At 42.6% G+C, this 261,067-nt stretch overlaps 3 protein-coding genes across 6 annotated transcripts; 1 reads left to right on the top strand and 2 right to left on the bottom strand.

The window, feature by feature from the left end:
* Nucleotides 1-69,979: 69,979 nt before the first annotated feature.
* slc30a1a (solute carrier family 30 member 1a) lies at nt 69,980-89,824 on the bottom strand. Its single transcript, XM_055639787.1, has 2 exons — nt 88,741-89,824; nt 69,980-73,033 (listed from the first exon to the last, which is right to left on the bottom strand). The coding sequence occupies exons 1-2, from the start codon at nt 89,420-89,422 to the stop codon at nt 72,129-72,131; spliced, it is 1,587 nt and encodes a 528-aa protein (XP_055495762.1). The 5' UTR covers nt 89,423-89,824; the 3' UTR covers nt 69,980-72,128.
* Nucleotides 89,825-110,021: 20,197 nt separating this feature from the next.
* nek2 (NIMA-related kinase 2) lies at nt 110,022-134,468 on the bottom strand. Its single transcript, XM_055639786.1, has 9 exons — nt 133,896-134,468; nt 130,006-130,223; nt 126,941-127,181; nt 126,473-126,555; nt 123,358-123,484; nt 120,307-120,529; nt 113,790-113,844; nt 112,488-112,561; nt 110,022-111,126 (listed from the first exon to the last, which is right to left on the bottom strand). Exons 1-9 carry the CDS (start codon nt 133,989-133,991, stop codon nt 110,894-110,896), a joined length of 1,350 nt encoding a protein of 449 aa, XP_055495761.1. The 5' UTR covers nt 133,992-134,468; the 3' UTR covers nt 110,022-110,893.
* Nucleotides 134,469-152,256: 17,788 nt separating this feature from the next.
* Nucleotides 152,257-231,693, top strand: lpgat1 (lysophosphatidylglycerol acyltransferase 1). 4 transcript variants are annotated; one of them, XM_055639783.1, is made up of 9 exons: nt 152,257-152,375; nt 152,908-153,091; nt 155,156-155,416; nt 177,175-177,293; nt 184,162-184,257; nt 191,554-191,821; nt 210,206-210,332; nt 226,374-226,480; nt 229,189-231,693. In XM_055639783.1, exons 3-9 carry the CDS (start codon nt 155,179-155,181, stop codon nt 229,341-229,343), a joined length of 1,110 nt encoding a protein of 369 aa, XP_055495758.1. In that variant the 5' UTR covers nt 152,257-152,375; nt 152,908-153,091; nt 155,156-155,178; the 3' UTR covers nt 229,344-231,693. The 4 variants fall into 4 exon arrangements, with proteins under 4 accessions (XP_055495758.1, XP_055495760.1, XP_055495759.1 ...); XM_055639784.1 differs by having other exon boundaries at nt 152,273-152,383; XM_055639785.1 differs by lacking the exon at nt 152,908-153,091 and having other exon boundaries at nt 152,263-152,375.
* The last annotated feature ends 29,374 nt before the right edge of the window (nt 231,694-261,067 follow it).

Raw genomic sequence — 261,067 nt, 5'->3', positions numbered from 1 at the left:
CAGTAGCGGGGGCTGTAAACTTGGGTCAAACTGTCAGGTCTATGGGCGCTGAAATGCCACCAGGTTCAAATACAAGTTACAAACACACATTTTGATTATCACTCACTACTCAGGAAACTGGATGACACAGTAGAGGGTGCAAACTCAACGAGAGGTGAGGAGCCACTGAGTTCCTCCAGTGTTTTGCCCAAGAGCTGAGCAAGGTCACTTATCGACAGTGGACCCAACCTTTCTCAGGTACATCCAAAGATTCTGACAGAGATCAGATGATTGTGAGTCAAGTGGGGTCAGCGTGTCACGTGTCCGAATCACAAGGAACAAAGCTAGCGTTTGGGAGTCGGAGTCTTGAGACGTGTGTTTTTTAATCCATTGTATCATCTGTGGCCACCCAAGGCCAGGTGGTTAGAGGATTTTTATGGGAACATTTATGGGGAATGGGATAGCTGTGTGGTTTCAATGGTCTATTTCTACTCTGTGGGAAGTATGAAAGTGAGTTTGAGTTTAGTTCATTGTCACGTGTACCGAGGTACAGTGAAAAGCTTTTGTTGCATGCTAACCAGTCATCGGAAAGACTATACATGATTACAATCGAGCCGTTCACATTGCACAGATACATGATAAAGGGAATAACGCCAATAATGTTTAATGCAAGATAAAACCACTAAAAGTTCGATCAAAGATAGTCTGAGGTAGATAATAGTTTAGGACTGCTCTCTAGTTGTAGTAGGATGGTTCAGTTGTTCAGGGATGGTAAGAACTTAACCCCAAAATACCAGACTAACAATGAATTTATTTACATGAATGAGTGAGTCAGTGTTGGTGGCGAAGGAGTTTTCAAAGGTTACAGCTCTTCATAAATGACTGGGAATAACAGAAGAGCCTGGCAGATTCCAATTATATCTCAGGTACATCAATTATAATTAGCTTTTCTGACACACAAGTAGCCATCATTCTGGATACGCTGGAGGCAGCTTTTCAAATTGATTCTATTGCTGCTGCTTCATCATGTCTCCCCTCTGTAAACATGTGTGTTTGTACCTGAAGGGGTTGATGCAGGAGCGGCGCAGTCAGCCTCGCTGTTGGCAGCGGTTCATCCTGTGGGGACCCAGCATCATCCATGGCGGGGGAGGCGGACACTGTCCTTGTGGGGCCTGAGGATCCACTTGATCAGCTGTGAGCATTTGCAACTGAAAATGTTCAGAATATTAAAGGACATTTGAAGAGTCAAGAGTGTTTTACTGTCACATGTCCCAAACAGATCAATGAAGTTCTTACTTGCAGCAGTACAACAGAATATGTAAACATATATATCTATATATATAAAATTAAAAGTCTCATCTTAACCACTTCCTGTTTGCACTGTGCTTAGATTTTAGAAAAAACGCTACCACATATGGCTGTGATTTTTTGTCCATCTTACTCAGAGTCCTCCTCCGCTGCGCAGGCCCTGAGGATTCTTCCAATCGATGAAAAATAAAAGACTTATTAGTGTTTAAAAAATCTTGAGATTCTCTCTCCTGCCAATCACCGCCATGAAAGCCACGCCCCTTCCGGTGGGAGGGGGAGGGACTATAAACCCGGAAGTATGGGTGTGGCTCAGTCTGTCTGTAAGATGGCGAGGGAGAGGTCACGACTCTCTGGCTGAGCTGGGAAAATACAGAACACTGTGAGTATGCAATGTACTTGAATAAATGATTTGTTAGCCCTTAATGAAAATGAAATGAGTTGTTTGGCCTCCCCTGTGCTTGAAACTGCAATGGCAATGGAAATGAAGTGAAAATGCAATGAGCTCTTTGGCTTGAGCCTGCCCTGTGCTTGAAACTGCAATGGCAATGGAAGTGAAGTGAAAATGCAATGAGCTGGCTTGAGCCTGCCCTGTGCTTGAAACTGCAATGGCAATGGAAATTGTGAAAATGCAATCAGCTGTTTAGCTTGGCCTGCCCTGTGCTTGAAACTACAATCATAATGGAAGTGAAATGAAAATGCAATGAGCTATTCAGCCTGCCCTGTGCTTGAAACTGCAATGTAATTGGAAATTAAATGAAATGAGTTATTTGGCCTGCCTGAAACCACTAATTTGGGCCCACAACGTCCCTATTAGCCGAGAAACCAGTCCCTTTTGCCAAAAATGACCGTATTAGCCCAGGAGGAGCATTTTGTCCCAAAAGGCCCAAGCCAGGCCAGGAAAAGTCCAGAAAAAGTGCCTTTCACTGAGATTTTTTTTTTTAAAGAGCCCTTTCGGCCCATCAGGCCTGTACTAGCCCAGGAGTCCCTTCGGCCCATCAGTAAGTATTCCCCCTGCAAGTATTAATCCTCGCCCCAGTATTTTTCTCCCTCCCTTCATTTGCTCCCTGTGAGATTCAGGCCAGGATACACTTTCCTCCTTCATTGCTGTTCCATTGCAGAAAAAGATGAAAAATGTCTAAAATTGATTCTCCACCCTCTCCCCCTTCTCTCTCACAGTCTCTCGACTGGTTTGGGCAGAATTTCTGGCAGTTTCTGAGCTGCCAGCCAGGCCTGAGCGACTGAGCTGCCAGCCCACCAGGCCTGAGTGACTGAGCTGCCAGCCCAAGAATCCATTCGGCCCACAATGTCCTTACTAGCCCTCTGGAAACCAGTCCCTTCGGCCAACAACACCCATACTAGCGCTCCAGTAAGCCCCCCACTGGCCAGCAATATTGGAATTGGTGGAGAGGTAGAATATTGTGTTGGGGGACCAGCCCTCCCGTGTGAATATGGGACCCAACGGGTCCCACTTAGTCTAGTATATATATGTCATAGGAAGTCATGCAGGGCATTTTGAGCAATTTTCTAGTTTCAAAAAAACAAAACTCATGACTCGTGTTTGTTGCATCATCATTGGTAGACAAAAAATGCTGGAGAAACTCAGCGGGTGAGGCAGCATCTATGGAGTGAAGGAATAGGTGACGTTTCGGGTTGAGACCCAAAACGTCACCTATTCCTTCGCTCCATAGATGCTGCCTCACCCGCTGAATTTCTCCAGTATTTTTGTCTACCTTCGATTTTTCCAGCATCTGCAGTTCTTTCTTAAACGTTGCATAATCATTTGTTTGATTTGCTTAAAATTACACTGGCATGAAGCACCTCAGTCTGCAGAATAGCACTGCAAGCAATTCAACAGAGTGGCCAGCATAGGCAGCATGATAGTAAACTAATCTCTTCCTTTCACCATCCTCTTAAAGCAATAGCCACACAGGAGATGTTTCTCACCAGCTACCTACTTCTGTATATTTGATCCATCTTGACCATCCCAGCCTCTTCATCTAACCGGATCAACATTGACTCATTCTTATGCACCAATAGAGTCATAGAATGACTGAACTAGACTCAGTCAGGAAAAAGGGAAGTGAGAGATATTCTGAAGGGTCTCGACCCGAAACGTCACCTATTCCTTTTTTCCAGAGATGTTGCCTGACCCGCTGAGTTACTCCAGCTTTTTGTGTCTATCTTCGGTTTAAACCAGCATCTGCAGTTCCTCCTACTCGTTATACAGCTTTTTGTCATTTACATATTTCTGATATACATAAATTTATGCTGGCCACCTCAACGATTTCTTGATGTAGTGAGAGCCACATTTTATACGCTCCCTGGGCAATGAGTATTTATTCCTGAAGTAGTCATCGTGTTTATTGCTGACTATCTGATTTACAGTTCTCAGCCCGGAATAACCTGCAAGTGGACATATATTCTCTCTGTATACCCAGTCAAACCACCTTATCGTGTTGAAGAATTCCATCAGGTCACAAACAAGTTTTAGTCTGTTCAATCTTCCTTGATATCAATTCTGTTATCATATCTAGTGAATTGCTTAACACCTTCTCCAGACTCTTGATGCCTTTTTCAGAATAATAACATAATCAGAATTGTTAACAGAACCCTGAATGTAGTCAAAGCAAAATGTTTACTTTAACTTTGTGGCTTTTTAATTGCAACATCCAGAAATAAATGCCAAAGGTTTATTTTTATGGCCCTTTTAACTTGTGCAGCAATTTCTAATGATGTGTAAATCAGCAACTTCATCCACATCAATGCCTTATTTATGAACAATTTAGACTATTACTATTTTCCTACATGGTAGCCTGCTTTTTATGTAGGAAATCTACAGTAATTGTAGAGGCTGAGCGAACCTTTAATCAATGTGGCCTGCACTGGGTTTTAAGTTAATGTCTTTTTGAGATTTTCGGGTATGTATTGGCTTGGCCTAAAGGTGGAGGGAACGGGGTGGAAGGGGAAAAGCAAGAAACAGTGGTGGATGCAGTTGGTGGTGGCATACGCCACCAGTCAATCGACGAGAAGTATGTATCTGTATTTGCTGCCACGTGCTAATGAATAGGCAGTTTTTCGCAAGAATCTGCAAGACATTATGTAAAATGAAATAAAAAAAGATGTGATTTTTAAGTTTAAACATTTAGTAAGTAATTATTGGTAGAATTAACTATTTAACCAACATTCAATCATCGCCCACCTCTTGTTGTAGTGAGCATGATATATCTAAAGGAAAATTAGAATGAGCTTCCATTAAAGTAACCCCCTTGTATTTAGCATTATCATCCAGAAATATAGACTTATTCAGATAAATTATTTGAATATTTCCCTCTCTTTTTTAAATAAAAAATTGATGCATTCTGCACCTTTATAACTGAGTTTTCAGCAATTGTGCTAAAAAAAATATTTTTTCAACATGTAGGACATTCATAATGAAAAAAAATTATAAATTATGAAAACATATGACTATTTACAATTTAGTATCTGCAAAGCAATACTATAGGATGCCCCACTACATGGGGGAAGAACAATATTACCAATCATAATCAAACATTAATCTCAGTGAGTGCACCATGTACAGTTCAATGACAAATAGCTTGACAAAGTTTGTTGAATGTTGATAAATTAAGTTTGATGTATATCGATATGAAAGCCCTGCCAATACTGGTTGTCAAATCAGTCAATTCAGGAGGAACATCAGTGACCTCTGCAGTTCAACATTGTTGTTTAGTTTACTTTAGTTTAGTTTAGATTAGAGATACAACGTAGAAAGAGGACTTTCAGCCCACTGAGTCCGTGCTGACCAGTGATCACTTGTACACTAATTGTATCCTACACACTTGGGACATTTTGTCAAAACTGAACCACACCATGCTCTTTGATTTTTTTTTTCTCACTCTTCTCTCACGCCATCCTTTGGACGGTTCCACTGTGGCACAGTGGTAGAACTGCTATCTTACAGCGCCAGAGACCCAGGTTCGATCCTGACTATGGGTGCTGTCTGTACGGAGTTTGTACTTTTTCCTTGTGACGGCGTAGGTTTTCTCCGGGTGCTCCGGTTTCCTCCCACACTCCAAAGTCATACAGGTTTGTTGGTTAATTGGCTTTGATAAAATTGTAAATTGTCCCTAGTGTGTAGGATAGTGTAAGGGTTGATTGCTGGTTGGCGCAGACTCAGAGGGCCGAAGGGCCTGTTTCCGCGCTGTAGTTCTAAAGGCTAAAGTCAGTCCTAAACCAGATGGGCAGGAGATGCTTAAAGCAGAGGAGGAGAGTAGATGGTAAGTGAGGGAGTGCATTCCTTCTGCCATTTACGTTGACTTCTGTGGCACTCCTAATGCATGGACTCAAGGTTCTCAACACCATCACAAATACTCCTCCGCATTGAGCAGCTGTGGTCTTGGGATCACCAGAGTTAGTGGAGGCGTTAATTTTCTTCAAGGAGGATCTGAGCAATTCCATCTGTTCATCTGACAACCTCCTACTCTGATGAAGCTCAAAATGGAGTATTTGTTTCGAGAGTTTGTTCATGTGGTTTTCCCATGAGACCAATAGATAAAAGTCAATAGACAATAGGTGCAGGAGTAGGCCATTCGGTCCTTCGAGCCAGCACCACCATTCAGATTCAGATTCAGATTCAGATTCAGATTCAATTTTAATTGTCATTGTCAGTGTACAGTGCAGAGACAACGAAATGCATTTAGCATCTCCCTGGAAGAGCGACATAGCAAATGAAAGAATAAATAATAATAAGTGTCCGGGGGGGGGGTGATTGGCAGTCACCGAGGTACGTTGTTGAGTAGAGTGACAGCCGCCGGGAAGAAGCTGTTCCTCGACCTGCTGGTTCGGCAACGGAGAGACCTGTAGCGCCTCCCGGATGGTAGGAGGGTAAACAGTCCATGGTTGGGGTGAGAGCAGTCCTTGGCGATGCTGAGCGCCCTCCGCAGACAGCGCTTGCTTTGGACAGACTCAATGGAGGGGAGCGAGGAACCGGTGATGCGTTGGGCAATTTTCACCACCCTCTGCAATGCCTTCCGGTCGGAGACAGAGCAGTTGCCATACCATACTGTGATGCAGTTGGTAAGGATGCTCTCGATGGTGCAGCGGTAGAAGTTCACCAGGATCTGAGGAGACAGATGGACCTTCTTCAGTCTCCTCAGGAAGAAGAGACGCTGATGAGCCTTCTTGATCAGAGTAGAGGTATTGTGGGTCCAAGAGAGGTCTTTATTTTGCACATTCGACGTGATCATGGCTGATCATCCCCAATCAGTACCCCGTTCCTGCCTTCTCCCCATATCTCCTGACTCCGCTATCTTTAAGAGCCCCATCTAGCCCACTGATCGTAACCAGAGTCTCAATTGAAGCAATGGCCAAGAAAGCACACCGACACCTCTACTTCCTTAGCATGTTTAGGAAGTTTAGAATGTCCCCAACAACTCTCACCAACTTCTACAGATATGACGTACAAAGCATTTTATCAGGGTGCATCATAGATTGGTTTGCGAACAGCTCCATCCAATAAATTGCAGAGATTTCTGGACGCAGCTTCGAAAATCACACAAACCAAACTCTCTTCCATTGACTCCATCTACACTTCACGTTGCCTCAGCAAGGCCACCCACATAATCAAAGATGAGTCTCACCTCGGTCATTCCCCCTTCTCCCCTCTCCCATCGGGCATGAGGCACAAGTATGTGAAATCGCACACTTCCAGATTCACGGACAGTTTCTTTCCAGCTGTTATCAGGCAACTGATCCACTCTATCAACATCTAGAGAGCAGTCCTGAACTACCATCTACCTCATTGGAGACCCTCGGACTATCTCTAATTGGACCTTATTGGACTTTATTTTGCACTAAACGTTATTCCCTTTATCATCTATGTGTACGCTGTGGATGGCTCAATTGTAATCATGTATTGACTTTCTGCTGACTGATTAGCACGCAACAAAAGCTTTGTACTACACCTCGTGACAATAAACAAAACTCCCTAATACATTCAGTTGCGTCCTGTAAATAGTCCATGGCTTAGAAGCACACAGGAGGATGGGGATCATTGCTGCCTTTAAGTATGGCTGGGTGTGAGGTCTAGATTCCAATGAATCTTTCATATGTTCACGGACATCAGAGAGTGGCCTGTGCTGGGCTATAAACAGAAACTGGTTCATTAAACGATAACACTGGCACATGCCTGCACCAACAATAACTTCAGGACCTTTTGGTGTAAATACATAATTTGCAGTAGTGGCTCCACGTAGAGTGACTGAACTACAAATGAACACTAGTATAGTCAGCCGTACACAACACTCATCTTTTCATAGCAAGGAAAAGCACCATGGCAACAGATTCAGAAACACTTGTGTTATTTCCTTCATAATTAATTTGGGATGCCAGTTGTCGAGTTTCACAGCAGAAGCTGAGATAAATTGGGATAGATTTTAATCATTACCACATGGGAGGCAATCAGCTGAGGAGGGGACTCTGCCCGTTATACAACTTCCCATCATCATCCTTTGATCTTTGCTTTGCCAGATTTGTGCCAAAGTGGTGAAAAGACACGCTGATAGGAAGGATAGATACCATGTAGATGAGTTAGGAACAGGAGGAGATCGCTCAGCCACTTTAGCCTGTTCTACCAATCAATAATATTAGGACTGATCTGATTGTAACCTTGCCCTGCACACAGTCTACTCACAGTGACCTTTTGGTTTTCGACTTATCATGAATCTATATAACACTGCCTTTAAAAATACTCAAGGACTCCATATTCAAGCCCCCCCCCCTCACCTCTCATCCACCTTTAAGGAGGAGATTATCAGATTCAGGCACTCCCATCTCTATCTTGATGGGAATGGCTGAATTTTAAACCATGACCCCTAGTTCCAGCCTCTCTTCAGTCTCTCCATATCCACCCTACCAATGCCATTCAGGGCCGTATAAGTTTCAGTCAAGTCCTCTTGCACTTATTCCAGTAGATATAAACCCAGCCAGTCCAACGTCTCTGTATAGTACATCCCCCCCAATCCAAGTATTGGTTTAGTAATATGTCGGAAGGAGCTGCAGATGCTGGTTTACACCAAAGATAGACATTAAATGCTGAAGGAGATCAGAGGTTTACTAGGCCAATATAGACACAAAATGCCAGAGTAACTCAATAGGACAGGCAGAATCTCTGGAGAGAAGGAATGGGTGATGTTTCGGGTCAGTCTGAAGCATGATCTTGACCCGAAACGTCACCCATTCTTTCTCTCCAGAGATGCTGCATGTCCCGCTGAGTTACTCTGAGTTACTTTAGCATTTTGTGTCTATATTGGTCCAGTAAACCTCTGATCTACTTCCAATGCATTGCTATCATTCCTTAAATCATATCAAATTAATGATGTCACATTAAATGCATTTCGTTGTCTCTGTACTGTACACTGACAATGACAATTAAAATTGGATCTGAATCTAAAGCAAACAATATTTTCCCCAAACACAGAGACACAAAGTGGTGTAGCGGGTCAGGGGCCAGGTTCATGCTGCCTGAAGATGGGTCCTGACTTAAAACATCACCTATACCTGTCCTCTAGAGATGCTGCGTGATCCGCTGAGTTATCCAGCATTTTGTCTTTTTTTATAAACCAGCATCTGCAGTTCCTTGTGTCAGCAATGGTTTCCCTACCTTTGCAGTGGCCCTGGGCTGTTCACAAGCTTCATCCTCTGACCTGTTCAGCCATCTACATCGGCTTTTCCACTGTGACTCTCTTTCTGCTTAAGCAGCCAGGAGCTTCCTCATCCAGCTGTGTTCATGCTCAAGATTATACTGCTGGGGGCTGTACCAGTCCTCAACCAAAGTACAGGCACACAAACCCTTCCCCCTTAACTCAAGTGTAAGGAGCTTAGATTGTCATCTCATCTATTTACAAGTTGTCAATATATTCTCAAATCTGGATAACCAAGGTTTCTTCAATCATTTCCCAAGATGTTGAGGCCAGGAAAATGTCCTGGTTGTCCAGGGAACTTTCCCACTTTTCTAGACATTTATCCTCTTACATGATTTTTTTAATGCCCTGCCACCCAAACTTCAAATGTTTCTCATCGACTCAATGGGCAGCAGTTGTAGGTTTACCTAAAATGACAGTGCTGGGGTAGCTGAGCGGATCAGGCAGCATCTCTGAAGAACATGGATTAGTGATGCTTCAGACTCAATCCCAACGTGAAACGTCACCTATCCGTGTTCTCCAGAGTTGCTGCCTGACCCGTTGAGTTACTCCGGCACTTTGTGTTGTTTTTTTCAAATGTTTCTTATTAGCCTTGGTGGCCAGAACACAGTGCAAAGCAAAGATCATAGAGCAGAGCTCTTTGGTACCAAGCCAGAACACAATGATCCCCCCCCCCCCCCCCCCCCCCCCCCCCCCCCCCCCCCCCCCCCCCCCCCCTTCTCCCCTTTCATTTTATTTATTACTACTTTGTACTCATTGAACAGTAGGTCCCCACCCTAACCCCTGGGGACGTTCAACTTTGTCTTCAGCTCCTGCAACACTAATCATGTTGTAGACATGTGCCTGTGCATCAACTCCCATCAGCAGCGTTCCAATTGTGTTTCATTTTATCTCTTCTCAAACCACTGAGTCTCACTGAAGAACAGGTTGTTTTTTTTCTAATTTGAATTTTACATATTGAGATAGATGAAAGGGGCCATTATTAATTGGATTCTTAAAAATTAAAATGATTTCATTAATTTAAACTCTCCTTTTAATTCTGTTAATTAATTAACAGTATTAAAATGGCAGGACACTGTGAGAGGCAATTCTATCCACTGGCATCAATGACGTCAAATTCATGGACATGGAGATGTGAGAGACAGCAGATGCCAGAATTTAGAGCAAAAAAAAACAAGCTGCTGGAAAAAGCCAGCAGGTCAAGCAGCATCTGTGGATGCAGGGGGATGATCGAGGGTGTCCAGGGTGTGTGCTGTCTCTAATGATGCCCTTGACCCTCCGGATGCAGCGGGTCCGGTAGATGTCCTCCAGTCTGGGGAGCTGGGTGCCAGTGATCCTCTCAGCAGTCTTAATGACACGTTGGAGAGCTTTCCTGTTCTCTGCGGTGCAGCCAGAGTACCATACTGTGATGCAGTATGTGAGAACTGACTTGATGGCTGACCTGTAGAAGCTCACCAGCAGCTGTTGTGGGAGACGTGCCCTCTTCAAGCACCTCAGGAAGTGAAGCCTTTGAAGTCCTTTCTTGGCCGTCGCCGTGATGTTGGCGGTCCAGGTCAGGTCAGGTCGTGGCTGATGTTGACCCCGAGGAACCTGATGTTCTGCACAGCCTCCACTGTCTCGCCGTTAATGGTGATGGGCTGATGGACGAAGGTCTTCGGTCTCCTCCTGAAGTCCAGGATCATCTCCTTTGTTTTATCGGTATATCAGAACTTTGGATAGCATGAAAAACAATGTTCTTTACTGTACCTCAGTTTGTGACTATAAAAACCTAAACCTAAAATGTATCCTGCATAATAGATTAAAACAAGCAATATCAATTAACTGTTTGTATGGAAAAGATTTTCACTGTGTTAACAATGAACATATGGGACAATAAAAAGCACCATTGACTATTGATTAACCAATGTGTTTGACAATCTGTCTTACTTTCTTTTCCATACAGAAAGGGCTGCCTTACAATCGTGCAGCATTAAATTGTCATTACTTGGAACAGGCGCCTTTCTCAGAAAGAAACACTCACCTTTACATACATATAAACAGAAACCAAATGTTCAACGTGGAATGATGACTCTGGAGGTTGAGCAGAACTTGTCTGGGCAAGGAGCGTAATTATTTTAATTGATTTATTTTACATTTCTCGAGCAGCAAAGCCTTGGTGTTATTTTCTTTCCTGACTCAACAAGCCCTCCAGAGATACTTTAACATTTCTGAATTGCAGCGAAAAGTTGGAGTATCTGTAATAAAATTGAGAAAAGTTCAATTTGTAATGCCCCTGTCCCACCTCTGGAGATCTTGCACCCCATCCAAGGTTTCCGTGCGGTTTCCGTGCGGTTTCCGTGCGGTTTCCGGGCGGTTCCCAGAGGTTTTTGTCACTCTCCCTAATGGTCGAAAGTGGTTTCCGCTTCTTCTATGTTCCGCCGTTGATTTCAAAAAATTCAAAACCGGCCGCGACTAAAAACAAGTTGCCGTTTTAAAAATCGGTCATTTTTTAGTCGAAGCCAGTTGCGATGATAGTTGAAGGTGGTTGCCGGAGGTTGCAGGTGGTGGCCGGAGGTTGCAGGTAGTGGCCGGAGGTTGCAGGTGGTGGCCGGAGGTTGCAGGTGGTGGCCGGAGGTTGCAGGTGGTGGCCGGAGGTTGCAGGTAGTGGAAGGTAAGACCTTCTCCTTCACCTCTTTTCTTTAAGATAGGAGGTCATCAATAAAGTTGGCATCCATTTAATCCCAGGTGTTAAAATGCAAGGCAGAGATAGTAATGAGTAGGAAGGAACTGCAGATGCTGGCTTAACCCAAAGATAGACACAAAGTGCTGGAGTAACTCAGTGGGACAAGCAGCATCTCTGGACAGAAGGAATGGGTGATGTTCCAGTCTAAAGAAGGGTCTCAACCCGAAACGTCACCCATTCCTTTAGTTTTTAGTTTTAGAGACACAGCGCGGAAACAGGCCCTTCGGCCCACCGGGTCCGCGCCGACACCGATCCCCACACATTAACACTATCCTACACCCACTAGGGACAATTTTTACATATACCAAGCCAATTAATCTGCAAACCTGTACATCTTTGGAATGTGGAAGTAAACCGAAGATCTCGGAGAAAACCCACGCAAGTCACGGGGAGAACGCACAAACTCCATACAGACAGCACCCGTAGTCTAACCCATAATCTCTTCACATATTTAAAAGTATGCAATCCAATGGGAATAAAGGGTTTAGAAGAGCAGTGCAAAATGAAACAGAAACTGCGATTGCCTGATTAGGTTAGTTCAGTTTAGTTTAGAGATACAGCATTGACACAGGCCCTTCGGCCCACCGAGTCCGCCCGGACCAGCGACCGTCGCACACTTAAACTATCCTACACACACACTAGTTTACCATTTTACCAAATCCAATGAACCTACCAGCTTGTATGTCTTTGGAGTGTGGGAGTGAACCGAAGCACTCACAGAAAACCCATGCGGACTACAGTGAGAATGTACAAACTCCGTACAGACAGCACCCGCAGTAAGGACCAAACCCAGGTCTCTGGCACTGTAAGACAGAAACTCTACCACCGCGCCACTGTGCAACCCTGACATACCATAATAGAACTATGGTCACTGGTCCCAAAGGACCTCCCCACTGACATCTCAGTCTCTTTCCCTGCTCCATTTACTAAGACTAGATCAAGCTTTGTCCTCTTCCCGGTAGGGCCCTCTATATATTGACTAAAGTAACTTTCCTGAACACAGGGTGGCACGCTTGCAGCGCCGGAGTCCCGGGTTCGATCCTGACTGCGGGTGCTGTCTGTACGGAGTTTGCACGTTCTCCCCGTGACCATGTGGGTTTTCTCAGAGATCTTCGGTTTCCTCCCACACTCCAAAGACGTACAGGTACGTAGGTAAATTGGTCTGATAAATGTATGAAAACATTGTCCCTAGTGTGTGTAGGATAGTGCAGCGACAAAGACCCAGGTTCGATCCCGACTACGGGTGCTGTCTGTACGGAGTTTGGACCTTCTCCCCGTGACATGCGTGGGTTTTCTTTGAGATCTTCGGTTTCCTCCCACACTCCAAAGATGTACAGGTTTGTAGGTTAATTGGCTTGGTAAATGTAAAAACTATCCCTAATGGGTGTAGGATAGTGTTAATGTGCGGGGATCGCTGGTCGGCATGGACCCTGTTTCCATGCCATATATCTCCAAAACTAAACTAAACTAAACAACAGAAATATAGGAGACGGGTTTCCTTGCGGTCCCTTATGCCGTTGCCAGAATCTCAGCAAGTCTTTGATGAAGGAGATATTTATTGGCATAAATCAGATTCTACAAAGCCTTAAAGGGCCTGTCCTACCAGCATGCGATTGCATGCATCTAGCACGACCAAACGTGGTCGCTTGAGCCGTATGGCCTCGCGGGGCCGGTCCCACTTCGATCACTGGAGGCGTATGGAGTTGTGCGGAGCTGGTCCCGACATCGTGCGGGGCACCGGAAAGCTGACACTGTCCAAAAATTCTGTGCGACAATGGCCTGTCGGCCCGCAGCCGCATTGAGGTCGTACGCAGTGCCTCGACAGGCGTACGCAGCGTCTTGACGGTGTACGCCTAGCGCGTGACATTGCGCGATGACGTCACCGCCCAGCGTGCCGTTGCGTGATGATGTAAACGCCCGCCTCCTGCCCAGCTGATTGGTGAGTATGATGTCGGGACCAGCCCCGCACAACTCCAGACGGCACCGCGGTTGGAAGTGGGACCGGCCCCGCGAGCCCGTACGCCTCAAGCTACCACGTTTGGTCGCGCTAGACGCATGCAATCGCATGCTGGTGGGACAGGCCCTTAAGGGTTTTAATGGAAATGTATCCGTGATGTCTGATTTTAGGACAAGTTCTTGGTTCGTAGTTACCTTTGATCAGAAGTTACCAGCTCTGTGTAATTAAGGTGTAACTATTCCGGAAACTCTTTATAAGGAGGGTATACAGTACACAGTACCTGTCAAGTCAAACTGTAATGAAAGGACTAATGCTAAATAAAAATCACAAGCGCACAATAATTAAAGTGGGCGGAACCGATGCGCCTGCCGAGTTCCGCCCGGGGCTTTAAAAAAGGGACACAGCACTGGAAGCGGGGGAAAAGACGGACGTTGACTTGCGGCTAAAACTTGAACAGTATAATATAAGAGACTGTCCTAAAAACTGCCGCGATCGCCAGCGAAGGCATGCAGGACTGATTATCTACAGCACCCGATTGGCAGCCGGTTTATCACCTGCTAAAAGACTAAACTGTTAAATACCTTAAGACCTACAACATCCAAATGCCTTCAAAGTAATGGCTGAAGCAATAAATCAAGTGGAACTGTCAATTAATTGCTGAATCTGCCAAAATAAAAAGGAAAAAAAAAATTTAAATGGAAAAGAAGTGTTTTGGTCATTGAGTGAAATCCAGTTCATCATTTTGGGGTGGATGAATCATATAACCATATAACCATATAACAATTACAGCACGGAAACAGGCCATCTCGGCCCTACAAGTCCGTGCCGAACAACTTTTTTCCCTTAGTCCCACCTGCCTGCACTCATACCATAACCCTCCATTCCCTTCTCATCCATATGCCTATCCAAAATCAGATCCCTTTCAAGCGGGGAATCTGCACAAAAACATTAGAAGACTTGACAGTACCACAAGGTTATACTTTGGTGCAAGCTAATGAACAGTGTGGGCTACTGTACAAAATGTTGGTGAGGCCACATTGGGAGTACAGTACTATGTTCAGTTTTGGTCAGGCTGCTCGCGGAAGGATGTCATTAAGCTGAAAAGTGCATTTACAAGGACATTGCCAGGAGGACCAGGGCTGAGCTACAGGGAGCGGTTGGGCTTGAACTTCATTCCTTTGAGCACAGGATGCTGAGGAGTCATCTTATTGAGGTGTATAAAATCATGAGGGGAATAGATAAGTAATAATTCGATGAGATAATAGATGCAGAGTCTTTCACCCAGGGTGTGGGAATCAAAAACCAGAGGGCATAGATGTAAGGTGAGAGCGGCAAGATTTAATAGGGACCTGAGGGACAACTCTGAGGGTGGTGTTATATGGAACAAGCTGCCAGAGGAAGTAGTTGAGGCAAAGACAACAACATTTAAAATACACTTCAACAAGTACATGGAGAGAAAGGTTTATAGGGAATGTCGCCCGTTCCTTCTCTCCAGAGATGCTGCTTCGCCCGCTGAGTTACCCCAGCATTTTGTGTCTACCTAAGGTTTATAGGGATTTGCATCAAACGTGGGCAAATAGGACCAGCTTAGATGGGGTATCTTGGTCTGCATGGATGAGTTGGTCTGAAGGGCTGTTTCCGTGCTGTGTGACTCTAATGTATGATACTGCATCTTTAGCCTATGAAGGCAACAGTTTATCTTGGACTTCCTGCGAGTTTTGAAAAATTGCAGTGCTTCTTCCACTGGTTAATAATCAGATAACACATGGGAAGATAGAGCTGTCACATAGTAGCATAAGTACTCCTTGCAGTAAAGAGACACAACTTCCCACAATGCCACGACCTTTCTATCACAAAGGGAAATATTGAAAACAAAGTTTCATTATACCGGTAATAAATCAAAAAATGTACATTGTAATTTTCCCTTACTTTCAATTTTTGTTTTTCTCTCTTTCTTTCATTATTTTTTTCTTCCGTACCTGATGTAACTCCAGTTTACACAATTTCATAAGTTCATAGGTCATAGGAGCAGAATTAGGCCATACCAATCAAGGACCTATCAATCTCCGCTTTAAAAATACCCAAAGACTTGGCCTCCACAGACGTCTGTGGCAATGAATTTCACAAATTCGCCACCCTCTGTCTAAAGAAATTCCTCCTCATCTCCTTTCTAAAGGTACATCCTTTTATTCTGAGGCTGTACCCTCTGATCCTAGACTCTTCCATTAGTGGAAACATCCTCTCCACATCAACTCTATCCACACCTTTCTTCCAAGACTTCCTTCTTTGCTCGCCATCACAAGTTACAGGAGCAGAATTAGGCCATGTGGCCCATCGCGTCCACTCCGCTATTCAATCATGGCTGATCTCTGCCTCCTAATCTAATTTTCCTGCCTTCTCCTAATCTAATTTTCCTGCCTGGGTTCAGCCGCGGGCCGGCGGCTGTGTGTGCTGGACTGGAGGTGCGGCGGCTTCGACCACCCCGGGCCGCAGTGTTTGAACCGGTCCGTTCGTGGGGTTCGGTGGGCTGCGGGACTGTTTGTACCATCGCCCGGTGGGGAATTGCCTCAGCGCAGAGGGAGAAGAGGGAAGAGACTGCAGCCCTAAGATTTTTGCCTCCACCACAGTGAGGAGGTGTTTGGAGGACTCACTGTGGTGGATGTTAATTTGTGTTTATTGTTGTTTATTATTGTATCATTGTATGTATGACTGCAGGCACGAAATTTCGTTCAGACTGTAAGGTCTGAATGACAATAAAGGAAATTCAATTCAATTCTCCCCATAACCCTTGACACCCGTATTAATCAAGAATTTGTCTAGCTCTGCCTTAAAAATATCCACAAACTCCCCTATTTCTTTCTCCGTCTTTAATTCTAGTTGATTCTAGTAACATTGGTCCTAATGTTACTATAATGTAGATGACCTTTACCTTTGCCATTCTTTCCAAAAACTTACAGAACAAAATATTTTTGTGCCATTAACCATTAACTTGGTTAAGGTCTATCAATTAATTCTAACGGGAAGCGACAGAGTATATATCTGGTTCAGTTTTTCCCCACTGTTCTAAGATGCTGTTAGAGGTTTTGTGATGATCTATTTGAATCTCAAATCCACGACATAGTTCATCTTCCTCCCAGTAAAACACTCCTTTATCCAAAGTAATGGATGGTCTTCTCTTTTTCACTTCTTATGATAAGCAGCATATCTATGAAAGTGGAATAAAATAAAAATAAGATAAATATGATGTAATTATATTATAATTGGCATAATTTAAAATGATCATTTTCAGAATTAAAAAAGAATGAAGTACTGATGGTCAAATGTCATTATCTTACATAGTACAATTTAACATCCATAATACAGGCTCCAATTTTTATCTTGTAATTCACATTATCTTTTTAGTTTTCTGCCATAAAATGTTTTCTAACCTTATGAGAGACAGCATCGGCAAGTTTCTCTTCATTTACAGTTAAATCATGCATTTCTCTTCCACATGGAAACATAAACTGCATGGGTTAGTGCGTAGGATTTGACAACCAATAAAAACATCTTAATATTGAACACTTCAGATGTATTAAAAGCTCTGGGTAGGTGGCCCATTTGAAGCAAATCAAAGAGCTCTAAATATAGCTTCACAGAGAAATCATTTAGATAAACATCTTTGGAAACAAAAGCATATACGGTTTTGACTAAGTGTTCTTTTGACCTATTAATTCAAATTAATGTTACAATATCATTTACATAGATTAGGTTCCTGTTTTATGTGAATATGACGTTACATACTGTACCTTTATAGAAAAAACATGGAGCAAATTTCAGCTTGGGAGCTAAAAATGAAGGGTTCTATTGACTGACATTCCTTTCAGATTCATTTTGCTGAAAACTATTTTTTTTTTTTAAAAGCAAGTAGGAACTTTCACCTGAAATGATACAAACTGATTTCTATACTGTACCAGTGTCTGGTGTGAATATTAATCAACAAACTCACCTGCCAGATGATAACATAAACCATACATTAGCCCATAGCCATACTTGCCACTTCATAAGTCACTTTCTGAATATACAGCGTGTCAAGATTTGGAATTAATTTCACAAAAATGGGCCTATCATTAAATTACAATTTAAGATTGCAAAAAGTGGTGAACACTGCCCATGCCCATCAGGGTACTGACGACTCCACCATCAAAAGGATCTACAGGAGTCACTGCCTCAAAAAGGCAGCAAGATCATCAGAGACCCACACCACCCTGGCCAAACCCTCATTTCACTCCTGCCATTGAGAAGAAGGTACAGAAGCCTGAAAACTGTAACGTCCAGGTTCAGGTACAGCTTCTTCCCTACAACCATCAGGCTATTGAACACTATATATATAAAACCCCCACCCCACACCAATAATTTCCATTCTCCATCCCCCTGCCACACTCCAAGCCTCCAGCACCTTGCAAATATAATTTGCTCGTCTCTCCTCACCTTGCTTCCATACTTCACACCTGCACCTTTACCAAATAAGTTCGTAATTTGCACAGACCATCCGCTATAGTAAATCTTTCACTACAGTAAATCTTTCCATCTTCTGGATAGACAATTGGTTTCATGGAAGGAAGCAGAAGGCGATGATGGAAGGATGTTTGCACTGGAGGCCTGTGACTAGTGGTGTGTCTCGGGGTTCGGTGCTGGGCCCATTGCCGTTTGTCATCTATACCGATGATTTGGATGAGAACATACATTGCATGATTAGCGAGTTTGCAGATGACACAAGTGGGTGGTATTGTAGATAGTGAAGATGGTTGACAGAAATTGCAGCAGAATCTTGATCGGTTGGGCAGGTGGGCTGAAGAATGGTTGATGGAATTTATTACTGAGAAATGTGAGGTGTTGCATTTTGGAAAGACTAACTTGGGCAGGACCTACACAGTGAATGGTAGGGCTCTGGGAGTGTTGTAGAGCAGAGGGATCTAGGATTGCAGGGTACATAGTTCATTGAAAGTGGCACCAAAGTAGAGAGGGTGGTCAAACAGGCTTTTGCCACAATGGCCTTCATCAACCAGAGTACTGAATATGGAGGTTGGGAGGTCATGTTGCAGTTAAAAAGTGAGGCCGCATTTAGCGTATTGTGTTCAGTTCTGGGCACCAAGTTATTGGAAAGATGTCAAGCTGGAAAGGGTGCAGAGAAGATTTACAAGGATGTTGCCAGGACTCAAGGGCCTGAGCTTTAGGACGTTGATCAGTCTAGCAATCTATTCCTTGGGGTGCAGGAGGGGTGATCTTTTTGAAGTGTACAAAATAATGAGAGGAATAGATCGGGTAGATGTGCAGAGTCTCTTGCCAGGAGTAGGGGAATCAAGAACCAGAGGACATAGGTTTAAGGTGAGGGGGGAAAGATTTAATAGGAACCTGAGAAGTAACCTTTTCACTCAAAGGGTGGTGGGTGTATGGAACAAGCTGCTAGAGGAGGTAGTTGAGGCAAGAACTATTCCAACATTTAAGAAACATTTAGACAAGTACATGTATTGGACAGGTTTAGAGGGATATGGGCCAAACGCAGGGAGATGCGACTAGTGTAGATGGGACATGTTAGCCAATGTGGGTAAGTTGGGCTGCAGGACCTGTTTCCACATTGTATGACTTTATTTTAGTAATTTTCCCATTGATAACCAGCAAATCTGTCAACCTGGACTTCTCAAGAAAGTCAAGAGTCAAGAGTGTTTTATTGTCATAATAGACTAAGTGGGACCCATTGGGTCTCATTCTCACATGGAAGGCCTGGTCCCCCAATGCAATATTCCACCTCTCCACCAATTCCAATATTCCACCACTCATGCATAGCCCCCAACTGTGCAGGCGGGGCTGACAGGTTCCCGTTGTGACGCCCCTGATCCCTCCTCCTCCCCTCACACCCCTCCGCCCCTTGCCATTCCTCCCCCCCACGCACTCACTCCATACCCCCTCAACCCCCCCTCCCCCCCCCCCCCCCATCCACTCTTAGCGGCTCTCAGGCGGTGCAGCCATTCCCTCCCATTGGGTTCTCATTGTGATGTAGAACACGCAGGTATTACTGTGCAGGTGCAGCTGACAGGCACAGCAAGTGGAAAAGGGATTTATTAAAGCTTAAAATGTGAATAACTCTTAAAATATAACAACAATTTAAACATTAAAGAGGAGATTTATTCAGTGCATTCTTTCTTGTTGCGTCTCTTGTTGCGTTCTGCAGCCGGTTGAGGGGGCCAGCTTCAGGCGGGGGCTGTTGGGGACTGGTGTGGGGAGTGTCCTGCAGCCTGGGGAGGGGCACGGCTTCAGGCGGGGGCTGTCAGGGGCCGGTGGGGGAGTGGGGAGCATCCTGTATCCGGGGGAGGGGGACTGCTTCAGGAGGTGGCCAGTGGGGGTGTGGGGGGTGGAGGGCTAGTATGGATGATGTGAGCAGAAAGGACTGGTTTCCAGAGGGCTAGTATGGACATTGTGGGCAGAATGGATTCTTGGGCTAGTCCTGCAGCAGGGGACAGGGAGGCTTCAGGTGGAGGCGCAGGGAGTGTTCTGTAGCCAGGGGAGGGGGGTGCCGCTGGTGGTGGGGAGGGGGGTGCGAGGGGAGGGGTATGGGGGTGTGTGGGCGGTGGTGGTGAGCTCCGCCAGCGCCCGGCCCAGCCAGCGCCCGGCTCCCTCAATCCCCCCCCACTCTCATTCCTCACTTCCTCAGGACCTCGAGTTTGCAGCAATCGGGCAGGCACCGTGCTTCAGGCCGCCTCCGCGCACCGGGTGGCTTCTGGCCCACAGTTCACTCACTCATGGCTTCTGATTCACGCCCGACTTCTGGACTCACGTCAGGCCTCCGGGGCTTTATTCTCCTCGCCCCGGTGATTGAGACAATGGGTGCTGGAAGGGGCAGCACCTTCATGGTGACTGACAAGCGAGAAGACCAATCTGCTGATCTCACGATTTTTAAACCTGCATAACTTTTGTAATATTCCACCGATCGGAACAAAACTTGGTGCGCTTGGAGCAGAGGAGAACAGTGAGTAAGATGGCGGAAAAACCCTAGCGATATAGGGTATTGTTTTTGTGCAAATTTAAAAACAATGTAAACCAGAAGAGGACAAGATGAGAATTTTAGTAATAGAATGGATAGAAGATACATGGAAGAGATAGATAGATAGATAGATAGATAGATAGATAGATAGATAGATAGATAGATAGATAGATAGATAGATAGATAGATAGATAGATAAGATAGATATGTCCCAGACAGAACAATGAAATTCTTACTTGCAGCAGCACAACAGAATATGTAAACATAGTACACTGTAAACAATATAATAAACATAGGAGGAAAAAAAGTTCAGTGTGTGTATATACACACATACTCACAAATATATTGATTATTTATTTCTATATACTGCATATATATATATATATTGCACACATATGTACACACATATACATACATGCATACAAAAACAATAATAGTGCAATAATAACAATAATAGTATATGTAGTTCAGAGCTTATTTGAGGATGTAGTGTTTAATAGCCGAATGGCTGCAGGGAAGAAGCTGTTCCTGAAGCTGGATGTTACAGTTTTCAGTCTTCGATGGTGGGGATGTCAGAACCCGTGATGGACTGGCTCACCAGAATAAGCCCACCACAATGGGCTCATTGTGTACAATGACTGGAGAACAAGGAATAACAGTGTTAATATTTTAGCATTGATCATACAATTAAATCTGGAAATAAGCAGAAACTTTAACTCTGAATGCCCAGTGTAAATTGGACTAAATAGCAGTTAAAAGTCAAATGGCTAACGTTATGGTTATCCACCCCTTGCTTACTTTGATGACTCTATTTTCCTGAGCAGCCGTGGCATCTGGTACTCATTCTGAGTCTCATGTGCAAATTGAAACACTGAATGCAGATCAAATCCTCATTCCGTTGGTGTGATCGGCTGACTGAAAGATCGCCGGGGCTGATATCTTCTTTAGACGTACAATTCCACCTTGCCCTTTTCTTTCAAAAAGGCCCCGAAAACCTGCCGTCAAATAGATAAATCATAACAGCTGCCCGAGGACTGATCACTGAGCTGCAGGACTCTTCATTGATGGGCAATGGTCAACAGTCCATTAATGAAGGCGAAGTCCAAGCAATTTTTGAAGTCCCACTAAGATGTGAGGGGATACTTTATGCTGGTATTCAATCTCGCTGTCTGGGGAAAGTGGTAATGTGTTTGAATCATGGACCTGTTGATCCACCCACGTAGCTCATATTGACACCATTCGCCTATAAGCCCTACGGCACTCAGACCGGGACTTTGAAATTCAGAGCTGTAGTCACCCTGACAACCAGTGTGTTGTGTGATTTTTCTGGTAGAGGCTGTCAACACTCAAGTCTTACAGCAGATGGTGTGGCTTTATCATTGGCTTGTAAAATTGCTCAAAAACTATGATGATGTGGTGAAAAACGGAAATTATTTTGTTAATTGGAGTTAAAAGGGTGTTCCGTGCTTCATTGTGAGTCAGCATTATTTAAGCCGGATGGTAACAAATGACCTTGAAAAAGTGGGGAATGTACAATAGAACATGTGAGATAAAATCACACTTACATTTACAGCATTTTATATTTCCTCTGTTTGGTAAATATTATCTTATCTGGTAAGTTTTTGGAAGACCAAAGAGACCAAAGCATTTTAGTTCAATAAAGAATGTCTATGTTCAAATTACATCTGTTAGAAATAATAAAAACATATTGTGTTAATTAAAATCAAACAGCAGTTGAAATAAAGATGTGTGTTGCATTTTAAGAATACTATTCACAGCCTTTGGATGCCACAAAATATCTTATACCGTCGTTTAGGTGTGGAAAATGCAGCTTCCAATTTGTACAGGCCCACATTCCACAATCTGCAGTGCAGAAATGACCAAGTAACCTGGTTTTAAACTGTTGAATGAGCAATGGTCAGGGCACCAGAGAGACGAGCCCTAGTCCAAAGATCTTTATTTGTCCGAAGATAGACACAAAAAATTGGAGGAACTCAGCAGGACAGGCAGCATCTCTGGAGAGAAGGAATAGGTGATGGTTATCTCTTCAGGGATGCTGCCTGTCCCGCTGAGTTACTCCAGCTTTTTGTGTCTATCTTAGGTTTAAACCAGCATCTGCAGTTCCTCTTACACATCTTTATTTGTCCACCAGGGAGAGCAGCTGGAGTTTCAGGTTGCTTCTCATTACAACGGTAGCAGCTCTAGTAATTCATCGTTCATGTGGTGCTTAACTAGATTGTGAGGTGGCTCGTGGTCAGGTCTCTGGAATAAGACTTGAGTCCACAATTCAGGTTCGATCCTGAACTCAGGTGCTGTCCTGGTGGAGTTTGCATGTTCTCCCTGTGACCACATAACTTCCCTCCCATACTGTGCTCTGGTTTCCTCCCATATCCCTAAGACATGCGGGTTTATAGGTTAAGTGGCCTCTCTAAATTGCCCCACAAAGGTAAAGAGCAGATGAAAAATTGGGATAACATAGAACTAGTGTACTTGGTGGGTCGAAGGATCTATTTCCATGCTGTATCTCTAAACTAAACTTACGAAGACCGATTGTGGTAAACTTGCTGTTGTATAGGTTGTGTGGATGAAAATGCTAAATGTTAAGCATGTCACATATTTGGACAAGGCACCAGAGAAGGAGACGACAGTAGACCTGATTTAGTGAGAAGAAAGAGTAGGAAAGAAACATGAAACATGACATGTTTAATTTATTTTATTTTATTTTAGTTTAGTCTATTTTATTGTCACGTGTACCAAGATAGAGTTTTGTTACATGCTAACCAGTCAGCGGAAAGACAATACATGATTACAATCGAGCCATTCACAATGTACAGATACATGATAAAGGGAATCTAATGAGGTAGATAGTAGCTCAGGAAATGTTCTCTAATTATGGTAGGATTCAGTCGCCTGATAACAACTGTCCCGTGTATCTGGAGGTGTGTATCTTCACACTTCTACACCTCTCGCCTGATGGGAGAGGGGAGAAGAGGAGGTGGCCAATATGTGACTAGTCCTTGATGATACTGCTGGCCTTGCCGGGGCAGCATGAGGTGTAAATGGAGTCAATGGAAGGGAGGCAGACAAAAATGCTGGAGAAACTCAGCGAGTGAGGCAGCATCTATGGAGCGAAGGAAATAGGCGACATTTCAGGTCGAGACCCTACTCCACAATGGAAGGGAGGTTGGTTTGTGTGATGGTCTGGGCAACGTCTAGAATTCTCTGCAATTTCTTGCAGTATTGGATGGAGCTGTTCCCAAACCATGCTGCAGCGTATCCCGATAACCAGTGGAATGATTTATCTGGTGGATTGTTTAAAAGGCATTCAGCACAATACCATCTATTTTACATTGCATCATAAGATCAATTTCAGTACCCAGGAAGTTTTACAAGCTTAGATTTCTCCACCCATAGCTCTGTGCCCACATGGCCTGGTCTATGATCAAATATATTTATTCTCAAAAGCATTTAAATCTTTTTCTTGCTGACATAATTATTTCAGGTGTCAGAAAGGAAGCGTTTGCTGGCATCTTAGAGTTATTGCGTTAATGCGCTATTGCCATCTTGTGGTATGAGGTGTAGCCCTTATCTATCAGCGTAAAAAAAACAAATAAGCAAAGTTTGCAGAATTCCCTTGAGTTGCATAATGCGGTCAACATTGTGACTGTGAATAAGCCACGTGGAGACTAGAGTTGCAGGTGTAATATGTGCAGGAAGGAACTGCAGATGCTGGTTTCAACAGAAGATAGACAAAATATGCTGCAGTAACTCGGTGGGACAGGCAGCATCTCTGGAGAGAAGGAATGGGCGACGTTTCGGGTCGAGAACCCGAAACGTCACCCATTCCTTCTCTCCAGAGATGCTGCCTGTCCTGCTAAGTTACTCCAGCATTTTGTTTCTATCTGTAGATGAAAAAGGTCCTTATTCAACACCATTAGCAGGCATTCTGGAAGGGATGGGGTGGAAGACATTTTCCTGGGAGAAACACAGTAACATCTCCCCAAACTCACACTACATCAGGTTTTGATACTCTTAAGAACAAGAAAAACAACAGACTATCCAATACAATTTCAATAGGTACATGATTTTCTTCAATAATTTGATTCCCACAAATGGTTCCATTGAATTACATATTCACAAAGGACTGAATATTAAAACACCCTTGCTGGGAGAAAGCAATTCACATGTGTGGTCTAAAAGCTTTGTGAGACAGACTCTCACAAATACCCTAATTCTTAATACAAATATGCCCATGACCCTGTCATGCCAAAATACGACAAGTCTGGAATTTCCTTAATCTCTGTCACAATGATGCAAAACAACGTAATTGATGGTCTAACCTGGTTCGATGTATCCAATTAACAGACTTCATTGTCTTACATTTGGCTTTTGCAGAAATTATTTTCCCCAATAATGAACTTTATTCAAAATAAAAAAGATGTCAGTTTACAAACTATATCTCTTAAGCAGCCTTCTGTTGTGGGCCTGTAACCTGTGCTCTGGAGACAGTAATGTTTGCTCACAAAGCTGTTCTATTAATTTCAAAACTGGTTACTACTTGTAATTTTTTTGAAGACTGGTTCTTGTTTGTACTAGTGCCTGTTATCCACATACATCTTGAATTCTATGGGTACAATGGCAACTTTTAAAAACCATGTAGACTGGTCCATGGATAGGAAAGGTTTAGAGGGATAGGGACCAAATGCAAGCAAATGAGGCCAGCTCAGTTATAAGACTTGGTCGGACAAGGGGCCTATTTCTCTGCCGTATTACTTCATGACTCTATGATGCCCTATGCCTAACAATCTGCAATAGTCAGCTATAACAATATTTTCGACATGGCTGATTCATCTGCTAAACAATGCAAAACATGCTAAACATCAGATCAAATCTATTAATAACGCGTAGCCTCATGTCAAACTACATTCCTATCCTCAAATCGTCTCCTGATGACCAACATCTCTATATTAACAAATAAAGATATCATATTAAGATGATTTCTAAGAAAGATGTTGGTCAAAAGATTATATCCTATGAAGGGAAAATACAGGTCAATACTAGCTAATAATTTGAGATAACTGCTATCGCTATCTTGCACAGTAATGGTTACAATACCATTGTAGAAGAGCATTTATGCATTGATTTAAATCCAAGTTACTTCTTCCCCATGGTAAATGCAGAATAAAAGGGCACACCTTTACAAAGGAGATGAGGAAGAATTCCTTTAATCAGAGGGTGGTGAATCTGTGGAACTCATTGCCATAGATGGCTGTGGAGGCCATCATTGGGTATTTTTAAGATGGGGATTGACAGATCTTTGATTAGTAAGGGTGTCAGGGGTTATGGGGAGAAGGCAGGAGAATGAGGTTAAGAGGGAAAGATAGATCAGCCATGATTGAATGGTGGAGTAGACTTGATGGGCCGAATGGCCTAATTCTGCTCCGATGACATGAAATTATGAACTTATAGAAGCGTTTCCTTGCATTTGTTTCCATTTGATAAAGTAGTGCACATTACAAATTGCTACTCTCCAAAATGTACTTTGAAATATTTCAAAATGGTAAACAGTTATGTTATTATTCGCAAATATACATTTGTCAGAATATTCATGGAAAATTCATTGGCTTGGTCATCACATTTAAATGAAGGATTTGGAAACCTTTGCCTCTCCTGCCCAGTTCGTGTCATCGTGTCAGGACACGTGTCATCAATGTGTTTGCCTACGGATTATGGGACCATCACCTGAATATTTTGTAAGGCCACCCGGCCTGAAGATTGCAGGTTTTGTTTGAAGCACATCCCAAATAGTTTTGTAGGTAAATCCTCAGTAGTCATGTGTAAAAGGGGACATAAAGTGCTGGAGTAAATCATCAGGTCAGGAAGCATCTCTGGAGAACAGACTGAAGGAGGGTCCTGACCCGAAACGTCACCTATCCATGTTCTCCAGAGATGTTGCCTGAGCCGATTAGTTACTCCAGCAGTTGTGTCTTTTTTTTTGTTGTAAATCATCATCTGCAGTTCCTTGTGTCTCCATGCGAAAAAGAGGACCTACTGAATGATAGAAATGTCCGATTGGCATGAAAACGCTTTCCTACACTTTAGTCAGGCGGAACTTTGACATCATAATCGACAGAATTCATCGGCACTTTCTGGGTGGTTCAGAATGTCGGATCTCAATTCCCATTTCCTCAACCTCCAGAATGTCAGAGATTGCATTGAGAAAAATCACCTAATTTCTGCAAATTAAGAAAATCTGAACATAAACCATAAGCAGGACAGACATTAGCATAATATTAAAGGCTAAAGAATGGTCCCGACCCAAAATGCCATTTGTCCATTCCCTCCACAGATGCTGCCCGACCTGCTGAGTGACCAGCACTTCTGTTTTGCTCATGATTCCAGCATCTGCTGACTCATGTGTCTCCACTATAATAACAATGATTAGTTTAGTTTAGAGATAGAGCACGTAAGCAGCCCCTTTGGCCCATCTAGTCCATGCCAACCAGCGATCTCTGTACACTAACACTATTCTAAACATTAGGGACAATGTACAATTTTACCAAAGCCATTTAACCTACACACTTGTACATCTTTAGAATGTGGGAGGAAAATTGGAGCTCCCTGAGAAAACCCACGCGGTCACGGGGAGAGCGTTCAAACTCCGTACAGACAACACCCGTTGTCAGGATTGAGGCTGAGTCTCTGGCGCTCGAAGGCAACAACTCTGCCGCTGCGCCACCGTGCTGCACCTCGACCGCTGTGCCAATGTGCCATCCCAAACTTAACTTTGGAAGTTCTATATATTATTGACCTCACTGATTACATGCCACTGTACATGGCAGGGGTTTCAGTTACAGCAGTTAAAGAAATAGCTAATTAAAAGAAAACAGATTCTCACTTGGACCACCATCGTGATTGTATTCTACAAGTGGAGATTATTTCAACAGAAACCACAGCAATTTCCACTTCTTCAGTTTCTAAGCCTGTAACAATTTAAATACCCAGCCACTCCATGGGAGCCATTATAGGGGAAGTTAAGGATTCATGTGACTGGTTAGTTTTTAATGTGTCATCAATGTGCTTTGATACTTGGCATTAATTCTGAGCTCTGCATCCTCTTTTAAGTGTGTGGCTGGAGGTGGTAGGGAGTTTCGATGGCAGCAAACTTGTGACAATTCGCTCAGATGAATCATCAAACCAGAAATAATCCCAATCCTCACAGGTCACTCGCCATCTCCATCAGTCCTGGCTAATTCCTATACTCTTTGCGAAATTACCACCATTTGCTCTCCAAAAGTAAATAACAAAGCAAAATGCTTTCAGCCTTTCTGACCATGTAATGAGGTCCTCTTTGTCCTTTAGGAGATTGAGGGGGGATCTTATAGAAACTTACAACATTCTTAAGGGGTTGGACAGGCTAGATGCAGGAAGATTGTTCCCGATGTTGGGGAAGTCCAGAACAAGGGGTCACAGTTTAAGGATAAGGGGAAAATATTTTAGGACTGAGATGAGAAAAACATTTTTTTACACAGAGAGTGATGGATCTCTGGAATTCTCAGCCACAGAATGTAGTTGAGGCCAGTTCATTGGCTATATTTAAGAGGGAGTTAGATGTGGCCCTTGTGGCTAAAGGGATCAGGGGGTATGGAGAGAAGGCAGGTACAGGATACTGAGTTGGGTGATCAGCCATGATCATATTGAATGGCGGTGCAGGCTTGAAGGGCCGAATGGCCTACTCCTGCACCAATTTTTTATGTTTCTATGTCCTCATGACTTATGGTGGGATCCATGGGAATATCTTTTCTTCATTCAACCCTAAGCAATCCCACAGAGTCAAGGATGTGATCACTGTAAGTTGCCCATTCCGATTAACATACACTATTAACATAGACCAAATTACAACACCTTAACGAACCACATAATGGCAATAAAATGTATCTGCATCTTGTTTCCCAGATTTGAGAAGATGTATTAACTTGGGGTTGGGGTCCAACATGGTTGATAACTAATGTTTCTTGATCCTCTCTGGATCATATGTGGTAGCACAGATGTCATGCTTGTCTGCCATGCTCATGTGCATGAATTGCACTTCACAGTCATCAGCAATGTTGTCAGCCTTTGCTCTTGTTGCCTGGTAGCCATTGCTCACCTCTAGCTGGCAGTCAAAGACATCGTGTCTGCTTTCAGGAAGTTGCGCATGACACCTGGAGTGTTGTTGCACATGAGCCAGACACTGAGGGAATGGAAACTCCTTCAATCTGCTACTGGGCAGTAATGTCCTGCTACATCTGCTAACCATGTGCAGCAACACCGTGGCACCGTGAATCCCTGCTGGCTCTTAATTGTCCATCACAATTGACAATAGCCAATAGCCAATAGGTGCAGGAGTAGGCTATACGGCCCTTCAAGCCATTCAATGTGATCATGGCTGATCATCCCCAATCAGTACCCCGTTCCTGCCTTCTCCCCATATCCCCTGACTCCGCTATCTTCAAGAACCCTATCTAGCTCTTTCTTGACAACCTGACAGCCTGGTGTGCCAACAATAACCTCGTCCTCAACTCCAAGAAGACGAAGGAAATTATTGTTGACTTCAGGAAGAACAGAGGGGGCAGACATACCCCCATCCATATAAACGGGACTGAGGTGGTGCGTCTCCAACTACAAATTCCTCGGGGTACACATCTCGGAGGATCTGTCCTGGTCCCTCAACACCTCCAAGCTGATCAAAAAGGTGCAGCAGCTCCTTTACTTCCTGAGGAGGCTCAAGAAAGCTCACCTGTCCTCCCAGATCCTGACCAACTTTTACCGCTGTACCATAGAGAGTATCCTGACCATCTGCTTCACGGTATGGTACAGCAGTTGCACCGTAGCAGACAGGAAGGCACTACAACCACGCAGCACATCATCGGTGCCCCGCTCCCTGCCATGGATGCCCTCCACCGAAAACGGTGTCTGAGACGGGCTGGGAAGATCATCAAAGACCCCTCACACCCCAACCATGGACTGTTTGCCCTCCTCCCATCAGGGAGGTGGTACAGGAGCCTCAGGTCTCGTACTAGTAGGATGAGGAACAGCTTCTACAACAACACTATCACACTGCTGAACTCAGAGTCCTGCCGATAGATTTCTCCAGTCTCTCCGTCCACATTGTTTGCTTACTCTGTATTTTTATGTCTATATTGCACTATTACTACGGACTGACGCTAAACTGCATTTCGTTGTACCAATACTTGTATTTGTGCAATGACATTAAAGTTGAATTGAATTGAAATGAATTGAATTGAAAGTATCCAGAGAAACGGTCTCCACCGCCCTCCGAGGCAGAGAATTCCACAGACTCACAACTCTCTGTGGGAAAAAGTGTTTCCTCGTTTCAGTTCTAAATGGCTTACCCCTTATTCTTAAACTGTGGCCCCTGGTTCTGGACTCCCCCAACATTGGGAACATGTTTCCTGCCTTTAGCGTGTCCAAACCCTTAATAACCCTGAATCACTGACCTTGACAAACACGGGCAAAGCTGTTCTTACCCTGCTCTGGTGTTATTGAATTGAATTGAATTGAATACATTTTATTAGCCAAGTATGTAAACGTACAAGGAATTTGCCTTGGTGCTTTGCTCGCAAATTTTTGCACCTATTTTCTATGTTTCTATGTTTCATTCCTTGCTGAAGAGATCTGCACCTTTACTGTAGCTGAGCATATGCTCGCCCACCGAAGATGATGAGAAGCTTTGGCAGGGTATTGATGACCTGCGTGTAACCTAATGTCCATACGAGCACCGTATTCCCTGCAAATCAATACACATTATTTTCTTTTATTTCTAGGGACTCTCATAATGGTCAAGGAAGCGGCCTAACAATCCCAAAATGTCAACAGTTATTGTTGGCACTTTTCATTTATACATTAAAATAGCGATATATTTAACTTGTTTTTATTATATTTGTTTTTGCCAATTTTCTCCAAACTTTATTGTTTCTTGTTTGTCCCTTTCCGCTTCAAAATATTTGTTTCGTCTCTCGTTCTATTTAGGTGAATGGGGTGGATTGGCAAACTAAAGTAGCATGTCTGAACTTTGGACGGGACCTGCAGGACGCACATGGGCCTCCATCACGGCTGGCAATAGCTCCCAGATCACATTCCACCTCCTTCACTGCCCAAAATCGTTACCCTTCCTTTAAATTCCTTGTGTTCGTCTTTCTGTCTCTTTAGCTTCTTCCATACCTCTTGCTCCATATCACTCATTTTGTAGAAACATTTCCACCCGCTCTCTCGCACACTGACCAAATAGTATTTTTAAGACAAAATAGGAAGGAACTGCAATGTTACAAAATTTTGAGATTTAAAAAATTGTCTGCAATTTATCCCATCAGATAAAGCATAAAAAGAAGTTTAATTTGACACCCAATTCACTTTCATATCTCAAGTATTTAAAAAGTTATGGTCATTTTCATACTCGGAAATTAGCATCTTGTTCCCTATTGATTTTCTATGGACATAACAAAAAAGCTGTGATCGTGGACAGTCAAAAGCCCATAACCTTCTTAAAAATTAAGAGAATTGAATGAAATTTTCAGTTATCATAGATTGAAGCATTCTGAAACAAATATAAAATAATCTTACTTGGATGACCTGAAATTAAAGCATATAATTAGTTAGTTACCCAATTGGAGCTAATTTCCAAACTTCAATTACTAGATCTAAACATCTATCCATTCTTAATAAATGATTAACATTTTTAAATAGCCTAAGTGTCCAAATAATATTCACAAATAATTCACAATTGGCAACATGATTTTTAAATCTCATTTACATAAATTAATAGGCCAAATGGAAGGAATTTAGTATTCAATTGCTGTAAATTAAAGTCAATTTTAAATCAGCTTTCTAGTGGGATCCTGTGAACGCGCTGGAAGCGGCCTAACGTTCACATTGTCGGTAGATTTGTGCCCTCAAATGTCCAGAAAAATACTGCGGGATATAATGGGGCCCAAATTAGCTACTCGCAACATTAAACTTTGTATAAAGGGATCTTAAGAAGCCCTTTTTAATGTAAAAATAAACAGCCTACCTTCTGTTGTCCGCTGTATGAGATCCGACCGGTTGCCGGTGGTCGCGGGTTTAGAGGTTAATTTTTAAACTACTATATCAACTAGATAAAGCCTTTAAAAGTAATAATAGCTAAAGCGACGGAATCTTCCAGCGATTTTTCGTTAATAATTAACTAGGTTGAACATCCTCGATTTGAACAGCCCTAGGGAAAATCGCGGTTTAAACCCGCCCCCCTCTAAACGGCGCCAAAATCGCGAACACCCGCAGCGACAGATTTTCAGCGATGCTTCAGGTACGCTTTGCAACATACCTAGCAGATGCTGGTTTAAACTGAAGATGGACACAAAAAGCTGGAGTAACTCAACGGGGCAGGCCGCATCCCTGGAGAGAAGGAATGGGTGACTTCAGGTCGAGATCCTTCGGAAGAAGGCTGAAGATCCAAATCACCATCCATTCCTTCTCTCCAGAGATGCTGCCTGTTCCGCTGAGTTACTCCAGCATTTAGTGTCTTCCTTTAGTATTTTTCAGAACCTTTTTTAAAGCGTTGCACCTTAATGTGCACAGTGAACGTTTCCAAATTTGACACAAAGTTGCCCAATTCTTGAGTACTCGGCAGAACCTGCTAAGTTATAAAACAAACAATGTCATGGTTACCTGCCAATGATGCATTCTGGGAAATTAAACATCGCACATGCTCAGATCGCACGATCATAGCTCAGATCAAAATTACGGTTCAGGTCTACATGTTAAGAACTAAATTTAATGAATAAAATGCATCAGGCTCCTGAGAAATGCACATTTACATTTATTTTATCGAAGGTTTTGTATTGGATCGTGGGAACGTTTTTGTTATTGGGAAGAAACGACAATGATTAAATACAAAGTTAGAAAATGTTTTAGCGCAACATGCAGTAACTGTGGGACTGAGTCATCTAAGGGCACAAAAGTATAACACTGTGTGGCATTTTTACTTTGTAGCACAATCAACCTATCAGCACCAGGAGAATGAAGCGCATGATATCTGGTGCTGACTTGCATTATCACATCCTCTTCGCTGTTCCTGTTGGGATAGCTTTTGTTCCAAAATTTGTTTTGTATCTGCTGACACAGATTCTTATGAAATAATATATTGGTATTTTCTGCAAAGAAATGCAGAAACCACAGTCTGCAGGGTTGTGGTGTTTAACAATCTGTCACTGAAATTCTATCCATGGAATTTGTACTAGGGTGTGTTAAACCTGCAACACTTATCAAGCAACAGTCAATCAGTAACCACTGTCAATTGAACTATATGGTCTCTTGTAAGGTCATTAGGTCATAAATGATAGGAGTAGAATTAGGCCATTCAGCCCATCAAGTCTACTCCACCATTCAATCATGGCTGATCTATCTCTCCCTCCTAACCCCATTCTCCTGCTTCCTCCCCATAACCTCTGACACCTGTACTAATCAAGAATCTATCTATCTCCACCTTAAAAATATCCAAATTCCAAAGAGGAAGAAAGATTCCAAGGGGAGTAAGGGGCGACCGTGGCTGACAAGGGAAGTCAGGGACTGTATAAAAATACAAGAGAAGAGGTACAACGTAGAAAAGATGAGCAGGAAGCCAGAGGATTGGGTAATGTTTAAAGGGCAACAGAAGATAACTAAAAAGGCAATACGGGGAGAAAAGATAAGGTACGAAGGTAAGCTAGCCAAGAATATAAAGGAGGAGAGCAAAATCTTCTTTAGGTATGTAAGGAGGAAAAAATTAGTTAAGACCAAAGTTGAACCCTTGTAGACTAAAAAAGGTGAATTTATTATGGGGATCAAGGAAATGGCAGTTCACTAAGGAGGACACAAACAATCTTCCTGATATAATAGTGGCCAGAGGATCTGGGGTGACGGAGGAACTGAAGGAAATCCACATTAGGCAGGAAATAGTGATGGGTAGACTGATGGGACGGAAGGCTGATAAATCCCAGGGCCTGATGGTCTGCATCCCAGGGTATTTAAGGAAGTGGCTCTAGAAATTGTGGATGCATCGGTGATCATTTTCCAATGTTCTATAGATTCAGGATCAGTTCCTGTGGATTGGAGGGTAGCTAATGTTATCCCACTTTTTAAGAAAGGCGGGATGGGGGAAACAGGGAATTATAGACCAGTTAGCCTGACATTGGTGGTGGGGAAGATGCTGGAGTCAATCATAAAAGATAAAAATAATAGCGGCACTTTTGGATAGCAGTAACAAGAGTGGTCCGAGTCAGCATGGATTTACGTAGGAGAAATCATGCTTGACTAATCTTCTGGAATTTTTTGAGGATGTAACTAGGAAAATGCACAGGGGAGAGCCAGTGGATGTAATGTACCTGAACTATCAGAAAGCATTTGATAAGGTCCCACATAGGAGATTATTTAGGGCAAAATTAATTAGGGCAAAATTAGGGTACATGGTATTGGGGGTAGAGTGCTGACATGGATATAAAATTGGTTGGCAGACAGGAAACAAAGAGTAGGGATTAACAGGTCCCTTTCAGAATGGCAGGCAGTGACTAGTGGGGTACCGCAAGGCTCGGTGCTGGGACCGCAGCTATTTACAATATACATCAATGATTTAGATGAATGGATTCAAAGTAACATTAGCAAATTTGCAGATGACACAAAGCTGGGTGGCTGTGTGAACTGTGAGGAGGATGTTATGAGAAAGCTGGGTGACTTGGACAGGTTAGGTGGGTGAGTGGGCAGATGCAGTTTAATGTGGATAAATCACTTTGGTAGCAAAAACAGGAAGGCAGATTATTATCTAAATGGTGTCAAAAGGAGAAGTACAACGGGATCTGGGGGTCCTTGTCCATCAGTCACTGCAAGTAAACATGCAGGTACAGGAGGCAGTGAAGAAAGTGAATGGCACGTTGGCCTTCATAACAAGAGTATTTAAGTATATGAGCAAAGAGGTCATTCTGCAGTTGTACAGGGTGAGACCACACTGGAGTATTGTGTGCAGTTTTGGTCTCCTAATTTGAGGAAGGACATTCTTGCTATTGAGGGAGAGCAGTGTAAGTTTACAAGGTTAATTCCCTAGATGGCGGGACTGTCATATGTTGAGAGAATGGAGCGGCTGGGCTTGTATACTCTGGAATTTAGAAGGATGCGAGGGTATCTTATTGAAACATATAAGATGATTAAGGGTTTGGACATGCTAGAGGCAGGAAACATGTTCCTGATGTTGGGGGAGTCCAGAACCAGGGGCTACAGTTTAAGAATAAGGGGTAAGCCATTTAAAACGGAGACGAGGAAACACTTTTTCACCCAAAGAGTTGTGAGTCTGTGGAATTCTCTGCCTCAGAGGGTGGTGGAGGCCAGTTTTCTGGATACTCTCAAGAGAGAGCTGGATAGGGCTCTTAAAGATAGCGGAGTCAGGTGATATGGGGAGAAGGCAGGAACGGGGTACTGATTGGGGATGATCAGCCATCATCACGTTGAATGTCAGTGCTGGCACGAGGGGCCGAATGGCCTACTCCTGCGCCTATTGTCTATTGACGGCCTCTACAGCCTTCTGTGGCAAAGAATTTCACAGATTCACCACCCTCTGACTAAAGAAATTTCTCCTCATCTCCTTCCTTTAATTCTGAGGCTACGACCTCTAGTCCTAGATTCTCCCAGCAATGGAAACATCCTCTCCACATCCACTTTATCCAAGCCTTTCCTAGGGGGGGGGGAACTTGTAACTGAAAGGGGACGTGACTTTTTCCTTGTCGAGTCTCCGTTGTCGTTGGGGCCTAACATCGTGGAGCCGGCGGCCTCCAACCGGAATCGACCTGGTGCTCCAGTCGCAGAGCCTGCGGACTCACCATCACGGAGCTGGCTGACTTCAGAGCGTGGAGCGCTGTGGTGGCACGCGGCTGCAACCCGACTTCGGAGCTTCGGAAGCTTCGGCTGCAGGCCCTGTGGACGGTAACATCGGGAGCTCGCGGGTTCCTGGTGGGAGACCGCTTTTCGGAGCTTCTGCAACGGCATCTTTGCCCACCCGAATCGAGTGGTTTAAATTGGGGCCTTACATCGCCGGCCGCGGCTTAAACAGCCGCGGGACTTACCAGCGCCCGCCGGGGGCTCCAACATCAAGAGCCTCGATCAGCCCGATGAAGCAGTTTGACTGCTTGACTGCAGGAGATGAATAAAGAACAGAGAACAGGGAAGAGACAAGACTTTTGCCTTCCATCACAGTGAGGTGTTTGGAGATTCACTGTGTGGAATTGTGTTAATTGTGTGTTTTGGTTTTTTGCTGTTATGACGGCAGGAACGAAATTTCGTTTGAACCTTGTATGTTTAAATGACAATAAATGGCATTCTATTCTATTCTTCTAAACTCCAGCGAGTACAGGCCCAGTGCCGACAAACGCTCATAATAGGTTAACCTACTCATTCTTGGGATCATTCTTGTAAACCTCCTCTGGGTTCTTTCCAGAGCCTGCACGTCCTTCCTCAGATATGGTGCCAAAAATTGCTCACAATATTCCAAATGCGGCCTTACCAACGCCCAACAGCCTCAGCATTACATTCCCTGTTTTTGTATACAATCCCTCTTGAAATAAATGCGAGCATTGAGTTTGCATTCTTTATTACCGATTCCACTACTCATCCCAATAATAATGTGAGCTATTATATTACCGATTCCACTACTCATCCCATTAATCTATTATAACGCCAATCCCAATCATTCAAAATTATCACCTTTATGACCAATGGCGAGAACTCAATTAACATAAAGCAGGTGAAATGTGAAAATAAAGTGGGTCTGAAAGTTTCCTTACTCCAATTCCAGCCAGAAGAATCGAGCAAGTGTAGCCATACATGTAGTTCCAGGACTCTCTCGCCTCCAGTTTCCTTCAGCTTCCCTTTCCTTGTGGCAGCACGATCAGATCTTACTCATGACTTGGTCAATTAATTAAAGCATGCAGTTAAAGAACAGTTCAGCAATCGATTTGGCATTGCGGTCACATACCCTCACGAGCTGGATGACAAGATACAACTACTTTGAGGATGCTTTGAGTTTTAGAAGAAGGCACAGCAAGTGCATGGAAAATGACAGAGGGAGAGGTCAGAAAAGGCTTGCTCTGCCTTTGTGATTTGGGTCACTTTGTGATTTGGATCAGCCAAGATCATTGAATATGAACTGATTGTCACATGCAACAACAAACAGAATACTGGGATAACTCAGTGGGTCAGGCAGCATCTGTGGGGAAAATAATGATATTTAGGGTCGAGATCCTGTATCAGAGCTGAGAGGAAGAGGATGGCCTGCTGGCAGTACAGTGAGGGGGAGGTGGGCAGAGGGGGCGGAGGCTGATAGATCACGGGCGGAACCGGTAGGAGAGGGCTTGATGGGAAGATGGAACCAGGTGGGGGGAAAGGGGGAGATGAACAAAGGAAGAAGAAAACCAAGTGGGCAGGTGATGATGTGAGAAGAGAGCAATGGATTACCTGAAATTGGTAAAGTCAATGTTCACACGCCTGGGTTGTCAGCTACCCAAGCGGAATTATGAGACGTTGTTTTTCCAATTATTATTTTTTTACCTCTCAGTAGAAACTGAGAAGGCTGCAATGTTTTGTCAAATGTGAGCATCATATTCTGAACTGGGTTACAACATCTACTATGGAAAAAAGGACTAGGTGACGTTTCTGGTCTCACCCCTTCTCCAGACCATCTTCTTCAGTCTGACCAAGGATTCCGACCCAAAACGTCACCTATTCCTTTTCCCCAGAGATGTTGCCTGGCCCGCTGAGTTACTCCAGCATTTTCTGTCTACCTTCGGTATAAACCAGCATCTGCAGTTCGTTTCAATACAAAATCTACTATTCTGTTAGTCAATTTCACAGAGCAAAGGTTGCCTGTCCTCCCAATTACCACAAAGAAATATATAATATACAGAGGGCTGCTAAAACACACCCAGTTCTAATCAGTTGAACTTACGTGCATTAATCTTCCTGCTCATCAAGTTATAAATCTCCGGCCTGAGCTGAAAGTGAATTTAATTTTACTATGACGTGACCAGACTGCACAAATGCTGTCTTGTTTGTAAAGTGCTTTAAGCTGTCCTAAAAGGAATGCGATCAGCTCCATGTAAATGCAAGCCTTCCTTGTCTGCCCATTATTCAAGCATGAACGATAATAAACTGACAAGTTCCCATCACAAACATTCAAATTAATCGGAATTTGGGGAGTATGTAACTCGCTGGAAATGTATCAATTGATGAAATTTGGTCAGTTTTTACTCTTATCCTTGCTTCAATATTAAGTCATTCTTCTAAAAGCATCCCTGTAATACTAATTCTTTTATTTAAATTAGTTTGCGGTGGACTTGTACCAAAAGCATACAATGTACAATAGATACAAACACATATCAGTCCTTTTGTTCCATTGCATAATTAACAATTGTATACATCATGCATCAGCCTTGGGAAAGAGATAAAAAATTATGGGGATCCTGCAGTAACAAGTTCCGTGGGTTCTTTCCTGAGACTGAACATATAATTATCTTCTGTAGGAAGGAACTGCAGATGTTGGTTTAAATTGAAGATAGAGTGGTAAAGAAAGCTTTTGGTGTGTTAGTTTTTATAAATCAGAGCATTGAGTATAGAAGTTGGGATGTAATGTTAAAATTGTACAAGACATTGGTGAGACCAATTCTGGAGTATGGTGTACAATTTTGGTCGCCCAATTATAGGAAGGATGTCAACAAAATATAGAGAGTACAGAGGAGATTTACTAGAATGTTGCCTGGGTTTCAGCAACTAAGTTACAGAGAAAGGTTGAACATGTTAGGTCTTTATTCTTTGGAGTGCAGAAGGTTAAGGGGGGACATTTTTTTCTTCTTTTTTTTTTCCATTTTATTTATTAGAAGTGAGTACAATGCATTGGTACAAAAATTATGTTAACATATTACATTCTCTGTACAACTTCCTTTTTTTAAAAAAAAGAGAGGTAAGAAAAGAGAGAAGAAAAAGAGGTTGTGAAAAGTGAAGAATAGACTAGTGAACGTGAGTGAAAAACAGATAATGAAAAAGTGAAAAAAAGGAATAAGTGAAGAAGGAAAGCAGGAGGGGGATTATTCAGTCGCTACAAGGAGATGCATTTTTTATATTCTAAATCATCTTTCACTCATACCTGAAATTTAGTTTTCTTGATACTATGTCACCACATGAATCCAAGAAATCAATAAATGGGGACCAACTCCTTAAGAATTGGTCTTGTTTGTCTATTAGGAGGAGTCTCATTTCTTCCAAATGTGCTGTGTCCAGCATATTACTAATCCACATTTTAAATGTTGGTATATTAGCATTTTTCCAAAATTTAAGTATGTGTTTTTGCTGTTATTAACCCATAATTGAAAAATGAGTTTTGGTGTGTATTTAATTTGTTCCCATCTCCACTTACTCCAAATATAATCATTTCAGTATTAGGTTCCATTTTTGTCTTAAATAGCTTTGAGAATATATCAAATATGTCACACCAAAATTTATAAAGTTTTGTACAAGAGACAAATGAGTGCGTAATATTGGCATTTTGAGAAAGACATTCATCACAAATGGGAGAAATATTTGGATACAATTTATTCAACCTAGTTTTGGAATAATATAATCTATGTAATATTTTAAATTGAATTAAATTATGTCTAGCGTTGATCGAACATTTATGTATATGTATCAAATATATTTTTCCCATGTTTCTTTTGAAGGGGGGACTTGGTAGAGGTCTTTAAAATGATGAGGGGGATAGACAGAGTTGACGTGGATAAGCTTTTCCCATTGAGAGTAGGGAAGATTCAAACAAGAGGACATGACTTCAGAATTAAGGGACAGAAGTTTACGGGTAACATGAGGGGGAACCTCTTTACTCAGAGAGTGGTAGCTGTGTGGAATGAGCTTCCAGTGGAATTGGTGGAGGCAGGTTCGATTTTATCATTTAAAAATAAATTGGATAGGTATATGGATGGGAAAGGAATGGAGGGTTATGGTCTGAGTACAGGTAGATGGGACTAGGGGAAAATAAGTGTTCGGCACGGACTTGTAGGGCCGAGAAGGCCTGTTTCCGTGCTGTAATTGTTATATGGTTATATTGTTATATAGCCACAAAAAGCTGGAATAACTCAGCGGGTCAGGTGGGTCAGCGGGTCAGGCGGCATCAGACTGAAGAAGGGTCCGAAGAAGGGTCTCGACCCAGAACGTCACCTAAACCTTTTCTCCAGAGATGCTTCCTGACCCATTGAGTTACTCCAGCTATTTGTATGCAATTATCTTGGCCGTGTTCAACAAATTGATCACATTTACTTGAAATGGTCACATTTACTCAAATTGATCGCATTTACTGCCACAAAACAAATATAAATTTAAACTCTGTACTAAAATCTCACTTCAACTTCTGTGCCTGCTCAACACATAATTTACATCCAATGATAGGAGCAAGGACCAGGTGAGCAGTCGATAAAACCCTTCAAGGAGATCCCATCCACACCCTGGGGAAGCCCAAGTCTAAGATGTTCAAGTAATGGTGATCCTAACCTGTACAGGGAATCTAGGTACGATCATTGCAAATCCATCAGGGACACCAAGAGACAACTCCAGACCTAGCCCGAGTTCCAGACGAATCACATAATCGCCTGTCGATTATGGCAAGGTTTGTATGCTACAGAGGGCTACACAGTGAAGTCAGGCAGCATCATTGTCAACAATACATCCCTCCCCGACGTGCACATTGCACTCTATGCTCATTTTCAAGAGAAGGTCTGTGGATTCACCTCAGCTGCATCAGGTGCATCGGGATCCACGGTCATCGGCACAGATGTCAGATCGCCTTCCTGGGAGTTGAGCTGTGGAAAGCAACAGGCCTGAAGGGAGACCACACCCATGTCCTCGGAGCCTTTCACCTCTCCCTATTCCACTCTGAGGTTGCAATTCGCCTACGTCGCAACAGGTTCACATCTCACTAGCCCTACACTCATGCCCAGAATATATGGATAACAAGAACTCCTCCCTCAGACTCCTATTTATTGACTCTAGCTCCTTCCTTCAACATGAACCCAAACTCATCACCAAAATCCTGAACCTTAGGCCTCAACACCGCCTTCTGCCACTGGACCCTTGCCTTCCCGATCCATAGACTGCAACCAGTAAGGACAGGTGGAAAATATCTACTACGATAATTCCCAATACCCGTGCAGTCTCGGCCCCTTTACTATGCTCCCTATGCACTTATGACAGTGTGGTCAAATTCAGCTTGGATGTTTGCAGATTATACCACCTTCATGGGCCAGATCTCAATCAATGATGGGGCAGAGCATAAGAAGGAGCTAGAGAGCTTAGAAATATGGTGGCAAGATATCTACCACTCCCTCAGCGTCAGCAAAATGAAAGAGCAGGTCATTGGCTTCAGGAATCGTGGTAGAGTTCACACCCCTGACATATCAATGGTGCTGAGATTGAAATGGTCGAGTGTTTCTACGTGTAAATAACACCAATAATTTGTCCTGGTCTAACCACATTGTCACTATGACCAAGAAAGCACAACAACGCCTTTATTTCCTCCGGAGGCAAATTAAGCTTGGCATGTCTCCAATGACTTTTGTGAGGTCATTCCATGCTATTTGGGAAAGGTGTATAAAGAGTGAGGGCTTGAATTTCAAGGTGTACAGTGTAGCGGCACTTAGTGGTGGGGCTGGGAATTCAGAAACCTCGTCATTGGTCGGGTCTGTCACGTGACCCAGGGTTCATTCGCGGGCTTTTGAGAGTGATTAGTAGTTAGCGCTCCTCGCATCGACAGGAGCTGTCATCGTTAGTTCTAGACTTGGTACGCGGTGTTTTGAGCATTTGCTTTTGTTAATAAAGAATATTTCACTCAACCAGCCTGGTCGCAATACAACAGAAGAGTTTACTTTAGTTTAGAGATACAGCGTGGAAACAAGCCCTTCGGGCTACAGTTCGTGCCGACCAGCGATCCCTGCACTTTAACACTATCCTACAATAGGGACAATTTACAATTTACATTTATTCCAAGTCAATTAACCTACAAACCTGTACTTCTTTGGAGTGTGGAAGGAAACCGAAGATCTCGGAAAAAACCCACACAGGTCACGGGGGGAGAACGTAAAAACTCTGTACAGACAGCACCAGTAGGTCAGGATCGAACCCGGGTCTCTAGCGCTGTAAGGCAGTAACTCTACCGCTGCACCACCGGCCATTGGCCATTGGGTTTCTCTGCATAACCAAAACTGACAACAGCCGAGGGTACCGACTGGTGTGCCACAAGTTCTTACAGTTGTCCGTACATAGCCCAGCAGGTGCTATCATTGCTGCCTGCTCTTAAAGGGGCAAATACCATACAAATGATACTGGGGACTATTGATGTGGAACCAATGGATGCTGCAAAGATGACTGGAGGTTCAGAAAGGGGTTCTAAGGCATCAAAGGAATCAGCATAATCTTGTGAAGGGCAAAGCATGTTCCTTGAATATGGGGCCAGAAAATGTAGTTTAGATACAGTGTGGAAACAGGCCCTTCGGCCCCCCGAATCCACACAAACCAATGATCACCAGTACAATAGTTCTATCCTATTCTACAATTTCTACAAATGCACCAAAGAAATCATTGTACCTGGATGCATTACTGCTTGGTACGACAATTGCCCTGCCCAAGACTGCAAGAAATCATAGAGTTGTGAATGTAGCCAAGTCCCTCACACAGTCCAGCCTCCCTACAATCAACTCAATCTAGACCATACTGCCTCAGGAAAGCAGCCAACATAATCAAGGACCACTCACCCGGCAGTCCAGAGAAAACAACCCACGTTTGTTCAAACTCTGCTTATAAGAAAACCTCCTCTGCGCCCTTTCCAAAGCCTCCACATCCTTCCTGCAATAGGACAACCAGGACTGTAAGCAACACTCCAAATGTGCCATAACCAAAGTCCTGCATCAGGAATTACTGACTCTTATAGACAATGCCCTGAGCAAGGAAGGCAAACACCATATACTCCTTCACTACTCTATCTACTTGTGTTGCCACTTTCAGATAGCTGTGGACTTGGACCCTGAAAAAACTCTGTGCATTGGTGCTGTTTAGGAGTTTGCATTAACTGTATACTTTCCCCTTTTCACTTGCTCAGATAAATCTCCATCGCCATTTCTCCATCATTTCAGTAGCTAAGCTATCCCGCCATGTACTTTGACAATCTGTATCTCCAACAATCTTGGGGCCGTCTGCAAACTCCACAACTAACCTATCTACATTTATGGCTGCCACTTATGTTTCACAAACCACAGAGGTCCCAGCATAATTCCTGGTCATGGACATAGAACGTTCTTAGAGTCCAAGTCCATGTTGCAGCCCTTTTGCCTTTACAATAAATTCAATAAATTCAGATAACCACTCATTTCTCTCTCTATGGATATGGTTGCAGCTTCATTTTCAATGTTTTAATTTTTTTTATTTCTCTAATTGCTGTTTTTTAAAATAATTGTTACTTTGGCATCTATGCTAGTGATCCTATCACAGATATTCCCTCGGTTTTCCTCCATGCTTTCTATCTCTTTGCAATGTAAAACACATTTGCTTTCTTACTTTGAAGAGATTTCGCAGTGGAGCGTTCTTATCGGCCTGTCCCACTTAGATGACTTTTTAGGCGACTACACGAGACTATGCAGTCGCCACATGTTCGCCTGTGGTTGCCGGGGAGTCGCCTTCATGGTCGCGAGTAGTTCCCGCATTCTGGGAACTAGTCGCGGCCTCATTATGGTCGCCGCAAATTTTTCAACATTGGGAGATTGCAACCTTCACATGGTCCGGCCTGTTTCGACAAATGCAATCAACTTGGTGTGCACAATCAAATCGAACAAGTTGTCCTACATCTTTAGGCTGTGCACTCCGTACGCAAGAAGAAACGGCGACTAGAATGAAGCCGCCATGGAGAGTAGCGAGAATTCTCGTGCCGTAGGTAGGTCCCCAGGAGGTCCTAATGGGTTTCCAGGAGGTGGAACGTTCTCAGAGGTTCTCGTAGGTTGTAGCCGGTGCTGACTGGTGAATTTCATTGGCTCATTGGGGGGGAAAAAGGTAAGCAGTAGTTTTCAGAACCAAGGATAACCGACCGGTAATGTTAATGTCCGCCAAGCTTCAGTCGTGTATCTCTGGCTTCTTAAAACTTGTCTCCACTCCTTCTCCCTCCCTCGTTTAATGGACTTACCGTACACTGTGCTTTAGCCATCTTAATTACAGCGCCAATCTTCCTATTCATCTTGGTGTGCGTCTGTATCACCTTGGCTTTGCACCGTGTGAATTTTTTAGACAGCCCCCCCCCCCCCCCGCTTGTCCTGTCCCCGCCTACATAACGGGCTGGTGAAGGAAGTGATGTGTTTGTGTGTTCCACTCTGACGGTCGCCGTTGCAGTTGCGGGTTTTTCAGGTGACCACCAGCAGTCCGTAGAAAAATCGCCTAAGTGGGACAGGCCCAGTTCTGATGAAGTGGTTTTGCCTTGACCCCTTTCCTCTTCATTCTTGCTGTTTGATCTGCTTAACGCTTCAAGTATTTTTTATTCTACATTAAATGAAGCCTGCCATTGAGCTTTTGTGAAATATGAAGCAGTCTAATATTTATCTTCATGCGGATCTCTTTAGGTTTAGGTTTATTATTTTCACATGTACCGAAGTGCAGTGAAAAGCTTTATTTGCATTGGAGTTGAGAGGGGCAAATTTTAACGGAGATGTGCAGAGAAAGTTTATTTACACAGAGAATGGTGGGTGCCTGGAATGCACTATTAGGGGTGGTGATGGAAACATACTATAGTGGCATTTAAGAGGTGTTTAGATGGGCACATGGATATGTAGAGAATGGAGGGATATGGATGCTGGCAGGCAGGAGGAATTAGTTTAACCTAGCACCACGTTTGGCATGAACATTATGCACTGAAGGGCCTGTTCCGGTTAACCATATAACCATATAACAATTACAGCACGGAAACAGGCCATCTCGGCCCTACAAGTCCATGCCGAACAAATTTTTTTTTTTCCCCTTAGTCCCACCTGCCTGCACTCGTACCATAACCCTCCATTCCCTTCTCATCCATATGCCTATCAATTTACAGTCAAATGATAAATGTCGTCCAACACTTCCATGGGAGCTCATTCCACAAACTCTCTGCGTAAAGAACATATACCCCTAAACTTCTGTCCCTTAATTCTGAAGTCATGTCCTCTTGTTTGAATCTTCCCTATTCTCAAAGGGAAAAGCTTGTCCACATCAACTCTGTCTATCCCTCTCATCAACAAGACCTCTAGTACCTTCTTCACCTAAAGACCTCACTATCTGTTGTACTGTGTTAATGTTATATTGTTTTTTGTCAAATTCATCGGAACAAAGTTAAAATGCATAATGGTGGGTGAATGGAAATCTATAGCAACAGGACTTAGTACTTTCACCTCTCACTATCTTTTTACAGCAAATTGTTTTTGTTCCTGGGAGAAATAATTAACTCCCAGCAAGTTTAAATTTGTTCCATCAGTTCAGACAATGGGTCCTAATCTTATCGTTTATCTACTGTAGCATTTCAGGGTTTATTTTCTTTTGTCGGGTCTGGCTGATAAGCTAGCATTAATTCTTCATTTTTAATTTCTAATTAAATTGATATAATTAAATTATCTCTCACAGATTTATACTCTCCACTAATTGTATAGCCAGGGCATTAAACCAAAAAAAAACCAATCTGTACTCTGAACTGTGAGCCAAATGTTAAAATGTAGCCCTCTGTCACAAGGTGACAGTTCAGTTTATCATTCTTGTAGATCTTAATTTCCCCCCTTGATGTTTTAATCGCTGTGTATTGTAAATGGACTAATAGAGCAAAATAAAAAGGAGCCCAAAGAATTCACAAATTCTGGAGATATTCAGGTAGATATCAGGCAGAATATTCAGGAGACATTCAGGCAGAAGTCAGGCAGCATTTGTGGAAAGGTCGGCACAATGGTGAAGAGGTACAGTTGCTGTCATACAGTGCCAGAGACCCAGGTTCCATCCCAACTACGGGTGCTGTCTGTACGGAGTTTGTACATTCTCCCTGTGACTGCGTGAGTTTTCTCCAAGATCTTTGGTTTCCTCCCACACTCCAAAGACATACAGGTTAACTGCCTTGGTATAATTGTAAATTGTCGTGTGTGTGTGCGTGCGTGTGTTGTGTGTGTGTGTGCGTGCGTAAGATAGTGTTAATGTGCGGGGATCGCTGGTTGGCGCGGACACGGTAGGCTGAAGGGCCTGTTTCCACACTGTATCTCTTAAACTAAAGAGACAGAGTTACCATTACAGTTTGATCAGAACTGATTGACAAATCCCAGAGGAGCTTTAAACACTGATTTGCAGCTTAACGCACTGAAGTTTTAAGCACGGTTTTCTCCAGTAGTTCTAACCATATAAATTAGCTGCTGCCATGTTTTATTTCCAGCTTCAGTGATTGTATGTTGAGGATATCCTGCGATACATCAAAACTTAGTACTCTACATTTCTGATAATGATGGCTCACTCTACAATTTCAATTTTGTGCGAATCAGTTTATTGTAGACTTCTGTTTGAATTTATAAGGTTTGTTGAGAAAAGCTCCGACATTTCTTATCTCTCATTTGAATCAAACTTTGGCAAAGCAAGGACAAAATTCAAATCTTCACATGAACACAATACGCCAGTTCCAGACGAGGGATTAAGAAGAACTCTCTCGAGCACAAAAGGTCTTTATGGTGCATTTACTCCAATAAAATGCCTTGAATAAATTTCGACCTGTCTGTGAAAATAGCAGTAACCACATAGATCAATCTTCAGAAAGAGCACCACACCAATTTACATCACAGTAATCATCCAGTTGTGCATAGAAATTATTTTTTACACTTTTTAAGCACGAGGCAGGCCATTAATGTCAAATGGCCAAGAAAGTGACTGTTGTACCTAGAAAACAATTCAAGCCCAAATTGATTGCATTCCCATTAGTAAACTCCCTCCACGCCTGCATTTTGGTGAAAAGGACATGCAGGCATAATTCCAGTCACTATAACTCCATTAAGAACCTGTGAACATACAACAGAAAAAAAAAAAAAAAAGTTGCATCTCAGTATTAAATGTCTTGCCTCGTAGCATAAGCAAGAATGGCCGCACCTCTGCACTGTTCATTATTTTATTTTCCCGTTTATTGGCAATCATGAGACACAATTAAAGTTTTTTTTATTGAGTGTCCATAAACATTTTGCCCATTTGAATTCACAGATGCAAAAGTATGAAAACAGAAAATGTATTATTGTCTTTGTGACAGGAATGACTTGTCTGAATTTTTCAGAAACATTTTGTACATTGCCTGCTCAGCACTAAGTCAAACTGCCCTGCCAGGTCACTTAATTGTGTAGATCTGAATTGAAATCACTTATTTTAGCTCATAAACATTTATAAATCATTTACCTTGCAGTACAATACATAGCTACCAGTAAAAATAGGAATAATTTCCCTCTGTATAAGGGTGCAGCAAACTGTAACCCTGCCTTTGGTTAAATAGCACAGTTACTGTTCGCAATGATAGGTGCTTTTAGTTTTGGAGAAAGAATTATTGACTGAAGTTAATTGAGTCAAAGGTTCCAGCAGATAACATTCAGTATACCCTATCTTAATAGGTGAAAGATAACATCAACACCTATATTCAGTACAATTCTGCAAGCTAACCATCATTATTTGTTAGTATAGGAAGGAACTGTAGATGCTGGTTTAAACCGAAGATAGACACAAAATGCTGGAGTAACTCAGAGGGACAGGCAGCATCTCTGGAGAGAAGGAATGGGTGACGTTTCAGGTCAAGACACTTCTTCAGACTTTATTTCTTTATTTGTTAGTTGTCATTTACAGCTTCACCATCATTCTGTTATTTCTCATTTACAGCTATTATTGTCAATCTTTTTCTCAGATTTAACAGTTCATTATTCATTACCCACAGAATATCACTGAAGTGCAAAAAGTTATTGAGGAAATCTGGTGAAGATTTCAGACAAGCCCAGTTGCTACATCTTTTTATCCACATTATAAAAACTAATAAGCATTACTTCAGGCAAATAGACCCAAGTTACATGATAATTGTCATGAAGACATGCTCCAGGCCCATCCAGAGAGAAAGGGGCAGCACAGTGGCACAGTAATAAAGTTGCTGCCTTACAGCATCGGAGACCCGGGTTCGATCCGGATTACGGGTGCTGTCGGTACGGAGTTTGTACGTTCTCCCTGTGTCCATGTGGGTTTTCTCTGGGTGCTCCAGTTTCCTCCCACATTCCAAAGATGTACAGGTTTGTAGGCTAATTGGCTTTGGTAAACATTGTAGCTTGTTCTTCCTGTGTAAGGATAGTGCTGGCCTATGGGGTGATTGCAGGTCGGCGTGAACTTTTGGACCAAAGGACCTGTTTCCGAGCCTAAATTCTAAAGAGTTCCTAACACCTTTTGTTGTAAAGTTAAGATTCTCTTTGCATTGAGAAGTTATTTCCTGTACGTCCCAACAGTCCCCTTTCTGAGGTTGGCCCATGTACTGCTTGCACAGTTTAATCTGAAATCCCAGCAGATTTTCCTAAAACGGCAACATTTTTGTTTACTTTAATCAGGTTGTCTCCGTTTCCAGACTGAAAAGATCATTTATCCCGTCTTTTCTTGTAATTCAAACCACGTACACTTCATCCTTGTCTCTTCTCTAGTCCTTCAAGGTCCTTCTTATACTTTGGCGGCTACAATTGGAACGTACTCAAGTACAACGAGCAGAGAGCAATGTAAAGTTTGATTACCACCCAACATAGAATGCCCAAATCACTCAGCAGACAAACACATCCTCAGAGATGCCAAGGAACCTATAACAGAACTAGGAAAAGTTAGTGAGAGCATGCAACTATGGAGATCAGAGTAGTGGAGGTGGAGGAAAGGGGAAAGAACGGAATGTGTTGATGTACTGTTACATATTTCTTGAAATGTACTTCCATCCATGGCTTCTTCGTCTGGTCTTGACTTAAATGTCACATATCTGGTTCTAGATTTTTATCTGAGCTTCTTAAAGTTCCATTCCTTACATTGTTCAGGTTAGCTCACCCTTTTCCAGCATAGACAATAATTGCTTCTGTGCAGCTCCTTGCAACCTTTTATAGTCATACAATGTGGATACAAGCTCCTCTGCCCAACTTGCCCACACTGCCCAACATGTCTCATCTATACTAGTCCCATTTGCCTGCATTTGGCCCATATCTCTCGAAACCTGTCCTATCCATTTACATGTCTAATTGTTTCTTAAACATTGCATTATTGCATTAACATGCTACGCAAATGATAATTGTTGATATTATTAGTTTGGCAAACACATTTTGTTAACTGAATCAAGGTTTAGAAACATAGAAGCATAGAAAATAGGTGCAGGAGTAGGCCATTTGGCCCATCGAGCCTGCACCGCCATTCAAAATGATCATGGCTGATCATCCAACTCAGTATCCTGTACCTGCCATCTCTCCATACCCCCTGATCCCTTTTGCCACAAGGGCCACATCTAACTCCCTCTTAAATATAGCCGATGAACTGGCCTCAACTACCCTCTGTTGCAGAGAGTTCCAGAGATTCACCGCTCTCTGTGTGAAAAAAGTTTTTCTCATCTCGGTTTTAAAGGATTTCCCCTTTATCCTTGAGCTGTGACCCCTTGTCCTGGACTTCCCCAACATCGGGAACAATCTTCCTGCATTTAGCCTGTCCAACCTCCTAAGAATTTTGTAAGTTTCTATAAGATCCCCCTTCAATCTTCTAAATTCTAGTGAGTACAAGCCGAGTCTATCCAGTCTTTCTTCATATGAAAGTCCTGACATCCCAGGAATCAGTCTGGTGAACCTTCTCTGTACTCCCTCTAAGGCAAGAATGTCTTTCCTCAGATTAGGGGACCAAAACTGTACACAATACTCCAAGTGGGTCTCACCAATACCCTGTACAACTGCTAATCACTTGCTGCTAATCACTTTAAATTTATTTTAAGTTGCATTTAATTACAGATTGTCCCTCCTGCTTCTACTTCTCCTTTTTATCTTCCTTTTTTCTACTGTTTTGCTTATGTGTAAGCTTCCATTCTGCTCCATGCCAGGAAAACATGCTTACATGACCAGCTAGGTCTGTTAATGCTTTTGTTTCCCCGCTCACCACACCTTCCCTGTAATCACTCAAATCATGAAACTTGTCCTGATGCTCCATTCTCTATCTGTCATCCATGTCCCTTTCCCAGGTTTCACTTTAAAATGGCAGTTGTGTTAAACATTAATCTGCCCACATCAGGGACAAATGATCATGGCATTGAATATTGGTCATTGAGTGTCTTCACCTTCAGCTATAAAGCAAGAGAGCATTAAATATGAGGAGCTTCAAATATGCAAATGTAGACTGGGAAAGCAAGACTTTAAGGCAAAATAGAAGAAGTGGGCACAGCAAAGCTTTCCTGACTGGTATATTTCTGGTCCGGTGAGGAAAGTGGAATATGACCCCCTGAGTTCTTCTGGGTAGAAAATTAACTAAGTAACAGGGATCAGAGAACTGTGGTGAAAAGTCATTGTTCAGACCAGGGGCAAGTGTACAGTGGAGTGCCCCCGGTATCAGTACTTAATAATAATAATAACAATCTTATTTATATAGCACATTTTTAGTCAACTTGCATTGACCCCAAAGTGCTTCACATAATTACATTACATTTACACACAGGCAAAGGTGGGTGAAGTGTCTTGCCCCAAGGACACAACGACAGTATGCACTCCAAGCGGGATTCGAACCGGCTACCTTCCGGTCGCCAGCCGAACACTTAGCCCATTGTGCCATCTGTCGTCCCACTATTTGGCCAACTAGCACCAACTCAACGGGAACCACTGTATACTTGACTGTTAATAGCATAATTTCTAAATGTACATATCTGTGAATAGTGAAAAAACCAATAGACTTCAATGAGAAGGAATGTTTAGGAAGGAACTGCAGATGCTGGTTTACAATGAAGATAGACACAGAATGCTGCAAAAACTCAACGGGACAGGCAGCATCTCTGGAGAAAAGGGATAGGTGACGTTTTGAGTTGAGACCCTTCTTCAGTCTTCAATGAGATGTGGGCATGCTAATGGAAAGGCTGGTGATGTGACAGCTAAAATGTAACACTGTATGTTTAATACAAACAAAATTTGGCATTATAGAAACATTGGATGAAAGAACAAAGTAGCCATTAACCCTGGTAAAACATTGCCTCAACACAACTGGAATACTGTATCCAGCAATGGGTATGACAAAGATATAAGGATCTTAGTGTGGGTGCAGAAGAGATTTACAGTCTGAAGAAGGGTCTGGACCTGAAACGTAACCCATCCCTTCTCTCCAGAGATGCTGCCTGTCCCGCTGAGTTACACCAACATTTTGTGTCTATCTTTACTAAAATGATTTCAAATTTGCGGGGCTTCAGTGACATGGAAAGACCAGTCTCCTCGGAACCCAGGAGACAACAAGAGGATCTGATAGCAGCCAGCAGCCGTCATAAGGGGATCAGAGGGTATGGAGACAAGGCAGGTACGGGATACTGAGTTGGATGATCAGTCATGATCATATTGAATGGCGGTGCAGGCTCGAAGGGCCGAATGGCCTACTCCTGCACCTAATTTCTATGTTTCTATAATCAAAGGCCGTTCCCACCCCAGTCATTTCTTCATCTCCCCACTCTCATCAGTCAGGAGATATTGATGCTTAAAAGCACGCTCCACCTGACTCAGGAACAGCTTCTTCCCCTCTGCTATCAGGCTTCCGAACGTTCCTTCCATTAGCTAGGGTGCTGTCTGATTCTCCAACTTACCTCATTGTAGACATTGGACTTTGTCTCTGGAACTGTTACACTACAATGCTGAGAACTACATTTTGCATTCTGTATATTTCATCTCACTTTTATCTATTGTGCATGAGTTCAGCTTGATTGTATTGAGGGTTATGGTATGAGTGCAGGCAGGTGGGACTAAGGGGAAAAAAATTTGTTCCGCACGGACTTGTAGGGCCGAGATGGCCTGTTTCCGTGCTGTAAATTGTTATATGGTTATATGGTATTTATGTATACTATTACCTGATTTGATTGGATAGCATACAAAACAAAGCTTTTCCGTGTACCTCTGTACACATAACAATAATAGATTTAAACCTGGGGATATTTAAAACCATGAAGAGTTTGGACATAGGAGATGGAGTAAAGCTGTTTCCATTGGTAAAGGACACAGAATAAAGAGGAGTGCAAAAGTGACTCGAGGAATTATATTATTTTCCTGAATGACTGGTTAGGATCAAAGAAGGCACTTCCAGAGTTAGCAGTGGAGACAGATTCAGGTCCACTATTCAAAATGGAGCTGGTTAAGAATCTGAAAGGAAAGAATTGCAACACTCAGGGAAGAAGGCACGGGGTGCAAGTGGCTGGGGCTGGTGAGCCAAGTAGACTAGTTTCACACCACAACCACTCTGTGTTTCCCTGATTCCGTAACTTTGGACTTTTGTAAACCACAAAACAAAATGTGCAGAAGTGCATAACTGGTGGACAATATAAATGGAGATCTTTAGCACAGATACGTCAAGGGGCAATTATTCCCCCATCTTATCAATCTTTGAATTACTTTTACCGGTTCCATCCCACTATTTAGTTTAATAATGTTCAGTATCAATTCCACTGTCCTACATCATCTGATAGCTTAACATAAAGACCAGTGTAAAATAGTTGCCTAATTTTTCCATTTTTTTGATGATCATCTTACATCTCCTGTTCACTGCCAATTGGCCTCACCCCAATAGAGATAATCACATTATTCTATTCATACCTCCCACACATTAATCTTCAACTGAAAGCTCACTTGTTATCTCACTTTTCCAATGCTGCTGTAGACAAAAATGCTGGAGGAACTCAGCGGGTGAGGCAGCATCTATGAAGAGAAGGAATAGGTGGCGTTTTGGGTCGAGACCCTTCTTCAGACTGCTGTCGGGAAGGGGGGGTGCTTGATCTGCGGAATGTTTCCTACATTTTCTATTTTATTACTTTGTTGTGGAACATTGCAAGGGAAATTAGTTTAGTTTAGAGATACAGCGTGGAAATCGGTCCTTTGGCCCACCGAGTCCATGCCTACCAACGATCACCCGTACAGTAGTTCCATCCTACATCCTAGGGACAATTTACAGAAGCCAATTAGCCTACAAACCTGCACGCCTTTGATTCCAAGTGGGAGGAAACCGGAGCTCCCGGAGAAAACCCATGCAGTCACAGGGGCAACGTATAAACTCTCTACTGACAGCACTCCTAGTCAGATTGAACCTGGGTCTCTGGCACTGAAAGGCAGCACCCCTACCACTGTGTTGCCCTTGTTTTACACACATGCATTGCTGCACGCTCCTGAGATATGTGGGTCTTTATGCTACAGTACCAGACTGGGACCCAACTGAGGTAAGCAGATTTGGGTGTGAATCTTCACCAGAAATGCTACATTCAACATCAAAAAGGAGGTTACACAGATCCTTTAAACCTTCTTAAAATCCCAAAGAGCTTCAGAAGAGTGTCATCAATTTAAACAAACAGCAAAGACGGAGACCCTAAGACGGAACGTGAAAAACTAAGTGGCAGATTTTAATGTGAGAGGTGGATAATTTTTAGGAAACGATTTCCAGACACTCTTGTCTAGACAAAATGATGAAATCACATTATAGAATTAACATGTAAAGAGAATGGGAGTTATTTATGCAGCTATCCTGACCACCCTCACAAAGAAACAGCTGATGGGTGTATTAGGTTACAGATTTTAATCAGCCTTTTCAGCTTGAAGTGAACTGTTTGGACATAGGCACGCTATAACGTTGATCAATTCCTTTCAAATTAAGTTGTTGAAAAATGGATAACTTTTTTTATTAGGAGGATCTTGCTATTAGTCTTTTTTTCCCCATAAGTAAAATGTGTTTCTTTTCTTTAAAGTAGGTGTACATTATCTGTACAGAGATGTTACTAATATCATGTCATGCTAGAAATAATTTATGCCACTGAACAGCTTCTCAGAATCACTAAAATGTAACAGCAGGGAAGCAGGTCATTGGCCCAGTGAGACTGTGCTGGCTTTGTGCAATCTAACTCCCACTCCTCTGTAGTACCCCTTTTACAATTGTGTACCCAGTGCATATTGTCTAGTCTCATTCTTCTTACCAAAATATACTTCACCTTTCACACCGGTCCCTATCGGTGCATTTCCTATATAATTTAATGCAATCTTCTTCACGGAGCCATTTTGGAAATTTTGGGGAAATCCTGACATTGCTTATGTAGCTGCAGGTGCTATTTCTGAAAACACGTGGATAATGATGGGGAATCCACACCAACAGCCTGTACTGACCTGGACCCAGTGCAAAGAGTGCTTGTCCATTCATTCCAATGGAGGCAAAATGCTGCAAAGAGCCAAGGTCCAGTCATTAACTTAACTTTAATTTAATTGTTGAGTCCATTGTATTTCCAACTATCTGCTTTAGTTTTATTTTTCTATGACTTTATAAAAGTATTTAAAATATTGTTATTTGGCTTTTCAATGTATCTGAATTCTCTTAAATGTCAGAAACATTTATTGTTTTAATCTTCATTAGTCAGCTAAGTTGGGGGCATGGCATATCCAGCCCTTAAAGTTTTAAATTTTGGTGGTGCAATTTCTGTTTCCCACCCCCAGCAGATATTGATCTGTTTGATTTTTATTAACCAAATGCCATGCAGAAATTAATACATGCTCAGCACAATTTGGCCGAGTATACAACATTGGCTTTATAAATGATGTTGTAAAAACACAGCATATGGGATAATAATAACATCAAAGAAAATGGGTAGAATAAAAAAAAAATCAATCATGAGAAGTGCACATCCGGATAATCCATATGTCAGCATTCATTTTTCACAGCATGACAGATACTATTCTTGGAACAGAATAGTGTGAGAAGCAAGATCAGTGCAAGATGTTTCAGCTCGTGGATCTTTAATCAACCTCCGCAGTAAAGATGCTGAAATTGAAATAATCACCAATATCCTTTCTAAATTTCAGATGCATATTCACTGGTGTTTATTGTTATGTAGCTGGAATCAAATTGAAAAACATGTAAAATTTGATGCCATTCAAACCAATTCACATCCTTCCTTCGAGGTTTAGAGAATCGGCATGCTGTTGAATGCACCACAGATGCACTGTACGGAGTATCCTGGCAGGGTGCAATATGGCTTGGTAGAGCAAAGAGTAGCGGATCCAGACCAGTCCATCACAGGCATAGCCCTCCCCAACATCAAAAGCATCCAAGCATTCGGTCTCAGGAAGGCAGCATCCATTGTCAAAGATCTCCTCCATCCAGGCTATGCCCTCTTCTTGCTCCTGTGATCAGGCAGGATAGTACAGATGCCTGAAAGCCTGAAAGCCCACACCAGCAGATTCAGTAACAGCTATCTTCCTACAACCATCAGGTTCTTGAACCAACCTGTATAACTATAATCTTACCTCAGCAATGGAACTCTTGTATTGTAAGTCATTGACAAATCTTCACCAGCTGCTAAAGACAAATTCTCACATAAAATTTAGGAAAAGGGGAGATGCAACAAGACCTGGGTGTCATGGTACACCAGTCATTGAAAGTAGGCATGCAGGTGCAGCAGGCAGTGAAGAAAGCAAATGGTATGTTAGCATTCATAGCAAATGGATTTGAGTATATGAGCAGGGAGGTTCTACTGCACTTGCACAGGGTCTTGGTGAGACCACACCTGGAGTATTGCATACAGTTTTGGTCTCCTAATCTGAGGAAAGACATTCCAGCCATTGTACAGAGAGGTTCACCAGTACTGGGATGGCAGCAGTGGGTTCATGGGGGGGGGGGGGGGGGGGGATTGCCCCGGGGCTAAATTTTTAGGGGCGCAAAAAAAGGATAAAATTTTAAAATATGAATTAAGAGGCCCGGGGAGCCGTTGGAGTGAGGAGAGAGTCCTGGAGCTGTGAGTAGTAAAAACAGCGCAGGGCTTGCTTCTACAGAGGCCCAGGGATTTAGCGAAGGGGTTACCTGGAGCTGTGAGTATAAAAACACAGCGCAGGGGATCTACAGAGGCCCTATCCGAAACGTTGTACAAAAGGTTCGCTCCAGCTCCGAAGGAGCTGTCGCTGTCCCCGCTCTGAGGACAGGCCGCCGTTAGATGCAGTCCCAGATTGCCGGGCGGCCGCTTCGCTGTCCCAGTTGGGGAAGTCCGAGGCCAACTGCTGGCCGTCCCAGCCGAGGCCAGGCCGCCGCTGTCGCTGTTCCGACCTCTGGTCGCCGCTGCCGCTGTCCCAGCCGCCGCTGCCTCTGAAGCTCATTTTAGGCGGGGGATACGACGAGTCGATGAGACCAAAAAACGTGTTCCTTCCCCTTCTCCTCCCCCTCACCCCCCCCCTCTTTTTACACAGTAATGAGGTGGCGACTTTAAACTGTGGCTCAAAACCCACCCTCTGCATGGCAGGCTTTCATATGAAGAAAGACTGGATAGACTCGGCTTGTACACGCCATTGAGGGGGGATCTTATAGAAACTTACAAAATTCTTAAGGAGTTGGACAGGCTAGATGCAGGAAGATTATTCCCAATGTTGGGGAAGTCCAGAACTGGGGGTCACAGTTTAAGGATAAGACGGAAGTCTTTTAGGACCGAGATGAGAAAATCATTTTTTTACACAGAGAGTGGTGACCTTGTGGAATTCTCTGCCACAGAAGGTAGTTGAGGCCAGTTCATTGGCTATATTTAAGAGGGAGTTAGATGTGCAGGGATGGGATACTGAGTTGGATGATCAGCCATGATCATATTGAATGGCGGTGCAGGCTCGAAGGGTCGAATGGCCTACTCCTGCACCTAATTTCTAATGTTTCTTATAGAAATCAAGTCAACGCTAATAAAGAGAGAATGGAATCTTACATTTACCAGGATTTACGATGTGCAACATTTGCGGGAAATAAATCGGAACATCAGTAGCCATGCATACATATCACTCACTTTAGTGGATAAGGTTGGTTGGATATCAAAAAGCCAAACAATTTCCACTGGCAGCAGTGATACAGAATTTCATTGTATAATAAAAATCAAGCAAACCTGCTGAATTCCAAATAGTAGCGATATTTGAATAGGTTACTTTCAAGTTTTTTAACTATGGTTTAGCTTCCTTCACTGAGTAGAAGGCATGATCCAGGTTAAAACTCACCAATATGGAAAGGCTATATAGCATGTATGTTTGACTGAAAGATCAGCCAACATTACTGAATTGCAATCAGTCTAAAGAAGGGCCCATTTTTCTCCACAGACGAGTCCCTCCAGCACTTTTTCTTTTAACTGAAAACAGATTTATTGCTTTGTCCTTTAAATATTCAATTTGTTTGTGTTTAACGTCTAGATACGGTTAAGATACAGTTATGCGGAAGCAGTGTTTACTGGAAAACTGAACTAAAAGCAGGAAATGTCTGAAATACTCAACAGGTGAGGCAACTTCAACAATAACCTTCCTGTCAGCATAAGGTCAGGAGTGGAGACGGTTGTTCAATGATTGCACAATTCTCCAACAGCTCATTGAAAGGTAGATAACAGAAACAGGATTAGGCATTCTGCCCATCGAGCCAGCTCTACTATTCAAACTGATCACCCAATTCAATGTCCTCTTCCAGCGTTCTCCGGCTTTTCCTTTATCTCTTTCCTCATATAAACTTTATCAAACTCCTTTGCAATCCATTTAACTGTTTAGCCTCAATTGCCTTCTATGATTGAGAATTCCACAAGGTCACCACTCTTTGTTTAGTTTAGTTTAGTTTAGAGATACAGCGCAAAACCAGGCCCTTCAACCCACCAAGTCCGTGCTGACCAGCGATCCCCACACATTAACACTATCCTACACACACACTGGGGACAATTTACATTTTATACAAAGCCAATTAACCTACAAATCTGTGCTTCTTTGGAGTGTCGGAGGAAACCGATGATCTCACAGAAAACCCACGCAGTCACGGGGAGAACATACAAACTCCGTACAGACAGCACCTGTAGTCGGGATCGAACCAGGGTCTCTGGTGCTGCAAGTGCTGGAAAGCAGCAACTCTACCGCTGCGCCACTGTGCCGCCCTGTGGATGAAGAAATTGTTCCTCTCATTTCAGATGGCTTACTCCACTGTCCTTAGACCGTCACCCCTGAACTATCCTACCTTTGGAAACATCCTTCCTTCAATTGGTCTGTCTGGTACCAATAAGATTTAATGAGTTTCAGTGGATCCCTTCTCATTCTTCTAAACTCCAGGGCACACAAGATCAATTATCCCAATCAATCTCCATCTAAGAAAAAAGACACAAAGTGCTGGAGTAACTCCATCTGTCAGGCAGCTTCGCTGGAGAACATCCTTCCTCAGATAATAACTCATGATCTAGTCTCTATAAGTTTCTGTACAATTGCAGTTAGACACTAGTTTTCCTGTTCTCAAATCCTCTTATTCTAATCAACATAATCATGCTGATTAGAATGATAAACCACCAGGGGTGCCACACGATAGGCCAACCATCTGTCTGTTTTTTTGTCTTTTTTTTATTTTTAGTGCGTTTTAAAAGTCTGTGTAAATGTTCTCCAGTTTGTTTTATGTGGGGGGAGGTCGGGGGAAACTTTTTTTCAGTTTCTTACCTTGCAGAAGATGCGATTTTGTTCCGGATCGTATCTTCGGTCGCTCTGCGGCCTACCATCGATGGAGTTGGAGGCCTCCTCGGACTGACCTTGAGCCCCATTGCGGGACGTGGAGAACATCGGTGTCGATTCCTTGCCTGGGATCGCTCCAACCTTGGCCTGCGGGCTTTACATCGAGAGCTCGCAGTCTCGGGAGAGGCTAGTCGGGAGCGCCAACGATGCAGAGACTCAACCAGCCCCGACGCGAGGTTTGATCGTTCGGCGCGGGGGAGCTGACATCCCCCCCCCCCCCCCCCCCGATGCAGGAGCTGATCGCCCCGACACAGAGGACCCAAACGCCGCCGGCTACGGGAGTCAAGATCGTCCCATCAATGGAGGGCTCGAGGCCCCCGACCGCACGAGAGCAAAGAAGGGAAGAGATTTGAACTTTTTTTAAACATCCATCAGTGAGGAATGTGGAGGAGTCACTGTGGTGGATGTTTATGTTAAAATGTATTTTGTATGTTCTGTTGCTTTTTATTTGTACGACTGACTTAGCAAATGAAATTCCTCGTATGTTGCAAAACATACTTGGCTAATAAAATATTATTGTGATTTATAATCAGCATAATCATGGGCTAGTCTCATCCCAGTCACTCCCTCTTCTCCTCTCTTACATCAGGCAAGAGGTATAGAAGTTTGAAAATGCACACCTCCAGATTCAGGCATAGTTTTGTTTTCCAGCTGTTATCAGGCAACTGAACGGTTCTCTCATTATCATGTACTATACGTCATTGGAGACCTTTGATCTTTCTTTAATCAGACTTTATCTTGCGCTAAATGTTGTACCTGTCTCCCTTTATCTGTGCTTTGTAAACGGTTTGATTGTATTCATTTATAGTCTTATCTTTGACTGGATAGTACGCAAACAAAAGTTTTTCGCTGTACCTCATTACATGTGACAATAATAAGCTAAATTATGAAGGCCATCATACCATTTGCCCTCTCGACTAGTTGTCACAACTATGTTTACTAGTGCGTCCAGTTTTCATTGGCCTTCCCCCTTTCCTATTCTACCCCTGTCAGATAATAATCCACCTTCTTGTTTTTGCTCCCCAAGTGGATAATCTCATATCTATCCACAGTTCACTGCATCTTCCATGCGCCATGCTCACTTGTGCAATCTGTCCAAATCCCACCACACACTGTCTGCATTTCTCGCAATTTATACCCTCACTCAGATTGCTGTTATCCATAAACTTGGATTTATCACATTTAATTCCCTCATCTAAATTGTTAATGTATATTGTGAATTCCTGTGGCAATGACCCAAGCCACACCCCGTCAATCGGAAATAGATCTTTTTATTCCTACCATTTTGTTTCCATTCTGTCAAAGCTTTCTACCCATATTATATTATCTCCAATCCAATATGCTTTAATTTTGCACTCTAATCTCCTCTGCAGGATCTTGTTGAAAACATTCTGAAACTCTAAACACTTTATATCCACTGGTTGTCCCACACCCACCTCACTAGTTACATCTTCAAGTTTCAGATCCAGAGTTCAAAGATCATTGGAAAATGACCACCAACTGTGAAAATAGACACAAAAATGCTGGAGTAACTCAGCGTGACAGGCAGCATCTCTGGATAGAAGGAATGGTTGATGTTTCGGGTTGAAACCCTTCTTCAGAAACGTCACCCATTCCTTCTATCCAGAGATGCTGCCTGTCACGCTGAGTTACTCCTGCATTTTGTATCTATCTTCAATGTAAACCAGCATCAGCAGTTCCTTCCTACACGATCCACCAACTGTGTCAAGTGCCATAGTCTTAAGCATTCTGGAATAAAGTCTGTCAAACCGTAGGGATTTATAGGCCTTCAGTTCCATTAGAGGAAAGATCCAATGTATTTGTTTAATTGAGCCTGCCATTTCTTTGTTCCCCATGAGTTCCCAGCTATTACTGTTAGGGGCCAATATTGAGTTCACTAATCTCCTTCACTTCATATTATCTGAGGAAGCTATTACAATTACAATCAGATTTAATTTCCTGCAAGCTTACTTCATACTGTACCTTCCCCCACTTAATCAATCCCTTTTGCTGAGTTCAAAAAAGTCCCCACGTTTTCTAATTTTTCAGGCTGATTTAGATCCCATACGTCAATTTAACGCTCTCCCCATTTCCCCTTGTTAAATTTGCCCCAGGATTGGTTAGGAAAATGAGAAAAAGGACAATCTTGTCGAGGATTATAAAATCATCAGGGCCATAGATAAGGTGAATGGTCACAGCCTTTTCCCCCCCAGAATTGGAGAGTCCAAATCTGATGGTCATAGGTTTAAGGTGAGAGGAAAATATTTTCAGGGGACCCGAAAGACATATTTTTCCCACAAAGGCTGGTAAGTGGGATGATCTGCCGGAGGAGGTGGTAGAGATGGATACAGTTACATCTAAAAGGCAATTACAAAGGTACATGGATTGAAAGATTTGGAGGGATACGAGCCAAATGCAGGCAAATTGGACTTGCTCAGGTAGACAACTTGATCAGTATGGACGGGTTGAGCTGAGGGGCCTGTTTCCATGACATCTTTTGTGCCAAACGAGAATGGACAATTATTGTAGTGTATCCATGCATTTCTTGTCAATTCGCCATCAACCCTCCGAAATAATGTTCCCCAATCTACTTTAGCCAACTCTTGCCTCATACCACAATAATTTCCTTTATTTAGATCCACGATTCTAGTCTAAGAATTAACAATGTCACTATCCATCTTAATGAAAAATTGTCATGTTATCATTAATCCTCGCCAAGAGGCCTCATACAAAGCGGCTGCTATTTAATCCTTTGTCATGTCACAGTAGCCAGCCTAAAATTGCATGTTATGTTGCTTATTCTGTGATGTATTCATTCAGAAAAATCAGCTCTAATCCCTTCCAAAATTTCTACCTCCAGAATCGTGTTAATGATTTAGTTAGCCCAATCTTTGTTTGGATTAAAGTCAACTTGATTAGTGTTGTTCGAATTAATGTTTAATATCATCCCTAATATCATCAATGATGTGTGCTGGCCTCCAGATAACTACCACAAATGTTTTCAGCCCCGTAGCATTTTTTTTTTACCTCAGCCCAAAAAGATTCCACATCATCTGAGCCCCTACCCTTCCTCACCATTGCATTAACCTTCTCTCTAACCAGCAACATGACCCCAGTTTGACTTCCCTTCCTTAATAGGGACACTCCCACCCTTAACTACCCCCTCAGCCATGCTTCGGTATCTCATTTACATCTATATGAATCATTCATTTATCCTCCTTACTGTGAATATGCCACACAGCAAATCCTTAGATTTACCACTTTACCATAATTAAGTTGAGGCAGGCGCTATCGCAACTTTTAAGAAACATTTAGACAGGTACATGCATGGGATAGGTTTAGAGGGATATAGGTCAAACACATGCAGGTGGGACTAGTGATGATGGGGCATGTTGGTAGATGTGGGCAAGTTGGGCTGAAAGTTCCACTGTGCCTCTTACAAGGATGCTATGCCTTAATCTCAATTTCTCCACCTCCTCTCAAGATGAGGCATCCACTCCAAGAAATCTGAGATGTCTTCTTCGGTAAACATTTTCTCTTCTGCAGTTACGGATGGAGCTCTCTCTCATCCATGTCTCCGGATCCTGCAGGTTTGCTCTCGCACCCCCTCGCTGTAGACAGAACTAGAGTTCCCCTTGTCCTCACCTTTACCTACATCCAACATACCATTTTACATTTCCACTAACATGACACTACTCTTTCCCACATTCCTTAAAGACCATTCCCTCCACACTTCCTTGGTTCACTCAGCCATTTGCACCCAACCCACTCCCTCCCCAGGTACTTTCACCTACAGCTCCCTTCTCACTTCCATCCAACAACCCAGCAGGCCTCCCAGGTGAGGATATTCACCAGCACTTCTTGAAACTTCCCGATATAGCCTCCTTTACATCGGCGAGAGACTAGGTGACTGCTTTGCAGGACAGTGCTTTGTCTGCCAAAGCCTGCTGGATCTCCTGCTTGTTAACCATTTTAACTCCCTTCCCCATTCTGACCTTTATCACCTCCATTACCAGAATGAGGCCACATGCAAATTGGAGGAACACCTCTTATTCTGTTCACAACCCAATATAATTGAATTATCCAATTTTACGTAATACCCCCCACCTCACCCTCTTTCCCCATGCACCCCAACCCTGGTGCAATCATTTCTCCCAACTCCCTGGGCACCTCATTCCTTTTTCCTCACACACACCCATTTATCTTATATCCCTCTTCCCTTCCACTCATAATCCCTCTACCCCTTACCTTTTACACCTCTTCTTTCCTTACCAACACCCTTTTCTCATTTTGCCTTATTCCACCCTTCTGCCATTAAAACTCCCTCACATGTGCACCTATCCTTTGCAAGGCTTTGTCCTGCTCTCATCTCTTTTCTAGCTTTCTCCTCCCAACTCCCATCCGTGTGAAGGGAGGATCCCGACTTGAAATCTGTCTGTCCATCCACTCCATACACGTTACTGACCTACCATTCCCTCCATATACATCACTGACCTACCGAGTTCCTCCAGCATTGCATTTTTGCGCAAGATGCCAGCATCTATGTTTATTTTGTCTTAAGAATTTATAACAGTTGTTATAAATCAAATACTACCCTTTTAAAGACACACAAGTCTGCAGACACTGGAATTTTGAGCAAAACAAAAAGGAATTCAGAGGGAAATAGAAAACATTTCAAGTCAGGACTTTTAAGGCTGATCACCATTTGCTCCTCCACCCCAATTTCAATGACATTGAGGATTTATTTTTGTCAGCTTACATTGGTCTTTTAGGCTAGCACGAACGGTTTACAAAAGATTGTAAACAATTACATTACAGTTAATAACAGTAATAAAGCTTAAAATTTCAAGGGAATCAATGAACAGATTTGTTATATTGGATATATGGAGGCCAATTTATGTACATATGACAAATATATACCAATTAGAATACGAAAAATCCGACACAAGATGGAGTGGTAGGTGGAGGTAGTTTTATCCCAATTGTCTTCTTGCAGTTAGTTTCCAGGCAGTGACTTACAGTAGACCACCTCTCCACCAAAAGAGCCCAGATTCACCAGCTGTGAGTCATCTAAATCAAATGTCTGTGAACATCTTCAATAGCATTTTTTTTAATTTGTCAACAGCAAAAATGTAGGCATAACACACAGCTAAGAACTTTTTTCATCAGAACATCATTATGAGCTAAATCACAAGCAAATTGATTTCAATTGACCCATATTCACCTCCCATGTAGTTCAATTGAGTGGTGACAGATTAAACTGGCACAGGACAGGAAATCCATTTGTTGAGCTTCAGGTCATGGGTGAGCCAAGAAACATCTGTGCAATCCCATTGGATTCCATGTTTCCAGCCAGTCTATATGATCCAGCATTAGCACATAGTTGAAGCAAAATGCTGTGCTTCAGCTTGTATTTAGGAAATAATAAGATGTAAGAACCACTGCCTTTTAAGGTCAACAATGCAGGCATCATTGGTAGTGGAAGAATTATTACCCTGAACAGTGGTCCAGTTGTTAAACAATGCAAGCTCCTAAAAAGATGCCCCTTTCCCTACAATACAAGAATATCTTCCCTTGCCTCACCCTATTCCACTCTCCTCCCTCCAGTCCTAAGTAGTTTCTCCCTTCCTGCTTCCAAGTGACCCGCGAATTTAAAAACCTGGCTTAAGAAAAGTTGTGCCAGCTCTCTTCAAAATCCTCAGTAACATCACAGATCATGTGTTAACCAACGGAAAGGATAAACAGGCTATTCAACTGCATGATTTATCACAGCCAAGCAAATTCTGTTCTCACCAATTCAAAGTGAGAATAATTGCAACTCAGGCTGGGAGCTTTAGATGGGTTTTGCTTCCAAAGATTCTGGGGCTACTGCTAACTCCACATAAGCCCGTTTGTGTAAAAGAGACCCCTTTAATGCTTTGTATATTTGTAATAAACCATTTCAGAGCAATGTGTCCTAAAATGCATAAATGTTGTACTCCTGCTATTTCTGCTCAACCCAAAAGTAATTGAACATTTCAAAATTAAAATATCCTCAATCTGTTAAACTTGCAAAATTAGTACAGAATGTTGGCTAAATTTCAAAACAAAAATCCTATATTTCAGTGCACACCAATGTCTTGCCTTTTTAATACTAAAAAATGTCTTTACACCACGTATATTTACAATTCAGTGTGTAATCAACCCATCTTAATGCAAAATTTGCTGTAATGTGGCAATGTTTGACCTAATATAACCCTGTTATACAACACAAAAATGTGGTAAAGTGAAATAATTACCTAGACAAATTCCACCCAGCAAAGATTAATTTCAAAATAGTCATAAACGCAGTGCAAAATCTGAAAAGTTCCAATGGCCCAATTTTATAAATCATATATAGTCTGAAGGGTTTCGGCCGGAAACGTTGCCTATTTCCTTTGCTCCATAGATGCTGCTGTACCCGCTGAGTTTCTCCAGCATTTGTGTTCCTTTATAAATCATATACCTTTACTTTCACAAAATATATTTTCTTTTATACCTTTTTGTTTATTCTTGGGAACAACCGATCTTAGAAGAGAATGCAGTATAGATTTCAGATACTTAAGATATTTTAAAAATCTATAAAAAGTGGGCTGCATTCTCTGGAATGGTTAATCACTGATCTGGTGGAATTTTATATTGTTGGGTCCCAGCATCACACGGGAGGGCTAGTCCCCCAACGCAATATTCCACCTCTTCAACAATTCCAATATTGGTGGCCAGTGGGGAGGGGGCTTTCTGGAGAGCTAGTATGGATGTTGTGGGCTGAAGGGACTGGTTTCCAGAGGGCTAGTATGAGGGCTAGTATGGACATTGTGGGCCGAATGGATTCTTGGGCTGGCGGCTCAGTCACTCAAGCCTGTTGTGCTAGCAGCTCACTCACGGCTGGTGGGCTGGCAGTTGACTCATGGCTATTCCTTGAAATTCCATTTCAAGCGGGGTGCAAGGCAACCAAATTCAAGTGCAGTTTCTTACCATTTCAAGCAGGGTGCAAGGCCACTAAAGACAGCGAGTCGTGACCCCTCTCTCCTCCATCTTGCAGTGACTGAGCCACGCCCACACGTGTGGGTATTATAACCCTCCTCCCCCTCCCACCAGAAGGGGCATGGCCTTCATGGCGTGATTGACAGGAGAGAGAATCCAAAACATTTTTTAAACACTAATAACTCTTTTATTTTTCATCGATGGGAAAAATCCTCGGCATCTGATGAGCGGAGGGGGACTCCGAGTAAGATGGCCAAAAATCACAGCCGTACGGTTTTTCTAAAATCACTGCATTTCGTTGTCTCTGTACTGTACACTGACAATGAAAATTAAAGTTGAATCTGATAAAGTGCAAACAGGAAGTGGTCAAGGTTAGACTTTTAATTATATAGAAGGCAAGGTAACTTAAATTAGGCAAGGCAACTTTAGCATTTAAGGCAACTTTAGCATTTCCAAACCAAAGGCAACACAGCTTTAGCATTTCCAAACCAAAGGCAACACAACTTTAGCATTTCCAAACTATATTTTCAAACCACATTAAGGGCACTGACAGGTCAGTAAAACCACTCAGTTTAGTAGACATGTGTTCAGTGTTATTCACAGCTCAGACTGAGAGACGTGACCCTCTCGCTCCCCCATCTTGCAGAGACTGACTGAGGCACTCAACACTTCCGGGTTTTATAGTCCCTCCGGAAGGGGCATGGCCTTCAGGAGGGAGAATCTCAACATTTTTTAAACACTAATAACTCTTTATTTTTCATCGATAGCAAAAATCCTCTTGTCCTGCGCAGCGGAGGGGGGACTCTGTGTAAGATGGCCAAAAATCACAGCTGTAAGTGGCAGCGTTTTTTCTAAAATCAATATACAGAACAGGAAGTGGTCAAGATCAGACTTAGTAATATAGATGGTACACTTCGGTAGATGGAGAGAAATTGTTTTCACTGATTTTTGTCAGTTAGGATCTGGGTCATGGTTCAAGATTAGAACCAAGAGTGAATCCATTTCCAAATGGTAGAAGTTGAACATTTCAGCAATTTAAAACAAAAAATAAAATCTGACATCCTTTTTTCTTTATTAAAAGATAGGGTGTAGAGCTGGAAGTTTAAGTCACTCATTGGCCTTGATTGGCACAGCAACTGTGTGCTCCACAGCAGTATCCACTTTCCTGTTTTGTAGCACCCATCAAATCCTCGACTATCAGTGACATCAACCCTCCCCTTTTATGAACAAAAACAGCTTATATTATTTATTCCTCCCATGAATAGGTTGAAAATGAATTGCAATTGTTTGTTTACTTCCATTTTACTTTTTGTAAGTGAGAATATGTGCCTCAGTGGTATCTTTGTTCAATTTGTAACAATCCATTTTGAAGTTAAATTAAAATTTGACGACCTAGCTTGTAATCAATTTACAAAATTAGGCTTTGATAGAATAATAGGCCCAAGTTTATGGCTTTTCCTTTTTTGCTTGCACACCTGTCTATTCATTTAAGTAAATAGATAGATACACTAATTTTACTGAATTGTATTGGTGAAGTTTAGTTCAAGTCTAGATACTTAGACTTAGATAGATAGGGCTCATCTCTATCCTACTTATTCAAGCAACAGATCAGCGATAGGCATCACTTTTATGTCCACATTCAATAAAGAAATGACATGAAACTTACATAGAAGCAACCAAGAATGGAATAAATACAAGGAACTACTAAACCCAAGGTTGCCAAATGCGTGGCTTTAAGACCAAATGCATCTCAAACCCAACTTTTGATTATTTATATTTACACTGCATTTCCTGATTGGGTTAGTTTACTTTTTATGGATATTAGACATTGATCACCCAATTACTGTATTGCTCAAATTATTAGAAAATGGCACCAAAGCATTAATCACGGATGGATTATTCCATAGACCCTCTTCCACTCTCCCCCCTCTTCCAACGCCCAGTTCTGAACCCAATGGCATTGCCAAATTCAAAAACAACTTCAATCATCCCAACGCCCAGAGTTCTTCTGGTTTTGCACCCAATGGCATTGCATAAAGTTTCTAAAAAGCAGGACAAATCAGTTTCTAAAAAGACACCAATTAATCAAGTTTATAATTTTTTGTAAATACCAGAAAAATTCCAGATTTTTTTTTAAGCGCATTGAACGACACTGCCAGAATTAGGCTGGCAAGAGTTCTAGACAAATTGCATAAACAAATTTCACCGATTAATATTTTTGTAAATACCATATTTTTTTTAATGATTCAATTACAAAGAAAATAGTTGTCAACTGATTCATATGGACTTTACATAGAAACATAGAAAATAGGTGCAGGAGTAGGCCATTCGGCCATTTGAGCCAGCACCGCCACTCAATATGATCATGGCCGACCAAAAATCAGTACCTCATTCCGGCCCCCCCCCCCCCCCATATCCCTTGATTCCCTTAGCCCCAAGAGCTAAATATAACTCTCATAAAAACATACCAATGAACTCAGTTCTCATACCTAAACAAACAAATTCTACTTTCTAACCAAAACTCAAGTTTCATACCCAAAATTGTACAAGTGTGCAAGAAATTCATGTAGTCGCACTTGGAGTATCAGGTTCAATTTTAGTCATCCTGCTGTAGGTAAGGTGCTATTAAGGTGGAATGAGTGCAGAGGATTACAAGGAGTCAAAGGCCTGAGCTAAAAGGAGAACTTGGGCATGAACGATTTGGCCTAAAGGGCCCCGTTTCCAAGCCGTATGACTCCAAAGTGCATCAACCTCAACAACAAAAAATTAATATTATATTAGGCATGTGGAGAACATGAAAGAAATTCAACTTTTCAATAAATATGTTTTATAAATATTATTTTATTGCGGAACAACAAACTAGCACACTCCTAAATTACAACCCTTCAGGAAAATATTTGTTGTATTATTCAGTCAATTGTAGAACAGTAAAGGAACACCCTCTATTTTACACTATAGCCTTCTGTGTCATTTGGCCCTTCAGTTCTAATTGGTTGCCAGAGGAGCAATCCCATTCATTCATTTCCTCTTATTTCTTTCTTCATGCAACATACTCTCGCATGTACTTGGCTATGATTTATTTTGTCATTAACCTATACGAAGGAACTAAATTTACAGTAGCTAATTAACCTAGCAGAGAAAGCCAGAGTATACCAACTCGATCACAGAGAGAATACTGCAAAAACATTTCAAGATTAAACCAGGCTCAAAGCTGTGAACAGCAAGATTAACTACTGCCCCACCATGCCAATGCCTCTAAAAATATTAGCCGTATGATACAATGTATCTCCGCTTCAAATTAATTACAACCAAATTTCACTCCAAAGTGAATCTTTAATGAGAATTGTTGAAAATGTTTGCAAATCTATGTTGGTAGCAATTCTCAACAAGGTTTGTCTAAATTGATAATTTGTAATATGACCACAGGAACACACAAGTGCCTATATTAAGAATGAAATTTGCCATGAAATACATTGCCTTCACAGGTATTGGGAATTAAGTAAATTATATTGTGGATTCAAAATGTTAATCTTTGATTAACACAAGAGTCTCATCACATTACAACTGGATCATCACAAGAGAGCACAACTGGATTGAAAGAAAATCATTGTTTAATCACCACCTGCCCCAATTATGGCCCTCAAATGTGCCCATTTCTTTTAAAGTACTCGCTTCTAGACATTCTCCCAACAACTTCATTAAAATGATGCCCCCAAGAAATACTCCATGTTTTTCTGCAATCCAGTTCTATAATGAACAGTGCAATTCTAATAACTATAATCACCCATCATCAATCATATACATAGAGACAAACCAATCAGGATTGAAGTGGCACTTCACTCTTCCAAAAAATGATCAGAATTTAAATGTTTTTTGTTAACATGAGAAAGCCTAACATGAGAAAGTATTACTTTCAGATAAAGCCTCATGTGATGTAAAGTAGCCGAGATCAGACAATATAACAAATTACTTAATTTAGTGTTATTCCCCTTGGTCATTTCAACGTCCACAAAAAAATGTATATATTCTAATTTTCTTCAAATGCAATACTTGATGTGCGATATTAACCCTTTGATTTCACATAAACCCCTTCAAAAATACAAACTTTTGAAAATGTTTGTTTGGACCCAGCAGGCTCCTACATCAGCAAGTAGAAACATCACATTACTCGTCAAGATTAAAACTTATGGTTCCCCAATCAGATCATTCTTTTAACAACTACAAATGAAGTATCATTATAACTGGGAAGCTATTCAGTAGATTCAACAGAATGGATTGAATAAATATAGTCATAGCAAAAAAGTGGTTGAATAGGCACCATAAATAGTTTCCAAAGATGCATGTTAATTTCAATGTCAGCATTCACAAAGCTGATTGTGCAATATGCAGATGTGAATTTGAAGTACAGAATATGAACAAAGCAAAACACATTGATGAGCAAAGTATTGTAATACATTTAATGCAAAAAAATCTCAGTAATTTTTCTGTAAACCATTTGAAGATTCAAATACAGTTGTTTTTTTTAAAGTTCTACATGCCACATCAGTTATGAAATGTGTTAACTATGTACCTCCAAATTAGGACTTGGATTATTATTTTAAAAATTGATTACCACCTTCACTCAAAATCATTTAGAACCTATAATGATCCAAAAGATTTGCACTCAAAATGATCCAAATCAAAACTCAAGCCTGATCTCCCATTTTCCCTTCCCCCAAAGCCCCTAGACTAAAACGCACTGAATAGGAATGCCATCCAATTTCTTCAAGATATTAGCAGAAAATTCAACCTAAGTGTGTGTTCAAGGAATACACTTCATTTGTTGTCTCAAATCACAGATCAGTAATGGACTTGTAAATTACCAGTACCATATTTCAATGCTTGTATAATTATATTTCAAACAAAGGACAAGGTATTTTACCCCTCAGCCGTAATAGTATGAAATTTGTGCATCAAGCCTTGCAGCTTGATGGTAGCTAGCTTTCAGGATATTAAGCAAAACATTTTCATGGTAGACTAAAGCTCAAGTTACCCAGCACTAAAGTATCACCTCCACAATGTGCTTTTTTTTTTTAAAAAGACTGAGAACAAGAAAAATGCAACAAAACTTGATCCAATTTAAAATAGTTGGATTGGTTGAAATTTATAAATTAACATTTAACAGGTAACTCTCAAAATTCAGAGCAACCAAGTTAACCAAATTGTGTGTGTTTTTGTACTGCATTTCAAATTTGGGCTAACTCACAGATGTCTTGGTTTAAATCTACCTTTTTTTAATTTTAATGTTAGCTTATTGTTGAATGACTTGATGGGCCAAATGGTCTAATTCTGCTTCTATAACTTATGAAAACACCAAAAGACAATTATAGGAACTTTCACTATACTTGCAAAGGTTATTTTTCCTCTGGATTCTTAAAAAGTCTTAGGGCAAGTAATGTTTGTCACACTCTCATCTGTAGAATTATCATGAAGAAATTAACTCCATCAAAACATTGCTTTCATTTATGATGCAGTGGATATAAGTTAATAAAAATTCTATCTGTATAACTGAAACCGAATGTCAGCTGCTTGACTTGGTTCTTTGAAAACATGACTATTCATTCTAAACATCGTGTTGTGCTTGGAACAAAAGAACAAATTTTGTCCAAAGTACCATCTATCAGAATCTCGGATAGTAAACAATTCCAAAAATGAAACGGGGCACCGAGCAGAACATTGTTTCAATCCATCAATTGTTTACAATGCACACATTCATCTTACTCCAAGTCTATCCCACATGTTTGGTTGACAATTTTTGAAGCAAACCCACACTCATTTGTACATATTTATGTATATTTGCATGTTGCTGGTCCAGAAGAAAGCAATTGCACAATATCCCAGACAAGCACTTGTACCATGGGATTCAACTACATCAGAGCATTAAAACATTACTTACAGTTATCAACTATAATCAACAGGATTGAAGCAAGAATTTACAGTCCATTCTGTATCAGGAATATTTCCATGGTCTAATAATTTAAAGAAATACAATAAATGCACTCTTGGAGCTAGCAAGGAGAAAATATCACTATATATTTTGCAGCACACAAAACAAATTACCCATGCATTAATACCAATCATTATGTTTAATACTCTGGTTTCACTTGGAGAGTTTCGATAACATGACCTTCCCTTCTTCCCCTCCCACCCCAAACCCAGTTTTATATAGCAGCAGCTCTTTTGGCAAGGACAGACTTTGTAAATTGATGCAAAACTTTTACATCAATCTATATAAAACTGCTTATATAAAAACCTAATTTCCCAAAATGCTACAGGCCTTATTAAATACATTTTTTTTTTGCTGACACAGTCAGTGATGCACTATCCACACTGCTTCTCAAAAAGCTGCGATAACAAATTCAAGTAGTTTCTAGACAACTGTCCACAGTTTTGCTTTGGAATGTGCCATATACAAATCACAGAGCTGTGGAACAAGTTCATTATGGTTGCATTATCCACCATGGTTATTTTAGCTTAGTGCCAATTCCAGTTGACAACCCCAAAATTTGAAGTCAGTAAAGTACATCACGTTTCAAAATTAGTTTGGCTAAATTTACACAGCCGATTCATATTGTGTGTCTTTGATTTTTACTGCATTGTTCCCCATCTCATTTCTTTCAGTCCTTACATTGGGGCATTCAGAGGATGATTCCCCGATAACCTCAAGAGAATGGGTAGATGGAGTTTCCAACTTTGAATCGCTGGATGACTTTTCTCCATTGCCACAGCATTGTTTTAAGGCACACTGAGTCTTGCATGGCAGTTCACAAACAGAAATGCGAGATTCGGAATTCACAGAAGCAAATTCAGGTTGGATGGTTGTGGCATGGATGCCTTCATCATGGAAAAAGTCTTTGATGCGTTTGGCTACATCCATATAAGCTGTTGGGTCACGACATTTAATGTGGGCTGTCGCAATGATTCTACTACCAGCCAACTGCCAGACATGCAGCTCATGTACAGCAAGGACACCTTCCAAGTTGCGCAGCTTCTCATTTATTAACTGCACATCTATTTGCTTTGGGACTGTTTGCAACAGAATAAGAGCTGATTCTTTCAGAAGAGGATAGGTTGTATAAAGCAAAATACAAACCATAATACAGCACAAGGTGGGATCCAAGAAAAGCACCCAGCAGGGTCCAGCTTCTGGAATGATTTCACGATATTCAGACATGTTTGACTGTGTGCCATTTAGATGTCGATCTGGACAATGATCATGTCGGCATAGATTAATGCACGGACCACTTTCAGGACACGGGTTCCAAACAAAGTAAAATATCAGTGCATTTACCACGACGATGACTGAGCCCAGAGCATCTCCTAACACATGGAGAAAGACACCACGCATGTTCAGCTGTGATGCAGTATCTTCGACATCTCCATATTCATCAAGATGGTCATCAAGTATAGAAATCCCATTCATCTGCAAGCTCTGCATATTATTTTCCCTCAGTAGATCTATTTAAAGTAAAAGAAAAACATTAGGCACAAGAAGCTTCACAATCACTCATCTTTAGCATTTTATTCTTCTATTCCCCAATATTTCAAAAACATGTTTTAAGATTAGTTTATTTTCACATGTACAGAAGTACAGTGAAGTGCTTTTTTTCTGGACACCATTGAACTTTTAAGTGCAAAATATCAGGAACATCAGAGCAAAAGATGACCAACCTGCTGTAAAGCCCACTGACAAGAATATATTTCAAGTACTGAATGTTCAATATATGCCATGGCATAGGGATATTCATATTTTGCAATATTTGAGGAAAGTCAAAGCTACAATACAGGAAGGCAAATCTCCATTTTAATTATAAGCCCGTTGCTGAAAGTGACTGGACCATATGCCATTATCAGAAACCTGTCCAACAAAGATCTACAAAAAATATTAATATTTAAAGAAAAGCACTGTCGCTGGAAAGCTTAAATAGAGCTAGGAGCAGAATAAGGCCATTCGGCCCTTCAAGTCCGCTCTGCAATTCAATCACGGCTGATCTATCTTTCCCTCTCTACCCCATTCTCCTGCCTTCTCTCCATAACTCATGACACATTTACTAATCAAAAATCAGTCAATCTCTACCTTAAAAATATCCATAGACTCCACAGCTGCGTGTGGCAAAAATTGACCCAGGAGCTTGTGCAACAATCAAAATGAGCATGCAACACCTTTTCCTCTGGTTCCTTTCTTTCACGTTTTTGAATGCAAAAGATTTCCACATGTTCAATCAATGACATTTTTGACAAATGACATACTTGGACATCATTATAAATGATAAACAAAACATAAACAGTTGCAATAATTTTCAATTTTGTATAATAATTTTATGTTGCTCAAAGAATAACGTCATTTTGCTACCTTAAACAAGTCAGGTATTAACCATTTTAACTCTTCCCATAACGACCTTTCTGTCCTGGACCTCCTCCACTGCCACAGTGAGGCCCCCACACACGGGAGCACCTCGTATTCCACTTGATTAGCAATATTCAGTACAAATGATTAATTCTCCAATTTTAGGTAACCCTTCACATCTTCTGTCTATTCATCTCTCAAATTATCTGCCTAGCAAAAGCTTCTCGCATCTAAATTTACCTGTTACTTACCAGGCTTTGTGCTCCCTTTCCACTCTTCCAACTTCAACTCAATGACCCATTGAGTTACTCCAGCACTTTGAATCTTTTGTTTTCCAGAATTAAATTGTTCATCACCCTATCTACTTGTGTTGCCACTTTCAGGGAGCTGTGGTCTAGGATCTCAAGAACTCTCTGTACATTAATACCGTACAGTTTTAATTTAACGATATACTTTCCCCTTACATTCTACCTCCTACGATGCAACACCTCCCAGTTGCTCTGATTAAATGCCATCTGCCATTACACCACTCATATCTGTAGATGATCTACATGTCGGTGTATATTTTGACAACCTTCCTTGCTGTCCACAAAGCCATCAATTTTGGTGCAATCTGCAAACATACTAACAATCCATCTACATTTACATCCAAGTTGTTTATCTCTCTCAAACAGCAGAGGTCCCAGCACAAAACCCAGAAGAACTCCACTGGCCACAGACCTTCAGCCAGAATAACACCCTGCCATCACAACCCTCGTTTTCTACGAGTTAACCTGGTCCAAATTCAAACGACCAAGTCTCCCATTCCTTCAGTTACTGGGGATTTATCCACCTCAATGCTTTTCTAGAGCCCCATATCATCACTTTCATCTCAAACTGTCCAAAATGCTTATTAGCATTCCCCATACTGTCCTCCATGTACTTCTCCTTGGTGAATACAATGCAAAGTATTCTCGTATGCTGCCTACATCGATGGATTCAAAGTATAATTCTCTCTTATCTGTGAGCGACCCCACCTTCTCATGCTTTCTGGGAGCACAATTAGGCCATTCAGCCCATCAAGTCCACTCTGCCATTCAATTATGACCGATCTATAGTTCCTTCTCAACCTCATTCTCCTGCCTCGTCCTGTAACCGACACCCTTACTAATCAAGATTCTGTCAATCTCCACCTTAAAAAATACCCAATGACATGGCCTCCACAGCTGTCCGTGGCAATAAATTCCAGATTCACTGTCCTCAGATTAAAGAAATTCCTCCTCATCTCCTTTCTAAAGGTACGTCCTTTCACCATTCAGTAAGTTTCAATGAAGTACCCCCTCATCCTTCTAAACTCCAGGAAGTACAGGTCCAGTGGCTTCAAACGCTCATCTCATGTTAACCCAATCATTCCTGGGATTATTCTTGTAAATCTCCTCTGAACCTTCTCCGATGGCAGCACATCATTCCTCAGATATTGGGCCCAAAATGGCCCATAATACTCCAAATGCACTGATCACTGCCTTAAAGTTTCAGCATTGCATCCCTGTTTTTGTATTCTCATCATCTCAAAATAAAATCATTTGCATTTGCCTTCCATACTACAGATTCTCCTTGGTTGCTCTCTTTTTACGAATGTATAAAAAACCAAGGGGTTTTCTTTAATTCGACTCAATGACATTTCACAGCTTCTTTTATCCCTTCTCCTGGCCCGATCGAGTTCTTTTTTGCTTGCTTTATAACCCTCAAAGGCCCCATTTAATTTTGTCTTTCTAAATCTTATATACGCTTCATTTTTCTGTTTGACCAAATTTTACAACCTCGTTGGTCCAAGGTTCCCTTGCCATCCTTATTCTTCCTCCTTACGGAAACATGTCAGTCTGAACTCTGATCTAATCGCATTTTTTCATGTTTATTAATCTTGGCCTCTGGATTTGTGTTCTGCAATTCTGAATGACCAACATGTGCTGTCTTTCCCATTGAATTGTGGCTGAATGTACAATTTTGTGGACAGCATAAAAAAACATTTTTAGAATGCCTGTACCAAAGGGCTGATTGACCTGCTTTGTGCCATTATTTTTTTTTTTAATGATTCTATAATCCTCTCCCAACATGGGCACAAATAGAATACTACAACTTAATTATAAACACTCCAAGGAAACACTCCAATTAAAAAAAAAAAAAAAAATGGTTCATCCAATAACCAGGCCACAAAATGCTTAGTATTTTTAGTTAAATGTTAGAAATCAACTGAAAACATTATAGTACTTAATCACAACAATGTCGTAAGACATTTAAGACAGACCAAGAGAAGAATTACAGGGAATTGTATTTGGGAATCCACTTCAGTGCCAAAGTTCATTATAACATTTACACATGCAGTAAATCCGTTACGGAAATCAGAACGATAACGATTTGTTTTTCCCCCCCAATGTGCTCAAACCGACACTTCGAAAGAACTGTTCAACTAGTTTCACATATCACTGTCCTCACAATAGTTCAGTACAATTATAGGCCAGGAATTTAAAAAGTATCAATTGAATAGTCGCAACATGTACAAGACAGGAAATGCAAAAACACATCCAAAAATCATGTTTATGAGAAGCTTTTTGCCTTCTAACACGAGTGCAAAGTTTTGTTACCCAGTTTATTTCAGGATCATTTCCAACTATCTTTAAATTATTCAACTTGGCCTAACAAGACCAGTTTTATTGAAGAATATTGCGGTAACGTCAACTTGGTTTTTAATTTTATAAATTTGCTTTGTACCTCTATTTATTCACTTTAAGTCAATCCTTCATTTGAGGTTTGATCACACAAATCATCAAAACAACTACAATATTCTTAAAATACTGGATGTTAATACTCCTTCGTAAAAGAATCATTAGAGAATTAATAGGGAGGAAAAACAGACAGCATAAATAAACATATCACAATTCTCAATGTACTTATAGAACTAACCTGGCATTGAGAAAAAGCATTTAGCATCACATTCTGGCAATGATATGGAAAAAAACAACAAATAAAGACCAGGCCTCTTTAGAAACATCCTCACATAAGATTCCAAAAATACATTTCAATGTTTCATTTCATATTATGTCAACAAGTACGATGTAGCATTTACACGGAATTACTAAGTTAGAAATCAGCATATCTCTCTACATTCTTATCGCAAACCTCTCAAAACATTTTTTTTTTTTTTTACAGAACATTCACCCAGTACAACTGAATTTTGTAAATTTAACTTGCCTGAAGTACTGTTAAAAGAATTGAAGAACTGCATTTAAGAGAATTTGAGACAACTACAAATATAGCACCAAAAAAAACATAAAACACTGCACAAGATTATCCAAAAAAACTTTAAAATGAACTATGCTGGGATACATTAAGATGAAGGGTCAAAACAATCAAAAGGTACATTTAAGACCTATACAATGGGACAAGATTCAATTCCTGCATTAATGATTCAATTCCTGCAGCTGAAAAAATCAAATGGCCGATTATAGAGTTGCTCAAGAACTGAATTTAAAAAAAAACACAAAGATACCTCAGGAGGAGGCGATTACAGAAATGCAGGGTAGGAGTGGAAATAAAGCTTTGGGTGTTAATCAAAGCCTGATGAGTTAGAGACAAGAGTTAGCTTGTGTGTGCACTGGTTGCAGTCAGCTGGAAAACAGAAGCTCTATTTTTAGAAGATATCATCAAGGGACATGGTACAGATGAGAAACAAAAGGGCATTGGGACAGAGCTATAGGAAAACATGAAGAGAAACCAATACAGGTTACTCTCTCATTGCGATCGGATACAGAAGAATTTAAACTAGTACAGGTGCACAACCTTTTATCCGGTGTTCCGGAAACCGAAAAACTCCGAAAACCAGCCATTTTTTCCAGATGCCGTCTGCGCACCAAAGCTCGCGTTTGGCGCCAAACTTGACCCGAAACGACCCACGGTCAACCCAGGTCTGTGCTACTGTAGCGGCTTCCTCCTCCCCGGAGACCAGGGAGACACTTAAACATCTGTAAATCATTGCTTAAATGTTAGTCAGTTAGTTTGGAGGGCTTTTATGTGAAGGGGGGTGAAGGGGTAAACTTTAATTCTTAGTCCCCTACCTGGTCGGAGAGGCGGGGAGCGGTCAATGCCTTACCGGGTCGCCGTGCAGTAAGCTCCGCAGCGCCGTGGCTGGTGGGGCTGCGGGCGGCGCCGGTTGTAGCTCCGACCCCGGCAACTCTACCTCTGGCTGCGAGGCGCTCCAAATCCAGCGCCGCCCGCGACCGGAAACGCCCGCCCAATGTTGGGAGTCGGTGGCGTCGCAGCGCTGGGATACCAGCGGGAAGCGGGCAATGCCTTACTGGGTCGCCGTGCGGCAAGCTCCGGAGCGCTGTGGCCGCCTTCTTCCAACATTCGCGGAGCGTCGCTGGATTTGGAGCCGCGCAGCCAGGGGTAGAGTTGCCGGGGTCGGAGCTCCAACCGGCGCCACCCGCGGCCAGACGGAGCCCCCAGCTCCGCGAGGTTGGGAGTCGCCGACCAGGTAGGGGACTAAGAATTAAAGTTTCCCCCTTCACCCCTACTCCACCACCACCACATAAAATCCCTCCAAACTAACGGACTAACATTTATGCAATGATTCTCCCGGTCTCCGGGGAGGAGGCAGCTGCTCCAGACTTTTCAAGCCGCCCGCGCTACCTACCTAATCTACGCTAAAAATCTTCCATTCGGAAATCCGAAAATGTCCGAAATCCGACAAGTGTCTGGTCCCAAGGCTTTCGGATAAAAGGTTGTGCACCTGTATAGACAAAGTTCTGGAGCAGCGCAGCGATTCAGGCACCATTTCTGTGGAAAGGATAGGTGACATTTTGAGTCTGGACCTTCTACCAACAAGTACACCTATCCAACAATAGATAAGTTTAAAGCTATTTATTCACAAGGGTGGCAAGGGTGTTATTGGTACAACTGATATTAACGTCTCAATTGGAGATTAGCTATATTTTTAAAATTAAAGATTTTGATCCATGAAGGAACATTGACACTTCTAGCTATCCATTAGGCACACAACTTGGCAACTTGCAGTTAAGCTTGGAAGTTTACAAGATGCTGTACAAGCAGGCTTGGAAAGTTGCCACAAATGTGCCAAAAGACTAAATGTTTATTGGTGGGAAAAATAACAATGGCCTGCTTTGTTTGGATGGCATTCATCTTTATCATGTTGGAGCTACACTCAAGGGTAAGTGAAGAATATTTCATTAAAATCAGTGCACTAAACACCAAGCATCTGTTGCGACAGGTGCAACTACGTTTCTGGTCAAAATTTAATAATTTCCTTTCTCCACAAAATTGTACGTACGATAATGTGGGAAATTGACAGCATGTAATATCATTGAATACTGCAGGCAGATGGTCAGATGGATATTGCCTGATTTTTTGTAACATTCAAACCATACTTTTTAATGTTCCCAAATATTACTGTATGTGGTAACAAATTCATTATTGGAATCTGTAAATGGAGCTGTAAATGGAATTGAATAAACAGCAGCAAATATCCTTGTTTCACATGTTGCAATGGAAGAAAGGCAAATTATGAACCAGCCGAAGATGTCTAGATCAAAGATTACAGGATCATGTCAGGAGGTGGCCATACATTGCATCGTCTACGCCTGCTATAACTAAAGGAATTCAATTTCCCAAAGTACGTTTCCCCCCACCATTTCTCAATATTCAGAAATATATGCAAGTTCACTTTTGAAAGTCCCAACTGACTGTATCAATCACCTTTACAGGAAGTAGTTTCCAGACAACTGCAAACATCATCCAAGAGTCTTATTCCTGAACCATTCACTACTGAAAGGAAATCTGGAAAAGATTGAACTACAATAAAAGACAAAGTACTCTGCCAACTCCCAACCTTCCTCAATTAAGATTTGCAACAAGCTCAATTTGTACCCCATCTGTTGTCACATTCAGATGCCAACCTGATGTGTTAGAAACGTCACTAAGTATACCACTTTTGGAACATACCTCTTTTGTCAATGTTCGGACGGGCTCTGGCAGACAAAACAAACAAAATACCGTCAAGAAAGTTATTAGCAAATGTTAACTTGTAGTACTGAATTCAGTGACCTTCAGTCAACTTTGCTATTGACAGAGTGGACCTGTGGATTATCTAACTCGGCAGATTGGAATGGCCTGCCTTCAGCAGGGGCTTTGGTAGTCATGTTGCAGACCCCCCCCCCAACAAGGAAACAATATTGTACAATTTTGATAAGCAGGTCAAAACAAGCCATCATATTTTTTTCTGCTAAGCCAGCTCTATAAACTCGAGCCCAATTATAATGTTGCCATTTACAAAAGTAATTATCCACAAGAAAGTTTAAAGCCTTTTATGCCTTTAAGTTAGGACTTATGCAATACCAAAGAAATAAAATCCTTCCACACAACAGATTTACATAATTGGCAATTAGATGTATAACATCCTTTCTTTAAATGTCACACAAGAATACAATGCAGGCCATTTAGAGAAATTTACACTGTCTAGATGTGCAAATGTAACCGGCAATCACAATGACAATAAACATAGAAAGTAGGTGTAGGAGTAGGCCATTTAGCCCTCGAGTCATTCAATATGAGCATGGCTGGTCATCCAGAATCCCCCCCCCCCCCCTCCCCCCCCCCCCCCCCCCCCCCCCCCCCCCCCCCCCCCCCAGAGAACACTCTAGCTGAAAAAATGTTTTTCATTCAGTGTAAATCTAGCTTGACCAATCCCTTAAGAATTTTAAATGTATAAGTTTAAGAAAAGTTGAGAATGTTTAGGTTATTGGAGCATGGAATGCTTTGAGATAAAAAGAAACACTTTTACATTTTGCAAAAGTTGAAAAAGGTTTATAGATGGTAACATACCAGGTTTCATGCGAGCAAAGAAACTGTATACCATTCTTGCGATTGCGTTGCTACTCCCAAGCAACAATTTTTAAATAAAAATCAGGTAGATGCAAGTCTGGCAATTTATCGCCAATTCTTTGCTGGCTTTAGCTAATAATGGCATGTCATTTTCTTTAGCAAGAATACAGTCCTTGTAAAAATGGTGCTCCCATTGAGTTGGATACTAAACAAGGATCCAGATCAATTCAGTATTTTACACAACTTTAAAGGTGGTACAAGAGTGATCTTGTGCTCATGATACTGCTGCAGTACAATGAAGAGAAAATATTTTGTAGTATTAGTTAGTGTCTTGCACATCCATTGGAGATAGATAACATGCCTAAAGATAAGCTATGGTTAAGAGAGCACAAAATATATTTTCCACTTATTCCCCAATGCAACCAGAACACATTTCAGCACAAAGATCTGAAAACTTCTTTAAACAAGTAGACGTACACAAAACATTTTTTTTTTTAAATCACATGCTCAAGGGAGCCCATTTCCTATATTTCAAAATATACCACAGTCCTGATATAACAAAAGTTGAGTTCTTCAGAAACCTTGTGTCATAGAAATCTATGTTATAAAGACAATTATGTCGATGGGGAAAGAGGGGTTAGGGACTAGAGTTCAAAGTTATTTCCCCCCCACAGAATATTTAAAAAGGTATTTTCAATAGCAATAAGTTTATTTTTGTTACAGTAAACTAAAAATACTAAAGGCTGTAACAGAATTATTTGATAGAATATCATTGCACAATAGTCAGTAGATGCAATGACTGGTCAATAGAAGCGATTGCTTGCCAATTTCAATGAACACCAACAGTTAAAGTAGCAGCTGTGTTCTTAAGAGATTTCTGTAGGGAGGTTGTACGGAAACAGCTTTCTTTTGTTCCCTATATATTGTTTAAATCTGACAGCTTTATTCGTGTTTATCAATTTCCAAAGTAACAAATGGTTCTGGTTTCCAATCAAAATCTATATTATATCCAATTCATGTTATGGAAACTCACATTATATAGCAGAACTACCTGTATCAGAAACCAAAAGAAAACTATTCCCAAACAATAAGAATATGTGTTTAAAAGTCAGTCCACTAAAACAAGAAATGCAATTCTACTGTAAATACTTTAATGCTCTACCATCTGTTTACTCCAGAAAGCAGAGATAGAAGCAAGTGTTTGGTTGGGTTAGAAGAAACAGCAACATGTCAACAGATGTAACATGATTAGAAATTAAGATTGGCAGCTACTTTCCCAGTTACTTCAGTCCTGGAGATATTTCATTTTAGCTGACGGTTTCTTCAATGGCGAGGAGTTTGGCTTAAGCATTCAGTTGGATAAGAGGCTCTACCCTCTCCTGCGAGTTTTAGTGATTAACATTGTTTAAAATCACAATAACTACTTTGTACCAAAAAAAGTCAAACACAAAAACAAGTTTTCCACACTCATGAATTTTGATCCATTTTTTTTTTCCAATTATCTATCAAATATTAAAACAAAAAAACAAATCAAATACATTGCATTTCCCAACATTAATAATTACCATGAAGGAGAGAACTAATTGCAGGAAGTTGTGACATCTTCCCACAAAGGATTGGGCTTGATGTGATATAAATAAAATATGAAAAAACGGAAGCGGATTAGAAAAGGTTGGAGAATCTTAACAAAGATTAAAAAAAACTTCCAAGCAAATGCTTTTTGACAGATGAAGTTGGGATCATGCAATTTGAGTATGGTACTGACACAAGGAAGACAAGCAGGACAAGGTTGCCAAATATAATAAGGTGGTTCATAAGAAGAATGAAATTATTGAAAGCAAGAGATTGTCTCCTGCTGGAACTAAAAATGGAACGGAACAGTGGGAAAATCTGCAAAAAGTCAGGTAAATCAAGAATGACGCCTGGAACATAACCAAAATACCTGCAGTAAAGTAGTGATGAATGTTGACCACAAAACACTCTGCACATGAAGGAGTTTCAAAAGACAAAATAACATAGCCAATATAATTTAAACACTCAAAATAAAGACAGTAACAGACTACCGGATAAAGTGAAATTGTCAGTATGCAACTCTGAAGAAGTAATGCTTGACCCATTTTGATAGGAAGAACAAAGCACAAGCAAAAAGTACAGCAGGACTCTCACTTAACATTTTTTCCCTGTTGCCTAGGGCAACCTAGGCAGCTTTTTAGGTTGCCAAATGACAGTTTAGGTGGTCATTTAAGACGGCTTGCATGACACGTGCGATAATGTGCTCGGACGAAGTGCGTAGTTACCAGTCAGAATTATGGTCAATGAAGCTTATCCATATTATTTATGCTTCAAATAAAGTCACAAACTAAACATATTCACCAATGATACATGATACATACCACAATGACATGCAGCAAAATGACATTACAGTATCTCATCTCCTTTTACACGTTGCAAAGAATGCAATTTCTATTATTCCTTTCCACTTCCAAAAAAAATTCTGGTTGGATTATTCAGCGTATGATCAACCCCAGTGAGACCAAGTGCAGGCTTGGCGATCGCTTTGCACAACACCTACACTCAGTTTGCAATAACCAACCTGATCTCCCGGTGGCTCAGCACTTCAACTCCTCCTCCCATTCCGAATCCGACCTTTCTGTTCTGGGCCACCTCCTTGGCCAGAGTGAGGCCCACCGTAAATTGGAGGAGCAGCACCTCATACCCCAGCGGTATGAAAATTTACCTCCAATTTCAGGTATTCCCTGCTTTCTCCTCCGCATCCCAGCTCTCCCTCAGCCCACTGTCTCCGCCTCTTTCTTTCTTCTTCCCACCCCCTGCACACTCACATCAGTTTGAAGAAGGGCCTCGACCCAAATCTTCGCCTATTTCCTTCTCTCCATAGATGCTGCCTTACTCGCTGAGGTTCTCCAGCATTTCTGTCTCCCCATTCACACAAGTTCTGTTATCCCACTTTCCTCACCCACTCCCTACACATTAGGGACAATTTTACAGAGATAAGTTAACCTACAAAGCCAATGCATCTTTGGGATGGGAGGAAACCTACATGCTTGCAGGGAGAATGTGCAAATTCAACACAGACAGTGCCCGAGGACAGGATCGAACACAGATCCCTGGCTTGTGAGGCAGCAAGTCCACCAGCTGTGCCACTATATTTTATTTTCAAACACACAAAAAATTATACGTTGATAACTTTGGTTACTAAATAAAAAGAAACTATCCATTTTCAGTCTTAAATCTCTAAGTGATGCTATGTCCCCCTTTACAGCTACTGTACATTTTAATTCAGTTCCAAGACTATGGGGCAGTACATTGGCCATAAAGTTGTTGCCTAAAATTGCCAGAGACCCGGAATTGATCCTGAATATGGCTGCTGCCTGTATGGAGTTTGCTCCTTTTCCCTTTGATTACACGAGTTTTCTCTGTGCTCTTATTTCCTTCCACATTCCAAAGGTGTGCAGGAACCTTTTTCAGACCCAACCCAAAACGTAATATTTTCCTTTTGTCCAGAGATTCTGTCTGACCTGTTGAGTTACTCCAGCTTTTTGTGTCCATCTTCAGTTTAAACCTGCATCTGCAGTTCTTTCCTACACACACGATACTATACGATAGAACTTTATTAATCCAAGGAGGGAAAGTGTGTGTGTGTGTATGTGTGTGTGTGTGTGTGTGTGTGTGTGTGTAGTTTTATATTCATACTAGACCAAGTGCAGACCCGTTGGGTCTGCTCCCCCAATGGTGTGATCCCCCAACCCAATATTCCACCATGCACCCGTCTCCTCCAATGGAACTGAAGCCGTTCTCAAAATTAAGATTCCAGCACTGCCCTGCCTCTTTAAAAAAAAAAGCAAAAGTTCATCCTGTCTTGCCTGTTTCTGGAAGCTGAGAAGGAGCAGCCGTCAACGATCAAAAGTTCAGGTTCCTACTGCTTGCGGACTTTGTATTCGATACTAGACCAAGTGCAGCTGATCTGTCCCCCAATGGGAGATTCCCCCACCCAATGTTCAACCCGTCTCCTCTAATCAAAAGAAGCCGTTGCCAAATGTAAGGGACTCCCCTGCCTTCTCAATTGCACCTCCAGGCTGCTGAGCAGTGAAAAGTTCAGTGTTCCTCTCTTGCAACTTTGTTTCGAAGTGTGTTGGAAGCTGATAGTAAGGAGCAGCCGTCAACGAATCAAAAGGCAGGAAGGGATCCGTACTGCAGGCGGACGGATTTGAGTTTTATATATTAACTAGACCAAGTGCAGACGGGTCTGCTCCCCCAATGGTGTGATCCCCCAACCCAATGTTCCACCATGCACCCGTCTCCTCCAATGGAACTGAAGCCGTTCTCAAAAGTAAGATTCCAGCACTGCCCTGCCTCTTTAAAAAAAATCCCTGCCTGCTGCAGCAGTGAAAAGTTCAGTGTTCCTGTCTTGCAACATTGTTTCGAAGTGTGTTGGAAGCTGAGGAAGGAGCAGCCGTCAACGAATCGAAAGGCAGGAAGGGATCCGTACTGCAGGCGGACTGATTTGAGTTTTATATATATATATATATATATATATATATAGATAGATAGATAGATATAAATATATATTATTTTGTTTTCTCGTTGATATCATTGTTTACAGAGCACTATTTTTACACATTCTGTTGCGCTGCTGCAAGTAAGGATTTCATTGGGACATGAGACAATAAAACAATCTTGACTCCTGACGCGTTGCTAATGTGTGGGATAGAACTAGTGTACGGGTGATTGGTGATCGGCGTGGACTCGGTGTGCCGAAGGGCCTGTTTCCACACTATCTTTAAATTAAACTAAAACACTAAAACCAGAGGAAATCTAAAGAAGGGTCTCTACCCGAAACATCACCCAATTTCTTCTATACAGAGATGGTGGCTGCTACATGGAGTTCCGCCGCACAATTAAAGCACGGAATAGTCTTCACCCTACTATAGTTACCCAACCAGACGCAATTAAATTTAAGGTAGCTCTTTCCCCCCCCCCGCCAAGAACCCTTTTTTGTTTAAGTCCAAGTCAAGAGAGTTTTGGCTGTTATTTTTCAGAGTTTGGTGGTGGTTTTAAAATTCTGTTTAAATTCCATTTTGAATATTTTTGGAGGACCAGGAAACCAAGCAGGAAGAGTTACTCCAGGGAGTTACTCCAGCTCCTGCATTGGTTTTCAGCAGTCATGGCGAGCGGACAGCAATGGCAGCCAGATCTCCCCCATGCCATGCAAAGGCAGTGGAAGTGGCTGAGGGCGGCACATTGCACAAGTGCCGATGATGTGCTGGCGGAGATCCCGCTATAGGATCTTTGGTGAGCATGGGTGCGGAGACCGGAGACGGCGGACGATAGCGGGTGGAGACGAGTAACCGAGAGCGGGACGGAGACCCGAGAAATGGATGGAGAGTGGGACCCCGAGTCAGAGAGAGAAAACGAGAGGGGGCCCGTCAGAATTAAACGAGAGGTGCTTGCCAAGCCGGGCAAAACGGCATGACTTTTAGGTTGCCCCGGGGGTCTGTGGGTTGCCATTGGCAACCGGGCAACCGCTAATTTCGAGCCCTGTACAGTATCAAAGGAGGTGAAACAACCAAGAATCTTGATTGGGGCTCTGTGGAGGTGTTCAAGGCAACAAGACCTAGGAAAGATAGTTTAAAAAATTTTAAAGAGAACATACAGCAAAAACAACACTAAACTAGATAAATTAAGAAAAAAATGGCTTCATGGAAGAAAGCAGAGTAATGGTGGAAGGTTGTTTTTTGGACTGAAGATTTGTGATTAGTTGCGTGCCTCGGGGTCGGTGCTGAGCTCGCTGCAATTTGTGGTTTATATCAACAATTTGGATGAGAATGTAGAAGGCATGATTAGTAAGTTTGCAGGTGACACACTAAACCAGATGACATAGGTTTAAGGCAGGAGGGGGGAAAGATTTAATAGGAAACGGAGGGACATGTTGCTCACACAGAGTGGGATGGGTACATGGAACAAATTGCCAGAGGAGGTAGTTGAGACAGGTACTATAACATTTAAAAGACATTTGGACAGGTACATGGATAGGGGATACGGGCCAAATGCAGAAATATGGGACTAGTGTAAATGGGGCATCTTGGTGAGCACAGGCATGATGGGCTGAAAAGCCTGTTTCCATGCATGATGATTTCACGAATAAAAACACAAGACTGCAATCGCTATCGAAGCGTTTAGTTTTGGGCTCTACACCAAGGGCAATTTCAGCACTTTGGAATGCAAAAGCTACTACTAGAATGCACCACAAACACAAGTATTCAATTACATGAAGAACTGGAATTGTTCTCTCAGAAGAGATAAACTTGTTCAAAATGAAGTTGCTGAGATCATTTGCATTGCCAGAAGGCATTTAACTTGCAATAACAAATGAATGAGAACTTCCATTAAAAATTAATCATTATGTAAATTGACTTGCCTGAAGAGTGGAAGAGTAAATAATAATTTTCTAAAAAGTAAAAACTTTCTGGTCATTTTTTTTACTGAACATGTAAGCACCGCTTTCAAAGAGTTGCAAAAGGATACGCACGTTAGAAATCTGTTGTGCTCTTTGCATTTGGTTTTAAGATTGGATTTTAAAGACACATCAACATCACATTCATGACGTCCAATTAAAAGGCCAATCCACACCAAGTATGGAGTTCAATAATTGAGAAACAGACAGGTTCCCAATGATAAGATAGCTAAAAAAATAAGTTGCACAAATACTGGAATCAATCATAAAACTATTACACCAAACGTTTAAAAAAAAAAAACTGCTGGATGAACTCAAGTCAGGCTAAACAAAAGACACGAAGTGCTGGAGTAACTCAGTTCAGGCTGCATCCGTAGAGAACATGGATAGATGACGTTTTGGGTATCTCTCTCTTCCAGCTACCTCCCCTTCACTCCATCGGTCTGAAGGGTCCGAACTGAAACGTCACCTATCCATGTTATCCTGGCCCGCTTGAGTTACTCCAACACAATATGTATTGTTTAGATAAGTGTCCTTACTAAAAATTGTGAAAATACTACAGCACGTGATTCAAGTGAGCAACTTTGATGCACTTTTAAAATGCTTTAAGTACAAGGAACAGAATGATATGGAGACAAGAGACCGTAGGTGCTGGGATCTTGAGTAAAAAATCTGCAGGAGGAACTCGGCGGGTCGGGCAGCATCTAAATGGACAGACGGCGGGATCCTTCTTCAGGCCGAAGGATTAAAACGGAGGAAGCTGGAAGAGAGAGGCGAGGGGAAGAGTGGGGCAGGAACTAGCAAGTAAAATAATAATAGCCAGGTTCTACATCACTGAACTGTTATTGGAAGAGTCCGACGAATGCGGGCTACGAGTTCCGACGGTCCACTCGAGCTAAAAGCAAGCTACATATTCAGAACAAGCAGCGTTGGCCACCGAATACCACGCCGCTCAGAGCAGTACAAAGGGGTATTAATTCAAACCCAGAAACCTACACAGGACAGCTTTATGATTTCCAATTATTTGGGGGGGAATTTCTCAAATGATTACTCGAGTTATTGGATAGTACATTATTATTGAATTGTAAAGAATCCCAGGAGCTGTCTGCAGCAACAACAAAAAACACCACAGCGAGTGAGTAATTAATTCTCCAGAAATAAGGCCCCATTTAACAATTAATTTTTTACTTGACTAGCTTCCTGTGGATACAAGCGGCGAATTAAGACATGGACGTCTCATTATATGGGGATATAAATCAGCCGTGTTATTTAACTATTGCAGCCAATCAAGTATATTCTGAATTCAGTTTTTTTTTTAAATAAACGGAATTGGAGTTTTTTGGATCCCGGTGAAAGAAACATTTAGAACCGTGATATCACCCCTCCCCCTCCCTTCCCCCCGCCTGTGCGATTAGCTTGGACTAAACAACCGGCGTGCGAGCTTTTTGCGATAAATTGAAAGGGATTGCGTACCGTTCACAAGGCGGGAGTCGCCGCTTCTGCGGGTGCTGAACACGTCCTGCTTGTCGGCGTTCACACAGTTGATGGGGCTGCCACTGTTCACCAGGATGTTGATCTCCTCCTGGTCGCGGACGCTGCTGCCGTTGCCCGCCAGCTTCTCGGCGTCGCTTCGCTTCTTCCTGCGGAGCCAGTGGCGGCTGTCGGAGCCGCCGACGTGGGTGTGCGAGTGTCCGTGGGCCGCCCCCGGCCCGCCGTCGCCTCCGCCGCCCCCGGCTCCGCTGGCGTGGAACATGCAGAGCCCCAGCAGGTTGACCAGCAGCCCGGCCGCCCCCACCCCGATCACCACCACCGCGTTCTGGATCTCCTGCGGCTCGCTGAAGCGCTCGATGGCCTCCAGCACGATGGTGAAGCAGAGCGCCGTGAGGAAGACGGCGTTGACCAGCGCGCCCATCACCTCGGCCCGGATCCAGCCGAACGTGTTCTTGGCCGTCGACTGGGTCTTGGCGGAGAAGCGCACGGCGATCAGGGCCACCACCAGCGCGATCACGTCCGACAGCATGTGGAAGGAGTCGGAGAGCATGGCCAGCGAGCTGGTCAACCGGCTCACCACCACCTCCACCACGAAGAAGCCGAACGTCAGCCACAGCATGCACATGAGGCGCGCCCGGTTGGGCTCGCAGTCCATCTTCACCATGATGAGAGGAGGTGGAGGGGGAGGTAGGTGAGGTTGAGTGAGGGGAGGTGGAGGAAGGTGGAGGAAGGTGGACGGCGCCCTCCTCGCCAACCGCTGGGCCGTTTAACAAAGGGCCGTTCAACGCTCGCGCACAACCGCCGCCCCGATTCAAAACACAACCGGCCTACGCCGAAAGTTCCAGAGAATCAGGAAGCAGCTCCCTCATCCTCTCGCCCAGCCCCAAACTACGCAGAAACGGTCACAAAAAAATACTTTTGCACCCGGCAAGTTGTTTTTTTTTTCCCTCTCTCTCTCTCACTAGACTCTCCCCCCCCAAGTCTGTGCGCACGGGTTTTATTATTTTTCAGCACGGACCCATTTCTTCCCTCTCTCCAATCAAACCCTGTTGCTAGGCGGGCCCGATTGGCCGGGGCGGGCCGGGCCGCCTCCGTGCGCATTGGCCCACGTTCGCGTCAATCAGCCATTCGTTTAAGGCCCGCCCTCCTGCGCATGCGCTATGTCGCCACGTTGGTAAGGAGAGCAGGCAGCCGGCGCCTCTACACCCACCCCCACCCACAGAGGCGTCACTTCCCTGTTTCACGACTGACAGGCGATGCTGGAGTAACTCACAATGCACAACACACACACAGTGTTGCCGGGGTAACTCGCATTGCGCAACACACACAATGCTGGAGTCACTCATCGGGCCAGGCAGCATCTCTGGGCTGAAGGAATGGGCATGTTTCGGGGTCTGAAGCAAAGATACTATCTTTGGTCTGAATAATCCAGCAATGGGTGTGACAAAGATATGAAGACCACAGAGTGCGTGCAGAAGAGTTTTACAGCCTGTAGAAAGGTCTCGACACCCCAGAGATGCTGCCTGTCCCGCTGAGTTACTCCAGCATGTTGTGTCTACCCTCGGTGTAAACCAGCATCTGCAGTTCCTTCATACACACGACTGACAAACACCCTGCTCTTATTCGACGTTTCGCAACCTCTGAACACCTATGTTATTGTGCAGGATATTTTGCATTTTGTGTCTATCTTCGGAGCAGGATATCTTACTGAGTATGACTCAGCGTTGCAGGTTTATTATTTCAACGGTTTATACGTTGTGGAAACACTTAAAGGAACAGTATTGTTTAGTTTAAAAGATACAGCGCGGAAACAGGCCGTTCGGGCCACCGGATCCACGCCGACCAGCGATCCCCGCACATTAACACTATCCTACACCCACGAGAGACAATTTTTACATTCACCAGCCGTTTTTGGATTGGGGGAGAAACCGAACATCTCGGAAAACCCATGCAGGTCACGGGGAGAACGTACAAACTCCGTACAGACAGCACCCGTAGTCGGGATCGAACCCGGGTCTCGGGCGCTGCATTCGCTGTAAGGCACCACCGCTGCGCCACCGTGGCTGTCCTTATTCCGGAGATAGACACAAAATGCTGGAGTAACTCAACTCTTGTTCCGAAACAAGTACACCTTCCTCTTTCATTCTTTACGTTTCATTTTGCTTCATTTATATTACTTAATAGACTTGCTTTAGCGTGAATAAGACGGGCAAAAAACTGCGATTATAAAGTTATATAATATTCATTAGTTTTGCACACAATTTACGAGGGCTGATCCGGCTGTACAACGGATTTCTTTCAGCTGTGAAGTCACAAGGAACTGCAGATGCTGGAAATCTTTAGCAAAACACGAAATGCCAGAGAAACTCAGCGGGTCAGCCGGCATCTGGGCAGGGAAATGGACAGGCGACATTTCAAGTCAGACCCTTTTTGTCAAGAATCCAGACCCGTAATGTCGCCTTCCATTCTTTCCACTGATGCTGCCTGATGCTGAGTTCCTCCAGTATTTCATGTTCTGCTCATTCATCTGTGAACTCTGAACCACCACAGCATTGTTCTGTGTCCACAACGCAAGCCTTACATTCAGTTCTTGTTCCTTTATAATCTCCCGGAATGACGTTTGCATTTCACGAACTTTAGTCTTGCAGGTTGACCCGTGGTCTCCATGTACAGTATGTACTGCAATCCTTCAGATTAGTTGAGCCAGTCTCTGTACGTCTTTTTCAACCCTTCCTCATATGGCTCTCTTTGCTGTTTTCAAGTTAAACGAGTCATCCGCATTCGACATGGTCAGTCCATTAAAACTTTGGAGAGAATGCAGATGGTGAGATCTCGGGCAAAACAATATATTATGGAGGAATTCAACAGGGCAGCATCTGTGAAGGGAAATGGACAGACGACATTTCTGCTCGGGACCCTTTTTCAGATTCAGTAAAACTTTGCAGAATTGCTGCCATGTCGGCAGCCCAATACAAATCAAGAAAAGCTGTATTTGAAATATAAATACACGAGATTTCAAAGACAACGCAAACGAAAATTGCAAAGTTTCAAAATGTAGCTGGATAGGTCATTCATATTTTGAATCCATAGAACAGTGTAAGCACCATGACCACTTTGCGTGGAAGACTTGAGAAATGTGACATGTTCACTCCATACTTGTTTAGTCAGTGGCACAGAGACATTGATTTGGGAAAATGATCAATATCGACATCAATTGTGACATCAATGATATAGAATGATTCCCAAATCTCCTGATTGTAATTCACGGTCAACTAGAAAATACATACATCCACAGGGATGGACAGGATCTATCCCTGGTTGCTATGGATGAGGAGCAATGGAGCAAGTATATGTAATTCTGATGAAGCTTTTGGCAAATTCAATAGTCACAGATGAGTTACCAGAAGACTAGATGATAGCTCACATTCTTTATTTAAGAAGGGAACCAGGGATATGCCAGGTAATTGCATGTTAGTGAGCCTCATGTCAGTGGTAGTGAAGTAAATGGAGAAGATATAAATAAATTAAATGCATATTTGGAAAGTGGGGGGCTGATCAAGGATGGTCAACGTGGGGGGAAAATCTGTCTTAATAATTTGACACTTTTGGGGACGTGACTAAGATTTGTGAAGGCAGGGTATTGCCTGACCCGTGCCAACCTTTCTGTCCTGGGCCTGCTCCATTGCCAAGGTGAGACCACACACAAACTGGTGGGACAGCACCTCATATTCCACAAGGGTAGCTTAAAACACAACAGTATGAACATTGAATTCTCCAATTTTATGTAACAAACCTCATAACCCACCTTCCCAATCCTCATCACTCTTCCCTGGTGTTCAACTAGGATATGCACCAATTTCTCCCCTTCCCCTCCCTTTCCAACTTTATGCCTTCCCCTGGCTTCACTATTTGCACTTCTATCTTTTTCTCACACCTTCCATCTGTTGCCTTCGTCCAACCATCTCCCTACAAAAACCTCACTCATCTATATCCACCTATAACTCACCAAGCGTTTGGGCTGCCACTCCTTCTTTCCAGCTTTCTTCAAGTTATAATTTTTCGCCAGCTTGCTCACAACGTTCTCCTGTGCTGCGAGTGCACCAAGTTTCGTTCCGATCGGTGGTATATTGTAAAAGTTAGCGAGGTTTACAAATCTTAAAAAACGTGCGTGCGCACATCGATCTCCTCTCCTGCCAGTCAGCGCCGCGTGGATTAGTCTCTTCTCCTGTAACTCCCCGGGACGGTCCGCCCCTTCCTGCGCCATTGCGTCTTTACTGGAGCTGAGGGACGCTGTGGGTGGCCGGCTGGTGGAGACCTCCAACCGGACACAATTTTCAGAGGGACGGGAAGCAGCGCAGTGCGGAGTCGGAGATGTCGCCAAATGGAAAGCGGTGAATCTGATCCTGAGGAGAGTGTCCAGCGCCCACTGTGAGTCCCAAACGCACCGCCATCACAACAACCCGCAGCTCCAGCCCCTTCCCCTCTGGTCCTCCTCGCTGGCTCCTGCCCCCTCCCCCGTGATACCCCTCCTCTCCCCCATGGCTCTTCCCCCGTATTTCCTACGAGCTCTCTCCCCCCCCTACCCTCCTCCCACCCACCCACATGCCAGCGCGGCCATAGCTGCTGGAGCTTCTGGGCCGATCTGAGGACTGGCCCTGAGGGCCGCCGACGGCTGATGCCCCTCTGGGGCACACAAGAAGGGAGAGGAGCAGCAACCTCGAGATGGGGGAGGATAGGGGGAGGGGAGTAGGGAGGAGAGAGGAGTTATGGAGGGAGGGAGTGGCTGAGGGTAGTCTCTTCTCCTGTAAAAAGAGAGGCGAGGGATTGGTCTTTTGGGGGGAGGGTAGGTGAAGCTGGGAGGAGGTGAGGAGGGGAGATTGCAGGGGAGTCGGAGATGAGGTGAGGAGGGAGATTGGGGGAGGAGCGGGGAAAACGCACCGGAACAACCCGCAAGACCCTCTGGTCCTCCTCGGGGCCCCCTCCCCCGTGATAGAGGAGTGGGGAATACGAGGTAGAGGAGGACAGCTGCTGGAGTAGGTGAGGAGTGATACCGACGGGGGGTGATAGGGGGAAGGTGAAGAGTGGGGGGGATAGGAGGGGGGTAGGGAGGGGAGAGGAGTTATGGAGGGAGGGAGGGAGTGACAGGGTAGGGGAAAGGAGAGGGAGAGAGAGGTGAGGGAAGGATTGGTGAGGAGAGAAGAAAGAAGAGGGAGGGTGAAGCTGAGAGGGGGAGAGTGCTAGAGATCAGGGGAAATGAGCTGCGCCTTGCAGTTGGGAGCTATGGGTGAGTGATGGAATATTGCGTTGGGGCCAAGCCTCCTGTGACAGGGACCCAACGGGTCCCACTTAGTCTAGTACAATATAAAAGTGATATTAGCTGCAATTTTACAAAACATCGGTTAGACCTCACTTTAGAATTTAGTCTTCAGAGATGCAGAGCGGAAACAGGCCCTTCGGCCCAGCGAGTCCGCGCCGACCAGCAATCACCCCATGCACTAACCTATGCACACTAAGGACAATTTTACAACCGCCCAAGTCAGTTAACCTACAAACCTCTTTGGAGCGTGGGAGGAAATTGGAGAAAACCCACACCGTGGCAGGGACAACAGACTGCACCTGTAATCAGGATCAAACCTGGGTATCTGGTGCTGTAAGGCAGCAACTCTACTGTTGCACCAGTCTGCCGCCCCTTGAAGTATTGTGTGTAGCTCTGGTCCCCACAACATAGGAAGGATGTGATTTCAGTGGAGAGAATACAGAAGAGATTCAGCAGAGGATTGCATGGATTGAGCAGTTTAATTATGGGGAGTGATTGGGAGATCTGGCATGTTTCCCCCTTAAGCAAATGATAAAGATATCTAAAATAGTGAGAAGCATAGATAGGATTGAATCATTTTCCTTAGCAAGAGTATCAAAAACAAGAAGGTTTAAGGTGAAAGGAGTTTTAGAGGAGATTTTTGGGGCTTTTTTTCCCCCCTCAAACAGAGTGGTTGGCCATTTGGAATTCACTGCCAGAGGAGTTGGTTGAATCAAATACAAATACTATGTTCTTGTGACATTTAGACAAGCACTTAGAGGCAAGGCATAGAAGGATAGTCATTTGCAGGACAAAAATGAAACCAATAATGTTTTGGAATTAGTTAAAGAAGAAAGTTGGAAGATAAATCACTTATTCTTCTTATCGAGTCCAGACACAAGATTAGAAGTAGTTCACCAGAGCTGAACACACTTCTGGGCATCTGCATACAAAGGTGTCTGTCTTGTCGCTTCTGGTACGTGGTGGTGGAAAGATTGGTGGAAACAGGGCCGCGACATGAACGCTCTTTCCTTGACCCCGATAAATCACTGATATCACATGACAAACTTGTTATAAACGGTTGTAAAAATGTGTGGAAATTATGTGAATTCCCCTAACTTCATTGATTTAAGTCGGGGTAAATAATTACCCTGTAATTCCCATCTGCGAGGTAATAGTGGATCAAAGCAAATGTCCATGGAAAATATGGGGTTACATAATAATGTGAGTCATAATCCCTACTCTCGTCCACATCACTGTAGGAGTCCTTCAGATTAAATGCGCCTTTGCAATAGTATGTGCTCCCAAAATTAAACATTACATTTTCTGGAATTTTCTATTGTATTATGCAGTTGTAAATAAATAGGGTTTATGCTATGCTCATGCTATGCTAGCATTTATTTCAAGAGGGCTAGACTACAAGTACAGGGCTGTAATGCTGAGGCTCTATAAGGCACTGGTCAAGCCGCATTTCAAGTTCAAGTTACATTTATTGTCACATGCACCAATTGGTGCAGTGAGATTTGAGTTACCATACAGCCATATAAATAAAAATAACCCAATACACGATAGAATTTAACATGAACATCCCCCCACAGCAGAATCAACGTTTCACACTGTGAGGGAAGGCAGTAAAGTTCAGTCATCTTCCTCATTGTTCACCCGTGGTCGGGGCCTTTGAGCCCTCCGCACTCGCCGCTACGGACAGCCCGATGTACAGGCCCTCTCACTGGGATGATCTGAGCTCTGACGTCGCAACGGAGGAACTCACTGAGCGGCTTGGAGTTTCTGAATTGGCCACTTCCTGCCAGAGATCGCAGCTCCCGAAGTCCACAGGGCTGAGCTGGGCAGAGCTCCAGCACTGGCGACTCCCCGGCAAAATCCGAGGAAGGATGTGCTGGCTCTGGAGAGGGTCCAGAGGAGGTTTACAAGAATGATCCCAGGAGTGAGTGGGTTCACATATGATGAGCGTTTGACAGCACTGGGCCAGTACTCACTGGAGTTTAGAAAAATGAGGGGGGACCTTATTGAAACATACCGAATAGTGAAAGGCTTGGATAGAGGGATGTGGATAGGATGTCTCCACTAGTGGAAGAGTCTAGGACTAGAGTTCATAGCCACAGAATTAAAGGATGTTCCTTTAAGTAGACGACGAGGAGGGAGGTGAATCTGTGGAATTATTTGCCACAAAAGGGTGTGGAGGCCATCAATGGATATTTTTAAGGCAGAGATGGATAGATTCTTGATTAGTACGGGAATCAGGGGTTATGGGGAGAAGGCAAGAGAATGGGGTTAGGAGGGAGAGATAGATCAGCCATGATTGAATGGTGGAATACAAGTCTGAATGGCCTAATTCTGCTTCTATCACTTATGACATGTAATGGAAGAACATCTGAGATATTTCAGAGCCTGTATATTACTAAAGAGGAGATTGGCAATGTCTGGCAATGTCTGGAATGCCTGAAGAAGGGTCTCGGCCCAAAACATCACCCATTCGGGGTTCAGCGTCGGCGTTCCACCAGCCCGGCGTGAGGGCCTGAACATCGGGCCACCCGGGGCGGCGACTGCGGGTGCTCGAAAGGCCCCAACCACGGATGAACACGGAGGGGAGGCTGGCTGGACTATGGTGCCATCCTCACCTTGGTGCCATTTATGTTATGTTGTGTCGTGGACTTTCTGTGTTTGTGCTTTTTTTTAAAATTCAATTTCAATTTTATTTTTAATATGTTTATTATTTATTTATTATTTATTTATTTAATTATGATTTTTTTTATTTTTAATGATACTGCCTGCAAGGGAAATTCATTTCGTTGTCTCAAATTGAGACAATGACAATAAATTTGAATACAATACAAATTTGAATACAATACAATTCCTTCTATCCAGAGATGCTGCCTCTCCCGCTGAGTTACTCTCGCATTTTATCTTCAGTGTAAACCAGCATTAGCAGTTCCTTCCCCCACAGATAGCTTGTGAGCCTCTGCCTCACCCCTCCCTCTTCACCTCTTATATTTGCCATCTCCCCTCTACACTCCGTCTTAATGCAGAGTTTCAATCCGAACACCTGCACTGATGAGTTTTTCCAGAATTTTGCTTTTGGGTCCAAATACAACTGCAGTCTCTTGTGTCACTTATTCCCTACTCCCTTGTGAATGCACCAACCTTTGTTAAATGTACGAATGCTAATTAGTTCACCTCCACCTGCAGCAGCCATTTTCAGGTTCTCCTTATCGTCTGAATTAAGTCATTTCTCAAAATCTTTATTTAACCTGGTAGTGACAATTGTGCATTTACTTGCAGTAGGTGGTTTTACTGGAAAAAAAACAATGGGGTTTGAATAAGAACCTTAGATGAATAGTTTGCAACTTTGAACATATTTAAACTCAAAATGTCACCGCTCAGCACATTAGCAAGGTTAAAAAGAGCAAAAGATAAATTAAGGATTGAAGTTTACACACAGGCAGTTCGTAGGAGAGACAAGGATACAGCTCTAAGATGACTTTGTGGGTGGATTGACAAATTATGTAATAAGATTTGAATTTACTGCCGGAATCAGAAATGAAGAGAAATGTGTAGAATATTTAGTATTAATAAAATAGAACAATATTCAGTACACCAATTATTCAAGTTGTATCCATAGCCAACAAGAACATAAGACAATTGGAGCGAGAGTAGGCCACCTGGCCTCCAAAACCTGCCTCGTCATTCAATGTGATCATGACTTTTCTCTCCCAGGCATTAACCCTTCTTCTATGTCAATTCCCCATAGCCCTCAATTCCCTAATCTTCAACAAGTTATCCACCTTCTCTTTATATACTCCCAGTATTGGAATACTCACCTCCACAACCCACTAGGTAGAAAGTTCCAGAGATTCACCATCTTCTGTGAGGGAATAGGGAAAAATGTACATACCTAAATTTTAAATAACTCCTTCCTTATCTTTTCAATATATCCCCACATTCATGAATCTCCCATTATTTTCGCTTTTACATCTACCTTGTCCTGTTCCCTCGGAATCTTTAGGACTTTTAGGATGCTTCATTAAGATCATTTTCCAATGCAGTTAATTCCAAGTTAATCAAAAGAATTACATTTTGCAAACAAAAAAATATAATAAATTGGCCGTTCTAGGCATGACAAGCCTGCTTTGTAGTTGACAAACCTGTTTTGTTTCTTTTATAGGACAGTAAAGACTGTTAGATAATCCCCAGGTTTTGATAATGTGTTCACAGTATTAAATTAGGTTTTACTGAGGATTAAATCAGAGCTTGCTGTTGAAGGAAAACTGAAAATAAGTATTCAGATACACAAAAAGATTTTGGCCATGGTGTATTCATTAGTTTAATCTTTAAACAAACACTGACTGGCATTTGATTACCATTTGGATTTGGTAGATACAAGATACAAGATACATTTATTCTTGTATTCTTGTATTCAAATTTTATTGTCATTGCCTCACTTTGAGACAACGAAATGAATTTCCCGTACAGGCAGTATCGTTAAAAAAAATCACAAGAAAAATAATTAAAATAAATAATAAATAAATAATAAAACATATTAAAAATAAAATTGAAATTGAATTAAAAATTTTAAAAAAGCACAAACACAGAAAGTCCACAACACAACATAACATAAATGGCACCCAGGTGAGGAAGGCACCATAGTCCAGCCAGCCTCCCCTCCGTGTCCATCCGTGGTCGGGGCCTTCCGAGCACCCGCAGTCGCCGCCCCGGGTGGCCCGATGTTCAGGCCCTCACGCCGGGCTGGTGGAACGCCGACGCCGAACCCCGACGGTGAGCATCCTCCTCCTCAGCGGCCCGGACCTTCTGATCAGCCGCCTCCCGCTGCCGGAGTCTGCAGCTCCTGAGTCCACAGGCCGAGCTGGGCAGAGTCGCAGGACCCCACGCTGTCCATCAGCGCCGCCCGCGTTGGGAGCTCTGCAAACCGCAGCTCCATGATGTTGGTGCAGCAGGTCCAGCACTCCGGGCTCCAGACGGCGACCCCCCGGTAAGGCATCGCCAGCCCCGCGATGTTCCAGCGCTGTCCCGCCGCTGCTGGAGCTCCGGTCGATCCCGGCAGGAAAGGCCGCGCCAATCCAGGTAGGTAGGCCGCTGTGGGGGGGGGGGGGGGGAGGACGCGACTCGAATAATAGTCGCGTCCTCACCAGGAAGCGGCTGAAGTACGGTATCCCCCGCACCGTGCCCTCTTCCCCCACATAAAAACACCAAAAAACACAAAAAAATACACTTTTAACATAACTAAATAAACAAAAAAACAAAAAGATACCGGGCTGTAGGTGGAGGCTGCTGGCACCAGCGCCACCGGAAGTACAAGTTTATTTGTCACATGTGGTAGTTGGCACAGTGAAATGTGATTACCATACAGCCATACAATAACAATGAAGAACACAACACACGATGGAGTTCAACATAAAAACATCCCCACACAGCAGAATCAAATTTTCCCACTGCGAGGGAAGGCACCAAAGTCAGTCCTCTTCCTCTAATGTTCCCAATGTTCACCCGTGGTCGGGACCTCCCTGAGCCCTCCGCAGTAGCCGCTACGGGCGGCCCGATGTTCAGGCCCGCCCGCCGGGGTATTAATAAATATATTTGGAAATTATTTAATGTGATTTTAAACAGTTGAATGGCATTATTTCAATATCAATCTTTCTTCTTTAGTTCAAACACATTAGTGTATCAAAATAGAAAGTTGTATGACTGAATTCAGAAAGCTGGTAACGTTTGGGCTGATAGCTGATAAAATGACCGTGGTAGCTATTGAATTGTAATATATTTTTTAAAGTCAACTACATTAATTTCACCTTTTAGTGAAAACAATTCACCACCCATAACCTATTTAGTTTAGTTTAGTGACACAGCGCAGAAACAGGCTCTTCGGGCCACCGAGTCCGCACTGACAAGCGACCCCCGCACATTAACACTATCCTACACACACTAGGGACAAATTAGATTTATACCAAGCCAATTAACCTGCAAACCTGTACGTCTTTGGAGTGGGAGGAAACCAAAGATCTCAGAGAAAACCCACATGGTCACGGGGAGAACGTACAAATTCCGTTCAGACAGCACCCGTAGTCGGGATCAAACTCAGGTCTCCAGCGCTGCAAGCACTGTATGGCAGCAACTCTACCGCTGCACCACCTTGCCGCCCTATTCTAATGAAAAATATTTGATGTAAAATACCACGGTTCTCTCTCCAGAGTTGTTACATGATCTGCTGAGCATTTCCAGTATTTCTACATTTGACCCCAGAACCATGCTATAAGGTCAACTTCAATCAGATAGGGAATAAATGCACCTTTACATGTGGCTGCATATCAGGAATATATTTTTAATTTGGCACCAAACCACTGATCATTTATTAATGTCAGAGTCACTTTGATGTTATCTTTAAATCTGATATTTTGCGACCTATATTTGATGGGGCCACGTGGAAAGACAGTTTATGGTCAAGCACATGCAGAGTCCTGCTTGGGAGATTGTATGGCTGCATTCATGTGATCTCTACCCTTTTTATTTTGCTACCTTTGGTTCTAAAAATGCAATTTTCATTGTGGATAAATTAAAAGAATGCTTTGTAATGAGAGGTGCTGTGTATAGAACTAAGGTTTGAATAGCTTTGCATAAAATATCAAACAATTAACAAAGTATAGAAGCTGTCTCCTATCAACCAAATGACTAGATTTTTACTAAAATGAAAACCTTCACATGAGATTAACTTTTTGACATCAACCTGAAAAATATCTGCGTATAAATTTGCTAACGTTGAATGGTAATCGTGCTATGCAGTTGTTACCTGACATTTGTCCTAAGTGTACTCTCAGTCCTGTACTCTTAACACTTGGACATGTCTGGGTTTACTTTCCCAGTGGTTCAGCGGGTAGACCTGTGTAGAGGGATGGAGAAATAAACAAACCATAGTGCCAGAGACCTGGACTTGATCCTGACCTTGAGTACTCTCTGTGTGGAGTTTGCACATTCCGCCAGTGACCACCTGGGTTTCTTCCAGATACACCAGTTTCCTCCCACATCCCAAAGATGTGTAGGCTTCAGGTTAATTGGTTTCTGTAAATTGCCCCAAGTGCTTGTCAAAGTGAGTTAATGTAGAATTATTATGAAAGGATGATCACTAGCCAGGATTTTGCCATAAATGCCATTAGTGCCTTTTCATGCCTTTTTTGATGATTTCACCAAGTAATGCCTTTTTCATGATCAAGTGCCTAAATCAGCCTTTTTTTGCTGTTTTGCTAAAAGGTCGTGCTATTTTCTCTAGTTGTACCGTGATTACAATGACGTTTTCTATGTTAACACGTTAATATTAATCTTATTATTAACGTGTTAACAAAGTTTAAATTACAAGATAATTTCCACCACCGGGGCGAAACCAAGGGCGCCACTGTCGGTCGTTTATTCATTCGTGCCGCTGCCCGCTGGTTCAGTCTTCTCCAAAATCTACTTACTGCTTCCAATTTTGCAAACTTCCCACAAGCTACCACTTCCCTTGAGAAACGCGGCGAAACATTAGTGAATAACTTGCAGGTTTTCAACAAGAAAACTGGCGATGTAGTTAAAGACTTACAAGGAAAATGTGAGAGGGGATTTTAGCTAACAAAGATCTTGAAGAAATACAAAACGTAGCCAAAGTTCTCAAAGGTAGTTGTAATGCACAAGATATCAACATGAATATAGAGTCTGTAGCTTGTTTCGGGTATGCACCAGTGACCTCAGCTGAGGTAGAAAGAAGTTTTTCACAACTGAAGCATATTCTGTCTGTCAGATGGCATAGTTTTGAAATAGACCAGATAATTTGAAAAAAAATGCTAGTAATTATGTGCAACCAGGCAATTTTGGTAATTTAATGTAGCATACCGTTAAATTTAATTTTTAACCATATTTTGGTGGTGGAAATAAATGCCTTTTTTTGTCAATAAATGCCTTTTACGTACCTTTTTGTCATTTTATTATGTCTTTTTGCCTGCCTATTTCAGAGTTTTTTAGTGCCTAAACATCCTGGCTCTAGTGATCAATATTTAATGTGGGCAATGTGAGCAGAAGATCACTTTCCATGCTGTATCTTTCAAACAGTCAATCAATTATATTTTGCCAGTGAAAAATACCATCTCAACATATTCAGTAAAGGGTCTTCTCATTTCCCTAATTCCACCCCCGTTTACAATTTTGGGCAAAATAATTAACTTTCAGGCCATCTCAATATTTTCCCATTTCAAAGACAACAACAACAACATCAAGTCAAGTCAATTTTATTTCTATAGCACATTTAAAAAACAACTCTTGTTGACCAAAGTGCTTTACATTGATGGAGGTACTAACGTTATACAACATTGGTTCATAGATTAAGTACATACATAAATACATACATATAGTCCTTCCTCATAACCATTTGCTCTGTAATCAAACAGAAGGCAGAAAATTTAGCTTTAGAGAAAGTCAAATTTGTTTGATATTGAGGTTTTCTGAAGGTTTACTGAATATTTTTTCAATGTTTACTCATTATTACACATCTTGTGCGAATAACAGCAGTACTGACAAGTAAAATTCTGGTATTTTAAGTAATACCTCTTTCTAAACCTAAAATCAGTGGAGAAAAGTAGAGTATTTAATAAGCCTTAAACTTACTAAGCACCACAGAGGTAGGATGGTATTGCCAGGAAAGGCCACAAAGAGAATAGATTTTAACAAGAAACATTTGCTAACACGTCAGGCAAATTCCTTCTTTTTTGCTACTGAAATGCCTGGTCATCTAATATTACCCCTATAAGGAGGACGTGCTATAACAAGTCATCATCGAGGGTCCTTAATATTAAACTCAGCCAGATATATGTTACATTAGCTTCCACCAGACTAAAAGTGTACCTTTAAAAAAAAAGACTTAATGAAGTAAATATACCAGTAAGTGTAGGTTTCTAACAGCATAGAATATTGGATGATTTATGACAGAGATTAAGACCAATCGTCTCATCCTCCCAGCAGCATAAACAGCTATGCCTCTTTCTCTAATATTTACTTCCCTCATGATGGTAATTTCTCCAATTAACCATGGTTGCTAATTCCATATACTAACCATTCAGCAAAATCAGGTCTCTTGAACTCCTTCATATATTAATTTGTATCAAAAATATTTATGACTTTTACCATTTGGGATTTGTGGCGGCCAAATGACAACCTATCAGCAAAGACGTTTTCATACTATTGATGGATTTGACATTTTTATTACAATTTCTGCATATGGTTAGCTCACTGATTCCATCTAGTGGTCATTGTGTGTGCATCATCAACTTGCACAATAGTACGAGAACACATTTCTATTTAAAATGTGTAGGAAGGAACTGCAGATGCTGGTTTAAACTGAAGATAGCCACAAAAAGCTGGAGTAACTCAGTGGGACAGGCAACATCTCTGGAGAGAAGGAACGAGTGACATTTCGGGTCGAGACCCTTCTTCATAGTGGTCTGAAGAAGGGTCACGACCCGAAACGTCACCCATTCCTTCTCTCGAGAGATGATGCCAGTCCCGCTGAGTTACTCCAGCATTTTGTGTCTACCTTACTGATAGTTTATTGATTGGTATACATTAATATGTAGCATTCTTGCATTAATGTGCCTATAAAGCTGCAACAAGTACGAATTTCAGTGTTCTGTTCCTGGTACATATGACAATGAAAGATTCTTAACACACTAGAACAAATCAAAAAGTAGGACTTCAATGAATGTCAACAAACATATGCAACGACACAAAGTACTGGAATAACTCAGCGGGTCAGGCAGCATCTGTGGAGAATATGGATTGGTGATGTATGGAGTTGGGACCCTCTTCAAATCCATGTTCCCCGGTGATGCTGCCTGACTCGCTGAGTTACTCCAGCAGTTTGTGCCTTTTTTTTGTAAACTAGCATCTGTAGTTCCTCGTGCCGCAAAATATTCTTGTTTTTTTAAGGGACCAACATATCTGTATGTTGAAGAAGAATGCAGACACTTTACCAATAACATGACTAGCTTAAATATCCTTCATGCCAAAATAAACTAATGGATAGTAAGCTTTAAACGCATGAAAGGAGCATGCAAAAATGTGGGTCTGAAGTATTTGACATAATCTGTTACAAACTGTTTAAATAGGAGTCTCTTGGGACAGGTTTAAAAGAGAATACCAGAATTTAGACGCCAGTCCCCAGGATAACATTGCCAATGTGAAAAACTCAAACACAAGCCTAAACCACAAACCAGCAGTTTTAGTGTTAAGTGTCCATCACAAATTAAGAAAACAATCACTTTCACCAAATTAATCTTAACTAGCTGGGTGAGAATTTATACGCAAATTGTCACATTGAATCATTGTTTTGATTTCCTTCAATAGTAATAAATTATCAGGATACACTTGATGCCGATACATAGAATGTTGACATAGATGGTGGCCATTCAGCCCATCAAGTCCATGCTAGCCCCCCCTACAGGGCAATTTCAATTCCATTTTTCCTTTTACTACCCCACAATATGCCCATCATCACCCCACTCCCCCTTTGATTATTTTGCTACTTAGCTGCACAAAGGTTAATTTACAGCGGCTAATTAATGAATGATCACATCAAATCAAAGGCACTCAGGGAATTCCCATATGGTCATATAAAATATATACAGTAGATCCTCTTAGAGATTATTCAGGGGTTATAAAATTATATGGGAGCAGAAGACATTAATTCAAAGCAAGAACCAGTTTTAGAATATATGTTCTAATATACATTGAAAGCAATAATCGGTTTGAACTTAGGATAGTTTTTAAGCAGACAGGCTGTCTACTAAGACAATTGAATGTGTTAATTTGGCATAATAATAATAATAATAATAAACTTTATTTCGGACTCAAGGTCCAGACAAGGGACAAGGGACAAGGGACACATTACATAAAAATACATTACATGTAAAAACACCATAAAATACATATAAAATCTAAGTATGTCACTTATAAAAGCATCATAAATTATTTATTAAAAAAAACACAATACATGATTTTAAATCCAGAATAATAAAGAATGATCAAAGTCCTACAACGAGACAGCGATACCAGTGTCTCCACAACTGGGATTCATAGCGTGTGGTGCTAAACATTATGCTTGACAAAGCCACGATAATCACATTTTTAAAGTAATTTATCCTGCAAATGAATTGATACGTATGATTTCTTAGGATAGCTACTAAAGTACTGACTCCTGCAGCCACAAACATGTTACTAGCACTACACCATCTAGGTTTCCTTAGCAGTGTTGTCATGGCATCATTATAGGCCACCTTTACTCTCTGCAAACTTGTCTTTCCGTAGTTTGACCACAGGTGCGTAGTATAGAGTGGTGTGCAATATGCTCCAAGCAGCGACATCTTCACCACATCTGTACACGCACCAAACTTACGCAAGAAAATATTTGCCTGTACATACAGCATACGTCGTTGTCTATAAATATCCTCATCATCTGCCATTTGTTCTGTAATAAAGTGCCCAAGATATTTTACCTTATTACAGACACTGAGATTATTGTCAGACATTTTAAAATCAGGAAATTTTAGACATTTATCCTCTTTGGTTCTACAGATCATAACAGCACTCTTACAAGCAGGCACGTGCCGTGAGTGATTACTCAGGGTAGACAGTCAATCGGCTTTTTAAAAAAAAAAACTTAAACCGCACATGCGCAGATTGTTCTCTCCATTAAAATAAAATATAAAAATAAAGACAATAACAATTCAATTTGTCCAAGGCTTCCAAGTCTCCTTCATTCTGAATTACTGAATTGGGGGTGGGTGGGGGTGATAGGTGATGACAGGTGGAGAGATGATGGGAAAAACGGGAGTACAGGGAAAAGTTGAATCAGCTGCCATCTTATTGAATGACAACACTTGTTCAAGGGACCAATTGGGGTGAGAGTTCCTTTCACAGCGTGTGGAGAGTCTGTGCCAGGGGTAAAGTTGCGGGGAGGGCAGGAGTGTTGAGAAGGAGGGGGTCGGGGATAATGCCAGTAACTCACTCACTCACTGCTGCCGCGGCCTCTGGGCGCGGACCCACCACATTGTAGCTGGGGATAGAATCAGCTCGGGTGACTGCGAGCAGCCGCCGGGACCCGACAGCAGAACTGGCCGCCACTTCAGCGCCTTCTGCCGGCCCGCTCACCTTTGGCAGTGCTCTCCATCTGAACACCTCTCACCTGCCGCTCGCCGACTTCACTCATGTCAGCCGCTTCCCGCAAATCCTTAAATTCCCACAGCCAGACTCCCCAAACGCTGTGAAACTATCCCACCCCGGGAAATACGGTATTTAAAAACATATAGCACCAAGAAATGTACTGACCACATTATTGGTACACTAATGTCCATTCTTCTCTCTTTGTTTCTTAAGATACTCTTCAGATAATGGCAATTCACATTTGAAAACCCCGCCAAGAAACTAGCGCTGTGCATGCGCAGTAGGCTGTTGTGCATGCACAGTACTGTAAAGGCAGAATTTCAGCTGCCTTCAGCTCCCCTTGAAATTGACGGCTTGAAGCAGCGCCGACGGCACGTGGGCTGCACAGACCTTCGCGTGTTGCAAGTGCTGCGAATGAAAGGCACGGAGAATTATGCCTACCTAAGTGATCAATCTCTTAGATACGCATAATTCTCCCATGCCTTTACTATTTATATTTAGTAATTACCATTTTATAATTTTAGTCAGGGTAGGCAGTACCTTGCCTACCCTGACGGCACGTGCCCGCATACAAGCATTATATTTATCATGTTCCACACCAAACACAGAACATATAGTAAGGAGCTGCTGGAGACTAGCACTAGATGGACTAAATACCACAAGATCATCTGCATACATAATATGGTTCACTAAAATATTACCAATCATGCACCCATATTACAGGCTTTCAATTGCTTGGACAGATCATCAATATAAAGATTAAAAAGGACTGGAGACAAAATTACCCCTTGTCTAACACCATTGCTAACCCCAAATGGAGCTGAGACCCTATTGCATTTTATTTGCATAGTCTGGTGGGCATACCAGTAAGCCAGAATTCTCACAATGTATTTAGGCACTCCTCTTTGACTGATTTTAACAGCTTTCTATGATTAACACAATCAAAGGCTTTGGAAGCATCAATAAAGCACGTAAGAATTGAAGAGTTTTTGCCTCTATATTTGTTTATAATCTCCTTTAGGGCATATATGCACAAGTCAAGCCATGTTTAGCTTTAAAACCAAAATGGTTATCTGTGGAGTTAACAAACTCATTTACTCTATCCAGCAGAACTCAGAAAGAGTCTTCTAAAACTTTTGACGATATGTTGGCTAAAGTTATGGGCCTGTAATTATTTAGGCTGCCTACTTCACCAGCTTTGTTCTTAATGACCGGCACGAACAGAACAGACAACATTGAGTCTGGTAACAAGCCATGAATCATTAAGCCAGTAAAGCAAATAGCAAGGAGAGGAGCTAGCCTCATACTCACATACTTAAGATGTTCAGCAGAAATATGATCCAGGCCACTTTGTTGTTGGACAGCTTGTTCATGGCATGATACACCTCATGTGACATAATCACCATTGAGTCATTACTCTCAATATTGTCCACCCTATACAAATCACCTTGGACACAATTGAATAAAGTACTATTAAGTTGTTGCCATAACTCCGCGATATTAGCTGATCCGGAGATTCCATCTAGTGCATGGTAGAGATGTTTTGCAACTGTTAAGTTCTTTCCAAAAATCAGTATAATTGTTACTAAGCAGCTTCTTAGCCATGGAATCAGCCCTCATAGCTTGCTCATTTTTACAGATGAAGTGAACAGCACACTTATATCTTGCATTAGTGAGCTTCTTGTACTTAAACACAGACCCCTGTCTGGGTCTATCTGCCATGATTTAGTGGCTTCACAGGCTTCAGCATGATACTAAGCTACATACTTATTCCAGCCAGGCCTGATGTTGTGTCTTATTCTTATGCTTGCAGTAGGGCTTACTGCCTACATATAAAGTGCTTACTATATCATTATACATGGAGCAGATATCTCTCCTATGCTTCATATCCTTACAATTAACATTACTACAAAAAAATGTCAGTTTCTCTTGACGAGTAAAAACTTTATATCAACCCAGTAACTCCGTTTAAAAGGCAACAAAAGACTCCACTCAGTGCTTGCAGGTAGATAATTCACAGGCCCGTTCCAAGGTTTAAACTTATGGTTTACAATGCTGCAAGAGTTTGTAATAGCAAAGGACATGTGAAATTTAAAGGATGATGAAACTTGTTCCCAGAGTCATGCAATTATATGTAATTACATTCCCTTTGAAAATACTCCCCACATGTTTAATCAAATTGCTTACTTGTTTCCTGACAAGTTATCAATGTTTTGCCTTTCTGCTGAAGTTTTTCTTTTCAACCAGGCAAAATGTGTATTTTCCTTTTCTATTGCATAAAGTCTACAACTAAAAATTACATTAGATCCTGGTCCAAACAGTATTATTGGCATCAGCACTGGCAATGATTCATCACCACCATTGGAAGCTTTTTCCACCATTAAGGACAATATTACAGCAGTAGTGCAAGATATTACGGATGATTCACCCAGTGAGGCCACATGAGTGGAGCTGAGAAATAAAAAGGGGACAATCACCTTGTTGGGAATGCATTATAGGCCCCTAAATACTCAATGGGAATTAGAACAAATATGCCAGGAAACATAGAAAATAGGTGCAGGAATAGGCCCTTCGAGCCAGCACTGTCATTCAATATGATCATGGCTGATCAACTAAAATCAGTATCCCATTCCTGCTTTTCCCCCATATCCCTTGATTTTGTTAGCCCTGAGAGCTATATCTAACTATCTCTTGAAAACAAATCGTATACAGTTGCATGACAAATAGGGTTGCTGTAGTAGGGGGGGTTTTAAGTTTCCCAATATAAACTGGGACTGTCATTGTACCTAGGGTTTAAATGGGGGTGCCATTTGTCAAATGTGTTCAGCATAGTTTCTTCAGGCAATATATAGAGGGTCCTACAAGGGAGAGGGCAAAGCTTGATCTACTCTTAGGAAATCGGGAAGGGGAAGTGACTGAAGCGTCTGTAGGACCAGCAACATTGTTTTATTCATTTTAAAATAGTTATTGTTAAAGATAGGACAGGCCCACAAGTTAAAATTGTGATTTGGGCCAAGGCCAACTTTGGTGGTATTAGAGAGGAACTTGCTAAAGTTGATTGTAGTAGGTTGTTTGTGAGCAAAGGAAAGTCTGGAAAGTGGGAAAATATTAAGGAAAATCCAAAGATATGTATAAATACATTAAGGGAAAGAGGGTAACTAAAGAGAGTTGTCCCCTGTGTGTGGAGCCACAGGAGATGGGCAAGGTCCTGGATGAGTATTTCCCCTGTTTTTACTGTGGAGAAGGACATTAAGACTGGGGAACTTGGTCCGTTGATGTCGAGGACAGTCCATATTACGGTCAAAGGGGATGTTGGACATCCTAAAGCACATGAAAGTAAATAAATCACCTGTGCCTGATCAGATATAACCAATGACACTTTGGTGTCTGTATTTTTTTAATCTATAAATATTCACAGAACCATTTGTTGTTTATTACGGGTTTTATAGAGTACTATGTTTACGTATCTGTTGTGCTGCTGCAAGTAAAATTTTACAGTAATTGTTCCCTTTCAGGACATGACAATAAAACATTCTTGACTCTTGCTTGCAGGCGGGACTGATAGGGGGAACAGCAAGAGAACGTTTCCCATCCTGAAGTATCTTGAACTGGGGCAGCGCAATCATTTCAGAATAACACGTTAACTATTTCAGATGGAGAAAAGGTGGAAAGTCTTTCTAGATGATTGCAACTCATAATATATCCCAAATGGATGCAGACAGACACCAGTAAATCAAGGAACGTGGAGGCAATGTGATGCCGATACAACATTGGGTCAACCATAATTTTATTGAATATATCAGGCTTGAAGGTCTGATTGGCTTAGCCCCTGCTTACATTCTCAGAAATTTAAACTTTTATTAAACTTAAATAATGGAAAACCAACCACGGGCTTTACATTATCCAAAAAAAGTGTGCAACTTTCAACTTTGTTGGGGAAATAAAATTGGTCATATTGGTTACAACACATTGGTTAAACATCCAGGCCAAATTTTATTTTCTCTAAAAGAGTGGTTACATTATCAGATTCTGAGTTACCATCTTAATTACAGATACAAATGTTTAAATACAGGACCACACACTGCAATTTAGAAATCTGTGTATACATTGTATATCTTACTATGAAAAAATTAATATTTTCAAAGCAAAAACACTATTTACTACAAACTAAGGCAAGATATCTGAAAATAATATTTTACAACTCAACTGATCTCACAAAATGCAACAGCAGTGCTAGTGCAAAATCTTAAAAAAATAATAATATTGGACAACCATCTAACAGCATGGGGTATAGTTTGTGGTTTTAACTGCGTAAAATTCAGAAGTAAAGTTCGAAAAAGATGAAGAATAATTGTATTATGGGGAAAGAGATCTGTGACTTGCATGGGGAGAATCAAAGGGAAAAGAACACGTCACGAGGAAAAGTGAATTATCATGCTGGATAATGCAATTGGTTGATCTTTCATATGCCGATAGCAAGAAGTTTATTTTCATTTCCGAGCGTAGGTTTAAGATCCTAAATGTTCAGTCTTCACCTTCATGAGTTAAAAAATAGTTGGCCCCATGATGGACAAAACAGCTTTTCAAAGAATCTGCATTTTAAAATATATTGTCAATGATAAAATTAAGTTAGCGCATCCCCAGAAGCTGTCTGCTTTTTAGCTGATAATTTTTTTCCATTTCACATAATGCTCTGGCTCGCAAGTTGGCAGCCTGTAATCTTTTCTTCAGATCCAAGTTCTTTGGTTTATTAAGAAGTTGTTTTGTTACATCAGTTTCCTTAAAGTGAATGTTCTCTTTACTTTCTCCTGCAAAATGAACTTTCCTCTTCCCTGGTGAGGTTTCGGTGTCTATGTAATCATCTAATGGAGAAGCCAGAACAAATATTAAAACTTTGAAATATTTTGTAAGTTACATGGATTTCAGCTTCCAAACAAAGTAAGTATACGAACAAATTAATCCATTATCAATGCATAGTATGATCTAAGAGAAGGGTTTTGTTGGTATTTTTCCTGAATGGAGCATGAAGAAATGGAAAATAAGGACTGTGAAAACAATAATTATAATTTTCAGTGCAAATGCAGGGCTTTAAAGATGACATTTGTGATCCAATTTGTGATCCCAGCTACAAAGACAGATGTGTACAGCAATTTGTTCTTCCCCGCACAATTAAAGCATGGAATAATCTCCACCCTACTATAATTACCCAACCAGATGCAACTAAATTTAAAGTAGCTCTTTCTTCCCAATAACCCTTTCTGGCTTAAGTCCTCCTTCCACCACCTCCAGTTTAAATTCCATTTGGAATATTTTGGAGGACCAAGAAACCAAGAACCAAGACATTATAACAAGAAAATCCATCAGAAATATAGTTTATTTCAAGTATTGTCACTTTTGCTTTCTTAATCTTAACTTGAGCAGGATAAATCAGACCACATATACAAATGAATAATTAAATGAAACTTCAAAAAGCTTAACCACCATGCATTTATTTATTATCCCCACTCACACCAAATCTAAAATAGGAGATTCAATAGAATTATATAATTGAAGCACAAATCCTTCATGTTCAAGTCATACAGTATGGAAACAGGCCCTTGGGCTCACTTGCCCACACCAACCAACATGCTCCAGCTATATATTAGTCCCACGCCTGGGTTTGGTCCATATCCCTCTAAACCCGTCCTATCCATGTGCCTGTCTAATTGCTTCTTAAATGTTACGATAGTCTCTGTCTCAACTACCTCCTCCGGGCAGCTCGTTCCATACACTCAACATCTTTTGCATGAAAGTTACCCCTCAGATTCCTATAAAATCTTTCACCTTACACCTATGCCTCTGGTTCTCGATTCTCCCATTCTGGGCCAGAGACTATGCACCTACCCAATCTACTCCTCTCATGATTTTATACCCGAAACTTCTGCAGACAACTAATAAGCATTCCATATTTTTGTATTTAATTCCTTATTTCCTACATATGCAATGTTTTGCTATTCAAAACAATGTATTTCAAAACTAGTTCCAGCCGCCTTTATCTTGTAGATATAAGTGTATGAAGTTTTCACTTATTTTGTTAAACTCAGGAAACTGATCAGAAAATAAAAACTAGGAAATTCAAATGTTTCAATAAAAATCAGAAGACATGTTTCATACACTATTAGTGGCTATTAAGTTAAAGGTTAATTAAGTACAAGTGCTGGGAGGTTTTGCTTACGGCACATACCTAATCGACCAACTGGCATCTTTATTTTTTGCTGTTGCTTCATCAAGGTGTAGTTGTTTAGTAAGCTCTCTGCTCTGTTCACAGAAACAAAAAAGGTGTATTTATTTATTTATTTATTTATCATTTTACCATGCCGATAGAAAAGGAACTCTTTGCAAGATCTTATTCTGCTCAAGAAAATCCAACTTAATAAAATAAAATACAGAAAATGTAATCATATTCTAAAACAATTAAAATCTTTGCTGACATTTCAGTTCAACGTTGGAATGCAAGTAAAAACTATTAACATGAATATCCTAAAATTGTGCTCATTCATGTAGTGTTCCTACTTGCAGTTCTCTCCAATGTGATAAATTCAATTGACACAAAGTTAAGTTTCTTAAAAATGAACATTCTAATATATACCCTGAAAATCCTGTGCTTAGCGAGGTCTAAATGTGTTTACAATGTCAAAGTGATTTGTTATTAGACAGACTGTTTTGCCCCAACTTTAAAAAAAAATATGCATTGCAATTTGTTATACAAACATTCCAGATAGTAAATTTGAAACTTAAAAATAAAATGGCTTTCTCGTTTCTGTCAAAAGAATTCTATGTTACGATTAGCGGTTCACACTTCACTGTTGCTGTCCCCAAGGGAACCCATTGAACGCTCACATGTCAGCAGCAAGTGTCAGAAAAGGAGGAATTGCTACCAACAAACAGCTTAAATTTAGTTTAGGTTTGTATATACAGCGTGGAAACAGGGTCTTCGGCCCACCGTGTCCTCGCAAACCACCCATACACCATCCTATACACTGGGGAAAATTTACAGAAGCCAATTAACCTACTAATCTGCACGTCTTTGGAATGCGGGAGGAAACTGGGAGAAGGTATAAACTCTTTATAGAATTGAACCCGGGTATCTGGCGCTGTGCCACTGCCACCATCCAGCAATATTATGGAGTTCTTCCCCAGTCCACCCTACCTACATTCTCAAGAAATGGTGCCATTTCATCAATAAGAGCAAAATCCAGATAAAGATTTATATTAAAATGTCATGACAATAAAGTTAAGTAAAATATTTGAATTCTAATTGTACAATGCTGTTCTAATGATATCCTACAGCCTCTATGAACACAAAAGTCGGATATAGATTTAACACAAAATATCTTCCCGTTAGCTGACTTGCATTGCAAGTGGGCGAGGGAATGGCATGAACTGTACTGAAAAGGTTTCATAGCAATGGAATGAGATTTGCAATAAAATGCTGGCAATTTTACACAGGAAGAGAAATGGCAGACATTAAGCAGGGATCCATTACCTAGAAAATTTTTCCTCTGCCAGCCTCTCTCGGATGCAAAGTTCTCGTTCACGTTCTGGAAAATTTTTAATTGAATGCAGCATTAACATTACTAGTAAAATTGCCATCTGTGATGGCAAGTTAATGAAATTGACACATGTGTACATGATTATTGAATGACGCTTTTTGGGGGAATTATTTGTTATACTTTACTCCTGATAAAGTCAATGATCTAGAAAATTAAATGTATTTTCTCCCTCTACAGACGCCTTCTAAACCAAATAATTCAAAATTTTACCAGATCCCTCAACACCCTAGACATCCAGCATCTGAACTCCTTTGCTTAATTCAGCAAGAAACAGGAAAGAACATGCATAATACATGATATTGATTTAGATCAAAACCATGTCACTGCATCCTGCCTTCCACCAAAAGACTAGCAGATCAATGAAAATGATTTGTAATTTCTCTAGGTGGCTGTAGAGCTAATAAAGAACACTCCAAGTAACGATCAAACAAGTTTATTAGCATATAGTAAAGTTACACTGTAAGTAGTCACCACTGTGACTACATCCCGACTAACCGACTAATGGCTGAAAGCGTTATGGTGTCTGTAATGTAAAACCCAGACTGGATTATAGATCTGAGTGGTGTTCTATGTAACGTGCGTGTGTGTGTGTGTGTGTGTGTGTGTGTGTGTGTGTGTGAATTGTGTGTGTGTGTGTGTGTGTGTGTGTGTGTGTGTGTGTGTGTGTATGTGGTAGAGCAGATCTACATCTTTCCTCTTAAGAAAATAATAACTACAAATACATATATTAGGTATGTTACAAAACCTACCTGAATCGTGGCTGAGCATCTGCCCCACCCCTTGTGTGTGATTTTGGCGCTGTTTAGAGGGGGCGGGTTTAAAACGCGATTTTTACTAGGCTGTTGCAATCGAAAATGTTCAGCCTAGTAAATCATTAACGGAAAATCGCTGAAAGACCCCGTCACAAAAGGTATTATTAGTTTTTATGGCCTTGTAAAATAGTTAGAGTAATTTAAAAATCACTCTCTAAACTCGCAACCTCTTGCAGCCCCAGAGTTTTATAAAGCAAACAATTAAAGGTAAGTACCATATTTTTACATTAAATGGGGCATGTATATAACCTTGTATATAAAGTTTTCTATAGCGAGTAGCTCATTTTGGGCTCTTTATATCCCGCAGTATTTTTCTGGGCATTTGAGGGCATAAATCTAGCGCAATGTGAACGTTCTAAACCAGCGCGTTCCACATGAACCCACTAGAAAGCCGATTTAAAATGGACTTTAATTCACAGCAATTGAACATTAAATTCCTTCCATTTGGCCTATAAATTAATATTTAAAAATCATGTTTTATTGTGAATTATTTGTGAATATTATTTGGACACTTGGGCTATTTAAAAATGTTAATCATTTATTAAGAAATGGATAGATGTTTAGATCTAGTAAATTGAAGTTTGAAATGAGCTACAATTGGGTAACTAACTAATTATATGCTTTAATTTCAGGTCATCCAAGTTAGATTATTTTATATTTGTTTCAGAATGGTTCAATCTATGATAACTGAAAATTTCATTCAGTTCTCTTAATTTTTAAGAAGGTTATGTGCTTTTGACTGTCCACGATCACAGCTTTTTTGTCATGTCCATAGAAAATCAATAGGGAACAAGGTGCTAATTTCCGAGTATGAAAATGGCCATAACTTTTTTATTACTTGAGATATGAAAGTGAATTAGGTGCCAAATTAAACTTATTGTTATGCTTTATCTGATGGGATAAATTGCAGACTTGATTTTTTAAATCTCAAAATTTTGTAACATTGCTACAGATATGCGAGTACAACCAATTAAGTTAAACTGGTGTCTAATAAAATCAGCACTGGAGCAGGTTAAGCATAGTCTAAGGAAAGGTTTGCAAATGTGACCCACACTCGTATGGTACAGGCTCGCATCTCCATCCTTCGCAGGCGAGAACTGTGAGACTGGGGGCTGATGGAGCACCGGAGACCCGTGAGACGGGCGAGGGGTGACCGGAGGGTGGGCCACCGACGGTGGTGGCGAGAAGGCAGGATACCTGCTGAGCACAGAGACCACAAACGGTCAGAGAGTATCAGTCATACGGTGACACAGTCCAGGAACATCTGGATACGGGATCATAGGTTGCAGTTCCTTCACTGGTAGAAGGTGTTGACGGTTTCGCCGGTAAGTCCCTCCATTAGAATCGACCATGTACAAGCGTGGATGTGGTGCCGGGCTGCGGATTGTTCCAAGGCGTCCGTGACCGCGTCAGATTGAAGCCTTACAACTTGACCGCTTGCCAGCAGCTCGAGTGACCTGCTTGTTCTGTCCTACGAGTGGTTTTGAATCTCGCGCTAATGCTGAAGTTGTACTTGAATTACTGATGGCTTGAGAACCTGTGGCTGTAGTAGTTGCTTAGGTACGGGCAGCGTGGTGCGGGTCTGCCTTGACATGAGGCGTTGGGCAGGAGACCCTAGCACTGGGTCGCGGGCAATGTTTCTTAAGTTGAGCAAGTCCAGATAAACATCAGATTTTGACAAGTGTGATCTTTCCATCACCTGTTTGGAACTCCGGACTGCCCGCTGGGCCAGCCCGTTCGATTGAGGGAATTCGGGACTGCTGGTAATGTGACGAAAGTCCCATCGTTGGGCAAAATACTTGAAGCACTGGCTGGTGAACTGGCTTCCGTTGTCAGACAGGAGTTTCACTTACGCCTCGTGACTTGAAAAGTGTTGCGCTAGTTTTTGAACCACCACTGGTGAAGTGGGGCTGGGAAACAGATCGATCTCAAACCAGCCCGAGTACGAGTCGACCAGAACCACACCGTTCAAAAATATCTGTTGCCAGTGTGGATTCAGATTCAGATTCAGTTTTAATTGTCATTGTCAGTGAACAGTACAGAGACGGGAAAATAGCATTTAGCATCTCCCTTGAAGAGGTGTTGACATAGCAAACGATCCCTCCATTAAAAAAAACCATGTACGAGGGGGGGGGGTGGGGGGGGGGGGGGGGGGGGTTGAAGGCAGTCGCCGAGGTACGTTGTTTAGTAGAGTGACAGCCGCCCGAAAGAAGCTGTTCCTCGACCTGCTGGTTCGGCAACGGAGAGACCTGTAGCGCCTCCCGGATGGTAGGAGGGTACAGTCCATGGTTGGGGTGAGAGCAGTCCTTGGCTGTGCTGAGTTGCTTAGGCACAGGCAGCGTGGTGCTTTGGCCTTGACTCAATGGAGGGGAGCGTGGAAACCCTGATGCTGGTTGGGCAATTTTCTTAAGTCTCTCTGCAGGTGCCATCCGGTCGGAAAAGAGTGATCTTTCCATACCATTTGGAACTCCGGACTGCAGTCGTAAGCCCGCTTCGATTGAGGGCGGTAGAAGTTCTGGTAATGGATCGAAAGTCCCATCGTTGGCAAAATACTTGAAGCACTCCTCTGGTGAACTGGACGCTGATGTCAGACAGGAATTTCAGTAGAGGCCTCGTGACTTGAAAAGTGGTGCACTAGTTTTTGAACCACCAGTGGTGAAGTGGAGCTGGGAAGCAGATCGATCTCAAACCAGCCCGAGTACGAGTCGACCAGAACCAGGTATGGTTTACCACAAGTCTTCAAAAATATCTGTTGCCAGTGTGGACCATGGTAGGGCAGGGATTGGGTGAGAGAGAAGCAGCTGCTTGTGTTGATGGGGCATCAGGCTATTGCAGATTGCGCAAGCTTCCACCTTCTCCTGTATAAACTCGGTTATTCCTGGCCAGAAAAACATGCTCTTGGCTCGAAGGATGGTTGCCTCAGTGCTGGGATGTCCCCCGTGGACCGAGTCGAAATATTTGTCTCGTAAAGCAGTTGGAACGACCGCCTTGTGTCCCTTGACAATCACACCGTCCTGGAGCATCAGCTCATCACGGACTGGGAAGTACGGGCAAATGGCAACAGGTACCTTGTGCTGTTTATCCGGCCAGCCATGCCGGATGATCGAGGACAGGGACTGTAGGGTGTCATCGGCTGCTGTTTGGGCAGCCAAGTCATCCAGGCACTCTGTGGGAAGGTGAGACACCATCATCATAATGTAGGTGTCGTTGTCTGTCAGTTGTTGCTCACAGGTCTTGCGTGGGGCTCTGGATAGAGTGTTGGCTAAGTGCATGTCTTTGCCTGGTTTGTAAAGAAGGTTGATATCGTACCTTTGAAGCTGCATCATCATCTGTTGCAGTCAGGCAGGAGCAGCATGGATTGGCTTGTTTAGAATGCTGATCAGGGGCTGGTGGTCTGTTTCAACAGTCACAGTCTTTCCAAAAATAAAGTCTTTGAATTTCGCGCAGGCAAAGACCACTGCCAGTGGTTCCTTTTCGATTTGAGCATAGCATTGCTGGGTCTGAGACATCGTACGAGAGGCATATGCCATAGGTCTGTTGTCACTGGTACTCTGAAGGCAGGCAGCACCCGATCCGTACTGGGAGGCATCACAGAGCGTTACCGGCAGTTTTACATCAAAATAAGCCAGAGTTGGGGCACAGGACAACTGCTGTTTTAGGGTATCGAATGCTCTCTGGTGTTGTGTGTATCAGGACGCGTCTTTTTGTGTCCGCTGCCGCAGTGGTGCTGACAGTTCACTGAAATTCGGAATGAACTTACCCGGGTAATTCACCATGCCAAGGAATCTTTGTAAGCTGGTTACGTCTGTGGGAACCGGTAGTTCGTTGATGGCAATGATCTTGGAAGGATCTGGTTTGAGTCCATCACTGGTAAAAACGTGTCCACCATTCTTCGTTTAGGATGCCACTCACCAGTCCGTCGCGGACAAGCTCGTCGCACAGATCTCCAAAACGACACCGGCTTGCAATGTGTTTTATGGTACTTATGTATGCCTCGACAGGCTCACCGACAGGCTGGTTTCTTTGATAGAATTTGTTGCGTTCCATAACCATGTGGGTCCGAAGTTCACACAGGTGTCTGAACTTGTTCATTAAACAGACTGGGTTGTCCATAGTCTCTTCAGGGGTAATCACCACATTGTTGTCACCCATCAGAGCCAGAGCATAGTGGAGCTGCTCAGCTAGTTGGATAGCTTAAGATCCCGCAACGTTGAGAAGCACAGCAGCTATCTGCTCTTGGGGCACTCCGCGAGGAACAGCTCAAATGTAGACGTTGAAATCCCTCTCAAAAACCCGCCAACGCTCGCTGAGGACAGCATCGAAAACTAGGGGGTCGGGCTTCTTAAACAACCAAGCCATAATAAAGTGGGAAAGGGGGAAAAAAAATACTGGGGAATAAAGAAAAGAAATCCAATAAACTAGGAGCGGAATGGGTTCGAAAACTCTGACACCATGTAGAACACTCCACATAACAATCCAACAAGCTTATTAGCATATAGTAAAGTTACACTGCAAGTAGTCACCACTGTGGCTACATCCCGACAAATGGACTAGTGGCTGAAAGCGTTAGTAATATATGGTGACTGTAAGGTAAAACCCTGACTGGATTATAGATCCAAGTGGTGTGTAACATATGTGTGTTAGTATTTGGTAGAGCAGATCTACAGTGACTACTCCACATTTTCATGTGATGTGAGAAAGAAAATGCAAAGAAAAACGAAAGTTTCAAAGAGAATTAGACAGTCAAGAATCATACAGCATGGAATAGACCTTTTGGCATACTGAGTGCACACTGACAATCATGCATTCAATCTCACCAATCCTTTTTTCTCTCCACATACCCACACATCCAAACTCTACCACTTAATTACAGACAAGGAGTGATTTACAGTGGCTAATTAACCTATCAGAGCTCTGGGATGTGGAGGAAAGTGGAATACTGCAAAGAAAGCCACATGACCACAGGGAGATCAAGCAAATTCTACAAAGACAGCAATGAACCCGATGTCTGGAGCTGTGAAGCAGCAGCTTTACCAGCTGCACTACTGTTACACTCTTAAGTTACTCTGCAGCACAGTGGCACAGCTGGTAGAGCTGTTGCATCACAGTACCAGACCTGAAGTTGATCCTGTTTTCAGGTGGTATTTGTGTAGATTATGTACATTCGTTGTTTGACTGGGTAGGCTTCCTCCAGGTTCTTCGTTTCCCCACACATCCTAAAGATGCACAGGTTTGTAGGTAAGTGGGCCTCTGTAAATTACCCCTTGTGTGTAGGGAGTGGATGAGAAAGTGGGATAACATAGAACTGGTGGACATGATCGGTGGGCTGAAAGGCCCGTTTCCATGCTCTAGGTATTTCCATGCTGTATACAAATTACTTCATCCGACTAAAGAGTCAGCTTGTGGAAACAACCCACTAGCTTATTTTGCTGTGTGAATGCAATCTTCAATACCACCATTGTGGGGACACTGTTAGATGGTGGACCGAAGGGCAAGCCACGTTTTTAAATCAATCGGGAATTAGAATCTACCAAATGCAGGGAACGCACCTCAAACCCGTAATGGCATCCCCTTTCCAATTACTAATGTGCTTGAATAAATCAAATAAATCGTGAATAAATTAAACTGGTATAATTACGTTCAAGAAGTTCTTCTCGTTCTTTCAAGGCCTTCGCCCTATTGTGAAGTTGATCCTCTTTAAGTTTGAGTTCAGCCATCAGTGGGTTACTGTCCTGGAAATTATCATTATCCAGACATTTACTCCCTCTCCTTTCAGCTGAGATTTTGCGCTGTTCTTCAGCCACCAAATTTGCAATCAAGAAATGCTCCATTAGTTCATCCACAGTTGGCCTCAAGTAATCCTGGTTTACACATAAACACATTTACATTGAAAAAATGAATAAACAACACATTTAAATTGTAAAACATCATCGTAGGCCCAATTCTGTGGGAGTAGAAATCTTGAACGTGGCGATGGGATCACAAAACTGCACCCTCCAAATGGACTCCTATTATATCCCTTAAAATTTCTTTATCCCTCTTAAGAAAGTCACCTTGTGGAAATAACCCACTAGTTATTTTGCCGTGAATGAGATCTTCAATACCACTTCATTGTACTTGCAAACCAGATTTTTAAAACTATCACGGTTAACAGAGTTCAAAAGTTCCACGCGTTTGTTGAAATTTGTTGCTCGAGCCAAATGGTTCATCTGGACCCTTAAGAGAAGCAACCCAAGATCTCTACCCAATTCAACCTACCTACAATTTTAGTCATCCATAAAGTGGCTTAATACAGGTGCACAACCTTTTATCCGGTGTTCCAGAAACCGAAAAGCTCCGAAAACCGGCCATTTTTTCCAGATGTCTTCTGCGCACCAAAGCTCGCGTTTGGCGCCAAACCTGACCCAAAACGACCCACGGTCAACCCAGGTCTGTACTACTGTAGCGGCTGCCTCCTCCCTGGAGACCGGGAGACGCTTAAACATCTGTAAATCATTGCTTAAATGTTAGTCAGTTAGTTTGGAGGGCTTTTATGTGAAGGGGGGTGAAGGGGTAAACTTTAATTCTTAGTCCCCTACCTGGTCGGAGAGGCGGGGAGCGGTCAATGCCTTACCGGGTCGCTGTGCAGTAAGCTCCACAGCACTGTGGCCGGTGGGGCCGCGGGCGGCGCCGGTTGTAGCTCCGACCCCGGCAACTCTACCCCTGGCTGCGAGGCGCTCCAAATCCAGCGCGGCCCGCGGCCGGACGCTCCAGCTCCGCGAATGTTGGGAGTCGGCGTCGTCGCAGCGCTGGGATACCAGCGGGGTGCGGGCAATGCCTTTCCGGGTCGCCGTGCGGCAAGCTCCGGAGCGCTGTGGCCGCCGACACACAACATCGCGGAGCGTCGCTGGATTTGGAGCCGCGCAGCCAGGGGTAGAGTTGCCTGGGTCGGAGCTCCAACCGGCGCCGCCCGCGGCCGGACAGAGCCCCCAGCTCCGCGGCTCCAGATCCAGCGACGCTCCGCGGATGTTGGAAGAAGGCGGCCACAGCGCTCCGGAGCTTGCCGCACGGCGACCCGGTAAGGCATTGCTCGCTCCCTGCTGGTATCCCAGTGCTGCGACGCCACCGACTCCCGACATTCTCGGAGCTGGGACGTCCAGCCGCGGGCCGTGCTGGATTTGGAGCGCCTCGCAGCCAGGGGTAGAGTTGCCGGGGTCGGAGCTACAACCGGCGCCGCCCGCGGCCGGAAGGAGCCCCCAGCTCCGCGAGGTTGGGAGTCGCCGACCAGGTAGGTAGGGGACTAAGAATTAAAGTTTCCCCCTTCACCCCTACACCACCACCAGCACATAAAATCCCTCCAAACTAACTGACTAACATTTATGCAATGATTCTCCCGGTCTCCGGGGAGGAGGCAGCTGCTCCAGACTTCAAGCCGCCCGCGCTACCTACCTAATCTACGCTAAAAATCTTCCATTCTGAAATCCGAAAATGTCCGAAATCCGACAAGTGTCTGGTCCCAAGGCTTTCGGATAAAAGGTTGTGCACCTGTAGTCTCAATAAAGTCATTTGCTGACCTCCTTCACGAAGAGTGGAAGATATGCGATGTAGGCAAGTGAGATTTCAATATTGAAGCAGGAAGCACAGTAACTGCTCATGATCCAAATTCATAATATTGTTTGATCAACAAAACAATATAAAGTGCATTCTCATTCCTAAATGTTCATGGGCTTGGTCAACCTCAGTGGGGCTAGAGCTTTATGTTTGCCTCCTGCAAGATTTCTGCTCATCTCATCTCACTAGTTGCCAATCTCTCTGAAGATTTGTGCTGAACAAATTATATATTTTTTAGTGCAGGTACAAAAAAAATAATCAGATGCACAGGAGGCCCGAATCATACTGATGTGCATGCTGCTATAAGCTAGCATCCACAACCACTCACTGTCCACCAGCACCATCAAATCCATTGTCGCCACTTAGGATGCAGCTGTCATCGTCTGCACTGTGCCCAACACATAGCACAAAACATCAGATAAAAGATCATAATATCATGTAATAGAAGCAGAATTGGGCCGTTCAGCCCATCAAGTCTACTCTGCCATTCAACCCATTTCTCCTGCCTTCTCCCCATATCCCCCGACACCCGAACTGATCAAGAATCTATCTACGTCTGCCTTAAATATATCCACTGATGGCCTCCACAGCCTTCTGTGGCAAAGAATTCCACAGATTCACCACCCTCTGACCACAGAAAGTTCTCCTCACCTCCTTCCTAAAATAACATTCTTTAATTCTGAGACTATGGGCTCTAGTTTAGACTCTCCCACTAGTGGAAACATCCTCTCCACATCCATTCTATCCAAGCCTTTCACTATTCTGTATGTTTCAATGAGGTCCCCCGATTCTTCTAATCTCTATGGAGTGTAGGCCCAGTGCCGTCAAACGCTCATCATATGTTAACCGACTCATTCTGGGACCATTCTTGTAAACCTCCTCTGGACCCTCTCTGGTGCCAGCACAACCTTCCTCGGATATCGTGCCTAAAATTGCTGACAATATTCCAAATGTGGCCTGACCAGCGCCTTAGAGCCTCAGCATTACATCCCTGTTTTTGTATACAAGCCCTCTCGAAATAAATGTTAGCATTGCATTTGTTATCTTTACTAAAGGAACAAATGAAAGCTATATTATAGGAGGACAAGCCAATACTAACCTTAAGATTTAACATTCTACCAAGGAGATCATTGAGGTCATCTGAGTAGCGAAATGGGATTCTTCTAAATTTGCCTTCCCTTATTTTCTCTGCTAATTCCTTCTGGTTAAATGCAGTGAAAGGTGGGCTTGAAAATAAAGTTACAAATTAAATCAACTCTTCTTTTGAAATATAATGCAGACAACATTATGAGCATTTTTGGCATTAAAGGCAATGCACAAGCTAGAAATTTACAAAGGGGAAATTAGATCACGTGACAAGTACAAGTATGAAAAATGGCAATTCTGAAACAGTGCATTATCTAGCAGGCTGAGGGAGGACCTCACTGAGGTATAAAACATTATGATGGGCACAGGTTTAAAGGTAAGGAATAGGAAGTTTCAAAGGGATACGAGAAAGATTTGTTTTCCCCATGTAGACTGGTTGGAATCTGTAAAGCATTGCCTTAAAGTCCAAGTCTCATACAACATTTTAAATTGTATCTAGATGAGCACTTTAATCACCACAATCCAGAAGGCCATTGGACATACGCTGGGAAAAGAGACAAGCATGATTGTTGGCTCAGAACTAGTGCATGAAAGGGCTTGTTTCTGTGTTGAATTCTGCATTCTGACAATAAACTCACACTTGAACTTGCTCCCACTCCTATCAGACATCTGAACCAGAAATGTAAATAATCTTGCATCGAAAAAAGCACGGAAATCTACATTTGTGCATTTTTAATAATACCAGTATTTTTGAACTTTATTCCATTCTCATCCAATGTAGAGATTATGGCCTTAATTAGCCAGCACATTGAAAAAAATCTAGACATCCAGGATATCCTTCAAAAGGGTCTTAAAAACGACCAACCACTAACCCCATGGTCCTACATTTGATGTGCAAAAAGGCAAATAGAATGGTATTGAGAAAATAACTTGCTGTGAGCAACCTATTGCTTCACCCTCTATACCTCAGCAAAACTGCTTTTCCTCAAAGTCCCTGGCCCATGAAGCCTGGCTCAATGTCAGCCACAATATATTCCAAGAGATTTGGATCATGGTGACAGGGAAATCAACATTTCACTTTTACGGTCCAAATTCATTTACAAAAGACACCAACATCAATGTTTTTGCCCCTATTCCCGTGTATGTAACAGACCAATCCATAAATACAGATTGGAAATGTTCTTCTGTTGTTCATCCTCAACATCAGAAATTGGCCTCAAGATGTGACCCAATACAAAATGCTCCTTTCTGAATGCAGTCAAGTGGAGACTGCAGATGCGCACGCGCACGTCTGCGCTTAGTTTCGTCGATGGATAGCAGGCCACAGCAGGAACACCGAATGCAGTGGACAGGTTAGAGGAGGTGCAAATACACCTCTGTCTCATCAGGAAGAGCTGTTGATGTCCCTAGATGGAGGATGTGTAGAGATAGGTGTTACGTCTCGTAAAGTAAAGTACCCAAGAAGGGGGTGGTTTTGGTGGGAAGGCAATGAAACCCACCTGAATTTTTACTAATCAGGTTAGAGTTCAATGTTCATTTATAACCATTGGTCTATCACAAAGTCGTTGACTACACCTCGGTATTAGGTTCCCTCCCCTCACTGATGCAGCCCACAAACGCAGTCATCTGAAAACTTCTGCAGGTGGCAGGAGACCGAGTTATATCTGAAGGCCGAGGTGTAGATGGTGCACAGGAAAGGAGAGAGGACCGTCCCGTGTTGCTCACTACCACATCCGAGCACAGCTCTATAACCCGACATATTAGTCGTAGTCAGGTAGCTGGTGATCCAGGACACCAATGGAGCATCTATCTGCATCTTTGTCAGGGTATTGATGGAAAATGGTGGTGAGATAGATCTTCCATGATCTTGATGAGTGGTGCAGGCTAAACGAACAGTCCGGCCTCTTCCTGACCTTTATGTAGCACCACTTTGGAAACTCCAAAGCTAACATGGTTTTCTAGGCTGACTACGTGAAAATTGTTCTGTAATGCTATATGGAAAGATCCATCAACTTGTTTTTTTGCAGTCACACGATATTGCAGATGTTATAACCTTGAGCAATAAAACAAAATGCCGGAGGAACGCAGCAGGCCAGGGAGTGTCTGTGGAGGCAGTAGGACATTTGACGATTCCAAGAAACTGGGTGCTGAACACGACTGCAGTCTTGATGCAGTCTGTACAAAAAATGTTGACGATCCCTCTGTCTCCATAGATGCTGCCTGACATGCTGAATTCCTCCAGCAGATATTTTTTGCAGCCTTTAAGATCTCAATTTATTAACATGAATGCAAAATGCCATTCCCCCTCCAATTCATAGCAGACTGAACCATAAAGCCTCAGGAAATTTACTCAAGCAGAATTTTATGTCTGTGTATATAATGTTCTTCGATTTGATCTATGTGGGGGGAGGGGGGAGGGGATCGGGGGGAACTTTTTTCCCGGCTACGGTAGTCAAGATCATCCCGTCAACAGGGGCTCGAGGCCCACGACCGAGGAAGAACTAAGGGAAGGACTTGAACTTTATTTCCCCTTCCATCACGGTGAAGAATGTGTAGGAGTCACTGTGGTGGATGTTCATGTTAAAAGGTGTTTTTGACTGATCAATTGCTTTTAATTGTAAGACTGACCAGGCCAATGAAATTCCTCGTATGTTGCTAAACATACTTGGCGAATAAAGTGTGATTCTGATTAAAACAGCCATCTACATATAGAGAAATTTGAGGAAGCAATTTTCCATTCAGGTAAACATTTCCTCCTTAAATATTGTACTTCAAACATATCTTCCACCAGAGGCATGACATGCCATGCAGATGTACAGGCTTTGTACTTTCGACAATATAAAATCATTCAACCTAAAAATCTACTAAATTTCAGGAATTCTTTTATACATCCTTCCTCTCCCCTCGATTCCCACGAGTTTTAATTTCGTGATTTTTAGTGTTTCTTTCTCACAGTCCAGAAAGTTGCACAGAATAGATTGTGACCTACCACTCAAGATAGTTATCAAGTTAAACAAAAGGAGGAAGAGGAAGACAAAACACAAAGCTTAGCAAACCAATTAAAAGGCAACCTCAAGCAATATTTTAAAAAATCCTGCAATGCAAATAAATTTAACTACCGTACTTACGTAAGTGCACAAAGTTCATACAGCAAACATCCCAGAGACCATATGTCAGACTTCTCATTGTAGGACATATGATTAATTTGTTCCTACAAACAAAAGGTTCAAATGATAAACAATATTTGTTTGCCAATATTTAAAATGATTGTAATCCCAAATATCTCCCCTCTAGTTAAATAAAATACTCTAATTATAGAATGTAACATCTCAAAGTAATTAAGTAAAATATCCAAATAGTTAACTAAATTGATAATTGCATAACATAGATTGAAAATTATTGGCAGTTATTTTCAGAATTCCCTATTTAAAAAAGATTAATATTTTTTCAGCTATAATCAAATATGGTGTTCAATTGTTATTTTATGATTGAAATTCAGAAAATATTTTAAAAATCAGTATGTAAAGATGGAATGTAATGACTATGAATTAACCCAAATTATTACATACATGATTATTATCAAAATGTATACTCACTGGAGACATGTAATATGGCGTGCCAACAAATGTTTTGGCAAAACTAGTGTCATGTTGCAAAATCCTAGCCAAACCAAAATCACCTAATTTGACATTATGGTGTACGTCAAGAAAGACATTTGCAGGTTTGAGATCTCGATGTAGCACTGTACGACCATTTTCTGAGCGTCTGTGGCATTCCCGCAAAGCCAGAGCAATCTGAGCAAGGACCCTCAAGGCAAATTCTTCTTCTACATACCGCCTGCAACAGAGGATTTTGTCAAGGAAATAATGCACCTAAAAATTTATGGAAATTAATTAAGTCATAATATTTTTAATAATATAGATCTCTGAAATCAAACAACAAGAAGGTAATTTAAGGGTAATTTTTAACAGTATCATCTACTGCAGGATATCAAATGTGATCGCTAAAATCAATGAAAACAAATCCAAAGACTTTGCATTCCATTATCATCAACTTTTGGAGGTCCAAATCTTTGCCCAGAAAAATGTCTGTGGGATAAAAGTGCATTTGCAGCCAAACACACTTTATTGTTCATAAATAAATAGCAAGTGACAGAAGACAACAGATCAATATGTCCTTGTTCTTTCCACATATGTTTCTAACCTGCTGAGTATTTTCATGCTATTCTTTCACTCATTTTCCACATGTTATTTACACATTATTTGAATCCAGGCAGGACACCAGACTCGTTTTCTATTCAAATCCAACATCCACGTTCAATCAGCAGTGCAAACGTGACCAATGATAGAAAATGCTGGAAACAAGCGGCAGATCAGGCAGCATTTGTAAAAAGGGGAATCAATGTTTCAACTCCGAGATCTTTTGCCAAAACTGGGAAAAGATCCGACCTGAAATATTAAATTCAGATGACACCCAATCTGCTGAGTATTTCCAGCATTTGCAGTGTTTTTGATTTTCTTTCTTTTTCTCTGACTAAATGTACACACCACAGCAAAATTTGGCAATAATTAAAATTATCTCCATTTCAGTTGGCAATTCTACTTAATTGAAAAATATCATCAGGCAGTTAAGAAACTCAAGCAATATATCTTATACTAAATCAAATTATAGAGTGAATCAGTGTGGAAACGGACCCTTCAACCCAACATGTCCAATGGCCCACTCCTGCATCTATTGTCTATTGTCATGTCCGAGCTACACTAGTCCAAAGTGTCCGCATTTGGTCCACATCCCTCCAAACCTGTCCTATCCATGTACCCGTCTAACCGTTTCTTAAATGTTGGGATAGTCCCTGTCACAATGACCTCCTCTGGCAGCTTGTTCCATACACCCACCATCCCTTGTGTGAAAAATGTATCCCTCAGAATCCTATAAAATTTTTACCCCTTCACCATAAACCCGTGTCTTATGGTCTTCGATTCACCTACTGGGCGAGACTGTGCATCTTCCCAATCTATTCCTCTCATGATTTTATACGCCTCAATAAGATCACCCCTCATCCTCTTGCAAGGAATAGAGTTCCATCCTACTCAACTTCTCCCTATAACTCAGACCCGCTAGCCCTGGCAACATCCTAGTAAATCGTCTCTGTACCCTTTCCAGCTTGACATCTTTCCTTCACATGGTTCCCAGAACTGAACATAATACTCTAAATGCAGCCTCACCAACATCTTATACAACTGCAACATGACCTCCCAACTTCTATACTCAATACTCTGATTGATGAAGGACAATGTGCCAAACGCCTTTTTGACCACCCTATCTACCTGCGACTTCACCTTCAAGGAACTATGCCCCTGCACTCTGAGATCCCTCTGCTCTACAACACCCCCAGAGTCCTGCGTAGGTCCTTCCAAAATGCAACACCTCACATTTCTCTATTAAATTCCATCAACCATTCCTCAGCCCACCTGGCTAATTGTTCAAGTTCCTGCTGCAATTTTTCACAACCATCTTCACTATCCGATTACTTGGCCCATTAATACTTGTGACCAATCTGCAATTACCAGTAAATCACCTTTATGTTATATTTCTCACAAAACGCTCCTTTTGATACAGGGAACTCTTAAAAGCCTTTTTTATTGACAGGATAAGTCAAGTCATATTTATTTATATAGCACATTTAAAAAACAACTCTCGTTGGCCAAAGTGCTTTACATTTGTTATAAGAATAGCACAACAAAACAAACTACATACATATATACATGTAGCCCTCACTCAGAGGACGTCAGGAAAGGCTTGGGAAGATAAATAAGTCTTTAGTCTTGATTTAAAAGAGTCGATGGCGGGGGCAGTTCTGATGGGAAAGGGGATGCTGTTCCACAGTCCAGGGGCTGCAACCGCAAAGGCGCGGTCACCTCTGAGCTTATGCCTGGACCGTGGAATAAATTTTTTGAAGCAAAATAGTTTCTCTTTAGAAAGCAAAAAGCCATCCAAAATTTGATGCCACCTTTAAAAAAATCAAAGTGGCCTTATGCTGCTTGCTAATTTATCCAAATTTTGGTTCAAGTTACAACACCTGCCTTTCAAAACAGACTTTAAACCAAGGCCCTAACACTCCAGCTTAAAATAAAATTACATGGTATTGTAGAACAAGAAATGTATCCCTGGTATGTGGGACAATATACTGTACATCTCCCAATCAACATAATTATTAAAGATCGATTAGTTGGTCATCAGCATGATTAAGATTGGTAGGAGCTTGATGCAGCATTGCAGGGTAAATCATAATTGTAGATCCAATTGCTAATTTTGGAAGGGGTCTTCAATACCTCTTAACTCAGAAGTGGACTAAAAAGGTTAAAAAAAATACAAAATGCCCTTAAATAGTGTAATGATGTATTATTTTTTCATCTCTTTATGTTCTTGTCCAGCAAAAAATAAAAAACCCTCATACAATTTCATTGCTTGCGCGTGCCCCATAAATCATGAATTTTCTTCAATTAAATCCCAGAGTTCAAGTGGCAAAATTAAGGAAGGACGTATTTCCAATGTCACTGCAATTGCCAAAGTAAATACAGGCAACTTTGACTGCATGATGGCTTAGTTACCAGTTCCCAATATATATTAATATATTATTCACACATTTAACATACTTTACCTTTCCCGTATGCACTTGCTAATCAGACTGGCCAGGTCGCCTCCTTCACAGAACTCCATTACAATGTACAACGTTGTATTTGTTCTGTCAATAATTCGGTCATAGTAGCGAACAATATTTGGATGCTTAAGCTCACGAAGCAAGTTCACCTCAGATACAAGCATCTGTTTCTCTGCTTCAGACATTGATCCATAATCCATCTCTTTCCAAACAAGGACCTGCAAAATTTAGCAAAGAAAAGCACCCTTTATAGACAGACTGGATAGTTAGCACTGCAAATGCAGGTTAGTAGATGTCTCAATTAGAACTCAATTAGGGGCGGCACAGTGACGCAGCGGTAGAGCTGCTGCCTTGCGGCGCCAGAGATCCGGGTTTTATCCTGACTATGTGTGCTGTCTGTCCAGAGCTTACACGTTCTCCCTGTGACCACGTGGGTTTTCCCCGGGTGCTCCGGTTTCTCCCACATTCCAAAGGTGTACATGTTTGTAGGTTAATTGGCTTTGGTGAGAATTGTAAATTGTCCCTAGTGTGTAGGATAGTACTAGTGTAAGGGGTGATCGCTGGTCTGCGCAGACCAGGTGGGTCAAAGATCCTGTTTCTGTTCTGTACTCTTTAAACTAAACGAGATGAGTGGTTGATTTTATTTAAATGGCCAAATATAAAATTTATCTGGAGAAGGGTTTCGGCCCGAAACGTTGCCTATTTCCTTCGCTCCATAGATGCTGCTGCACCCGCTGAGTTTCTCCAGCTTTTCTGTGTAACCATAAAATTTATAGATTTGTTTTGGTCAAGTTTGGCATTGCAGGATTTTTTTTTTAATATATTGCTTGAGGTTGCCTTTTAATTGGTTTGCTAATTTTGTCTTCCTCTTCCTCCTTTTGTTTAACTCGACAACTATCTTGAGTGGTAGGTCACAATCTATGCAACTTTCTAGACTGTGAGAAAGAAACACAAAAAATTGCAAAATAAAAACTCGTGGGAATCAAGGGGAGAGGAAGGATGTATAAAAGAATTCCTGAAATTTTGTACATTTTTTGGTTGAATGATTTGATATTGTCTAAAGTACAAAGCCTATACATCTGCTTAGCATGTAATGCCTCTGGTGGAAGATATGTCAAATTTTCACTGGTCATGTAGATCAAGTTAGATAGGGACATGGATTAGTAGAAACTTTTGAATAAGGATGAATTTAGAATGGGATATTGTAGCCTTTCTCAACCAGGTTTGGAGACGACATTCCTAAACCAGTCTATCTAAATGAACCCAAGTTCATTTATGTGGGTCAGATTTCTGTCAAATAGGCCAACAGCAGGGCATTCGGGTGTAAGAGGCAAAGAAAGAATAGAGTGAATATTGGACCAATGAATCAGCCATCCATAATTCCAAATGTATATTAAAGATTTGGACGAGGGAGATTGAAAGCTTTGTGGCAAAGTTTGCGGATAATACAAAAATAGGCAATGGGACAGGTAGTGTAAATAAAGCAGGTACACTGCAGAAGGACATGGACAGGTTGGGAGAGTGGGAAGAGAAGTGGCCGGTGGAATATAGTGTAGCAAAGTGTGCAGTCATGCATTTTGGTAATAGGAATAAAGGCGTAGACTATTTTCTAAATGGTGTGAGAATCCAGAAATCAGAGGTGCAAAGGGACTTGAGAGTGCAGGATTCCCAAAAAGGTAATGTGCAAGTCAAATCAGTAGTAGTAAAGTTTTTGTATTCAAGCCCTGTTTTTGTATACAAGCCCTGTTTTTGTATACAAGCCCTGTTTTTGTATACAAGCCCTGTTTTTGTATACAAGCCCTGTTTTTGTATACAAGCCCTGTTTTTGTATACAAGCCCTGTTTTTGTATACAAGCCCTGTTTTTGTATACAAGCCCTGTTTTTGTATACAAGCCCTGTTTTTGTATACAAGCCCTGTTTTTGTATACAAGCCCTGTTTTTGTATACAAGCCCTGTTTTTGTATATAAGCCCTCTTGAAAGGCAGGAGAGTGGGGTTAGGAGAGATAGATCAGCCATGATTGAATAGCAGAGCAGACTTGATGGGCCAAACGGCCTAATATTGCTCCTATCACATGACCTTATGAGTTATTCCAGGAAGGTAGGCCAAATGTACTAGAAACACAATGAAGCCACCTCGGAGAGCCACGACACATTGATGAGATCAAAATAAAGAGTTCAGTGAACCACTTCAGAGAACCAAAAGCACACTGGATAGCCACCAAGTGGTCACAGGAGCGGAAGGCAACCTCATCTCCATTACACAGCTACTTCTCTTCACCAGATAAAAGCTGTCCAGGGTCTGACCTCCCCAGAGGATCATGGGTGAAGCTCAACAGACTTCATACTGGAGTTGGGTGTTTCAATGCCAGCATGTGGAGATGGGGACTCCGCCAGAGCCCAACCTGTGAATGCGGAGCAGAGCGGACAGCCAACCATGTCATCTCTGGGTGCCCACTCTACCACCCACCAAATGAAGCTCAGGGCCTGGCAGACATTGACGCAGAGACAACAACCTGGCTGCTCAACACCCGGCTTGAGATCTAACTATTCCTTTGGTTTATGTTTCATTCACAATAAGAAAAAGTGAACCATAAAGACGTGGGAATTGTACTAAGTGGCTGCGAACAGCCATTTACAGGAACACAATAGACGAATCATCCATGTATTAGAATCACGATACTTCAAAATAAAGAAACTATATGGCACCATTAATATACGAATGACAATGGGAGATCAAAATAAAGATTTCAAATGGCGACCTGCTCAGGCAGAATGACCAAAAATGGTCATGGTCACATTTGATAAAATGTAATCACCCACTGCAGAGTATCAATTCTGGACCCAGCACACCGATGCAATTATAAAAAAGGCACATCTGCTACTCTACTGCCCGAGAAGATTACGGAGATTCGGCATGTTGACGAGTATTCTCCTAAACTTCTACAGGTGCACAGTAGAGAGCCTTCTGACTGGTTGCATCGTGGCCTGGTTCGGCAACTTGAACGTCCAGGAGCGGAAAAGACTACAAAATGTTGTGACCACTGCCCAGTCCATTACCGGCGTCCCCACCGTCTAAGGGATCTAACGTAGTCGCTGCCTCAAAAAGGCAGCCAAAATCAAAGACCCACACCATCCTGGCCACACACTCATTTCACCATTGGGAAGAAGGTACAGCCTGAAAAATATAACGTCCAGATTCAGGAACAGCTTCTTCCCTGCAGGCATCGTTGCACTTCAGACTGTTTTGACTGTTCTTTTTATAAATCATGTTTCTCGGGGTATGTAATATGTATGTAAATAAATGTATATAAATTTTATTAGTTGTTTAAGTTATGACATCGGATGGAAGCTACATACCAAATCTCGTTGCATATATGTGCAATGACAATAAAATATATTATTATTGTTAAACACAACAACGAATAAGCTCTGTGTTCTGAACTGCGAAAGACTATTATTATTGCACTATATATGTTAGTTAATGAACTTTCTTTTCCTCTTCCCCCGTTATGTACTAGGTTTACATATTCACATACTCTGCAGCAAGTAAGAATTTCATTGTCCCATCCGGGACATATGACAATAAAACACTCTTGACATTTCAGTACATTTATCCTGCTCTTTGGAACAAAATCCTGTTCAATAACCTTCCTCCTATTATCAATGTTTCTCTTTTTTGTACATTTCAACACCTGTTGCTTGACTGGAGAAATGTTGGTAGGTTGCTCTTGCCCTGGGTAACGCGACGTGTTAGAGATGCGAGTTTAGTTGGGCCAGAGGCGGTTGCAGTTTCATACTTTCGTTATTCTCCAGAGGAGTTCTACCGCCATTGCACTCCGACTCCCCAGAGACACGCGTTGATGGGACACCCCAAGAGACAGATACTCACCTTACAGTCAGACTTCCTCCGGATTTTCTGGCATCTGCCGTAGGAGCCGGAGCCTATGCTCTCCAACAGCTCGTAGTCTTCCAGGCGAGACGGCATTTCTTTTTCCGCAGCAGGTGAACTGCCAAGACCACTTCGGGCAGCGGCAGCAGCGACTGTTGCCACTGGGCTACTCCGAGCAGAAACACGGGGTTACCACTCCGAGCAGTAGTACTACGTGAACAGACGTTACTCCGTGCAGCAGCAGCACTGGGTGAATACACGATGCTACTAGACTACTCTGACCACAAGTACTGGATGAACTGCTGTAACCATTCCGGGCACAAGGTGAATAGACGTTACTCCGATCAATACCACTGGGTGAGCTGCTGTAACCACTTCAGGAACTCGGGGTGAGCCGCAGTAACCGCTCCGAGCAATACCACTGGGTGAGCCGCTGTATCTACTTCAGTAACTCTAGGTGAGCCGCTGTGACCGGGCAGCAGCAGCAGTAATTGTAGGTGCGCCACTATAACCGCTCCAGCAACGGTTCCCGGGCCCCGGCGCACGAGCCGCGCTTTGAACGCCGGCCTTCTTCCGCGCTCCTCTCCCATTGGCCGGCCGCCGTCGGCTTCTGCATTTCCATTGGCTGCCAGCGCAACAACAACCCGGTCTCCAGGCAGCCGCTCGCGGCGGGGAATTTGAACGCAGCCCGCGCTCCATCCCAAAGATCACAGAGCGGAGCATCCCTTTTCTCCAGAGACGCTGTCTTGACCCACTGAGTTACGACAGTTTTTTGTGTCTATCTTCTATTTAAACCAACATCTGTAGTTCCTTCCAACACATCCTCTGTACATTCTCACCATGGATGGTGCTGGACCTGCTGAGTTCCTTCAGTATTCTATTTTTTGAGGTGAAACTACTGAGTTGCCAAACAGTTCATTGTAAGATTTTCCCTCAGTAATCCACGTTGATCCTTTTCTTTCCTCAGATTTGTGCAGCTACCATGAACAAGTGGCAGACTAATCATACTAATTCAGCATTACTTTTCTTGTTTCACAATGCAAAATCCAATAGTAAAATGGCTTGATTGAAACTTACAACCACACACCAATTCATCAACTGTTTCGTCTGGTTTGTAAATTTACTCTATTTACACCTCACGCTGCCTCGGCAAGACCGCCACCACAATTAAAGACAAGTCGCACCCCGGCCACTCCCTCTTCTTCCCACTCCCATCGGGCAAAAGGTATAGAAGTGTAAAAACACACACCTTCAGATTCAGGGACAGTTTCTTCCCAGCTGTTTTCAGGCAACTGAACCATCCGAGCAGTCCTAAGCAATTATCTACCGCGAAGACAAACACAAAATACTGGAGTAACTCAGTGGAAACAGGCAGCATCTCTGGAGAGAAGGAGCGGGTAACGTTTCGAGTCAAGACTCTTCTTCAGGCTGATGTCAGGGGAGAGGGAAGTACATAGACAAGGAAGTGTAAGGTGTGAAAACAGGATAAAGGGAATGGAGATCAAGGTAAATGCATAATAAATCATTGTTAGTTGGGAGCAGGTAACAACAAAGCAAACAGATAAAATGTAGTCGGACACGGTAAGACTGGTCGAAGCACTGGGAAGGGGGAAGGATGGTGAAAGGGAAAACTTGAGGTTAGAGAAGTCAATGTTCATACCGCTGGGGTGTAAGCTACCCAAGCGAAATATGAGATGCTGTTCCTCCAATTTGCGCTGGGCCTCACTCTGACAATGGAGGAGGCTGAGGACAGAAAGGTCAGTGTGGGAATGGGAGGGGGAGTTAAAATGTTTAGCAACCGGGCGATCAGGTAGGTTTAGGTGGACTGAGCGGAGGTGTTCAGCTAAACAACTGCCGAGCCAACGCTTGGTCTCGCCGATATGTAGGAATCCACAATTGGAACAGTGGGCACAGTAGATGAGGTTGAAGGAGGTGCAAGTGAACCTCTGCCTCACCTGAAAAGACTGGTGCAGGATTCCCAAAAGGTTAATCTACAAATTGAATCGGTACTAAAGAAACCAAGCGCAATGCCAGCATTCATTTCAAGAGAGCTAAAATACAAAAACAGGGATGTAACGCTGAGGCTCTATAAGGTGCTGTTCAGGCTGCTTTTGGAGTATTGTAAGTAATTTTGGGCAATATATCAGAGAAAGGATGTGTTGGCTCTGGAGAGGGTCCAGAGGAGGCTTACAAGAATGATCCCAGGAATGAGTGGCTTAACATATGATGAGCATTTGATGGTACTGGGCCTGTACTCGCTGGAATTTAGAAGAATGAGGGGGGACCTCATTAAAATGTACAGAATAGTGAAAGTCTTGGATAGAGTTTATGTGGCAAAGATGTTTCCACTAGTGGGAAAGTCTAGGACTCGTCATAGCCTCATAATTCAAGGATGTTCCTTTAGGAAAGATGAGGAGGAATTTCTTTAGTCAGACAGTGGTGAATCTGGATTTTTTTGCCACAGAAGGCTGTGGAGGCCAAGTCAATGGATATTTTTAAGGCAGACATATAGATTCTTGATTAGTACGGGTGTCAGGGGTTATGAGGAGGAGAATGGTGTTAAGAGGGAGAGATAGATCAGCCATGATTGAATGGCGGAGTAGACTTGTTGGGCCGAATGGCCTAATTCTTTTCCTATCGCTTATGACCTTAAGAGCCTCAATGCTCTCGGTCAGAATAGACATGGAAAAATATCAGTGTCTAGACTGGTCTTACACGCTGGTGGGCATTTTTGATGCTCCATTACCCAATTTAAAGGTTAATCCTTTCATTGAGGTTTATGAAGATGAATGGAGATGAGATTCGGAACAAAGCATGTAATATCGAAGGAGTTTTTTTACATTGTCCAGCTCCTTTTTCATTAACTACCATTGCCGCTTTTACTATTGAAGGAATGTGAGAGCTTGATGACATTGTTCAGCTCCCTTGCAGAACTGAATTTTACTGTGGTAAACCTTCGCCAGCATGTTATTTTCTTCCAATTTACTAGTTCTTCCTCTACCGCTACTTTAGCAGTGTTGGGCACCAAAAAAGGCCAGCAAAAGTTAAGCCTGGCATTATGGCAGGTTGGACTTGGGCCTTATGCCAACACTATACGAATCACTGAAGAGGTTGGCATACAGTATTAAAAGTCCATCTAGAGCTATTTCCTAACTAAGTGACGTTTCCACGGTCGGTCCTGACCAGTAATGGACAGTGCGTTTTACATGATCAAAAGCAGTTGATTCTCACATGCATCATTACTAACCATGACCTTCGAAGGTCCTTGGTGCATCCACAAAGCACTGTGCAACTGTGTCCTAGTAAACATCTGTCTATGTGTAACATGCCTTGTATCTAAGTGATTCATAGCCGGATTAATGCACATCTCTAATTATTTGCCATTTAAATGATAGTGTTCTTAAAAATAGGGCTGTTTTCTCCTTCACCACCAAATGTCTAGTAGAGGCCATTGAACATGCACCCTTAATCATCCCAATGCATTCAGAATACCTCTACATCAGCACTGCACCTAACTACCTTCCTGCCTTTCGACTATTTCCGAATCACTTATGTCTGTTTCTGCAGACATTTGCAGATTCTTCCTGAACTTTGTTGTGTGCTTTTCCTGCCTGGCCAGTAGGAGGGCACATTTCTCTGCAGAAGAACCGTACAACCCGTGGTTGCCCAGGCAACAAAAACAAGCCTTCCTGTGTTTTATTGCCATGTGACACCACATTTTTCACACTCTCAGGTTCCCATGGTTACTTTTTTTTTGTCAAAATAACAATGCGGAAGTGACCTGGTCCTGATAGAGGAAACATGGTTAAAGCCACTATCGCTGCTCTTCTAACTTGGCACATAAATACTTATCTGCACCTTGAATTTACCAAAACTGCTTCATGTTTCCCAGTAACACTAATAAAACTCGTAATTCAGTAGACCATATCAATATATGAAAAAGTTCCATTTGGGTATGTTTATGGGACTACTGACAAAGCAATCTTCTCATACACAATTCTGAAACAGCCTAATTTGACAGTCTTGATAGGCTCTTAAAAGCGACGATTATCTCCCTGGCTGATGGGCACATAAAGCAGAGATCAAGTTCTGTAAGATTGCCAAGGGGATTGGACTGCAATGGTCCATAAAATCACCACAATCTCATTAAATTATAGGTTGACTCAATGGAATGACAGACAACATTTCCCAATTTGTCAGCATTTTTAAAGTACTCTGTTTTTCTTCCTCAATGTGATGATGTCACATTCTCCACATTATATTCCATCTACCATGTTCCTGCCCACTTGGTAAGTGTGTCCATATCCTCCTGAAGCCTTTTTGTATCCAGTGGTTATTTTAAATGTGTAGCAAGCCCCATGACTAAGTTATCCACAGCCGAATTAATACAGCATTTAGATGAAGGTAACTAATATAATCTCATTTTAAAAGGAGGGAACTAACAACAGGGTATTATAAGTCTGTTATAAGACCATTATTAACACTGGTTCTGGAAAAAAATAACAGGATTGTTCTGAATCAATATGGACTTACAAAAGAGAAATCATGCTAGACAGATTTACTAGAATTTTTTGAAAATGCAGCTAATATGGAGTGGAATGGAAAAAAAATGAATCTGATGTGTTTGGACTTTCAGAAGATTTTTGGCAAGGTTCCATATCAGAGATTAGTATGCAAAACAGTAATATACATCAGATTAGGGGTGATGTAATTACACAGCGGAAACTGGCTGACAGACGCAAGACAAGTGGCAGGGAGTGACTAGTGAGGAAATGTATGATTGGATGGTGGAGTAGGCTCAAAGGGCTGAATGTCCTAATTCTGCTCCTGTCTTATGAATCTGTGATCTGTTCATAATACATACTAGTTATTTAGATGTGAGTATTGAATGTGGCATTTCCAAGTTTGTGGATGGCACTAGGTTTGGTGGTGTGGGAGCTGTGAGGAGGGTCTCCAATGTAATTTGGACAGGTGAGTGAGTGGCCAATGCAAATGCGGTATAATGTATAACGTCAAGTTTCCCACTTGAGTGGCAAAACAAGAAGGCAGATTGTTATAAGCAAGTTCAGTATCTCGATAAACATAAGGAATCATGGGATTTGTCAAAGGTCATTCGGGATTTTAAAAAAGCAAACGCAATGCTGTATAAACTGTGAGTACATTTTCAATCTGAGTTTTCGTCTTCTTTGAATCTTATATTGGTTATGGTTGACCAAAATTACGACACTGGATGGTTTTCTTCCATGGAAAGTCGAAGCTTTTTAACAGACAGGGGGTTGAAAAAGACGGGACGAAAAGACAAACTCGCTGCTCTTGCTTAGGCTGCATCGTATATGAAGAAACCTGTGCTACTGACTGCCGGTGAAGAAAAATGTCATCATGCTGATCAATACAAGGAATTCTTGAAATGTGGAGAATAAATTCTTCCCGATCCCATGAGCGAACTGGCCTCCCACATCCATCGTCGAGCTGTCAAATCATCTTGACAGTTACATTGAAACATAGAAAATAGGTGCAGGAGTAGGCCATTCGGCCCTTCGAGCCTGCACCTCCATTCCATATGATCATGGCTGATCATCCAACTCAGTATCCTGTACCTGCCTTCTCTCCATACCCCCTGATCCCCTTAGCCACAAGGGCCACATCTAGCTCCCTCTTAAATATAGCCAATGAACTGTCCTCAACTACCTTCTGTGGCAGAGAATTCCAGAGATTCACCACTCTCTGTGTGAAAAAATGTTCTTCTCATCTCGGTCCTAAAAGACTTCCCCCTTATCCTTAAACTGTGACCCTTTGTTCTGAACGTCCCCAACATCGGGAACAATCTTCCAGCATCTAGCCTGTCCAACCCCTTAAGAATTTTGTAAGTTTCTATAAGATCCCCCCTCAAACTTCTAAATTCTAGTGAGTACAAGCTGAATCTATCCAGTCTTTCTTCAGTCTTTCTTCATATGAAAGTCCTGACATCCCAGGAATCAGTCTGCTGAACCTTCGCTGTACTTCCTCTATGGCAAGACAGGGCTCTCGCTTAACTTTTTTTCCCTGTTGCCAGCCGGGCAACCTTGGCAGCTTTTTAGGTTGCCAAATGACAATTTAGATGGTCATTTAAGATGGCTTGCATGACGCATGCGATAATGTGCTCGGACGAAGTGCGTAGCTACCAGTCGGAATTATACTCAATGAAGCTTTCACATATTATTTCTGCTTCAAATAAAGTCACAAACTGAACATATTCACCAATCAAGACATGATATATCCCACAATGACATGCAGCAAAATTATAAGACAGTATCTCAACTCTTTTTACACATTGCAATTAATGCAATTTATATCAGTTCTTTCCACTTCCAAACTAAAATGTGGTTGGATTATTCAGTGTATAATCAACCTGTGTCAATAAATCCTGGACCATGGTAACATATATGCTTAACCATAAGTGGCCTCCCGCTCCATCCCTCCTACCTGCCTCGGCGTGCGAGAGGGTTTGTTTTGAAAGCGCCGCTGTTCGGAGCCCGTCATTCGCTCCGACCCTTCGTCACACCGCATCTAGTATCTTTGCCCCGCACGACTGCCGTCGCCAATACGAAACGTCGCGTTCCTTTTCTCCAGAGATGCTGCCTGACCCATGGAGTTACTCCAGTTTTTTGTGTATCTTCGGTATAAACCAAGTTGCCAAGCCGGGCAAAATGACTCGCCGTTTAGGTTGCCCAGCGGCACTTTGGGTGGTCAGTGGCACCCGGGCAACTGCTAATTTCGAGCCCTGCAAGAATGTCTTTCCTCAGATTAGGAGACCAAAACTATACGCAATACTCCAGGTGTGGTCACACCAAGACCCTGTACAACTGCAGTAGAACCTCCCTGCTGCTATACTCAAATCCTTTTGCTATGAATGCTAACATACCATTCGCTTTCTTCACTGCCTGCTGTACCTGCATGCCTACTTTCAATGACTGGTGTACCATGACACCCAGGTCTCGTTGCATCTCCCCTTTCCTAATTGGCCACCATTCAGGTAATAGTCTACTTTCCTGTTTTTGCCACCAAAGTGGATAACCTCACATTTATCCACATTATACTGCATCTGCCATGCATTTGCCCACTCACCCAACCTATCCATGTCACCTTGCAGCCTCCTAGCATCCTCCTCACAGCTAACACTGCCGCCCAGCTTCGTGTCATCCGCAAACTTGGAGATGTTGCATTCAATTCACTCGTCCAAATCATTAATATATATCGTAAATAGCTGGGGTCCCAGCACTGAGTCTTTCGGTACCCCACTAGTCACTGCCTGCCATTCTGAAAAGGACCCGTTTACTCCTACTCTTTGCTTCCTGTCTGCCAGCCAGTTCTCTATCCACATCAATACTGAACCCCCAATACCGTGTGCTTTAAGTTTGCATACAAATCTCTTATGTGGGACCTTGTCGAAAGCCTTCTGAAATTCCAGATATAACTCATCCACTGGTTCTCCCTCATCCACTCTACTAGTTACATCCTCGAAAAATTCTATAAGATTCATCAGACATGATTTACCTTTCATAAATCCATGCTGACTTTGTCCAATAATTTCACCACTTTCCAAATGTGCTGCTATCCCATCTTAATAACTGACTCTAGCAGTTTCCCCACTACCGATGTTAGACTAACTGGTCTGTAATTCCCCGTTTACGCTCTCCCTCCCTTTTTAAAAAGTGGGGTTACATTAACTACCCTCCAATCCTCAGGAACTACTCCAGAATCTAGAGAGTTTTGAAAAATTATCACTAATGCATCCACTATTTCTGGGGCTACTTCGTTAAGTACTCTGGGATGCAGCCTATCTGGCCCTGGGATTTATTGGCCTTTAATCCATTCAATTTACCTAACACCACTTCCCGGCTAACCTGGATTTCACTCATTTCCATCTCATTTGACCCCCTGACCCCTGCTATTTCCGGCAGATTATTTATGTCTACCTTAGTGAAGACAGAACCAAAGTAGTTATGTTCCCTGCCAGTTTTCTTTCATAATATTTTTTCCCTTTCCTAATTAATCCCTTTGTCCTCCTCTCCCAGTCCTCCGGTATGCTGCTTTTTCTGGCTAATTTGTATGCTTCATCTTTTGCTTTGATACTATCCCTGATTTCCCTTGTTATCCATGGATGCACTACCTTCCCTGATTTATTCTTTTGCCAAACTGGGATGAACAATTTTTGTAGTTCATCCATGCAGTCTTTAAATGCCTTCCATTGCCTATCCACCGTCAACCCTTTAAGAATCAATTGCCAGTCTATCTTGGCCAATTCATGTCTCATACCCTCAAAGTTACCTTTCTTTGAGTTCAGAACCATTGCTTCTAAATAAATTATGTCACTCTCCAACCTAATGAAGAACTCAACCATATTATGGTCACTCTTGCCCAAGGGGCCACGCACAACAACTGTTAACTAACCCTTCCTCATTACTCAATACCCAGTCTAGAATAGCCTGCTCTCTCGTTGGTTCCTCTACATGTTGGTTTAGAAAACTATCCCGTATACATTCCAAGAAATCCTCTTCCTCAGCACCCCTGCCAATTTGATTCACCCAATCTATATGTAGATTGAAGTCACCCATTATAACTGTTTTACCTTTGTTGCACACATTTCTAATTTCCTGTTTGATGCCATCCCCAACTGCACTACTACTGTTAGGTGGCCTGTACACAACTCCCAACTAGCGTTTTCTGCCCCTTAGTGTTTCGCAGCTCTACCCATATCGATTCCACATCCTCCAAGCTAATGTCCTTCCTTTCTATTGCGTTAATCTCCTCTAACCAGCAAAGCTACCCCACCTCCTTTTCCTTTCTGTCTATCCCTCCTGAATATTGAATATCCCTGGATGTTCAGCTCCCAGCCTTGGTCACCCTGGAGCCATGGCTCCGTGATCCCAACTATATCATATTCATTAATAACTATCTGCACATTCAACTTATCCACCTTATTACGAATGCTCCTTGCATTGAGATATAAAGCCTTCAGGCTTGTTTTTACAACACTCTTACCCCTTATACAATTATGTTGAAAAGTGGCCCTTTTTGATTTTTGCCCTGGATTTGTCTGCCTGCCACTTTTACTTTTCACCTTGCTACCTATAGCTTCAACCCTCATTTTACACCCCTCTGTCTCTCTGCTCACACATTTAAGAAACCTACCACTTCTCTGCCTCCTGCCTCACACACTGTCTACTAGCTTTCTCTATTTGAGTCCCTCCCCCCAACCGTTCTAGTTTAAAGTCTTCCCAGTAGCCTTCGCAAATCTCCCCGCCAGGATATTGGTCCCCCTCCAGTTCAAGTGCAACCCATCCTTTTTGTACAGGTCACACCCTCCCCAAAAGGTGTTATGATGAGGCTAACCAGCCAGCTACTTCACTGAAGTCTCGCCTGCTTAGCGACTACAAAGAAAGTGTAGTGGCCACAAGGCAGAGTCCTACCGACTGCGAAGGGTGGTGAAGGACGCAAAGTGAAGGTACAGGGACAAGATGGAGTTACAGATGGAGCAGCAGTACACCAGAAGCCTGTGGCAGGGGTTACGGATTGTAACCAACTACCGGAGCACCCCTTCCTCATCCGCATGTGCCGGCACCTCCCTAGCTGACGACCTGAACTCCTTTTACGCTCGTTTCGAGAGGGGCAACACCACTCCAGGTCTGCCGACTATCGACAATACCACCAGCGGGCTGGCTACCGAAGCTGAAGGGAGGAATGTGCACACATTCTCGCTGTCCGAGCACGACGTGAGGAGGGCTCTGACACGGGTGAACACGAGAAAAGCTGCAGGCCCCGATGGCATCTCGGGGCGAGTACTCAAGTCCTGTGCTACGCAGCTAGCTCCAGTGCTCACTACATTATTCAACCTCACCCTGGACAAGTCCGTGGTCCCTGCCTGCTTCAAAAAATCCATCATCGTAAAAAATGCCTCCCCAGCCTTTCTGAATGACTACCATCCGGTGGCCCTTACCTCGGTAGTCATGAAATGCTTTGAGAGGCTGGTGAAGAATCACATCTGCGCCTTCCTCCCTCGGAATATGGACCCCCGTTGCAGTTCGCATATCGTCCGAACAGGTCCACGGACGATGCGGTCTCCCAGGTCTTGCACACCGCTCTCTCCCATCTGGACAGCCAGAAGGGGGGGCTACGTGAGGATGCTGTTCATAGACTACAGTTCAGCCTTCAACACGATAGTCCCCACCAGACTGGCCGGGAAGCTAATGGAATTGGGGCTCAACACCTCCCTGTGTGCCTGGGTCCTGGATTTTCTCACCGCCAGGCCCCAGGTAGTCAAGATGGGAGGGAATGCATCGGAGTCCCTCACCCTGAGCACAGGATCGCCCCAGGGTTGCGTCCTCAGCCCCCTATTGTACTCCCTGTACACACATGACTGTGTGGCTAGGTTCAGCTCCAATTCAATAATTAAGTTTGCTGATGACACTGTGGTGGTGGGCCTGATCTCAGACAACGATGAGAAGGCCTACCGGGAGGAGGTGGCTGATCTAGCACTCTGGTGCCAGGATAACAGCCTCCTCTTGAACATCAAAAAAACGAAGGAGCTGATCATGGACTTTAGGAGGGCACATCATCCGAGGACGTACATTCCATTGCGGATAAATGGGGATCCTGTGGATAGGGTGAACTGTTTTAAATATCTGGGAGTCCACATCTCCGAGGATATGACATGGGCATCACACGCCTTAGCACTCGTGAGTAAGGCAAGGCAGCGCCTTTACCACCTCAGGCAATTGTGGAAATTCAGAGTGTCTCCGAGGATCCTCCAGTGCTTCTACGCAGCGGCGGTGGAAAGCATCTTGTCCGGGAACATTACCATCTGGTTTGGGAATTGCTCTGCCAAGGAAAAGAAGGCTCTGCAGAGAGTAGTGCGTTCGGCCAAATGCACTATGGGAACTTCACTCGCCCCCCTGCAGGAACTATACAACAGGAGGTGCAACTCCAGAGCAAATAAAATCATGGGAGACCCCTTCCACCCCTGCAACGGACTGTTCCAGCTGCTACGGTCAGGCAAACGCCTCCGTTGCCATGCGGTGAGAACGGAGAGGTTGAGAAGGAGTTTCTTCCCAGAGGCAATTCGGACTGTAAACGCCTATCTCACCAGGGACTAACTCTACTGAACGTTTTTCCTTCCATTATTTATTATGTAAAAGAATATGTGTGTTATGATTGTGTTTATAATTTGTTTGGTTGTTTTGTTGTTTGTCTTTTGAACAAAAGTCCGCGAGCATTGCCACTTTCATTTCACTGCACATCTCGTATGTGTATGTGAAAAATAAACTTGACTTGACTTGACTTGGCCTGTTTTGCATGTTATTGATGATGGCCTTTAAATTTTAGTCCCCGTTATATTGTGGGTGGGAATTATGACGTGTTTTTGGGCGTGATTGGAGCTTAAATGCTTGCGCAGACGTTTAGTTTTTATTGCAGCTTGGAGCTAGTAGGGAGAAGGTTAATCCTTCGAGCATGCGAGTTCCAAAGGAGATCATGCCAGTGTTACGGAGACACGAGGAGTTTTCTAATGTTTGAAGTAATAAGCTGGAGTTCGATGAAGATTGTAGTAACGAGTCGGAAGAAATTTGGATGTATCTTATTGTTTTCTATCAACAATAAAGCATTTATTCATCAAAAGTATTTTATGTTTTTAAGCCATATCTGTGAAGAAGCTCTGAAGGTCTCTGTGAGCCAGCTCGCATGCATATCGAAGATATTCCCCTTATCCATGCTCATCCAAAAGGCGGCTAGGGAGTTAATTTCTCGAAAGATATGAAAATATGCCACTACAGAAAACAAGGCCTATCGGTATTTTGATGTAATTTTAAAGAAAAACAAAATAAAACTTGGAGATGTTACGAAATAAGCCAGAAAATAATGGGACTGCTAACATTGTATCCCCAGGTCACCAGGAAAGAAATGTGCAGTACCTTGGTATTAATAATGTATAGACACCAAAACCCATTTTGACCGTTTTAGAAATCATACATTTCATTTCATTCTCCCCCTCCAAAACAAAAACAATAAAAAATGGTTGTTATGCATCGTCACGATCTCGCTCACTCACCGAAGTATAAAGCAATAAAACCACCAAAATTATCGTAGTTTTGTACAAATGAACCATAAATAGTTAATAGTTTTGAAAGCAGATGAAGAAGCAAAACTGGAAAATACTTATAAAACGCAGGTCCGTACACGCACAGTAGCTTAGCTGGTGAGAATGTTTATCCCGAATGATTCATGACCTGGGCATGTGCAGTTGTAATACCAAACTCGCTTATTGTCATCTGCCGGGCAACTGTTGAAAAAGAACTGGTAGGCAGTCAGAAAAAATTAAGAAGTAGTTGAGTACTGAGTGTAGTATTAGATTTCTTATCTAAGGACAGATATTCTTGCATTAGAGGGAGTGCATTTAAAGTTCATCAGACCGTTTCGCAGAATGTCAGGTATTAAGAGGGATTGAAATAATTAGGCTTATTTTTGCCAGAGTTTAGGTGAATGAGAACGAGCATTGAAATTTATAAGGTCCTTATGTGATTGGGCAGAGTAAATGAAGGATGGATACTCCTGCCACTGGGGAATTCTAGAACCAGCTGACATGGGACACGCCTGAAGCCATTAAGGCCTGAGATGAGGGGAAAACTCCTTCACCAGAAGAGTGGTGAGCATGTGGAATTGTCCACCACAAAAATAAGTCATGTAATGTAATGTATTCAAGAGCAGTTTGGTATAGTTTGTTGGACCAAAGAGATCAAAGCAGGAGCAGGACACTGAATTTGAATGATCAGGTGTGATATCGAATGGTCTATTTCCTCTCTTGTTTTCTGTATTCTCTCTAGTTTCTCAAAGCAAAAATAAACTGCAGATGCTGAATAGATGGACGAGAAAATATTGGAAAGACTCAGCAGATCAGGCTGCGATGAGAGAATTTGAGTTAATGTCTCAGTTCAATCACCTTCAGTATTATTGTTTTTACTAGGTTTTATTTCAGTTGAACATTAAAAGCACTGTCATAATCCTTTACAGGAAAAGTCTGGACATGAGGATATTTTTTATTTACCTTACTGCACTTGATACATCTCAGAAGGTTTCCTTCAGATTCATGTTATCAATTATCTTTTTTTTTCCTGGTAAGCAAGATTCTTCTTGTTTCACAGAACTTGTTATTTTTTTATTTTCTATAATCATCTCGGCTGCCTTAAAGATAAAGCAAGTCAGAATAGATTATTAGTTATAAATTAAAATATGAGGGATTTTTTTTTCAGAATCTTCAAATCCAAAACCTTAGAGATGATTATACAACAGTCTATTTACAGGGTCTTCCATAAATGAACTAGGAACTCTCCAACTGGATCATTGTCTGATGAAAAAAAAGTCTTCAGGGTTTAAAATTATAAAACTACAATATTGGTATTTTTTAAATGTTACTTCAACCTTAAACTTCAAGTGTCCATAATGTTGATGGTTCATGCGATGATGCCATGTCACTCTTGGAATTACATTTAAAGACGCATACTTAAGGTCTGAAGAAGGGTCTCGACTCAAAATGTCACCCATTCCTTCTCTCCAGAGATACTGCCTGTCCCACTGAGTCACTCCAGCATTTTGTGTCTACCTACAGTACATACTTAAAGTAGTTTGCAATCAGAATCTCTCAGTATGTTTATCGATGTTACTATTACCATTTGTCCCTTTAGCTTCCTTAAATAGATCATTATTTACATTTGTAGACACAAGAGACTGCAGATGCTACAATCTGGAGCAACAAATGACCTGCTGGAGGAACTCAGGGGATCGAGAAACATTTGTGGGTGGAAAAGAATGGTCGATGTTTTGGGTTGAAACCTTGTATCAGCACTGAGAGTGAAGAGGGGAGATATCCAGTATAAACTAGTGTGACAGAAGCAGGAGGTCATATATAGACATGATCGGCTCTCATGTATATGCTGATAATACCCAGATGAGAATGTTTTGACGATTTAGATCAGACCATTGAACTAACATATTAACTGTTTATTTCCATTTACGCTGTCTGACCTGAAAACTGAAGAAGAGTCTCGACCCGAAACGTCACCTATCACCTCTATCCAGAAATGCTGCCTATCTCGCTGAGTTACTCCAGTATTTTGTGTCTATCTTTGGTGTAAACCAGCATCTGCAGTTTCTTCTGACACAAACTATTTCCAGCATGTGGGCTTTTTTTGCACTAATATTGTTTTTTTAATTCATTGATTTTTTTTGTCTTTATTTTGTTATCTATGAATACAATGTTTACAGACGTTATGTTGCTGCCAGTAAGAATTTAATTGTTCTGTTTCTTAGGTCCATATTACAATTAAACACTCTTTTTATTCCAAATTGAACAGTATGCACAGCATTTTGCTTATGATGTATTAGGTCCAGTTACTCAAAGACTTTCAGTGATATATTGTATTACTAGACCTTAGATTATGAAATAAACCAATATTATCAATATTACCAATTTTAATGAGTTCCTGTTGGTTAAGGATGGAATCTTGCTCTTAAGAACATCACTAACAAATCACACCCACAATTCTAGTTTTCCTCTGCAAATTGTGGCTTTTGGATTTCTTTCAAATTGTTCACAGGTGATCTCCAACTATTTTGAACTACAGATGGACCAGTGATCTAGTGATCTGTTGTGATCACACTCTTCCTGCAGAATTATACACAGCTGCCCAGCTCTGGCCAAACTAATGTTTCTGATGGTCGAATCATAACTTCTGTGCTCTCATATTCTATATGAAGGCAAATAACATAGAACGGTACAGCACAGGAGCAGGCCCTTTTGCCCACAATGTCTGTGTCAAACATGATACCAGATTAAACTAATTAATCTTATTTGCATGTGTCCATATCCCTCCACTCTCTGCATATTCTTGCACCTATCTGAAAGCCACTATCATATCAAATGCCACCACAAACCCTGGCCACACATTCTAGGCACCTACCACATTGTGTAAAAACTTACCCTGCATGTCTCCTTTTATCTCCCCCCCCGTGACCTTAAAAGTCTACTCTCTAATATTTGACATTTCCATTCAGGGAAATGTTTCTGTATATCTTTTGTATGCCTCTTATAATTTTAGCAACATCTATCAGATCTCCCCTCAACCTCCGACGAGCATTAAATTCCATCTGCCATTTCTCTGTCCATTTTACCAACTGATCCATCTTGTTTTGCATCCTCATAATCAAGATAACCACCAATTTTCACATCATCGTCAGATTTCTAATCCTAAATCCTACATTCACATCCAGATTGTCAATGTATATAACACATAGTGACGTGTGATACACCACTAGTCAAAGACTTCAAATCGCAAAGGCAACTCTTGATCACCACTTCAGCCCCCCTCGTGAAGACAATTTGGAATCCAATTTGCCAAGATCCCTAGATCCCATGAGCTCTATCTTTTGGACTGGTTCCCATTGTGAGACCTTGCCAAAGGTCTTATCAAAGTTCATTTAGACTACACCAACTACACTATCCTCTTCAAACAAATTAGTCAGACAAGATAACCCCTTATCTGCCAATCCCTGCCTCTCACCGCAGATGAATCATGCCCTTCCTAAAATGTCTCTAATAATTTTAGTCTGACATTAGAATGACACACCAGAAGGGTTTTTACGTGCTGTCTTTCTTTAATAGAAACACTATATTCTGTCCTCCAGTCATTTGACAATTCTTTGTCAGACAATATTTGAACATTTCTGTATGAGTTCCAGCAATTATCTCCCACAGCAGACAGCAATATATCTCATCAGGCCCTGGGGATTTATTCACCCTTAAAACTGCTAAGAAATCTATTGCTGCACCCTTGACAATGATAATTATTCTAAAAATCATCCCCCTCCTTGAATTCTCAAACTACGATGCCCTTCTCCATAGTGAATACAGATGAGAAGTATTGTTTAAGACCTCAATTATGTCCTAAGGCTTTATGAACAAATTATCTTTCAACATTTGTGGGTCTTACTCTTTCTCTGCTCACTTTCCTGACCTTAAGAAACATAAGATGCTTTCTGCTTTTCCTTAATCTTGTATGTTGGTGCCATTTTATGTCCCCTCTTCCCCCTCCTAATTACTTTTTCAAGTTTAATGCAGGTTTAATGCAGCACTGCGGGACAGCTGGTAGAGCTCCTGGCTCACACTGCCAGGGACACAGGTTCAATCCAAACCTCGGATGCTGTCTGTGTGGAGTTTGTGAGTTCTCCCTGTGAACACGTTGGTTTCTTCCAGGTGCTCCCGTTTCCACCCACATCCCAAAGTCATGGAATTTGTAGGTTAATTGGCCTCTGTAAATTGCCCCCAGTGTGTAAGAAGTGGATCAGAACGTGGAATAGCATAGAACTAGTGTGAACGGATGAGCCATCGTCAGCATGGACTCTGTGAACCAAATGGTCTTTTTCCTTGCTGTATCTCTAAACTAAACTAAATCCTTCATTATCCTATAAACTCTTGGGGCCACCCTGTTGGATTAGATTAGTGTCATTTGGGGAGGCACAGTGGTGCAGTTGGTAAAGCCGCTGCCTTACAGAGCCACAAACCAAGGTCTGATCTTGCTCTTGTGTGCGTGATCGTGCCCTTGTGTGTGTGATCCTGCCCTTGTGTCTGTGTGGAGTTTGCACGTTCTCCTTGTGATCACATGGCGTTCCTTTGGGTGCTTTGGTTTCCTCCCACATCCCAAATACGTGCAGGTTTGTAGGTTAATTGTAAATTATACAGTATGGACTCTGTTTCCTTGCTGCATCTCGAAACAAATCTAAATCTATATCATTTCTAAATCACATTGTTTTCCAACATGGTGAAACATTTATGCAGTAAGATGCATTCTGAGGCTTTCCTGGCTACCTCGTTTGCTGGTGCAAGATTTAGTAAATCATTTGCACAAACAGGATACCATAAAGAACTATAGTACATTGAAAGTTATTTAATTAGTATCAGGGTTTAAATATTGCCTAAATTTGGAGGAAAAAAAGCTGCTGGGAGAATTCAGCGGGTCGTAAGTTCTTTGTGCGGAATTGGGCCATTCAGCCCATCAAGTCTACTCTGCCATTCATAATGGATGATCGATCTATCCCTCTCGACCCCATCCTCCTGCCTTCTCCCCATAACTCCTGACACCCATACAAATCAAGAATCTGTCAATCTCTACCTTAAAAATATCCATTGACTTGGCATCCACAGCTGTCTGTGGAAATGAATTCCAGATTCCCCACCTTCTGACTAAAGAAATTCCTCATCTCCTTTTATTCTGAGGCTATGGCCTCTGGTCCTAGACTATCCCAATAATGAACACATCCTCTCCAGATTCAAGCAGCATCAGTGGAGACAAAGAGATGTCATCCTTTTGGCTCCATGGATAGTTTGACCCTTCGAATTCTTCCAGTCGTTTATTTTTTAATCAGTAAGTCTGAAGAAGACCCCGAACATCACTATTTATTTCTGCCAAAGATGCTGCCTGATTTGCTGGGTTACTACAGCATTTAGTGTCTATCTTTGCTATAAACCAGCATCTACAATTCTTTGTTTTTCCAAGTTTGTTTTTTTTAATCTCGTGCAAATTTCGGTTTCTTACATCCCCATGGGAAGTACTCTTCCATTTCTTATTTAAAATCATGTCCTGAAATAATGTTTACCTCCGTTTGACAGGCCGGAGAAGGCCTTCAACTGTAATACCTCGGACTGGTTTCGCTGCCACGGGCATTATTTCATGCGAAGTTTGAAACATTCTTCGGTATAAACCAACATCCGCAGTTCACCTCCGACACTCTCCGTGCGAGTTCAGTTTAGTTTTTCATTGTCACGTGTACCGAGGTACAGTGAAAAGCTTTTGTTGCGTGCTATCCAGTCAGCAGAAAGATAATACTTGACTACAATCGATGCTGCCTGTCCCGCTGAGTTACTCCAGCATTTTGTGTCTACCTTCGATTAAAACCAGCATCTGCAGTTCTTTCCCACACATGATCACAAGCGTACAGATACAATGATATGGGGAATGATACAATGATATAGCGTACAGATACAATGTTATGGGGAATGACATGGTTCCCGTGCAACCATCAGCAGAGAAGGGAGGGAGGAGGGAAGGGACTGCTGCAGATGACAGTGGCCGGGGAGTGTGCATTGGTTTGGTTTTTGAATCGTGGACATACACAAGCTCCTGCAAGCCGCTGCACCCGCGTCCTCCCTCCATCCCTACTTCCTCCTTTGTGTCAGATTAGATCAGAACGCGGCCCGGAGACACGCCCGACGTGGCGCGCCGTGCAGCGTGGAGCGGGTGTTGGGGGCGGGCGGGAGGGGCGGGGAGGGAGGGAGGGAGGGAGGGGGGGAGCGAGAGAGCGGGGCCATGGCCGGTTACGTTCAGGCCGGAGACACAAGGGGGACGTTGTGAGGGTGGAATCCGCCGGGCTGCGGGCTTGTGGATCGCGGCGGCGGCGGTGAGTGAGTGAGTGTGTGAGTCCGTGCGGCCCGGGCGCCACGTGATGCTTGTCCACCCTCTGTACTGCCTGCCTGCCTGCCTGCAGTGTGGACAGTGGCAAAGACCTCCAGCCATCCACACAGCCGGGAGGGAGGCAGGAAGGCTATGTATCTGAGCGCAGACTTCCCTGCTCATCCATCTCTTCGCATTGGGAAGCAACCGGGCCGTTTTATACCCTTTGCATTGGGGAGGGAGGGGGGGTTCGTAGGATCACTATCGCGAGATTTTTTGCATCTTTTTCTCACACACATTGGAAGGTGCAAGAAGGAAATGGTGTCGGCTTAATATTGCACTCGATCGGCTCGAAAGTGGATATCGTAGCCTTGAAGTATTTATATATATATGTATATATATGCTTTTGCAATGCTGGAAATGGCAGTGAGTGAGCGAGGGAAGGGCTAGTTAGCCACTTGTTAGATTGGGTCACTGCGAACGAAATAATCACCGGATGGTTTATTTGTATTCATTCCATGTCTTATCATTCTTGTCAGGACATGAGTGAGGAAACCAGCTTCTTCTTGGCCCAGTGGCTCCAGGCAGCTGCTGCTTATTCTCGTTATGTCTATGAGTAACGGCCCAGACGATCAGTCCATGAACCCCCAGCTACCACAATAGTAACCGTCCAGCGTCCTCCTTCATCCGTCTCATATCCATTTAAAGATACCACCAACATAGGTAAGATTGTCTTTAACATTTCTCTTTGAATGAGGGTTCAAATATTCTAGTTTAGACGCTGTTCAGTCTTTATTTCCCCAAACGTGGGCATGGGAATCGGAGGGAAATCTATCAGAAATCATAAAGTAAGTTTACTTTTGCAGTCGTGACAAGGACGAGGGATACATGCACCCTTGCGAGTGTGATTGGCAAATTCTGCTGTCACGATTTCCACGAAATGTGTTGGAATTGTAAACTTAGTCCATATCATGTTTTGTTTCTATCTATTGTAATCCAAGTACGCTTTTTCTTTAAAACGATTTCAAAAGAATAGAAATATAAACTAGCAGCTGAATTTGGGCGCATACTATTTCAGAATCTACGCTGCTCATGCTCAGTTTTGTTTTTCAAAGTTGGTTTTCCCAAGTGAACACTTAAAACTTTTTTTGAATAAATGATCTTAATATTTCTTCCCACAGACCTTAGTTCTCATTACTGCCAAGCAAGATGTGGCTTATTACAGGTTTCATAAAAATGCTAGTGGAGAGATTATAATATTATATATTTCACATATAATTTGTGAAACAAGGTTAATTATTTGGACTGTTACATACATAAATCAAAATTCCAGTAATGCCTCACAAATAAATATCCTTTCACACTCAGAAATCCATTGATCGCCAATTTGATGTACTCAATGTCTGACTGCATAGTCCTTTGTGTAGGGAATTTGAAAAACTTACAGGCCCCTCTATGTTCTCCTTGTCTCAGACCTTGTCATGAGAGTTTATACCTCAGTTATGGATTCTTCAGCCAGTGGCCCTCGGTATCACTCTGAGTTTAGCCATGATGTTAAATGAAGAATACTTCTGTGTAAATTTGAAAGGCTTCAGCGGCACATTCCAAATTGCAAAATAAAATTGAGTTCCTCCAGCAATTTCCTTTTTGCTCCAGATTCCTCTTTTGTTTCTCCATATTCCAAAGAATTTCATCAACTATATTTTTAATGTTTTGAAAAATGAATGCCCGTTTACATTGAACATGTAGAAACATTTTATTGTATTCTTAAGGACATTCCCCTGCAGGTTTTGAGCAATTCTCCGAAAACAGTGTAACTTCAGCGCTTGTAGCTGCAGATCGCATTCAAGTAATGGAATGTAACAGCAGCTTGCATGTCTGAATATTGTTCATCTGATGAAGGTTCCAAATTTATTTGGGGGAGATTTTTGTGTCGTCTGTTTTGAAACTGATTTGAATAGATATTTGTTTTAGAAACATAGAAAATAGGTGCAGAAGTAGGCCATTCGGCCCTTCGAGCCTGCACCGCCATTCAATATGATCATGGCTGATCATCCAACTCAGTATCCCATACCTGCCTTCTCTCCATACCCCCTGATCCCTTTAGCCACAAGGGCCACATCTAACTCCCTCTTAAATATAGCCAATGAAATGGCCTCAACTACCTTCTGTGGCAGAGAATTCCACAGATTCACCACTCTCTGTGTAAAAAATGATTTTCTCATCTCGGTCCTAAAAGACTTCCCTCTTATCCTTAAACTGTGACCCCTTTTTCTGGACTTCCCCAACATTGGGAATAATCTTCCTGCATCTAGCCTATCCAACCCCTTAAGAATTTTGTAAGTTTCTATAAGATCCCCCCTCAATCTTCTAAATTCTAGCGAGTGCAAGCCGAGTCTATCCAGTCTTTCTTCATATGAAAGTCCTGACATCCCAGGAATCAGCCTGCACAGAGACCTTGGGCAGTTTTGTCTTTGCTCCCTCGAAAGCTCATTTGACAATTTAAACTGCAACCGCTGACTTTTGTTTAATCAATTTTAGCATTGTAGGATTGAACAAATATTTTTAGACCAATTGCAGCTTCTGCATGTGATGGACACGAATATTCTTCCCAGAGACACCTTAGGATGATCTCACCAGTCCTTTTGTACTTTGATCTGTCAGGCCATTGCAAGTTATTTAAAACTTTCTTATCTATTAAAGTAACAACCCACTTAGTGTGACTGCATAATTTGCAATCATTTTAATTTTCTTGAAACTCACAAATATTTTTCATTTTTCCTACAGGATCAGACGGAGGTGGTAGAAGCATGGCAATAAATCGAAATGAAATACTGCGTAGCAGCTGGATATTGGTGAAAGGGGCAATCCGATTTGCTTTTATGGTCATCAACAATATGGTTGCCATTCCATCCTATGTTTTGTATTTCATAGCCCTTCAGCCATTGAAATTACTGGACCATAAACTGTTCTGGCATGTGGAAGGATTAATGTTCAAATGGCTGCTGGCTATGGTGTCATCCTGGGGTTGGACAGCAGGTTACACAGGTAAGACTTTAGTAAACCTGTAGTTTTCACAATGCTAAATGGAATACATTTTGATATATTTGTAGTGGTTGCATCTGAACTAAACAAAGATATCAGAAAATGGTCAACCAACAATGGACCTACTTCTGCATTTCCCAAAACTTGCTCTTAGATAGCCTGGTCCAATGATTTGTTAGTTAGCATTACTGTAAGATGCAAGAACATTTGCACCTATTTTTAATGTTTTGTAAGTCAATTTAGGCAATATTCAGTTGCATTGAGCACCGTATTTGAATGAAATAAGGAACTTGCGGTGAACTGTACAGGAACTGCTGGAAGCAAACTTTAAAAAAATGAAAAGTTAACTCCCACCTGCTACTCTTTAGAAGTCATGACTTTTACATAATGAGCAGCACCAGCTTACTTATGGTGATTTACCTTGGAATCTAATTATTCTGGAATAAAGCAATATATTCATTAAGTAGCAAACAACAGCTGTGAATATAAGTAGATTCAAAATCTTCGACTACTTCCACGGTTTGTAACTACTATTAGTCACCATTTTTGTTTCTGCTAGGTACATGGAACCTCTTGCTTTGTTCAAATCTGCTAAGAATTTGTTCTTTAGTATATTTCCCCTCTTGCATTATGCACAATTTGCATTATGCACAATTGTGTTGGCTAGCTGTTTAATTTATTGCTTGTGTCCCTGATTCTAAAAATTGCCATGAGGCGATGTAAACAACATGATGTTACATTACTCTCTCTTCCCTGTTTCCCATTAGTCCAGAATAAATTTGAAATTGACCATCAACGGGAGAGAAATAAAAATTTAATCATTTGATCAGACGTTCAGGTACATGGCAATCACATTGAATAACATCAAAAATCTAAATGAGACTTAGCAAGTCAAGATGCATATGAGGAAAGAGAAATGGGTTCATGTTTCAGATCGTGAAACAACACTCCCTGCTTTTACATTTGATAGCATTTATATGGTTGAAAATAATAGTAATGGCAGGATATTGCAGGGTAATAACAAAAGACTGGTGTTAAATTAATCGGAAATTGATAGCGTTCTTTGAGATCTTATCACATGCCACATTGCTATTGTACGTGTCACTGGCCTATTGAACCAGAGACATGGGTTTGAATCCCAGTAGTTCTTCCCAGGTTCTGAGTGTCTGACTCCTGGGTATCCCGTTATCAAGCGCGACTGCTTGGGAGACAAGTGGGATAGATTGGGATGAATTTGCTGAATGCTGCGGTATTCCATACATCTTCTGAATGGGCACAGGGCACTTACACGTGCATTCTGTCCAATCCCCCTCTACAACGCGTGATGGGGAGGGGGGGGTGGGTGCTGGATCGAGCCATGCAGAGCTGGGAATGCACAGGAGAGACTCGCTGAATCAGTGAGACTATCAGATGGCCACTCTTCATGTTCCTGCTCGCTCTTGCCTTGCAGCTGTTTTTGTAATCCTGTCGCATGCGTATTTTGTCAATTTTTGACTCATGAACAGTTTGGGTTACGAACAGTTCTTAGGATCGGACCCTTGTCGTAACCTGGGGACCTCCTGTGTGATAGTGGGAAAGACTAATGCCAATTTCTTTAGTCCTTTAGTTCTTTAGAGGGTGATGAATGTGTGGAATTCATTGCCACATGTGGCTGTGGAGGCCAAGTCAACGGGTGTTTTTAAGGCAGAGATTGACAGATTCTTGATTAGTACGGGCATCAGGGGTTATGGGGAGAATGGGTTTAAGAGGGAAAGATAGATTTGCCATGATTGAATGGTGGAGTAGACTCGATGAGTCCAGTGGCCTAATTCTGCTCCTATAACTTATGAACTTATGAAATGTAATTTCAAGCAATTAAATTCAGTTCGAATTTTAATAAAAAAGCAATTAATAGCAATCATCAAACTATTGTACAAAACCCATCTAGTTTACTAATATCCTTTGGAGAAGGAATTCTACCAACCATTTCTGATCTGACATATTTGCAATTCATGATTCACCAACGTGTTTGATGCTGAGCTGCCTCTTGGGTTCAGAGACAGTTAGAGGTGGAAAGTAAATGCCATCATTGCCAGGAGCCTCCACGTCCACTCAATAAATAAAATCTCCCTTGATTTTATTACTTTTGATCGCACTTTGAAGGATAACTCATTTTTTCTATCTATCCTTATAGCCTCACTTGTCCTACTTTCCCGAAGTGATCAGGGTTCCTCTTTTAGCCTGCCTTCCCCCAACCAAAATGTTGTTCCTTTTTGTGGCGCAGCAAAGCCTCATTCTACTTGTGTAATCATGGCTGTCGTAATGGCTTTCCTTCCTTCCTTCCTTTGTTTCAATAAATGGTCTCAGCCCAGGCCCTCTTGGGGTTGCTCTTCAGTGATGCCGTTTGGGCAAATTGGATTATCTTCTGGCATTGAGCTCTACCTCTGCACTGTGTTTTGCTCCTTCATTTCATATTGGTTGTTTATTATCCACCGAGCCATGTTGTCTTAGAGTTATATACAGCACGGAAACTGACCCTTCAGTTCAACTCGTCCATGCAGATGAATGTCCCCAACCGAGCTAGTCCCACCTGCATGCGCCTGGCCAAATCCCTCCGAACCTTTCCTATCTATTAACTTGTCCAAGTCTCTTTTCGATGCCATAATTGGACCCACCACTTTCACTTCCTTTTAGACTTTCTTGAGATACCTCGTGGAAACAGGCCCTTCGGCCCACCGAGTCCGCGTTGACCAGCAATCGCCCCTTACATTAGCACTATCCTACATACGAGGGACAATTTACAATTGATAGAAGCCAATTAACCTACAAACCTGTAAGTCTTTGGAATGTGAGAGAAACCCGAGCTCCCAGAGAAAACCCACCTGGTCAAAGGGAGAACATACAAACTCCATACAGACAGCATCTGTAGTCAGGATCGAATCCAAGTATCTGCCGCTGTAAGGCAGCAACTCTGCCATTGCACCACTCTGTCGCCCTCTGGCAGCTTGTTCCTTGCACGCACCACAGTCTGTGTCGGAAAGTTGCCCTTCAGGATCCTTTTAAATCTTAGTCCTCCCACCTCAAACCTTTGCCCTCTAGTTTTAGACTACCCTATCACAGGAAAGGACTGTGGCTATTCACCTTATCTATGCCCCTCATGATTTTGTACACTTCTATAAGGTCACCCTTCAGCCTCGTACACTCTAGGGGAAAATATTCAGCCGCTCCTTATAGCTCAAACCCTTTAGAGCCAGTAACATCCCTTTAATTTGTTTTTGCCAGGGGCATCAAGTTCTGGAGATGTATAATGCAGACAGGCTCCTGTTGAGGAACACACAGAAGAAGGGTCTGGACCCGAAACATCACCCATTCCTTCCCTCCAGAGATGCTGCCTGTCCCGCTGAGTTACTCCAGCTTTTTGTGTCTGAACAGTCTTTTGACCTTCATTCAGAAACCAGTTTGACCAGACTAGAGTGAGGATCAGGAGATGAAATGAAGGAGGTTACACACTACCGCTGATGTCATTCCAGGGCACTTGCCCTCAGTTCCCGTGGGATCTTTGAAACACAGGCCACTGGCTGCACAGGTTTTTCAGCTTCTTTTGCTGTGGAAGAGCAACTGGTTTCTGTCATTAGCCTGTAGCCCCAGTGAGACAGTTGTGCTGAGAACATCCAGTGATTGTGTGCGTGTGTCGCTGTATGACATTGGTGGCTGTACCAGAGTTCTGGGAGAGGGGTGAATGGACTGTGTGGGACCCTGCAGCCCATGAGTCTGGCTGGGCAGAAGGCGGCTGCAGGAGCAAGAGCGAGTGAAAGAGGAGCTGCCGAGGCAATGCATAGGGACCCGCTATGGTGTTTGAGTTTAGTTTATTGTCACATGTACCGAGGTTCAGTCAAAAGCTTCTGTTGCGTGCTAACCAGTCAGCAGAAAGACAATACATGATTACTATCGAAACATCCACAGTGTACAGATACATGATAAAGGGAATAACATGAATAACATGTTTAGTACAAGATATAGTGCAGTTAAGTCCGATCAAAGATAGTCCGAGTGTCCCAAGGCCCAACTGGCCTCCTCTTCAAGTCAAGTCAAATCAAGTTTATTTTTGTCACATACACATACGAGATGTGCAGTGAAATGAAAAGTGGCAATGCTCGCGGACTTTGTGCAAAAAGACAAACAGACAAACAACCAAACAAACTATAAACACAATCATAAACACACACACATTCTTTTACATATTAAATATTGGAAGGAAAAACGTTCAGTAAAGTTAGTCCATGGTGAGATTTACAGTCCGAATGGCCTCTGGGAAGAAACATCTTCTCAACCTCTCCGTTCTCACAGCATGGCAACGGAGGCGTTTGCCTGACCGTAGTAGCTGGAACAGTCCGTTGCAGAGGTGAAAGGGGTCTCTCATGATATTGTTGGCTCTGGAGTTGCACCTCCTGTTGTATAGTTCCTGCAGGGGGGCGAGTGAAGTTCCCATAGTGCATTTGGCCGAACGCACAACTCTCTGCAGAGCCTTCTTGTCCTTGGCAGAGCAATTCCTGAACCAGATGGTAATGTTCCCGGACAAGATGCTTTCCACAGCCGCTGCGTAGAAGCACTGGAGGATCCTCGGAGACACTCTGAATTTCCTCAATTGCCTGAGGTGGTAAAGGCGCTGCCTTGCCTTACTCACGAGTGCTGAGGCGTGTAATGTCCATGTCATATCCTCAGAGATGTGGACTCCCAGATATTTAAAACAGTTCACCCTATCCACAGGATCCCCATTTATCCTCAATGGAGTGTACGTCCTCGGATGATGTGCCCTCCTAAAGTCCATGATCAGCTCCTTCGTTTTTTTCATGTTCAAGAGGAGGCTGTTGTCCTGGCACCAGAGTGCTAGACCAGCCACCTCCTCCCGGTAGGCCTTCTCATCGTTGTCTGAGATCAGGCCCACCACCACAGTGTCATCAGCAAACTTAATTATTGAGTTGGAGCTGAACCTAGCCACACAGTCATGTGTGTACAGGGAGTACAATAGGGGGCTGAGGACGCAACCCTGGGGCGATCCTGTGCTCAGGGTGAGGGACTTCGATGTATTCCCTCCCATCTTGACTACCTGGGGCCTGGCGGTGAGAAAGTCCAGGACCCAGGCACACAGGGAGGTGTTGAGGCCCCAATTCCAGTCTGGTGGGGACTATCGTGTTGAAGGCTGAACTGAAGTCTATGAACAGCATCCTCACATAGCCCCCCTTCTGGCTGTCCATATGAGAGAGAGCGGTGTGCAAAACCTGGGAGACCGCATCGTCCGTGGATCTGTTCGGACGTTATGCGAACTGCAACGGGTCCATGTTGCGAGGGAGTTGTGTCTCCCGCTGGCTTCTCTTGTGTCTCCCACTGGCTTCTCAACACAAAACGATAAATGACTGGATGATATTAAGAGGCAAACACCCAATAATGCCAGCAACTGTGAATATTAGATAGGCGAGTCATCAGATTTATTTCGTACACTCAACTCTGACCCCTCAATACACTACCTCCTACCTGACTGCTCTGTCAACTTGAATCAGATGATTTGCAACATTGTCTTTCATTCCAAATTAAGCTTTCGGTACCAAAGCAGTTTGCTACCATCTTAACATTTGCTATTTTTTGTACGTGGTTCAACCTATTTGTCCCTGAAACTTTCACTTTGCATTTTCACTATACATATGGTATTATGGCTGCTGTCTTTTGTGATTTTAAGTTCAATGCAAACTATTGTCCATGTCAACTTCTGTCAGTTACCTATCTATCTGGGCTGTGTTGCCTTCCTTCCAGTTTTACTGTCATTATCTTAATCTTTGGTCCCTACCCAAACCAAGAGCTTTACATATTGAATTATTTGAATAAACATTTTCTCTTAGTGAGAGGTCTACCGACACATGGAGTGTAGTCACAAGAGACTAACTACACAGACTTTTGTGGTTGGGTAAGTGTTGGTAGAATGCGACTCTACATTATATCTGACCAACTTGTGTTTTTAACTAAAAGAAGTAGCAATGATAAAATAATTTAATCAAATCCTTTATTTTTTTTAAATATAAATGAATGATTCGTCAAGGAACGGGTAAGCAGTTAACATTAGTCGAGGTTTGGTGCAGATTTCTCAGCTTTGTTTTTGCACATTAAATATACTGTTGGGGGCAGTACTCCACTCTGTTTCCATGGTTTTGATGTGGGAGTGCTATTTGGCAACTTTCCATGATGTCCTGGCAAGTACAATGTGTGGTCTTCCTAATTCCCTCCTGCAGTGCCCTCCATAATGTTTGGGACAAAGACCCATCATTTATTTATTTGCCTCTGTACTCCACAATTTGAGATATGTGATAGAAAAAATTACATGTGGTTAAAGTGCACATTGTCAGATTTTATTAACGGACATTTTTATACTTTTTGGTTTCAACATGTAGAAATTTCTGCTGTGTTTCCACATAGTCCCCCCCATTTCAGGACACCATAATTTTTGGGACACATGGCTTCACAGGTGTTTGTAATTGCTCAGGTGTGTTTAAATGCCTCCTTAATGCAGGTATAAGAGAGCGCTCAGCACCTAGTCTTTCCTCCAGTTTTTCCATCACCTTTGGAAACTTTTATTGCTGTTTGTCAACGAGGACCAAAGTTGTGCCAATGAAAGTCAAAGAAGCCATTATGCGACTGAGAAACTACAATAAAACTGTTAGAGACATCATCCAAACATTAGACTTACCAAAATCAACTGTTTGGAACATTATTAAGAAGAAAGAGAGCACTGGTGAGCTTATTAATCGCAAAGGGACTGACAGGCCAAGAAACATAGAAACAGAAAATAGGTGCAACAGTAGGCCATTCGGCCCTTCGAGCCTGCACCGCCATTCAATATGATCATGGTTGATCATCCAACTCAGTATCCTGTACCTGCCTTCTCTCCATACCCCCTGATCTCTTTAGCCACAAGGGCCACATCTAACTCTCACTTAAATATAGCCAATGGACTGGCCTCAACTACCTTCTGCGGCAGAGAATTCCAGAGATTCACCACTCTCTGTGTGAAAAAAGCTTTCCTCATCTCGGTCCTAAAAGATTTCCCCCTTGTCCTTAAACTGTGACCCCTTGTTCCCCAACATCGGGAACAATCTTCCTACATCTAGCCTGTCCAACCCCTTAAGAATTTTGTAAGTTTCTATAAGATCCCCCCTCAATCTTCCAAATTCTAGCGAGTACAAACCGAGTCTATCCAGTCTTTCTTCATATGAAAGTCCTGACATCCCAAGAATCAGTCTGGTGAACCTTCTCTGTACTCCCACTATGGCAAGAATGTCTTTCCTCAGATTAGGAGACCAAAACTGTACGCAATACTCCAGGTGTGGTCTCACCAAGGCCCTGTACAACTGCAATAGAACCTCCCTGCTCCTATACTCAAATCCTTTTGCTATGAATGCTAACATACCATTCGCCTTCTTCACTGCCTGCTGCACCTGCATGCCTACTTTTAATGACTGGTGTACCATGACACCCAGGTCTCGTTGCAACTCCCCCTTTCCTAATCGGCCACCATTCAGATAATAATCTACTTTCCTGTTTTTACCACCAAAGTGGATAACCTCACATTTATCCACATTATACTGCATCTGCCATGCATTTGCCCACTCACCCAGCCTATCCAAGTCAACTTGCAGCCTCCTAGCATCCTCCTCACAGCTAACACTGCCCCGCAGCTTCGTGTCATCCGCAAACTTGGAGATGTTGCATTCAATTCCCTCGTCCAAATCATTAATATATATCGTAAATAGCTGGGGTCCCAGAACTGAGCCTTGCGGTACCCCACTAGTCACTGCCTGCCATTGTGAAAAGGACCCGTTTACTCCTACTCTTTGCTTCCTGTTTGCCAGCCAGTTCTCTATCCACATCAATACTGAACCCCCAATACCGTGTGCTTTAAGTTTGTATACTAATCTCTTATGTGGGACCTTGTCGAAAACCTTCTGAAGGTCCAGATATAACACATCCACTGGTTCTCCCTTATCCACTCTACTAGTTACATCCTCGAAAAATTCTATAAGATTCGCCAGACATGATTTACCCTTCATAAATCCATGCTGACTTTGTCCAATGATTTCACCACTTTCCAAATGTGCTGCTATCCTATCTTTAATAACTGATTCTAGCAGTTTCCCCACTACCGACGTTTGACTAACTGGTCTGTAATTCCCCGTATTCTCTCCCTCCCTTTTTAAAAAGTGGTGTTACATTAGCTACCCTCCAATCCTCAGGAACTACTCCAGAATCTAAAGAGTTTTGAAAAATTATCACTAATGCATCCACTATTTCTGGGGCTACTTCCTTAAGTACTCTGGGATGTAGCCTATCTGGCCCTGGGGATTTATCAGCCTTTAATCCATTCAATTTACCGAACACCCCTTCCCGGCTAACCTGGATTTCACTCAGTTCTTCCATCTCATTTGACCCCCTGACCCCTGCTATTTCCGGCAGATTATTTATGTCTACCTTAATGAAGACAGAACCAAAGTAGTTATTCAATTGGTCTGCCATGTCCTTGTTCCCCATGATCAATTCACCCGTTTCTGACTGCAAGGGACCTACATTTGTTTTAACTAATCTTTTTCTCTTCACATATCTATAAAAGCTTTTGCAGTCAGTTTATATGTTCCCTGCCAGTTTTCTTTCATAATCTATTTTCCCTTTCCTAATTAAGCCCTTTGTCCTCCTCTGCTGGTCTCTGAATTTCTCCCAGTCCTCTGGTAGGCTGCTTTTTCTGGCTAATTTGCGGGCTTCATCTTTTGTTTTGATACTATCCCTGATTTCCCTTGTTATCCACGGATGCACTACCTTCCCTGATTTATTTTTTTGCCAAACTGGGATGAACAATTGTTGTAGTTCATCCATGCAGTCTTTAAATGCCTTCCATTGCATATCCACCGTCAACCCATTAAGAATCAATCGCCAGTCTATCTTGGCCAATTCACGTCTCATACCCTCAAAGTTACCTTTCTTTAAGTTCAGGACCCTTGTTTCTGAACTTATGATGTCACTCTCCATCCTAATGAAGAACTCAACCATATTATGGTCACTCTTGCCCAAGGGGCCACGCACAACAAGACTGCTAACTAACCCTTCCTCATTACCCAATACCCAGTCTAGAATAGCCTGCTCTCTCGTTGGTTCCTCTACATGTTGGTTTAGAAAACTATCCCGCATTCATTCCAAGAAATCCTCTTCTCAGCACCCTTGCCAATTTGATTCACCCAATCTATATGTAGATTGAAGTCACCCATTATAACTGTTTTACCTTTGTTGCACGCATTTCTAATTTCCTGTTTGATGCCATCCCCAACTCCACTACTACTGTTAGGTGGCCTGTACACAACTCCCACTAGCGTTTTATGCCCCTTAGTGTTTCGCAGCTCTACCCATATCGATTCCACATCCTCAAAGCTAATGTCCTTCCTTTCTATTGCGTTAATCTGCTCTCTAACCAGCAACGCTACCCCACCTCCTTTCCCTTTCTGTCTATCCCTCCTGAATATTGAATATCCCTGGATGTTCAGCTCCCAGCCTTGGTCACCCTGGAGCCATGTCTCTGTGATCCCAACTATATCATAGTCATTAATAGCTATCTGTACATTCAACTCATCCACCTTATTACGAATGCTCCTTGCATTGAGACACAAAGCCTTCAGGCTTTTTTACAACACTCTTACCCCTTATACTATTATGCTGAAAAGTGGCCCTTTTTGATTTTTGCCCTGGATTTGCCGGCCTGCCACTTTTACTTTTCACCTTGCTACCTATTGCTTCTACCCTCATTTTACACCCCTCTGTCTCTACGCTCACACATTTAAGAAACCCTTTCCCTTTAACTCCATCCTCCACTATCCCATTCGACACCCCTCCCCCCTTATTCAGTTTAAAACCACCCGTGTAGCAGTGGCAAACCTGCCTGCCAGAATGCTGGTCCCCCACCTGTTAAGATGCAATCCGTCCCTTTTGTACAGTTCCCCCTTACTCCAAAACGGATCCCAGTGATCTAAGAATCTAAATCCCTGCCCCGTGCACCAGTTCCTCAGCCACACGTTCAGGTCCCGTATCTCCCTGTTCCTGCTCTCGCCAGCACGGGGAACTGGAAGCAAACCAGAGATAACAACCCTGGAGGTCCTGCTTTTCAGCATTTTTCCGAGCTCTCTAAAGTCACGCTGCAGAATATTCATCCCCTTCTTTCCGACATCGTTTGTGCCGACATGCACTACCACTTCCGGCTGTTCACCTTTGCCCTTGAGGATTTTCTGCACTCTGTCCGTGACATCCTGGATCCTGGCACCAGGAAGACAGCACACCATCCTCGCATCCCGCCTGTTGCCGCAGAAACCCCTATCCGTACCTCTCACAATGGAGTCTCCCACTACAATGGCGTTGCCTGCCTTAGGCCTTTTTGGTTTTGGCTCACAGCTCTATTCGCATCGCAAGCCAGTCCGCCGCTCAGTGTAAACACGTCTTCTGTCCCGACAGCTTCTAAGTGGGTGAACCTGTTCACAAGAGGTACAACACCCGGGGACGTTGGCATTCCATGCTTCCCTCCCTTTCTCACTGTCTCCCACCTTCTCTCTTCCAGTACCTTAGGTGTAACAATCTTACTGTAGGACTTGTCGAGGAACGACTCAGTTTCTCGGACGAACCGGAGGTCATCCACTTGCTTCTCCAGAAAGACCTCCACAGCTGATGACAGAAGAATTCTCTCTATAATAAAGAAAAAAACCCAAACCCCTGACCGACGGTCGGTGTGGATTTGTCAATGACCACTGTGCACAGAAGACGTCATGAACAGAAATACAGAGGCTACACTGCAAGATGTAAACCACTGGTCAGCTGCAAAAATAGGGTGGCCAGGTTATCGTTTGCCAAGATGTATTTAAAAGAGCAACCACAGTTCTGGAAAAAGGTCTTGTGGACAGATGAGATGAAGGTTAACATATCAGAGTGATGGCAAGGGCAAAGTATGGAGGAGAGAAGGAACTGCCCAAGATCCAAAGCATACCACCACATCTGTGAAACACAGTGGTGGGGGTGTTATGGCCTGGGCATGTATGGCTGCTGAAGGTACTGGCTCACTTATCTTCATTGATGATACAACTGCCGATGGTAGTAGCATAATGAATTCTGACGTATATAGACACATCCTATCTGCTCAAGTTCAAACAAATGCCTCAAAACTCATTGGCCGGCGGTTCATTCTACAGCAAGACAATGATCCCAAACATACTGATAAAGCAACAAAGGAGTTTTTCAAAGGTATAAAATGGTCAATTCTTGAGTGGCCAAGTCAATCCCCCGATCTGAACCCAATTGAGCGAGCCTTTTATATGCTGAAGAGAAAACTGAAGGTGACCATCCCCCAAAACAAGCATAAGCTAAAGATGGCTGCAATACAGGCCTGACAGAGCATCACCAGAGAAGACACCCAGCAACTGATGATGTCCATGAATTGCAGACTTCAAGCAGTCATTGCATGCAAAGGATATGCAACAAAATACTTAACATGATATTTCATTTACATGACATTGCTGTGTCCCAAACATTATGGTGCCCTGAAATGGGGGGACTATATATAAACACTAAGTTTATATAAGTGCTACATGGAGAAACCAAAATGTATAAAAATGGCCTTTATTAAAATCTGACAATGTGCACTTTAACCACATGTAATTTTCTCTATTACAAATCTCAAATTGTGGAGTACAGAGCCAAATAAGTAAATGTTGGGTCTTTGTCCCAAACATGGAGAGCACTGTAACTGCATTGAGATTTTCAGCAATGCACGAAACTAAACATTTGTTAACCTTGATATTTTAACGTTGCTCAAGTATTTTATCATTAAATAATTCTTCTGAAGAAATGTTGTTATTAATGCTTTTATTTGGTATTCTTGTACCAAATCACATAATTTTGCAGCATTGAAACTTGTGACCCCAACTGGTCTGATTCAATGTTGGTACTTCACAAGAACCTCCTCACATTGAACTTCATCCCATCAGTATTATTTTATTTCTTGTCCCCTTAATGTTTGGGTACCTTTTCAAAACCTTTCGAAACTCAATGTGATAAACTAGTTCTATTTAATTGTGCTTTAGGGAATGGATAGTTTAGGAGCTGTCCTGTGTTTGTATGAGGGATATATATGCTCATGAAGGGAGTGAATATTCCTGCTGGAGAGCAAATCTGGTTTTCACTTTGTACACCCAGTGAGCATCTCATATTACAAAGCCAAATAAACCATGCAGTCTCAGTGGTAGTGCCTTGAATATGTCTCAATTATCAGAAGAACAAGAGTAGATCTTATGAAACCAATCTGCAGAAAGCTGGCATTCTCCTCCAAAGAATACACCCAAGATGTAATATTGATAAATGCATTGTGATTTTGTGTCCTTGGGTGTCCAGAAAGGCGCCAGCAAATAAAATGCATTATTATTATTATTATTATTATTAAGATCCGCTGGAAGAAATGAGTCTTTCCAATGGGTGACTCATTTGTCATCAGAAGATCTGTCCCAGTACAAATTATCAGAGTACGATGTTGTTATAGATCAGGGGCATGACATTGATAGGTTTCATGTAAAAGGTTTGGGCTAATTGTCATTGATAGATGGTTGTTATTGTTGGGGGGGGGGGGATTTTGGCCAAGAGTTTTGTAATACCCAGGCAGATGGAACATCTCATTTACAACTGCTTCTAAACTAGAATGTCTGCCTCGATTGTGTTTTAATGTACTACACTAAGGCATAAATATGTTATAATCCAGTTCAAAAATTGATCCAAGCCAAAGTTAATGAATTCAAGGAGCAAAGAAGAGAGGTCCAATAGGGCAGCTTTATCTTTACAGCTCCATGAAGCAGCTTTCTTTATCAGATGTCGTGTTTTAATTCATGGTCACAACCCGGTCTAGTGCTTTATTTGTACCTTTTGTTATTTGGATTCTTGGTTTACAACAATTATTTGGCTATCTCTTATTCTGTCTTTTGAAATTTAGTACAGTCACATGATAGATGTCTGAAATGCTCATAGTGTGACAAAACAGTGTGGTTAAATCTTGCCCCACCATACCATGATAAGGGTGCGGCACTTAATTATCATTGCCACAGTCTTGGTTCTATTGAGGCAAGTTGCTGTACTCTGGGTATAATGTAAGAATAATAGTACATCTTATAGGGTGTATTTCTAACAATAAAATAATTGATTAACACCAGCGCCAGATGACTGCAAAGCTGCAATGACTGTAGTAATAATGAAAATGTACATTGTACTCCTTACTCCTAATGGAGTATAGCATGTGATCAAATGGAGACATGGGACATCAGATTAGATTGGGGGTGATCCAAGATTTTTTTTGGCTGTGCCTTAGTTTTACCTCCACCTCTCCTCATCATCACTCAAATTATAAACATTGAGTAAAAGCGTTGTTGTTATAGTCAGGTAGACACAAGCACACCCACCAGTTTTATACACCCTTTTTTCAACTTTGGTGTTCTCAACCGCAGTTAGCTGGGATTAACTAACAATACTTGGTTATGTGGAGTATGGTAATGTGAAAATCAGGCTACTTGGACATGTTCAGTTTGTGGTGGAGAAACAGTGGGACAAGACCCATTGGAAATGCTTTGATGGTTTCTGAGTTCTAATGGTGATTCAATGTTGGTCTCACCTATTTATTCAATGGGTGCTTTTGATTGTCTTTTTAAATGCAGCCTGTGGCAGGATCCTCCTGATGGTTTATAACAATGGGATGACCTTCAAACTATGATAAGGCAGATTATGATGTCAGTTTTCTTCTATTGGGTTGCATTGTGGCATGTTTTTCTTCATGTTTTATAATTAACTTCATGAGGTTGTGATGTATTGTTGTTGTAAACTAATTATCTGTGTATGTTTTTGAGTCTGGTCAAAGAGCTGCATCTGGAGAATTGCACAGTTTATCTCCACGATGCAAATTGATTTGCAATTGTTGCTGTACTTGCACTCGTAGGTATGGTTGCATGATTTTTTTTAATACTCCAGCATCATTCATTCTAGTCCTGACCTCTGTCCTTAATGTCATAGAGTTATAAAGCATGGAAACTGGCCCTTTGGCCCAACTTGCCCACGCCGACCAACATGCTCCACCCTCAGTAGTCCCACCTGTCTGCGTTTGGCCGATATCCCTCTAAACCTATGTGGAGGAAGGAACTGCAGATGCTGGTTTAAATCGAAGCTAGACACAAAATGCTGGAGTAACTCAGCGGGACAGGCAGCATCTCTGGAGAGAAGGAATGGGTGACGTTTCGGGATGAGACCCTTCTTCAGACCTCTGAACCTATCTTAGTCATGCACGTCCATATTATTTTTAAGTAAATACGTCCTCCAGTAACTTGTCCTATATACCTACCACTATTTGTGGAAAAAAAATCAGGCCCTCTGGTTTCTATTAAATCTTTCCACTCTCTCCTTGAACATATGGTTCTTGATTAGAGCTTTGTCGTCTGGTTCTTAATGGCAGGCCTTTAATGTTGCGTGTATTTGAATGCATCATGGATCAGTAGAAATGGCATGGTATGTCCGGATGTCCAGCTTCAGATACCTACAAACAAGGAACTGCAGATGTTGGTTTTCCAAAGAAAGATGGAAAGAAAACAAATGCTGGAGTAACGGTCAGGCAGCATTCCTTGAGAACATGCTCAGGTGACGTTTTGGGTCAGGGCCCTTCTTCAGACTGATGGGAGGGGGGTGAAAGAAAGCTAAAAGAATGAAGGAGCAAGACAAAGCCTGGTAGGACATGGATGAATATTGGGGGGGGAGGGTTAGAAGACAGATGTTTTGACAAAGGTCAGTAATTAACATACATGGGTGTGAGATTTGACACGGTGTGAATTATTCAGGAATGCTGGGGAAGGGAGAGATTGGTGTAAGGTCAGCTAGAGCTTCAGATATCTCCTTGTCATTTTTGTACGCCTATTGATGCAACTTTGGAATCATGGTGACATGGAGTCTCACAGCATGTAAACAGGCCCTTCAGATCCATGTCCCCCTTTGTACGTATCTACACTAATTCCATTTACTGCACAAGCTCTGTTGTCTTCAATGCCATTGCATTCCACGTACTTGTTTAGAGGATACTCTAATTAATAACCTCATGATTAATAACCTTTAATTATGATTCACATTATAGGATTGGCTGATAATGGGTTGGCAAGGTGACCTTCAGGAATCCGTGAACAATTTCCCCAACAGATTACAACGATATTCAGAGAAATGAGTTTGAGATGATTCCAAGGTCAGGTGTATGTGGAGCCACACAACTCGCCTTTCTGTATTAAGGCATTTCCCTTAGCCCAGTCCTTGAATGGCTTGAAGGATGTTGGAAAGAGAGATTGCATTGATAATCTGTGCCTGCTGCACTGTTTATCCGATGTTACAAGTGACAGAATTCAATTGCCGTTGTACACACATGCAGGTTATTTGTCAAATTACTTTTTTACTGGACTACTTAAAAGTTATAGCGTAAATTAAAGGATACAGGAACAGGATTATCTTGAGAAGGTGACAAATGCTTTGTTTATAAACATTGTGGGGGTGGTTTAATTTATCATTTGCATGTATTAGTATCATATTGATCTGTCTCCCTTGCAAACAGGACATTAACAATTCAAATAGGGTTGCCATTTGAAAATGGTGTTTCTTTTCATGGACTATACATCGAGCAAGTTTATAAAGTTGTGGCTGGAACTGTCACCCGTGTCCTCTCCATTTCCTGCAGTTCTGCAATTGCTTCCCCCCCCCCCCCACCCCACCGGACAGAACAGGGGTAGAGCTCCCCTGGTCCCCATCTTTCATGCCAGCAGCATCCACATCCAACACCTCGTTCTCCCACACTTCCACCAGTTTCAATGCAATCACATCACCAGTAACATCATCCACTCCCCATTCTTTCTGCTTTCCACTGAGATCACTCTCAGTGATTCCTTGGTTTGCTCATCCCTCCCCTTTTGCAGGCACGTTTCACCTGCAACCACAGAGGTCCCAAAACCACTTCTCTCACCTACATTCAGAGACTCAAACAACCCTTCTAGGTGAGATAGAGGATCACATGTATCACCTCCAACCTCGTCTGTTGCATTCGGCACTCTCTGAAAGGCCTCTTCTACATAGGTGGGACCAAACGTAGACAAGGCAACCACTTTGCTGAGCCCTTGTGTTCTGTCGACCAGTGCCAAATGGAGGTTGCGGTTGCAAGCCACATCAATGCCCATTCACATTCTCATTCTCATTCCCAGACCGACCATTCTGCCCTTGACCAACCCACACACACCTCAGCACCACTTCTGTAGCCTGCACCCTCAGCACCACTTGTGTAGCCTGCACCCATCAGAACATTGAATCTCCAATTTGTGTAGCCTCGTCCTCCCCCCCACCACTCCTCTATACTCAGCCCCACCTCCATCCCCATCCCCCCCATGAACCCCCCCCCCCCCCCCCCCCCCCTAATCCCCCCTTGGTGGTATATTTCACCCCCCACCTTTCTGGTTACACCATTTACCCCCCCCCCCCCCCCCCCCCCCCCCCCCCCACCCACCCCACTTTCACTCGGCCCTGCGCAGTACCCACTCCTCTATACTCAGGGTCCATCATTTTACATCTCTTAGAAACATAGAAACATAGAAATTAGGTGCAGGAGTAGGCCATTCGGCCCTTCGAGCCTGCACCGCTATTTAATATGATCATGGCTGATCATCAAACTCAGTATCCCCCGTACCTGCCTTCTCTCTCCATACCCTCTGATCCCCTTGGCCACAAGGGCCACATCTAACTCCCTCTTAAATATAGCCAATGAACTGGCCTCAACTACCCTCTGTGGCAGAGAGTTCCAGAGATTCACCACTCTCTGTGTGAAAAAAGTTCTCCTCATCTCGGTTTTAAAGGATTTCCCCCTTATCCTTGCTGTGACCCCTTGTCCTGGACTTCCCCAACATCGGGAACAATCTTCCTGTCCAACCCCTTAAGAATTTGTAAGTTTCTATAAGATCCCCTCTCAATCTCCTAAATTCTAGAGAGTATAAACCAAGTCTATCCAGTCTTTCTTCATAGAGCAGTCCTGACATCCCAGGAATCAGTCTGGTGAACCTTCTCTGCACTCCCTCTATGGCAATAATGTCCCCTTCCTCCCCTTCCCCCATTCTTCTTCCTACCGTCCTCTCTTTGGTGGTATATTTCACTCCCCACCTTTCTGATCAGATTTCACCATTTACCCCCTTTTGTTTTCTCCACTTATCACCTCCGGCCTTGGTTACTCTCTCCCCACTTCTCTTCCCCACCTGATTCATCAGCCAAATGACCAACCTTTCCTTACCTGGATCCAGCTAAAACACAAGTCTATCCCCACCCGTTCCCCTCGCCTCTTTTTATCAACTACTCTCTGATAACCAGTGCTCTTCGTTCACTTGCAATTTTCATGAATTGGCCTCAGAAGTTTTGTCTATGCAACTGAAGTACTTTATTTTAATATATTTATATTACATCAGCCAAAATCATTCCAGTGTTTCCTTTGCATATCTTAATTATTTCACTTTGTGTTTTGATGTACTATTCTTTGAAGGTCAGCAGATGACATGCCAAGAATATACAAGGGTGTGTCCATTGTTTACACCTTCAGAAAAATATACTGTCTCTGTTTACGTTATGGAATCGAAAGTTATACTTCTGTATATAATTTACAAAAAGAAATACATAATTCAACCTTATTTAGTTACCTTGTGTGCCTGATTCTTTTCACTGCTTGTTGTTTACTGTGAAACAATGGGTATTGTAAATCATTGATCTAGATTTGTATAGCAACCTCAATTACAATGGACCAGTCTGGCAGTTCAGGGTTCCTTGGGGTGTTTGCAAGATTGGTGACGGATTGATAGGCACAGGTTGGTAAGTGAGGCCATCGAAAGGGTCAGAAAGCAAGGAAAACCTGTGGGCGCATGGCACTCTTGAACGAGTACTTATCAGTCAAGATTGTTGAAAGTGACAGTTCCCTGAGTGCATTTCAGCAGCTGGCACCTTGGGCACTTGCAGATGGAAATTGTGTAAGAGCTATCCATGATTTTCCAGTTCTCCCTAATACAGAGGTGGTAACGGAGGAATGGAAAATAACAAATGTTGCATCCAGTTAATTGAATCTTGGAGGCAGGGAAAGCTCTAGAAATGAACATCGGGAAGAATAACAGTTTTCCTTAAAAAATTAATAAAGGAGAGCTGGTGCGGACTTGTTTGTGTGGTTTAGGATGGATAAATGGAGAATAACTGTTCCCAGCAGAGGAGGAGTGAAGTACCAGAAGATATTAATTTGAAGCAACTTGCAATACATGTGTAGGCAGTGTAGACAAAAAGGTGGCAGGCAGTACCTGTGTAACAGTTCACTCAATGATTTTGACTTTTTTGAGGTTCTGTATCACTGTGTTCTATTACAAAAATGGCACAGTATATGGGTAAAGTGTGGTTAAAAGCCTCTATGCAATGTGCAGTTAAGATCAGAAATGCTCCTCCCAAAAGGGCCGTGGATGTAGATTCAGTTATGTTTTTCAGAAGGCAAATGCAACAATATTTTGAGTTTTTTAAACAGTTGAAGGTCTTTAGTGGAAAAGGCAAGGAATGGACATGCTGAAAGTGGACATGGACATATTGAGCCAAGTGGCCACTAGTGTTGTAACTATTGTACATTACTGGTGAATTATCCTATTGTGTGAGGAAAAGGTGACGGGGTAGAGAGATTAAGCAAGGAAACATAGTGTCCACAGTGCACGCTCAAGATGGTAACACTTTCCAAGGTCAGCAGTAACTGGCCAGTAATAAGGTCAATAATTTTGCTTTGGAGGAGAAAACTAGGTCACCATAAATTTTAAACAATTCTTGATAAACCCTTAGGGTTTTACTCTGCAAAATCCCTTTGTTTCATGAAAGTTACTTGCTTCACCGATTGTTATGATAAAACATAGCCTTCGCCTGGAAACAGGCTGCATAGAAAAGTTTGAAGAATGTTTTCTGTAACTTGGAGTTTAGTAAAATAGTTTTATTGTCTTTGACTTTTTGATCTGTTGCTTCAACTTTTCCAGGTTGTGATTGTTTAGAATTTGAAAAGGAATTGTAATACAAGATTCAGTTAAAGTAGTTGATGTGGCACATTAAATTGTGTGAAATTACATACACGGTAATGGCTGTGTTGTACACTGCACATGCTACTTCTGCTTCCTTTTCCTTCACCAAACCAAACCAAATGGGGAAATATGTTAATGTGTGGTAAAACCCCAACTGTTGGAGGAACTCAGCTGGTGGACCGGCATCTGTGGAGGTGAAGGGGGGGGGGGGGGGGGGGGAGGGAGGAATTGTTGACGTTCTGAAACCCTGCATCAGGACTGAGAGTGGAAAGGAAAGATAACCAGTGTAAAGAGGAGAGGAGGAGGGATGAAGGACACCTTGCTCCATCTGCTCATCATTGTTGACCCCTCCTCAGTCCAACTATCACCTATGGGTCCTTGTCTTGCATCCCCCTTCCTTCACTTTTTATGTTTCTTCCCTCTCCACTCTCAGTCCTAATGTAAACCATTGTCAAAACCTTTCCCTTCACAGATGCTGTTCAACACACTGAGTTGCTGCAGCACCTTGTTTTATTTTGCTTCAGATTCCAGCGTTTGCAGTTTCTTGTATCTCCACCTATTTTAGGTCGTCTGGTCCTCAGAAAATGAGGAACAAATCCACACTACAGCAAATATTGCTCGTGGTAATAACCAGCTTGTTGTTTCAAGGCCTTGTCACTTGAAATCTGCAAATGCATTGTAATAATTTGTTTAGTGACCTGAATTTGTGGAAATAGGGCAGCCAATGAGATTAAAATCCAGATCCCTGGCTTTTTAATGTTAGTTGAAAGAGCAATGTGCATCTGCAAACCAGAAATCCAAGTTTTATGTCTGTCAGAGAGGTAGAACGATTGGGATAATGGTACCTCTTCGGGGGTGGCGTTTTCTAGGTACCACAGTTGTGCTAACCTAAATTGAATTCTGGTTTGTAGGACAAGTGTTGGAACCTTGTGTCAGGATGTTAGGAGAAGTGCCAAGCCCCTAATGTTGGCAAGACAAAATAATTGGTTGATACCAGGAACTGCAGATGCTGGTTTACAAAAAAAACAACATAACGTGCAGGAGTAACTTACCAGATCAGGCAGCATCTCTAATAGATGACATTTTTGGTTGGGACCCTTCTTCGGACATTGGTTGTTGACTTAAGGAACACAACCCTGTCCTGATCAGCTCCGCTGATGTAGAAATGGTTAGCAGCTCCAAGTTTCTAGTCATCTACATCACAAACAACCTAACCTGGTCTCTTCACACTGATGTGGTGATCAAGAAAACGCATTGACGTATTTACTTAAGTATTTGAGAAGATTTAGTCAGTCCCCAAGGTTTCTTTGAAACTTCTACAAGTGTTTGATAGAAAGAATTCTGACGGGATGCATCTCAGCCCAGTATGGCAGCCATTTTGCATTGAGCGGTGAACACAGCCCAGTCTATCACAGGCTTGTCACCTCCTTGAATGCCCATCTTCATGGTGCATTGCATTGGGAAGGCTAGAAGTATCACCAAGGATGCCCGCTACCCTCCCATTCTCTTCTCTCTCTTCTATCTTTTTGAAAAAGATATAGAAACTTGAAGACCAAAGTGTCCAAACTTAAGAACAGCTTCTTCCCTGCTGCTTTCAGACTCCTGAACCAATCAACTCTTTCAGATGTGCTGCCATGTACTCTTATTCTTAAATCTATCTAATTTTGTTACTCCATTATTGCACTAACGTATTTCTTTTCACCACTTCAGATTTATATTTCATTAATTATATCATCTGTTAATTTATCATTACCATGTGTATTTACTTTATGACCTTTGTAGGACAAATGAATTTCATTGCACCCTGGCGTATGTGATAAGAAACTAATCTGATCAGATCTGAAATTGCCAGCAGAGCCAATATTCACAAATTAGTACATTCTAACCCCTAGACATCTCCAAAACAGTTTATGTTACCGATCATTTGATCAAGGAACATAAGGAAAATGATCTTGGCCTTTAGGCCAATCTCCTGACAGCTTTCCTTGATTCCTCCACTCTACAACACATACCAGGCATAACTTGTTGAGATTATTCAGGTACTTACCAAAATATGTAAAACCTAGTTTAGCAGAGAATGTAATTTGAAAATGTGTCCGACTTAATCTTCAGTATTTAAATTTATACTTATTGTTTCTGTGATACAGAGGGAAGGGGAGGCCTTGTAATATTCTCCTCGCTTTGCACTTCAGTAATAACATTTTTAAAGCGATAACATTTTAATTCTTTGTATCAGTGTTCTTATTTCAACTTCGGCAAGCTGTTATTATTTCCTGTGCTTCAGGGAGTGTTACTTGGAGGCAAGAGAGTGCATCGGAGGAATATAGTTCATTTGTCATTGTGGACATTTGCTGCAAGTCCAAATGGAGTCACGTTAACTGAACTGAGGCATGAATATGTTGTGTTTGAAGTGATACGTACATCTGTGACATATTCTATATTAAAATGGTTTTGTTCTCTCATCCATTTGTTTAAAGAATTAATGACATGGGTAGGCAAAGAGAATTGAGAACACTGTATAACATGTCTAAGGTGAATGAACCTTTCTCTATAGTCTGTTTTTCTTTTGCTACAAATCTCTTTCTTTCCTAGTGGTTGAATGGGGAGATGATGTAAAAGCTATCACTGAAGATGAAACAGTGGTCTTGGTGAATCATCAGGCTACAGGTGATGTCTGCACCCTCATGATGTGCCTGCAAGACAAAGGAACGGTAGGATTTTAGACTGCATTTTCGTTATTGGACATGATGGATATTTTTAGGGTCTCACTAATGTTCTTGTCGGCATGAAATGTTCTTTCAACTCCCTTTATTCTGCCACTATTGTCATGTTGCTTTCCAAAGCGCACTATGCGAACTAGTGTCATACCTTGTGTTTGAAGTGATATATACATCTGTGGCATATATCTATACAAAACTAAAACTCTGATCTTGTTATCTTCCGGTTTGGCAGTCTTTCTATTTACGCAAAAACGGTTTGCAATAACGCTACGATTTTTTGCTAGTTCACTCACCGTTCTCCTGTGCTGCGAGTATACCAAGTTTCGTTCCGATCAGTTGAATATCGTAAAAGTTAGCAAGATTTAAAAATCTTTAAAAAAAAAACGTGCGTGCGAAGATCGATGTCTTCTCCTGCCAGTCAGCGCCGCGCAGATTAGTCTCTCGCATCCCTCCCCCCATCCCACAGCCCTCCCGCCAACATACACACGTCCCCGCACCTCAACCCCCCCCCCGCCACACACACCCCTCCCCCACACCCCCCTTCCCCCCACACCACCCTCTGGGGGACACCTCCCTGTCCACACACTCCCCTCCCATCCCACAACCCACTTCCCTCCCCCTCCCCTCCTGCGCAGTTAGGGGCTATGGGTGAGTGGTGGTATGTTGCGTTGGGGGAACGGGTTGCGTTGGGGGAACGGGTGAGTGGTGGAATATTGCATTGGTTCATTTTTCCAAATATGATTGGGTTTTCTCCACGTGCTTGAGCCTTGTCATGGCTCATCCAATGTTGCCGATGATGATGTTGGTTTGTACTTTGTTGCAGTCCTTCCATGTAATTTACAGGTTGTCTATAAAAAGATATTTTCCCATAAAAGATAAAGCTGGAAATCCAGTGCCTTTTAGAAACTTATCTCTTTGGCCCGATCAATAATTTTTGCCGCACTTGTACCATGACCCTTTCCTTTACTTTGTCTCCATTGAGCTCCTCAGAGTGATTTCTCAAACACGAAGCAAACACAACTTGTTGCATTATATATTTTACTTCAAACAGGGGGTGGAAATCGCTATCAAAACATGGGGGGGGGGGGGGGGACACAATTTCTTGGTGGCCGCGCACACACACACACACACGCGCGCACGAGACTTCGGAGACTTTGGCCGTGGGCCCTGTGGACGGTAACGGTGGGAGCTGACCTGGTTGGTGACGACTCCGAACTCCAGCAACAGCAGCTACGTCCACCCCGAATCGTGGGGCTTCAATCGGCCCGTTCGCGGGGCCTTTCATCGCCAGACGCAGCTTAAAACCGGCCTCGGGATCTTCCATTCCCCGGTGGGAGCTTCAACATCGCGAGCTTCAACATCGCGAGCTTCAACATCGCGAGCCTCAACGCAACAATTTGACCATGGGGAAATGGAAAATCCCACAGATGAAAGGCCCCACGAACGGGCTGATTCAAACTTCACTCTATGATCTTTGCTCCACCAGGACACCTCCCTCCTCAAATCATCGCGCTGAATCATCATGTTTCCCTCCCCCCCCGCTGACCGACGTCTCTCTAGTCTAATCGACGCCCTTGATCATCAGTCCCACCCCCACTCTCAAGGAAAGCGGAGATTTTTTATAGATTTTTTTTTCACCGCATTTAAAAATCCGGATTACAAAACATGGGGGGGGGGGGGGGGGGGGGGAAATTGTCCCCCACCTCTCAAAACATGGATTTGAAGCCCATAACTTCATAGAAATATAAGATTTCACCTTGTTGAATTTGGGGGGTTTCCATTGCCTGTTAAGTTTATCCTAAGATATTATCTGTAGCTCACCGTCAGTCCCAAGTATTTTAATGCTTAGTGGTCCATCAGGTGAAATGTTCAGGCTTGTCTTGACACTGAATTTCATGTTCAATTAAGTTGCTTTGTTGTTATTCTGGGGAATGCTAGAATGACTCAAGGGATTCCTTTTCAAGATAGGTGTTCCATAAGAATTCTCCATGGCCATTGGCCTAAGAGGTTCATCATACCTTCTTTAGACAGAGGGTGGTGAATCTGTGCAATTCTTTGCCACAGAAGGCTGTGGAGGCCGTCAGTGGATATTTTTAAGGCAGAGGTAGATAGATTCTTGAATAGTACAGGTGTCAGAGGTTATGGGGAGAAAGCAGGTGAGCAGGGTTAGGAGGGAGTAATAGATCAGCCATGATTGAATGGCGGAGTAGATTTGATGGGCCGAATGACCTAATTCTACTCCTATCACATGACTTATGACCTTATGACCAGACCTCGATATTTAAATATAACACTCCATTATTTTCAATTCACACTTAAATTCCAAGCAGTATATAACCTTACCCAATCTTTTGGCTGCCTGCAATGAACATATCTCCAACAAAAATCATCGGTATTTATAAGAGAATGTATTGATTTTCTCTGTTTTGCCTACGCCATTTAAGATCCTATTAATTGTAGTCGAATGAAATAAAATTGTATTTAATGCAAGTCTAGGAGAGCAATCTGACACAGTATCAATAACAGCATGGTCACCCTTTTTGCTTTTTTTTCAAACAAATTTTAATTAAAATCTAAAACTAACCTGAAAACTCTTTTGAGTCATTGTGGCCAAAAGATCTGATTATTCTAAAGTTTGAACATTTCAGCCAACAATTGAACAATTGCGCATGTCACCATTGAAAACAACGTTTAAAAGACATTTTGCTAGGTTCATGGATAGAAAAGGTTTAGTGATATGGGCCAAAAGCGGGCGGGTGGAACTAGTGTCGATGGGGCATCTTGGTCGCATGGGCAAGTTGGACCAAAGGGCCATTTTCTGTGCTATATGATTATGACCATGGAAGGGATTTATTGGTTAAAAATTGACAAAAGTGCTGAGAACTGTTCTTTTCCAACTAGAGAAACTCCTGATCCCCATCTCTTTGATGTTCAGATGCACAACTTATGTGTATTTTGCTGCATTCAATAAAATGAGTGTCACCATTAGCCAAGTGTATGTTGTGGCAGGCTGGGTATTCTGTGTGGATATAACACCACATGACAACCCAAAGTCTTGTCATGATCTACAAAGTACGATTCAGGTGGGTGAGAACAAAATTAGCCATTTGCAGCCCCAGCTCTGAACGCTCAACGACATGTTCTAGGACACTACCATCCTTCACTGACACACAACCATCATATGGGCAATTTGGGAACATCAGTAAATGCCAGCTATACTCGCACCTTGTGAATAAAACAAATATTCATTGAATATGCCTTGCATTTTGAAGGCCAAACATACCACGCAAATGACGCATTATCAGATAAAACGCTTTGTTAAACTGTACTGGAATTAGATTGAGTCATAGTCGTACGGGTGAAAGCAAGCCTTTTCGCCCACTGAGTCCGCACTTATCAAGCATCCCATTTTACGCTAATCCCACTTTATTCTCCTCGCATTCCCATTAACCACCCCCACATTCTTCCATTCACCTGCCCACGGGCTGAGTTACAGGGACCAATTAACCTACCAACCTGCACGTCTTTGGAATGTGGAAGGAAACCATAGAATCCAGATAAAACTCACATGGTGACATGGAGAGCATACAAACTTCTCACAGACTGCATAAGATGTCAGGATGAAACCCTGGACCTGGAGCAGTGAGGCAAGACCTCTACAAGACTCTGCCACCCCATGTCTTCACTTCCTCAGCACTGTGGATGCATCATTGCCTCTATAATTCGTTATTTCTCGATGCCTGATTAGCTGCATACTGGCAAATGTGATGGTGATACACTCTGACGTACACACTGATAGATCAGCCACTCAATTCTTGTAGAAACATGTCTGTAAATGAGTCAGCTTTGTATTTTTCTGGATTTTACTATTATTTAGGATGAAGATGTTCATGGAGCTCCTCCTCCAAATACGATAAATGATCCACCACATTCTGTGATTTGATGCTTTTTAGTTACTTGGCTTGTCCTAACCACTGGTGCTCATTACAGCTCTGGAGCTCAATCCTGAACTCTAATGCTGCTCATAATGTTCCCATGTGTGTAATTTAGTACATCAATTATTCCATGCGTTCTTAAGCTCTAGGAGCAGAATTAGGCCATTTGGCCCATCCAGTCATTCAATTAAGGCTGATCTGTCTTTCCCTCTCAACCCAATTCACCAGTCTTCTCTCCCCTGACACCCGTACTAATCGAGAATCTGTCGATCTCAGCTCTAAAATTTTACTTGGCCTCCACAGCCTTCCAAGGCAATGCATTCCACAGATTCACCACCCTCAGTATGTGGAGGCCCCCACACGTGAGAGGGCAACGCTGGATCTAGTATTGGGAAATTGGGAGGGGCAAGGTAATGAAGCGGGTGTGGAGGAGCCTTTTGGGACCAGTGACCACAGTTCGATTAGGTTTAAGATAGTTATGGATAGGGACAGAGAGGGTCCACGTGTTAAAATGCTCAACTGAGGTAAGGCCAACTTTGAGGGTATGAGAGAAGGTCTCGCTCAAGTTGACTGGAGCAGGTTATTTGAGGGGAAAGGAACATCGGCCAAGTGGGATGTTTTTAAAAGTGTGCTGACAAAAGCTCAGGATGTGTACATCCCTGTTAGAGTGAACGGCAAAGCAGGCAAACGTAAGGAAGCTTGGCTGACGAGGGAAATTGAGACGTTAATCAAAAACAAGAAGGATGCATGGGACAGGGAAAGGCAGTTGGGATCAAGTGCATCCCTGGAGGAGTTTCGGGAACTAAGGAGTATGCTCAAAAAGGAAATCAAAGGGCAAAAAGGGGCCAGGAGATAGCTCTGGCAGGTAGCATTAAGGACAATCCCAAAAGATTTTATAAATACATAAGGGGGAAAAGGGTAACTCGAGTGAGAGAGAGAGAGTGGGACCTCTCAGGAATCTAAGCGGTCACCTCAGTGTGTAGCCACAGGAGATGGGCAAGGTCCTAAATTAGTATTTCTCTGTATTTACAGAGGAGAAAAGACAGTAGGACGGAGGACATTAGAGCAATCACAGGAACTGTCGTGAGAACAGTCAGGGCTACCGTCGAAGAAGTACAGAAGGTACTGTGGTGTTTGAAGGTAGACAAATCTTAAGGGCCTGATCAGATATATCTGAGGACATCGCAGGAAATTAGAGAGGAAATTGTGGGAGCCCTGGTTGAAATGTATTCTCTATTCCATGAGGGGAGATCTTGTAGTATACAAAGTCATGAGAGGAATAGATTGGGTAGATGCACAGAGTCTTTTGCCCAGAGTATGGGAATCGATGACCAGAGGACATAGGCTCAAGATGAAGGGGAAAAGATTTAATAAGAATCCGAGAGGTAACATTTTCACACAAAGGGTGGTGTGTGTATGGAACAGGCTGCCAGAGGAGGTAGTTGAGGCTGGGATTATCCCATCGTTTAACAAACAATTAGACAGGTACATGGATAGGACGGGTTTGGAGGGATATGGACCAAGCACAGGCAAGTGGGACTAGTGTAGCTGGGACATTGTTGGGCGAGTTGGGCCGCAGGGCCTGTTTCCGCACTGTATCACTCTATGACTCTGACTAAAGAAATTGGGACATTGTTGGGCGAGTTGGGCCGCAGGGCCTGTTTCCGCACTGTATCACTCTATGACTCTGACTAAAGAAATTCCTCCTCATCTCCTTAATAAAGGTACGTCCTCTTATTTTAAGGCTATGGCCTCTGGTCCTAGACTCTCAACTAGTAGAAACATCCTCTCCACATCCACTCTCTCCAGGCCCTTGAATTTTTATCACCTGCAGTGAACCATGTCTGATAGCTGTGCTAGAAGTGGTCAACTCAGTCGAGTGTGACGACCAACTGGCTTGTGGTGATTGGAATTGATCCAATTATCACAATGTTTACCCAATTGGTTGTTTTGTTTCCAATTTTAATATCGGCTAGTTCCTTCTACTATTCATTGTTTCCTAAGGTATCAAAACGTCTTGGCTTCTTCAATTTCCCTCATTTTCCCACCATTCTTATAAATTCTATTGTGTCGGAATGTATCATGTCAGCCAGCTGGGTATTCTAGCCAGGGCGGAGGAGACTAATCTGCTTAGCATTACCGCTAGTGTCTATGATCCTTGATCAATATTTAATGTTTCATCCTCAAACAGATCAATAGCATGTTGGAAGTTGTTATAGTTACATCAATAGTCGGGTTGATTGTAGAAAAAGATTATAAAAGGTCAGATTTGAATTGGTCATGATGAGATACGGTTTGCTTTAATGATCTTCTAATTTCCAGACTGGTACTTTCACATTAACCTGGGTAAAGTACTAACATTAGTTTGACGGGAATGCGAGAAGGGTTATAGTGAAATTTTTCCCAACAGTAAATGCAAGAAATATTCAACAGCTCGGGCAATATTTCACGGGGGAAAAACAATACTAAATGTTTGCGATGACACCCACTTTTCAGTAATTACAAAATTAGGAAAAGGTTGGGTTTCAAACGAAGACGTGGTCTGAAAAAAAGAATGGGAGATGCGAAAGGTGAGATAACATTGTACGTAACTGAACAAGCATACAGAGGTGTGCCGTGATAAAATACGAAGCAGACAATTTTTCCAGAAGTGCCCATGGGAAAACTACTTAAGCCATCATTTGGGACTGCACGTGATTTAAATAGGAAAAGTGGTTGGAAACATTTGCTGTTAAGCAAGTAAATATACTCTGTTGCTTTCATCCTAAAGGAGTTCTAATTAGTTTACACTTTCAAAGTAGCTCCTTCTGGGAATGTAAAACTTTTTATTCCAATGTATTGTTGTTTACTGAGTATTTCCAGTATTTGTCCTCAATTGCCATTGTTTAATTGTGATGAGAGATTTGTGTTTGTTCATCCAACAGGTAGTTTGCCACATGATGTGGCTAATGGAATATATTTTTAAGTTTACGAACTTCGGTATTGTTTCTCTCATCCATGGGGACTTCTTCATTAAGCAGGTGAGGGAAATGTTTGCTAATTAGTTGCACAACGTTAGTGTGATTATTCCACGAGTAAAATAATTGCTTCTGTTTACTGTGGAGCACATTTCTTGTGCAGTTACCAAAATTGTCCTGTGGTTTGTATATCCGAAAAGTTATAAATCTGGTTATATCCTTATTATGTTGGTAAATGGACTTGCACCAAATAAACTTAAAATTAACCCAATGTTCTTCTATTCTTTCCTATTCATTCCAATCTGCCGAGCCTTTACAGCATTTCCAGTGTGTCTGGTTCTGCTATTTCGTCTTCTACATTAGCAGATATTATTTGAACTAAAAACAGTGTTATTATGATGCAAGCAACAGTTGTTACAGTGCAAAATGATGGATGACTTGATATCAGAACATGTCGTGATCACTAAAACAGTGTCATTATAATGCTTGACTTGATAAGGGACTGTGTTCACCTTATTTATCAGCAATCACTTATTATTTCCATAGTTGATTTTGTGGGCATGGACTGTGGATTTATGGTTGATCAGCTATTTTTGAAATCTTAACTAATGTTATATAGGAAAAAAATTAATGTATTTATAGCAAACTCTCACAAAGAGCAATGAGACAATGACAAGGATTTGTAGTTCTTTAGTGTTGATAGAACCTGCCTGTGTTTTGGCTGAAGGTACAAGCCATAATTCCTCTGATTGGTTAAAGTAGTGCCACACGTTGTAGTTTAAATGGTAACTTGATTAGATAGACAAAGCTTCCATTTAATGTCTCATCTGAAAGAATCACTTAATTCCTACTGTTCTGCACTGAATCGTATTTAGGATTTGGATCTAAAATGCTAATAGGCAGTTCACTTTTTAATAAAGTTTATGCAATTATTTTTTGAGTATTGTGCAGAGATAATTATCAAGGTTATTGTATTTGGTAATGTTGGTTTGCTTGGAGACCAGATGGATTTGTAAATGTTAGTTTGCTTCCAAGATAATTGAGGTGGGATTCAAGGGATTTTTAGAGGGACTGGGTTCGAAGTAAATGGTTGGGGTTGATGGGATTAAAGATTGTTTTGTTTAGGCAGGTATGTTATTTATTCTTAGTGGAATTGCAAATGAAAACTGTATTTCAAAAGGAATTTTACAATAAAAAATAATACTACTTTACAATTTACTGCTGAATCAATTTAAGTAAATGGAATTAACTGAACATTTGTCAATTATCAGACTTTTCTGGTATTTTCTTTATGACATGATTAATAAACAAGGATATATTTATGCTATCCCTCCGAGTCAACCTTGGGAGAAAATCCATGAGATGAATTAGGATTCAGATTTATTTTGAGTGCAATAGTTTTCCAATGGTGGAATGAACACTTTTGCCACACCAGGGATTTCAGAGTTTGAAGCACATTGCTCACTTTTAGGAGTATTAGCTGGTGGGAATGTAATGGAAGTTCAGTATTCTGCGTGCATTCTGAAGAGTAGAGTTTTAGTTAGTAGATGGAAAGAAAGGCATGTTTAGTTTCGAGATGCAGTGCAGAAACAGGCCTTTCAGCCCACCAAATCCACACCGACCAACGATCCCCGCACATTAACTCTATCCTACACATGCTAGGGACAATGTACATGTATACCAAACCAATTAACCTACAAACCTGTACATCTTTGGAGTATACAATACAATACAATACAATTTATTTGTCATTTGAACCCCATTGAGGTTCAAACGAAATGTTGTTTCTGCAGTCATACACATAAGAAAGAACCAAGACGCAACACAATTTACACAAACATCCATCTCTTCCTCGCTGTGATGGAAGGCAAAGACTTATCTCTCCCCTGCACTCCCCATTCCCTTCCCGATGTCAGAGTCAAAGCCCCCGGCGGGCGATGGTAATTGTCCCGTGGCCATTTACGCCGCGCCGGGTGATGCAAGGCCACGCTCCGGGTCTTGTTGTTGGAGCCCCCGGTGGGGTCTAGCAAAGTCCCACAGCCATTCCAAGCCGCGCGGGGCGGTGATGTAAGACCCCGCTCCAGGTAATCTTCAACCCCACAACTCGGGCGGGTGAAGTCGCCGTTGCGGAAGCCCCGAAAAGCGGTCTCCCAGCAGGGACCCGCGGGCTCCCGGTGTTCCTGTCTGCCAGACCTGCGGTTGGAGCCTCCGAATCCCCGGAGTCGGGCCGCAACAGCGCGCCACCACCGCTCCTCCCGCTCCGAACTCGGCCAGCTCTACAATGGTGAGTAGGTCCGCAAGCTCCGCGATGGAGCCCCAGGTCGTTCCTGCTGGAGGCCGCTCCACGGTGCTAGGCCCCAACGACAACAGAGACCCGACAGAGAAAAGGTCGGGTTCTCCGTGCAGGGGGTAGATTTTAAAAGTTTCCCCTGCCCCCCCACACACATACACGAAAAAATAAAAATAAAAACTACATTCAAACGAGACAAAAAATAATAAAAAGACAGGCGGACTGCAGAGGCCGCTGTGCGTGAGTCGCGCCGCCCACCGAACATATAGTATTGGAGGAAACTGAATATCTCGGAGAAAACCCAAGTAGATCACGGGGAGAATGTACAAATTCCATTCATATTCGGGACCGAACCCGGGTTTCAGGTGCTGTAAAGCAGCAATTCTACCGCTGCGCCACTATGCCGTGTAGAAATAAAAACAGTTTAAGTATATTATGTAAACATATACAGGTGATTACTACGTACGTAGATCATGACCATTAAAGGTAAATGTAGAGAATACCAGTTGACATTCTGTTGTTTTAAGGGAACAGCATCAGACTCGCAGAAGGAATTGAAGAAAAAGAAAAAGCAGCCTTTTTGTTCTGTGCAGATTGATTGTTTAAAATTCTATTAATTCAAATGTATTTTGTGAATCTATTTATGCTTGTAATAAGGTCATGTATAAATATTTGCTTTTGGGCATCCGGAACTAGTATATTAAGCAGATTATTAAAACTGTAATAAACTATGGTTATGCATTAATGTCCTTGTGGAATACTTTTAACTTCCTCATATTTAATTGAACAAAAGGCAGGTATCCCTCATCCATGTATTTTACAATCACATTTCCCAGGCACCCAGACTGTAAATTTAATAACATAAGCTAGTCATAGTCAACCTCATCATCATCAAGGATTAGGCTGGTGTGCAAGGCCCCATCGGATGCCAAACATCCTTTGCACCACGTTGCCCAGGACTCACAGCAACTGGGACCTCAACGCCTATCATCTCGTCGCCCCTTCTCCCGTCACGCAGCAACCCTCTGTGGCTCCGGTTTCAACACACTAGGAGCATGGAGAACCAGCTGGGAAGAAACTTCATGACCTCCGCAATTCACTGTTGCACCGAACACCACAGCCCCACCCGGCTCGGACATGCCCCGCAAAGAGTGGGTCGCCCTGAACCGGCTCCGTACAGGGGTCGGCCAGTTCAACGCCAACATGCATTGCTGGGGGCTGCGTTCATCTGCAGCCTGCATGTGTGGAGCCGACCAGCAAACAGCGCAGCAGCACGTCATTTTCATCTCCGCTGTCCTCCGCCCCCCTGGTGGAGGGGTAGACCTCCCGGCCCTCGACAATAGCACATTGAACTGGCTACAGCGCCTGGATCGCGTTACATAACCTCTGCTGCCTCAAACGCAAGAAGGAGAATATCATCATCATCGTTGAAAACATCTGCGACGCATTGGTGCTGGATTCCAGCGGGCACGGTGCAGACGCACCATGCAGCTGGCAAGCTCCTCTTTTGTCTCTACACATGCGCCATCCATCAACGTCTTCAGCATCGTCTTGTTTGACCGTCCCGGGTCACGTCCAGGGATGGGTTCCCACAGCACAACCCTGTTTGCTGGCATTTCTGGGTGGCAGTAGTAGTGAGCAGCGAGCCTCATCCTTCTCCACCTGATCTTCTTGGTCATGTATTCTGCAGGATGATATGTGATGTTAGCAGTTAGGGTTTATTGGGATGATAATACATCATTTAATGGATTTGCATCAGAAGGATTATGTTTCTGTGTTGATGAAAGCAAATTTTCATTCTTTCCATACTTGCAGTTCGTTTTTGTCAGACTGAAAAATTGTAGTCAGTTGGACTGGTGAATATAGAGAAAGTATGCTATATAAAATGTAATACGAGGCCTCTTTGTGTTTATATGTTTACTTTGGAAAGTGGTTGCAACCTCATAGAAATTAGTTATCAGATTCTTCCAATGCAATACAAAGGGAGGGCTTGGTCCTTCAGGAGCAGACTCATATGACACTTTGTCCAAACACAGGATTGTGGAAATCTGTCAAAATGCAATGGTGTAACGGTTGTTCCAAATTTTTAAGACTGAAATTGACAGACATGGTTTTTTGTTGGTTATATGGCGAAGAGATGGTTAAATGGCCTTAAAGTACAGAATAATTTGCATTCATAAATCATAGGAACAAGTCAAGTCAAGTCACTTTTATTTCTATAGCATATTTAAAAACCAACTCTCGTTGGCCAAAGTGCTTTACATTGGTGGAGGTCCTAACGTTATACAACATTGGTTCATAGATTAAGTACATACATAAATACATACATATAGCCTTCCCTCAGAGGACGTCAAGAAAGGCTTGAGAGTAAAGATGATTTTTAAGTCCGATGTAGGCCATTCAACCCATCGAATCTACTCCTGCATTCAATCATGGCTGATCTATCATCATTCCCTCTCAACCCCATACTCCTGCCTTCCCCGCATATCCCTTGACATCCCTACCAATCAAGTATATGTCAATCTCCACCTTAAAAATACCCAATGACTTGGCCTCCACAGCTATGGCATCTGCTTCTAGCCTCTCCCACTAGTGGAAACATCTTCTCCACATCCACTCTATCCAGGCATTTCACTAATCATTAACTTTCATTGAGGTCCCCCCTCGTTCTTCTAAACTCCAGTGCGTCTCTTACCTTGCTGGAGATGCGATTGTTTCCTGGGTCGTTCTGCGGCCTAACATCGAGGAGCTGGAGGCCTTGGTCAGGACTGACTTTGATCCCCACCACGGGGCGTGGACTTACCATCGGAGCCGATTTCTTGCCTGGGACGGACTTTAACATCAAGGGCTCGCAGCCTAAGGAGAGACCGAGTCGGGAGCACCAAAACTGCATGACGTTCGACAAGCCCCGACCCGGGGTCCGATCGCCCGGCGCGGGGAACTGACATCCCCCCGATGCAGGAGCTTGATCGCCCCGACGCGGAGGGCCCGCCGCCGGCTACAGGAGTCAAGATTGTCCCGTCAACGGAAGACTCGAGGCTCCCCGACTGTGGGAGAACAAAGAAGGGAAGAGATTGAACTTTTTTTCGCCTTCCATGACAATGAGGAATGTGGAGGAGTCACTGTGGTGGATGTTTATGTTTCAATGTATTTTGTGTGTTCTGTTGCTTTTTATTAGTATGACTGTATGGCAAATCAAATTGCTCATATGTTGCAAAACATACTTGGCTAATAAAGTAAGTATGAGTATGTATATGAGTAATGGCGCATTACCATCAAACGCTCATCATGCGTTGATTAGAATGGTGGAAGAACTAAGATGTGTAAAATGACCTGTTCCTTGCTCAAGATTTATTCATCGGGCCAGTTGTCCCTGTTCGTTTTCCATGATCTTGAGCTAAGTGAATGATTGATTTCCATCCTTTCCTCTACCTTTGTCCTTCTTGATCAATCAATCAATCAATCAATCAACCTTTATTGTCATCTTGCAAAGCAACAGTTGTACAGTGCAAAATGAGAAGACGTTTCCCTGGGAATACCGGAGCATCGCACATAAAACTTAAACATTTCACACATAATAAAAACAATCCAGTCCCTGATGAAACAGTACGAATAGTTAAAAAGTGCAGGTAAAACAGCAACATTAAAATACAGTAAAAAAACAGTCATAAAATGTCCAGGGCAGCTGATTTAAGTGGCCAGTGCCAGAGTTATTAAAATGTCAGTGCAAAGCAGCAGAATCAGGTGAAGTGACTGTTTAGCAGCCTCACAGCCTGTTAATGATATGAGGGTTACCCTTATCAACTTTATTAGTGCTGAGAGTTGTAACTTCCCAATCATAGCTGCCATTTCCTTGCTGTCACTGGATCATTCACGGTAAATGGTGCAATACATTTATTGTTTCTTGTGTGTGGGTTGTGGCAAGCTTATAGTAACAGGTATTTTTAATCAGCCTTTATCCCAAGTGCCTCAAGATAATTGTTATTCATTTATTACATTACCTTTGCATTTGTCGACCTGCCCATTTGTTTTGAGTCATGCAGTCTGACCTAGACCATGTCACAATTTGACAATTTAGGTCAGATGTGTAGTCTAAAACATTTCAGTTTTGGGTCTGGTCAAACAAGCAGAGTGTACTCTATTCAGGTCAGGATTCTTTGCTTAATACCCCTTGTGTCCTTGGCTTGATCAATAGCAAAGTGTGTGTAATGTAGCAATTTTTTTCAGGCTTGTCTGCAAATGCCTTTGTGAGAATGTAAAAAATATGTAAGTGCTTGGGTCAGGTTTGGGTTGACTGTAGCTAGGTTGGGTTCCTCTTGCCCTTGAGCAGACCTCTACAAGTGTTACCTCATCTCCAGCGTTAATGCTCAGCTGGTAGCACTTTCCTGAGTAGGACTTTGATTGAGTCTCTTTTAAAATAATAGAGTATAAAAAGATAGGTTGGCACTTTTCTGCAGGTCCAGGGGATTTTTGCCTAACGCAATTGCCGTTTCTTGTGTGAGACCCCTGTCTCTATTTTGAGGAAGAGTGAGGAGTTATGCCAGGAGAAGTGAAAGAGAGCATTGTTATAAAAAAGAGGAAAGATAAACTTGTGAATGAAGACAAAAGGGAATCTGGAACAAAAACGCAGAATGCTGGAAGAACTCAGAAGCAACATCTGCACAGACCAACGGTATAAGTCCTGATGTAGGCGTTTTGACCCAAAACATTGACTTACCCATTTCCCTTCTGCTACTTGACTCACTGAGTTCTGATGGATACATGAGAAAGGAATCAGAAAGTTCTTGATTTTAACATTGTCAATACAGATTACAATTTGGTGATTGGGGCATAATTATTGGAATTATTTAAGACTGATTTCAATGATAAAGAACTTTGAGGTGTATTCTGCGAAGCTAATACAAATAATCACTGTCCATATGTTGCCAGTGTCTGTACTTTGCTGGTATTAAAAACGTTAACATTTTTCTGGAGGACAAATTCTTCATGTAATGGATCCAAATTGCCTCTTTTGTAACATTCCTTAACCTACTCATAAACTAAATTGTTTTCACTGTTGTAATTTGCAGGGTAAAGTTCACCGCGACAAGCAGCTGGTTCTACTGCGACGGCACTTAGAAAAATACTACAGGAGCCGGGGTCGGAAATGGATTGTATTATTTCCTGAAGGAGGGTTCCTGAGAAAACGGCGAGAAACTAGCCAGCTATTTGCAAAGAAAAATAACTTGCCGTTTCTAAAACATGTCACACTGCCCCGACAGGGGGCTACTGAAGTGATCTTGCAAACCCTGTGTATGCAGCATGAAAATGGAGCGATCGGGGATGCTAATGGAGCAGGTTAGTGTCAAACTCATGAAGTTAGTTTCATGGGAAGACTTACTTTGACTATTAGCTGAGTTTCATGGCATGATTGCGAGATATATTACAGTAAAACTAAACTTCTTGTTCACTCTTTAGAAATTGCTTTTACAATGTAGGCGCTAATGTTCCCGATGTTAAGGGCACTTTACAGGGAGAAAATTTCAACCCTGTTAGATGACCTAACTAAGAATATCTTTAAATTTATTGAGTGTTTTTTTTTTTGTTTTGTTTTGTCATGTTTCAGTAAGGAGAAGGAGGAGTTACTGGTTCAGTAACTGGTTACTGGTGCAGTAACATAAGTGGGTAATTTAGGGCAGGACGGTGGAGTAGTTAGAAACATAGACAATAGGTGCAGGAGTAGGCCATCGGCCTTTCGAGCCAGCATCACTGTTCAATATGATCATGGCTGATCATCCAGAATTGGTACCCTATTCCTGCTTTCTCCCCATATCCCTTGATTCCATTAGCCCTAAGAGCTCTATCTAACTCTCTCTTGAAAACATCTGAATTGGCTTCCACTGCCTTTGTTGTAAAGAATTCCACAGATTCACAACTCTCTAGCTGAAAAAGACTTTCCTTATCTCAGTCCTAAATGGCCTACCCCTTACTCTTAAAATGTGACCCCTGGTTCTGGACTCCCCCAACATCGGGATCATTTTTCCTGCCTGTCCAATCCCTTAAGAATTTTATATGTTTCTATAAGATCCCTCTCATCCTTCTAAATTCCAGTGAATATAAGCCCAGTCGATCCATTCTTTCATCATATGTCAGTCCCGCCATCCCGGGAATTAACCTGGTGAACCTACGCTGCACTCCCTCAATAGCAAGAATGTGCTTCTTCAAATTAGGAGACCAAATCTGCACACAATACTCCAGGTGCGGTCTCACCGGAGCCCTGTACAACTGCAGTAGGACCTCCTTGCTCTTATACTCAAATCATCTTGCTATGAAGGCCAACATGCCGTTAGCTTTCTTCACTGCCTGCTGTACCTGCATGTTTACTTTCAGTGACTGATGTACAAGCACACCCAGGTCTCATTGAAGCTCTCTTTTTCCTAATCTGGCACCATTCAGATAATAATCTGCCTTCTTGTTCTTACCACCAAAGTGGATAACCTCACGTTTATCCATATTATACTGCATCTGCCATGCACCTGCCCACTCACCCAACCTATCGAAGCCACCTTGCAGCCTCATAGCATCCTCCTCGCAGCTCACACTGCCATCCAGCTTTGTGTCATCCGTAAACTTGGAGATGTTACATTTAATTCCTTCATCTAAATCGTTAATATATATTGTAAATAGCTGGGGTCGCAGTACTGAGCCTTGCGGCACCCCACTAGTCACTGCCTGCCATTCTGAAAAGGACCCATTAATTCCTACTCTTTGCTTCCTGTCTGTCAACCAGTTCTCTATGTCAATACCCTACCCCCAATACCATGTGCTCTAATTTTTGCACACTAATCTCTTGTGTGGGACCTTGTCAAAGGCTTTTTGAAAGTCGAGATACACCACATCCACTGGCTCTCCCTTATCCATTCTACTTGTTACATCCTCAAAATTCCAGAAGATTCCAAGCATGATTTTCCCTTCATAAATCCATGCTGCATTTGACCGATCCTGTCGCTGTTTTCCAAATGCGTTGCTATAACATCTTTAATAATCGACTCCAGCATCTTCCCCACTACCGATGTCAAGATAACTGGTCTATAATTCCCTGTTTTCTCATTCCCGCCTTTCTTAAAAAGCTGGGTTACATTAGCTGCCCTCTAGTCCACAGGAACTGATCCAGTCGAGAGAACACTGGAAAATGATCACCAATGCATCCACGATTTCTAGGGCCTCCTCCTTGAGTATTCTGGGATGCAGACCATCGGGCCCTGGGGATTTATCTGCCTTCAGTCCCACCAATTTACCCAAAAACAATCCATGACTAATGTAGAGTTCATTCAGTTACTCCGTTACGCTAGATCCTCAGTCCCCTAGTATTTCTGAGAGATTGGTTGTGTCTGCATGCCTGCATGCCTGCATAGAGGTAGGCATGCAGGTGCAGCAGGCAGTAAAGAAAGCGAATGGTATGTTAGCTTTCATTGCAAAAGGATTTGAGTATAGGAGCAGGGAGGTTCTACTGCAGTTGTACAGGGTCTTGGTGAGACCACACCTGGAGTATTGCGTACAGTTTTGGTCTCCAAATCTGAGGAAGGACATTATTGCCATAGAGGGAGTGCAGAGACGGTTCACCAGACTGATTCCTGGGATGTCAGGACTGTCTTATGAAGAAAGACTGGACAGACTTGGTTTATACTCTCTAGAATTTAGAAGATTGAGAGGGGATCTTATAGAAACTTACAAAATTCTTAAGGGGTTGGACAGGCTAGATGCAGGAAGATTGTTCCCGATGTTAGGGAAGTCCAGGACAAGGGGTCACAGCTTAAGGATAAGGGGGAAATCCTTTAAAACCGAGATGAGAAGAACTTTTTTCACACAGAGAGTGGTGAATCTCTGGAACTCTCTGCCACAGAGGGTAGTTGAGGCCAGTTCATTGGCTAAAGTTTAAGAGAGAGTTAGATGTGGCCCTTGTGGCTAAGGGGATCAGGGGGTATGGAGAGAAGGCAGGTAAGGGATACTGAGTTGGATGATCAGCCATGATCATATTGAATGGCGGTGCAGGCTCGAAGGGCCGAATGGCCTACTCCTACACCTAATTTCTATGTTTCTATGTGTCTTCCTTAGTGAAAACAGAACCAAAGTACTTGTTTAACTGGTCTGCCATTTGCATGTTTCCCCATTATAAATTCACCTGTTTCTGACTGTAAGGGACCTACATTTGCCTTTATTAATCTTTTCCTCATCACATATCTAAAGGTGTTTTTAGTCAGTTTTTACATTCCCCGCAAGCTTTCTTTTATGCTCTTATTTTCCCCTCTTAATTAACCCCTGTGCCTTCCTCTGTTGAGTTCTAAATTTCTCTCAGTCCTCCTGTTTGCTGCTTCCTCTGGCCAATTTATATGCCTCCTCCTTGGATTTAACACTCCCTAATTTCCCTCATTAGCCACGGTTGAGCTGCCTTCCCTGTTTTACTTTTACGCCAGACAGGAATGAACAATTGTTGTAATTCATCCATGCGATCTTTAAGTCTGTGCCATTGCCTATCTGAGTTGCTGCCTTACAAGGCTTGCAGCGCCAGAGACCCAGGTTCAATCCCGACTACGGCTGCTGTCTGTACAGAATTTGTATGCTCTCCCTGTGACCAAGTGGGTTGTCTCTGAGATCTTCGGTTTCCTCCCATATTCCAACGACATACAGGTTTGTAGGTTAATTGGCTTGGGTTTGTATGCTTGGAGTAAGTGTAAATTGTCCCAAGTGTCTATAGGCTTGTGCTAATGTGCAGGGATCGCTGGTCGGTGTGGACTCGGTGGGCCGAAGGGCCTGCTTCCGCCCTGTATCTCTAAACTCAGTGCTGGGGGTAATTTTAATCTCCTCAAATAAAAATAAAAAGAGGTTGGGCGAGATACTGGAATTGCAAACATCTCAAAATTGGCTACAGTTAAAAAATGAAGAAGGGAGAAGCTGTTGAACTGCAAATCTTCTTCAATAATAGGGCTTGGCTGTTTATAAATTGCTTAAAGGAATGCAAGTCTTGGATAGATAAGGAAAGGATTAGATGACGGATTAGGGAGCATGGCAGCTCTTTGCACGCTGATCCCAGAGGATGATCTGTCACCATCCCCTGCAATTGTTCCATTCTTAAATCTCTACTCTTGTATACGGTTTGATTGTATTCATGTCTGGTGTGATTTGACTGGATAGCAAGCAAAACATTTATTTTTCATTGTATCTTTGTACTTGTGACAGTAATATACCAATATCAAGTCACTGCAAACTCTTTTTAGCCAACTAGTTCTTTCCCAGTTCTCAGTCTGGACTTTTTCGAGGGAAAGACATTTATCCAACTGTTTCTTGGAATACATTTGAATTCCTAAGTTCACCTCCTCCCCGATGCTGAGGCATCTCAGCATCCCCAAGCACCCTTTAAACTTTTAGACTACAAGCCCTTCGGCCCATCGAGTCTACACCAACCAGCAATCGCCCCGTTCCCCAGCACCATCCCACATACTAGGCACAATTTTACAACTTACCAAAGCCAGTTAACCTACAAACCTGAAGGTACACAAAAATGCTGGAGAAACTCAGCGGGTACAGCAGCATCCATGGAGCGAAGGAAATAGGTAACATTTCGGGCCGAAACCCTTCTTCAGACTGATAGGGGGTGGCGGGGAGAAGGAAGGAAAAAGGAGGAGGAGGAGCCCGAGGGCTGGGGGATGGGAGAAGACAGCAAGGGCTAACAAAATTGGGAGAATTCAATGTTCAACCTGTCTGTCTTTGGAGGGTGAGAGGAAACTGGAGCACAAGGAGAAAGCCCACGTGGTCACAGGAAGGAGGTACAAACTCTGCCTATACTCGCCACTGGACATTTGTATGGGGCTCAATTATAGCCTCTTCAGACTGTTGCTCTGCAAAGCTTGTCGGATTGATATCTGTTCCTCGCCGTGTATTTAAAACTCCACTACACCTTGATTTCCAGTCTGAATGATTGCTTTTCCTCTCACCAGACTGACCACCAGCAGTGGTGCTACGGGCAGCACCAAACAGAATGGTGTGAAAAATCATCATTTTAGTGTTTATAAATAATGAACTGATAAAGGAAACAGAGAACAATAGGTTAATCCACTAAATAAAGAAATTGTCATAAATGGTCACCCATTGTGATTTGGTTCCAAGTTGATGCTTGCTACGCACAGACTGACATCTTATGCACTGCTTTTAGTCAGAATTAAGTTGGTGTAGTTTTACTGGGTGGATGCATACATCCCGTTAGCCAAATAAAAAAGTCTACCGAAAGAAGTAATGATGTAGCTTTATAGCTTATATCATTGGTTAGGCTGTGTTTGAAGTACGTATTGCTGCAGTTCTGGTCGCCCCATTACAGGAAGGATGTGGAGGCGTTGGAAAGGATGCAGTGGAGGTTTACCAGAATGATGCTTGAATTACAGGGCATTCGCTACAGGGGGAGGTTGGACAGACTTAGATTATCTCCTCTGAAATGCCTGGAATCAAATACTGGAGGGAGGGCATAGCTGTAAGATTTGGGGCGAGAAAAGTGTAAAGGAGATCTGTGGAGCATGATTGTTTAAAACAGGGTGGTGAGTGCTTGGGACTTGCTGCCGGTGATGGTGGTTGAGGCAGATATGATAGTGGCATTTAAGAGACGTTTGGTTCGGCATATGGTTATGTAGGGAATAGAGGGATATGGATTATGTGCAGGTAGATAAGTGATAGTCTTGACATCATGTTCTAGCACAGACATTGTGGGCCGAAGGGCCTGTTCTTGAGCTGTACTGTTCTATGTGCATTGAGTAGGATTAGTGTGTGAGAGAGACAACTGAGACTGTTTACTCTTTAAAGTTATAACTATATCTTTATTGAGTGTGTCAGCCTATTCTCTGTTTCCTTTATCAGTTCATTGTTTGTAAACCAATAAAATTATGCATTTTCAGACCATTCTTTTTGTTTCTTGGGCCTGAATTTAAATTTGACCTCATGGGTGAATGTCTCAATTTCTGGTTGTGAAGAACCACTTTTGAAATGAGTTAGTGTTGTGTTGATGAGTTGTGATGTGGCTAAGATTTCAATATTCCCTCTCCTTGTCGGCCCAATAAAGTAGTGATGAGGACCTGGTCCTCAGCCTAATTTTTCATTAATGCTCGTTGTCATATTTGAAAGCCTGCAAAAAAGAATGGAACATCTGAATTATACCAAAGTGGTTTAGATTGGACCGCTCCGTGTGAAAGTGGAAGTCAAGCACTGTTCCTTTTTATTTTGGATTAACTGACATGATAGCACCTGCCCACAAGTGGACATTTTAGTTTAGATAATTTGTGAACACGTCACCCCTCCAGTGTTCTTGAACTAATGCAAAGCACGATGCCGTCTTGATGAAGGAGCCTTCGTTGAAGAGGTGCAGTCCTGTCGGTTAAGTGATGGCTGTAAGGGAAGCTTGTACCAGCAGTGCATGGTTTCTGACACACAACCTAGTGTTGAATTTAAAGCACAGCATTGTGTTGACTAGTAACGCACAATAGCCGAGCCTGTGGGGCGGATGGTGTCGGAACAGACATGGTTAGAAAGAGAGCCTCGCCAGTTACCGATATATTAAATCTGTGATAGACACAAAAAGCTGGCGGAACTCAGCGGGACAGGCAGCGTCTCTGGACAAAAAGAATGGGTGATGATTCGGGTTGAGACCCTTCTTCAGACTTGGCAGTCAGACTTTGCAGTCTGAAGAAGGGTTTTGACCCGAAACGTCACCCATTCCTTCTCCCCAGATATGCTGCCTGTCCTGAATTACTCCAGCTATTTATGTCTATCTTTGGTTTAAACTAGCATCTGCAGTTCCTTTCTACACATATTAAATCTGTGAACAGTTTCTTTCTTTTCTGATCAGTGCCTGAAACGTTCTCATTTTCTCTTGTGTTGGTTATGTTATTGTGAATAATCTCAATATGTTTTTCAAACTAATGTAGATTTTTATGTAAAAATGAGTGGGGCCCCTTCTGCCAATCAGGCTGTTCATTTCCTCAGCCTCATTGCTAATTGAACCTCACAACTGTCTTAGTTAATTTGCCAAATGTAACTGTTCTAATGGTGTTCTGGCCAACAGCTTCCATCTTCCATAATATGCAAAAGTGCCTCACTTTGAGACTTTGCCTATTCCTTTCCCTAAGTCAGGGGTCTCCAAACTATTGCCCACGGGCCACATCCGGGCCCGCCGCAAGATTTTATCTGCCCCACAGCAAGCTCTTAACACGTTCCGCGTAGCGGGCTATTTAGCGGGTTCTGTGCTAGAGAAATAAAACAGTGCCCCCACTTGCCCAGCCCCTCCTGTCTTTACTTGACTGGTGTCAAAATCTAGAGGCAGAGGCAGAGACAGACAGAAAAAGAGAGAGAGAGACAGAGAGAGACATTACATTTATAAAACTGACATTTCTTTATTTTTTCCTACGGCCTGTAAAAATGTGCCAAATATATAATGTGGCCCTCGTACTGAAAAGTTTGGAGGCCCCTGCCCGAAGTCATAACTGTATTTCCATAACTCAGTGTGTCATTGAACTGACATTTTCAAAGGGCCAGTAAATCAAGTTTTTTGCATCCAGCACCCCTCACTCTCTACCCCCATTTAATGTCCACATTGGGCTTGATTTAGAATGTGTTTCTCTATGAAACACTTGTTTCATATTTTAGCGCTTATCATATGTTTATATGAATAAAGTTGGTGAACAAATTCAATTTCAATGTGGCTTATCTCAAATAAAGTTTACACAGTTCGGTGTCAGATAATCCAGAAAAAAAGCTTTGCTGATATAAAGTACATTTGTTCATATTTTGAAGCTTGCAATTACTTAATTCACCTGGTTGATTTTGGTATTTTATCCCAGAGAGCTGTCATCTGTTTTATTTCCTTTATGTGGATATTAGAATTAACAATGAAAACATGGTTAAATAATGAAACAGCTTTTTTCGTAAAATCTTTTCAACTCTGGTTTATGTCCCCAACATTTGAAGAGCAAATTCAAATGCATTGTTACTAACATCCTTGTAGAGTGATTTGCTCCTGGGACCTGTCTTCAGATCCTGTTTTCACATCCCTTTGTATTATAATTGCATTTTATAGCTGTCGGGCATGGACACATTTAGTCTTGCCAGATTTGCGGCTACACTTGTGTTTTTGGCACGGTTCTATATTCTGGCCATTGGTACACCAGAGGAGTGGTTTAAATAATGTGTGTATATCTGATAGGTAATCTCATATTAAAGATAAACAATGATGTTGAAAGATCACTCATTTGCAATTAGACACTGTATTCGTGTGTGCAAGGCTGTTGTTCTCTCCGGTTTCACAACAAAGAAAGTGATGACCTTGTTTACCCTGCATTTGCTTGCTGTCTATTCATCCAGAAATGGTCTCCCATAATCAAAGCTCAAGCATGGGTTAATAAGTAGCAAGTAATGTCCGTGCATCAGGAGTGCCAAACCTTGACCATTTCCAACAAGAGTGTTGTTCATATTCAATACCCATTCATCGTCAACAGTCAGAATATTGAACAGTAGAATACAGCACAGGAACCGACTCTTCTGCCCAAAATGTCTGTGTCGAACATGATGCCAAGTTAAACTAATCTCCCCTCCCCGCACGTGATTCATATTCTTCCATTACCTACATATCCGTGATTATATGCATGCCGTGATTATATCTACCTCCACTACCACCCGTTAGCAATGGGCTCCAAGCATCCACCATTCTCTGTGTATAAAACAAACTTGGTAACATTCAATGATGTTACCTTTGCTAAATTCCCCACTATCAACATCATGCGGTTCACCATTAATCAGATTTCAAGTGAACCAGCCATGTAAATATCATGGTCTCAAGAACAAGTGAGAGGCTGGATATTCTGCTGGGAATGACTTGCCTTGACATCCACACACTTTTCTACCATCTACAGGGCAAGGATCAGGATCTTGTTGGGACACTCTCCACATTCCTGGGGTGCAACAACACTGGTGTCATCTAGTACAAGGCAGCCCACTATTGGCCCGCTATCATCTTCCTTAAACATTTATTCCCTCCATCACAGGTGTGTCCCATAGACAGGATGTGCTGCAGTCTCTTCCCAAGTTACTGCTGAAAGCACCTCCCAAACTCATGACCTCTGCCACCAAGAAGCAGGTCCCCCTGTTTACAAGTTGCACGCCACCCTGCCCTCAAAATGTTTCAGTAGACCTGTAGATTGTGTCTCAATCCAGGGACTCCCTATCTAAGAACACCATAGGAGGATCTTCCCCAAAACGGTTGCAGTGGTTCACTACTGCCTTCTCAAAAGGAATCAATGCTGGCCTTGATTCTGAAAATAGAAAGTACTTTCATTGGGCTCAAATCCAGAGGAAATAGTGTGATTATTTTTTTGTTTTTGTGTGATGAAAAATGCAGGTCAAACATCACCAAGCCCACTTCTATTATATTTTGTAGACAAGCTAGTGTAATATATATGTAGGAAGGAACTGTAGATACTGGTTCACACCAAAGATAAACACAAATGCTGGAGTAACTCCGCAATGCTGTCTGTCCCGCTGAGTTACTCCAGCATTTTTTTCTCCATCTCAAGTGTAATATACAGTGCACCCAATAAAGTAACGCGCCAGTAACATGGGATTTCTTTTTAAGAGCAATCCGGAGGCTTTCTGCTCGTTGTTGCTGTAGCTCACAAAAATACATGGTATATGGAGTTCAAAGCTAAACTATGATATTACGACTGGTTTACTGGATTTGTTTCCTTCAATGCTCTTTGTAAGGATAAACTTGCTTACTAATGTTTGAAATTTATCTTAACAAATCATTTTTTTGTTTTATCTTTGTGGTAGCTGAATATTTGCAGTGTTGGGAGGTGGCTGGGGATCAGGAGATAGTGCATGGGGAAGGTCACAGAGGATAATGTAGGAACTGAGAAGAACAGGGAATTTAGAACAGTAGACGGAGGAACAGGCCCTTTGGCCCACAATGTCTGTGCCAAACATGATGCCAAGTTTAACTGTAGGAAGGAACTGCAGATGCTGGTTATACACCGAGGATAGACACAAAATGCTGGAGTAACTCAGCGGGACAGGCAGCATCTCTGGAGAGAGGGTATGGTTGACGTTTTGGGTCGAGATCCTTCTTCAGACGAGAGTCAGGAGAGAGGGAGTCTAGAGTTATGAAAGGGTAAGGTGTGAAAACAACAGATCAAAGCAGACGATGATAAGGAAATGTAGAATGGCTCATTGTTAGCTGAGGGTAAGGTGACAAGGAGGCATACAATAAGTAAGATTAATCAGAACTTGGTTGGGGGAGGGACAGAGAGAAAGGGACAGAAGGGTTACTTGAAGTGAAGGAAATCATTATCATACCACTGGGTTGTACGCTGTCCAAGCAAAATATGAGTTTCTCCAGCTTTTCTGTGTAACCCTAGAATGGTTCATTGTTAGCTGAGGGTAAGGTGACAAGGAGGCATACAATAAGTAAGATTAATCAGAACTTGGTTGGGGGAGGGACAGAGAGAAAGGGACGGAAGGGTTACTTGAAGTGAAGGAAATCACTATCATACCACTGGGTTGTAAGCTGTCCAAGCAAAATATGAGGTGTTGTTCCTCCAATTTGCATTGGGCCGTGCTCTGACAGTGGAGGAGGCCCAGGACAGAACGGTCGGTGTGGGAATGGGAGGGGGAGTTCAAGTGTTTAGCAATTACCCCCCTCTGCCTGAACATGATCTCTATCCTACCATTCGTTACATACAGCATAATGTTTGGAACAAAGACCCATCATTGATTTCTTTGCCTCTGTACTCCACAATTTGAGATTTGTAATAGAAATAAAATCACTTGTGGTTAAAGTGCACATTGTCAGATTTTAATAAAGGCCATTTTTATACATTTACATATACCACATTTTTTAAATTCAATTTCAATTTTATTTTTAATATGTCTTATTATTTATTTATTTATTTATTTCCCAAAAAAATTAATGATACTGCCTGTAAGGGAAATTCATTTCGTTGTCTCAATTTGATACAATGTATTGTACAATGCAATACAATACATTTTATACATTTTGGTTTCACCATGTAGAGATTACAGCAGTGTTTATACATACTCCTTAGTCCAGAACCAGAAGCCACAGTTTAAGAATAAGGAGTCTCTTAGAACGGAGATGAGGAAACACTTTTTCTCACACAGAGTTGTGAGTCTGTGGAATTCTCTGCCTCAGAGGGCGGTGGAGGCAGGTTCTCCGGATGCTTTCAAGAGAGAGCTTGATAGGGCTCTTAAAGATAGAGGAGTCAGGGGATATGGGGAGAAGGCAGCAACGGGGTACTGTTTGGGGATGATCAGCCATGATCACATTGAATGGCGGTGCTGGCTTGAAGGGCCAAATGACAGAAGAATTCTCTCTATAATAAAATAAATCCCTAAACACCTGTCCGACAGATTAGAAACTGCTCTTCAGGAGTCAGGTATGGATTTGTAAATGACTCCTGCACCTATTGTTTATTTTCGTGTCCCGCCCCCATTTCAGGGCACCACAATGTTTAAGACACAGCAATGTCATGTAAATGAAAGTAGTCATGTTTAGTATTTTGTTGCATATCCTTTGCATGCAATAACTGCTTGAAGTCTGCGATTCATGGACATCACCAATTGTTGGGTGTCTTCTCTGGTGATGCTCTGCCAGGCCTGTATTGCAGCCATCGTTAGCTTATGCTTGTTTTGGGGGCTAGTCCCCTTCAGTTTTCTCTTCAGCATATAAAAGGCATGCTCAACTGGGTTCAGATCAGGTGATTAATTTGGCCACTCAATAATTTTTTAGCTTTGAAAAACTCCTTTGTTGCTTTAGTAGTATGTTTGGGATCATTGTCTTGCTGTAGAATGAACCGCCGGCCAATGAGTTTTGAGGCATTTGTTTGAACTTGAGCAGATAGGATGTGTCTATACACGTCAGAATACATTATGCTACTACCATCAGCAGTTGTATCATCAATGAAGATAAGTGAGCCAGTACCTTCAGCAGCCATACATGCCCAGGCCATAACACCCCCACCACCGTGTTTCACAGATAAGGTGGTATGCTTTGGATCTTGGGCAGTTCCTTCTCCCCTCCATACTTTGCTCTTGCCATCACTCTGATATAAGGTACTCTTCGTCTCATCTGTCCACAAGACCTTTTTCCAGAATTGTGGTTGCTCTTTTAAGTACTTCTTGGCAAACTGTAACCTGGCCATCCTATATTTGTGGCTAACCAGTGGTTTGACTCTTGCAGTGTAGCCTCTGTATTTCTGTTCATGAAGTCTTCTGTGGACAGTGGTCATTTACAAATCCACACCTGACTCCTGAAGAGTGTTTCTAATCTGTCGGATAGGTATTTAGGGATTTTTCTTTATTATAGAGAGAATGCTTCTGTCATCAGCTGTAGAGGTCTTCCTTGGCCTGCCAGTCCCTTTGCGATTAGTAAGCTCACCAGTGCTCTCTTTCTTCTTCATGATGTTCCAAACAGTTGATTTTGATAAGCCTACAGTAAGGTTTGGCTGATGTGTCTAACAGTTTTATTCTAGTTTCTCAGTCTCATAATGGCTCTTTGACTTTCATTGGCACAACTTTGGTTCTCATGTTGATAAACAGCAATAGCAGTTTCCAAAGGTGATGGAAAGACTGGAGGAAAGACTAGGTGCTGAGAGCTCTCTTATACCTGCATTAAAGAGGCAATTAAACACACCTGAGCAATTTCAAAGACCTGTGGCCATGTGTCCCAAACATTATGGTGCCCTAAAGTGGAGGACGATGTATAAACACAGCTGTAATTTCTACATGGTGAAACCAAAATGTATAAAAATACCCTTTAATAAAATCTGACAATGTGCACTTTAACCACATGTGATTCTTTTCAATTACAAATCTCAAATTGTGGGGTACAGAGGCAAATAAATAAATGATGGGTGTTTGTCCCAAACATTACAGAGGGCTTGGTATCTATGTGCCTATCCACCTCTATTGTATCTGCTTCCACTACCACCCCTGGTGGCACGTTTCATAAACTCACCATTCTGTGCGTGTGTAAAAAATAAAAGCTTGCATGCAGATCTCCTTTAAACGTTCTCCCTCTGACCTTAAAGTTATGCCCTCTAATCTTTGACATTTCAAAGTAACATTAGCAAATTTGTAGATGACACAAAGCTGGGTGGCAGTGTGAACTGTGAGGAGGATGCTATGAGAATGCAGGGTGACTTGGACAGGTTGGGGGAGTGGGCAGATGCATGGCAGATGAAGTTTAATGCGGATAAATGTGAGGTTATCCACTTTGGTAGCAAAAACAGGAAGGCAGATTACTATCTAAATGGCGTCAAGTTGGGAAAAGGGAAAGTACAACGGGATCTGGGGGTCCTTGTACATCAGTCTATGAAAGTAAGCATGCAGGTACAGCAGGCAGTGAAGAAAGCAAATGGCATTTTCGCCTTTATAACAAGAGAAATTGAATATTGGAGCAAAGAGGTCCTTCTGCAGTTGTACATAGTGAGACCACACCTGGAGTATTGTGTGCCGTTTTGGTCCCCTAATTTGAGGAAGGACATTCTTGCTATTGAGGGAGTGCAGCGTAGGTTTACAAGGTTAATTCCCGGGATGGCGGGACTGTCATACGCTGAGAGAATGGAGCAGCTGGGCCATTCTCAGGAGTTTAGAAGGATGAGAGGGTATCTCATTGAAACATATAAGATTGTTAAGGGCTTGGACATGCAGGAAACATGTTCCCGATGTTGGAGTCCAGAACCAGGGGCCACAGTTTAAGAATAAGGAGTAAGCCATTTAGAACGGAGACGAGGAAACACTTTTTCTCACAGAGAGTGTTGAGTCTGTGGAATTCTTTGCCTCAGAGGGCGGTGGAGGCAGGTTAACTGGATGCTTTCAAGATAGAGCTAGATAGGGCTCTTAAAAATAGCGGAGCCAGGGATATGGGGAGAAGGCAGGAACGGGGTACTGATTGGGGATGATCAGCCATGATCACATTGAATAGCGGTGCTGGCTCGAAGGGCCAAATGGCCTACTCCTGCACCTATTGTCTATTTCAACCCTGGGGAAAAAGGTTCTGATTCTTTATCCTGTCCATGCTACTCATACTTTTATATTTCTACTGTAAGGTCTCTCCTCAACCTCCGATGCTCCTGAGAAAACAATCCAAGCTTGTCCAACCTCTGAATATAGCTGCCTTCTATTTCAATCAGCATCCTGTTAAGCCTATTCTACACCCTCTCCAAAGCCTCCACCTTCCTTTAATAGGGCGACCAGAACGGCACATAATATTCCAAATGCAATGTAACAAAAATTTTATAAAGATGCAATGTGACTTTCTTACTCGTGTACACTGTATCCTGACTAATGATAGCAAGCATAGCATAAGATCTTGCCATTAACTGTGTATTTTTCCCCTTGCATTTGACCTCCCAAGTTGCAACGCCTCACACTTGCTTGAATTATTCATCTGCTATTTCTCCACACATATCTCTCATAGTTCTTGCTGTATCCTTTGACAGCCTTCTTCAGTATCCTCAACATCAATTTTATTATAATTTAAATATCACAAACAACAGGGGTCCCAACGCAGATCCTTGCCGAACACCACTGATCACAGTCCTCCAGTCAGAATAACATCCTTCCACCACTACCATCTGTCTTCTTTGGGTAAGTCAATTCTGAATCCAAACTGCCAAGGCACCATGAATCCATGCATTGTAGACTTCTGAATCAGCCGATGATGAAGGACTTTTATCAAATGCTTTACTAAAATCCATGCGGACAACGTCCACTGGCCTCTCCTCATCAGTCACCTTCACATCTCCAAAAAAGTCAATCAAATTCATAGGACATGAGCTGCCATGCTGACTCCCTAAATAGCATATTCTCTCCAAAATGTGAATACATCCTAGCCTGAAAAAACCTCTCTAATAACTTCCTTACCACTAATGTTAGGTCTACTGGCCTATAATTTGCTGGATTATCTCTACTTCCCTTGTTAAACAAAGGAACAACATTGGCAACACTCCAAACCTCTTTGACCTCTCCTGTGGCGAGAGGAAGAGAGAGGATATAAGGTTCTTGCCACCCCCAATAACCTGGGTGGATGTATGCTGCAGAGTGACTGGAATTGGGGATGGAGTTTGGAGAGGCAGATACGTTCGGGGACGGTTAGCTGGGAAGGCTGGAAATTGGGTTTTGGCAATGGTAGTGCAAGGGGGGGGGGGGGGGGGGGGGGGGGGGGGGGTTGGTAGCTGGAGATTGGATGGGCAAGAAAGCGTAGAAATCCAGAAGGCTGGTTAAGCTGCAACATTGATTGCATTTCGCAAGCTTGCATCACCAGTAATAGGGCCAATCCACCAACACCACTGACTGACTGAACCCTATGGGAGTGCAGTGGGATCCTCGCATGAATGAAGAGGACAAGGCAGGTGACCAACAGGCCGTCTCGAGCTCCTGCAGACATTCACATGACCATAGATTAGAGAAAACTTTACACGCCAGCAGGTACAGGAGTATCTGCCAGTTGATCATCTTGATTGCCAATTGAGTGTCACAGCGGAATGACCAAATAAAATACTTCCTCTATTTTCCAGAAGAAGATGCAGGTCACCACCGCCTCTGATTGAGCTGCTAACAAAATTATCAGCTAATATTAGAAGATTATTGTAGCATTTGCCAAAAGACTGAGCATCATCCCATAAGCCCCACTGGGTCCTTTCCATAGCTAAACTGACGTACAGATGATGACAAAGTGTTGTAGTAGGGTGGATGCTGAGATTTGGCAAGCTGTATAATTGACATCACGGCCAACTGTCCACAATTGGCAGCTGCTTTCTTCAGAAGGAATGTGCGGGAAGCCTAAGCCAATTGCAGAACTTCACCTTTTGCACTGACTCGGATCAGCTGATCTGGCACATTTCGGCCATTGAATCTGGACCCACAATTTATAAAGCTTTACCTAATTAAATGGACAATGAGCAAAACAAAACTGAGTTCTATCATTGCCTGGTGTACCTTGTATAGGATCGGTGATTGGCCGAGTCCAGTAGGAGCGTTTTAAAAACTTTTATTCAACGGATACACGGCATCAGAGCAAAGAATTAAAATATCTCATGTCATAAGGAATAGGAGTAGAATTAGGCCATTCGGCCCATCAAGTCTACTCTGCCATTCAATCATGGCTGATCTATCTCTCCTTCTCAAACCCATTCTCCTGCCTTCTGCCCATAACCTCTGACACCTGTACTAATCAAGAATCTATCTATGCCTTAAAAATATCCAAAATAAGATCTGCAGATCTTAACTAAAAACTGAACAATATTATAACTAACGAAACAAAGAAACTATAGAACTGTAACTAAATCAATCAATCAATCAACCTTTATTGGCATCTTGCAAAGCAACAGTTGTACATTGCAAAATGAGAAGAATTTTCCCAGGGAATACCGGAGCATCGCACATGAAACTTAAAACATTTCACACATAATAACAATAAAAAACAATCCAGTCCTTGATGAAACAGTATAAATAGTTAAAAGCAGGTAAACAGCAACATTAAAATACAGTAAAAACAATCATTAAAATGTCCAGGGCAGCTGATGTCAGTGCAAAGCCGCAGAATCAGGTGACTGTGAGTACAGAGTGACTGTTTAGCAGTCTCACAGCCTGTGGCAGGAAGCTGTTTAGCAGTCTGGTAGCAGTCTGGCTTTGATGCTACAGTATCTCTTACCTGATGGCAGGAGATCCAGGTGTGTGTGGAGGAGGTGCAGTTTGTCCTTAGCTATTCTCCGAGCTTTATTCAGATAGCGGCTCTGGAACAGTTCTTGTACCGAGGGGTAGGGAGACGCCAATGATCCTCTCTGCTCCCCTCAATACCCTCTGCAGAGCCTTCCTGTCCGAGCAGTTGCAGTTGGAGTACCACGTGTTTATACAGTACGTGAGTACAGACTCCACCGTGCCCCTGTAGAAAGTCCTGAGGTAGTTGGTGGGGAGTGAGGCCTGTTTGAGTTTCCTCAGGAAGTGCAGTCGCTGATGGGCCCGTTTGACAATCCCAGTGTTGTTCCTGGACCAGGTGAGACTGTCTGTAATTTGCACTCTGAGGAACTTTATGCTCTCCACTCTCTCCACTGTGGTGCCACTGATGTTGAGGGGTGTGTGTTTTGGCTGGTCGACAATCATCTCCTTTGTTTTGTCGACATTTAATGCTAAATTGTTGTTGCCGCACCAGTCCACCAGTTGTTTTACTTCTAGTCAGGACTGAAGACTGAGCATGTGGGTGACAAAAGACACTCAACTAACATGCTTACAGAACGGAATATACTGCTGATAAACAAGCTTCCTTATCTATATAGAATTGATGCCCATTGAGTACAGCTATCCAGGTTGAAAGCTGCAGGGGTTAAATTGCTGTGCAGCCGGCTGCCCCCATACTGTACTTCACATAGACACAGCTTTTGCAGCCCCCTCTGTCATCGTCTGGTGTACCTTGTACAGATTTTCATAGAGACCAAGTCAGAACATTCAGTTGTTGGTGCTATGGAAGGAAAGTCAACCGTTGTTTGTTTTTAAAATCATAATGGATCTTTGTGTCAGAGGTTTATCATTGTCACATGTGGCAAAACTTTGCGTGCTATCCAGTCACATCAACTTTTACAATTGCACTTCAGGAAGGAAATTTGCTGTTCTTACTTTGTATAACATGGGTGACTCCATTCGCGCACAAATATGGTTTACTGTTTTTCTAAATGCTATAAACACAAGCTACTGCAAATGCTGCAATCTTGAGTAACGCAAATGTTAACGGAACCAGCGCATCGGGTACCATTTAAAGAGGGAATGGACGTGCGGATTTGGCAAATAACTGGTTATATGGGCCCGTGTTACTAAAATGGTGGTACGGAATAAGTAATAAATGCCAGATCTGTCACAATGTCTGTTTCCAGAATTTTAAAACCAGTTTGGATTTTGGTGACCTCTGTATACAATGTGGCCTGGATTAACTGGATTAACTGCACTTGTATAGACTTACAAGTATTTGAGTAGAAATTGTACAATCTGTTGCCCGGTATAATTTTAATGGTATAATATAAATATATCAGAAAAATAAATATAAATAGATAGAGGAATAGATCAGGTAGATGCGCAGAGTCTCTTGCCCAGAGTAGGTAAATCGAGGACCAGAGGACATAGATTTAAGGTGAAGGGGAAAAGATTTAATAGGAATCTGAGGGGTGACTTTTTCACACAAAGGGTGGTGTGTGTATGGAACAAGCTGCCAAACGGAGGTAGTTGAGGCTGGGACTATCCCAACGTTTAAGAAACAGTTAGACAGGTACATGGATAGGACAGGTTTGGAGGGATATGGACTAAATGCAGGCATGTGGGACTAGTGTTGCTGGGATATGTTGGTCGGTGTGAGCAAGTTGAGCCGAAGGGCCTGTTTCCACACTGTATCACTCTACGACTCTATGACTGCAAATAAAATAATATGTTAATTATACCAACTTTTAGGAACATCAGAACTCTACTTCCATGGTATTTAAACACAACTAGCTGTGACTGATTTGACGCAGATCTAACCATTTTTATTCAGGATAAAGTATTTAGAATGCAGGAGCATCCTTATTATATCAGGGATTTCTTAAATGCCTTTACAGCAGTAGGAAAATAAGTTTGCTTACCTCTTTTTTTAATCTCTGTCCTATATAGTGGCCAAACACAAAGGTCTTCAGTGGGTTATAGATATTACCATCGCGTATCAGAAAGCTAAGCCACTAGACATTCAGACTTGGATCATTGGTTACAGAGATCCAACAGTCACAAATGTTCACTACAGGTAAGTCCTATTAATTCAGATCTTTAACTCGATTCGTCAAGCTTTTTACAATTGTAGATTATTGGATTGTGGCCATCTGAAATTTGCAATGACGTGTTTACTTATGACTGTGCAAGAAGGGCCTGCTGTGTTACTGAATGGTTTACCGAAAGTTGACCACTGTCTTTCCAAAATGTGCGTAGATTTAAGACCCGTCCAGTACATAAATATGCTGGCTGCTTTAGTCTACTTGATCTCAGAATGTTGAAAACATGTTTTTTGAAAAGGGGTTGTTATTGATATTTGCACATCTTTTTGGTGTTGGCAAGCAATTGACTTAGTTTCTCAGTTAGTAGAAAGAAACGAGTTAAAAATCTAGGTTTGATTACATTTGTGGAAAATCCACAGCGCTGAATGAATCATAAGCTCTACTTTTTTTCTTTTTGTGGTGTATGTGGAAACAATTCATGTTTGAGTCATACTCAGGCATTTCCCTCCACACCCATCGGATGATTTGGTATGTTGATGAGCTGCATTTCTGTTGCTTCCTACTCTTGTACTGAACTTGAAAGTGTCATAATATTTGCTGGTAGTTTCAATGTAACCCATCTCTGACACTTCCCCTTCCTTTGCCTACTCTGTTTTCATCTCAGGGGATGGCTTAACGAATGGTATCTGTTGCAAGCCCTCAGAATTCCTTAGATATCTTGACACCACCTCATGCAAGAATTCTTTCTGTTCAGATAATGCCAGTTTCCACAATAGTGTTTACAAAATCTCTTCTTTTTTTCTCCTTATTTGTGCATCCCTCTACTATCATTGATTGTTCGCAACCACATCTTGAGTTTTTGCTCCTTTACTGTTCCCCTTTATTCTCTAATCCAATGTAAGAACAGTTTCCCAAGTCCTCTCCCTCTGTCCCACAGGCCCACATATTCAATGGATCATCCTCCATGACACATTTCCCCATCCCCTTTCAGCATTATCTCTGTGACTTCCTGGTTCACTTTAACATCTCACCACTGCCTATGCTTTGTGACATTTTCCACATAGCTGCAGAAATGCAGCACCAGCCCTCATCCCTTTCCTTCACACCGTCCAGGGCCTGAGGCTGTCTGTTATTTGAACCCTAATGACTCGGATTTTATTGAAAACGATCATGCCTCTTCAGCTAGATATAAGCTCTGCCCTGTAACTTGCTGAAAATGGGGAGCTCATGTTGTGGAAAGCTGCTCATCCAGTCCTGAGCAACATCAGTGCCCTTAACCGATAAGCTTTCTGAATTGAGGGAATATACAGTGGAACTGCAACAGAAGTAATAAGTGAGTTTGCACACATTGATGCAGAAAGGGAAATGAATATTTGTATTAGTGAATGAAAAAGAGACAAAAAACTTTTATCAGTTCTGCTTAAGTGGTTGGCAGACAGGAAACAAAGAGTAGGGATTAACGGGTCCCTTTCAGAATGGCAGGCAGTGACTAGTGGGGTACCGCAAGGCTCGGTGCTGGGACCGCAGCTATTTACAATATACATCAATGATTTGGATGAAGGGATTCAAAGTAACATTAGCAAATTTGCAGATGACACAAAACTGGGTGGCAGTGTGAATTGTGAGCAGGATGCTATGAGAATGCAGGGTGACTTGAACAGGTTGGGGGAGTGGGCAGTTGCATGGCAGATGAAGTTTAATGCGGATAAATGTGAGGTTATCCACTTTGGTAGCAAAAACAGGAAGGCAGATTACTATCTAAATGGCGTTGTTGGGAAAAGGGGAAGTACAATGGGATCTGGGGGTTCTTGTTCATCAGTCTATGAAAGTAAGCATGCAGGTACAGCAAGCAGTGAAGAAAGCAAATGGCATGTTGGCCTTTATAACAAGAGGAATGGAATATAGGAGCAAAGAGGTCCTTCTGCAGTTGTACAGAGCCCTGGTGAGACCACACCTGGAGTATTGCGTGCAGTTTTGGTCCCCTAATTTGAAGAAGGACATTCTTGCTATTGAGGGAGTGCAGCGTAGGTTTACAAGGTTAATTCCCGGGATGGCGGGACTGTCATATGCTGAGAGAATGGAGCGGCTGGGCTTGTACACTCTGGAGTTTAGAAGGATGAGCGGGAATCTCATTGAAACATATAAGATTGTTAAGGGCTTGGACACGCTAGAGGCAGGAAACATGTTCCCAATGTTGGAGTCCAGAACCAGGGGCCACAGTTTAAGAATAAGGAGTAAGCCATTTAGAAAGGAGATGAGGAAACACTTTTTCTCACTGAGTCTGTGGAATTCTCTGCCTCAGAGGGCGGTGGAGGCATGTTCTCTGGATGCTTTCAAGAGAGAGCTAGATAGGGCTCTTAAAAATAGCCGAGTCGGGGGATATGGGGAGAAGGCAGGAACGGGGTACTGATTGGGGATGATCAGCCATGATCACATTGAATGGCGGTGCTGGCTCGAAGGGCCAAATGGCCTACTCCTGCACCTATTGTCTATTGTCTATTGTCTATTGACCCAAAACATCACCCATCCTTTTTCTTCAGAGGTGCTGCCTGAACCGCAGTTACTCCAGCACTTTGTGTCTGTCTTCAGTATGAACCAGCATCTGTAGTTCCTTTCTACACAAGTACAAGAGTAAGTCTGCTTAATTTAAATTATGCCCTAGTGAGTCTCATTGGTGTCACTGGAGCAAACAAGAGTTGAGTTAATTTGCACATTTGAATTGCAACCTTAATTTTCTGTGACAGTGACAAGGCAGAGAACATGCAAATGCCCACGTTTCTTGACAGTCACAAAGCTGAGGAGCATCGCTGTTGTGCAAAACCGACGGTGCAGTGATGTCAATTATCAACTACTTTGCCAGTGTGCTGTCCCCTAGTTAATGTTGCTTTGACATAAATCGCCAGCTAATTTCAGAAAAGTTATTTACCGTAGCAAATATCTTATTGTCAAGGGCCAAATCCCAAATCCAAAACAGCATTGATATACAGGGGGCGTCTTGAGGTTCAAGTCCATGGTTCTCTAAAAGTGGAAAGACAAATAGATAGAATGTTAGATAATGCAAATGGTGTGAAGGTCTTCATTGCTCGATATTGAGTATAAGAATCATGATGTAGCTCTAAGACTTTGGTAAGTCTACATATTGAGTGTCATTCTGGTCGCTGAAGGGTGTGGAGGCTTTGGAGACGGTGCAGAGGAGGTTTACCAGAATGATGCCTGGATTAGGGGGAAATTAGCTGTAAAGTGAGGGTGGACAGACTTAGATTGCTTTCTCTCGAGCACTGGAGGTTGAAGGAAGACCTAATAAAGGTATATAAAATTATGAGGCATAGGTAGAGTAGGCAGTCACAATCTTTCTCTCTGGGTAGAAATGTCAAAGATTAGAGAGCATAGTTTTCAGGTAAGAGGGGTAAAATTTAAAAGACGTGTGGGTTAAGTTTTTAAATAGACGCTGATGGGTGTCTGGAGCAGATATATGGAGGCAGATAAAATAGTCAGGTTTAAGAGGCTTTTAGATAGGCACATGGATATGCAATGAATTGTGGAATATAGATCAGGTGCAGGTGGAGGAGATTAGTTCATCTTAGCATCATGTTTGAGACAGGACTTATTCCTGTGCTGTGCTGATATACGTGTAAGGAGGAACTGCTGATGCTGGTTTAAACCGAAGATAGACACAAAAAGCTGGAGTAACTTAGTGGGACAGGCAGCATCTCTGGAGAGAAGGAATGGGTGACATTTCGGGTTGATCCTTCTTCAGACTGCCCCGCTGAGTTACTCCAGCTTTTTGTGTCTATTGTGCTGTTACATGTTCTATTTTAATGCAAATGTCACAGTTTGTTATCAACTAGCCGTGACTATAGGTATTTTATAATGTGTACACATTTAAGTGGAGCATGTTTTGATGATACCACTTTTCTCTATAGATACTTCATTAGATCATTACACTCATTAACTTTGTTGCACAACAGATAAATTCAGCATCCAGGCAAGAAGGAGATAAAAACACAACGGAGAAAAGTATTTTTATAATTAGCTATTTATGTTATAGTTCAATTATCTTTGAGATTTTAATAATCATTCCCCATGCTGAACATGTTGTTTTGCCATCTGATATCATTTTGGATATATCTTGTATTGTTAGAGGGAATTATGAGAATGTTTAGTTTAGAGATACAGCGCGGAAACAGGCCACTCGGCCCACCGAGTCCGCACCGACCAGCGATCCCCGCACATTAACACCATCCTACACTCGGGACAATTTTTACAATTATACCAAGCCAATGAACCTACAAACCTGTGTCTTTGGAGTGTGGGAGGAAACTGAAGTTCTCGGGGGAAACCCACGCAGGTCACGGGGAGAACGTACAAACTCTGTACAGATAGCACCCGTAGCCAGGATCGAACCCGGTTCTCTGGCGCTATAAGGCAGCCACTCTACCGCTGCGCCACCCTTCAACTCCAGGCATTCTAGGTGAACAGTGTTGAAGCCAGTTAAAAAACACCGCAGTCTTAATTCTGCAACTCTGCCAGAACTCAACTCAAGCAGGCAATCTTTGTTCTGTAAAACAAAAATGTTATTATTAACATAGTTGGTGGTGTTGAGAATAACTGATATTATGAGAGTCATTTGTAAACTTTAGGAAATCCTTTGTCCAGAGAAATGATCGGTTACAGAAATAAATTTGAGAACTTCACATGCATCAGTAGAATCCCAAATGTAATTAGAGGTGTTGAGTCGGAATCATCCAGCAGTCTTGCAGAAGATGCATCATGAAGAAGGAATCAACCATCATTTCTGCAAAAAGATTCATGGCCAGAGTGAGTATTCGAGTCTTGATTCCTGTTATTGAGAAAGGCTGGAAACCAACAAACGCATGGATTGGAAGTGTTGTGAATAGTTAGTTAAAATAAATACGTTTTGAGGGAGCTGTTACACTGGCTTTCTAGAAATTTGGACATTTACTTGTACAGGTACAAGTCTTCTGGAGCAATTCAGTATGGAGTTATAGAACTGAGCGCACAAATAGGCCTTTCAGCCTACCATGTCTACATCAATCATCTGTACTAATCCCAAATACTCTTGTTTGCAGTTATAGGCTGTACTATAATCAATAGCATCAATATCATGGAAAGTGACCAGTCTTTTCCAAGGTTTCATCAGTGATCAGTATTGTGCAGCAAGAGCTGATTTAGTTGTCCACTCTTTCGTAACATTCAGTGAAAGAACTAACAATGACGGAGCTTAGCCTGTGAATGTACACATATGCAAGTGTTATTACAGTTAATGACTGAGGTCAGAATAACCTCTGTTCTGGAGTGGAGGTGGGAGAGGCTACGCAGTTTCCCGATCTTCCTGTGATTCGAGAGAGAGAGAGAGAGAGAGAGAGAGTCGAGTCAAGAGAGTTTAATTGTCAATTGTACCAGAAACAGCACAATTAAATTCTGCTTGCTGCAGCATAACAGGAACATAAACACAATAATGTGCAAATGAATATAAAATAATCAATACAATAAATTAATAACAGTGATACAAGGTAACTGTAATCGAGCAGAACAGAAGTCCACAGTGCATTCAGAAATACAAGTCCATGGGAGATTAGTTTGCTGAGGTAGTGGGTAGTGCAGTGCAGTGCAGTGTTCAGGAGCCTGATAGTTGCTGGGAAGAAGCTGTTCTTGCAATTGGTGATTATGGCATTCAGGCACCATCCCGTACCTTCTTCCCGATGATGCGCTTCAGGCTTTGATCACCGTAGTTTTGACTTCCACCCTAATGAATGGATGTTGAACAAGAGAAAGATATCAAAATGTACGATGCAATCTGGTTCAAGACTATTCATAAATGAAAAAAAATGGCAGCATCAGTGTCATTTTTTTACCCTTGATAAAAAGTCAAATGAGAAATGTCAGCCTTTGATGTTGGGAGTGGTGGACTGAAGTCCTGTTTATATATGACATCTTTGCAAAGTTGTCATATCAAATCAGCCCATCATTAAATGCTAAACTGACCTCTCTTAATCATTTACCACCAGGCCTGGACGTTTTCAGAAAGTATTCAGTCATGGGAGTTCAGCTTAAGATAAAACAGCTGTGTTCAAGTACATTCTGAAAATGCCCAACTCCTGCTGATTTACTGCCTTTTAAATGTCATGTTACTCAGGCCTGGCCTTTGCTCCTATTCTCACTTCTACCATATAGCTGTATATTATATAGGAAATCCGGGAAAGGTCCCATTTGCCTATGGTGCCAACACCAGGGACCACAGGCAATGGGACCTTTCCCGGATTTCTTTAGCAGGACTGTTGTGTTAGTCCATCACCACAGCAATTTTATGTGCATAGTAAAATCATGGATGGTACACATAATAATGTTCAGTGTCTTAATATTCTGTAATTTATACCTTATGTTGCACTGCTGGGTGAGTCTGTTAAAATGATGTTGTTATTTGTATTCAATATAATATGACCCTATCCAGCATTTCCATCAGCTTTCTTTGGCTGTAGAGCTGCATATACATGCATAGTTTGCATAATAATATTCTAAGTCCTTGGTTGATGCATTTTCTCAATTTTCCTCTTTTCTGTCATAAGAATTAATGGGCTTTCTTCCTCTTTAGTAACCACCAACATGCCATTTGTCATGTATATAATGTTTTACAGAAAAGGCCCTTTTTTTTTGCAAATTTTTGATGGAAACTACTGAAATAAAAAGTCCACATGTTGGATGGGGTCTCTTGTCGGATTACATACTTTGCATGAGATGTTGAACATCCTAAAAAAATCCAATGTATATTAACTCTGAACGATAGAAGATAATCTTTTTATCACTGAATATCTACAGTGCCTACTTGAGTTAAATTTTGTCTTTTCTGCACATAATGAAATTCTAATAAAGCATCCCAGGATGAAATGGGCAGGAAAGGGGGGGGGGGTTCACAAGGGCAGCATCTTTTAACTATCATTGGTATATGTATAAAGAATTATTTCAACATTTTCAACACAGTCCATTAAAGACACACGTCAATTTTCTGCCAATTTGCGGAATCTGGGATTTATTTATTTCATGTGACTGTTCTGATTATCCAAAGTGGAAATGTTGTCTTGATTGTTTATTTGAAAGTCTGGATCTATTCTGGCCTAATGTCATCTGCAAACCTGACAAGCTTGAGTTATTGAGCCTCAGCTGAAATCTGTGAAATAGAACCAAGAACCATTTTCTAATAAACTGGGTACATGAATGCTTTTAAAGGGTGTCATACAGAAAACCACTTTTATTTTAAAGTGCCCCCCTTTGCTGATGGTCTTTCCCAGTACATGTTCAGAATATCTATTTTGGTGTTGAGTTGAACTACTTGAAGCTAAAATGCCATGCAGTGCCTGACATTCTTTACTTTAAATGTAAACTTGCTCTATATCTGAGGGTTATTTAACAAGGGTCATCAATTCTTGGTTCAGCCGGACAGTGCTTTCCATATATAATTCAGTTTGGTGGTGTCTTACCCCCCCTCTCCCACACTGTAGACTGTTGTGAAAGATAAGTCATCTCACAGCTAACATTCAAGACTAATTTGGTTAGACAAAAATATTTATGAAAACATTTATTTTCTAACCTACCCTTTTTTGCATATGAATCATGTGAATTTTAACCCAGAATGGTTCTGGGAGTTTATTTGGGTGCTGGAGATATGTGCTGGTGGAATGCAACATTCAGCCGCCATTGTAAATTCCAGATGTTGAATATTTGAACTCTCAGGCCTTATAAGATGTGACTGGCAGATTTCTTATCAAGCCCCATCAGTTCTATTTACTTTTTGGTTTCAGTGTCCAGCAGCCTTTGAAAACTCAAGTTAAACTAGACATGTACTTAAAGGGGAAACTTTATTTATTTTCTTTTTTTCCCTGGAGATTTGGGGAACTACAACAGGAAGTAAGATAGCAGCAATTCTTGAGGCTCTCTGATTCTGTAGTTTAATTAGAGATATGGCATGGAAACAGGCCCTTCGGCCCACTGTGTCCTCACCAACCAGCGATCACCCGTACACTAGTTCTATCCTACACACTGGGGACAATTTACAGAAGCCAATTCACTTACAGACCTGTTCGTCTTTGGAATGTCGCTGGAAACCAGAGCACCAAGCAGTCATAGGGAGAATGTACAAACTCCATACAGACAGCACCCATAGTCGGGATCGAACCTGGGCGCAGTAAGGCAGCAACTCCACCCCACGCCACTGGAGGTTGTAAGGGGATAAATGAGGAGAAGGAAAATTTGAAAGGAAAGAAGTCCTATGAGGTCCAGAGAGAGATTGCTGAGGTCCGGTTCCAGTTGATCAATGATCCGTTGCTGGAAACGTATCACTGGCTTGACAGACCAACACAAGTGAGGTAGGAGGTGACAATAATGTTAAAGGTCAAAAAGAAGCTGATGCCTGCAAGGCCTTAACCCAGGGAGAAAGTTTGTGTAGTTGAGTGGTTAAGGATGGACTATTGAAGAAAGTAGTTTGGAAGGCCAATGGGAAACATGTTAGGACTAAATAGGTCGCTCAGGGGTGTGAGGGTTCAAATGGAAGATCTCCAATTTGGAAACAATTATCTAACTTATTACATCAGCCTTTGGAGAGTGGTAATGATGAAGAATTTATAATTATCTTTGGCTGCGACCATCAGCTAGATCTCTCCTTGTTGTGATCTTTGCTTTGTTCATTTAATAGCGACAGGCTATATTATTTTAAAATCTAATGATTTGCAAAGATTAGTTCTGGTAGATGTGCTATAGAATAGAATAGAATGCTATTTATTGTCATTCAAACCTAGGTTTGAACGAAATATCATTTCTACAGTTTAACATTACAACACAATCCAAGACCCACACTTAACACAGTTTTACATAAACATCCATCACAGTGAGTCTCCAACATCTCCTCACTGTGATGGAAGGCAAAGTCTTTATCTCTTCCCTTTGTTCCTTCTCCCGCGGTTCAGCAGTCCCACTGCAGTGTCGAGGCGAACTGGGGCTCCGATGTTAAAGCCCCCGGCGGTCGATGGTAAGTCCTGAGGCCGTTTAAGCCACGCCGGGTGATGTTAGGCCCCGGCTCCATGTCCTTAAACCCCGCGATTCCAGCGGGAGAAGTCGCCGTTGCGGAGCTCGGAAAAGCGGTCTCCCACCAGGGACCTGCGAGCTCCCGATGTTCCCGTCCACCGGGTCTGTGGCCGGTGCCTCCGAACTCCAAAAGTCGGGTCGCAGCCGCACGCCACCACAGCTCTTCCCGCTCCGAAGTTGACCAGCTCCGCAATGTCGGTTCCGCAGGCTCTGCAACTGGAGCCCCCAGGTTAGTCCCGGCCGGAGGTCACCGCCGGCTCCACGATGTTAGGCCCAACGACATCCGAGACCCGATGGTTTCCCCCACAGCCCCCCCCACCACCCCCCACATATACACAGCTAAAAAAAATAATAAAATCTGACTCAAAGACATACATTTAACAAGACAAAAATAAAAAAAGACAGACGACTGTAGTCGAGCCGCTGCCGTTAGGCGCCGCCACTCGCCACTATATGTGCACAGCAGAAATTGAAGTCGTATTTCTTCGGTTTGGTAATGTTATTTTATTGTAATATAAGCATTTATGCATAGAAACACAGACATTGGGTGCAGGAATATGACATTTTAGCCCTTCGAGCCAGCACCGCCATTCAATGTAATCATGGTTGATCATCCACAATCAGTACCCTGTTCCTGCCTTCACCCCATATCCCCCTGATTCTGCTAGCCCTGAGCTCTATCCAACTCTCGTCAAGACTCATGATTCAAGAGAGTTTATTGCCATGTGTCCCTAATAGGACAATGAAATTCTTGCTTTGCTTCAGCACAACAGGACATAGTAGGCATGACTACAAAACAGATCAGTGTGTCCATATACCTTTATGTAAATATATACACACATGAATAAATAAACTGTTAATGTGCAAATAACAGATAATGGGCTATTAATGTTCAGAGTTTTGTCCGAGCCAAGTTTAATTACCGGATGGCTGTGAGGAAGTAGCTATTCCTGAACCTGGTTGTTGCAGTCTTCAGGCTCCTGTACCTTCTACCTGAAGGTAGCAGGGAGATGAGTGTGTGACCAGGATGGTGTGGGTCCTTGATGATACTGCCAGACTTTTTGAGGCAGCGACTGCGATAGATCCCTTCGATGGAAGGGAGGTCAGAGCAGATGATGGACTGGGCAGTGTTTACTACTTTTTGTAGTCTTTTCCTCTCGCTCATGTTGCCGAACCAAGCCACGATGCAACCGGTCAGCATGCTCTCTACTGTGCACCTGTAGAAGTTAGAGAGAGTCCTCCTTGACAAACCGACTCTGTAATCTTCTCAGGAAGTAGAGGCGCTGATGTACTTTCTTAATAATTGCATCAGTGTTCTCGGACCAGGAAAGATCTTCAGAGATGTGCACGCCCAGGAATTCGAAGCTCTTGACCCTTTCAACCATCGACCCGTTGATATAAACGGGACTGTGGGTCCCCATCCTAGTCCTTCCAAAGTCCACAAAGTCCATAATTAGTTTTGTTGGTGTTGAGGGCCAGGTTATTGTGCATCCAGTGAATCGGCCTCCACTGCCTTCTGTGTGAAAAAGTTTTTCCTCATCTCAGTTCTAAATGACCTACCCCTTATTCTTAAACTGTGGCCCCTGGTTCTGGACTCCCCCAACATCGGGAACATGTTTCCTGCATCTAGCGTGTCCAATCCGTTGATAATTTTATATGTTTCTATAAGATATCCTCTCATCCTTCTAAATTCCAGTGAATACAAGCCCAGTCGCTCAATTCTTTCATCATATGACACCCCCACCATCCCGGGAATTAACCTTGTGAACCTACGCTGCACTCCCTCAATGGCAAGAATGTCCTTCCTCAAATTAGGAGACCAAAACTGCACACAATACTCCAGGTGTGGTCTCTCCAGGGCACTGTACAACTGCAGAAGGACCTCTTTGCTCCTATACCCTTGTTATCAAGGCCAACAAACGATTTGCTTTCTTCACTGCCTGCTTTACTTGTATGCTTACTTTCAGTGACTGATGAACTAGGACACCCAGGTCTCGTTGTACTTCCCCTTTTCCTAACCTGACACCATTCAGATAATAATCTGCCTTCCCGTTCTTGCCTCCAAAATGGATAACCTCACATTTATCCACATTATACTGCATCTGCCATGCATCTGCCCACTCACCCAACCTGTCCAACTCACTCTGCATTATCACAGCATCCTCTTCACAGTTCACACTGCCACCCAGCTTTGTGTCTTCTGCAAATTTGCTAACGTTACTTTTAATTCCTTCAACTAAATCATTAATGTATATTGTAAATAGCTGCGGTCCCAGCACCGAGCCTTGCGGCACCCGACTAGTCACTGCCTGCCATTCTGAAAGTGACCCATTAATCCCTACTCTTTGTTTCCTGTCTGCCAACCAATTTTCTATCTATGTTAATACCCTGCCCCCAATATCATGTGCTATAATTTTGCCCACTAATCTCCTGTGTGGGACCTTATCAAAGGCTTCTGAAAGTCCACGTACACTACATCCACTGGCTCTCCCATGTCCATTTTCCTAGTTACATCCTCAAAGAATTCCAGAAGATTTGTCAAGCATGATTTCCCCTTCGTAAATCCATGCTGACTCGGACCGATCCTGTTACTGCTATCCAAATGCGCCGCTATTACATCTTTGATAATCAACTCCAGCATTTTCCCCACCACCGATGACAGGCTAACTGGTCTATAATTCCCTGCTTTTTCTCTCCCTCCTTTCTTGAAAAGTGGGATAACATTAGCTACCCTCCAATCCACAGGAACTGATCCTGAATCTATAGAACATTGGAGGATAAAGAGTAACGGTTCTGTCCTGGAATTTGAGTTGTACTTTAGTCTGTAATTCATTCGTGTTTCTGTGCTCTGCTGTGCTGGACGTAAAATGAAGGGAAACCAAAATTTGATGACTTATGTTTTGGATTGTATTCAAGAGAGTAAATACTGGGGCAGCACATTTAGGTCAGAGTATCCGATCTCAACCATGACATTAGAAATGATTTCCAAATTGTTTGACCTCTTGTCCATTCCAAGGAATTAATTTAAGTGTTCCAGTGTTTCTATTTCCACTTGTTAGTTTATGCAGCAAATATTTATATGTGTAAGTTTGCAGCCCGACCTGTCAGCAGGTTCAAACCTGTTTCAATTTTCTCAATCATTATGTCTTTTGTACATGGCCTTCAACAACTAATTAGCATCTACACCAGAAGGAACACTCTCGATGCAAACATATTACTTGAATAAAATGCACATTATTCACCCCATCTCAGTTTGTTGTATCAGTAACTAGAAGTAAAATTATTCTGGAGCTGGATTTACTGAAAAGTCAGCTCCTGCACGTACGATTTCCCCTTTGAGAGCTTGATTTTCAGTTGAAGCAGTAACATTTATTGACATGCTTAACATATCTGAGAAGCTCATGGAAATATCAGTACGCTCAGTGATACACTACAGGAATGACTGGATCTGTAGCTTTAATTGGCAGATTCATCCATGGCCAGGAAGATTTCTTAACATTTATCATCATACAATTGTATGAACCGCTCCTGCATGTACTGTATAATAAATTCACTGGAGGTGAAATGAACTTTCTACGATGCTCAAAAACTTGAAATGTATAGTTTATGCCTACTTGGGTTTTAATGTTTAATGTTATTTCTTGCATCTGTTTAAGGAAGTACCTAACTATATTTGAGCAATTTTGTAGCTCTTTAAAACAAATGGTATGAATAAAGTACAAACAATTGGACTTTATTCAACCACATCACAGTCAAGGCTGATGAGATCAGAATGACTCCAACCACCTATTTAAACAAGTGTTGTTGAATTAAAAACCTGTTAGTTCATTTCATCAATCACGAGAACAATGTGAACTGTCACCGAGGGGCATCAACAGTTGAGAAAATGTTTTGAAGTCAATTAATTTTCTTAAAGCTTTCACTGTTTGATGTCTGGCTCCGTGAGATGTTACTATTTAATTATTTACGTAAGGAACAGCAGATCCTAATTTACCAACGAAACACTGTGCTGCAGTAACTTGGCGGGCAAGCAGCATATCTGGAGGATGTAGACAGGCAACCTTTTGGGTCGGGGCCCGTCAGACTTATTGTAGTAGGATGGAGAAAGCTAGAAAATAGAGGATGGGATGGGACAATCCCCCATTAGTCCATCACACAGACCAGCCTCCCCCTCACACACACCCCACCCCCTTCAACTCCATCTATGCCTCAGAAAAGCAGCCGACTTAATCAAGAAGCTCAGTGATACCCCCTCCACTCCTGTCTCGACGACGGATCCTGTCCCAAAATATGGTCTGTCCATTTTCTGGCTCATGCTGCATGCCCCTACTGCATTCCTTCAGCAGTTTGTCTCTGCCCTCCATCTCTCTTCAGCTCCTTCCTCTGTCTCAGTTATCAGACTGTTTATCTAATATCCACTCCTCGACTGATTGTGATTTTATACAGCTTAAAAATTGGCATGACTTGCACCATTTTAGTTACTGCCCCAGACTCTCAATTCCATCCCCAACCACATTTCAGATGGATTCAGACATTTTGCACTTTATCATCATTATTGAGCCCAAACTAAGATTCTGCCACACCTCCTGTCCACCACGATGACTGGCTTCCACTTTAGCTATTGCAATACTATCTCTGTCTCAGATTGCTTTTGCTGAAACTCTTTATGTCTTTGGCACCTCTTCCGTGATCATTTCTGTGTATCTGCAGCATTTTATGATTTTTGAAATTGTAAAAGGGCTGGACAAGCTCGATGCAGGAAAATGTTCCCAATGTTGGGCGAGTCCAGAACCAGGGGCCACAGTCTTAGAATAAAGGGGAAGTCATTTAAGACAGGTGAGAAAAAACTTTTTAACCCAGAGAGTTACGAACAGGTCTACGGATGATGCGGTCTCCCAGGTCTTGCACACCGCTCTCTCCCATCTGGACAGCCAGAAGGGGGGCTACGTGAGGATGCTGTTCATAGACTACAGTTCAGCCTTCAACACGATAGTCCCCACCAGACTGGCCGGGAAGCTACTGGAATTGGGGCTCAACACCTCCCTGTGTGCCTGGGTCCTGGACTTTCTCACCGCCAGGCCCCAGGTAGTCAAGATGGGAGGGAATGCATCGAAGTCCCTCACCCTGAGCACAGGATCGCCCCAGGGTTGCGTCCTCAGCCCCCTATTGTACTCCCTGTACACACATGACTGTGTGGCTAGGTTCAGCTCCAATTCAATAATTAAGTTTGCTGATGACACTGTGGGGGTGGGCCTGATCTCAGACAACGATGAGAAGGCCTACCGGGAGGAGGTGGCTGATCTAGCACTCTGGTGCCAGGATAACAGCCTCCTCTTGAACATCAAAAAAACAAAGGAGCTGATCATGGACTTTAGGAGGGCACATCATCCGAGGACGTACACTCCATTGAGGATAAATGGGGATCCTGTGGATAGGGTGAACTGTTTTAAATATCTGGGAGTCCACATCTCTGAGGATATGACATGGGCATCACACGCCTCAGCACTCGTGAGTAAGGCAAGGCAGCGCCTTTACCACCTCAGGCAATTGAGGAAATTCAGAGGGTCTCCGAGGATCCTCCAGTGCTTCTACGCAGCGGCGGTGGAAAGCATCTTGTCCGGGAACATTACCATCTGGTTTGTGAATTGCTCTGCCAAGGACAAGAAGGCTCTGCAGAGAGTAGTGCGTTCGGCCGAACGCTCTATGGGAACTTCACTCACCCCCCTGCAGGAACTGTACAACAGGAGGTGCAACTCCAGAGCAAATAAAATCATGGGAGACCCCTTCCACCCCTGCAACGGACTGTTCCAGCTGCTACGGTCAGGCAAACGCCTCCGTTGCCGTGCGGTGAGAACGGACAGGTTGAGAAGGAGTTTCTTCCCAGAGGCAATTCGGACTGTAAACGCCTATCTCACCAAGGACTAACTCTACTGAACGTTTTTCCTTCCATTATTTATTATGTAAAAGAATATGTGTGCTATGATTGTGTTTATAATTTGTTTGGTTGTTTTGTTGTTTGTCTTTTGCACAAAAGTCCGCGAGCATTGCCACTTTCATTTCACTGCACATCTCGTATGTGTATGTGACAAATAAACTTGACTTGACTTGACTTGAGAGTTGTGAATTAATAGAATTCCCTGCCACAGAGGGCAGTGGAGGCCAAGTCATTGGATGGATTTAAGAGAGAGTTAGATAGAGCTCTAGGGGCTAGTGGAGTCAAGGGATATGGGGAGAAGGCAGGCACGGGTTATTGATAGGGGACGATCAGCCACGATCACAATGAATGGTGGTGTTGGCTCGAAGGGCCGAATGGCCTCCTCCTGCACCTATTTTCTATGTTTCTATATTTGTTCAAAGCCCTGGATAAATTAAACTCCTCTCCCGTCACTCACTTTCTCCCTCAACTTCATGTCCATTCAAAAAAAAAACCTTAAACATAGTATAACTTTGCAAAGTATTGGCTTGTAATAATAAAAATTGTAATGCAACAGATTATTTATTCTTTTGGAAAATTATTTTTGGCTTGTTCTTGAATCGTTGCACTGCTTATTGATGTGGTGTTCCAATAATGAAATTGGATGGATAATTTGGGAATTTTTACCAATGATTTAAGTGTGTTTGCGTGTGCGCCTACATCTGGATGGAGCACAGCCTGGTGTTGCTGTCACCATGATGATTGCTGTTCTTGTCTGGGATAAGGGCTGGGAAATATAGTTACAGTTAACTGGTAATGCAACAATTAGACATTGACACCACCAGTGGATGGTGAGGGTATGATAGTCTGTACATTAAAGATCAGGGGGAAATGTTTGAGGTTGTTCAGATTATTAAAGATGATATTTATGTGACATTCTTTGGGACCAGCTTGTTATTTGACTGTATGAGTGTTGTTTTGGTATTAGATAGTTGCAAAAGAAACATCTGTGCAGCTTTTGCCCCTCTGATTAGTAAAGAGTAATCTCCCATTTCTCTTGCAGGATCTATCCTATTAAAGATGTCCCTGTAGAGAGCGTGGCACTAACTAGATGGCTCTACCAACGATTTGTAGAAAAAGAGGAACTGCTGGCCCACTTTTATGAAACAGGTAAGATTTTCTTCATTTGCTCCAGATGTGTAAATTTGATCTTTTAATTGAGACGTGAACTTTGCTTTTAATTCTTTGTAGTTAGCCCCTCAAGGCTAGGCAGAATTAGCTGTCTTTCCCGTGCAATCCAAAACTCAACACGTGGACTCTCCTCGATGTGCCAATATTTTTGTAGTATTGACACTTCACAGTGTATTATCCTTGCCGTGCAATCTAACACTCTAATTGTCTTTCCAATACTCTTGGCAGGCTGCCTGTAGAGTTAGATTGAAGTCCTAGATTTGGTAACGTATAACAAGCGCTGCTTTTCGACACATTGTTTCAATCGCAAACATTTCAGATACAGACCCTTCGGCCCAACTTGTCTATGCTAATCATGGTGCCCCATTTAGGCTAGTCCCATTTGCCGATCTTTGTCCATATTCCTATCTATGCACCTATCCAAATGTCTTTTAAATGTTGTCATTGTATCGGCCTTAACGATTTCATCTGATACCAGGGTAGTAATGCAATTGAGTATTGATCATCCAGTCGTTGGGGAGTTGCCGTCATCTTAGGCACTTCTTCGGTTTCGAGGATGACTTGCTCATGTTGTTTTTGTGGATTCTGAGGCAGTTGATGAGCTTAGACTAGGGACCACAGACTCCGCCACATATGGAGCAGGAAGGGTGGCAGTTTGTGAGGTCCTGAAGTCTCTTGGTTGCTCATGCAGGAATTCTGTGTTGCTGATGTATGGACTGCATTGCGTGGTGGGTGGGAGCAGCGGCAGGCATTCCAAATGAGCAGTTGTAGGTCAGTGATCCTCAGGAGTCAGGCGAATGTTGCATTTCTTGTGGGAGCCTTCAAGCACATTCTTAAATCTTTTCCTCTGTCTGCCTGGGTAATCTCTTCCCTTGACAGAACTTGGAATAGAGTGTCTGTTTCAGGAGTCATGTGTCGGACATGTGAATAATGTAGCTTTTACAACATAGCTTACCGAGTGTAACTAAAGCATCTACACCAGAGACAGTGCCCTGGTGTAGGATGCTGTTGTTAGTTTGCTTATCCGGCCAGTGAATTTGAAAGATTCCTGTGGAAACCGTCATAGTGAAATGCTTCCAGTGCTCGGGAGTGCCTGGTGTAAGTAGTCCACATCTCAGGGGATACGGGGGAGCAGGGACCTCTGGCTCCGTACACCATGTGTTTTTGTTGTGATCTTCGAACGTCCTTTTCCTCAATCATCCAAAGGCTGCATTGAAGGCAATGGTGAATTTTATCTTCAATGTCTGTCTTCGACGGGAGTTGTCGGAGTGCATGCAAGAGGACCAGTTCCTGAGGTGTGATAACTGGTCCATATTTTCCACGGCCTCTCCGTAAACCTTTATGGCCAGAGGGCAGGGTGGTGCAACCAAGGTACAGGTTGGAAGAGGACCTTTGTCACGTGACCCAACTTCTTTGTGTCCTTTGGTGAACAAGGCATCAATGGTTCAGCCTCCGAGTGTACACATGTACAAGTGTCATTTATATACTGGCTTAAATGTATTACCTGATAGTAGGGTCAACCACAGTTTCCAGTACTTTGGTTTGATAGTACACTGGGGCCGTGGTTGGCCAGGCTCCAATTGTTTAGTCTAGATTATTATTGTTACATGTACCAAGGTGCAGTGAAAAGCTTTATGTTGCATGCTATCCAGCCAGCGAAAAGAGACTATATATATATATATATATGATATAGGGGAAATACATTTAGTGCAAGATAAAGTCCAGTGAATGCCAATTAAAGAGTGTTCAATGGTCTCCAATGAGGTAGATGCAAGGTCAGGGCCGCTCTCTAGTTGTTGATTCAATTGCCTGATAACGGCTGGGAAGAAATTTTCCCTGAATCTGGAGTCAAACCTCTGTACCTCTTGCTTGATGAAAGAGGAGAGAAGAGGGAATGTCCCGGGTGAGACTGGTCCTTGATTATGCTGGTGGCCTTGCCGAGGCAGCGTGGTGTAGATGGAGTCAACAGAAGGGAGGTTGGTGTACAAGATGGCCTGGGCTCTGTCCCCATTCTGCTCCTTCATGAGTGTTTTGGGGGTAATTGCCAGTGCTGTAATTGTACTGAAACTAGGCATCTAATTCTGATGTCCATCTCTTCAGCAAGACATATAGGACGGTATCTGGTCCCCAAGCCTTCTCTTTCTTCGGTAATCTCAGCCATTTATTTATCACGGGGCATGAATTGAATTGGCTAAATACTGGCTGGCATGATGTTTAGTTTGGTTTAGTTTAGAGATACAGTACAGAAACAGGCCCTTCGGCCCACCAAGTCCGTACCGACCTGCGATGCCCGCACACTAGCATTATTCTACACACACACTAGGGACAATTTACAATTTTTCCAAAGCCATTCAACCTACAAACCTGTACGTTTTTGGAGTGTGGGAGGAGAAAAGTGGAGAATACCTGGAGAAAAGAAAGAAGGCACAGCGAGAAGTTACAAACTCCATACAGACAGCACTCAGTCAGGATCAAACCCGGGTCTCTGGTGCTGTAAGGCAGCAACTCTACTGCTTTGCTACCGTGGGAAGAAACTGAATTAGATAACTGCACCTTGCCCTTCTCACTGATTTTCCCTCCTCAGTGGCAAAGGGATGTGAACAATTTGAGTCGATTATTCATTGGATAAAGTTAGATGAAGTATGGTACTGAAGGAAGTTTTTAAAACACTCTTTTTCTATTTACAGGAGCATTCCCACCTACCAAAGGTCAAACTACAGCAACTTCCAGACCGATGATTCTTGACTCAGTCTGGCTCTTCGTGGTGCAAATAATTGGATTTATTTCTGGCTACATGTGGTATAATGCTCTGCACTACTTGTATCACTGCCTGGGGCTCTAGGAATTTTGAGAACGAACATTGAATTAGGATATGAACTCCAGTGTTTGTGTCGGTATCCATCGGTGAATACAAATGTTTCTTGAACGATGATATAAGGAGAAGAATGGATTCATTGCCTGTCATTTTCATTGAGATCTTTAGACTCAAATCTAAACTATTAGTTCAGATCATCAAGTCTACGACCTGCTGTTAAGGTTTCTGACATGTTTACGTGGTCGTTAAGCATCCACACTGTTTAATTATGCTGCTTATCTACAGATGGCCTCCTCAGGAGGAGAAATGCTGGAGAATACGTCAGATTATTGCAGTAAACGCACTCCATTCGCCATTGCTTCGGGTGGCAAGATTGCCCAGAGATGAATCTCCATTGAAGAAGCCCACATCTACCTTTTCCTGGTTAAAATTATATCGAAAAGCACTGGGGGAAAAAACTTGTCAGAGCTGCCACAATTTTATGTGTCGTTCGTGGGGAACATTGTTTGTTTCTCTTAGCATTTAATCAATACATTTTGTTTTGTGATTCATTAAAAGGCCGTGTTTAAAGCATGGTCTAGAGCATCTAAAATTCTAGTGATTGCAGGTCATTAATTGTTGATGACATTTATATAGTTACTGGTAAAATAGTTATGAAAGCAGAAATATCATGTTTCATTCTAGTTCTAGTATGTACAATGCAGTACTTCTGAGTATAGTTTAATTTAATTGACCAAATGCAACAATGCAGCCAATCATGTAGTATTTTGCACTCCGTAAGAAGTTGCTGATTGTAGTTAGTAAAGAACGATTACAACAGTGATGTTATGTAATAGCCAGGCTGTCACATAGCACTGAATGTATGTTATGAAGGACTTGACATAATGGACTAGAAACTACAAACAAAGTAAGTTTACAAGTTAGTTGAAAGTACAGGTCATCCGAATTAACTTTTACTCTGCTCCTTTATTAAACTCGGAGATTCTGGCTGCATCTTTCATGGTATACATTCTACTGTTTGTTCAAATTGTGTGGGTGTAACTGATGGATTGTCCGATATCATGCAAATCATTTTTAATCTCGGTCCATTAATCTGAGCCTGAAGAGGTTATCAGCAGGAATATTCGTAGGTTCTAATTTGCTGTTTGGAAGTTATGACTTGATTTCCAAGAGATGAGATTAAAACATAGTGTTCCGATGTATCCAGTTTGCTATCAAAATTTAAATTAGTGGGCTTTTGACCAAGAAGTTCAGACAAGCATTTTATTGCCTCAGTGGATTCTGCCACCAGTGATGTGTTCCATTGTACCAAAGGCAATTCCGGTCAGAAAAATAGCTTACCTTGGGAAAAGGGAAATGTATTACAATGTGCTTGTATGTTTGCGGTCTGAAGGTAGACACACTGGTTTAGTTAGGATTTTTTGAGTATGATAGCGTGCGTGTTAGATTAACATATTCCATATTTAAAAATGTAATTATCTCAGATATCATACTGGCAAAGGAATTGATAATTGGCATTTTTTTAATGAATTCCCATTGGAAATTAGGAAACACAAACGCTTAAGGCGCCCCCTCCTGCCTAGGTTTTTATTGTAAGGAGCCTGGGAGCTATCAATGCTCGTACATTTCTGGGAACATATATAGTGGACTGTTGTACTGTGGCTTGTTCCTATTGCTATCCATGCTGGGTGTGTCACTAGGTCAGCATGAGACAGTGCAGGCTGAAAGGCTGTGGGGCAGTTGGTGGTTCTCTTCACTTTTCATTGACGAAATTAGAAACCATAGAGGCAACATTCATCAAATGAAAGAAATGCCCTGTTTCAAGCCAGCAGATGTCAAGAACTGTTTGGTAACTGGTTGGCATATGAATTGTAAATCAGTATGGATTATGAAGCAAAATATGTAACTCGGAATTTTGAACTGCTTTACTTTGGAACCAAAAATTGAACAGGATGGGAATCAGAATTAGCTAATTAAGCATGGTGTAGAATAGTTTTTAAACAAAAGAGAAATTATAGAATACGCACAGCAGGTGGTGATCTGTTGAACTTTTTTATTGAAATGTATAAAGTGACAAAATGACGTAATCATTTCTCCCTGATACCCTCCTTAAACTCTATAAGGAGACTATTTTAACTTTAGTTCAAACATGACATAAACTAGTTGGCTCTAGGTTACATTTAAACACGGAAAACAACATTGAACTGAAATGTGGGTCGCAGTGTAAGGGCCGCACTTTAGTTCTTTTCTTCAGTTTCAGTGTTAATTGTTGTTCCTTGAACTATTCTGAATTTTTTTTCCTTTCAATCAGATGCACATTTTCAATTGTAAAGGTGCATAGGAGTCGACAGATAATGGAAATAAAATGTTGCTGAGACCTACAGGTATCACTGTACTTTTAATCTTGTAATTTTGGGAACATCAACACCAGTGTTAAGATAATGTTAGTGAGTCTAACTTGCTGAACAATTTTCTTTATATATGGGCTATTGTATATATGGTGTGAGATCTATCACATTCTGGTATTTTTGAACTGTTCTCAAATATCAAGTTTCCTGTTTTAATAAATAGAAGAATAGTTTAAATTTGTTTCTTTAATACATCCATAATGTCCCAACCGGTGGTATCTTTACATTTTTGTTTTGAAGCAAACTTAACCATCTTTGCCATTACTTAAAATTGACGAGGGAAATCTTTAATGGAATTGCACCAGATACAATCATAGTTTGATGCTGTTTCTCAGCAGCAAGGCTGCATTAAAAGTAAATGGTCCAGGTAACTTGGATGGCAGCAATTGCTAAAGGATGCAGAAACCAGTCTGACGCCTCCTACATCAATCTTGAATGTACCTTCTCACTCTAGTTTTTGGTGCAAGGTATCACGTCACTTGCACATGAATCATTCAGCTCACTTCATCCTACACATTTGCAGCCATCCAATGTTAGGTTTTGTAGACACGAGTCTGACTTAAAAACACTCAAACGTTAGCGGAATAGATTTTGTTCTCACCCCTAATGTAAAACAATAAATACTAAAAATAGGTCAGGCAGCATCCATGGAGAGAGGAATGAGGTTAAAATTTCAGTTCAATTACCTTTCAGAGTACCCCTTTAGTTTTTTTGCCCAAAACTAATCCTGAAATGGAAATAAGCCAAAAGAAATCCATACCTTATTCTATAAAAAGATAAAACTCTGGGGGTTGGAGCTTATCTTTGTCTCAACTGCATGGTTTGCTGACCTGAGCAGGTTTACATACACTCCAGCAGTGTTTAGATCCCTCTTCATGCCTAGTTTCCAGGTGCCTTGAAACCGATCCACATGCTGTCTCTCCCCACCACTTGTATGTGTGGAAGACTATCTCAAAATCAATTCACATTTGGCAATCAATAATCTGGCATTGGTAACCAAAAAAAAATGGTATAAAATGCCAGCAACTGGCAGCTGTTAAATAAACCAATCAGTATGGTAGTAGTCGTACAGAAAAGAAAGTAATTTAAAAAAGCTGCTGCTTTTTATTTTGTTGAAACTACTGCCCAGATAAATGTTGAATATTGGCTTCTACATTTCACAGATAATTCATCATCCTCCAATTCACGGGTTTTCTTATTTGGCCTGGGTTTTAATAAGAACGGGAATGTGCAGCAAAATATGATTAGAAGGCAAAGATTGGTTTAACAAGATGAGCAAGTTCATGTTTAATTTTGTGGAAAGGCTGTAAGAAAACAAAAGTCTTGTATCTGATGTTGAGTTTGTCTAATATGTTATTTATAAAAGTGCTTTTTATTTCAATATTTGACTTTGCAGAGCAACAATGATATCCTATCACTGTATTTATACTCTCAGCAGAGATTTTGTTCTCTTGAGGTTGTTAGAATGGTAATTTAATTCTCTCCCCGCAACCCTGCCCACACCCTACTACAACCCTTCCCCAAACTAACTCCTGGATGCCTGCTGAAATAATGCTTCTAGTTCATGGTAGCTTGAAACATTTGAACTTCTGGATGTTAATCTCTTAAAGAAGCTAAAAAATGATCTGCAAGCCCACAATCATGGATAAATGGCATGCAGCAATTCAGTGGAGAGCTTTCAAAGCCTCAGTAGGGAATATTTCGTCAGGGGGGCTTGCCAAATCTTGATCTGTTTTCCAAGCAATATAATGGGGGGAATTTGTATAAGAGTTAATGCTACAAGCCTGAAGCGTATGAATTCTAAATATTACTCTTTAATTTTTGTAAGCTCTGCATAAAGGTAGTTGACCGCTCCATTCTCATTTTACCCCTACCATTTTGTCATAAAATATGCTATTTATGTTTTTAATCTCACAACATGAATTTGACAATAGTCTTCGACCAGGTTATTGTCATTGTCAAACTGCAAAAATTCTTGATAATATTTGTACTTAATTGTGTTCACTGTTTTACAACTATTGTATATTAAAACATGCACAGAAGGGATATTAATAAAATAATGCATTAAAAAAATGTCCTGTCCTGATATGAATACTACTACCTAATTTCCAAAAATAACCTTGTTGAAGTTTTTCTATGTTATTTATTTACACAGAACTCAATTTATTTTAAGCTATTGTCAAATTGGATATTGATTCATTGATGCTCCAAGCTGGCTTCATCCTGTAATCTTATGTGCTGCTTAGAAATCCATTATTTCGATCTGCCTTTTATTTTGATTCCTTTAGGACTACCGAGTCCTGACTCCTTCCATTAAAGACATTCCTCTTTCCCTCCCATTCTTAGGAAAACTCCCTCCTTCCCTTAACTGTCAAGTTAGTAAGGGGACAGTGTTGGTTCCTTGCTGTAAAATCACAGCTAATCCCAGTGTACCTCTTGGCCACCTTATCTCTATGTTGAAATATACATTACTCCCCCACCCCCTTATGCTGAAATAGGTGAAGGTGTGATTTAATCACAAAACCACCCCTAGGACTCTTCCCATTTCTTCTTGTGCCAGCACCTCCTGTGCATTGTTTTTATGCAACCCTTTAAAATCCTTACCATCCCATTACAGTCACATCGTTAGTTGTAGAGGCAACATAACCCGAGCATCAGCACCAAATAGTCTTTGCTTTTCTTTTTAAACCTCATCTTAATCCATCTTTCCCTCCCCTTCCCAGATTTCATGGCCAGCTTTCCACATAAACATGCCCATAGTTATTGCTTCCTCCTTTGGTCTTGCTGTTTCATGAAGGCTTTCTCCTCCCATTCTCTCAATCGTGGATCATGACTATTGCCAATCAATTACTATCGTCATTCCAGACCTCACAATTCACGATGAAGGTTGTCTATAGAGATTATCATTGTTGCTTTGGGAGGAAGTGGTCAGCTAAATATCCATACCAGCTTCAATAGGAGTTATCCAGTCGTTTAGAACCTGGGGCCTTTCGGGCCTGATAAGAAATAGGAGCAGAAGAGTAGTGTAAAGGCCTGCTCCAGAGGTAATGCTTCATATCATTAACAATTGAATGATCTGCCAGCATATTTTGTGAAGTTAAGAACAAGATTATAAAGCAGAGCCCTAAAGGCAGTAGCTGTGTCATTTTAACCTATAGGTTAGTTCCACCAGTTTAGAGATAAAGCCTTGTGCTAAGGCAATCAACGTACATTCATTACTGAGCCAATGTTTGTGAAGGATTGGCAACATAGATACTAGCCAAATTTCCAAGGACATTCTGTCCACTGAGCTGGAAGCTGGCTGGACATCTGTAGCTCAACAATGATCAAAGAGACAGGTGAGAGAGCAAATAACTCGGCAAATTTCTTTGCCACAAAACAATTGAGAAGTCATGGGGGTGGATTTTAAATACTTTGTTTATTGGGATAGAATGGGTGTCAAATTTTAGAGAAGAATGAATATTCGTTACAGTAAGTACACAACAAGCCCCGTGAAATAAAAACATAAGATGCCGTAAATATTCAGCAGTTCAGGCGGCGTCTGTGGGAAGAGAAACAGCCAATGTTTCAGGTCAAAAGACCCTTCATCTGGATTCTGACAAAAGTTCGTGGTTCTGAAACATTTGCTCTACGTATTTTACTTCCCACTGATGCGGCTTAACATGCTGAGTATTTCCAGCACTTTTTATTTCTAAATTAGTTTCCTGCATCTGCAGTTTGGATTTTCACAAAGACAGTTCTTGGAATGAGTGTCATTGGAGCACACTTTGATAATGGTGATAATACATTTGATTTTATTTATGGCAGTCATAGACTCTTAAAGCATGGAAACTGGCTCTTTGGCCCAACTTGCCCACACCGGCCAACATGTCCCATCTACACTAGTACCACCTAGCTGCGTTTGGCCCCTATCCCTCTAAACATGGCCTCTCCATGTACTTTTCTAAATATTTCTTAAACATTGCGATAGTCCCTGCATCAACTATCTCCTCCGGAAGCTCATTCCATACACCCACCACTCTTTGTGTGGAAAAAGTTACCCCTCGGGTTCCAATTGAATCTTTCCCCTTCACATTAAACCTAAGTCCTCTGTTTCTCGATTCGCCTACTCTGGGCAAGGGAGTCTGCCTCTACCTGATCTATTCATAGAAACATAGAAATTAGGTGCAGGAGTAGGCCATTCGGCCCTTCGAGCCTGCACCGCCATTCAATATATGATCATGGCTGATCATCCAACTCAGTATCCCGTACCTGCCCTGCCTCTGATCCCCTTAGCTACAAGGAAAAAAATTTACCCTCTGATCCCTCTCCATACCCTCTGATCCCCTTAGCCACAAGGGCCACATCTAACTCCCTCTTAAATATAGCCAATGAACTGTCCTCAACTACCTTCTGTGGCAGAGAGTTCAAGAGATTCTCCACTCTCTGTGTGAAAAAAGTTTTTCTCATCTCGGTTTTAAAGGATTTTCCCCTTATCCTTAAGCTGTGACCCCTTGTCCTGGACTTCCCCAACATCGGGAACAATCTTCCTGCATCTAGCCTGTCCAACCCCTTAAGAATTTTGTAAGTTTCTATCAGATCCCCTCTCAATCTCCTAAATTCTAGAGAGTATAAACCAAGTCTATCCAGTCTTTCTTCATAAGACAGTCCTGACATCCCAGGAATCAGTCTGGTGAACCTTCTCTGCACTCCCTCCTCTGGCAATAATGTCCTTCCTCAGATTTGGAGACCAAAACTGTACGCAATACTCCAGGTGTGGTCTCACCAAGACCCTGTACAACTGCAGTAGAACCTCCCTGCTGCCTATACTCAAATCCTTTTGCTATGAAAGCTAACATACCATTCGCTTTCTTCACTGCCTGCTGCACCTGCATGCCTACTTTCAATGACTGGTGTACCATGACACCAGGTCTCGCTGCATCTCCCCTTTTCCTAATCGGCCACCATTTAGATAATAGTCTGCTTTCCTGTTTTTGCCACCAAAATGTGAGGAGGATGCTAGAAGACTGCAAGGTGACTTGGATAGGCTGGGTGAGTGGGCAAATGTTTGGCAGATGCAGTATAATGTGGATGTGGTTATCCACATTATACTGCACCTGCCAAACTATACTGCACCAAAACATTTGCCCACTCACCCAGCCTATCCAAGTCACCTTGCAGTCTCCTAGCATCCTCCTCACAGCTAACACACTGCCCCCCAGCTTAGTGTCATCCGCGCAAACTTGGAGATATTGCCTTCAATTCCTTCATCCATCCATTAATATATTTGTAAATAGCTGGGGTTGCACTGATAGCTGTGGTACCACTGCCTGCCCTTGCGAAAAGGACCCACGTTTACTCCTACTCTTTGCTGCCGTTTTGAGAAGGACCCGTTTACTCCTACTCTTTGCTTCCTGTTTGCCAGCCAGTTCTCTATCCACATCAATACTGAACCCCCAATGCCGTGTGCTTTAAGTTTGTATACTAATCTCTTATGTGGGACCTTGTCGAAAGCCTTCTGGAAGTCCAGATACACCACATCCACTGGTTCTCCCCTATCCACGCTACTAGTTACATCCTCGAAAAATTCTATAAGATTCGTCTGACATGATTTACCTTTCGTAAATCCATGCTGACTTTGTCCAATGATTTCACCACTTTCCAAATGTGCTGCTATCCCATCTTTAATAACTGACTCCAGCAGTTTCCCCACTACCGATGTTAGACTAACTGGTCTGTAATTCCCCATTTTCTCCCTCCCTCCCTCCCTTCTTAAAAAGTGGGGTTACGTTTGCTACCCGCCAATCCTCAGGAATTACTCCAGAATCTAAAGAGTTTTGAAAGATTATTACTAATGCATCCACTATTTCTGGAGCTACTTCCTTAAGTACTCTGGGATGCAGCCTATCTGGCCCTGGGGATTTATCGGCCTTTAATCCATTCAATTTACCCAACACCACTTCCCGACTAACCTGGATTTCACTCAATTCCTCCAACTCCTTTGACCCGCAGTCCCCTGCTATTTCCGGCAGATTATTTATGTCTTCTTTAGTGAAGACGGAACTAAATTCCTCTCATGATTTTATACACCTCTATAAGGTCACACCTCATCCTGCTGCGTTCCATGAAATTGAGTTTTAGCCTGCCCAACCCCTCTCTATAGCTCTGGGTCTTGGGCCTTGGCAACATCTTTGTAAATCTTCTCTGCTTCCTTATCAGCGTGAAAGGATGAAGGTAGACAGAAAAAAAATTCAAATTGGGGAAAAGCTAGTTCTCACAAATTCACAAGTTATAGGATAAGAATTAGGCCATTCAGCCCATCGAGTCTACTCCGCCATTCAATCATGGCTGATCTCTGCCTCCTAATCCCATTTTCCTGCCTTCTCCCCATAACCCTTGACACCCGTTCTAATTAAGAATTTGTCTATCTCTGCCTACTAAATACCCACTGACTTGGCATTCACAGCCCTTTGGCAATGTTCCACAGATTAACTACCCTCCGACTAAAGAAGTTAGTCATTGGCTGTTGTCCTTGACTGAAACATTTTGGCAGAGTGAAATGGCAAACCATTGTCAGGGCAGTGGAGAGAATTCAAAGAAAAATAGGATTCGGAGCAAATTTCCTTCTGCAAAGAAAAAGAATCAGCCTCCCCGATCTGGACTCGTGCCTCTCCAACAAGAAAGGAACACAGCACTGCAGAAAGCCAATTCAGTGTGGAACCAGGCTCTTTATCCCAACTTGCCTAACCAACCGCCATGCCCTATCTACACTAGTCCCACCTCCCTCCTATCCATAAAGCTTAGAAATTACAGGGGTGATTTTTTTTTAAGTAATTAGAGCAGCGAAAGACACAAAGAAAAAAAAATGAAATGCCAGAAAATGATTTTATCGTGCATTTTAAACAAGAAAGATGATAGAATGATAATTCGTGGAGTGGAAAGTGGATCCCAGTAAATACAAAAAGCTGAGACTCAAGAGATTGCAGATGGTGATTAAAAAAAATAGTGCTGAAGGAATTCAGCAGGACAGGTCGTATCTCAGGAGGTAATGAACAGATAACATTTCGAGTCAGGACTCATCCTCAGACTGGAACTTCTTCAGATTTCTTCACATAAAAAACCATTGTTTCTTGGGAGGATTGTGCAATATTTGTTGAGGTAAGGACAGACGTTTCCCAGGTTCTGATAAAAAAATGTCTACCCTAGTGTTTAATGATTGAATTAAAGGAGACGAGGAGGTTTTAACTATCAATTTGCACAACAAATTGAGTCATGCTTCTTGAGTGCCAAAGGATGGTATTTTGCAGTGGAAGGTTTGTGTATCCTCTGTGGCTTTAAATTATCACAACAACCCAAGGATAACATGCATTCACTCCAGACCTGCAACGTTGCAGCAATCCATAGACTCGCCACGATTGAAGGGTGGTGGCTGTATTTTAATTTTTACACCTACCTATTGTCACCAGCTCCGCGTGATGCTGTCAGAACGAGGCTACAAATGCACAGTGCCTTTCTGGAGCTTCTCTGTGAGTTGGAGCAGCTTTTGGCCCAGGGTTTGCCATAAGCCAATGAGGATTTTCTTGAAGCATTTCTCAATGCTTGGAATAGATGGATCCATTCCAGCAGGTTGATGAAGGCATGCAAACCATGTATGTGATCTGCCCATGGAAACTGGTGAAGCATGATCAGAGTCTTTATGTTTGGTTTAACTTAGTGTGTAAACAGGCCCTTTGGCCCAACGAGTCCGTACCAACCGCACCCTAACACTATCCTATGCACACTAGGGATAATTTACAATTTTACCAAAGCTAATTTGCCTACAAACCTGTACATCTCTGGAGTGTGGAGAGAAACTGGTATCTAGAGAAAACCCACACAGGTCATCGGGAAGAACGAACAAACTACATACAAACAGTACCCATGGTCAGGATCGAACCCGAGTATGTGGTGATGTAAGGCAGCAACCCTACCCCTGTGCCGCCCCTATGCTGGGAGTGTTGGCCAAGGAGAAGACATAGACATGGGTCTGCCTATCCTGCCAATGAATTTGGAGAATTATGCAGAGGCAGTATTGCTGGCACTTGGCCTTAGTAATAAATTGCTAATGTGAGTTATCCATATCCTCACCAACGTGAGACTTTTTTTATTGCTACTACTCTGTTAACCTATAAGCTTGGTTTGAAGTTGTGATTTATGAACAGGTAACCAAAGACTTTGCCAGGGTGGTGAAGGCGGTGGTGGATTGAATAAAGTGTGTGTGGATCTTAATCGCCAGGGAATGGTATTTTGCAGTCAAAGGTTTGGGATGTGCTTTTGTCTTCCAGATATTTAAACTGCACCCTATCCTCTGTGTTCACTTTAAAGCAATGGTACCATTTGTAGAGGGGGAAAGAGCATAAACAGTTGCAGGCAAGTCAACCTAACATCAGTGAATGCCCAGACTGAGTGGCAATAGAGATTGTCATTTGGGGGAAGTCCAGATTAATCAAAGACCAGCAAAATGTTTTTTTTACCAAAACAATGTTGCCTTACTCAATGAATGTTGTTGAAACGATAAGAAGAAGGGTTGTATGTTTGGTGTAGACTACTGTACATGGATTTTAACATGATGATAAGATTCCACATGGCAGTCTGAACAGCAAAGCAAATGGATGAGGGACACAAATTCCCTTGATGTGGAAGACAATGGGGAATGGTAAATAGATATCTGTGTGACTGGAAAAAGCTTGGCAGAGCTCAGTACTGTTTCAGTCTGAAGATAGACACAAAAAACTGGAGTAACTCAGCGGGTCAGACATCATCTCTGGAGAAAAGGAATAGGTGATGTTTCGGGTCGAGACTCTTCTTCAGTCTGATCCAGACTTCACGTTCTTAATGACGAAGGCAAAGAGGAATTAGGAAATTATTGCAGGTAATTGGGATAGATCCCACATAGGAGATTAGTGGGCAAAAATAGGGCACATGGTATTGGGGGGTAGAGTGCTGACATGGATAGAAAATTGGTTGGCAGACAGGAAACAAAGAGTAGGGATTAACGGGTCCTTTTCAGAATGGCTGGCAGTGACTAGTGGGGTACTGCAAGGCTTGATGCTGGACCTGCAGCTATTTACAATATACATCAATGATTTAGATGAAGGGATTACATTAACATTAGCAAATGTGCAGATGACACAAAGCTGGGTGGCAGTGTGAACTGTGAGAAGGATGCTATGAGAATGCAGGGAGACTTGGACAGGTTGGGTGAGTGGGCAGATGCATGGCAGATGCAGTTTAATGTGGATAAATGTGAGGTTATCCACTTTGGTAGCAAAACCAGGAAGGAAGATTATTATCTAAATTGTGTCGTAGGGAAAAGGGGAAGTACTACGGGATCTGGAGGTCCTTGTTCATCAGTCATTGAAAGTAAACATGCAGGTACAGCAGACAGTGAAGAAAGCAAAGGCATGTTGGCCCTCATAAGAAGAGGAGTTAACAAGGTTAATCCCCGGGATGGCGGGACTGTCGTATGCTGAGAGAATGGAGCGGCTGGGGTTGTATACTTTGGAATTTAGAAGGAAGAGAGGATATCTTATTGAAACATATAAGATTATTAAGGGTTTGGACATGCTAGAAAGAGGCAGGAAACATGTTCCCGATGTTGGGAGTCCAGAGCCAGGGGCCACAGTTTAAGAATGAGGGGTAAGCCATTTAGAACAGAGATGAGGATACACTTTTTCACACAGAGAGTTGTGAGTCTGTGGAATTCTCTGCCTCAGGGGGCAGTGGAAGCCGGTTCTCTGGATACTTTCAAGAGAGAGCTAGATAGTGCTCTTAAAGATAGCAGAGTCAGGGGATATGGGGAGAAGGCAGGAACGGGGTACTGATTGTGGATGACTAGCCATGATCACATTGAATGGCGGTGCTGGCTCGAAGGGCCGAATGGCCTACTCCTGCATCTATTGTCTACTGTCTATTAGTATAGATAGGCTTGAAGGTCAGCATAGACAATGTGATTGTCTGCGCTCCAGATTAATTCATGGTGTGAAGGAGTTACCCAATAAGAAACGTTGAGCAGGGTAAATCGTTACACTATCTGGAGCCTGAAAACATGTAACCTAAAATTCTCAGTGAATTTGTCAATGAAAATGTTGAGCTGGTGAGAGAATCTAGGCATTGCTACAACTAGGACAGGAGGGTCATAAAGACTAGCATGATGAGGAATGTTTTTTTCTGGTCCTGACTGATGAGTCATTAAGTGTGTTCAAGATAAAATGGGTTTCTGGATCAGAACAGAATCAAGGGTTACGGAGGATAGCGAAAAAGAGTGAAGCTGATAGTAAGATCAGATCAGCAGTGTTGTTAATGAATGGCAGAGCAAGCTCAATGACACTTGTGGCTTTCTTCTCCTATGGATGATTTCCATAAGCCAAGATAAACACAAAAAGCTGCAGTAACCCAGCAGGTCAGGCAACATCTCTGGAGAAAATAAATGGGTGACGTTTCAGGTTGAGACCCTTCACCAGACAGAGTCAGGGAGGGGGAAACGAGAGGTATGGGAACTTACAGAACAAAGCAGAGCCTGCATCGGTGGAGATGGCCTGAAGATAAGGTTCATCAAGAACATTTAAGGTATTCTTGCTTTTATTGTCTGAGGAAAAGATCACAAAAAAGAGGGAGGATACGTCACAACCAGATTAACAATATTTATTGGTGAACTGAAGAAATATAAAGTTTACAGAATAAAAAGTGGGATCGCACTGGAGAAAATATGGGAAGATTTGGGGATTTTGCCAGACAGGAGAATGATAATTATGATAGTAATTGATTGGATAGTTGTTGTTAATTTTTAATCCATGGAGGCGGTGGGGAGAGTTAATTGAGCTGTCAAAAATTGAGACTTAATTATTGGGTCATAGCTATTTCCCTTGGTAGCGAGGACAATAACTAAAGGTATATAAGCTTTAAGGCTTAAGCAAAAAATTTATAGTGTAAAAATATTTTCACCCTGGGGATCACGGCAGTCTGAAACTCGCAACCTGAAAGGGAGGTGGAAGCTGAGGCATTTACAAAGAAGACTTGGAAACACACGGTGTGCGAAGTGGAATTCGGCCAGACCGCTTTTATTTATTGACATGGACACAATGGCTAAATGGCCTGCTTGCATGCTGCAAATCTCAATGAGATCCATCGCTTTTCTAATTAAACAGCCAAGGTGATCAAACGGGCAGAGACACGCTGGTTGTGGTCGGCGGTTCCAAAAGGCATTTAGTCGTTGGCTTCCCACAAATCCAGGATGTGCTGAACAACGCCCATCTGGGAATTCAGCATCAGACGATACTATAAAAGGCCAGGGATCAAAAACCCCATTCATTTCAATTGGAATTTAGGAGGAATATATTTTTTTTATTATTAGCAATTTTGATTCATTTTGATTAGTGCTTTAAAGTAATCTAATTTTTTTCTGAATTTTAAAATCATTTAGATAGTTTTCCAGTGCAGGAAGGAACTACAGATTCTGGTTTACACCGAAGATACACAGAAAATGCTGCAGTAACTCAGCGGGACAGGCAGCACCTTTGGAGAAAAGGAATAGGTGACGTTTTGGGTCGAGATCCTTCTTCAGACTGAGAGTGAGGGGAACTAGTGATATGAAAAGGTACAAAGAACAATGGGCTTATGGGTGGCACGGTGGCGCAGCGGTAGTGTTGCTGCCTTACAGCGCTTGCAGCGCCAGAGACCAGGGTTCAATCCTGACTACGGGTACTGTCTGTACGGAGTTTGCATGTTCTCCCCGTGACCTGCGTGGGTTTTCTCCGAGATCTTTGGTTTCCTCCCACACTCCAAAGTCGTACAGGTTTGTAGGTTAATTGGCTTGGGTTTGTATACTTAGTATGAATGTAAATTGTCCCTAGTGTGTGTAGGCTTATGTTAATGTGCGGGGATCGCTGGTCCGTGCAGACTTGGTGGGCCGAAGGGCCTGTTTCCACGCTGTATCTCTAAACTAAAAAACTAAAACAAGTGAATGAAAGGTATTCTTCTTCTTGCATATGGCGTGCGCAGCTTAAAGTTGTAGGACAACTTGTTCTTTTTGATTTTATTTGTTTGTGCACGTCAAGTTGATTGCATTCGTTGAAACAGGGCGGACCACTTGAAGGTTGCAATCTCCCACCCCAATGAAGGGTATTGATTTGTTTGTAAAAGGTTTGTCTGTATTGACAGGTGTTAAAGGGGTATCCCCCCAGCTTAGCCTCCAGTCATAGATTGTCAGGATGTTCTTGGTATGGGGACATAAGATAACAACACCTGCAGCAGCTGACTGCTGGAGCCTGGTGATGCCTGTCCTAGGTCAGATTGCCCAGTTCTTCATACCCAGTGTGGGTATACTGGGAACAATGGGCAGATTTCAGGATCCAGCTTAATTCAGTGGAGACACAAGCAACTGTAGATGGTGCTTTGCAAAATAAGATGCAGAGTGCTGGAGTAACTCAGAAGGTCATGCAGCGTCTATGGAGAACATGGATGGGTGTCCAGGAAATCCAGCAAAATATTGCAAACCGAGCATAAGTGTTCAGCAAAACGGTTGCCTAGTCTACACTTGTTCTTATTGATGTGATTGAGGCCACATCGATGCTACTAAATGCAGTGGATGAAGTGTGAGGTGGATGTGAACCTCTGTATCATCTGCAAGGGCAGCCGGGGTCCCTGGATGGAGTTGAGGGAGGAGATACAGGGGCAGGTGCTTCAGCTGGGGAGGGGGTGGGAAAGGATGAGTGAACCAAGGAGTTGCAGAGGGAGTGGTCTCTGCAGAAAGTGGAAAAGGGTGGGGGTGGGACTGGTAGTGGGATCACATTGGAGGTAGCAGAAATATTGGAGAATAATGAGGAAGTTGGTGCAGTGGCGTAGGGTGGGTTTTGAGCGCCTGGGGCAGTTTAAAGTTTAGCGCCTCCTCATTAGCGGGGGGGGGGGGGGGGGGGGGGGGGGGAGGGGGGGGGGAGGGGGAGAGGGGGTGGGGGAGAGGGGGAGAAGAGAAGGGGAGAAGGGGAAGGAACACGTTTTTGGTCTCTTCCTTCGGGGGATGCGACTTATTTTGTGATAGCGGAGTTTGCGGCCTCGGAGCTGGGGCGGCGGCGGCAGCGGCTGGGACGGCGGCAGCAGCAGCGACAGCGGCGGCCTGGCCTCGGAGCGGGGACAGCGACAGCGGCCACACGGCATCGGAGCTGGAGCAGCGGCAGCGGCGACCTGGCCTCGGAGTTGGGACAACGGTGACCAGAACGCGGAGCTGGGACACGTTCCGGCGGCAGCGGCCACTTGACCCGACCGCGGGCCCAGTGGATGACAGCGGTTTTTATACTCACAGCTCCAGGTAACCCCTCCTCGCTCCAACGGCTCCCCGGGCCTCTGTAGAAGCAAGCCCCACGCTGTTTTTATACTCACAGCTCCAGGTAACCCCTCCTCGCTCCAACGGCTCCCCGGGCCTCTGTAGAAGCAAGCCCCGCGCTGTTTTTATACTCACAGCTCCAGGTAACTCCTCCTCGCTCCAACGGCTCCCCGGGCCTCTTAATTTTATTTTAAAAAATTTATCCAACAATTTTTTTGCGCCCCTAAAAATTTAGCGCCCAGGGCAACCGCCCCTCTGGCCCCTCTCACGCTACGCCACTCAGCTGGTGAAAGGTGAGGACCAGGGGAACTCTATCCTTAGACACAAAAAGCTGGAGTATCTCAGCGTGACAGGCTGATAAAGTTCACTACTTAAAACACACAACAACATAAAGGGTTAAAGTTAAACCATGCCAAGCTTTACCCAATGCGTCATGACGGGAGTGGCGGGGACCAGTACAGAGAGTATATCAATATACTCAGGTGCTCACACCCAGCAGCCACACAAACATAGTGTTTTACAATTACTTATATACTCTTAAAGTCAAGTCGAGTGAGAGCAGAACTATGGGACACAGAGGAGATGTGGGTGATGGACCCATCTATGACAGCAGGAGGAGGAAACCATGTTTACTAAAGAGAGAGGAAATCTTGGATGTCCTAGATTTAAAAATCTCAACTTTGGAGCAGATATGGCGAAGACAGAGATATTGAGAGTAGAGGATGGCGTCTTTACAAGAGAAAAGGTGGGAGGAGATGTAATCCAGATAACTGTGATAGTCCAGATCTTTCTCATGTACGTCTGTTCCAATTTAGTCTTGCCTGGTGCATTTCATTTTTGTAGTGTTTGTGACTTATGCAGTTAAATATAAACTAGATGTATTTAATTTATAGTTGCCAGCAGGGGTCATGGTGTGTTTGGGATATTATTTTGTGTCCCCATTTTGATTTTTGGCGGATGCCATTTTAGTCGATCACTGTAAGGGCTGCAGTAAAACCAGAAAATTGCTGGAAAATCAGGTCAGGCAGCATCTATATCAGAGACTATCATGGAAGTGAGGGGAGCAGAGAGGATCATTGGCGTCTCACTACCCTCGGTACAAGAACTGTTCCAGAGTCGCTGCCTGAAAAAAGGCTCTGAGCATAGCAAAGGACAGATTGCACCCCCTCCACACACATCTAGATCTCCTGCCATCAGGAAAGAGATATCGTAGCATCAAAGCCCGGACAACCAGACTGCTAAACAGATTCCTTCCACAGGCTGTAAGGCTGCTAAACAGTCACTCCACCTGATTCTGCTGCTTTTGCACTGACAATTTAATAACTGGCACTGAGTAATAACTCTGGCACTGGCTCAGGCCACTTAAATCAGCTGCCCTGGACATTTTATGACTGTTTTTACTGGTATTTTTAATGTTGCTGTTTTTACCTGCACTTTCTTTTAAACTATTCGTACTGTTTTATCAGGAACTGGATTGTTTTTTTTAATTGTTTTGATGCATTTTGATCGTATTCCCTGGGAAATGTCATCTCATTTTGCACAGTACAACTGTTGCTTTGCAAGATGACAATAAAGGATGATAATGATAATATTGAAAGAGAAGGATGGTGAACAAGGCAGAGGGGACAGATGGAAATCCTGCTTGAGAGCGGAGGAGAACGCCAAGGTTAGCACTGCTGGAAGAGAATTGGCAATTACTTACTTACTTGCTGCCTATTGAGCCTCCTGGCATGTAGGGCAGCAACAAAGGTCCTCCACTCAGTAGTGTTGATTCCTTCAGTTGCTGTGTCCACAACATATTTGTTTTACGAGACAGGGTTGTTAGCCCTGTGCTCAACCTCCAACCTGGAGGACCAGTGGATCGCTCTTCATCTCGCCTCTACCCTTTGACCTGTCCAGCATGGGAGACCCTAACAGGAGACAAATCTCCCGCTGGCATAGCTCTAGGGGTCACTGAGACACACAAGCTCCCCGACCACGACAAGGTTGCAATCCAACGGGGAGAATTGGCAATTAATTCAACTGAAAATGAATATCAAAAGAACTCTGCAGATGCTGAATATCTGAAATAAAAACAGAAAATGCTGGAAATATTCTGCAAGGCAGACAACGTTCGATTCAAAACTGAACCAGAACCTCAATTTAAAACGATGGGCAAAATCTGGGCCCATTGACGGAGGGCGGAGGGGGGGGGGGAATGTGTGTTTTTGCAATATGATCTGTCTTCATTTTACTAATGTCTGCAACTTTTTCTAATTTTCATTTTGTGGAACTGAATTCTTTGATCTTCTTGCAACCTTTGATGACAGCGCACATTACACTCAGCTGGTTCGACGGACGATAAACCACAAAACTCAGACTCAAAACATTATTGACATTAAAATATAACATACTGTGGATGAAGAAAATTGGTCTCAAAAGTCAGGTTAGGATCAAGAGAAACCTTTAAAAAAAAAAGAGAAAATGTCCAACAATTATATGCATGTTCTAATATAAAAAGGGAAATAAACGGCCCACAATAACAGCCTCAATTACAGCATATGACTCTTAAGCATAGGCATGAGAGGAATCTTGCAAGATCCTTTAGTATTTCTTTGCTGCAAAGATGTAAGATGTACAGGTATGTAGGTTAACCGGCTTGGTGTATGTGTAAACTGTCCCTAGTGTGTGTAGGATAGCGTTAATGGCCAAGATCACTGGTCGGCGCAGACTCGGTGGGCCGTAGGACCTGTATTTGCGTTGTATTTAAATTAAACTAAACTAACTGACGGCAATGTGAAGATAAACAAAGATTTATCCAATTGTATTGCCTATACTTTATTGAGTAATCAGGTGATAAGAGAATTTGTGTCAGGCATGTTTGTTGAAGGACCACTTGAAACCAAAGCAAATCTAGACATTTGAAAGGTTTGAGTTTGATTCATAGCTCAGAAAACCAACTGAAACAGTGGCTGTTGAAGCCACACATCGCTAGGTTCAGCAACTGTTAATTTCCTGCAATGATCATCTTCTTGAACCTTGTTCCCGCTGTACTTCATCAACAGAACGTTATGGACCATCTTTTGCACTATCGTCGACTTGTTTCTTTCTGATTATGTTTTGCAATGATGTTTGTTTTTTCTTTGGCACTGCCTTTCCTTTTACTGACTTTATTGTCATTTTACCGACTTACAGAATTCTGTGTGTAATTTGTGTATAATGTATGTGTTTGTCTGAGTCGGCGTGCATGTGATAGAATAGAATAGAATAGAATAACGTTTATTGTCATTTGAACCTAAGTTCAATCGAAATTACGCTTCTGCAAGACCCGTGACTTTTAAGGCCGCGCCGGGCGATGTGAGGCCCTGCTCCGGGTCTTGATGTTGGAGCCCCCGGTGGGAGAGCGATGGTAAGTCCCGCGGCCATTAAAGCCGCGCCGGGCGATGTAAGCTCCACTCCGGGTAGTTTTCAACCCCGCAATTCGGGCGGGAGAAGTTCCTGTTGCAGGAGCTCTGAAAAGTGGTCTCCCACCAGGGACCCGCGAGCTCCCGATGTCACCGTCCACCGGGCCGGCGGCTGGAGCCTCCGAAGCTCCGGAGTCGGGTCGCAGCCGCGCGCCACCACAGCTCTCCACGCTCCGAAGCCGGCCAGCTCCGCGACGGTGAGTCCGCAGGCTCCACGACTGGAGCCCCCAGGTCGTTCCGGTTGGAGGCTGCTCCACGGTGCTAGGCCCCAACGACAACGGAGACCTGACAGGAAAGGTCGGGACCCCCATACATGGAAGAGATTTAAAAGTTTCCCCCACCTCCCCTCCCCCGCCCCCCACATATATAAAAGCTAAAAATAATATATAAACCACAACCAAAACATGTACTTAACAGTACAAAAAGAAAAAAAAAGACAGACAGACTGCAGAGGCCGCTGCTGCTGCGAGGTGCCACCACTTCCAGGTGCAAGTGAGATTTTTCAGTGTACGTGTACCTATTCAAACCTGCTCATGTGACAATAAATTCGACTTGGATTCGAACTTGACAATTGTATCATTAAACTGAGGAAGTGACTGACGCCACATGGAGTGATATCACTACATGTCTGCAACAAACACAGTCAAAAATGCTGAGGGGCTGGTTCATGTGTCGAATCGATAATGACCAGATTCAGAGGGGTGACCCCCTGGAACTTGACCTTGGAGAATTTGCCAAACCCATGCAATGGACAAGTTAGAACATGCAGGACTTAGACGTGAGTGACAGCTCTATTGTCCCACCATGGTCATGTGGGACAAGCAACAAAACAGACTGCTCTCAAGCAAATAGAACTTCATATTATAAAGATAAACAAAGACTTAACACTTTGCGAAGAAATGTATGCTCCGCAAATGCGTTCAAGTAAGATAGATATCACTTATGTGGTTTAAAAGGTCACATCATCAGAGCTTGTTATAAAGTTATAAAATAATATGTCAGTAAGAAATTAGAGGAAGGTGCTGACAATCTCTGACATTTTTACCATTGACGGGATGTAATGTAATAAATGAATACAGAAGAAGTGTTCACAATGCTTGATGAGAAAGGGTGCACCATATGCTGCAGTAACTCAGTGGGTCAGGCAGCATCTCTGGGGAACATGGATAGGTGATGATTCGGGCAGCACCCTTATTCGGACTGATTGTGATGTGGTTGGGGTGGGGAGAAGCTGGAAGAGAGAACAAGGAGTATTGAAGGGGACTTAGCATGTTCCCTCACAGGTCAGACACAAACAGCTGGAGTAACTCAGCCGGACAGGCAGCATCTCTGCAGAGAAGGAATGGGTGACGTTTCATGTTGAGACCCTTCCTTACAGAGCAGCTGTGTTGAAGATTCTCTTGGAGGATGATTTATCATCTATCCTCCCTGATCGTTGTCCGTTGATCAGAAAGTTGAGGATTCAGTTGCAGAGGGGACAGCTGACTCCGAGTTCCACAAGTCTGGGTTTGTTTAAGTTGCTCGACATACTTTGGGCTCAGCAGTTTGATGTTCAACTTTGACATTCGCCTGCCATTCTCCTGGTCTTCCTACAAGTGCCACTCAGACATGGTCATTGTAGATATCTGTTGGCATTTTTTTATCCTATCTACCAGGACTTTGGAAATAAAGTCCAGAGTGCTGCCTGCCCTGCCGGATGGTCCAGTCACATTGATGGTACCTCTGAGGACACGGGCCTGAATCACTGGCCAGCCGGCGCTGGCAGTGATGGGAGCAAGTGGACGATGGTCAACTGCTCATTCTCCAGAGGCAAAGCATACACATTGATTAGTTAGAGCAGAGTGTTTCTGTCTGTTACCCAGCAGCAGGCTTGTCTTGGCAATCCTGTCAACAACTGGATTAAATGCGCTGAACTAAAGCATTTATATTTTGTGGATTTAACCCACTGTGCGGTACGTACCAACATTTCTTCGGAAAATATGAATCGGTGTCGATTTGCGACAGGACCCTTCTTCAGTCCGAAGAAGGTTTCAAAGGTCTTTTATTGTCACATGTACCAATTAAGGGACAGTCATATGCGGATTACCATACAACCATACTAAAAAAAAGCAACAAGAGACGTCCACCACATTGGATTCCCCACATTTCTCACTGTGATGGAAGGCAATAAAGTCCAATCTTCTTCCTCTTTATTCTCCCACGGTCGGGGCAGTCAAACCATCCGTCGTGGTTATCGAAGCTCCCGCAGCCGCCGGTCGAAGCCCCCACGTCGGGGCGATGGAAGCTCCCGCAACTTGGAGTTCCCGAAGTCGGCCTCTAACCAGGGACCGCGAGCTCCACGATGTTAAAGTCCGCAGGCTTCCGCGGCTGGAACTCAGAGGTCGATCCCTGGCAAAGGGATCGCGAGCTCCGCGATGTTAAGTCCTGCAGGTTCCCACGGTTGGAGCTCCCATAGTCGTTCTCCAGCAGAGGCCGCCAGCTCCTCGATGTTAGGCCGCAGTGCGGACAGAGATACGATACGGAAAAAAATTGCATCCCCGTCGAGGTAAGAGATTAAAAAAAGTTTCCCCCACCCCCTGCATAAAACAAGCTAAAGAACACTAAAAACATGCATTTAACACATACTATTAAAACAACAACGAAGGAAGGGACAGACAGACTGTTGGCGAGGCAGCCATTCTGAAGAAGGATTCCCTATCCAAAACATAATCCTTCCATGTTCTCCAGAGATGCTGCCTGACTCGTTGAGTTGGTCCAGCACTTTGTGTCTTTTTTTGTAAATCAGCATCCGCAGGTCCTGGTGTCACAGGAGAGCTCCCCTTTCCTCATGGGCCAAGTAATGGAATTTACTGAAATGAATTAAACTGAAGTTGCAAGTTCTATAATTTCATTTTATATCCCACCTTCTGGGGGTAGGTTTACTACAAATTATTTTCAAAGTGCAGTTATTAGATGTAAATGGAGTGTCCAGTTTTCACACTCCGTAATCCTGAAGCCAATGAGCTGAATTACTAATGTAGGTGTAATATTTCACAATCCCGTACTTGCACTGTCATAGATGTTGATTTCATCATTGATTCTTGATATGTGTAACCATATAACCATATAACCATATAACAATTACAGCACGGAAACAGGCCATCTCGACCCTTCTAGTCCGTGCCGAACACATAATCTCCCCTAGTCCCATATACCTGCGCTCAGACCATAACCTTCCATTCCCTTCCCGTCCATATAACTATCCAATTTATTTTTAAATGATAAAAACGAACCTGCCTCCACCACCTTCACTGGAAGCTCATTCCACACAGCCACCACTCTCTGAGTAAAGAAGTTCCCCCTCATGTTACCCCTAAACTTCAGTCCCTTCATTCTCAAGTCATGTCCCCTTGTTTGAATCTTCCCTACTCTCAGTGGGAAAAGCTTTTCCACGTCAACTCTGTCTATCCCTCTCATCATTTTAAAAACCTCTATCAAGTCCCCCCTTAACCTTCTGCGCTCCAAAGAATAAAACCCTAACTTGTTCAACCTTTCTCTGTAACTTAGTTGTTGAAACCCAGGCAACATTCTAGTAAATCTCCTCTGTACTCTCTCTATTTTGTTGACATCCTTCCTATAATTAGGCGACCAAAATTGTACACCATACTCCAGAATTGGCCTCACCAATGCCTTGTACAATTTTAACATTACATCCCAGCTTCTATACTCAATGCTCTGATTTATAAAGGCCAGCACACCAGAAGCTTTCTTTACCACCCTATCTACATGAGATTCCACTTTCAGGGAACTGTGCACAGTTATTCCCAGATCCCTCTGTTCACCTACATTCTTCAATTCCCTACCATTTACCATGTACGTCCTATTTTGATTTGTCCTGCCAAGATGTAGCACCTCACACTTATCAGCATTAAACTCCATCCGCCATCTTTCAGCCCACTCTTCCAACTGGCATAAATCTCTCTGTAGACTTTGAAACTCTACTTCATTACCCACAACCCCACCTATCTTAGTATCATCTGCATATTTGCTAATCCAATTTACCACACCTTTAGTAACATTTATTGAATCTACCAGTGTGCTTACCCTTTGAACCTCAGAGTGAACGAGATTGTTTGATATGTAAAATGCCTGTTGAGTTCTTTGATCTTGTTCCCATCTTTTCCTTTAGCAACAAAGAAGGTGCAGCAATTTCAGCAAAGTTCAGATAGAGAGAGAACACAAGAAATAAGTACTGAAGTGGGCCATTCAGCCACTCTGACCCGAATGATCTGTCTTCCCCTAAAGGACAAAGGACATTTATTGTCACATACACCAACTGGTGCAGTGAAATTTGAGATACCATGCAGCACACAAATAAGATAAACACAGCACTATAGAATTTAACATTAAACATAAAAACATCCCCCCGCAGCAGAATCAACGTTTCCCACTGTGAGGGAAGGCAACAAAGTTCAGACCTCTTCCTATTGTTCACCCGTGGTTGGGGCCTATTGAGGCCTCCGCAGTCCCCGCAGCGACGGCCCGATGTTTCAGGCCCTCTCGCCAGATGATGGAACTCTGACGTCAGAAGAACACTCACAGCGGCTTAGAGTTCCGAATCGGCCGCTTCCTACTGGAGACCGTGGCTCCCAAAGTCCGCTGGGTGGAGCTCCAACTCTGGCGATCTCGGCGAAAGATCCCAGGCTCCACTGTCAGGGGCAGAGAAATAATTTCTACGTACGTCAGTTTCAAAATGATTCACCCCATACCTTGTAGTTATGTCCCCTTGTTAATGACCATCTCACTATCTAGTGAAAACATCTCGGTTGTCAAGCCCCCTTGGGATCTTATATATTTCAATAGGGACAAACTTCCAAACTTGAATGCAACATCTCCAAGTTTGTGGATGACACGAAGCTGGGGGGCAGTGTTAGCTGTGAGGAGGATGCTCGGAGGCTGCAACGTGACTTGAATAGGTTGGGTGAGTGGGCAAATGCATGGCAGATGCAGTATAATGTGGATAAATGTGAGGTTATCCACTTTGGTGGCAAAAACAGGAAAGTAGACTATTATCTGAATGGTGGCCGATTAGAAAAAGGGGAGATGCAACGAGACCTGGGTGTCATGGTACAACAGTCATTGAAAGTAGGAATGCAGGTGCAGCAGGCAGTGAAGAAAGCAAATGGTATGTTAGCCTTCACAGCAAAAGGATTTGAGTATAGGAGCAGGGAGGTTCTACTGCAGTTGTACAGGGTCTTGGTGAGACCACACCTGGAGTATTGCGTACAATTTTGGTCTCCTAATCTGAGGAAAGACATTCTTGCCATAGAGGGAGTACAGAGAAGGTTCACCAGACTGGTTCCTGGGATGCCAGGACTTTCATATGAAGAAATACTGGATAGACTCGGCTTGTACACGCTAGAATTCAGAAGATTGAGGGGGGATCTTATAAAAACTTACAAAATTCTTAAGGGGTTGGACAAGCTAGATGCAGGAAGATTATTCCCGATGTTGGGGAAGTCCAGAACTTGGGGTCACAGTTTAAGGATAAGAGGGAAGTCTTTTAGGACCGAGATGAGAAAATCATTTTTCACACAGAGAGTGGTGAATCTGTGGAATTCTCTGCCACAGAAGGTAGTTGAGGCCAGTTCGTTGGCTATATTTAAGAGGGAGTTAGATGTGGCCCTTGTGGCTAAAGGGATCAGGGGGTATGGAGAGAAGGCAGGGTTGGGATACTGAGTTGGATGATCAGCCATGATCATATGGAATGGCGATGCAGGCTCGAAGGGCCGAACGGCCTACTCCTGCACCTATTTTCTATGTTTGTATGTTTCTATGTTTCAAGGAATACCAAGCTATCTAGCCTCTCTTGATATGGAAACTATCACATCCCATTCAACCTGCTGAATCTCCATGGGGGCTGCCTCCAATGTTACTATATTTGTTTTTTAGGCAAAGGATCGAAGACCAGGTCTCACCATAATGGTAACAAAACTTCCGCCTTCTTAAACTCTGACCACTTTACAATAAAAGGCCAACATGTCTTTTCCCTTCTCTACTGCTTGTTAGGCATGTTGTAGGAGGGTCCTGACCCGAAAAGTCACCTAATCATGTTTTCCAGAGATGCTGCCTGACCCGCTGGGTTACTCCAGCACTTTGTGTCCTTTTGTGTAAACCGGTATCTGCAGTTCCGTGTTTCTACTCTTAGACATGCCTGTTGTCCATCTCGTTTTTCATGCACTAGACAACCCAGCTCATCCTGACCTGCCCTCATTTGCAGTCTCCCTCTCTGCAGGCGATAATCCATCTTTTCAATCCTCTTACTGAAGTGCATGATGTCACACTCAATTTGATCAGTTTTCTCTGAAAATCAGTGCATGCATTCCCCTTGTGTGTGTGGTAAACTCCTGACCCTCCCCGATTGTCTGCTTTGCCCATTCCCGCCCTCACAGGCAGCCAGTCCTTGCTCATTGCCTCAATGCTTCACTCCACACAGTCTTCTTCTTGCTACCTCTGCAGCAGCAGAGGTTATGTAACGCGATCCAGGCCCTGTAGCCAGTTCAATGTGCTGTTGTCGAGGGCCGGGAGGTCTACCCCTCCACCAGGGGGGCGGAGGACAGCGGAGTTGAAAATGACGTGCTGCTGTGCTGTTTGCTGGTCGCTCCACACATGCAGGCTGCTGATGAACGCAGCCCCCAGCAATGCATGTTGGCGTTGAACTGGCTGACCCCTGTACGGAGCCGGTTCAGGGCGACCCACTCTTTGCGGGGCGGATCCGAGCCGGGTGGGGCTGTGGTGTTCGGTGCAACAGTGAATTGCGGAGGTCATGAAGTTTCTTCCCAGCTGGTTCTCCATGCTCCTAGTGTGTTGAAACCGGAGCCACAGAGGGTTGCTGTGTGACGGGAGAAGGGGCGATGAAATGACAGGCGTTGAGGTCCCAGTTGCTGTGAGTCCTGGGTGAGGTGGGGCAAAGGATGTTTGGCCTCCGATGGGGCCTTGCACACCAGCCTGTGGGTGAAGTACTCTCTGTGAAGCTTGTCAGGTGTAATACCTGCGAGCACCGGCAGAAAATCCGCTGGAGTAGGACGTAGGCAGCCGGTGATGATCCGCATGGTGTCGTTGAGGATGGCGTCTAGCTTGCTAGTATGAGTGCAGCTGCATCATGCTGGGGCGGTGTACTCAGCTGCGCTGTACACGAGTGCAAGAGCACTGGTTCATAGAGTAGATGTCCTGTCGCCCCATGAAGATCCAGCCAAGCAACGCAGGAGGTTGTTCCGCGCCGAAACTTTAGCACAGAGAGCTTCAAGCTGTTGCTTGTAGGTCAGCTGCCGATCTAGTTCCACCCTGAGGTATGTAGGAAATGTGTTATAGCGTAGGGGGTGACCCATTGAGGGTGACGGTTAGCTGGCGTTGAGCTTCCTTGTTGTTCAGGTGAAAGGCTGTTGTGGTGGTTTTTGTCACACTCAGTTTTAGTCTCCTCGTCTTAAGGTAGCCTGCGACAAGTTCCATATCCGCCGTGAGCACATCCTCCACGTTTGGCCAACTCCTGTCCGAATCCAACAGGGCCAGGTCATCTGCGTATACATACTAGCGCGAGGCCGTGCGTGGCAGATCGCTGATATAGAGATTGAAGAGCATGGGAGCCAGTACCAAGCCTTGGGGGACTCCGTTTCATAGGCAGTCGGCTAGATTGTTCGTCGCTGGTCTTGAGTACAAATGATGGACAATCTAGCCGACTCCACACAGTCAACAGTACTATCATGATAAAGGTGACTACGTCACCCTGCAAGTTAATCTTCACTTTTTTACTGATTCTAAACAAAAAAAATGATGTTGCAGGGAAAGATTCAGCATGATATAACCATATAACCATATAACAATTACAGTACGGAAACAGGCCATCTCGACCCTTCTAGTCCGTGCCGAACACATATTCTCCCCTAGTCCCATATACCTGCGCTCAGACCATAACCCTCCATTCCTTTCTCGTCCATATAACTATCCAATTTATTTTTAAATGATAAAAACCATTGATTAAACCATGATGACATATATATGGGGTTGGCACGTTATCTAATCTTCTTGCAAACTGAGTAATGTTTTATTTATTTCAGAATGACAGTATTTTCTGGATTCAGACTTTGGAGACATCATATAACAGTTTACAGTTTTAGGGGATTTCCTAATCTACTGATTCCATGATGTCTCATTGCTCCTCTTATCTGTGCACATTGGTTTTCCATCCCCCAGTTCTGGTTCTGTCCTGAATGCTTTTCAAGCTCCATCTTCTCTCTACAGCTTTAAGTTGTTTTTACAAAAGTTAAGCGCTCCGTCTCCAGGATATTTTATCAAAGGATCGATATCAAATTGTATTCTTATGGCAGATGTGCAATGCTTACCATCGATGTTAACATCTGTCACTATATATCTGACCACAAACACATTACTCTACATAGATTTGGGATTAGCAGGATTAAGGAACAGAGTCACCATAGAAACTAATTAAACAATAACCTTGCCAAATTATAATGTTCAATTAAATTGTTTTCCAGTGTATTTTTATGCTGAATTCTGGTCCCATTTTCTTAATTTAAAAACAGGAGTATTTTGTGCATTACAACCACTAATTGGAATTAGGTAATAACTGAGTTAGGTTTCTCTTCCACAGGCAGATGTACACACAGTTCATTTCCAGTACTGACGAGCAGTCTAGAGTGACCCTTTCTATTTTAATATTTTTAAACGTGGGTTAATGGGTCTAATGTTCCTTTAAAAGAGCAGAGGAAGAATGGAGCAGATTTTTCATAACATGCCCCTTTAAATTTCAACTGTTCTGATTCCTGAAGTTGAGCTAGGACTTTATTCATCGGAGTGCAGGAAGCTCAGGGGTGATCTTATAGAGCTGTATAAAATCACGATGGAATAGATAGGATGAATGCACAGTCTTTTACCAGGATAGAATCTTTTAGCAAGAACCAGGGGACATATATCTAAAGTGAGTGGGGTATTGGCTCTGGTCATCAGTCTTTATTTCCAGCCCCTCTATCCTGCCTGCCTCTGAACATTGCATTTATTGCACACATCCGGAATGAGATTCATTCAGCTTTGATCTTGTTTAAAGTTGCATTCTTACCTCATGTTCTTAAACACAATCATTTAGAAAGATTGTAATGCCTCTCCATTTTTAAGCTAAATTTCTCTCCATTTTTTGAGTAAATGGCTTTGTGGCTAAGTTTGTGATGATATGAAGATAGGTGGAGGGGCAGATAGTGTAGAGAAAGCACGGACTCTGCAGAAGGACTTAGACAGGTTGGGAGAGTGAGCAGAGAAGTGGCAGATGTAATATAGTGTAGCTAAGTGTGGAGTCATACATTTTGGTAGTAGGAATAAAGGTGTAGACTATTTTCTAAATGGGGAGAGAATCCAGAAATCGGAGGTGCAATGGGAGTAGGTGCAGGATTCCCAAAAAGTTAATTTGCAAGTTGAATAGATAGTAAGGAAGGTGAGTGCAATACATTTCTTTCAAGAGGGCTAGAATACAAAAATAGTGATGTCATGCTGAGGCTTTATAAGCACTGGTCAGACAGCATTTGGAGTATTGTGAGCAATTTTGGGCCCCATATCTGAAAAAGGATGTGTTGGCGTTGGAGAGCATCTGGAGGACGTTTACGAGAATAATCCCAGGAATGATTGGGTTAACTTAGCTAGGCCTGTACTCGCTGGAGTTCAGAAGGATGAGGGAGGACCTCATTGAAACTTACCGAATAGTCAAAGGCCTGAATAGAATTTATGTGGAGAGGATGTTTCCACTCGTGGGAGAGTCTGACCACAAGCTATAGCTTTAGAATAAAAGAATGTACCGTTAGAAAGAAGTTGAGAAGGAATTTCTTTAGTCAGAGGTTGGTGAATCTGTGGAATTTATTGCCACAGATGTAAATACGCTCTTCTAAAGCTTACCCCCCTATTCTAGTTCAGTAAAAAACACTGACTCAAGCACTGGACCAACTAAACTTTATTTTTAGAATGAACAGCAAATTCCCCTATACGATACCTAAACCACCGCAGATTCGATCCCTATCTCTGCCTGGCCAAGCCCTTCAGCCTCGTACAAGCAGACACTACCCAAAAGGTCACGTAGTCCTAAGCGCCCTTCCAGAAGATCGACACCGATCTAAAATGGGGCTCTCTTTTATTGCTCCCCAAACCTTAAGGGGCCGAACTACATAGGGGTGGTCTCTTTACAGTCCAATCAAACATATTAGTTACATCAATACATTATTGACAGTTCCTCCAAACAAATTGCAGAGCATCTACAACAATATTTCTTGCAGAAGCTTCTGGAAGGAAGCTAACTAACTGAATAATGCAACATTTACCCTGGAACTCAAAACAATCCTGCCAGGGCTTAACACTTTGGCCAATTAACAAACAGCAAGGTAACTGTCTTGCAACATTATTTACAATTATTTTGCAGCATTCCAATCAAACGCATGCATTTACAATACTTTGGAGGTCTTCTGCAAGAATCTCATTCATACTAACAATTGAAGAGGTACCTATACATTTCTTATCTGCAACATTGATCTGGGACCTAGACATCCTGGCACCAACCAGCAGCTTGTGGCCTTTTATACTGAAATACAAACTTGACCAAAATGGTCTTGTAATGCATGAATCCTTTGCTATATTTTGGTTCTATTCTGGATCCATTTGGACAGGATTTACACAGACGGTTGTGGAGGCCAAGTCAATGGATATTTTTATTATCCCAGCTATGCCTGCCTCTTTGTAGGGTACGTTGAACAATCCCTGTTCCAGGCGTACACTGACCCTATCCCGAACTCTATCTCCGTTACATTGATGACTGCATCGGTGCTACCTCCTGCACCCATGCAGAACTCATGGACTTCATCAACTTCACTATCAATTTTCATCCTGCATTCATATTTACTTAGACTATCTTCGACACCTCCCTCCTCTTTCTTGATCTCACAGTCTCCATCACAAGAAATAGACTATTGACTGATGTCTATTACAAACCCACTGACTTCCACAACTATCTCGACTACACTTCTTCCCACCCTGCTTCGTGCAAAGACTCTATCCCGCTACTCCCAATTCCTCTGTCCACACTGGATCTGCGCCCAAGATGAGGTGTTCCATACTAGAATATCCGAGATGTCCTCATTCTTAAGCGAATAGGGGTTTCCCTCTACCATCATAGATGAGGCCCTCACTCGTGACTCCTCAGTACCCCGCAGCTCTGCCCTTGCGCCCCCCCTCCCCTTGGTCACAACAGAGACTGAGACCCCTAGTCCTTACCTTCCACTCCATCAGCCGTCGCATACAACACATAATCCTCTGAAATTTCTGCCACCTCCAATGGATCCCACCACAAGCCACATTTTCCCATCTCCACCCCTTTCGCCTTCCGCAGAGACCATCCCCTCCGCAACTCCCTGGTTAACTCAACTCCTCCCACTAAAACTACCCCCTCCCCAGGTACCTTCCCCTGCAAACACAGAAGATGCAACACCTGTCGCTGTACCTCCTCCCTCGACTCGGTCCAGGGACCCCGACAGTCCTTTCAGGTTAGGCAGAGGTTCACTTGCACCTCCTCCAACCTCATCTACTGTATCCGTTGTTCAAGATGTGGAGTCTTATACATCGGCGACACCAAACGCAGACTGGGCGATCGTTTCACGGAACACCTTCGCTCCGCCCGCGTGAACCAACCTGATCTCCCGGTTGCTGGACACTTTAATTCTCCTTCCCATTCCTACACAGACCTTCCTGTCCTAGGTCTCCTCCATTGTCAGAGTGAGGCTAAACGCAAATTGGAGGAACAGCATCTCATATTTCGCTTGGGCAGCTTACAGCCCAGTGGTATGAACATTGATTTCTCTCACTTCAGATATCCCCGGCATTCCCTCTCTCTCCATCCCCTCCCCCACCCAAGTCGCACCAGCTTCTTGTTTTCACCCAGCAACCAGCTAACAATGGCCTGTTTACTTTATCATTGTTACATTTTGCACATCTTTCATCCATTGTTCTTTATCTCTCCACATCACCGTCTATATCTCTTGTTTCCCTTATCCCTAACCAGTCTGAAGAAAGGTCTTGACCCGAATCGTCACGCATTCCTCCTCTCTCTGAGTTACTCCAGCTTTTTTGTCTGTCTTCGATACATAATTCTAATAGTTTTTAATGACATTTTAGTTACTGGCTTTCTACAACTAAGACTTCAATTCTGGTAAAGAACTGCTTTTAATATCTTTTTATTGTTCGTTCCATTTGTGTGAAAAAGTTACCCCCTCAGATTCCTATAAAATCTTTCCCCCTTCACCTTAAACCTATGTCCTCAGGTTCCCGATTCTCCTACTCTGGGCAAGAGACTCTGTACGACTACCCGATCTATTCCACTCATTATTTTATACACCTCTATAAGATCACCCCTCATCCTCCTGCGCTCCAGGCGGGCCCAGCCTGCTCAACCTCTCCCTATAGCTCAGGCCCTCGAGACACGCTAACATCCTTGTAAATCTACTCTGCCCTCTTTCCAACTTAAGGAATTGGAGGAATTCA

Source organism: Leucoraja erinacea, chromosome 8, assembly GCF_028641065.1.
Source record: "Leucoraja erinacea ecotype New England chromosome 8, Leri_hhj_1, whole genome shotgun sequence".
Lineage (NCBI taxonomy): Eukaryota > Metazoa > Chordata > Chondrichthyes > Rajiformes > Rajidae > Leucoraja > Leucoraja erinaceus.
This window is presented reverse-complemented; position numbering and strand designations above follow the sequence as displayed.

What these genes read in the sequence shown, in the direction of transcription:
- slc30a1a (XM_055639787.1), bottom strand. Translation starts at nt 89,422, where the DNA reads ATGGTGAAGATGGACTGCGAGCCCAACCGGGCGCGCCTCATGTGCATG. An exon ending in CGACTCCCGCCTTGTGAACG is followed by an intron (nt 73,034 to 88,740) that starts GTACGCAATCCC and finishes TACTTTAAATAG; the next exon opens with ATCTACTGAGGGAAAATAAT.
- nek2 (XM_055639786.1), bottom strand. Translation starts at nt 133,991, where the DNA reads ATGCCGTCTCGCCTGGAAGACTACGAGCTGTTGGAGAGCATAGGCTCC. An exon ending in AGCAAGTGCATACGGGAAAG is followed by an intron (nt 127,182 to 130,005) that starts GTAAAGTATGTT and finishes CCTCTGTTGCAG; the next exon opens with GCGGTATGTAGAAGAAGAAT. An exon ending in TATGAACTTTGTGCACTTAC is followed by an intron (nt 123,485 to 126,472) that starts GTAAGTACGGTA and finishes TTTATTTTCAAG; the next exon opens with CCCACCTTTCACTGCATTTA.
- lpgat1 (XM_055639783.1), top strand. Translation starts at nt 155,179, where the DNA reads ATGGCAATAAATCGAAATGAAATACTGCGTAGCAGCTGGATATTGGTG. An exon ending in GGGACTTCTTCATTAAGCAG is followed by an intron (nt 184,258 to 191,553) that starts GTGAGGGAAATG and finishes TGTAATTTGCAG; the next exon opens with GGTAAAGTTCACCGCGACAA. An exon ending in CGGGGATGCTAATGGAGCAG is followed by an intron (nt 191,822 to 210,205) that starts GTTAGTGTCAAA and finishes TGTCCTATATAG; the next exon opens with TGGCCAAACACAAAGGTCTT.